Source organism: Topomyia yanbarensis, unplaced genomic scaffold (assembly GCF_030247195.1).
Source record: "Topomyia yanbarensis strain Yona2022 unplaced genomic scaffold, ASM3024719v1 HiC_scaffold_45, whole genome shotgun sequence".
Lineage (NCBI taxonomy): Eukaryota > Metazoa > Arthropoda > Insecta > Diptera > Culicidae > Topomyia > Topomyia yanbarensis.
The window spans coordinates 1-206,000 of record NW_026683658.1 but is presented as its reverse complement, the minus strand read 5'-3'; the positions used below and the strand labels follow the sequence as shown (position 1 = coordinate 206,000).

At 38.7% G+C, this 206,000-nt stretch overlaps 7 protein-coding genes across 7 annotated transcripts; 3 read left to right on the top strand and 4 right to left on the bottom strand.

Annotated features, from left to right (window-relative positions):
* Nucleotides 1-4,739: 4,739 nt before the first annotated feature.
* On the top strand, nt 4,740-7,890 carry LOC131695574 (thioester-containing protein 1 allele R1-like; the record flags this gene model as incomplete). The annotated part of the gene is made up of 5 exons (XM_058984111.1): nt 4,740-4,909; nt 4,971-5,269; nt 5,326-6,893; nt 7,529-7,685; nt 7,755-7,890. Coding segments are annotated over 5 exons (2,253 nt in total), but the record flags the coding sequence as incomplete, so codon positions are not given.
* Nucleotides 7,891-25,970: 18,080 nt separating this feature from the next.
* Nucleotides 25,971-27,297, bottom strand: LOC131695578 (serine/threonine-protein phosphatase 2A activator-like). Its single transcript, XM_058984114.1, has 2 exons — nt 27,137-27,297; nt 25,971-27,074 (listed from the first exon to the last, which is right to left on the bottom strand). Exons 1-2 carry the CDS (start codon nt 27,147-27,149, stop codon nt 26,071-26,073), a joined length of 1,017 nt encoding a protein of 338 aa, XP_058840097.1. The 5' UTR covers nt 27,150-27,297; the 3' UTR covers nt 25,971-26,070.
* Nucleotides 27,298-29,655: 2,358 nt separating this feature from the next.
* On the top strand, nt 29,656-30,853 carry LOC131695577 (probable NADH dehydrogenase [ubiquinone] 1 alpha subcomplex subunit 12). Its single transcript, XM_058984113.1, has 5 exons — nt 29,656-29,731; nt 29,792-29,887; nt 29,951-30,128; nt 30,193-30,277; nt 30,720-30,853. The coding sequence occupies exons 2-5, from the start codon at nt 29,793-29,795 to the stop codon at nt 30,797-30,799; spliced, it is 438 nt and encodes a 145-aa protein (XP_058840096.1). The 5' UTR covers nt 29,656-29,731; nt 29,792; the 3' UTR covers nt 30,800-30,853.
* Nucleotides 30,854-30,864: 11 nt separating this feature from the next.
* Nucleotides 30,865-32,728, bottom strand: LOC131695575 (cryptochrome-1-like). Its single transcript, XM_058984112.1, has 2 exons — nt 32,386-32,728; nt 30,865-32,334 (listed from the first exon to the last, which is right to left on the bottom strand). The coding sequence occupies exons 1-2, from the start codon at nt 32,622-32,624 to the stop codon at nt 30,945-30,947; spliced, it is 1,629 nt and encodes a 542-aa protein (XP_058840095.1). The 5' UTR covers nt 32,625-32,728; the 3' UTR covers nt 30,865-30,944.
* A 5,945-nt stretch (nt 32,729-38,673) lies between these two features.
* Nucleotides 38,674-155,483, bottom strand: LOC131695572 (synaptotagmin-5-like). The gene is made up of 7 exons (XM_058984109.1): nt 154,895-155,483; nt 52,695-53,088; nt 51,612-51,793; nt 51,246-51,556; nt 51,051-51,171; nt 39,776-39,966; nt 38,674-39,717 (listed from the first exon to the last, which is right to left on the bottom strand). Exons 2-7 carry the CDS (start codon nt 52,901-52,903, stop codon nt 39,250-39,252), a joined length of 1,482 nt encoding a protein of 493 aa, XP_058840092.1. The 5' UTR covers nt 52,904-53,088; nt 154,895-155,483; the 3' UTR covers nt 38,674-39,249.
* On the bottom strand, nt 95,490-96,347 carry LOC131695573 (general odorant-binding protein 45-like). Its single transcript, XM_058984110.1, has one exon. It carries the CDS (start codon nt 96,345-96,347, stop codon nt 95,490-95,492), a length of 858 nt encoding a protein of 285 aa, XP_058840093.1.
* LOC131695571 (proclotting enzyme-like) lies at nt 109,234-136,978 on the top strand. The gene is made up of 5 exons (XM_058984108.1): nt 109,234-109,269; nt 109,363-109,590; nt 110,801-110,964; nt 111,023-111,199; nt 136,039-136,978. The coding sequence occupies exons 1-5, from the start codon at nt 109,242-109,244 to the stop codon at nt 136,216-136,218; spliced, it is 777 nt and encodes a 258-aa protein (XP_058840091.1). The 5' UTR covers nt 109,234-109,241; the 3' UTR covers nt 136,219-136,978.
* Nucleotides 155,484-206,000: the final 50,517 nt, after the last annotated feature.

Below are 206,000 nucleotides of genomic sequence, written 5' to 3'. Positions count from 1 at the left end.
AATTTGTTAAAGTTTATATCATCGTAAACTTTTTCAAGTATTTTAGAAACCGCTCAAAGTGGACAACGTGACCAAAAACAGTAGATATTCAATTTGATTTATTTTTGGTTGCTTTGCAAACATAAGTATGTCTTATGCTGGAATTCCATACCTGATAGCATACATCAACTCATATCTCCAAATCTGGAACTTTAATCCAATCATATTAAATATGTAGGGTAGAAGATGCGCAATTTAAATTTAATTTTGTGAAAGTGGATTGATTAATGTACATTCTTGTATATTATCGATGATGCCCAATATGCTAATAATATTCAAAATATACACTCAATTATTTCTTTCTCATTTTATTACATTGTCACAATTGCTTTAATTATTTAGATAACCTCTGTTTATTTACCTTCAGTATTTTTCATACTATAGCATACTCTTTATTTCAATGTACTTTTTCATTTTATGCGCTTTATTCATTTTATCCATCATATTGTATTCCAGTCATGTGTTTTTTCACAATATATCGTATAGGTGCCACATATACACATTTTCGCTATTGACAGACGCAAGTAATTTTCACAATCCGTGAAAAATTTAGTAGTCATCGTCTCCAGTTCACAATCTCCGTCATCTACGAAAACTGTTTCGGTTCCGAGCGTTTTCCTTAAGTAGACGATAGGACTATTATGAAATAAAAACGCTTGTAAGGACGTGACCAGGTGTGTGGAGATGAGCGGGTCCACGCCATTGAAAATCGTGGCAAGATCTGATATCGTCGTTGTTGTGCTATCTTATGACAAGCGCCATTTAGCACATTCCGAGAAAAACGATTTTTAAAGTTTGAGATTGAATAGCGTGAGACTTATAAATGGTATAATCAATTCAAAGAATACAATTGATGCTTCTATCTATTCTATATTAATCTCTCAAATATTACGAAGATCGGTTGACTATGTTGCGAGTATTTACTATAAATGTAAACAAAAGTCGCACTCATACGTGTTATAGGTGTGTATTGGTGACAAAGTATGGCGTGTCATAATCGTTCATGGAAAATTTTGCATGGAAAAAAATCACCAATTATGAAATTTTATTCATATCTTTGGCTTCATTTGATCAATAAACAATCTGTTAGATTCATTTTGAAGGAAATGAGTCAGGGAATCTAGAAAAAAATGTTATTTTTGCTTACAGTGTTTCTTTACTTCCAGTTTAAAACTTTTCTCGGATAGTTTTGCGCATAAAACATCTTATACATCAAGATAACTTGAGCCAATCCCCAGAAACAGACATTTGAAGCAAAAAATAAAAAAAATCTGAGCGCGTTTCTTGCTATATCTCAGTAACCAAGCAGAATGCCAAAATTCTGAAAACGCCACTTCGTAGAGATTTTTTAGACAAGTGATGTGGCATATCTAACTTAGTTTTCCCCAAAATGGCGTTTGTCATAAGATAGCACAACGGTGACGATATGGCAATGGATATGCTCAATTCTGCAACTCCATTTACGATTTGTGCAGGTGACGTTCATCCACGGAGATGAGCATTTTTGTGTATTGTAAATAGTTGGGTTCGTTCATTTTACGCCCGAAAACATGACGGCTTGATGAACGAAAATATTAGTAATTTTACAGACTTCGTGTACATTGCACGAAATTTATCGTTGTAGACGGAACTACTTTTCGTGAATAAAACGAAATGTTTCGTTATTTTACTAAATGTATGCATGTAGCACGAATTTTTCGTCAATCGCATGATTTCATTTCGTTCTTCGAACAAAATTTTCGTATATTTTTTTCATCACATCTTTTAGGATCGATGTTCGACAAAGTCATTTATTTACATTAAAGAGATCGATCTGGCAAAATCGATTTTTTGTGTAAATGTTCATCACTACGAAAGATATTTATGGCAATTCTTGCTATAAACGAGATTCGTTATCAACCCAAGAAGTTTGTTCTGCGCTAGTCACGGTTTTTGCCAAAGAATCCCACAATATTTATTCACAAAAAATAGTTACTACAAGAGTGTATGTAACTTTCGTAAACATTTTCTGTAAATGTCACAACAAAAAATATCACAATAATGTTCACGTTCATGAAAATTTCGTGCTTGACAGTCCTGGTGTTATTGAAAATGTCGTCTTTCATGTCACAGGCGCACAGACTGGACAATACGCTCGTCTGACTATATATTTGTTAGCTAACTTTGACAGTTTCATGTGCATGAAAATGTCTTCCATCTGTCCCCTTCCCGATACCTTGTAACACTCCTGCTCTGGAAGCTGCTTGAAGTCGACATGTACTGCCCTTTTATGCAAAAGTGACGTAAACGCCACTTTGGTCAAATTTCATTTTTTCGTATTTTTAAGTTCACTACAAAAATCCGCATCTTCTAGTGTAAGCACTTCCAATAAAAAAATTGGCCTGTTGAAACGCGAAAAACAAAATGCGAAAGCATGGTTTTACCCGCACCATGCAAGATAAAAATGGATTTCCTGAACAATACGCTCGATGGCGTTTACGTCACTTTTGCATACAAGGGCAGTGTACATCGACCGCTTTCCAACCAACGGGCAAGCTGACAAACAGAAAATAGAGGCTCTCTCGGCAACTTGGTTTCTATGTTTCTTGGTACCAACTCAGCTGATGCACGTGATAAGATTTGCAATCTATTTGTATTTCACTTCTCCTACATGTTCAAAGTTCATGCCGTGATAAACGAAACTATAAATCAAGCACTACAAACTGTACCCGGAGACGTGATAAATGCCGGATACTTCACTCTCACGGAACAAAATATGTTAGAAATGTTATAGCGAACAATGTGCATTTAACTGCAATGAAATAATGGTATAATTTTTTCAAGGGAAGGACACGAATCTCGCTGATTACTAATCGCCTAGGATCACCTGAAAAAATTGGCTATATTCATGATTCCATTTGTCAATTCTGCAAACAACAATTATTTCCAGCAAAACAGGATTTGCTAAGAGTTGTAAGTAGCGGTAAGTCCACTACTCGTGTTCTTGTTTGCCCGGCGAATCCTTCTTTTCAGGGCGGCCTAGATGCCTCCTCAGAATTTCGGATTTTCGTAACAACACAAAAAGTAAACAAACGAATAAACTAAATTTACCGTGTTTATTTCACTCCTAATCTCATCTTTGCTGCACTCGGTCGTTGAAGCTGATCAGCTGCTTCTGACGATGGCGGGAAGGCGAGCGGTGTCTTCCGACCGGCCGGGAACACAACGGCCGTGTTCTCCTTGGTCGTTTCTGTCAACTGATCCGGCTGCGGTCCTTGGCAATTAGCTAGGGAGGTGAGCTTTGCTCTTTTGTTGGAACCTCCCTAGCGACAGGGCGACTGATAGCCGGGCCCACTCACTCCCCGTGAATGGCCTAGGTAGATACCGCAGTAAACTACCTCAGGTGGATCCGTTGTCCTACCTACTTCGCCCTCCTTTGCGATTAACTGTGGCTATGCTATGCTCGTTCGGCTGATCCTCCACAGTGAGGGCGGTGTGGTATCGCTGGGTCCTTTGTGTTTAGCCGGGGAAGCGAGTAGCTCCTTTACGTTTAGCTTCCCGTCTCGGCGACTCTATACCACAACACTCGAGTACCCGAACGACGACTGACACTTTTCGACGGGATTACTGGCCGTCGCATGCGCGTACTTAACTCGGTTTAGTGGCGGGAAACTGTCCCGAAAAATTTACTCTTTACGAACGTCTGCTATACGCCGTGGTTCGTCATTTTCTGTCTTTTCATGATAACAGCTTTCCGCACTTCACGAAAAAACAAACACCAACACCAAAAAAAACCGTACCGCCGCCTAGCTGTCATCGCTATGTGTAGCATAACCAGTACACTTATTGCAGCAGTAGGAGAGCGGTGGTCTATCTAAGCCCTATGTTATTTATACATAAATATGAAACAAAATTTTCTACACCTATCTAGACCAACAGAATCGTTCACAAAAGCTAAAACAAACAAAATTTACGAGAAAAAGTGAATGATCATAAGGAACAGCGGTGAGTATTATGTTACATAAACAATACACTCTACGGAGAGAGTACGTACTAATAGGTATATTTCCAACCAGTGCTAAATTGTTACCCTGACGGGGTACAGAGTTTGGCTTTGCAATTTTTGTTTCACTGATTTTCAGTAAACATATAGAGCAACCAGGGTGCCCCAAAAGATAACCCGTATCGTGGTCGCAGTGGCAAAAATTTTCCTAAGAAAAATATATTGAGAATGGAGCGCAAATTGACGCATATAAACCTATGCGTAGATCACCAATTGCTACCAACTAATATTCACCGATTAGAGTGTTCGTCACGCTAGAATTTACACGAAAAAAAACTCCTACTGATTAAATATCTTAAATCGGATGATGCCCGACCAAGCGTCAGGATTATAAGAGATCTTGTAGTTCTATTGGAATCGAGCATTGGAGCTAGTCATGCTCGAACTATCGCACTATTTTTGGAACATTTTACAGAGTTTGTAATTTACGTATTTCATGTTTACTAATGGAATTCTAAATCATCTGGGTGTTTTGCCGAATCAGGACCGATTGAAGATATAATTCGCTTTGATATAGTTTATAGAAATCGACGCTTTTGATTTTGATGTCGACACATCCCAGAAGCATGTAAGATTACGTGATAATTCTGTTCCTTTGCGTAACTTCGCGTGGCGTACCCATCTAGTCGGTTATAATAATTCTTCGTCTTTTTTACAGAATGCTGGATTTACTGTTATATCTAATGCGCAGATGGACCCCATAGTAATGGAAAATTACGCAGCTTCTCCTGCTGTGCGTTTTGGTGACGATGAATCGGAAATCAGCACTCCGCACATTCGCCGAGATTTTCCCGAAACCTGGCTCTGGATGGATATGGCTAGCACAGAGTAAGCATATAGCTAATGAATTCGACAAGTCAATTTGCTAGCATAATTTTCACTTCTAAAGCATCAACGGAACCTTAACAGTGACTGGCGTCGTCCCTGACAGTATCACCAATTGGCAAATTAGTGCATTTTCGATCAGCCCCGATCACGGCCTTGGTATCATCGATCGTCCGTTATCACTGAACGTTTTGAAACAATTCTTCATCACCATGAATCTGGCATATGCCATTATGAAAACTGAGGTGGCTGAGGTGGAAATTTTCGTATATAACTATTTCAATCAATCTCAGGAGAGTAAGGTTACTTTATTCAACCAACGGGAGCAATTCCAGTTCTACAACGAGCAGAATGAGTCTAGTAGTAAGTTGTCAAACAGTTCGCATACATATCTTTCAATTGAATATTCATACACATAGGTGCCTTGGAACAATCCCAGAATATTTCCATCCCCGCCAACAGTGTTCGGAAGGTAAAATTCCTACTCAAACCGACGACAACCGGTAACTTACTGATATACGTAACAGCGGAGGCTACTACAGCCAAAGATGCCATTCAACAAACTCTTCGAGTAACTCCAGGTGGGCTGCAGTACTACCGAAACATACCAAGATTCATCGAAGTCGAAAGCTCGACACAGAGTTTCAACGATCTGAAACTCATAATTCCTCGAGTGGCAACATCCGGCTCGGAGAACATCACTTTTTCGGTGGAAGGTATCCTACTGGGAGCAGCACTGACAAATTTAGGGAACTTGATCCGTCTCCCAACCGGTTGTGGTGAGCAAAATATGCTGAATCTTGTACCGAGTGTCATAGCCTTAGAATACATGAGCAATACGGGGACTCTCAACGATGCTATCAAGAAAAAAGCTATAGACTATCTACAGAAAGGCTACCAGAATCAACTGAATTACAAACTACCGGATGGGTCGTTCAGTGTGTTTGGCAAATCAGACGGACGGGGCAGTGTATTTTTAACAGCGTTTGTCGCGAAAACGCTTCGTATTGCAGAGAAACATATTACAGTCGACACCGACGTCGTGAATAGTGCATACGAATGGTTGAAGAAACAGCAGGAATCTGATGGAAAATTCGTCGAACACGGTAAAGTTCATCATCGTACCATTCAAGGTGGCTTGAGCGGTAACGTAGCGCTGACAGCTTACACGCTGATTGCTTTTTTGGAACATAAGAATCTCGCGCAACGTTACAAATCTGTTGTCGATAAAGGAGCCTCGTTTATAAGTGATCAAGTTCCAAAATTAAGTAAACCCTATGAACTGGCATTAGCGTCGTATGTTCTTCAGTTAGCCATGCATCCACAGAGAAATATTCCACTCGATAAACTTCTGGAGCACTCGAAAGTTGATGCCGATTTGACAAAACGCTGGTGGGATAGTGGAACCACTAGTATCGAGACAGCTGCTTATGCTCTGCTAACCTACATAAATCGCGGGATGTACGTAGATGCCAAACCCATCATGGAGTGGTTAGTTTCGCAACGATACGACAAAGGCGGTTTCGATAATACTCAAAACACGTTTCTGGGACTTCAAGCACTCTCCGAATACTCCCAGAAGTTGTCTAGCTCTCGAAATAATTACGAAATAACTATTTCCTATGACGATGATCAACGGCAAATCGTTCAAGTAGACGCCGAATCCTCATTGAGAAGTCAATATCTGACTTTACCCTCGAGTGTGCGAAATGTCAACGTGGCGATCACAGGAACCGGAACTGGAGTGTTTCAGATAGCATATCAGTACAATGTGGTTGCAGCGGACAGTGAACCTCGATTCGAAATAATCAACACGGTCAGAAAGGGTGGTTCCGCTGATACTATCGAACTGAAAGTTTGTTCCCGATTCAAGCCGAAAAATCAGTTCGAGGTGACGAATATGGTACTGATGGAGATACTGTTTCCTAGCGGATATGTGGTCGCTGACAAAACGCGGAAACAGCTTAAGACCGTCAAAGAAGTACGGGTAAGTTCTCGAACTAGTGAGCATTCTAGATAGGTCGTAAATCATGTGCTAGGAGTCATGAACCAGTTCTTGAATTCATCAATAATTTATGATTTTGTGAACTATTTCACGAGCATGAATTGTCAACCGTGAATATTATATTAGAAATCATGAACCAGTTCACGAATACATTCATTTTATGATTTTGTGAATTATTTACGGTGGAACCAGTTCACGTTTTCATGAGTAAGATTTCATGATTTTGTGAACAATTTCACGAGCACGATCGATGAGATTTGACTAATATACTAGGAATCATGAATCAGTCACATGATTGATATTTTTCTATTTTGTGAACTATTCCACGAAAACGAATGGTCAATCATGACTATTATGCTAGAGATCACGAACTAGTTCACGAATAAATGAAAATTATTGAACTATTGCATGAACACGGATATTGAATAGTTACTAATATATTAGGAAACTCGAACTAACGAACTAGTTCTCGTTGATTGAGAGAGTGAATAAATAATACTCCGAGTTTCGTGGAATAGTTCACGAGAAAATATTGTTTGTTTTTGTGGACTATTTAAGATAAACGAACTCGTTGACAACCTAACCTAGCAATAATTAATTATGAACTTCAATTACAGAAAGTTGAAACCAAACGGGAAGACACAATGCTTGTTTTGTACTTCGACTCGCTACCGATAGAAAAATCAATCTGCGTTGACATTTTTGGTTTGCGGAAGGCCATCGTTCTGGGGCAAATATCTGGCTGGATAAAAGTTTACGATTATTATGATCCCAGTAAGTGTACCTCAAACATTCACGATATTCACTACTTCCACTAGATAAATTAATTTATTTTATTTCTAGCTCGAGAGGCTATCGAATATTTCAACGGAAAAATCGTCAATCCAGAGTCGGAACCTTGAATCCTGCTCTTACTTCTTCTACGTGAAAAAGAAATCAAGTAACGTGTTAGAAGAAATAAAAACATGACCAAGCTCAATTGTTATTCAGATGCACAACTCTTTCCGAAAAAGTTTTCACCAATTTTTCATCCCTCTTCACACACTAATTTTCAGGTTCGTCGTATCCTTGTTTAGTGGCTCTTGCAGAGACACGCTTGATTTTATATTAAATGGCGTGTAATGCCGAACTAAAGAAAAACTGGTGTCCAAACGATTCATAAATTATTCATAATAAAATTAAAAGAGATTTTTAGGTGGGTTGTCTGATTTCTCGCTCCTCTCCGTTTTTTCTATAATATTTACCTTTAGCTGATTACTTTCTGATAGTAGAGAACAATGGAACGAAGTAGGGGAAAATGGGGTAAAACGCACCCCCTAAGGAAATATGCTCATAACCAGTGATGTCCCTATCCTCTGTGCAGTAAAGAGAAATTGAAATTACTCCCCACACTCTGGCAAGCAAAACGAGAGCGCTTCTCTTTCGTTCATATACACCACCGTATTTGATATGTGTAAGCGCACGTTGATGGCAGAGGTAAATTTTCATACACCCAACACAGGAACGAGCTAGAGTGTGGAGAAGAGCTCTTGAAATTCTCTGTGGCGCGCTCAGATAAATTCGCCACAGCGCGCGCCCCAGAGTCGCTGTGGTGTATTCACTGGCGTGGTTTCACTGGCGTGTATTCACTGGCGTGTGATCTTTGGTTTGTTTTCGTCTTACAAGCGACATTGCGAGTGAGATTGATTTGATTTACACAGGTTGTTGCGTTGTATTGTGTGGATGTCGGTGGCTTATTTCAAGCTTATATGATTTTCTACTGAAGATTTCATAGTTGCTTGGTAAAGCTTGCGAGTTTATAGAGTGTTGTTACACTACCGTGGGAAACCTGAAGTATTCGAGCCTAGGGGCAAACAAGGAAAACGTTTTACGTATCACAGTATCGGCTGGTATAAACAAAGTATAATGATCTGTAGTATCAGATTAATCGTGTAACAGATGTAAGACGGGATTTGTACATCCACATTAGGTACGGCCTATTTTTTGTTCGACTGAATAACTCAATGGTAAGTTAACTTATTTTGATTGCGAATTTGGCGACGCCAAAAAGTAAAGTGATCCATTACAAGTAATGTCCTGGTATTACACACGTTTTCGATTATTATCATACGCAGGCATTGTAATTCTCTCTCACTCACGCGAGAAGAGGCTTATCCGATGTCCAACTTTTCCGAGAGTCCACATAAAACAAGATAACGTTCACGAGAATTCACATTGTTACTTGTTTTTTACATTTCTTATAAAAGAAATGTATAGAATTCGCTCAAACTTTCAAGATTTTTTCCGAGGCCCGGAGGGCCGAGTCTTATAAACCAATCGACTCAGCTCGACGATTTGAGACAATGTCTGTGTGTGTGTGTATGTAACGGACAAATTCTCATTCGAGTTTCTCAGCAATGGCTGAACCGATCTTATCCAAACCAATTTTAAATGAAAGAACTAAAAAACAGTATGAACGCTTATTTTAGGTCAAGAGTATCTTCGGAGAATTTAATGAAGGCAATATGCCCTTTCTTTTGGTATTGTGCTTTTGCTGATTAATCCCCCTATGAGTGAGATATTTTCACAAATTTTCTTGGAAGTGATTATACCGAAATGATGTCTTCAGCAAATTTGTAGCTCTTACTTTTGCGAATAACTTTACTGAAGACTTCAAATATCTATTTTGAATACTTTGAAAGTTATGGCTTGTTGTTTGTGGATTACTCTTTGTCGCCTATTTATTGTTCAATATAGTAATAATCCATTGAACTAAGCCAAACATTATTTCAATAAAACAAATTTTGTATTTCATTTTTCTATCTACAACCGCTAGAAATAATCACCGAACACTTCCAAGTTGTCTGGAAGGAACTTGATAACTTATCAGTGCAAAAATGTTCATTTGTACGAACCTTCTGACTGCAATTTTTCTAACTTATAACCATCGGATCGATCTGAAAAATATCGGAAAATAAAAAGCGAAATAAACAGCTACAAGCAACGGCATAGCCAAGAGAAAGTTTTGGGGTTTACCACCATACAACACCCCCCCCCCCCCACCACACCCAACAAAAAAAATTGGATTGAAGTTGAAAATTTATTGATGCTGACTGATTTAATTCAATATTACAATAACAATTATCTGATCCGTAGATTAATAACCTGTTGTTGTAAACATCATGAGGACTTTTGATAAATTGTCGGAATGGGGTCCTGATATGTAACTGATCTATTGGTCTTGATTTCACAGTTGTCTAATGGCATCAATATCAAATTCCTGCCTGAAAACATTCCAATAGAAAATTCCAGAGTTCTGTAATCAATCATAATCCTCAGATTAATTTTCAAATTGAGCTCGTTTTTGTAGAGATGTACTATAATAAGGGTCTTTATTTAATAGGAAGCGAAGTTAAAATTGATTTAATGAAACATAGTACTGCTCACCAAAAAAATGCATAACTTTCAACATTTTCTAAAAATGTTTTTGCCTTTCTCATTCACTCTAAAATTCGTCAATCCAATCCCGTCCCGGAGGGCCGAGTGTCATTTGCCAATCGACTGAGTTCGTCGAGATCGGAAAATGTCTGTGTGTGTATGTATGTGTGTATGTGGAGAAAAATGTGACCTCTGTTTCTCAGAGATGGCTGGACCGATTTGCACAAAGTTAGTCTCAAATGAAAGGTACAACCTTCCCATCGGCTGCTATTGAATTTTTTATTGATTGGACTTCCGGTTCCGGAGTTACGAGTTGAAGAGTGCAATCACATAGCAAATTCCCATATAAACTGAAATGAAAAATTTTCAAATCAAAGTTGTATTTTTGATTCCAAAAGCCTTTAAAATTCATGAAACATTGAGAAGTTTGGCAAAAATGGACTTTTTTGGACTTTAGTACAGTTTTGCCTTTCTCATATAGAAAAGTTATGCAATTACTCTAAAAATCGTCAATCATACCAGCCCGGAGGGAGTATGCAGTGAGGGGTTGCTACTTTAAAATTAAAACTAGTTTAAAATTTCTTAACAAGTTGAAAATTTTCGGCAGGACCTGGACCTCCCGGATCTTTCTCCATGATCCGCCGCTGGTTTCAAGCGATGTTTCAGTATCACATAGTATCTCAAGATCGTGGCTGTCGATCCATTGTATGTATGTGCAAATCGTACTGAACATGTAATATTCATTTCCACCATTGTATTGAACATAACCAGCCATGGAATCGTAGTTTGGACAAATGAGAAAAGCACAATTGCACCACTAGGTGGATTAAAACAGGTTTTTATTTTGGGAATGCGTCGAGTTGAGACGAAAACGTAATATGATTAATAACGAGGATAACACTTTCCGAATGTAGAGAGAAATTTATGAAAAATGACGATTTCCATTCGACTCTAGCAGGTTCTGATCAATTTTGATGAGCATTTGATTTTTGTTGTATGACCAATTATAAGTATAATTCAAATGTTTAAAAACAGTAATTTAAGGTCAAGATAGCATCATTTTGAAACCGTCAATTTCGGAAGTTTAGTATCTTCAATGAGTTTTACAAACGTTAAACAGCGCATCATTTGATAAAATAATTTTGACGGTATATCGTCCAAGAAGTATTTATGGTGAATTTTCTCAGGTTAATATTCATGACAACAATAAAGTCTCAACAAGTTCTCTAAAGACACGAACCTTGTTACTATTTTCTGGAAAATAATTCTGCATAATTTTAAAACTTTAAAAATTATGGTTTCGGAATTATGCCGTTTGGACAGTAAGATCGATTTTCACCAAACCGAATTTCTGGCTACGCCGCTGACTTTAAGTAAGTAGAAACAAAGTCGTTCTACACTCGGTCACAAGAAACTTCTTCGAATGCTGAATATCTATTATAATACATTGACACCCCAATTTTATCAGCCAAATATGAATTGCCAAATATGATTTTTTTATTGCATCGAACTACAACAATTTTTAGGTAGCTTTCAAGGGGTTATTTTATAGACTTCTTCCAAAATTTGGCGAACCTATTCCAATTCGTATACCAATTAATTGGAATACTTATGGGTTTATATGTTGCAGATAGAGAAAATACTGAAATTTTCAGCTTTTTTCCTACACAATATTACGAAAGCTTATTAAACAATTTTTCCTAATAAGTTTGTGAAAATTATAAACTATTTGAAATTTTTTAATACTTTAATTTTTTATTTAACCGTGATTTTTTAATAAATAGTGACCATCGCTTCACAACGTAGTCTATTTTTCATGGATTGCGGTGAGCACGATCTCTCGAATTGCTGAACTGAAAATTAATAATAGAAATTAATTTTTAGTGTTCTTTACAGATTTAACTCGCCGCGCAGATAGCTCTGAATTAGACCCGCTGGTGCCCTAAGACGATTTCGCTAGATTTTCGGAGCACTGTGCACCCAGTGCATTAACGCAAGTGACGGAAGGCTATCGAAAAGTTTCGTGAAAATGAAAATTCCAGTAATGATGATGATTTCCCCAAACGGTTCGTTTTCGAGAGGTTTTTATTTGTTCTTTGGCATTAGGATTAACGATAATAATTCAAATCAAGGATACTACTGGGAAGTCACCTTTAGAAAAAGTCGATGTCGAAGTAAAATTTGGAACTATGCAGGCATGCACTTCAGAGATAGCGTGATATCAGGAGCTGCGATTTCATTTCAACGCTTTTTTGTGAAAAGGGCGATACTCACAAATGTAAACATAAGGCTTTTTACATACATGCGAATGATTAATAAATAATCCCTTTAGGAAAATTCAGTTTCCCACCAAAATATAGATATTTTATTAACAGAGCATTAACAATAATTCGATGGTATGTCTATTTTATGGGCCATTTTTTCGCTTTCCTATTGATTTGGTTTGAGATTTCTAGCACTGATGTTGTCCTATGCTGATTTGAGCGATTCTCTGAGTCCTGCCACTATCCCATGTAGTATGTGTTATCAAAAACATCGCGAAGCATCAAGTTCTAAATGTTCTCAAACGATATAATATCCGAAGCGAGTGATAAGAGTTATAAGAAATGTCTCATCACACTGTTAGGTGGATTAAAAGCGTTTTTTTCTGTAGCGCGTTATTAAAAATAATGACGTGCCAATTTAGAAGCGCTTCTATTTGACCGGTACATTGCTTTCAAGGGGTTACAGCACTGTAGATTTTTTAAAGCATTTAATTTTTATTTATTAGTTGAATTTTGTTTACTGGTGCTTCAGGATGCTGAAAATGATATTCCAAAAAATGGATCGCGAAAACAATAAATAAATATTCAAATTTTTCGCAACGCCTCTTATGTATACCTCGAGTATACTGAAAACGTTAACCGTGTTTTCCTCGAAATAATTTTTTTTAATCTGGCCGGAAATGTAACTCGAACAAATGATTTTTGATCAGCCTAAAATTTTTACAGCATGTTCAAGATTACTTTCTCCAGCGATGTACGTGGGTTTTAATTTTTTCATTGCATAATTTCTTAACATGCAAATTTTAAAAATCGACACTTTTAACACATTTTTAGCGTTTTTCGACTAAAAATGTGCCATTTCGCGAAAAATCAAGACATAGAAAAAATCTTACGTATGCTGTTTGCTGTCGTTCTAAGAAGTTTAAAATGCTTTGGTTTTTGGCTCTGGATCAAAAATTACGGGACATGGAGCTCCGGCCGTGGACCCTTTCCAAAAAAAATCCCCGACGGGAAAGTGCTGCACAGCCGCCATCTTGTGACGAAATTACTCGAATAAATCATTTTTTTGCAATAAAGTAATGTTATATATCTCATTAACCCTCTGGAAGTCGCGCTTATGGCCCACTGAACGAGCAGCCGCTGATGCTTTAAGACGGGTTCGCTAGATTTTCAGAGCAGCGTGCACTGCCGGAAAGTTAAACAAGATCTCGATTCATCTCATTATTGCGTCAAGATAAATTCCCGAAATATGCCTATTTTTCGTGCTCTATAGTAGTGTAACCCCTCAATAATTAGTTCTGGAATCATTTGACGGCATTTTTCTTCTGTGCCATCATTTAATTAAATTAGCTGGTTTTCTCTCGAATTTCCATGCGATGGTATAATAAGAGAGAGAATTAAAATTGAAACCTAACATGTTCGGGTACGAGTATAACAAAGAAGTTCAAAATGGCAAATCCACCGTCTTTGCAGTACATACTAAATTGTTCCAAAGAACGTTTATCTGTTTGCCGTGATTTTATAATTTGTAAAACTTATAATATTAAGTTTATGTATCAGAGGATGTTTATGACCCCACCGAATAAAAATCTTCTTGTGTAAACCTTGAACCTATAGTTGATTTCGTGACATGAGGATGTGCTTTTGTTTTCATTTCGATCCGAAAAAGGAATACGATCTACGTTTATCCCAAAAATTAACGTAAACTTCGTATTCTATACATATATTAATCAATTCACCTGTAAGTATTCATACATACACTTCGAATCGAGTACACTTCCGTGATATTTATTCTTAGTCCAATTAGGTGATTAAAATTTTATGATAAGCAGAAATATAGGATTTGATTCCTGATGAAATAAGTTTTTATGGATATTTAGTAATATTATATCAGACAATACTAATTATCCTCAACATATTCCATATTCTTCTCAAAATTTATCAATTTCGAATGCTCTAGTAATGCTAACAAAGTAAATACATATTAGTTTAATAGTTCCGCACTTAAGCTGTAAGTCGCATTTTAGTCATGCTTGGGTCAGTAAAAGCCAAATATTTTACGCTTTTTTGGCTATTCTCGAGCGACGTAGAGATACAAAAAAATATTTCGTTCTAATTCTAATATAAATTTTTTGAAAATCTACACTTGTACTGCATTACAACGATAGCATTAGTTAGACTAATAATATAGTGCAATAAAAGCAGAATGTTGAAAGTTGTTCTACGTGTCTTATGAACTGCCCTAGAATTTTAATTGCAAATATGGGAAATCGTTCAACGTATCTTTGGTATGTGTGCAAAGAACTAGAATATTTGAGTGAAAATTCTGCTAAAAAATCGATGAAAAGTTCTATGGGCGATGTCAATATATTAAACGTTTAATCCCAAACATGATAAAAAATGTTAAGATTGTTTATTAACCAATTTATGTATGTGAAACTTCTTGTACCATTACCACTACCATGTATCATTAATATAGCCATTGCTAATTACGGCTCCTATGGGACATGCAACTATAGATACATTAGCTCAACTATATATAACTTTCATAGTCGGTCATACAAACAACGGGTTGTTAAGAACCGGCCACCATACCAGAATCTGCTTTTTTCCATGTATATATTTTGACAACATACCATTCAAGCACCATTTTAATTCTTTCCCATTTTAATTCTGTCGATTGATGAATTTTTTTTTATACGATGGCTTCTGAAGAAAGCTTCGTTGACACTAAAGTAGCCTGACGCTTTATCCTATTGAGCTATCGCCGTAATATTATAGAACGTAGTTTTTTATATCATGTTAATCTACAGGTTTTTGGAATCTTTGAAAATCCCTCGGAAATCCCCTGTTCGAAGATCGTGCAAGATGTTTTCATAAGGCGAATTTTTTTCTATATTTTCGTTGATATAAAAGTTCGCAAGCGATCTTTTCTTCTTCCGATATTTTCTTGAACCGAATAATGTTCCCAAACATCGGCACTCTTGAAGTTCACTGACGATTTTTTCCGTAGCGATATTTTATATCAGTGAACTTTTTATTAGAAAATCGGCGATGAAAAGATTCTGTTGTGTACATTGATATTTTGATATTTTCCCAACACTACCTTTTTGATAAAACACCTCATTCAAGAAAGTTATAATGAGGAATAATTTATCACACAAAAATCGCTTGTTTAAACTTGAGGAAACACCTTACTTGTTACTTGAAAATACGAAAATTTCATAGAGATTGACAGAGATTCCGAAAGATACTACCAGATACCTAATATTTTGTTTTGCTGTTGATATTACGTGCAATGAATCCGTGCATTATAATTACGGTCTAAAATACTAACTGACGCAAAAATCTAGAATACGTATAATAAACATTGTTGCTGCTGACCCATTTATAACATACTTTTATGGAACACAAGATTCATTGTTCATTTAAAATAAGCGTGAACACTAGTGGCCTTTTTTCTTGACCCCGAAACTGAGCCAATTTATTTCGCTCATTGACGCGCAGAATCCCGGTCCTAGCTCCCATGCTCTTGAAACATTCGCTTTCGCCTGCTGTTTAAACGATTTCCACGTAAAATAATAGACAAATAAACAAATGCATAACGGTGTAATTGTGATGTTGTATGTAAATTAATTATCGTATACCTAATTTTACTGAATATGTCAAGCCTGTCGACGAAATCTAAGATTTCGTTTAAACTTGTAGGATTAAGTTATAATAAAACTATTAATACTTATAACACGAGTTTGCATATCAGGTGCCTCTGGTCATTATAAAACTCTCTAAACGATGATACGTAAAAAGTTTTCCCAAGCTCCGAGGACCGAGTACTTTTAGTTTTGCAGGTAGTGTAACAATATTTTATAAACTCGTTCGATTTACCAAGCAACTTGTATGAAATCTTCAGTAGAAAATAATATAAGCTTGAAATAAACCAATACCATCCACACAATACAACGCAACAACCTGTGCAAATCAAATCAATCTCACTCGCAATGTCGCTTGTAAGACGAAAACAAACCAAAGATCACACGCCAGTGAATACACGCCAGTGAAACCACGCCAGTGAATACACCACAGCGACACTGGGGCGCGCGCGGTGGTGACTTTATCTGAGCGCGCCACAGAGAATTTAAAGAGCAAGAGAGCACGGTTATCTCGCACCCAACTACCTCAACACCAGCGCACACTTGAAATCGGTCTATACAGCTCCGAAAGAAAGAGCGTTCTGCTTTTTTCTGTGGTGTGTGATCATTGTATCCTCTGTGTAGGCATCACACTTACGCGCCAGTGCATCACTAGGGTGAAATGCCATGAGTCATAACTAAGCTATAGAACATCAATTGGGAGAATTTAATTAATGATATCGTTTAGCCAACATTTTCCAAACTATTCAAAAATTTGAAAAAAATTCAATTCTTCAAAATCAATAAAAACCACCTTTTGAAAAATAAGCGGGGCAAAACGCTCCTGTGCGGGGGCAAAATGCACCACAACAACGGGGCATAATGCACCGCAACAATGGGGCATAATGCTCGGCGAACAAGCAAGTAGTTTTGTTTTCTGGCGAGATTTCACAAAAGTGTGCCATTAAATAGCCTTAGGTTATGCAATTGGTAGGTTTTCAGAACGATTTTTCTGCTTTCGTTTAAAAATCAGCAAAATCAGAGAAGAGGGCATTTTGCCTCCGATAGAGCAGAGATATAAATTTAGCAAAAAGTGTATTAATTTGTAGATTTTTCATATGTAGTGCGACAGAATAATGAACAACGATATAAATAAAACTAGAATGCTCAAATATAATAGTGAAACAGTATTTATAAGAGCGGAAATTCCTTGTTGCACGAGCCACAATAATTACATGAGAAGAGCACGTTATTGTTTTTTATTTATTTCTCGAGCTACTATTGATGTACGGTTATCAAACTTTGACAGTGTATGTTTACTATGGCGGACTTCCGACTGGTGTTACTCTTTTCTAGAAATTTTCAGCTGTTTTCGATATAACCAAGGGGTGCATTTTGCCCCGGGGGTGCGTTTTACCCCATCTTCCCCTATGTATTCTCATCGCTTTGATCAATAATTGTGCGTTTCCATTTTCATAAAGTGTTTTAAGGTTCAAGTTACCTTTTTTAAGCATGTGTTAGAATTGAACGCTTGGTAGTGTGGGTAGGAAAATTTGTGTTCAGCTTTGCCACCGGATTATCCATTTAAACCTTTTTAAAACTCTAAAAGAAGAATATCAGTCGATTTATTAGATCATCACGATTCAATTCATGCAAAATACCTGCTGGAAAAACCATCGGCTTAGCTAAACGGTGCTTTTGAAAAAGTGGCTGTGGTTTTTTCATTGCGCAGTTGAGGTGCGTACCCCAGCTCGGTGTGGTAGTGTGATAAAAAATCACAGCCACTTTTTCAAAAGCACCATCCAGCTAAGCCGATGGTTTTTCCAGCAGGTATTTTGCATGAATTGAATCGTGATGATCTAATAAATCGACTGATATTCTTCTTTTAGAGTTTTGAAAAGGTTTAAATAGATAATCTGGTGGCAAAGCTGAACACAATTTTTCTTACGCATACTACCAAGCCTTGAGGTAACTTGAGCCTTAAAGGCGACACTTTGTTCTATAGCAATAAAGTCAGTTTAAATTTGTGCTCGCCGCAAGTTGTTATTGTTTCGGAAACAACATTGCACAATGTTTTTAAACGTCGTTTTCGTGCTCAAAATTAAAAGCGTCTAAACCGTTTATTTTAGGAGTATAGTTCGTTCGAAGAAGTTCTTGGCTTTATGATTGCGCATCCACAGGAATATATTATTCAGTGATTAATTTACCTATAAGTGATACATAAAGTTGACACCGATATTGAATGATTTTCTACCGGGTGATGTAAAATTTCATCTCCGTCCAGATTATCGTATGAATGTTAGCTTCAGGATAAAGACTAAGGCTGTGAACCATTTGGCGTTTTTTAACCTTTAGTTAAAATTTGACAGTTCGAAAGTTATTTTCTCTTGAATGGAAACATTTAACCGAGAGAGCGAACCATTTCAATAGTTGACATATGGATAGTTAATTAGAATTGACAGCTGCGATGACCACAAATTGGTGGAGGTGTGAACATTTGTCGATATTTTAAAATTAGTTTTTTTTCTTATTACGTTAAGAATGTCAGTCATAGCCTCGAAAAGTAAACATCCACATCATGAAATAACCCAAACAAATATTTACACAACACGTTATCGTTTCCATCTTTATCCCTTAATTTTGCATTGAAAAATATTGACAACCTCAATTAGGTACAGAAAATGTTTCCACCTTTTTATTCTGCATCATGGGCAAAATTTTAACCATCGAGCAGTCAAATTTAACTATCGCTCTGTCAATTTTAACCATGCTCCAGAGTAGGGTTATTTTGCAAATAACTTTCGAAGTGTCAGATTTTAACTAAAAGTTAAAAATTTCACCAAATGGTTCACAGCCTAAGATGCATAAAATTATGAGCATTCACCACGATATGAAATATTTGAAAATAATCAGCCGGTTAATGCAGCAATTGGGTCATTAAGCTATATGTAGTTTTCGTTCCATTCGATAAATTTTAGGTCCAATATACATAATATAACATTATTTTAAAAAAAATCGTTGTAATACGCAAAAACGATTTTTTTAAAATAAATCTTATGTAACCTTGCAACCATACATACACCGAGCAAAATTTACATTGAATTTCCATAAAAACGTCTTATGACTTTCAGACATAAGGATTTTAAATGGATTTTATAAGTCTGTCTTATGATTTGGAGGGGAAATTTTGCAAACCCATCTCTTATAATTTTCATGAGACAGTCTTGTGAAATTTATGAAAATGTCCGAATGAACGCCATAGGTGCCCATTTATGAAAATTCCTGATATTTATAAGGAGAAAACATAGTAGAAAAAATGATTTCCATAGAATAGTCTTATGAAATTCATCACAATGTTGGAATGAATTCCATAAGCTTTTTATTCATGGATATTATTGTGCATTTATATAAAAATAAAACAGGGATGACATTTTTCGAGCATTTTTAGTAGACAAAATATCAACTTTTTTATTTCGACTACGTTAGTCACACTTTCTTTTTTACATTTTAACGACATTCAATTAGCCAGAGATTACTGAGTAGGGAAAGTTATGAAAGTTAGAGCCATAGTACTCAAGTGAGAGCAAGGATGTGAAGTAAACAGATCGGAAAACTAGAAGTGGCAGGGTCATTAGAACAGGCTTAATATCGTGCGGGCTTAATCTTTGTCTTCTGTAATTGAGGGTCGAGCTAGGGGCATATCACTTGTGGTGCATTTTTAAAAATCAGCTAAATTAAATGCATTTCTTTCCATCAAAATACAAATTCGTAATGTATTTTTCGTTGCGTGCAATGTATTTTGCGTTGCGTGTAAGATGTCAAAACCCTACAAAAAATTAGCCCTACATTCAACAAAACGTCGAACAACGTGAATCAGCGTAGGACGTTTGTTAAACAAACGAGGGAGTGCAAAGTTGATGCAAAAATGGAAATTAAATGCATTTTTTCTAATTTGATGCAAATTTGTTATACATTTCTAGAGTGATCTGCCCCTAGGGGTCGAGCTTAGGTCGGTTGTCACGGTAAAGATGGACACGTCTATCATTACCGGGACACATGTTAGTGAACTCGGGTGATTCGTAGTTATACTGCCTAAGCTCGACCCTCTTTAACAGAAGACAAAGATTAAGCCCGCACGATATTAAGCCTGTTCTAATGACCCTGCCACTTCTAGTTTTCCGATCTGTTTACTTCACATCCTTGCTCTCACTTGAGTACTATGGCTCTAATTTTTATAACTTTCCCTATCCAGTAACCCCTAGCTAATTCAATGTCGTTAAAATGTAAAAAAAAAACAAAATATCAACAGTAATAATCAGCCTTGAGAGGTTGTTTGGTTTTACACCAACCGACTTAACCCCACAAAATGAGCCGGATGAACTTCCTTTGACAATTCTTGGTGGTTTGTTTACATGGGAGTTACGTGAGCACGGCTCGTCAAATGTTTACAATCTAACGAGCTAGCCTAGTATATGTAAGCCGTGTACGTGAGTTTGAATGTAACAGATGGGCACCGTTTCACTCAAACTCACGCAACTGACAAAGTAAACAAACCACCGAGAATTGTCAAACATGAACGTCATTCATCATGAGTTCATTCGTGTGGTCATCTTGTACAACTCAATTCGGGACAAATTAACCGCCAAGTGTAGATCCCTTCAGAAGATTGAAGAGAAAACTCTCATTAAATATTAAAATTTGTGCATAATGAGCAACGCTTCGTCAATATTTCCTGGGAAACTAGGCTTAGACAACTGGGAAACTTGATTTGACAACTGTAAATTGATTTAATGCTCACAGTAATTTATTGATAACATAAAAAAAAACAATTATTTAAATTTTTGTTGCAATTTGACTGAAAATCTCATTTCTTTTGTTTCAAACAGCGGTAATATAAAAAAGTGCTGACCTGAAACTATTAGACCTAACCAGTACTGAATTCATAAGAAACAATTATGAACTTTTCACAAAAGTGACGTTTATGAAAAACAAAATATAATTTTATAGAATCAATAACAGATCTCATATGGGTTTCATTAGAAAAACTTATGAAATTCTTAAACGCATATATTGGAACGAAGTCATAAGACTGTTTTATGAAATACATTATTATACGTTTATGGAGTGCACGAATAAAGATAAATGAATTCATAAGCATGCCTATGACATTCTAAAGCGTTCAATGGCATCGTTAGAAGGCTGGTTTATATGCCGAGACTTATGAAATTCTCAGATGCTTTTTCTTTCTCGCGCTACTCGTGGGATTAATGAGCGAAGTGAATAAAAACAAAAATAAACCGACGGAGGTACCGAACCCCTTTGCCAAAGGTGGTTTGATGAGGTCTCCCCCCAGTGGGGAGGGTAGTGGAGCGACGGGGGCTGCATCCGACAGCACCAGTAACCCCCCCCTGCAGTTGTAGAAAATAGCCCTACCTACCCGCTGGAAGGGCCACTAACCGCGATGCGTAAAGTTGTGGAGCAACTCGATAGTATCGTAGAGTTCACATATGCGAAACAAAACATCAGCAAGGATCTAAAACAGAGCCTGCTGGTGCTCCGAAAAGCTGTTCGAGTCGCAAGACAGGAACAGCAGGCTTCCACCAAGAGGGTAGAAGGTCGAGAGAAGGCCTACAGAGGAACCCAAACAGTGGCCTCCATGAGGGTAGAGGGAAGAGAGAAGGCCGACATAGGCACCCAGACAGGGGCCTTCCCCTTCTATGGAGCAGCCAAGTCGCTCGAAGCGGCGGCTGAGTTCCCCTCGAAGGTCAGGGGCAAGCGCAAGACGGCGTCGAACTTGAAGCATCCTAGGAAGTCACCAGGCGAGGGTGCAAAAAGCAATACCAAACGGCGTGTAATCGTGACGGCCAAACGCTGTTTGGTCGAGGTAAACCGGGGCGCAAATGACCCCGCCGGGCAGAAAATAGGCGCCAGCAACCCAGCGCAACCGGGACAGGGGGCGAAAACCCATGGAAGCTGGTCACTAGGAGGAAGCCGACACCGGACGCACCCCGACCCGCAAAGAAGGCCAAGGACAGAGGCGAGGCCTTGTTGTTAAAGATCGACAAGGACAAATATGCCGACGTCCTAAAGTCAATGCGGGCGGCCGAAAGCCTCTCGGCCCTCGGGCAAGAGGCGAAATGCTCTTGGTGCTGAAGCGAGGCGCACAATCTACAAGGCCTTGGCCCAAGAGGTCCTGGGTGAAGGCACCCAGGTGAGATCGTTAGGGGCGGAAATGACTCTCCAGTGTAAACAACTGGACGAGTTCACGACTGCAGATGATGTCGTCGCTGCCGTCAAAGAACAATGTGGTGCAGTAATTGAGCGGGACCCTCCGGCACGCAAGTAACCTAACTCAGGCTACTGAAAGCGGAAGCAAAAAAGGTTACTGTGATAGGAAAACTGAAGATCGGCTGGTCAGTATGTCCAGTTAGCATACCCCAGCCGCCTTCAGTGGACCATTGTGCAGCAGCCCAACAGCTGCTGTGGCAATCGGTCTCGGAGTCGAGTACAGATGTCGCCCTTTTATCAGACCCGTACCGCATCCCTGCCGGTAACGGCAATTGGGTGTCGGACGGGTCTGGAATGGTGGCAATCTGTACAACGGGTCGGTTCCCGGTTCAAGAGGTAATACACCTCCTCCGCCGAGGGTGTGGCGATTGCCAAGATCAATGGTGTGTTCTATTGCAGCTGCTACGCCCCACCAAGGTGGCCAATAGAACAGTGCAACTAGATGATCGATAGGCTCTCGTTGGACCTAGTGGGCCGAAAACCGGTAATCATAGCTGGAGACTTTAACGCTTGGGCAGTGGAGTGGGGCAGCCGCTGTACAAATAGCAGGGGTCAAGCGCTAATGGAGGCACTTGCGAAACTCGATACTATGCTAGCTAATAATGGCTCCGCTAGTACATTCCGTAGAAACGGAATAGAGGCGTGGATTGATGTAACATTTGCCAGCCCGAGTCTGGCTCCAGGCATGGAATCATCTAGCAATCCGCTTTAGGATCAACTATGGTGTGCAGCATCCGAGGGTGGGAGATCCCTGTCAGGTACGCGGGTGGAAGTCCAATCACTTCGACAGCGAAGCTTTCACCGCGGCCCTGGGACTGGAGGCCAACACCGACATTCTAAGCGGGGATGCGCTGGTAGCTGTTCTATCACGCGCGTGCGACGACTATGCCGAGAAAAACACTGCCAAGAAACGGCAGATGCCCGGTATACTGGTGGAGTGCCGAGATTGCAGCTCTACGGTCAGCCTGCCTCAGAGCTAGACGTAGGATGCAAAGAGCTCGCACCGAGGATGCAAGAGAGAACCGCCGTGAAGTGTTTCGAGCTGCGAAATTGGCCCTTAACCCTTTCATGCCCAACTTTTGTCTAGTGCATCTATTTTTTCTTGAAAACGGTGGGGTCAAGAAACTCGAAAAAACTTTTTTCATAAAGGTAGGTGCTTCTCTTGCAGTGCTAGAAGCTACGAAATTTTTACCTTCCAATGCTCACTACAATTCTCCTAGAATGTTCACAATAGTCCAATGGCGTGGAAATTGTAGCTAAAAATAATCTAAATTGGTAAGTTTTATCAGTTTTTACTAATATTGCATCATAACGAAGTTATATGAAAAATTCATTTTCCGTCGTCAACGTAAACTGTCCCTGGCAGCACTGCTCCATCGGAATTCAATCAGACTAATTGCAATAATTTCAGTTCTAGAGCTGATCCTTGTAACTGTTAATACTCAAATGAAAGCCAATAGTCACATTTATTAGCCTTACTTGTTTTTATGAGCATATCTTACCTCAACCAAAAGTTATCGCTGTTTAAAAACGTTGTTGTCCACAAAGAACATGGGCATGATTGGGTTAACAAGACCATTAAAAGCAGCAAGAGAGCGTGTTTCGACAACCTGTGTGAGAGTGCCAACGCGAATCCGTGGGGTGACGCCTACAGGATTGTGATGGCCAAGACCAAAGGGGGCTCCTCACCCCCAGAACGGTCTCCGGACCGGTTGGCAACGATTATCGAAGTACTCTTTCCGTCTCGAGCCACAAGCCCCTGGCCACCTGCACTACGAGACAGTGCGGGCACGGCCGAAATGGTGGCTCCAGTGACGAATGAAGAACTACTCGCAGTGGCTAAATCCCTAGCAATGGACAAAGCTCCAGGGCCGGATGGAGTTCCAAACAACGCACTCAAGGCAGCGATCATAGCGAACCCGAACATGTTCAGGCTAGCTATGCAGAGATGCCTTGACGAGTGCAGTTTCCCCGATAGATGGAAAAGGCAGAAATTGGTGCTGTTGCCGAAGCCCGGGAAGCCACCAGGCGACCCATCAGCGTACAGACCAATCTGTCTGATCGACACGACTGGCAAATTGCTTGAGAGCATCATCTTCAACAGGCTAACCCCGCACGCGGAAGGTACGGACCGTCTGTCAAGCAACCAGTTTGGATTTCGGAAGGGTAAGTCCACAGTGGACGCTCTCAACTCAGTGATAAATACTGCCGAGATAGCGATCCAACGGAAAAGGCGAGGTATTCGATACTGTGCGTTAGTGACACTTGACGTGAAGAACGCACTCAACAGCGCAAGCTGGGATGCCATCGCGCTCTCGTTACACCGGCTTAGCCTACCGGTGGGTCTGTACCGGATCCTGGAAAGCTACTTCCAAAACCGCGTACTGATATACGAGACCGATGCCGGTCAGAAAAGGGTTCCGATTACCGCCGGAGTCCCGCTGGGCTCGATCCTAGGCCCGGTGCTATGGAACCTCATGTATGACGGGGTTCTGAGACTGAAGTTCCCTCCTGGGGTCAAGATCGTCGGCTTTGCCGACGACGTAACCTTGGAGGTCTATGTGGAGTCAATCCCTGAGGTAGAACTAACCGCAGAACACGCGATCAACATGGTGGAGAAATGGAGGAGCACGAGAGGCCTGACCTTCGGCAGCCATGTCGACTATACATGCAAGAGAGCGTCGACTGCTGTTGCGGCATTATCGAGGATGATGTCCAATAGCTCAAAGGTGTGCGCCAGTAGACGTAGGCTACTGGAAGACGTTGCCGTATCTATCCTCAGGTACGGCGGCCCGTCATGGTCAAGAACACTGAGGGTAACCAGTTACCTACAGAAACTGGAGAGCACCTACCGCGTGATGTGCGTCAGAGTGATCTCTGCCTACCGCACGGTATCACACGATGCATCCTGCGTGATAGCGAGCATGATGCCAGTCGGGCTGGTCATCCGGGAAGATGAGGAATGCTTCGAGCTACGTGGAAATAGAGGAGCCCGCGAGCGCACCAGGGTGGCTTCGGTCGCCAGATGGCAGCGTGAGTGGGATAACTTCTCGAAAGGTATGTGGACCCACCGGCTGATACCTAACATATCGAGCTGGGTGGGCAGATCCCATGGGGAGGTTCACTTGCATCTGACACAATTCCTGTCAGACCATGGCTGCTTCCGACAGTACACAGGTTCGGGCACGCGGAGGTCCCCGTCTGCCCTGACTGAAATTAAGAGTTTTGCTAGTGCTACAAGTTTGGCCTTACCAAGCCATAACGCGGGTGGCGGCGGGAAAACTGCCGAATAGGGGTTGAAAACAGCTTGAAGCCACATCTGATGTTACTCCAAATGTATGTGATATCCAAGACTGAGTTGGATAGTTCCATCGAGCCTAGTTTGCATACCTTACATAACTAGACTCGCTGTTGTTAAATAGTAATAAAAAATAGAAAAAATAGAGCAATGGCAATAACCATTTCTGATCAAACTACCTGCATCGTTGAAACTTTTATTGAATAATTTATTCAGCGCGTTTAATTTATAATATGATCACACTACTATCAATCTCACTTGCTTTATTCCGGTGCAAACTTGGGCGGAGCCGGTGGTCCCATTTGCCGCGGTAACTGGCCCAACCGAGGATTCGGTAGCTTCGTACCTGGCTTCACAGGATTCAAGGTAAGAATCGAACCAAAATAAACGTGCTGAATAACAGGAAACTTTGAGAGTACCTCCTTTTGGTACATCTTAATAAGCCCAGTGCTAATTTTTGCCCACGACGGTACAGCACTTATGCTCCACAGCTGATTCGAGTGTTCAGCAAAATGTCCAGTTTTGACCTGCCTGATGTAGTCAATACATCCAATGAAAAGAAACTCCTTCCGATACTCATCAATTGTTTCGTCTTCGACAAACTTCGCTGGATCGATGGGACTATTGACGGCTAGCTGAGCACTACCCCAAATGAATGGGACGAACTGAAAATCATCGAGACTCCACACGCCATGACTTCCAGCTGGTTCCATTCGGTATGTTACCTGTAACTTTCGCACGAAATTCAGGTACTGATGAAATAGGCGCAAACCAACGGCGACTTCATCCTTTCGATCAATGGCCTCAATTTTAAAAAGACACATCAGAAACATTAAGAACGAAAGTTCGTGCCCAGTCCCGTAATCAATCCTGGTTGCATTGCCAAATGACTCCACAAAGTATAAATTGAGCTCCGGAGCGGCATCCTTGAGATTATCCGGCAGGGCACCAGTGATGAGATCCAAACTCTCGTTTTGCATCTTCTGGAACCAGGTCTTGTAGGCGACATTGCCAAACCTTGCTGGTTGATCTACCGGTGGGGTTTCAATTGCTAATTGTTCCAGCCGCTTTAATGCATCTATTAACTTCTGTATAACTGGATTTATTTCCACCGATTGGCTTTGCTTAGTGGCCTGCAGAGCCACACACATGGTGCTGATGAAACCCAAAAGATCGTAATAGGCCTCTGACTGCTCCCACCTAGCCATATCCATTGCATTTTTAATTAGTTTCTCCGGAAGTTTGTAGGCGAATTTCGGTGACCCATCTGACGATAAAATTTGGTATTACAGCGATGAAACTACCTATATTAAATTTTGTCGAACTTACCTGGCGAAGCCATTTCTAAAGTTTGGATGAATAATCACGATTACGTGTTTATTCACCTGAAATTTAGAGCTATATTTTGCGATAAAAACCGTGAAAAACAATAAAAACTTCCAATTCAAAATAAAAATCTGACTATGACTGCAACGGCTCTGACACAAGAAATCAACATCAAAATAATGAAGGAAAAACAATAACACTCATCAGGCTGCCAATAAAGAGTCCGTTCACAGGTGTGAAATTCACCGCTCAAACCAGGGATGCCATACAGGCAGAATTTTTTTTACGCATCGATAGCATACTTTTCTACCTGCCTCCCCAGGAGATACAGAACACTAGATTAGGATTGTCGCTGGTGTTCCCATTGTTTTCGCCTCGGAACATGTTTGTTTTGCTTCCGGTATATATCTGTCAAAGTATCGAAAGTCTCTCTAGTAAAAGTCTTTGGTACGCGCTTTTGGTACACGCAGAAAAATATGGCCTGCTTTTAACCACAAACCGTTTAGTTGAACTTCAAATTGAGTTTGCCTATTTTTCATTTCAGTCTCGTTTATTCTGCTGGGATTTTTATGCATTCAAGACCGAAAACGTCCAATACATAAAATTTGCAACAGAATAAACGAGAGGCAAACAGAAAAATGATGCGATATCTGCTATGTAACAAATTTCTATGTGGAATACTATTATAATTTCATTAATTTTCACATGATATCTATGCGTAACAAGTAATTTTTATCTGCCACTACAAATTGCAAAAAAAATATGTGTAAAATCAATATATTCAATATAACGAATTTTCTCGGTGTAAATTTTCGACTGTTATTGTTATGAAATGAAAGAGTTTGTTATACCGCACAAGGAAATGAAAATTTATCAAAATTCAGTACAAGTTTAGACAATTTATGCATTCTAATTAGTGAAAACACATAAGCCAAGAATAGCCATTGTTTTGCTGGCTAATAGAAACAAAAATGATTAGTCGCTATGAAACGACGATAGAGGATTATTTTTTTGCTTTTTTTATTTGGCCCATTTTACAGGTATATCCCGGAATCAAAACAATGATGTTCCTACCACTGATGCCAGCGACAATCCTAATCTAGTGTTCGGTATCTACTGCCTCCCCGCATAGTTAAAACCATAGTGTATGTAAGGAGAGTGAAGACAATTGTCATGATTATCTGTCAGTAATATTCCAAACGAACAAACGACCTCTCAAAATACATGGATTTGACTCGTTTGGAATGACACTGACAAATAATCATTGTTCCAATTTTGACAGTGTCGTCACTCTCCTTATATGCACTCAGGTTAAAACCATTTGTGACATAGTTCGAACAATAAACCTATGTTATGGGATATAGTAACCATTAGAGATGATGTTTTTGTATTGTTCCGACAATATGAACTTAGATTTTATTCAATGAATATAACAATAGTTCTACAATATCCCCAATAGTAACGACGAATGGAAAGGTTAAACTATAGTATAGTGAAACAAAATTCAGTACTGTAACCATATGTGATATTGTACATGTTGATGACCATTTAATGGTTCGAATGTTAAACAAACAATATCTGATATGGTTTCGCTAGTAAACAAAACAGTAAATAGACAATAGAATTGTCGAAGTATATTATATTGTACTAGAACCTCCTCTCTTGTAAATATTTAGAACATAAATTTATTATTTCCACAGATAACAGACGTTTAGGCTCGATTTGAATCGTGTGTAAATACCCGCAACTGAGATTCCGAATAAATCAGACGTCTAAAACACGTTTGGCAAACGTTTGTAGATGGCGCAATGATCGATGCAATGCAGTTAGAGTGCAGCTGTCAAACACGTATAGCAAACAGTTACGCAGATGGCAATAGTGAAACACGGATTTCCAACGTTTATCAATTTGAAAGTTTACACAGGTTTTTGAAGAAATTTTGTTCTAGCCTAAACGTCTGTTATCTGTGTTATTTCTATTGCTACAATTTGAATAAGTACTCTATATACAATATCAGATAAGAGTACAATCCCAAGTAATAGGTAATTCATTTAATTTGCAAAAATATTTCGACAAACCTTATGTTAAAGATAGCAACAGAAATAATAAGCTTTATGTTCTAAATATTTACAGGAGAGGAGGTCCTAGTACATTATAATATATTTCGACAATCCCACATAATGTCTATTTACTGTTTTGTCCACTAGCGAAACCATATCAGATATTTTTTGTTTAACATTCGAACTATTGAATTCACTGCCGGAAAAAAGGGAGAGGGATTGATTTTTTTACTCAAAATTAATGGGATGAAGTTTAGTCGGCTTTGGGGAATGAATGTTCAATGCATAAAATTTACAGCAGAACAAGCGAGAGGCAGATAGAAAAGTATGCTATCGATGCATAAATAAAATTCTGAGTGTGGAGTAGGCTGTCTTGGGCTTTGGCCCTCGTTGCTGGGCTACGTTCACATAGCTCTCAATTTGACATTTTTTAATTTTGACTTTTGATTTTAGTACTTCTATCTTCTTTACCGATTTGTTTTGAAATGTGACAGTATGCTAATTTTCCAATGCTGATACTGGGTTAAAACACAATCAGGTTTGATTAGTGATTTTCTGAATCAAACTATTATTTTTTCTCTATTTCGGTAATCGACAGGATGTCGAACTATGTTGGACTAAACAAACTGGGTAAGTTATTCACGTACATCCGAGAAAATGGTGGAATCTTTGCGAGTTTGAGTAAATTGTACAGGTATGAGTCGAATTTGCTTATGTAACTTCGTGCCAAACTAAATAATATACGTCTTGGCCACAGAATGGATGAGATGAAAACCGGCAGATTGGTGGGACAGGACAAATATGGTAACAAGTATTTTGAAGATCCATCGCAGTTCTATGGCAGGAATCGATGGGTTGAATATGCACCCCATTTTTACATGGAATACGATGCTTCCCAGATTCCGGCAGACTGGTACGGTTGGATGCATTACAAGGTAACACTTGATAATTTTCCTGCTGTATAATAAAATCATGTTCATGGTGGATATGTATTTTTAGTCGGATCTTCCCCCAAACCGCGATGGATCGCGCGTTCATTATGCCTGGATGACGGACCACAGCGCAAATCTTTCTGGAACAAAAAGTAAAATATTTCCGTATTCTGCATTATAGCAGATCTCTTTTTCGAACGAAACTGATGTATAACATTTTTCTTGCCTTTGAAATTGTTAAAAATTGTTTACCGCCTATAATCGGAAATCAGTCCCATGTGGATATGGAATCGTTCTAGAACAGTGCCATAGAACATGGGACTGACTTACAACTATGGGCAGTTTAGAACCCTTATAGTTTAACATCGATTTTTTATTCCTACATTATATTATTTTCAGTCTGTTATGCATGAAACTTGATACGCAGTACGCATACGAACAAGATTTTCTTCGTAGAGGTTGGTGTTGAAAATCACTGTTCTAGAACGATGGTAACATCAAACTACCAAACAATTCGTTCGAAAAATGATCCGGTGTAAAGCAGAATGCTTGTATTGATAATCTTAATGGGTTATAACACGTTGATTATTACAGAAGCTTACATGCCCTATTCGACAACTCGTCCAAAGGTTGAAGCTTGGGATCCGAAAAAGCCGGCGGCCAAGCCTGAGTAAGTTTTTGTATCATGAGTTAAATGAATAAAAGTTCTAGGAATATTTACGATTAAATACCCCGTAAATTCATTATAATGTGAAACATCAACATTTTATTGTGGAACATATCAACAAACAACAATTAACTGATAATTTTGGATCAGTACTACCTTTTCAAAAATCTGTCTATTGTGTTTTCACGTTTCATTTTTTTCGGAGGCAATTCTGGTGATTTGTCTGGTTGACGCTTGCTTGTGGATGGTTTTGCTTCTTTTTCGTCATTACCTGTTACTTCCTTACCGCGCCGATACGCCTCCGTCATTTTCCGAATATTTTGCTTGGAAATCTCTTCGTGAATTACTATTCGATTCGGGTAATCTTTTCCGATAACACATCGCAGCTTTGCTTGTGTTTCCGGGCTTGCCTTCCAGGGTTCGTAAATAATTCCTGGAGGAAATTTAGCTAACTCGGGAACGTACTTCCTAATATATCGACCCTCCGGGTCGGTCTTTTTGCCGAACGCCACCGGACTGTACACACGAAAATACTGATGGAAAAAGGCGGACGCCGAAAGCCACATCCAATTACCGGCGTTCAAAGCCCAATCGGCATCTAGTAAAAGTTCTTCAAAAACTCGTTGCCCTTCCTCCCAAGAAATCCACAAGTCTCCCCGCGTCAGAAAGCAAGCCACTGCGTGGCGGGCCAGATGATGGATCCATCCTTCTTGACGCAGTTGACGCATTATAGCATCGATAAAAGGATAACCTGTCCGCCCATAGGTCCAAGCTTCCAAGTGAACTTTGTTGGTTATCCAAGGAATTTGAAGGCAAATTTTATTTCCGACCATTTTGTCAAAATTTGGTTCGGCTGCTGCAGCACAATAGTAAAATTCACGCCACATCAACTGTCCTACCAGTGACACCGGCGGTTGAGAATGCTTTTGGCCTTTCAAAACTTTGTTCAGCTCGCTCATGAATAGTCTGGAACTTAGGCAGCCAAATTTTAAATACGGACTAAGTACCGTTGTGCTTGGTTCGAGAGAGTTGGGAGAAGTTTTCGGTTTCTCAAACGAGCAAACCCATGTTTTCCGTTTCATATACTCTCGAAGACGCCTAAGACCTTCCGTCTCTCCACCGGGAAACTTACATTCACCCAATTCGCTCTGTTGTACACCCAACGCTTCCAGATCTGGAACATCATAGCATTGTGAATCTTTTCTTTCCGATTTATCCTGTTTTGGGTGGCATCCGCCGGGCAATTTGCAAGGAACGTTCACTGGGTTCGGCTGTTTACACGTTGATGCTAGGCTACCGTATTTCTGGTAGGTCAATGGCACTTTTCCTCCGTTTTTGCTCAGAATTTCGTTTGGGTCAAAAATGGTATGAGATTTTTCTACCAACACTTCAACGTGATATTCATTTGCGAATTTCTGTACCATCGCATCTCGCTTAACTGCATAGGGTTCTATATCATACTCGTAGGTAAGCAAACAAGCGTTCCACTCTTGGAATAGTAGTGGAAAAACTTTGGTAGGATCTCCTCTGACAACGTACAATCTGAGACGAAACTGTAAATATAAAAAACGGGGGTTCAATTTTTGCACTCACCTGCTATTAATCTTCCGGAGACTTTTATCTAAATCCTCTAGTGATTGCTGCAAGAATCGCCATCGGTTTGCGCCTATTCTGAGCCACTTGCGGATAGCTGGATCGAGAATAAATACTGGTCGAAGCACTAGGTCTGCTGGGGCATCGGAAATGCGTTGGACGGCGGTTGCAAGGGCTGGATTGTCATGTACACGGAGTCCTTTCCGAAACCAGTGAATAACAGTTTGTTTTGAGGCCATCAAAGCGATACAATTTCAATTACAATTACGTGGTGAACGTGTTGCTATTCGAAACTTGATTCCAAATGTTGCCAAGGAGAAGCAGTTTGTTTTTGTTGGAAACAACAACAAGAATCTTCTTAGCCGACAATTTTAGTACAATATGCACTTAGGGTAGGACCAGAGATGCTGCTTTTATAGAGATGCGCGAAGACAGAATCCACAAGTCAAAAAGGGCAAGTTGTTAGCTAACTGGGAGCTATTTGCCAGCTCGGATGCGCTAATTGCCCTTCAATTTTCTAGCAAATTGCTAGGGGTTATTTCAAATGCAACATTTGGGCGATTTGCCGCCTTCATTATTTGGCCGCTCTATACTCGCCCTTAAACCGCCAACGGAACGCGCCATTTAATCGCCCTAAATTGCCTAATATTATGTAAAATTACAAATAATACTCATTTTTGGATTCACATAAACTTAACAGTATACTAGGTAATCGCTACCAAACTATACGAAGAATCAATGGTGAAATAGGGATCTTTAGGGGTGTGCGGGTTAAGGCATATTCTGATGCAGATTAGTACCGTGAGTTAATACCTCAGTTCTTTTTCAATTTTTAGGCCCGAAACTGCTGAAAAAAACATTTTTTAGTTTGTTTCCTTTTAGGAAAATAACACATCCAAAAGCCATGTGGTGTCCGGCGGACTGAAATCTTTTTGCACTATTTCAGCCAAGAATAGAACCTCTGGGAACTGCTCCCATGTCGTAAGAGGCGACTGACAACATGCTAGGAGTTCCTAGGTCGAGGTATTGCTCCGTACCGAAGACTTAACCTGGACGGACCTTAAGGTTTCACATCGTAACCTTTATCCATTCTGTATTTAGTGAATCACTGACATATAGTCACCATTTCTGATTCGCTATTCTCGATTGTGTACCAACGTTTTAAGTTTCTTCTGGCGGTTGTATATTAGCAGTAAAGGACGAAATCTAATTCTACGCTAAGTAACAGCATATATTAATATACCGGCTCTGCCACGCCAAAGTTTTACTTCCAAAGCTTTGGTTTAAAAACTGTTTTTTAAAAAAGTAAACTTTCATGTAGGAAATTTTTTGAATTGGTCTAGGATGGAGCTGTCGAATCGCTCAAAAAGTTTTTTATGTTGCAAGCGATCTGTAGATGTGTTAAATTAGGTTTTTTTTTATTAAATCTGGAACCGTCTACCGACAAATCTACATTTACGAATACCTCCAAAAGTAAATTCTTGAGGTCTCATGAAAGCCTGACACTAGCTTTATGATACTTTTGCTTTCCTAAACAGTGATCAAAATCTCAACATTCCAGAACTACACTTTGTCAGAAAATGTAGGGCCATCGGAAGCTAAAACTTTGTAAAATCGCACTCCTGGTCCTTCCTTCAAAATCATCCAGTGCAGTTCTACGTCACTCGTTCGAATTTGCACCGCTCATATGGTAGTCGGTATTTGCTAGTATTGCTGTTCTCCCATCCATTCTTCTTCTTCTTGGTCATCGAGGGATCCCCTGTCGTAGTGTTTATTATATTTGTTACTCATAATAAACATGTCGTTTGCAATTGGTATTTAACCCAATTATGGGAACGTGTCTGATAGGGAGAGTGGAGATACCAACTTGTCATTAACATTTCGCTGTGAATTTTTTCACATTCATTTGGGATATCTTTACTACATTTGTACGCTTTCTTTGTACTGCAAACTTTGAAAACGATTATTGAAGTGTTCATAAGAAGCATTACTCCCGATGGCCGGCTGTTCGGAGTTCAAATAGTTCGTTTCGAATTCTCGGAAATTGATCGCGAGCGACTTCGTACATATTGCTAAAATCATATTGTCTGTAGATGAATAGACCTCTATCATATTCCACGCGGCTTTATCGTTTCCTTACGCCCCACAGAAGAATAATTTTTAAAATGCCTATTTGAATGGATTCATATTTCTACTGGAGGTGGCATACCTTAAACCTTTGATCTAAAATGAAAAGACAAAGCGCGTGAGTACTTAGCTAAATCACAATATCTACCAAGATATATCCTGACTCATCTCCCTACCTACTAACACCAATCCTATCCTGTGACACTTGTGGATGATGCAGAGAATTCCTCGGTTATAATAGTCATAAGTGTTGAACTAACATTTCTTCCCATCCCAAAATTGACCTGCATGGGCGTTGCCATCTACGTTATTGATCATACTATAATCTTAGTCTCTTTAGATTGCACGTTGAGTATGACCAACTACTCCCAAGTATCATCCAATTGGTTCAATATGCAATTTCAACAGGCTTTGATCAATCACGGGAAACTCACGGGCGGTCAACTAAGCTAAGCTTCTAGGACAATAACACATCCAAACCAATGCGACTTGCACGACTCTATAGGTTGCCTTATCAGATCCTAAGACAAGACGTGACAATAGGAGGGGCCGTTTTTGTTCCAATTTTACGTCAGAATGGTCCAGCTCCTGATTGATTGATTCTGACTTTTTGCACCATACGCAATGTTACTGCAGGGATACCGAAATGATGTTTGGCAGTGTTGCTATATTTATAGGTAAAGATTTTCATTACTTTTGACAAATAAAATTATTATCGTTAAAAAAGTTAAAATGACTAAATTGAACTGAAATTGTGCGACAAAGCGAAACAAATGATTATCATGCATTTACCATATACGTGGTAAATTAACTTTAATAAAAATACGACAGAAACCACACTATAATCTAAAATTATTCAGAAAATGGCTTCATCAAACCTTACTAAACACCCATGACATGGAAAATCGGTCCCTTCATCAATATAGTGGATTCAAGATACAAAACATTTCTGGCATTAAATAAATTAACAAGACTCCTTTTCATTAATAAAAATAGTAACACTGTTCGGAAGATTTCGGCAGGGTGAAAATGTGCGAAAAGAAGAATGTTGAATGAAAAATATGAAGCCGATTGTCACGTCTTGTCTCCTCTTGTCTTAGGTTCAACCCTAAGACAAGACGCGACAATAGGCTTCTTATTTTTCCTTCGGCATTCTTCTTTTTGCTCATTTTCACCCTGCCGATATATCTTCCGAACAGTGTTGCTATTTTTATTTATTAAAAAGGGAGTCTTGTTAATTTATTTTATGCCGACAATATTTTGTATCTTGAATCCACTATATTGATGAAGGGCACCATTTTTCCATGTCATAGGTGTTAAGTAAGGTTTGATGAAGCCATTTTCTGAATAATTTTAGATTATGTTGTGGTTTCTGTCTTATTTTTGTTTAAGTTAATCAACCACGTATACGGTAAATGCATGTTAAATACTTGTTTCACTTTGCCGCACAATTTCAGTTCAATTTAGTCATTTGTACTTGTTTAGCAATAATGATTTTATTTGTCAGAAGTAATGACAATCTTTTCCTATAAATATAGCAACACTGCCAAACATCATTTCGATATCCCTGCAGTAACATAAGGTACGGCTCAAAAAATCAAAATCAACCAATCAGGAGCTGGACCATTCTGACGTAAAATTGGAACAAAAACGCCCCCCCCTCCTATTGTCACGTCTTGTTTTAGGGTTCAACCTTAAAACATCGTCTTTGGGTAGGACCAGAGAGAATAAACAGAGAGGCGAAGAGTGAGAACCTGGGATGGTACTTGCGGATAGATGTTTTCTTTTTCTTGTTGTTCTGTTCATTCTATCGTTCGTCTCACATAGCCTCTTATAATTTAAATTGACTGGCAGCATTAACAGTACCCCATAACTGCTTTTGACGTTCGATTTTTTGCTATCTGTATGTCTCGTCTCAGGTGAGAACCAGCCCCATTGATTATGTTTTTAACGCATAATGTTTGGCAACCGCTTTCCCAGCTATAATTTTAAATGACTCCAATTTTATTTTGAATTCGCGTAGTGTCACGTCATGTCGTTAATTATTTGTTTTCGGTGAAAATTAAAATAAAGTGCGTCGCGAGATTTTGTAGAAACCAATTCATAAGTTTTTTTTCGTTTTCCGGCGAAAAAGGATTAAATCCTTATCAAGGGTTACCTTGTAATGCATCCAACCGTACCATACCTTAAATTTTAAGGCTGAAGTGAATTATTTTCTGCAAGCTCCTGGATAAATACATCGTTACCGATAATTTCTGAATTTGCAGTGTATGACCACAGAGAACAGACATCCATGATCTAACGAAAATACTTAAAAAACATGTGAAAACATTTGAATTAATATAGGATAAACACTAGCGCCGCCACACCAACCTATCCCAACTATCCGTCAAATCCATTCCGGAACCGGTTCGAAATCCTGAATGGATTCAGTATGGAATCTTGCTAAAAGAAAACAACCGATTCCGACTCTATCGGTTGATGCATTTGAGCTGGAATTCATACTGGAAATCTGAACCGGTTCCGGACTAGTTTGACTGGGTAGAGGAATATCCGCTGTCAATTCTGTCGAACTCAGCCACAAAAAAAACATGACGACAGTAGCGCACCTGGTTTGGATATCCCAACTACCTTCGAAACCGTTAGAGATTTTACAAAAGTTGAATGCTGAAGATGGACGTCTGTTCTCTGTGGTATGACATTTTCCTTACTTTGCAACCATTTTATGTATAGCTGATAATATTTCCAGCTCCATTTCAACTACGATAATCTATATAGAAAACGGCAGACTTTTGAGGCTCCCAAATTCAGTTCCGATTTACCAAAACGTACCGGATTTATGTTCTACTGAGGGGTCTAACGATTGTATTTCGGTTTGATACTCAAACATTTACATACACTCAAAAAATATAAACGTTATGCCGATTGATTTTACACATAGATTTTTGCAATTAGCAGAGGCAGATAGACACTATTTGCTGGCACATAAACCTAATGTGTGTATTTACAAGACATATTAATCATTCATTCACATTTCATAACTATAAGGTACATAAAACCCGATTCTATAACAATACGCACAAATAACCTATGTGTGCACATACATAGTTTATACAGTTGACGCATAGAAGGTATGTTTGCGCGTGATAATATTAGCATTTTTTCTTCATATGGATTTTAAGTGGTTTCAAGCAAACAGAATTAACTTTTGGACAAATGGTTAACGAAAACAATTAAAGTACTGATTGTATTGATATATATCACTTACAAGAATTTGAAAAATGGAAGCGATTGAAGATGGCATCTCGATTAACTTGGAAAGAGGTAGGTTTTTTAAATGGATGTCGACTTAACGCGATGATAGTTTCCAATTCATACGAATTGGTCAATCACGACGTCACTGCAGCTTTATGAACTAGACGAAAGGAGCATCTAATCAAGGATTTGTTTTGTAGAAACTGGCCCTTTCCCTTCACAATATGGAAGCATATCGGCTTCCCATCACGTTCCTAACATCATCCAAGAATCTAATATTTGAACGTGGTGTTCGCATCCTCAATCCTCCGTTTACAAACTTTTTTTTTTTTCATTCGAACAGCAAAATCCATGCCTTTTCACTTTTCGGTTTACCCAAGATTGCATCAAAATCGTATTATCCCTAATCAGATTTAAACAGAAACGCCCAAATGCTCTTCAGTTTAAAGATAACCCTAAGTTACTACATGTGTCCAAGGTATTTTTCTCACAATTTTCTGTATTTTTCTTTTGAAAATGATTATGCCATTGTTGTTCTCAGATAGTTTTACATATAAAAACATCTTATACATCAAGATAACTTGAGTCAATCCCCAGACACAGTCATTTGAAGCAAAAATTAAAAAAATTCTCACGTTTTACGTCTACGCTATATCTCAGTAACCAAGCAGAATGTCGAAATTCTGAAAACGCCACTTTGTAGAAATTTTTTTGACAAGTGATGTAGCATATCTAACTCAGTTTACTCCAAAATGGCGTTTTTCATAAGATAGCACAACAGCGACGATTTAAACTGTAAAATAATTAAAATAATAAAGAATTCCATAGCACATGGGACAGTTATGCTTATAGCGGCAGTAATGGAGTCTGGCGAGTCAACGTTTTTGAAAACATGAATGTGCAACATTTTATACCAGATTTTTCATTTATTTATATATCAGTAACACTGAATAAATTTTAAGAATTACATTGTTGTTTTATGAATGTATAAGGGCTTATTTTCGCATGTTCTGATCGACAGAAACTGTACATCAGTTTTTTGAAAATACTTCATTCCCATTTTGTAATCTGTGGTGTGAGTATGTATATAAGTATATTGATACCATTGTGTATATATAGATAAACCTCTCAGCAGTCATATCATTCATAAACGTTTCAAACTTAATAGAAAACAGATAGATGTTTGAAAATAGTACCCCTAAACAAGCCTATTGATTGAAGTATACATGTCTATAGAAATCTAAACTACAGTAAATAGCCTCTTGATTACATTCCAAAACTAATCGCTGTAAAACCGTTTGCACTTTCTTCACGTTGATACGTAAATAGTTACATTGAGAACATCTATTAACAATTTTGATAGTTATCTGCGAGTTAACAAACAGCAATATGTAGATTAAGGTACACTGGACGTTTCCCTACAACTTACGTTCGCTCTCCTAGCTGGGGGTTAGAAGTGCAAGTCATATGTGTTTTGTTGATTTATTTCCCAGTTGGCGGTTTTGATGTCTTCCAGTCCGAGAGAGCAATCCATTGAGCAGTGGCTGATCGATTCCGAAAGAGTTCATCGAAAAAGGCGCGATCTTCTGGTCTCGCATCAGGTCCGCTGCCGATGATTGCCTTCCCCAGAACTTCGTTCTTTCCCAGAAGACTGTCGTGGAGGACCTGTAGCTCGATTGAGCAGTTTTTCAGTGCATCTTTGGCGATGTCGAACGAGAGTGCTTCATTGTACACCGGAGTTACCGTGTTCCGCGATACGGTTGTCTTCCGCTTTTTAAGTCTCTTTCCGTCGATGTTGTACAGTGACACTTTAACGTACGGATCCGATGAGTTCCGCGTTTCGTCTATGACCCGGAGGTTTCTGGCTTTGATTACTACGACGGTAAGTCTTTCGGCTGATGGAAGATATGAAAGTGAAACCATGAGGTCGCCTAGATCTTGTTTTGTATTCTGAAAGTAACAGATTCACATTAGATTAAATGTCAAAGGTGAAAGCTACAAATCTTACCGTTTCAGTACATGGCCCTAGTGGGCGCCAGAGGTCTATTCGGTCCGAGAAATCAACATGTGCCAGTGCGAGCTGGGAACCGCCAATGATCACGTGTCGTGAGTAGGCATCAAAATCGAATAGAAGCACCTCGAGTGTGCGGCGGCCGACGGTGGCGGGACGTACTTCGAAAACGAAGTCCTCATCGAATACTGCAAAAATACGGGTATAAATACATAAGCTAACTTGGGGCATTGACTTTTTGAGAATGAAATATAGTTTCTCTTTATTTTTCACCATAAACACCCAGAACTCATCTGTCGAACATGTAATGTAATGTCCGTACTTTTACCAAGGACTTTACCACACAAATAAATTAAAGGGTTGCGTACAAAAAACGACCACACTGACATACAAATTGCAGCTATCCTTACCAGCAACCAACATAATTTGCGAAAATATAGACGCAGACATATAATTAGAATATTGATAAAGTTCATAAAATTAAAATTTTTCTTTTCGATAGGTTTTGACATATGAAAGTGAAAACATCATCATTGCACTCTTGTGTCATTTGTAGGTCCTATCAAAATAATTCATAACATAATTACAATATTTGCCCATAGTGAAGTTACACGGGCTAGGCTAAAACAAAATCAACATCAGCCAAAACTTTTTATAAAGTATTCACAGGTATTTAATCTTTTCGGGAAAGTTGCAGGTTTGGTAATGATAAACATTACCTTCGAAATTAATCAACGCGAAAAATCAGAAACAAAAACTTTATGAACAAAAATAAGAATTTAGAGTTTATTATAGAAAACATCTCATAACTCGGTTACTGTGAGTGACAGAGACTCAGAGCCGTAGCGTGCAGTCGGTCGGGTTGGCTCCCGCCAAGGGCACCAAGCTTAGGGAGGCGCTATAATCGTGCTCTATTTTATAAAATAAGTAAAATAAGGTTAAATCATAAGATCATGAGAGGAGTGCTATTTCCAAGCACACACTAACTTATTAATTGAACTGAAAAAGAAAGCCAATGTAAACACCGAAGTAGTGCACAATAAAGACGCTGAATCCCTCTGGATAAAGACTCGCCAACTCTATCTTATTCTTATTATTTATCAGTAAGTGTCATTCCAATCGAGCACGAGATCTGTCAAAAGCCCTCAATCCGAAGAAAATCGCTTCGAATCCTTCTGGAACGAGAGCCATTGACAGGTCTCGTGTTCGATTGGAACGACACTGACAAATGAATGCTAAACAAACAACTGACGTGTCGAGTCTTTATCCAGAGGGATTCAGCGTCTTTAGTGCACAACTGAGACCCCACCAAAGGCGCTAAAAGATTAAGTCTTCCCGATGCCAGAAAGAGCTCTGCAATATCACAAAGTTGCCAGTGGTCAACGAGTTTTGCACGAATTCGAATCTCTGGTTGAAATGACATGAGACTTTTGCAGTTCCTAGAAGCGTTGGAAATTCCTTGTTTTATCCCAGAGACTTTGTATCAGAGCTTCCTCGCGCTGGTATATTTGACGGCCTCTCAAGAGAAATATTTAAACCTTAATAAGTAAACTCACCTGTCTATAGTTTTCGGAACAGTAAAATCTGCCCACACAGGGAGATAATCAGAGTCACGCTCCTCCCAAATAGCATTTAAAATTTTATAGCATGCTAAAAAAGCAATCTATGTTTTAAGAGGCTCTTTAAGAGTGCCTTGAAACCACAATTGTTAGTTGGGCTTAGAGCTTGAATGCTTCACATTTGTCGGACGCTTTTCATACGCGGGAATGGTTATATGGACTCTCCTGCCAAAGGTTACCTGACACGAATTTTGAGAGGACACATCAGTTTGTCCCGTCCAGTGCAATTTCTATTCAAAATATTTACTCACTGCAGTAAGAGGTGTTTGACACAACCCCGTGCTTCAGCAGAGACACGCATGATAAACTCGAATCAGTGACTGTCTATTTCAACTTTGTGAGCGGGCATGTAGACGTGGTAGTCCTTCATAAAAGACAGAATATCACAATTCTGAGCATATCTGGGCAAAATATCTGTTACCGCTGCATAAGTCGTAGCTTTGTTTTACTTGCATGCGCAAGAAGATGAGTGGATATCTGGGACATAACCAGAATGTCGTGATGGCACTTGGACTGATGATTCAAATGTAATGATATGCACCGTAATGAGTAATTCACAAACAAGGGCACAGTTCCTAAAAATACTCTCCTTTATTATTTATTGGTTTTGATATACAGATATACTGCCGCTAGAAGCATAATTGTCCCATGTGTATAGGAATTCCCATAGCACATGGGACAGTTATGCTTCTAGCGGCAGTATAGTACATCGAAAAAAGTCACTATCATTTGAAAAAATGTCCTATAATGTCGTGAAATATCGAGGTCTGGAGTAATCTCAAAAAAGTGCATTTCTGTGACATTAAATTCTCCAATATTTTCCTCCAATATTTGCCAAGTCCCCTAAAGGAAACTCCAATATTTTCCAAACTCCAATATTTTCTAAGTCCCATAAAGGATATCCACAAAAAAAATTCAAGATGATGCTAAATCTTCACCATCTAAGCCATTTCGCATCAAAATTACGAATTTTTTTGAATATTCAGAGTTCTTTCAAAAAATTTTCGTAGAATTGACCGCTAAGGCCGATTCTTTTATCAAGTCTGGTTGAGCTAAAGTTTTGCATACAGACTTTTTTTTTAAATTACCTTCATCCCATACGTGCCATTGGCACCCTAATATACAGTCTCCTAAATAGATGCTCACATAAAATGCGGCGCGTGTCAAACACGAACGAACTTCGGTCGAATCATTCGGGATTTTACAAGCTTTCAATCATCGGAAAGAAATATAGCTGTTATTGAAGGGTTGAACCGCAGAGGCGGATCGAATTCCCTAAATATTCGTCAGCTCGGTAAACAGATATACACATACACATGACGCATGGTACGCATAACTGAGCTTCCGCCAAGGGCACCAAAAGATCACGCCACGGCTCTGCAGAGACTACATGTCTTCTGCAAAATTTATAAAAGTACTCTCCGCTACAGACACTTTATACACAGACTAGCGAAGTGTCAAAAATTGCAGCCAAACGGACTGTCAAAAGGTGCAGCCAAACGAGCATGAGGGTTTTAAGAGGGGAAGTACAAGAGGAATCCCGTGCAAAGCATCTCAGTCAAAAGGGCAAGCTGCTGGCTAACGGGGGCTATTTGCCAACTCGGATGCGCTAATTGCCCTTCAATTTGCCAGCAAATTGCTGGCAAATAGGGGACTATTTTAAATGCAGCATTTGGGCGATTTGCCGCCGTCATTTTTTGGCCGTCCTACCCGCCCTTAAATCTTCCTCAAATCGCCCAGGGAATGCGCCATTTAATCGCCCTTAATTGCCTAATATGAAAATTACAAATAATACTTATTTTCGGATTCATTATCTACTCACATAAACTTATCAGTACACTAGGTAATCACCACCAAACTACTTTAGGTCAGAGATCTTGTTCCACTATCCTTACACACGATTCCACAATTTCCCACATTCGTTGGCTAAATGAAGTGCACTAGACAAACAAAATACAAGCGAGAACACGCCAATTGTTTAAAAAAACAATTTTAAGCTTAAGCCAAACATGAACCGCCATGTTTGAATAACGCAAAAAACTACCAAGTTTATTTCAGCCGCCAGAAAATGGGTTAAGTGTTGAAATTGCCTTTAAATCGTATTCGCAAATTGCATTTGTTCCTAGGGACAATTAGCCCAAAATGCTCGCAGAAACTCTGCCAGCATCAATTTCGCTTTGCTCAACTTTTGCTAACTTTCTGCTTGTCACGCTGACCGGGCTGTACTGTACAGAGCAGGGATGCCATGTGCACAGATTTATCTGTGTGTCACAGATTTTCAATATGTTGCACAGATAGCAAGAACTGCACAGATTTCCATAGTTTTCTGTTTTAACGCACAGATTTCCACAGATTAGCACAGATTTCTCAATTTTTTACCTTGCGCTTAATTTTTGACACGCGCAAAAATAAAAAAAAGGTCACCACATCTTGTTTTCAGCGAAATTTGTAAGATTTCCGTGACATAGATAGACACATATTTTTAAATGGGCCGCGCACAGATTTTGCAAAATATCACCTGGTATCCCTGCTCCAGCGCTTAAAAAATTGACATCGCTGCATGAACTTGAAAGAAAACGAAATTCAATTCATGCCCACTGCGATGAATGAAATTTTTGATTCGTTTCCATCGTCATTCGTTCTCCCCTGGGACGGGACCTGCGGAAAGAAAAAAAAACGCGTGTCAAATTGATCCAGCACGCAAATGTCAGATTGAACCGGCTGTCCTCAGAGTGATTAATATAGGGAGTATTCTATTTGAAATTAAGTAAATGCTAACTTTTTTTTTCAAATGTTTCAATAAATTAATCATTAGATCAATAATGATAGTGGAGATGATAGTGCTTTCATTAATTTCGAGATCGTCAAATCTTGTGAACTTCTCCCACTGTTTTCACAAATCGGGATTCACCGGAAAATGGTGAAAAGTCATCTCCGGATTTTTCGCTTTACTACGACCGCAATTTTTGACCTTGCGCTTCATGATAATGGATTCACAAAAAAAAAATTAAAGGGTTGTGTACAGGACACGACCACGGTGACATTAAAAATATAGCTTTTTTATCTATCACACATCGTCGCTGTTGTGCTATCTTATGACAAACGCCATTTTGGGGGAAACTGAGTTAGATATGCCACATTACTTGTTTGAAAAATCTCTACAAAGTGGCGTTTTCGGAATTTTGAAATTCTACTTGGTTGCTTAGACATTGCGAGAAACGTCATGAGAAATTGTGAGTTTTTTGCTTAAAATCACTGTATCTAGGGATTTGCTCAAGTTATATTGAAGTTTTAGATGTTTTTATGCGTGAAAATGTCTGAGGAACACAATGACATAAACATTTTCAAAAGAAAATTACACGAGTTGTGAGAAAAACACAGTTTTAGTTTTAAATTGGAAATAAAGGATATTTGGCAACACTGTAACTAAAAATAACTATTTTTTCTAGATGCCCTGACTCATTCCCTTCAAAATGCATTTCACCGATTGTTTATAGCCCATATGAACGCAAAGATATGAATAAAAGTTAAAAATTGATGATTTTTTTCTATGGAAAATTTTTCATGCACGATTATGACACGTTATACAAATTTTGTCATCAATACACGCCTATGACACGTGTGAGTGCGACTTTTGTTTACATTCATAGTAAAAACTCGCAACATAGTCAAGCGATCTTCGTAATATTTGAGAGATTGATGAAGAATAGATAGAAGCATTAATTATCTTCTTTGGAATGTTTATACCATTTATAAGTTTCAAGATATTCAATCTCAAACTTTAAAAATCGTTTTTCTCGAAATGTGCTAAATGGCGCTTGTCATAAGATAGCACAACAGCGACGACATATCGACACACGTTCTTGTTCACTCGCCTGTTTTCATATGTTACAATTTGCTATATACCCTCCCCATTAAAACATAATTTATTGAAGGTCTTTTAACGGTAATCTATTAATTAATCAAGTATCTCACTAGGTGATTGGCATTATTTGGCTGATCCATCTAGTAAAAATAGGCTGGTCTGTCCAGAAAATATATTCAAAAGAAAAGTTCCATATTGAGAGCTGTGATGAGGAAACCCACGCCCGCCAACGGAAATATACAGATTCTCCATAAAATATGAAATTTCATTTTCCATTTAAATTTTCAATAATGTACTAATGAACTTAAGTAAACAATCTTAAGTGTATGTATTTCTTGATCGATTAGTGGTGGAAAAATGAAATTATTTGATAAATTACATTGTTATGCAACGTTCGCACTACCAGTTAAAATGGGTTTTTATGCTATCTTGGTGACATTTTTCTTGTTGCTAATTATTAAAACGTGTTATAACTCTGTAGTGTAAACATTGTATTATTAAACCAATTCTGCAGCGTTTTATGTTATACAGGTGTTTTATGTGGTAATAGGACTGACATAATTATATCTTCAGTACAGCGGTTTGTTTCATAATTTAAAACAGATTTATTTTAAAATTTAAATTAGTTTACCCAACCGTATTTGTTGTATACCTTAAAACGCAATTAGAACTGTGTTTTAAATACATAGGGTAGGACAGATATTCTGACTGGTTAAACTGGGAAAACAATTTTAAGTCCAGTAACGCTTAAGACATGGCTTGAATTTGAATCGAAAAAGAACACCCGCTTCAACTGCTGCTGGGACCAGGGTTGTTAATCGATAATTAATCGTCATCGTCGATAACGTTAACCACCCGTCAACGTCATCGGAAACTCCGTTAACGATAATGTATCGTCGCCTTCATCGTCATCGTCGATAATTGTATCTTCGTTTTCATCGTCATCGTCGGTTCATCGGTTATCGCGATACATTTTGCGTTACTTTCCCGTTTATTGGGGTTGAAGTTGATGCGGTTAACTTTCAATTGTTTCGAAATAAATACCTATTGAAGGACATGTTGGCAGTCGAAAATCAATAGTTTTGGACATTTTCTATGCTCCGGGGGGGGGGGGGGGGGGGGGGGGTGTTCCGACGATGTGTCAAAATGGAATTTTTTGTCAACTTTTCGGGAGAGTTTTATATTGAAGGGAAAGTTATTGGCAGTTGACAATCAATAGTTTCGGACATTTTCAATACACAGGGGGTTCGACTATGTGTCAAAATGGATCTTTTCAACTTTTAAGGAAAGTTTGTTATATTGAAGAAGTTATTGGTAAGTGAAAATCAATAGTTTTGGGCATTTTCAATGTACCGTCGGTGCATCAAAATAGAATTTTTTTCAACTTTTCGCGAACTTTTTATATTGAAGGGCAGGTTGTTGGCAGTTGAAAATTGATAGTTTTTGACATTTTCAATTCACACGAGGATCCAAATTGGCAAAAAGGTAAAAGAAATTCTTTGATCCACGAAAAACATTTTTAGTTATAGTATCTTCAGCAAAGTTTATTTATATTTTTTTGCATTTAAAAAGTATTGGTTGGGTGATTAATCCCTCTAAAGCTGAGAAGAAAGTTTTTGCTTATGTTTATGAAAATTAAAAAAACTTTCTTTGGCAAAGTTGTTGAGAATATCTTAAGTATTAACTTCGTATTGCTTTTTTCAAAATACTTTTTCTGGTAATTTTGTAGCATTTCAAAATGTGCCAAGATGTTGTTCAGCATAAGAAAATACAGAATTTTTGTAATGTAAGTTTATTTGTATCTCTTACAAGTTATCGAAGTTTTAGTGTCCAAAAAGCAATATTTTGGTACGGAAGCCACAAATTTCCGCAGACGAATACCAATACGAATCTGTAAAACAAACACTATCAAAATCGTTTGGTGGGCTCTAGCTTACGTTCAAGTCAAATTCGAGTAAATTCCTTCTTTAGCATATTTTTCTTATCTTAGAGATGCAAAATATACAAAAATAATAATACTGTACTGTAAGACCTCCTCAAAGGAATTTTTCACTAAATGATAAGAACGGGTTATGAGGCTTTGTCGAGGAACTAAAGAAAAATATTTTAACCGCTCCGGTTTATTAAAAAGAAAGAAAAAAATGTTAGTCCAGGTGTTTGCGTTTCGACTTCCGTCTCTTCAGAACCAGAAAGAATATGTGCCGATTTTGTCAATGTCATCATTTTAACAGCCTATAATTCGCCAAGGGGCTGATAAAAACAGGCCTTCACTGTATTCAAAAAACGAATAAAACTCTATTATGTGGCCGTACATAAATTACACTACATAATTAAGGGTAAACAAAGGAAGCATGAAGCATCTTGTTACATAGTGGAGAGAAGAAACGGAGGAGGGGGCTAAAAGCTTCCTAACTAGAAAAGGAAATCAAACGTTGGAAATATGTATGTATATTCTCCTTTTTAAAATCCGAAATCTTCTGGTTTAAATTAAAATTATAATAAAATTTGTTAATCACCACAGACTTAAATGTGTAGTGTAATTTGTGAATGGCCTCATAATAGTGGTTTAGTAGTTTTTTCAATATATGTTTTTGCGTGCTAAAAATTACTAATTGCACAATAGCTCAAAATTTGTTTTCTTCATGGTCAAAACAATTTTGGTCACCTTTTTGCCGCTTGGAAACACTGTGCACCTGGGACTCTTCTGTGCACCAACTTACTCGAAAAGTTGAAAAAAATTCAATTTTGACACATCGTCGGACCCTTCTGCTATTGAAATGTCCATCATGAATTATTGATTTTCAATTGCCAACAACTTTCCCTTCAACATAATACATTTTCCCGAAAAGTTGAAATAATTTCATTTTGACGCATCGTCAGACCCCGCTGTGCATAGAAAATGTCCAAAACTATTGATTTTCAACTGCCAACAACATGTCCTTCAATAGGTATTTAATTCTAAACAATTGAAAGTTAACCGCATCAACTTCAACTGCAATAAACGGGAAAGTAACGCAAAATGTATCGCGATAACCGATGAACCGACGATGACGATGAAAGCGACGATACAATTATCGACGATGACGATGAAGGCGACGATAAATTATCGTTAACTGAGTTTCCGATGACGATACATTATCGTTAACGAGTAACGCCGATAAATTATCGTGAAAAATGTATCGCATTAACAACCCTGGCTGGGACGGTAAGTTCTGTTTTAAAATTTTCCGTTGTGTCCAGTACGAAACAAAAGTGTTTGAAATTAGAAAACAAAAAGTTCTGCTGGGAATGTGATTGTTTCCGATGCAATTACACTCAGATTTTTCACGCAGGGAATACAGGCCGTGTAAAGGAAAACCGCGTAAATTTAAAAAAACGCGTTAATGAAAACCGCGTAAATTTCAAAATCCGCGTAAAAAACCTGAGTGTACTCTCCTATATAAAATACTACGCTGCTGAACAGTGCAATAACTACAGAAGCACGTAGTCAGATGCCTTACTGATAAAAAACATATAACCGAAATATGAAACATGAAAACCAATTGGCTCTTTACCCTACGCAGCTACAAAGCGCCGTAAACATGGATTAACAAGTTACAACGCACACGCATGCATAAAAATAAATATATTTTTTTTCAAACGCAACACTCTTAAGGTTCAAGTTACCTTTTTTAAGCATGTGTTAGAATTGAACGCTTGGTAGTGTGCGTAGAAAAATTTGTGTTCAGCTTTGCCACCGGATTATCCATTTAAACCTTTTTAAAACTCTAAAAGAAGAATATCAGTCGATTTATTAGATCATCACGATTCAATTCATGCAAAATACCTGCTGGAAAAACCATCGGCTTAGCTAAATGGTGCTTTTGAAAAAGTGGCTGTAGTTTTTTCATTGCGCAGTTGTGTTGCGTACCCCAGCTCGGTGTGGTAGTGTGATAAAAAATCACAGCCACTTTTTCAAAAGCACCATCCAGCTAAGCCGATGGTTTTTCCAGCAGGTATTTTGCATGAATTGAATCGTGATGATCTAATAAATCGACTGATATTCTTCTTTTAGAGTTTTGAAAAGGTTTAAATGGATAATCTGGTGGCAAAGCTGAACACAATTTTTCTTACGCATACTACCAAGCCTTGAGGTAACTTGAGCCTTAAGCAGCACACACCGTATTGAATTAAATCCAAACCACCCCGCCCACCCACTTTGCAAATCATTCTGTGACACCATGCTGGTACCCGACAAATCCGCACACGGCCACCGCTGCCGAAAATGCATAGCGTCTACCGCTTATTGTAGTGCCCAGACGCTGCAGCCATGATCTTACCCGTTCGACATAAGAACAAAAACTGATTCAAACGAGTACGCGTCACCTCTATTTATAAACTAACCGTATATGGTTTAGTCACTTAGGCGCGAGTGTGTGAAATGCCAACGTTACCGAAAATCGATAGCGCTTATTGCATCGCCCGGAGACGGTGTTGCTCATATGGGATCAGAGCAACAACTGATTTAAACGGACATGCGTTGCTTCTATTTATGACTTTTCGTGTTTCATTGAGCAACTAAGCTGCCCTCTTTTGACGGCTGTGTCTGAGAAATCTGCCTCACGAATGGTATTTTTCCCGTTTTTTGTGAACTTTTTAATTTTACCAATTTCCAAAAGTCTACTTTTATTGGGGAGATATTAAATTATTACCAATATTTAAGTTAGGTGTTTCTGAATCGGTTGGTGTATGAATGATTAAAATCCATCTAGTAATATCGGAGTTATAAGCGTGCAAACCTTACATAGTTTCGTTACATGGGAGATAGTTTAGATTTTAGAATGACACCTAGCCCCAGATAGTGGAGTAAGACATTTTTAATGTCAAAATATTTTTCATTTTGGAAGTGCGAGTATACTGCAAATATCCAATTGATACGTGATTGTATTCGCGCTTGGCTTATTGTATATGAAGGCGGCCTCAGAATGTACAGGCATTCTTGAAATGGTTCGTCAGATGTACACTAGAACTATCGCCTTTCATTTCCAGGGTCAAACATGTGTACATCTATCGATGAAAACAAATATATCATTATATAGATGCAGACAAGTTTCTTCCATAAAAGCACTGCAGGACAGCGGGAAATGGATTGTATACACACACAAACATTGTAGAACATATAAAATCGAAAATATGGACAGTTTTGACTCTAATGAATTAAGTACCTCAAAACGCTGTTTTGGGCCACTGTGCGCTGGCACCACACCACAAATTAGCGCAAGCTAGAAACTGAATTCAAACAGATCACGCAACATATGTGAACGCCTGAAACAACAGGCTAACCCCAAGTGATGTCTCGGGAAGTCAGCACAGAAGCTCCCTTTTAGTTCAGTTCCATTCTCTAGAACATGAAAGCTCTTTTTATTGATCGTTTTCCATTTTTCCACGGCTTTTTTATTTTTTATATGCAAAAGTATGTTAGCCGGTCACGACCTATGATGCGATTGCGAGCATCTATTGGTGGCAATGAAAATTTATTGCATGCCAGCTGGTTCTACTTGTGCGTTCGTTTCTTGCACACTACATACCAAGCGGAAATTGACCGTCTTATCAACGTATGTTTTCTTATGCAACTTTTTGAATTAACACATTTTGCATGACAGAGCAAAACGTTTTGCTTAAACCATCGACTAAGCTGGATTTCTGGATGGTCTTTAAATTAGCAGTTTCTCGGACTTTAATTCAATATTCATCATCTAGAGATATTAAGAGGATTACTCATCCGCACCACCATCTCTGAATGTCTTACCTGGGTTTAACGTTTTCTTGTGTATCCTAGTTTGCCACATGTTGTTCCGATCAGGAAGCAGTCTTATTTTCGCATACGGATCTGCCGTTCCACTGAAATCTCGTGGTTGCAGGTCCTGAGCCTGAAAGAAAAAAAAACGCGAGCGAATTGTTTTGTATGAAAAGTTATTCTCCCCCACGGGCCGACGTCAGTCACCTCAATAAGTTTCACGTTCAAAATCCCAGCACTGGGATCATAGCTGAGCGTCAAATGAATAGCGCCTCGTGAGTCGTCGCCTAGATCTAGTTTGGTGGGGGTACTCTCAATGGTGGTAGAATCCACTATATCTTCTTCTGGGGCATCACTGCTCTGTGCGTTTTTGGCTTTTACCGTAGACGTGGTAGGTTTTGCCGGATTAGTAGCACTAAGTACCACGTGTTTGTCGGTTCCAGCAATGGGAACCGAGCCTACCACTATTACGGACTTACAGCTACTGGACGAATCGGCACTATCTTCCGGGACTTCCTCTGAAAACATTTAAAAATTTCAGCCAGAATTCGATAAATTGAAATAGAAACTGACCATCAGATGAGTCCATGAGTTGGCCATTCCTGCTGGTTGCTTTATACAACCCCTCGGATGCCCAGAAGGGCGGATCATCTGCTTTTGCAAGTGGACTGCCATTGTTTCGGTTCAGATAACGAGATGTTCCTGCCACTGCGTCGACATTGTACGGGATGGGGCAGCTGACTTGGCCAACTTGTCTGGAAGTTGAAACGTACGGTGACGGATTAATGGAATGGTTCATTATTACATTATTGTCGCTGTACGATAGTTGATAATGATTTTAAATTCATCCTACTGGAACAGCGATTCTCAACCTTTTCGTATGACGCCCCCTTTGAAACTATCTTGGGTAGATGCGGACGCCCACGGTTTAAAATAGATTTTTATATTAATTTTTGATACACCTGATATGACAGAGCGCGTTAACATAACTGAGCGCTAGGTCTTCTAGACGCACTTCAATTTTATCGTCATCCATATATAAGGGATCTTAGTTTTATCATTGTCACATTCGACAACGTTTTGCATTTTGTTCTTCGTCATTTAGTTTTCTGCTTGTGTTAAACTTTTAAATGTTATCAATAAATCAGTTTCTCACATGGTGTAACTGTATATATGCCGCTTAAGGTTTGTTTTATTTTTAGTAATAGTTCCACGTCATGGTCTAAAACGAGTTGGGTTCAAGTCAATTGAAATTATATTTTCACGCCGTACAGGTAATTTTATCTGTGACTGGATCATTTCACTGCGCTTTCGGAGGTGACGATATAATACTGTTTGTGTAGATTGATTTTATTTTTTAACACTTTATATTTTCCGTTTGTCGTGGAAAAATTTAAAATTTCGATATCCGTTCGAAAAAAATATTCATGTTCGCGGACCCCTAAAAATCTATTCACGGCTCCCTAGAGGTTCGCACATACCAGGTTGAGAATCACTGTACTAGAACAATTTAATAAGCATAAGCAAGGAGCCAAATGAATATTCATATAAGACAAATTGCAATCTAATGGAGCACACACTCCAGTAAAGGGTCTTTTAAATAAATCCAGGACTAATACGTATTGATAGCTATTATCGCATCCAACCTACGCTTACCTTAGCCCCCTCGCTTGTCGCTCCTTCTCCGTTTCTAGCAGATTTTTCTCGAACCAGTTCAGTCGGTAACGCTTGGAGCAGGTGATATAGATGAGCAGTCCCAGCAGTGACACTATCAGAAACGATGTGGCAGCATAAATGATAACCTGCACCGACGTTACCGGCTCTTCGCCCTGATGGGCGAATATATTGTCCAGCGATGATTTCATGTTTATTTATGGCCGTTTGATGTTCTTTTTTCGACTATTTGAAACTTGAGGAAGCTGGGAAATGTCGTCTCGGTGATAAATTCAAGTAACCTTTGATCAAAGTGTGGGTTTTATCTGGGGAGATATATTTGTATTTCCTTTATTTTTTGACGCCATGAGCGTGGTTGCTCTGAATAATTTCTTATCTGGAAAGAGATGAAATGTAAGATAAAGAAAACATGTGTTAAATCGGTAAACGGAAGCTTAATGGAACAAAGGTGTGCATTTTTAATGGTGTGCCTTTTAGTACGCTGAATATAATCACATCAACTATGCATGATAATCCATATCGATAGTCATAGACACAGAGGCGTTACTAGGAGGAAATATTTGGTGGTATAATGAAGCACGGGAACGAGAAGCATTTCCGGTGCGAGTTAAGCCTTCCTGTTCACTAGAAAACGGTAAAATTTTATGGTTAAACATAAACACTAAGTACCTGCAAATCATCACTAGATTATGTCATATTTTATTTGCCAAATACAACGAATCTTGAGTAAAAGATAATTGAAATTTGTCGAGATGTCAAAAGAACTGAAAATGTTATAAGAATCATTTTTTTAAAAAAAATTTGCAATAATTTATGTAGGCAACCTTTATTATTTCTTAAAAAAATGGATGTATCAATTTTGCGCAAAAGGGCACAACACCTAACTCAGAGAAGTTGAATTTGAATGTTTCGTGTTCCACTCGTCAGTAACTGACATCAACTTACTGCTAGATAGACGATGTATCCAAGCTAGCACCAAATTGGCACCAGATAGACATTAAATCCAAACAGCTCACACAACATGTGTGGACGCCTAAAGCAACTGGCTGGTTTCGGGGCATGTCTCGGTGAAGTAAGCACAGATGCTCTGGATCGCTGACGAGTATATGAAAACGAACTCTTGTCATTTGGCATTAGAGCCAAACGCCTCTGAGTATGCAACCTATATTTTTTTCTAAGAAATATATCGTCTAACTAACAGCATGATGATGTCAGTTACTGACAAGTGGAACACGAAACATTCAAATAATTTGTGACTTTTCTGCGATATGTTAATGGATATATTTTTTTTCCACACCACAAATTTGAACCAAACCCCCTAGTGCAAATGTTTGGCTACGCTTCCACATCGATAGCCTGAGCGATGTTATCATGCACCTAATGCTCCGTGAAGAGGTTTTCTCATGGCACTTTTACGAGACGTTGCAAAGAATGGAAAAAGGAACATCCGATAGTGTTGGAAAACCCTCCATCGAGAGCAGGTTGTTGGAAATACTGGTAGTGTGAGCGTCAGCGAACTTGATCTGTTTTTCAACATCGAACCCAACACGAGTATCAATTCATTGGCGGTAAACTAGGTTAGAATTAGTTGAAAAGTTAGTCAGTTTCTAGCGCAGTTCGAAAAGACATTTTTGATGCGGGGTGGAGTGTTAGCTTCAGCGTAGCGATGCATGTGTTCACATAAAAGCCATAAATATCTATTATTGCGAAGCATCGCCAATAAAAAGAAACTTCATGAACGGAGATGAATGTGGAGAATAGTCGGCACGATTTTATTTGCTATTCTGGTATCGTTAATGCTCTAACGAGAAGTAAGACATATCGAGCACCCGGCTCTGCTGATGTTGGGGAGAAATGAAATATTAAGGCAGTGGCGTAGTAGCGGGGGGTGCATTGGGCAGCTGGACGTAAGACTGTGCAACGATGGTTCCGTTAGCATATTCTGTTAAGACGATGATCCATCATCAACATAGCATTCTGAAGTTTGCCGATAATGTTCGGTGATTATTTCTAGCGGTTGTAGATAGAAAAATGAAATACGAAATCAGTTTTACCGAAATAATATTTAGATCATTTAAATGGATTATTACTATATTGAACAATAAATAGGCGACAAAGGGAAATCCACAAACAACAAGCCATAACTTTTAAAGTATTCGAAATATGTATTTGATGTCGTCAGTAAAGTTATTCGCAAAAGTAAGAGCTGCAAATATACTGAAGGCATTATTCCAATATAATCGCTTCCAAGAAAATTCTTGAAAATATCTAACTCTTAGGGGAATTAATCAGTAAAATTACAACACCAGAAGAAAGGGCATACTGTATGCTTTTAATTCTCCGAAGATACTATTGACCTAAAATTATCCGTTTTGGCGCTAATAATACATTGAATGTTTTGGGTCTTATTTCGGCAGAAAATTTAAAAAACTGCAATAAACGCGATTTTTGCCCCTTCAAATATTCATATCTTGGAAATTAAACATCAGAATCAAAAACCAATTAATAGCGTTCTGTCTGGGTGATAAGCCTTTCATTTAAAATTGGTTTGGAAAAGATCGGTTCAGCCATTGCTGAGAAACACGAATGAGAGTTTGTCCGTTACATACACACACAGACACACGCACACACAGACATCGTCGAACTGAGTCGATTGGTATATACGACTCGGCCCTCCGGGCCTCGGAAAAAATCATAAGATATGTAAAAAAGTACAGCCACTTTGACCATTATAATTTTACCTCAATTTCTTCTTCATATCTGAGCGAGAAGAAAGGCTTGTATCGATTAAATCGTATGGCAAGTATAAGTTCAGTGAGTAACCTTTCAAATGAAACAAGTTCGACGCTAATCGGAATCTTAACTAAAAAGATATATTCATTTGGATAACATAGGTTTGAATACAATTTTTTCCAGAACTGATGATCTATTTCACCTTTGAAGTTCTGTAAACAAAAGTCCTCAAGATTTAATATTCTATTCAACCTGTTTACAAACAGAGTAAAATGTAAAATCATGGAAAGCTCAAAGTAGAATTTTGAGGTTTTGTCCGTCTAGGCGACAATGTGCGCCGCTGCCGCCGGTCAAATTGGCACCAACGCCGCCGATAACGATATTTTTCATCGGCGCACATCTATCTATCTATCTTCTATCTATCTATCTATCTATCTATATCTATTATCTATCTATCTACCTATATTTTTATATCTATCTATCTATATATATAAAAGTCAAAGTTTGTATGTATATGATTTATAGACTCCCAAACGGCTTAATCGATTTCCGTAAAAATTTGCACACAGTAGGTATTTGGTATGGAACGTGTTTGTGTGCTATTAGTTGGAGATTATCTGCTCGCCAAATGGCGCTTTGGAACAAATTGTGTTTTCCTCCTATTTCGCAGAGTGTCGCAGCAACGCGCGATTGGTATTAGCTAGTCTATCTATCTATCTATCTATCTATATATATAAAAGTCAATGTTTGTATGTATATGATCTATGGAGTCCCAAACGGCTTAACCGATTGCCGTAAAAATTTGTACATTGTAGGCATATGTTCTGGAGCGTGTTTGTGTGCTATTGGACAGGGATTATCTGCCCACCAGATGGCGCTTCGGAGCAAATTGTGTTTTTCTTCTATTTCGTTGAAAGTCGCAGCAACGCGCGATGGGTATTAGCTAGTACCATATATTCAGTTTCAACGCCTCCCTCATTCATTCACTTCCAAACTAGCTGATGTTTCACACAGAATTGAATGCTTCAGTGCAGAGGTCAACCAATACATTCATGCAGACAAATTGATGACAGGAGATTGCATCTTTTTCTTTTTTGAGGATAAGCCAACTGCCCTATCTATGTCTGGTACATCTTTACTCGATAATTCCTCTTCGAGCCATCATAGAAACAAAATTAAGTTTGTTACGAAAGTTGAATTTAAACCAAAAATACCTCAATGAATTCGCTGCACTGAACGAATAAATGACGAGGCAAACAAACAAAGCATTCCATTCAGCGCGGCGAGCATGAATTGAATTTTATTTCTCTTTCAGGCTCATACGAGGATCTCAATTTTTTGTGCTCTGAAGCGGATCGATCTTGTACCTCGTTAAAAACGGACAAAACCAAATTTGGATGGATGAACACAATAAAAATATCTCTTTCCGCAACCTTTAAACTATGTTAAAGAAGTAGTTCTTGAATAATTCTTTTGAACATTCAGAACAACGTCTCTCCGGATATGTTCAGACATTCTCCATCCGTCACTTTTCTTTATTTTATAACCACCGGGCAGTAGCATTACACATGTGACAAAGCACCATTAACAGCAGCCATGTCAAATCTCGGATTCACACAATCCGCGTGCTCAATGTGTCCCGTGTACCACACAACTTCCTACGTAGCTAGTCACAGTCTACAGTTCGGTTACCGGCTGAACGCTTATTATGGAAAGAAAATGAAATGTGAATGTGAGAAAATGTTTTCCTCGTCTAATTGGAATTTTCTCCGCATGGGCACAAATGGTTCGTTTGGCTGCACGGAAAGATCACAATTGAAAATATTGCAAATGACTTTGTTTACTATTGTACTACAATGCTGAACCAGCACAGTAGGTATCAATTACTCTGTAATTGTGCGGCTTTATGAGTCCAACTATCAAATGGTTTTGAGAGTGATTAATTTTTAAAATGCGAATTCAGGTGATGGTATGATAAATTTATTCTTCAAATTTCTGCTCTCACAATTTCCGTGCCAGCGAGGCGACCATAATAGTGAGCTTGTCACTGCGGGGGCCATGAATAATACATGTAAATTGAACATTCCAGAGGAGCAGTAAAAAAGGAAGTATAATAAAGATGGTAGAAAATATTATAAGTGCGGTAAAAACGAATTCTGTCGCTATTCAATAAATTCTGACGATTTTCTATTTGCTGTGTACGGACTGAATCGAATTTAGAGCTGCAGTTTAGTAAATACTGTAATTTCAAAACATTTTGATAAAACTTTTTTGCAGCTCTGACAGCGAATTTTGGGACAATAGCATGTTCGGCTGAAACCCTCTTAAGCTAGCCAGCTTACATTTGGATGCCACAATATAGCAGCAAGCTCCGAAATTGATCCCTTTTCTACCCTCTGCTACCAGCAGTGGTGTAATGTACTTCGGCAAACACTTTAACTTTATCCGTGCTGAAACGCTCATCATGCTCCGCCTGTGGGTGGCTTGAAAAGCCTTGGAATGCTACATGCTGTGGAGCGAAAAATTTCAAGTGACTTTTATGTAGTTGTTCATCATCTCGACGGTTTGCCTGACACCATCCCGTCGTATTGTTCCATTGTGTGGTAGAGGAGATTCATAAAGGAGGCGAGGTATTTTGCGGGAAAGTATGACGTAAAACATGAATTCGAGCGCTGACCGGTCCCAGTGAAACATAAACGCTTACGAAGGTTCGAATCGCGTACGGAAGTGGGTTTATGGTGCAATCAAATTGCTTCCGCATAGTTTTCGTGTTGGGTTTTTTAATCATTGTGGGTTAATTGATCAATTTAATGGTTCGGAATGCCGTTTACTATTCCATAATATATTAAAAGTAAGCTTCAAAAACATTTTATCTGACTAGCGATGCATGGATGTGATCAAATAAGTGGTCCTATCATCAAGCGAAAGTGTGTCCAGATGCTGTTGCTTGAATCCTCCAAAGTACACCAAATGTCTACTGTATTGCCATTATGCTCGTGATAGAGTGTTACAATCCCAATGATGTCTATTTAATATTTTCTAAATCTGATTTATACATTAAAATAGTCCTTTTTTCTAAATTCTCAAGAAAATTTGATAGCTGGAAGTCATGTTGATAAATTCACGGAAGTCACATAAGAACTCACTTCGTCTTCCATAGAAATACCCATAAATTTCCAAACCTAATCTACAACCATACATCATGTTTAATTTGAATATCATTCTGTCTCAGCAGTTGCCATGCTAACTTCATCATCATGAGCCCGCTTTTTTTCCGAAATTCCGAGATGGCATCCATTTCAGTAACTGGGATTCTCGGAAGAGAACATTTTTGCTCGAGCTCGTTTTGAATTATCTTACCTTTTCTTCTTCACTTTCCCAAGACCTATATGTTTATGAGGGTGATGTTGAGAAGGTTCGTGTCACAATGCGAGAAAACATCTAGATGATTTCCTTTTCAACCCCTTTCAACACCCCGTCACAAAGCAAAAAAAAAATACTACGAGCGTCCCTTCTGAATTCGCTTTGGTGAAGTGAGAAAATATGCTTCTCTGTCCGGGCACACGCTGTAATAGGCTGGTCTTTTAGGATTTTTAGTGCTATTGTAGCTTGATTCTGTGGAACGGACTAGAATCTGGAATGAACGCAATAGTCTGATATATTTAGCCCGTATTAGACTTTAATTTTTTCGTTGACATCGAATATGCCCTGCAGCACAGATCCCCCTCTGAAGCGTCGATGATACAGCAATATCGGTGTGTTGTTCATGTTCACAGAACCAAAAGATACCCGCAGCTGCCGGGATCCCTGGAATTTTGAATTATCAGGTTTGGTAGACAGGTGAGTTTATTTTTAACTCTTGTCACAGTGAAGTGGGCTCGTGTTGGTGGCTCTCCTTATGTTCTGAGTGCCCATAAAATTTACCCGCCTGGAGGAAAGTGGCAGATTCAAAAATAGATATGCTGTGTCAGTGGTAATGTTACAAGGATGACGTCAATGCAGTACGAGTCGTACTACCGGCAGTGAAGTTTGCCGGGAGATTTCTTGTTCTCATCCTTTCGGCTGCGTTACATGCATCACCGCCTAGTAGATGTATAATTCAATTTATTAAATAATTATAATAATCTTTAACATAGATTATTATATCACTGGCCGTATGACTTATACTCAGGGCCGCCAAGAGGGGGGGGGACCGGGGTGTTTCCCCCGGGCCCGGAGTTTTGAAGGGGGCCCGGATTTTTAACAGAAACCTAAATTTTGACAAATACTTTTTCGACAAAAAATTATTTGAGAATACAATTAAAAATTCAATATCTTGTGTATGAGGTAACTAGAATAGCGAAAATTCTACCAACATTTTAATAGTTTTGTTTTGAATTTTATATGTCATGGAGCATGAAGAGAAGATCTCTCAGTTCACAATCCTGCAGCTGCCAATGATTCTAAGATGCATACGTTCAACTAAATTGCTAAATTGTGTTTGATTGATTTCGAAGAGAAAATTTAACTCTGCTATCAAACTAAATCAACTAGTTTGCAAGATTAGCTAACTAATGTAGCAAGTTAATTCCACATACAAAATCTTTTCGTTTTGGAGGAGTGAGTGTGAGATTTTGAACGTCGCTTCCTGAACGTAACAATTTTATTTTTATTTTTGAACTATTTACTATAAATCAGTTACAACTTCTTGTAAAATATTTTAAGGTGTGCTAACACACCAATACAAATAAAAGAATAATCCATGTTTTTATAGGATTATGAATGGTTTCGAAACCAGCATAGCGTAAAATCCAACCAAAACCCTTATTTGAAATTTGATCCATGTTTCTCATTTTTTTCCATTTTTTATTCCTACATAGATTTGTATTGTATTTGTATATCTACAATTGTAAGATTCTGCCTTTTTTTATCTATTTGCATACTTTTATTTTATCCGCATTTTTTACGTGTTTTTTTTCTATTGCTAACATTATCACTTACTTTAATTTATAGTTTTTTCTCTGTTATTTAATTTTATTCGCAATTTTTCGAGAAAATTCTGCATTCCTAATTTTTGCCTTTCTCATATAGAAAGGTTATGCAATCACTCTGAAAAAGTCAACCTAATCCCGGCCCGGAGGGCCGAGTGTCATATCCCATTCGACTCAGTTCGTCGAGATCGGAAAAAGTCTGTATGTGTGTGTATGTGTGTATGTATGTGTGTATGTGTGTATGTATGTGTGTGTATGTGTGTGTATGTGTGTGTATGTGTGTGTATGTAAGTGTGTATGTATGTGCGCATGTGTCAAATAATGTCACTTATTTTTCTCAGAGATGGCTGGTGGAACCTGGTGCAACCTTCCCATCGGCTGCTATTGAATTTTGGATCGATCGGAATTCTGGTTCCGGAATTACGGGTTCCAGAGTGCGACCACACAGAAATTTCTCATTTAAACTATAGGAAAAATTAAAAATAGAATTTTTATTTTTGATGCTAAATGTGTTCAAGGTGCATGAAACGTCGAGATTTGATGCAAACTCGAAAAAAAATTTGACGACGATTCACTTTTTTGGATTTTGGCACATTTTTGCCTTTCTCATATAGAAAGGTTATGCAATCACTCTGAAAAACGTCAACCTAATCCCGGCCAAATTTTTTTTCGACTCGCATAAGGTTTCTGGATTTTAACAGGGGCGTAGTTGATGGTTTACGGAGAGGGGTTACACCCCCCCCCCTCTACTGTTCACTCCCCTCCTTTAAAAATCTCCTTAAATGACCCCTCATACCCCTCCCTTTCAACCCCATCATCTTTAAACCACCACTATATCACAAAGCATACCAATTTAAGCTGGGGAGTCGTTCGTTCATGGGACTTTCGCCCTCCTCACATACCCACCCCCGCATGACAAAATCAGTTAGCAAGCAGATAACATTGATCTAATGCTGATTAGGCTAATGGAGTATGATATTTTTTTGTTTCAAGTGTTTCACCGACGACACGTAGCTCATCAAGTTCGTGGCTGGCATGCCATTGTGTATAAGTGCAAAGTGTACTAAGAATGTAATGGACATTTCCACAATTATGTTGAACATAAAAAGCCTCCGTGCCATAGTTTAGAGAAATGAGAAAGGCACAATTGCACCGCTAGGTGGATTAAAACAGGTTTTTTCTTATTGTTTCATATTTTAATGCCTTGCTTTTTTATTTGTTTCTTTTATCATTCCATCTAATTTTTAGAATTTGTCTATTTACTACATTTATTCTTGTCATAGCCTTTTTCTATTTCAATTTTTATTATATTTTTCGCATTTCCAAAAGCACTTATTATTTTACTTATTCAAGTTCATTCCAATTTGTCTTATTGTTTAATTTTTTACCTTTCTCCTATTTTTTCCTCATTTTCTAGTTTTTAGCTTTCCGTTTATCGTAGTTTTATTTTTTCCCATTGTTCATTCAATATAATTTTATTTATTTTTTATACCTTTTGCTTAAGATTTAATTTGTTATTTCTTCATGTTTTCCATTTAACCTATTTTAAAAGAACTTTTTCAGTTGACCATTTTCCTATACGTTAACATTGAATTTTATTTTTTCCTAAAAAAACATTTGATTTATCTTTTCTTGGCACTATGTGCACTTTTTCTTAATTTTACATTTAGTTCGTTGTTTGAATTTATTTCAAATTTTATTTCTAGTACTTTTTCTGTTCTTTAAATAATATCAATAGCTCATTTTATTCATTTTTTTCGTGTTAATATCTTCATTTTTGTGATTCTATAGTGTACCATGTTGGCTTTTTCCTATTATTTTTTGTTTCCCATTTTATCTGCATGCTACGTTTTTGATCAATACTTCTAATTTTCATTACTTTTTCGTCTTTTCATCATTTCAATTTTCCAGTTTTTCAAAATTGTCTGGATCGTCCATTTTTTTTAATTTCTCTATGGTTATTTTATTCTTGTCTTTACTATATGATTGTATGTCGTTTCCCGGAGTACCATTTCCCAGAAAACCATTTCCCGGAATGCCATTTCCGGGAAAACCATTGCCCTGAATGTACCATTTCCCAGAATATCATTTTCTGGAATGTCCCATTTCCCGGAATATCGTTTCCCGGAATGTACCATTTCCCGGAACTTTCTTGGCAATTTGTTATACTATTGAAATCTGTCTACTTTGAGTACATTTGCATTTAGAACTATGTTGCTACTTAAATATTAGTTTGGTTCCCTTCACAGCTTATCTTTGCTCGCTGATCATGTTAATGAATTTAAAAAAAACTAATTCTCATGCATATGTAATTTTAGTTGAAATCATTATCAATCAATCGAATTTCCGGAAAACATCTTATGCTAAAAAGAAGGCGATACCAAAGAAGGTCGTAATTTAATTTAAAATTAATAGCATTTCAAGAATATACTACGAACATTTTAAAGAAGGCAAATCCATTTCATTGTATTTATTGTATGTCGTTTCGAAATTCTAAAATTATTTCCATTGATTTGCTCTTGTTCCAAAGAAGGCTGATTCACATAGAAATTTTTAATACGACGTGAAATTTAAAATAACTGAAGGCGTTTTCAATGCACTGTTACTGTAAACAGATAGTAGTGAGAATAAAAATCAATAAAAGTCCAAGAGTACTTTCAAAGAAACTTTATATAGATTAAAATAACATTCTACAAAAAATTCCAAGGCAGAATGCATTTTTTAAGATGGCAGCATCTCAGACAGATACATTCACAATCTATAAAATTTCAAAGGTTCCAGGAAAATTTATGACTATGTATGTTTTATGAAATGTTTATATTTTTTCGTTACCTTTTACCTAATCTTCATGAAAATCAATTAACGTATTCAGGGCCTTTTTTGGAGTACTAGTGATTGGTTATTATAAAAATGTTGCCAACGATGTGGAAAACACTGCTTTTTCAATTTCACAGATGGCCACATTTCGAGGCGTTCTAAATTGATCGTTACGAATTTACACCATTCTAGAGTACGGTATCAGCATATTTTTCTTTGCGAAGTAATTAGATGAATCATGATCCCAAAAACGGGATTCATAATACAACTTATGCAGCACAAAATTATTAATTTCAGCATTTTCCCGCCAGCACGTTTTTTTAATCCGAGCCCGAAATCTATCTCCTGTAATGTTTGACCTAGTGTCGAAAACTAAAGTTTTTTTTCGATTCTTTAGAACGATAGCAAGTGACTTACGTAGGATTTTTTTTCGCTATTTTAATTTTACGCGAAACGCTGAAAATATCATTAAAATCAACACCCCATCCATTATTTATAGAATATCTATCCGTCTTTCAATTCCATTGCTTTCGTTTCTCTTAGTCTTAAATTTCCCGAAAATAGCCAAGAAAATCGATACAGACATCATTTATTAACTTAAATCCTTCGTACGTCGCTGGAGAAAATAATTTAGAATATGCTGTGAAATTGCCCCCTAACTACCTGCGATGGGAAAATTGGAAAGTATTTGTCACTATTTTGGTACCCATTTAACTCATTGGTATCCCATCCATTGGGGTGCTTTTTATTCCCCACTCGATTTATTCAAACCCTCCCAAGTTTCTTTTTGGTTTAAAACCAAAATTCGTTCGTAAGCTGTTCATATAATGATCAATTTAAACAAATTTTCATAACATCGCAGAATCAAAAAGATTAAATCTTTAAAATGACAGTTTTGCAATTTTGTCGCTATCCTGTTTTTTACCACAATAACCACTCAAGATAAAAAAAATTAAAAATATTTTCAGGCAATTTTTCATATTCGAAAGTAGGGGAAATCTCCTACAACACAATTAGCTGCATAGCAGGTCTTCTAAAAATAAATTTGGTCGGTGAGGTACGAGTTTTTTTCGGGAAATGGCATTCCGCGAAATGGTTTTTCCGGGAAATGATACATTCCGGGAACCAGTTTTCCGGGAAATAATAAATTCCGGAAATTGGTTTTCCGGGAAATGGTACATTCCGGGAAACGATATTCCGGGATATGGTACATTCTGGGAAATAGTTTTCCGGGAAGTGGTATTCCGGGGAATGGTATCCCGGGAAATGACGTACAACCCTTTCATATATACTCCTCTAGTTTTATGCATTCTTAACGTTTTATTTAATTTTTCTATTGCTTTAAATATGTCTTGTTTTTAATGTTAAATAAATTTTATTATTCTTGATTTATCGAGTTTTTCAGTTTTATGCATTTTTTATATAAATGTTTGTATTTTTTTAGTAGTTTTTTTTTCATTTTCATTGATTCTAAATTTTTATCCTACTTCCCCATCGATTTTTCATTATTTTCACCCATGAATAACGTTCGACTTTTTTAATATTCGCAATATGTTTTTTCTAGTTTCCTGTTTTCCTTTGTCAATTTTTTATAGGTTCTGCTTTGGTTTTTCTCGATTAAACATTTTTTGACAATTAACATTAATTTGTTTATTTGGTTGATTTTGTTGTTATTGTTATTTTGTTAATATTGTACATTCTTTTAATATTTAGTTTTTTAGTTTTTTTTTCTTTTGCCGTTGATCGCCCTTTAGATATTTTTAATTTTTGTAAATACTACATTTTTAATCTTGCCATTTCCTTACTTTTATAAATACTATTAACAAAAATGGCGCTTTTCAAAGTCAAAACTGTCGAAGTGGTATCGAAAACTCCCTAAGTATAAAAAACTCTACGTTTTTTTTTCTTCATTTGCACTACAAACAACAAGAGCAAAAAAATGGTACATTGATATAAAATTTCAGTGTACTATACATAAAATCTGTGAACTCCAATGGATTTCAAACATTGACTTTTTTGTACTCAGGCCCGTCGTTTCTCTCTGCGGCCCTGTTTATACTAAATTGGATTCAAATTTTAACCATATACTAACACACCAAAAAAATCTGAATTTCATAGTTGACGTAATTGTAAACATGACAAAATTTAACAAACCGTAATTCACGAAATGACGAAACATAACCGTGTTCCGTTTAATTTTACATCAAACATATTTTTTACATGCGCAATGACATAAAATTACATAGCGCTGAATAGTAGTCAGAACAAACGCCATTTGTGGAGTAAAATTATGTGATTTACGAAATTCGACCACATGTAAAATTACAATCAAGCGTAAAATTAAGTCATTTTTGATGCTCGTATATGTCAGGGTCAGGAGACGTAAATTCACATGATTTTTCTATGTGTGAAGCATGGGATTCCATTTTTGGCAACATTTTTATTTTTTCAGTTGCCAAACCCGGTATCGTACCAAAAATGGAACCTTATTTTTAAAGTTCGGATTTTCAATTTACGACTTCCAAAATGTTTCAAATGTTTGTGAAATGTAATGAGATGAAAGGAAAAAATATTCTCCATAACTAACCAATCATTGATCTTTCAAATAGAATTGGTAGATTGAAAATCGAATTGTAATGTTTGAAGAAAACCATTTGTGTTGTAAAAATCACTTGCAACAAAAGGGATAGAAACATCAGTGCTATGGTAAAAATGTGCTCCAATGAAAGTTCCAAAAATCTCTAGAACAATGCATTTGCAAGAAATTAACACATCAAAAGATAATATAAACAATGCGATTTTTCAAGAGCATCCCTACCTCAAACCATAACAGAATCATAACAAATTAACCAATATAGATAGCCTTGTTTATTCAGAAAACTTGCTTCAATTTATTTGTGTTCTTATACATATTGTAGGGCATTGTGCAGGTAAACTTAACAAATCTAAACAGTCGATACTTTGAACACCCTAACCACAAGGATCACCCTAATACCATTCATTTGAAAAAAAATCGTCAAAAAACTAACAAATTTGCCAAACACATAAGACACGCAATGTTACTGTTACTCTGTGCTTGACTCTTAACACGCACATACTCTGGGTCTTACTATAAAAATTGATTCCGTCAGACACTAGTTACAGTGTAACCAGTTATATTATACATAAATAATACATTTCTACATTTATTGTAATCATTAAATACAACACGTATAGTATAAAATATAGTTAACCCTTAAATGAATAACTCTATTTTAAAACAACATTACGAAAAACATCTCAAAATTATCACAGTAATGTATTGAAACTATGAGACAATTTTCCCAATATTTGAAAAAAAGGTTTCGTGTCTTTGAGGGTTAGTATAATTCCCATGTTTGGAAATAAAGTCAAATATGATATCCATTGATACAAAAAAAATATCAATTGCACATTCTTAAAAGACTTATTATGTACAACAAGAATATTGCCAAAAAACGGAACCCATTTGTTGCCAAAATCGGAGGTGAACAAAAAGGGAGCATGCCAAAATCGGAACATACCAAAAACGGAATCTTACTGTAATATGTTGCAATTTTTTCTCAATTATGATAGCAGCCTCTGCTAAAATGAGGTACGCGACGGATTATCGAATTATATATCAACTCGATCAAAAGAAATCTTAGCACTCTACATATCCATGTTTGAATTTGCTACCATTAAAGCTTGGCTCTTTATGGTTCTATACTGCCTGTAAATGTAATCTTTGCTAAGCCAAAGTACATGATTGTCAGTCTGCTTTACATAACGCTGACGGAACCATTGATATAAGGGAGCGAAGCAACCCGACAAATAGCAGTGCACATTGTCCGAAGAACAAAAGAATCTGCCATGGTGATCGCCTGTGTCGGGTTGTATGAATGTCAGAACGGAAGATGCCTGCATTTTGGCATTAAAATGTCTTACACCACCAGGCCCGTTTTGTGTGTTCAAACCTCTCCCATGAGGGTTTTGAGTTACTTTCGAAAATTTCTTAACTTTCTGATAAAGAAAAAAAATATACTGCGAGGCGTTTTGACACACACAATGTCATTTAAGTTCAGTCATTCTAGAAACAAGTCATCTAAGAAACCCTGCCAGGGTGGTTGTAAATGTATGTAAGTCAAGTTGGATGGCATCGCTGGGTCGGCTCACGTCTGGACAAGTTTCGATATTAACAACAGTTACGAGTAGATTGAGTTAGCAACAGCAGCTAATTGAGGAAAAATAACGAACGAACAACACGAACTCGGAGAAAATTTTGGTATCATTGTCTAGAGGAATTTCACCGTAAGTGATCTCTGCGCCAGAGTGACTGAGAACTAAATGGCATCGGTATCGGGAGAAATTCCGCCGCCGAGAAACTCTCAACACCAGCTATTAGATAAATAGGAACGAATATCGCCAGGAAGGATAACAAACCCTGTGAAGATGGCTGTAAAGAGATGTAAGTCGTTATGTTCGGCGTCTCTGGATGGGTTCGCGTCTCGGCAGGTGATGATGTTTGCAGCTGGCCTGAGCAGGTCAGTTAAACCACGAGGGTTGGACAGCAAGCAAGAAACAACATCAATGAAAAAAAATTCGAACTATTGATGCAAAATAAAAATAGCAAATCCACACTTCCTTCTGAAGTAATAAATAACGGTAGCCCAAGAAAGATAAGGATTGGGAAGTACAAGAGGTTTAGGTTTAGTCGGTAGGATTACTACAAACTACTATTGTAAGAATCCGACACTACCATGAGCCAACAGGTGGTGGTGTTTGTTCACGATAACAGACATTGTCCCAATTTTTTGAGTCAAGTCGACACAAGACTCAGCCCTCTAGGCATTGGAATTTTTTTCAACGTTTGAAAGTTTCTATACCTTCCTTTTAAAAGGAACGAAAAAAAATCCTCCCATAACAATTTAACTTAACGCTTGGAGGAACCCCTGCCGGCTCGAAGAAGACCGCCCGGCGTTCCAATACATAATGCATCCGTCCGAATATGTAATCCTTACCGTTGATTCCCGATGCCGGAAACTGAAAGTTAAAATCTTTCCCCCTCCCCTTGTCAGCTTTGTCAAGCCTCTCTCCTCTGTCTCTGATACACAGATGTAGGATTTCACCACTCCCCTTGAATACCTTCTCAAAACTTATGTGCCCGCCCTGTCTTCTAGTTTTAGTTGATCAATATATAATCTCGTTAAAAATACCCAACAGTACCACTACTTAAAAATAGCCCTAAATAATCCCCCTAATATTAATCAAAATTGAACCACCCCTCTAGTTATTTCTAGTTTTAATATATCTGTAAAATGCTTCGCTTAGTTGATAATTAATTGCTCCAATAATCTCCCCTCCAAAAATCCTAAAGTGCATTACTATACAAAAAACACACAAAATGACCCCCCCCCCCTAATCTTGCGAATATTATATTATCCCCTATTGTATATGTATAAGCTGTAAAATTTCTTTAGTTTCATTGTATAAAAACAAAATAATATTTAAATGTGTAACGCCCTAGTTTTAAGAAATTAAAAATGTAAACAATGAAAAAATGACACCTTTAAGCTAACGCAAATATGCCTTATCAAATAAACGAATTGAATAAAAAAGGGTATAGATATGGGTTGAGATTTATTTAGGCTGATGCGCCGGCTTAAGTCAAATCATTATACGTTGGATGCGAATTCCCGGCATATTAAGCTTGTGGAGAGCGGTCTTTGAGGTTGTGGCGATGGATTATCACAACATCGAACATCTTGTCTGGTCATGCGACGTGTATTGTGGTACCATATCTCAGCTAAACGATTTCTTATGGGTTCTGGAGATGTACTGGTGATGAATATTCAAAATTGTGTTAAGTTTTCAATCATTCTCTGATCTCTAGTACGAGACTGACAGAAAATCTAATACTTCAAAACAGAATATCGAATGCTAATAACGACCTGGAAATCGTGGACCATAATGGTGCAAGTTTCATCTTCTCCATGTCATCGTTGTCCGCTATCTCTTTTCTGCCCCTAATACGTTCTCTACTACTAACCCCCCCCCCCCCCCCCCCCTTGTGAATGTCGGCTTTGTGAATGATTCCGTTGTGAATGTATTTCCAAAGCATTGATCCTCCATGTAAATGTCTTTACAAAGAATATTTTGCACGCCTATAAAATGTCGAAAAGTGTTTCTCCTAATTTCAATTGTAAAATCTAATAATTTCTCTTGTTAACAATGCTAAAATGTATTCAAAGTCATTATAAATGTCCCTAATTGCCTCCCTAAGCCTTAATAAAGCTCAATTATTATCTTGGGTCTTAACAAATGCAATTAATAAGTTTTTTTTATATTATCAATATTTCTAGTGCCCATTGAATTAACATAAAAAAAATCAAATTTCAAAACATTTGAAGCAGTGGTTTGGTTGGCACCGTCAAGCTAACGTAAACGTGTCAAATCAAATAAACAATCTGAATAAAAAAATTACAACATTTACTGTGCTACCGTTTGTGTTCATTGTTGTGTTGTTTCCAAATGCAATGGCAAGAGTAAGGGCTGTAGAGAGCAATTACGGGCCCTGGCGGTCCAGCATAAGGGCTCCCTCCATCATTGTAGATTTTTCGAACAAAAAAAAAACAGTTAAGTTCGAAATCTATTGAAAAAAATAGTTCTCTGCTATTAAGTATAGTGCACATAAACTGGCAGAACTGTAGTAGAATACACCGAGTGGTGAAAATTCAAATGATTTTTTCATTCCAAAGCTTTTTTTTTTGTTTTTTGTCCGTCCGTCACTGTCCGCACTGAGTGCCTATCATCGACGCCAGAGAGGTAAACAGATATTGGTTCATCAACACATGGACTGGGACCAACGGCTCTACTTCCCTTGCGAAGGACACAGAGTTTTCACCTCTGAAGATTTGGCCTACCTCGGCTGGGATTGAACCCAGACCCACTGGGCTAAGTGGCAATCACGCTTACCACTTATCCACCGGCGCAGTCTATGATCAAAATTTGGTCAACCAAGAGTGCATGTGAATTGATAAAAAAAAAAATTGTTGAAAAAGCATTTTTTCATAAATTCAATTATTATAAAATACAAAAAAATATTCAGCCTTCGGTTGAGCGTCTTTTAACTACTGCCATCATTTTGTACAGCCACCTCGTCAACTTTGTTCTCCACAGACAGATTACTTAAATAGTTTTGGGTCTTCTTCAGGTTCTGAATAACGATGGACTAATAGTCCTCTATTGGGCCGTGCTCTAGTGTAAGGGAGGGTTCTTGTCCTTAAGCGCCACCTGAACGTTGTTGGCGGCATACCACTACATGTCCTTTTTCCGCCATGGCAGGATTCAAAATCCTGCCAAAATTACGTAGAACGATCGGGTTGCTTCATGTAAGGTATCCAAAGTTTTTTCATGCACTCTTTCACGTTAATTTCCTGGTTGAAGATCTCGACTTCAATGAAAATGTTACTTTTAAAACAATAGGTACAGAAAGCCTGCCAAATCAAGTATTTCTGTGTGAATTTCGGCAGCTTCAAATGCTTGAAAATATCGGTCACTTTTCCCTTCCGGTTGGCATTAGGCAGTTGATTTGGTTATTTTTAAAGGTTTCACTAGCTTGGCGTGCAAGTAGTTCAGATTTAGGCGATACGCAAGTTAAATTTCGGTATGTTGCTCCTCTTGCTTGGACGACACTTTTATAATTGAAGAGCAAATATCAAAATCAAAAAAGAGATATCTTTCTGCACGTAGGAAAATTAATGTTTTTCAGATTTTTTGAACATCGTGCAAAGAGATGCGCCAAACATAAGTCGATCAAATTTTAATCACAAAACCTACCACTACGAAATTGTTAATGGTTTTGAAAGGAGTAGATTTTCCGATAATTCATATTTGTTTGGATCTTTATCTAGAGTTCGCTAAAGAAAAACAGATTAGACCAAATCGGTGCACTACAACACTACAGCATCTGAAAATACATCATCTCATTTGCTCGATAGTGTAGCTGACTTTCTTCCGGTTTCGTGGAAAATTTATTTTTACGAGTCCTTCATTTATATATTTGGTACCATAGTATTAAAAAACTCACAATTGCAACCTTGTGCAAATTCCAAAAATAGTAGCCAAATACAAACGCAATAATTTTAAAACAAGTAAAAAGAACATTCAATGGAGGTAGAATTTAAGGAGAGATAATCAAAAAATAAATAAGAACCAGCGAGGAAAAAATCACAAATAGATAAAATAGAACAAAACGAGTAAGCTGAAAAGTGACATATAAAATAATGAAAAAGGTTTAGTTACATGCAAATAGTCAGAAACTGTCCAAAATAAAAAAAATCCAAAGCGGAGCAACAACAGAAAATGAACATAATTAGGTCAATGGAAAAGTTAAAGTTTAAAAGTATGCAAAAAAATTTGGATTGAATAATTGAAATAACCAAATTAAACCAAGAAAATTAGATCGAAAATATAGAAATAGAAAAATATTGCCAAATGATTAAAGTAATGAAAAACGGGTCAACGACAAAACTGATAAACGGAGAAAACTAAAATTCACAATAAAATAAAAAAACTAAAACGAAAAAACTGAAAAAAAAATTTGGTACAAGAGACCTAATATGGAAAAATATGGCAAAAATGCAGATGGAGAAAATACTAAAATAGGTTTATTTGAAAATATGAAAAAGCACAAAAAAATCTTGGGAATTGAAATTTAGTGAAATAAATTAAATAAATTTAATGAAATCAATTGAATTAAACATGAAACAAATAGCACGATAGATAAAATGCAAAAATTTAAAAAATAACATGAAAAGATGAAATGAATCGAAAAACATAGGGCAAGCATAAAAAATTGGACGAATTTAAAAAAACAGCGAAATGATAAAAATATAGAAAGGAAAATATGTAGCAAAATATACAAAACAAAATGTAGAGCAAGAATACTTAAAAAATATTCATCCAAGCCAGAATCAATAAAAAACGCAACACAATTAAAACATGAAACAATAGAACAAGAGAAAAAATTGGAATGAATAGAAACTCTGGATTGTATGAAGAATAGAATTTCTTCGATGCTAAAAAATGGAAAAAATTGAGTAATTGAGAAATTTAGACGAAGACGAAAAATATTATCATAAAGCACGAAAAAATAAGCATATTTCAGAATTTTTCTAGACGCAATAAAGAGGTGAATCTAGATCTCGTCAAATGGGATTTATAAGACTAGTTGTGAAGCACAAAACATATTTTTGTCAACTAATTCTGTCACAAGATGGCGGCCGTGCAGCCTTTTCCCGTAGACGCGTCTTTTTGGAAAGGGTCCACGGCCGAAAACCTATTTCCTGTAATTTTTTTTAGAGTTTAAAACTATAATTTTACTGATTCCTTATAATAGCAAGCAAGCGTCATACGTAGGTTTTTTTTGAAATCTTGATTTTTCGTAAAATGGCACTGTTTTTAGTAAAAGAAATGCTGAAAATGTCATAAAAACGACACAAAATTGCTAATTAAGAAAAATAGCCAATAAAAAATAAAATCTTACGTACGTCGCTGGAGAAATAATTTTTGAATATACTGTAAAAATTTCGAAACAATCGAAAATCATTTATTCGAGTTACTTTTCCGGCCAGCTCAAAAAATGTGGTTTCGAAAAAAAACGTGGGTAAAGCTTTTAGTACGCTCAGGGTATACATAAAAGGCGTTGTGGCAGAATTGAAAATTTGCACATTTAGCAATTATCATCTTCTGTGGTTTTTTAGCAAATTATTTTCAAGACTCTAAAACACATTTTTGACCAATAAAAAATTTCCATTTTTTTAAAATTCTACTGTGGTTACCTGTTAAATAATATTTTTTAAGTTAACACGAAAAATTACTATTTTTCTTCGTAGATTTTCATCTCCTTTCTTGATTTGTGAAGTTATTCAGAATTCGTTTCTCGAGTCCTATTTGACCAATTGAGCACTCTAATAGAAGGTTGTTAAGTTTTCTTCTTCTTTCTAATAGATACTTTTAGCGGTTACAACGGTTTAATATAAGTAGAAATAGAACGTATCTCCCTGAAAGAATAAGAAATCGCAAGTAAATTAATAATTGTATTTTAACCGTAAGCTTAAGCAAAAAAATAAACTACTGTTTTTGAAACCCATCTACAGATTGCAAAGTTTCGAATTACTTAAAAAAATACGTATCAAAATCAATTTTTTGAGAGCCACTAACTTAAAAACACTTAAGAATATTTAAATAGTCGGTCAAAATTCATGAGGTAATTATAGTAAAGCATGAAATACAAAAAAAATCCATCTTTACATTATGTTATAATTGATAGAAATTGGACTATATTTACTAATTTTATTTTGCCAGAACGAACCTTTGACCACAGTTCAGTTGCAACACCTTCTTTTTATTATCGTCCATATAACCACTTACGACGTCGTCATGCTTTCTACAGAGGAAAATACGTGCCTTTAAAGAAAAACATTTTCATCACATTTACACAACTCTTACGAAATCAAAAAAAATCTCATGATATTTCACTAAATCACCAACATTGATTATACCATGAAATGTTTGATCTTATAATTGAGAAAATCATATATTTGTTTTCCAACATGCTGCAATTAAAAATTTAGGCAAGCTATCCTAAATTATACCAATATTGAAACTCTAATTACATTTTCAAATAAATTCTTATTGAAATAATATTTGTCAGAATCATTTTTTTCTGTTCAAAGTCCGGGCCTTTTCTACGACTCCGGGCCCGGGGGAAAACACCCCTCCCCCTGCCCTCTCGGCGGCCCTGGCAAGAGTTGTATGTATTTTAAACTAAATAAATGATAGTTTGAAAATCTAAAAACGCCATATTGTTTCGTACATATCTGCAACGAAGCAATACTCTGAACTTTTAAATAAAGCAGGATTCACGATGAAATTCAAGGGTAACTAGAAGATTCAACATTTTGCCGAGTTACTAAAGCAGCGTGGGGCGTGCAAACGTTTTTCCCTTAAGGGGAGCACTCTATTTACAATTTTTTCGATTTTTCTTTTTTTTACCTCGATAGCTATTCTATTTCAAAAAAAAAAATAGTCCTGAAGTTTGAAAATCGCACTGAGAATAATTTCGGCGTATCCATCCAGGAACTAGCACGCGCTGAGCCGCGCCTCTCGTGCGGTGACGTCGGTGCCTCTCGTAGCACCACTCGTGCGGTGACGGGAAAAAACTTTGGAGCGTGTTTTCTCGAAACCACTTTTTTCAGTCGGCAATCACGATGGCGAACGAAACGCTACACGTATAAAGCTGAAATAATTTAATTTAGATGAAGCTCACCGCTTGCGTTTAAACTCTGATATCAATAAAAACTAATTATTTTAACAATTCTTCAGTTGCTAATAGCAAAAAGGGTGAAAATCCGATTTCTTTTTGTTGCATGAAATTGTTAATAAATTTCGATGCTTATTAGCGAATTTTAGGCATGCTCACCTATAAAAAGAAAAATGTTTCATTTGTTACAGATAACTGTTTTGGGCTGTAGCGTGATCACCTTAAAGAATAATTTAACGGAAGTCCATCAAATGAAAGGACTGCGACAGCTGCCATTTTGAATTTTTTTATGTTCGAAATCAAAACGGGTGGAGTGTATTACACCCGTTCACTTTACTGAACTTCTTAGTAAGTTCAATTCATAGGGAATCACGCTCGCTTATCCCTATAAATTAAAAAGGTACAAAAAGTTCCAGTGGGGATATCGTTCAACACGCCTAATGAACATGGACCTAACAATTACAAATGTATGTGCCCTTTTACTGCAGTACATTTATCGTCTCCCAAAGCAATTAGCTACTTATGATGTAGCCGCTAATAATGTCGTGCTGCCACGGTATTGCATTGAGGAAAAATTAAGTTCGGCCTTGACCTGAACATTCCTTCGGCCGCTCTGTTAACCTGCATACGAAATCACATGCAATTAAGTTTTCAACGATATGAATCTTACTCATGAAAGCGAAATCACGATGAAGACGAGTGAAAAGAAGGTAAAATTTCATTATAAAAACTTTGAATTGTTAGTAAAATGTATTTGAGATCGGTAATGTCGGCACCACAAGAAATCAATAAGAAATTCTGTCCAAATCGGATGGTGTATTGTTAATGCGAAGTAATCATCAAGGAGATGTGACGTGTCGCATGACGAAAATTATCTCTAAATTAGAATTGTTTTTCAAAAACTGGACACTGGATCTTCCGGTGTAGTAACATCTAGCAAGGTTAGCGGATAAAGTCTGTTGCAGCACATAAATTATTCTTGCATGATTTCAATAATTTAACGGGTTTCTTGTACAGGAAAATGTTAGTAATAGCAGCTAATAAATTTCTTCTACAATGTGTTTTTCGAAACTGTGAAATTTTTGGTATCCCGGAATCAGACAGTTTTGACACGTTGGCTAATAACGCAAAATATTTTATGTTTGGTGATTTTAAACTGAGATCGAAAACCATGTTTTCATTCACAAACAAAGCGGTAGTTACAGTTCCTGATGGTTCAATAAAAAATTGGTGATATTCATAATCAGATAATGATAATAATGATCAGAGAAGCAACAAATATACTTTCGCGAAAGTTGAGGAAATGTTAATATTTCTACTAGGTGTTATAATTATCGTATAATTTCCTGGAAATCATGATATCGTACCTCACGTTTCAACTTTCCACTCTCTTACCGTTTTTATCCACGCTTAAATAGAACAGGGAGCGATTGTTTGTAGCTTTTACGCATTCACACAGAACGAACACACCTTCTTCACACCTTTTTGTTTCAGAGCTTGAAATAATTAATTCCAGTGGAATTAAAGCCACTTTTTATGAATTGTTTATATACACCTTTTTCTATCACAACGTGTCTCTTGCATCTCCTTAGAAAGACAGGTTTCACCCTCGCAATGAATCTAAATATTTCGATCCCCGACACGACCAGCCCAATATTCTGTGAAATTTAATGTTTCGCTTTGAAGTTGCACAATAACACAGTACCAAGTACCCGCTCACACATTATAGATAACAGCCGGCATGATGAGCTTTTCAGTTGTACGTTGAAACACGAACTCCAATTCACCGCAATATGTTAAGTATGTACATCAGCAAAGGAACGTGCTGCTAGTTGCGAATCGAACTGTTGGCACCTCGTGAACAGTCTATATTTACAGCTGCTAATTTATGGTGTCATGTAGCTAGCTTCCACACGGGCGGCTTACCTCTCAGCTTTGCGACTACTGTCTGCTGTTTCCAAGCTATGATCATCACTCACGCACGCAACTTATTTTCATCCACCAAACAACATGCAATCTAATTCCGGTGCAACGTCATTTCCGACATTTTTATACCGTGTGCGAACTTAATTGTAACAGAACATCACTTGCCGTTCGTTCAATGGCCGTAGGACATCCGGACGTCCAGCACACCGATTAAAAATTAATAACCTTCTGTGAGCACTAAATTAAGGTTACTGCTTGATTCCCCGAGGACTACATCGTCTGCGCTGGTAAACCGTTCTCGATGAACTGTAGGGTGTCTTTCATGTGTAGCACACTTGTTGCCTCGTCACGCGAGGTTCGGCAAACGTGGACAGAATGGTGAACTTGTTCTCGTCACGGGTTACAGATGGGACGACGAACCACTCAGTTCATTCCATGCGCATGCTCTTCAATGGCTGATTTTGTTATACACAATGAGTGCTCCAGTAAACAAACTTCTCGGTGAAATTCTTCAGCTTTAATCCTTGCTCGGTTTAGGTACATACTGTCTACTGTTTTATGCTGACTGTGTGACACTCAACGGTGTATGGTGTACAAACAAGCCGGAGGCAGAGGGCCCATGCTAATCAGCAGAATGTCTCGAACGGTTTTTTTTGCTGGTATCTTCCTTCGAAGTTCACCGAAACCAACAGACATTTATTTATTATGTAAATTCGATTGGGTGTCAGGTCTAGGAGGAGAATAAGTATGACTTTGCACATGGTACCCCTAAATCTGTCTGATAGGAAAATTTGAAAATCCACGGATTTCTATTAAGTTAACCTCGGGTGGGTTGTGGTTATGGGTTTTGTTTGAAATCGTTCAATTTTTTTTTAAATTTGTTTATTGTGGGTTTTAACCTAATGGTCATTCACCCGAAATTGTTCAAGCTTTTGATTATATTCAGTTTCCGTTTTTCCCAGAATCCTACAACCGTTGGAAATTAGTGTGTGTTCCTCGTTGAAAGTATGTTTCACAGCTTGTGATTTGAAGTTATGTGAAAACTGTTATGTCATTTCGTTTCAACTCGATTGTATAATATCGCCGGCTGCAAACAGTGCTATGCACCTGAGGAAAATAGGGAATGATAGTCCGATATTCGTTACTTCCATGGACCAACGGTGCTCATGTATCTCCACAAGAATGGCGTTAAAGTAGTGTTAATAGAGAAGGCTTTGTTGAGAATTGTTTGATGTTACATTACGCACGTCTTTCTTTTATTTTCCAACGAGTGGAATATGAAATTTGAGCTCGAGATAACCGACTATCTATGGTTTAACTTTAATCACGAATTTATGGTCTAAATGACATTTTTTTAATAATAAAGATGAAACGTGATCGTGATTTAGCGTGATACACCAAAGACCCGTTTTTATCAGCCCCTTTATTTCCTTCAATAAACCGAAGCTGTTAAAATATTCAACATTATTCCGTAGACGTAGCCACATAACCCTGGCTGGCTGAAGAAATCGTGTCGAAAAGCTGACAAAATTGGGGGCTGATAAAAACGGGTTTTCACTGTATCACTATTAAAACTAAAATTATACATTTTTTTTTTACTTTTTCAAAGAAATTGAACAATGAGCAGCTCATACGACTGATAAGTACCCACCTTTCATATTATGACAAATATCAAAGTTAGCTCAGATGCCAAATTTCACATAATTTGGACAATTTTAGATCTCCGCCCACTTCGCTTGAAGTTTTTGAAATTGGTACTATGGGAAAATATGGAGGAAAAATATATTAAATGCTATAACTTTTTAAGTAGCACTTAGAAAATTAAAATTCATAACTCTCTTTAAAGGAAAAGGAGCTTAGTATTTGAATGAAGATACTGCCGTTTCTCGAAAAATACGGACAAGTGGGGTCTCTAAAATCCCCTATTTTTAATAATTTGTCTGCTGTAGCTCAATCATACATATTTTGTAGTTTTTTTAATGTAAAAAATCTCGGAAATTGAACGGAGCCTTTTCGACCTTTGTCCGAAAACGAGAAGTTGGGGTTATATGAACTTTTGTCCTTCATATTAAATTTCGTCGTTTTCTCGTGCATATATCTCTATTATTCTTCAATTAATTTTCATAAAATGTTCCTTGTTGAACGTGGAAAATTCTTAGGAACAAAACAAAAATAGATTCGTTACGGTAAAATTCAGAACCATAAATTTTGTTGAGAGTAACTCTGCAAACCACGTTTACCCCAACTTCCCGTATGTTTTCAGAAATAAAACTTTTCGCATGTGATGGGACGCGATACGGGGTAGGTTTACGGTACCGGGGCAGAGCCCGGACAAAGCTTTTGGCGGAATCGAATATCTAACGGTTTAAATATTCCATGCACTCATTAATATTACTACGATTTCGCTTTCGTCAGGCCCCCCTAGAAGAATGTAAAATCGATGAGTCTCTAATTTTTCAATAATTCGCACTGTTTTGTGTGAGGCTCAAGGAGATAATAAACAAATATATATGTCTATATTTATGTTTCGAGATTCCGATATAAAGTTACATAAAGTCATAATATCGGGTATGACTTCTTAGCGGACTCGCGCCAACTCGAACAAATATTGGCAGCACCCTCTCAGATTTTAATGAAACTTTCTGTACATGAGAACTTTGTCACAATAAGCCACTTTGCATACTTTGTTTTTCCAAAAATGATCTAGACTGTCTTTTGAAAATGGCCAAACTTTTTTTTATCAATTTTTTCAAATGGCTATAGTCTAAAAATGACAAATCCTACAAAAAAATGTTGTAGGAGTGATTTTCACGAAATTAGTTTGAATAAAAATATTGAAAAAATTCTTCATTGACTCCTGCACTGAAAAAAATATATTTTAAAAATTTAAAGTCGATTTACAAAAAAACCTTTTTGATTTGGATGAAATTTTGTTGCAAGATAGGTAATTATGTTCCCTACCTACCGTCGAAAATTCAAGTTGGGCAGTTTCAAGTAAAAAAAGTTGGTTGAAAAAAACTTTTCCTTGTCCAAACTCAATTTTTTTTTCAGTGTATTGTTATCGAAAACTAAACCGATTGAAGTTGTAATAATCTAAGAATCCATTTTCCCTGCTGCTAGTTACCTGATGCATGCAAAAAGTATCAGTAGCGAATTTGGTATATATTCATAACAAACTTGAATGAAGACTGGAAGATTGGAAGATTGGAAGACTAAAAGACTGGAAGACTGTAAGACTGGAAGACAAGAAGATTGGAAGACTTGAAGACTGGAAGACTTGAAGACTGCAGTTCATTTGTTCCTCTCAAAACTGATAAATTTTATGAAACAATTGACAAACTTTTCTAAAATTTATTTCATGTCTAATGGAGCAGCAGCACAATACAAAAGGACCCTGTGATGCTATTGGCGGTCTTCCCATGAACATCGACAAGTTTGCACCCGTTTACAAAATTTCGTGCACGCGTTCAAACTCAAACATGCTTTGCCTTTGTGTACAGGTTCGCATCCAACACCGAACTCAAGCGAACGATGTGCAAACTTAGGTTTAAATATCGTGTACGTACACCGTGTGCGTACATAAGAAAGGCGCACACAAAACAGAATGAGTCAATACTAGTAATGATGGGTGTGAGAAAGAGAAAACTAGTATCAAGAACTTGTGTGTACGAACACTGCGTACGTACATGGGGTTCGTTTGTGCAGACGAACATGTGCTCATGTTTTGGTACGCATTAGCGCGTTCGAGTTTGCACACGAAATGATGATGTAGGATGAGCACAGAACTAGAGCGAACATGGTCTTCGATGTTCATTTGGGAAGACTGGCTATTGGTGGCACTCTCAAGCAAATGGCAAAAAGAGCTCATCTTGCTCGCGACTATGGGAATAGCATAACAAGTCACCGAGAGTTATATATCTGGGCAGTTGAACAAACTGATAAAAATATCACAAAATTAATTTTCTGCTACATATTCACTGAACAGTACAACAAAATGTCAGAAGAACTCTAAGAGCTGTATAATGACGCCAAAACAATATCTGGAGCTCAAAAATTCCACAGTTTTGTGCCTATTCCTGGGGGCAAAGTAGAGACGAAAGGGTATTCTAATTCAGAAGATGAACCAAAAATATTTTCCTTGTATAGAAATAATACAAAATAGCGACATAAACTCTTTTCAATGGGATTCTTGATTAAGGGGTTATATACCTTTTAATGATAAAAATGTCAAGAAAGTTTGAATTTACGTAAAGGAATAAAGCAATGATTTGATCGCATTAAACTTATAATATTTTGATAGCACATTTTTCAGTAAAATAAACAAGCATAAGTTTATAAAAATAAATTGATAATTGGCGGAGTATTAGCTTTTCCCCCGCAACCCTTTTTTATTTAAGAGGTTTGCGGTGATCACGATTGGAGACCAATAGATCATCTAAAATCCCAAAACTCAAAAAATTCCATTAGTATATGAGTACTGTTCGTACCTTAACGATTAGTGGAATAAATAATAATTTTTCCTGCATGCGAGAACGCTGTTTTAAGCTCTAAAAATTGTATTAAAAATTCTTATCCATGAAACAAAAATTTATGAATAAAAAGGAAACATTAAAGTACGAGAAAAATTAATTACGATCAATTGAAAAAAAAATTAAGAAAATTGATTGAGTAGTTTTTCGGCAATCGTGATCACGGAAAAACCATTTTTAGTAAAACGACATTTCGAGATAATCGAGTTTAAAATTTCAAATTACCACTGCTCTTGGTAGACGAAGCGCGCTTGGAAGCGCTGTAATTTTCGATCTAATTCTCGGATCTTTATAAAAATTTGGGAAAACATTCTCAAGGATTTGTACTTTCAGATAAAGTAATAAAAAAAAATTTCGATTTCATGAAAAATGAATAGTTAACCCCTTAATAAAAATATGCTTAGTTGCTAAATTAGACAAAATCTTCTCACAAACTGAGTTTTATTGGTTTGTGAGATGATTATGACTTTCATTGGTTTAGTTTTCGATAAAAATACACTGAAGAAAAAAATTAAGAGTGGACAAAAAAGTTTTTTTCAAACAATTTTTAAAAGTGCCCAACTTGAATTATTGGTGGTAGGTAGGGAACATAATTATCTATCTTGGAACAAAATTTCATCCTAATCAAAAATGTTTTTTTTATAAATCGACTTTAAAATTTTTAAAATAGATTTTTTTCAGTGTAGGAGTCAATGAAGAATTTTTTCAATATTTTTATTCGAAAATTTAACTAATTTTGTGAAAACCACTCCTACAACATTTTTTGTAGGATTTGTCATTTTTGGACTATAGGCATTTGAAAAAAATTGGTAAAAAAAAGTTTGGCCATTTTCAAAAGACAGTCTAGATCAAAAAACAAAGTATGCAAAGTGGCTTTTTGTGACAAAGTCTTTATGTACAGAAAGTTTCACTAGAATCTGAGAGGGTGCTGCCAACTCTGAATACGATTTGGCGCGAAATTCATCTTTAACCATACTTGAAATAAAAATAATGCAATTGCATCCTATTTTTAATCTGCATTTTCAATTTTTGTTGTTTTTTAGCAATTTATGATAATAGTACACTTGAAATTTGAGCTCGAAAGTTGACACGATTTTTTTTTATAACATTTTCTTAATAGCAGAGTTTTTATTGAACAATTCGTTTTTTTTCATTATTTTTAGCTTAAAAGGCCCTAAAAAGCTTTAAAAAAGTTCAGCACGTTCGTGTCAACCTGTGGCGAAAGACTACTGAATGTTTTTTTTAATATCTACATCCCCATTATTACAAATAATTTAGATAGAATTTACCACGTTAGGAAAAAATATAGGCAAGTATGTTTACGAATCTAACAAAAGAGCCGCAACTTAATATCATATGTAATTTTTTCACATTCAATCGCCAAAAATACGCTCAAACTTCGGGCTCGGCTGTACAAAACCATATACAAGAAACGTTTTTGTTTGTATGCGGTACATGTAGAGATACAAAGATTCGATCACAGTAAGCGTACGCGTCGGGTACAGATTTTTTTCGCTCCTGACATTTCTTCAATTACAAGTTGAAAATTGTAAAATTTTAAAGTTTTTTTTATCTATACTCGTCGCGTTTTGTTGACAAGTGGAAACACACATGTTCCTAACAGTGCCTTCGGGAAATCCACCTGTTAACCATATTCCAGTTGAAGATTGGATGCCAAATTCAATACCAGCTGCTAGGTCCATTGCGGTTGGAATTGATTACTAGAATCGTGAAAAGAGATGAATTGGTTTTTCGAAAATTACCTTTCACTTAGGGTAAAAGGGTATAATACGCCCCCCGGGGCTAAATGCCCCTCTTCGATTCCCAGGATTCCTGAATTAACTAAAAAGTAAAAATGACTGATAACAGTATCGTTTCGTGAAATCAACGTACTAAGTTAGTTTGGTATTTTTAATATGTTGCAAAACAACAATATACAAAAAAGTTTCAAAAGAGCTATTTTAACGTAAGCTCCCACTTTTTCCAATAGCATTACAACCAATTAGAAAAAGTCGGATTTGATAGAACTATTCCAAGTAGCTTACTAGAATATTTAGTTACTATCTTAGTTTTTAGCTTGGCTTAAAACTATGTGTGTGTGTAGAATTATCCATGCATTCACAACAGCTCATCACCGGCCAAAACGCCCCACCTATTGTTGTGAGGCATACTCACCGATTGCTGTGGGGCATACCGTCCTCTTGTTGTGGGGCATATTACACTTTCACCGGGGGCATTTTGCCCTGGGTGAAAGAAAAAACTAGAATTTAGGCATCTTTGAAAAATGTTTAATTGTACTTGTATCAGAATGTTTTTAATAAAAAATGAAACGGGTACTAATTTCTAGCTAATATAACAATAAATTAGAGTAGTTAGTGAGAAGATCATAGCGTCGAATGGTGAAATATAGCTATTTTTGCTTAAGGGGGGCGTATTAAACCTGTTTACCCTACATCGAAGAATATCGTGGTTTTCCTGAGGACGAGTCGGCGAATAAAAACCTACACGCGGTGCTCCAGATGATTTAATATGAGCTAGAGTTGGTGTAAGGATGATTCCGCAACATACTGTAAGTTGTTATGGGTAGGATGCCGTGCCACCGAAATAACTAGTAGGGGAAGATGGGGTAAAACGCACCCCCTAAGGAAATATGATCATAACTCAGCTATAGAACATCAATCGGGGGAATTTAATTAATAATATCGTTTTGCCAAAATTTTCCTCTGTAATCACAATCATTACGCTTTGCAGAATAATCAAGAACATGAAAAATATTCGGTTCTTCAAAATCATTAAAAATTGCGTTTTGAAAAATTAGCGGGGCATAACCTGTTCGGGGGTAAAATGCACCACAACAACGGGGCATAATACATTACAACAACGGGGCAGAATGCACCGCAACAACGGGGTAGAATGCTCGGTGAACAAGCAAGTAGTTTTGTTTTTAACGAGATTTAACAAAAGTGTGCCATTAAAAAGTCTTAGGTTATGCAAATAGTAGGTTTTCAGAACAATTTTTCTGTTTTCGATTAAAAAATTAGCCAAATCAAAGAAGAGGGCATTTTGTCCCAGATAGAGCAGAGATATAAATTTAGCAAAAAGTGAATTATTTAATAGATTTTTCATACATAGTGCGACAGAACAATGAACAACGGCATGAATAGAACTGGAATGCACTGATATAATAATCCAAATTGCATTTATAAGAGCTTAAAATCCTTGTTGCGCGAGCCACAATAATGACACGAGAAGAGCATGTTACTGTATTTTGTTTATTTCTCGAGCTGCTATTGATGTACGGTTATCAAACTTTGACAAAGTATGTTTACTATGGCGGACTTCCGACTGGTGTTACCCTTTTCTAGAATTTTCAACAATTTTCGATATAAGCAAGGGTTTTACCCCATCTTCCCCTAAGTACTACTATGACTGAACTCAATATATGCAATGTGGTACACAGTCCCAAGTCGTTCGCCGCGGTTTCGGGAAGTTCCGGAGGGTTTTCTAAATGTTACTGGCTATGGTTTCTTATCGTTTTTATCTTTCGTGTTTGTGTGTTTGTTTGAGGAATCACTATTGTTGTTTTGCAGGGGTGGGCGTAGCGTAGTTGGTAAATCGATTGCCTTGTACGCAGCGCACCTGGGTTAGAGTCCCGACCCCGCACATAGGGTTAGAAATTTTTCACAAGAGATTTTTCTAACCCGAAGAGGCGAATGACCTTAAGGTTAAAACCTCTATAATCGAAATAAAAAAAAAAAAAAACTATTGTTTTGAGCCAAATAGAAATAGCTATGACTTCTCAGTCGATTTTTAGTATCGGTATTTACGGTACAGTTTACGGTACAGTTATTTGTGTTTTTCGTCAACGCTCAACGAACGCGGAAGGTTTCTGATTTCATGATCCTGTACTGCCTATTAGGACATAGAAGTCCTATATGGATTTTTGTCAAAGGTGAGTTGTCTGTTGGTTTGTATTTTTATGCGTTTTTTTGTTTATATTACTACAAATTAACCGATTTCGCCAATTTTCTCTATTGTTTCAGAGAGCGAGTAAGGGCGCCATTTGAGCCAGACGCTACTGATTCCTGAAGGGCGCTATAACCCTGGCTCATTAGCCAGGGCAGTGCTAAATACTTCTGTCTCATCCCAGGAACCTAGGACCAAAGGAGTGACATTAACCCTCTTAGCAAATTCACTCTTCCTTATTCAAGGTTCAAAATAATCCGTTGATTAAATTATTCATTGAATGAATATGAATTTGTACGCTGCACAGTTGGCCTGGCCGCTTTAATGATTGTGTCATATTCAATATGTGCCACATGACAAGAAAAATTGTGGACGAACGTCTGCAATTTTCCAGGATCCCTACATGTATTGGCTGTGTATGTGTAGACTAGACTAGACTAGTATGCGGCACAAGTAGAGATACAATGCACATTATCCCCAGAGTATAGGCATTTTTCAGCATTCTTACTGGAAGAAAAATCCTCATGATTTCCGCAACATATTCCATCGCTGGCCTTATTGGTACTATGAGTAGCTGTGTGGTCCAATTGTTTGAAAATAGGGCAGTTCATGACCTGCGGTACAAACTGCCGGATAAGCAAACAAGCCTTGCACAAGAAGCTCGACAAAGCAGTCCCAGCGTAGGTAATTAGATTGGGGGTATAGATGCAAATTATTACGCTTAAACTCTCATCGGTAACCACACTGCCAATCTCGACTTTGTGAGTGGGTATGTTGACATAATAGTCCATCTGAAAAGCTAGCAGCAAGTAATATCGTTTGCTTGCTTTGAACCTATGTTTCACCACCAAAGACGAGGATCTCAACACGCATCAGCAAGCTGCGTCAACAAGACCCGATGGACACATGAAAGTTAATTTTAATTTTCACATATTGAAAAAATCATAAAAGACCCACAGCTCAGTTATGCTAACGCATAGAGCCGTGTCAAATAAACAAGGAAAAAAAATAACAATATATGTTATGTTCAACTTTTAAAACTTCAGAATGATTTTAATTGATTATCTAAAAAAAATGTAAACGCGTCCTCGTTTGACACTATGTCTTCCGTGACAGTGAATTTAGCCACATGGGTTAGCATTTTTGACCATCCCAGCAAAAGGATAGGGATCAAGGTAGCTCAGTGAAAGGTGTGGTTGTGATGATTCAATTTTATAACTATCGAACTATCGTGGCATAACTTCACTCTGCGCTGGCTCAAAGTTATTTGAAATATTAGTAGGAAATGTGCTGTTTCGCGAGACCAGAGCATATATATCGAAGGACCAACATGGCTTTTTTCCTGGTAGATCGACAACTACTAATCTAGCCCAATTCACTTCGCTCTGTATTAAAAATATTGAACTTGGATCTCAGGTCGATACTGTATACACGGATCTCAAGGCTGCATTCGATCGTGTAGATCACTCTCTTCTACTGGCAAAGATGAAGCGGCTGGGCGCTTCGGATTATTTTATAGGGTGGCTTAAATCATATCTCGTAAATCGTTCTCTGTGTGTAAAATTAGGAAATTACGAGTCTTACAGTTTCATCAACTTGTCGGGAGTGCCTCAAGGGAGCAATCTAGGACCGTTGTTTTTTCGTTGTTTTTCAATGACGTTTGTTTTGTTATACCTCCTGGGTGTAGACTTATATATGCCGATGATCTCAAACTATTTCTTATTGTGCGGTCAATAGAAGATTGCAAGGAACTACAGAAACACTTAGATGCCTTTTGTTGTTGGTGTAATCGCAACTTGCTGGCTCTCAGCGTGTCCAAATGCTCCATAATATCTTTTACACGTAGAAAAAATCCAATACTGTGGAACTACACCATTTCCGGGGAATCGCTAGAGAGAATGACAGTTGTCAGAGACCTCGGTGTACTTCTGGACTCACAACTGACATTCAGAAATCATTACTCTCATGTTACAGCACAGGCAAATAGAAATCTCGGTTTCATTATAAGAATCGCCAAAGAGTTCACTGATCCATATTGTTTGCGGGCACTCTACTTTTCACTTGTGCGATCTGTCTTGGAAGCTTCAGCACCCATTTGGTGTCCTTACACAAGCATTTGGATCAACCGAATAGAAGCAGTGCAGGCAAGATTCCTCCGTTTTGCTCTTAGAACTCTGCCGTGGCGTAACCCAACAGAGCTACCACCGTACATCGATCGCTGTCGTCTGCTCGATATGGAAACCCTAGCCAAAAGGCGGAACACATTTAGAGCAGTATTTGTTGGGAAGATATTAACTGGCCAAATAGATGCTCCAGACATTCTCTCACAAATAAATATCAATGTGCCCCCGAGAAATCTCAGATCGCATAACTTTTTAAGACTCGAGTTTCAACGCACCGACTACGGTCAGAACGAAACCGTTAGGGCGATGTGCAATGTTTTTAATAGTGTTTATGGCCATTTTGACTTTTCTTTATCATGTGATGTTTTCAAAAATAGACTAAGAAGGTTGACTTAGATTTTAAGATTCATTTTTTGTAATATTTGTATTTTTTATTTATGTAATGCTGTGTACTATGTTATTATATTTTATTGTAGTGTGAATCCATTGTAATCAGGTGTAAATATATGAAAAGATAATGGGTTTTTACGCCCATTTGAGGATTGCTTCTGAAATATATCCTGAAATGGGCTTTTCCCATTCAACTACATTTCATGTAGACCAACATAGGTCAGATGAAAAATAAGAATAAATAAATAAATAAAATAAAATAAAAAATAAAATCCTTTTTTATTACTTATTTGGCGTACAAAAAATGAAAAAAGTTCGATTACGTATCTTTAACGACAGCTGCATCGGAATAAATCAAAAACAGCATGAAGCTTAATGATCCTGCCTAATGGCCTTGCGGCCGATATTTGGAAACGGTACTCGCTATAGAATCTATATATTTTTCATAAAAATTTTGTATGGTACCGAAATATTTTCGTGATTCGCTGATTGAGCCAAATCTCTGTCCAACTAACGAATTTGATTCGTTAGTTGGACCAACTGACAGATGTTAAAAACTCTCCAAAGGAGACGTTAGGAGTGTAATTGCATCTTTTTCACATCTCTAATAATTATCAGATGTGAAGAAACGCTCGACAACTTCGAACTTGATGACGTACACAAGTTTTCTAGTTCCAGCCATCGAGAAGCGCCAGCAAGTTGATGCAATATATTTTGATTTCGCCAAAGCATTCGACAAGGTGCCGCACAACATTGCGGTTATGAAACTGCAGCGATTAGGACTTCCTCCGTGGGTAACCAGGTGGTTACAATCTTACCTTTCTGAACGATCCGCTTTTGTTAGAATCTGCACCACATGCTCAAGCGTATTTGAAACACCAACCGGTGTCCCTCAAGGAAGTCACTTAGGGCCCCTTATCTTTATATTATTCTTCAACGATCTCTGCACCCGCATCAAGTTTGGAAAACTGCTCTACGCTGATGATCTGAAAATCTTTCGCTCCATTGCTTCGGGACTCGATTCAGCTGTGCTCCAAGAGGATATAGTCAATATTGAAGAGTGGTGCTCGCTGAATGGAATGCAGATCAACGTCGATAAATGTAAGGTGATAAGCTTCGGGAGCTCGACAACTCTAAGGCGCTGCGAATATACCCTTCAAGCGTGTGTCATCGAGTGCGTGGAATCTATCCGTGACCTGGGAGTGTTATTTGACAGAAAACTTCGCTTCGCCGACCACATCACAGCGACAACGGCTAAAGCTTTTGCAACATTGGGGTTTTTGAAACGAAACACTGCTGACTTCGAGGATTTCTACACTCTGAAATCTATATACTGCGTATTGGTCCGTAGCATTTTAGAGTACGCTGTACAAGTGTGGGCGCCGTACAATGCCGTGCAAAGCAATCGATTGGAGCGTGTTCAAAGAAGCTTTGTACGGTTTGCTTTAAGAAAACTGCCATGGAACGACCCTATCCGTCTGCCACCGTATAATAATAGATGTATGCTGCTAGATTTGCCAACGCTGGAGTCACGTCGTACTTTCTTGTAAAGAATGTTCATTTTTGATATGTTGTCGAGCAATATTGACTGTCCCGATATTCTTTCAAGGATTAATTTGTTTGTTCCTCCTCGTGTTATAAGAAACCGACCGCTTTTATGGATTCCTAGGCCCCGTACAGCATACGGCCAGAATAATCAGCGTAGGTAATTAGATTGGGGGTATAGATGCAAATTATTACGCTTAAACTCTCATCGGTAACCACACTGCCAATCTCGACTTTGTGAGTGGGTATGTTGACATAATAGTCCATCTGAAAAGCTAGCAGCAAGTAATATCGTTTGCTTGCTTTGAACCTATGTTTCACCACCAAAGACGAGGATCTCAACACGCATCAGCAAGCTGCGTCAACAAGACCCGATGGACACATGAAAGTTAATTTTAATTTTCACATATTGAAAAAATCATAAAAGACCCACAGCTCAGTTATGCTAACGCATAGAGCCGTGTCAAATAAACAAGGAAAAAAAATAACAATATATGTTATGTTCAACTTTTAAAACTTCAGAATGATTTTAATTGATTATCTAAAAAAAATGTAAACGCGTCCTCGTTTGACACTATGTCTTCCGTGACAGTGAATTTAGCCACATGGGTTAGCATTTTTGACCATCCCAGCAAAAGGATAGGGATCAAGGTAGCTCAGTGAAAGGTGTGGTTGTGATGATTCAATTTTATAACTATCGAACTATCGTGGCATAACTTCACTCTGCGCTGGCTCAAAGTTATTTGAAATATTAGTAGGAAATGTGCTGTTTCGCGAGACCAGAGCATATATATCGAAGGACCAACATGGCTTTTTTCCTGGTAGATCGACAACTACTAATCTAGCCCAATTCACTTCGCTCTGTATTAAAAATATTGAACTTGGATCTCAGGTCGATACTGTATACACGGATCTCAAGGCTGCATTCGATCGTGTAGATCACTCTCTTCTACTGGCAAAGATGAAGCGGCTGGGCGCTTCGGATTATTTTATAGGGTGGCTTAAATCATATCTCGTAAATCGTTCTCTGTGTGTAAAATTAGGAAATTACGAGTCTTACAGTTTCATCAACTTGTCGGGAGTGCCTCAAGGGAGCAATCTAGGACCGTTGTTTTTTCGTTGTTTTTCAATGACGTTTGTTTTGTTATACCTCCTGGGTGTAGACTTATATATGCCGATGATCTCAAACTATTTCTTATTGTGCGGTCAATAGAAGATTGCAAGGAACTACAGAAACACTTAGATGCCTTTTGTTGTTGGTGTAATCGCAACTTGCTGGCTCTCAGCGTGTCCAAATGCTCCATAATATCTTTTACACGTAGAAAAAATCCAATACTGTGGAACTACACCATTTCCGGGGAATCGCTAGAGAGAATGACAGTTGTCAGAGACCTCGGTGTACTTCTGGACTCACAACTGACATTCAGAAATCATTACTCTCATGTTACAGCACAGGCAAATAGAAATCTCGGTTTCATTATAAGAATCGCCAAAGAGTTCACTGATCCATATTGTTTGCGGGCACTCTACTTTTCACTTGTGCGATCTGTCTTGGAAGCTTCAGCACCCATTTGGTGTCCTTACACAAGCATTTGGATCAACCGAATAGAAGCAGTGCAGGCAAGATTCCTCCGTTTTGCTCTTAGAACTCTGCCGTGGCGTAACCCAACAGAGCTACCACCGTACATCGATCGCTGTCGTCTGCTCGATATGGAAACCCTAGCCAAAAGGCGGAACACATTTAGAGCAGTATTTGTTGGGAAGATATTAACTGGCCAAATAGATGCTCCAGACATTCTCTCACAAATAAATATCAATGTGCCCCCGAGAAATCTCAGATCGCATAACTTTTTAAGACTCGAGTTTCAACGCACCGACTACGGTCAGAACGAAACCGTTAGGGCGATGTGCAATGTTTTTAATAGTGTTTATGGCCATTTTGACTTTTCTTTATCATGTGATGTTTTCAAAAATAGACTAAGAAGGTTGACTTAGATTTTAAGATTCATTTTTTGTAATATTTGTATTTTTTATTTATGTAATGCTGTGTACTATGTTATTATATTTTATTGTAGTGTGAATTCATTGTAATCAGGTGTAAATATATGAAAAGATAATGGGTTTTTACGCCCATTTGAGGATTGCTTCTGAAATATATCCTGAAATGGGCTTTTCCCATTCAACTACATTTCATGTAGACCAACATAGGTCAGATGAAAAATAAGAATAAATAAATAAATAAAATAAAATAAAAAATAAAATCCTTTTTTATTACTTATTTGGCGTACAAAAAATGAAAAAAGTTCGATTACGTATCTTTAACGACAGCTGCATCGGAATAAATCAAAAACAGCATGAAGCTTAATGATCCTGCCTAATGGCCTTGCGGCCGATATTTGGAAACGGTACTCGCTATAGAATCTATATATTTTTCATAAAAATTTTGTATGGTACCGAAATATTTTCGTGATTCGCTGATTGAGCCAAATCTCTGTCCAACTAACGAATTTGATTCGTTAGTTGGACCAACTGACAGATGTTAAAAACTCTCCAAAGGAGACGTTAGGAGTGTAATTGCATCTTTTTCACATCTCTAATAATTATCAGATGTGAAGAAACGCTCGACAACTTCGAACTTGATGACGTACACAAGTTTTCTAGTTCCAGCCATCGAGAAGCGCCAGCAAGTTGATGCAATATATTTTGATTTCGCCAAAGCATTCGACAAGGTGCCGCACAACATTGCGGTTATGAAACTGCAGCGATTAGGACTTCCTCCGTGGGTAACCAGGTGGTTACAATCTTACCTTTCTGAACGATCCGCTTTTGTTAGAATCTGCACCACATGCTCAAGCGTATTTGAAACACCAACCGGTGTCCCTCAAGGAAGTCACTTAGGGCCCCTTATCTTTATATTATTCTTCAACGATCTCTGCACCCGCATCAAGTTTGGAAAACTGCTCTACGCTGATGATCTGAAAATCTTTCGCTCCATTGCTTCGGGACTCGATTCAGCTGTGCTCCAAGAGGATATAGTCAATATTGAAGAGTGGTGCTCGCTGAATGGAATGCAGATCAACGTCGATAAATGTAAGGTGATAAGCTTCGGGAGCTCGACAACTCTAAGGCGCTGCGAATATACCCTTCAAGCGTGTGTCATCGAGTGCGTGGAATCTATCCGTGACCTGGGAGTGTTATTTGACAGAAAACTTCGCTTCGCCGACCACATCACAGCGACAACGGCTAAAGCTTTTGCAACATTGGGGTTTTTGAAACGAAACACTGCTGACTTCGAGGATTTCTACACTCTGAAATCTATATACTGCGTATTGGTCCGTAGCATTTTAGAGTACGCTGTACAAGTGTGGGCGCCGTACAATGCCGTGCAAAGCAATCGATTGGAGCGTGTTCAAAGAAGCTTTGTACGGTTTGCTTTAAGAAAACTGCCATGGAACGACCCTATCCGTCTGCCACCGTATAATAATAGATGTATGCTGCTAGATTTGCCAACGCTGGAGTCACGTCGTACTTTCTTGTAAAGAATGTTCATTTTTGATATGTTGTCGAGCAATATTGACTGTCCCGATATTCTTTCAAGGATTAATTTGTTTGTTCCTCCTCGTGTTATAAGAAACCGACCGCTTTTATGGATTCCTAGGCCCCGTACAGCATACGGCCAGAATAATCCGGTAGATAGATGTTACCGCAAATTTAATGAAACTTCCGAAATCTTTGACTATCATATTACTCAATCTAGTTATAAGTTAGCGATTACTAACTTTTAACACTATAACAATAAGTCGTTTACACTTAATCTGTACGGTATCTGCCGAAGATCGAATAAATAAAATTAATATAGATTGATTGTCAAAGTAAATTTGACATAAGATTTCGACATTCAGATGCTTTTTAGTTGGACAATGGTCTTACTAGCGGAGGTCCAACTAAAAAGCGGTCCAGTTAAAAAGTGTCCTACCAGCGAATCACGACTGTATTGTGGTACTAATAATCGGTCGGTATTCCCGAGATTTGCGGTACCGGTATTACCGGTACCACAACCCTACGCACAACGCCACACGGCTTAAACTGAACAATCAGCCAATAAGACAAAAAATACAATATGCTTGGGTTATTCATCTTACCCCGTTCCGCCCTCTAGTGGACTGAGACATTCACATTTTAAAAGATTTCTAGATGGATCACCCAAAATACTGCTTATCATTTCCCTTTCATATTTTTCGGATACAACTTTGCATCGCATTTGTTCACCCGCTTCAACATCATTTAACAAATAGCTCTGATTACGTCTTGTCTGTTATGTAATTTTCTTATGCTGAAGCGCTGCGTAGATTCGCACGTCATAGCCACGGATGGCATTTATTTAGTTATTTGTTTGCGTATTGACCAAAAAAACTCAAAGTAAATTATTTTTGTTCAAGTATTCGGGCTAGGAAAGTTTCATTAGCCTAACTGGAGGTTTATTATTAAACTATAGGAAAGCGACTGTAGCGGCCATCATCCGGTGTGTGCACAGGTGCTTCGAATCCGAATTTAGGATGTAATCTGCAGCAATTAAGCAGTTTTTCGTTTGATTTCTTTTGATACAGCGTGGGGCAGTTTCGGAGTAGGCAGCACATATTTTTAGCTCAGTACACTTATGCTTCCGAGAAAGAATAAATTCAAATTCATATAAAATTATTTTTAATATTGATTTTGATAGGGTAAATTTGGTCTCATTATTTTAGTAAATCTAGAACGCTGGCTAATGAGATTTGTTAACCATTAACAAGTTCTAAAATGGAAAACTTTATTTCCTAACCTATTCGCACAATGTTAAGAACCAAGATAATAACACAAATGCCCTGAAAAATGGTGAAATGCTCGGGTTTGTGCGCAATGAAAACTCGAATCGAGTGCCCTTGTTTTAGCCCTACCATTTGACTCAATGTAGGATGACAATGGAAACATGGCCAAAATACGCTCGTCACCCTATGTGTAATATTTTTTTCAAATTTTTAGTTCAAACACAACAGTGAAAATGTACAGTGAATATATACTGAAGATATCGTCAAGTTAATAAGATTTCTAAAACAACCCTGTCATCTGTTATGAATAAATCAGCAAAAGTATCTAGCAACTCGAGAAGTAATTAAAATCTGCATCGCTCTGCTATGCAAGAAAACCCAACATTTCTGATGCAGGAAGAAAAAAAAAATATGATAAACGACTAAATTGATGGACGTGCGATGAGTTATGTTGAGATATGTGAAAACGCTCTGAGAACTGACTTTTGCTCACAGCTTATGCAAAATAATATACATCGGACATGGGCACCGATACTGAGCTTCTGGAACACGCTAAGAACGGAGAAAAGCGTTTTATGAGGGTTGCACACAGTTCGCAGAATTTCGGTATGAGGCTAGGATGGCCATTTATTTTAATTGCATCGACGTTTCAGTATCCCTATTAAAACTTCCAAGGTTTAATAAATCATAAGCTATTTCATCAACCCTCGCCATTGAATCAAACGTGGCGTGATATTAGAACCAATTAGTCCACCCGTGCCAAAGTATATCCTATATTATGAGGGAACTTTTGTGTAGGCGAGGGTCTGATTGAAGAAAGGATTATGAATTTTGAGCTAGCAATAGGCAGCAATATCACACGTCGGTAGATAGACGAAACTGGCCCGGGTAAAGAAGAGAAAGGTTATAGTTCTGGTGGTTGGGTGTTTTGGTCTGTGGTTGAAGAAAGACCATCAAGGAGGCCCTCTTTTGTTTTTTTTGAGACTGCACAGCTGGAAGGCATAGCTGTAGCTAGTACTGTGAAAATGAGGGGAGTATTAGTTTATCTAAGACGTTCGTCGTACGAAGAATAAATTAAACGAAGAATGTTCGATTCAAATGATAATTGGATCAAGGCTGGAGCTGCCCAATCTGTAACGGCCGATTTTTTCAATTGGAAAAATCACACTTTTGAATTTTAGTGCCTAACTAGCGCCAATTTGGTGTTGGTTTAGACTTATCGAACTAGCATTAAGTTGGTGTTAGTTATTGACGAGGAGAATCCGAAGCACTGAAAAACAAACATACAAGTCTTGTGTCCCCAAGCATAAAAACATCGGCCGTTTTCGAAAATTTTTCCCGTTCGTGAATTTCTTATTGTTAAATTGCTGATTGATTTTCATGAAGATTTAACAATCCGTGTAGATATGGGAAAAAACGATATTAACTTGTTTGAGTTTCGATGTACACAATCTTTCTCCTTAATAAAACAACTTTCGAATAAGTGACGATTTGACTTAGAATATTTCTAACTTAACTGAAATATGTGAATGTTGGGTTGTTTGTTTCGGAATAAAAAAAACTTCTATGTATCGAATAGATTGCAAAGTAGAATAATATTTTAAATCGTTTGTGCCGCAAATCAACAGTGTTAAAAAGAACCGCCAGAGCCTAGTTTCCATTGTACAGTGCATTGGAACAGATGCATCCGTCCCCGTCGCCGACCAAAGTCTTCGCTGCCTCTTGCACGTACTGTACCAACGGGAAAATATTGCTCAAACATCTGACGAATGATTGGTGAACTCGTGTGACCTCGTCGGCGTTGCACTTCTCCCTTGCCACACCATCGATGCACTGCTGGGTCTGCGGATCGAGCAGAATCGGGTCACCCACTTGAGTGTACAAATTGTCCAGTCGGAAGCCGCTCCGGCAGCTATAGTATCCTCCACGGATAAGCAGCAAATACAAGAGTTGCGGGAAGTTAGATTCGTACATAATGTCTCCTCGGCAGTACTGGATAAGAACGTCCTGAGGTAGGTTGGAGATGATGAGTCCTGTTAGGGCCAACTGTTGTAGTTCATTCAGTTCTTTGGGAATGTATTGTCCACTTGTGATCAATTCTCCATAGTATCGGTAGTAGCATCTGAAAGTTTCATAAGCGCGCCTATACGGGCAGTAGTAGGTCAGACTATCCAACGTGGTGTAGATACATTCACGAGTTCGTCGCTCGTAGCATTTGTCGTCAGCAGATGGAGCAAAGAAGTTTCGCAGTACATAATCACGTCCACCAATGCTGTCATCCCAGCCGCCAAGATTGATCAAGGTACAACGAATCAACACCTGCACCTCTCTATCATCTGGGAATGATTCGCGGATATATTTTTGGACGGTGCAATTCGGCACTTGGAAGTACTCGGCACATTCGTACAGGGCGGTTTCGAAACTTTTATACACGGTGTAGTGGGGAAGCTCAGCCAGTACCGCCGACAGATAGCATCCCAGAACGAGCACGGTTACGAGTTTTCCCATTGTGAACGCTACGAGGTTCGAGAGTCCAAGGGCACGGGGTTAACTGACTTGCTAGGGCTACATGTGGGCGTATTTAAACCTGCCCAGAGCGTATCATCCCGGACGTGCCTTTCGTACGCGTGCGGATTCAATGAACGGTGTGCCGGTAGTTTGGTAGTGATAACATTCGATAGGACAGTTTGCAAAAGTCATAACATTCAGAAGCAGGAAGTACGCTAAGTCAATGACATGGGCGTTTTTGAGCGTTTGACTAACTGCTAGAAAGTTACTGGTGAGGAGTCGAAATATTTTGCTATGACGATTCACACATTATTATCGAGTTTGAACATTTCATGTGAATTAGAAGGTTTGACTGAAATACATAGATATATTTAACTGTTCGATATTTTTAAATACCTAATCTATTCATGACTTATATAATTTAACATTATGTCGTTATTTTAGACATCAAAAGCTTGAAATCAATAGTTCGAAAGCAATTGAGACTGCAGTTCAAGGTTAGGTATAAGGAGTTGGAGTTTAAATTAAAGTTTGTCATAGTTCAGTTTGCTTAGTGTTACACACATTTGATCCTAATGTGATTAGTAGAGTATCGTGGGGTTAAGGTTGGACAGAGAATGGGCAAAAATCGAAAACGAAAAAAGCAGTTTTTTTCCACACCGTGTGTTAGATCTTCATAAAAATCAATCAGCTTATTTAGAATGTTGTTACAGTACTGCTGATTGATTTTAAAGAAGATCTAACACACGGTGTGGAAAAATACTGCTTTTTTCGTTTTCGATTTTTGCGCTTTCTCTGTTCAACCTTAATTACGTCTGTTTTAGTGATCATTCATAAATTACATAACGCAAAAATTGCCCAAAATTGACTCCCCCTCCCCCCGTGCAACTAATTGTTACAAATTTCCCTATCCCCCCTCCACTATTACGTAACAAATTCCTCGAAAAAAATTTTTTTGTTCAGTTAAAACATGTTACATAACGATCTAGCTTACTCCCCCTTCCCCAAATGTCCCAACATGTCAATACTTGTCGTACACCCTCCCCCCTAAACGCGTTACGTAATTTATGAATGGTCCCTTATTTGGCGAGCTCATGCGATGGTACACAGATTTTGACAAACTCGCTGGAAAGGTTAAACATCTGGCAACGTTTTGGTAACAATCATTTTATGCCTGGCTAAATATTTTTCAAGCTAAATCTAAAAAAGCGAAGGTACTTTTTTCGATGTTTTTAAAATCTGGGTGTGCGATAGATCACTATCTTCTGTGCGACGATCACGTTTGCGATTCGAAGCAATTTCTTGGATTCCTTTTCCTTCTCTTTTTGGATCATGTTTTTTGCGAAATATCTGATGCGCTTTCATTGATAACGAGCACTTTTTTCAGACGAGCACATGATGTTTCGAACGGAACGTTAAATTCTTTAGAGACTGATCGAATACTTGTGCCATTTTGAACAGATGCAATTGAATTCTTTATGTCATCTTTACTTCGTTTGGCGTTATTCGCACGAAATTTCGCATAATTTTCCTGCTAAAATAATTCAAATTTACATTATAGTAGTGACCTGTGGTGTCCCCAAACGAGCACAACACTCGAGTTCAGCATTAATTTTCACGTACGAAAATGCTCACTTGACAATTTTTTTCATCGATTAAATGTAGGGCGTGTAGTTGGCGGTGTTTTCAGTTTTCAATTTTTACCGCTTTAATGTAGGTAGATTTTGCAAAATAGAATACACGGCATGAAAGAGCAGACTGTTGGCAACATTTTTTTTAAAGTGTTTGATGCACTGTCTCCATTTTAGAGACAAAAATATGTGACGCGGAAAACCCGCCAACTTACCCCGGCCCCGGGGTAAGTTGGCGGTATGTGAGAATACTCCAAAAAATAACCAATCAAATGGAGATTCAATCACGTCAAGGGTCCTTTTGGAACGTGCTGAATGTCTTTTCAAGAAAACTGTATGTTAACCGACATTTGCTATTACGACATTTGCTGCGTGTACTCCCTATTCAAAAGCTAATTTTCGAAATTCTTCATGCAATTGGCCAGAATAAATGTCTCCTACATCGGCGAGATACACAAGAAATAGATTTTCTTACTTTGGAGTGAATTCCAGAAATAAAAATTTTTGATGACTTTTTTTGCACTGTAAATAGTATCGCCAACTTGCCCCGCATGCAGCACCGCCAACTTACACCAATCGCATATTTTATTAAAAACTATTTAAAAAATAACTTTTGTTTGTGGATATAAGTAATATCTATACGGATAATGAAAGCTCTTTTCATGCGCTATCGAAAAATATAATCATTCAGGAAATGAATTGAAAATCACCCTAAATAACGCAAAGTATTTAAAATTTAGAAAATTTACTTGGTATGCTCGAAAACACAATATCACCCACAACTTCCACCAAACAAATCGTTTTGCAACAAAAACACATTGGATAACGGGCTTCGCATAACTTGAGGTACACAAGAAGAGGCAGCGCTATATGTCTAATACAAACAGAGAAAAAGGGATTCCGCCAACTTACCCCAACCGCCAACTAGCCCCAGGGCTCCCCTACTACAACGAGGACGACAGACAATGCGTTTTCACAGAACAACGCGCGAAAACATAAACGACGCCGTTACTAATACAGCTGATCCACGGCTATAGTCAAAATGACAGTCGTCAACGATGTTCTCTGCCGTGTATCTAATTCACGCAACTTGAGCGACCTCTGCACTAACATAGGAAAGCTGATTCCCTATACCTGTTGTACCCTCATTCTACCCTAGTTAACAAAACGCACGAAACGAGCAGTCAATTTTAAATCCATCTATAATTAATTCACAAGCACTCGTATAACTCGATTTCGATTTCGTCTCTTCAGAACCGTGTCACTTGATTACTGCACCAGGTTGACTTAAATTAAATTACTAAATTTAAAAAATATTAAATTAAACAACTTTCACGATGGATGATGATGATGATGATATAGAAACCCACCATCAGTGCATGGAATACTCCGGTGGCTGAAGATTTAAGTTATCAACCAACATTCACATTAACGCTGTATGAAGGGCTAAAATAAAATGAATTAAACTTGCAAAAGAAACATGATTTGATTTTTCATTAAATCGTCTCACCGATTTACACATATTCTTTACAAAATGTTTTATCAATTTTTGATCGTACACCCTTCAATTATGTCAACGAGCAAACAATATGTAGGGTAATAATTTTTCCAAAACATTTTCTTGCATTCTTTAGTTAAAAATAATTGACACGTATTGTATATTCTGGCTGAATTTTATATTTTTTCCAAGTTATTATTTTTTGAACTTTTGAAGTTTATAAAATTGTACATTTTTCAATCACTGATAACTCGGAAACGATTCGATATATTAAAAAACATATTAAATAAAAAAAGTTGCATTTTCAAATGAACTTACCGAAAAAAATTTACAAAAAAATATTTTTTTGTTATATCTATCTATCTATCTATCTATCTATCTATCTATCTATCTATCTATCTATCTATCTATCTATCTCTATATCTATCTATCTATCTATCTATCTATCTTCTATCTTCTTCTTCTATATATATATATAAAAGTGAATGTTTGTATGTATATGATTTATGGACTCCCAAACGGCTTAACCGATTCCCGTAAAAATTCATGCATAGTAAGCATTTGTTATGGAGCGTGTTTGTGTGCTATTGGTTGGGGATTACCTGCCCGCCAGATGGCGCTTCGGAACAAATTGTGTTTTTCTCCTATTTCGTTGAAAGTCGCAGCAACGCGCGATGGGTATTAGCTAGTATATATATATATATATATATATATATATATATATATATATATATATATATATATATATATATATATATATATATATATATATATATATATATATATATATATATATATATATATATATATATATATATATATATATATATATATATATATATATATATATATATATATATATATATATATATATATATATATATATATATATATATATATATATATATATATATATATATATAAAAGTCAATGTTTGTATGTATATGATTCATGGACTCCCAAACGGTTTAACCGATCGCCGTCAAAATGTATACGTAGTAGGCATTTGTTATGGAGCGTCTTTGTGTACTATTAGTTGGGGATTATCTGCCCGCCAGATGGCGCTTCGGAGCAAATTGTGTTTTAATTCTATTTCGTTGAAAGTCGCAGCAACGCGTGACGGGCATTAGCTAGTCTATATATAAAAGTCAAAGTTTGTATGTATAAGATTTATAGACTCCCAAACGGCGTAAACGATTGCCGTCAAAATTAATACGTAGTAGGCTTTTGTTATGGTGCGTGTTTGTGTGCTATTGGTTGACGATTATCTGCCCGCTAGACTGCGCTTCGGAACAAATTGTGTTTTCCTCCTATTTCTTTGAAAGTCGCAGCAACGCGCGATGGGTATTAGCTAGTAACTTATAAAATTTGCAATTATTTGAAACAAATTGATTTTTTAAATCTGGACCAAATTTTTTTCACCTATTATTTTCTTTAAATATTAAGAAATATGTTGAAAAGATTATGTAAAAATATGGTAGTGGACATCAAAATACTTTGCGAGATATTACAATTATAAACTTAAAACAAGGCAATTTTACACTAAACGCCCAGAGATAGGCCTATTATAATTGAAATATCCCGTAAAATACTTCGAGCTCCATTCTGAAAATTTCACACAATCTTCTCGATATAATTATAAATTATTTGAAAAGCTAAAAAAATTTTTGTTTGCGCATTTCCAAAACAATTATTTGCTTCTGACAATTGCAGAATACATAAATTACATAATAAAAACTGATATTTCAAAAAAAAATCCGGTGAAATCATGCGAAAACACAACTTTTATTATTTAATGGTTTTTCCACTAATCTAATAGTTTCCAAGTTATCAGGAATCGCGAAATGTTCAATTTTATTAAATTTATGAAATTTAATAAAATATATTATGAAGTTCCAAAACTCATAACTTGAAAATCATATAAAATTAAGCCAAAGCTTAAAATTCGTGTCAATGATTTTTAGCTAAAGAATTAAAAAAAATTGGAGGAAACTAAAACTGACGTGGACTGACTCACATTCTGCAAATCTAAATTTTTTTGATGGTATCCAAGTGTTAAAAGCAAATAATTTTTTTAAAAGTCGCCCTGAAAACATTTTTTTTGATAACATAACTATATTAAGAAGATTATGTGAAAATTTCGGAATGGAACTCGAAGTATTTTACGAGATATTTCAATTATAACAGGCTTATCACTGGGTGTTTAGTGTAAAATTGCCTTGTTTCAAGTTTATATTTGTAATATCTCGCGAAGTATTTTGATATCCACTCCCAAATTTTTACACATACTTTTTAACGTGATTCTTAATATTCAAAAAATAATAATAAATAAGGAAAATTTTGTCCAACTTTAAATAAATTGAATATGTTTCAAATACAGCCGACAGCCACGATCTTGAGATGCTATGTGTCGACACTGAAACATCGCTTGAAACCAGCGGCGGATCAAGGAAGAGGATCCTTGGGGTTCGTACCCTGCCGAAAATTTTCAACTTTTGTATTCTATTCTATTCTCTATTCTAACTCTTACACAGACAGTATTGACAAGCATCCTGGAAAACACTGCAGGTATCCTTTAGTGTTTTTCTTGTCAACATTAATATTTGAAGCATATTACAATATATCGCAAATATTAAAACGGGCAAGCTTACTGTGCAGAGTTGGGTTTGAAGATGTTTCAATATTATACGGCATTTTAATTATTCATTAAATGAACGATTCAACCAACGAATCGTTTTGAAACATGAAGGAGGAAGAAACGAGGACAACCGTACCGACTGTTTCAGTTTATAGGGGGTTATGATAAAACGTTGGGAGTGACTTTGCTAAGAAGGTTAATGTCACTCCTTTGGTCCTTTGGGATGGGACAGAGGTATTTACACCTTACCCTGGCTCATTAAGCCTAGATTAAAGCGCCTTTACTCGCTCTCCTCCAAACTGATGTTGTCTTCGATTCTAGATCCGAGTCGCTCTTGGTTCGCTCTATTATTTACAATAGCGATATTAAAAGAGTTAAGTTTATTAAAAGTTCAGAGCGGATCTAGAGCGACCGCGATCCAAAAATAAAATCAGCGTTAGCATGCACCTGTGCTGTAAACTTTCATTGTTCTTAGGAGATTATTTCGAGAAAAAAATATATGCGATTATTTTCTAGTTTTAGTATTTAAGTATAAATAGATTGAAGCATGGCAGAATGGTTATTCGGTGGTTCAGTTGATGACATACAAGATACAGAGAGTGCGGCATTTCACCCCTACTCGGCATCTCTCCCAAAATTACCCTATGACTAATAACAATGGTCGATAAGAAATAAATTGAAATACTCCCTTATCCTTCAGGTCCGCCTTCGACTCCTTGGAGCTGTCTGCAATAGTTGCTCGACCACTCCCACGTAACACAGTTTGATGCAGTGAGTGAAATTCAGTGAGAAAAATCTCTTCCAGTAACTCCAGTTGAGGCCGGAAAAGTTCACCGGAAACACTTGCCGTCAATTGTTCAGAGTAAACAGTATTTATCCAGACAGCACACAACACTGTCAGTTCGTACCCTTTCGAATAATATTCCGAGCAAATCCAATCATTTCTAACATAAGGAAGAAGGAAGATTGACACAAAAATTACGCATTGAACATTTTCTCTAAGCCTGCTCCTGCCGAAAATTTTCAACTTTTTTAACTTTTAGAAATTTTAACTAGTTTCAATTTTAAAGTAGCAACCCCTCATTGCATACTCTTCAGGAATCAGAATATATTGGCTCAAATGGCACGTTCCCCGTACATAGTCGGGGATTTGTGCCTTGCCGTGTGTTTTCATCATTTCCTGAGCGGAAGGAAAGGACAAGGAGGTGTGGGGAAGTAGACTTGGAAGGGTGGGAAAAACAGCACAAAACAAAAAATAAACAACAGGTAAATTAAACTCACAAGTAGTTCAACTTGCCTGCGAATAAGCCTAAAGCTCTTTACCACATTGGATAAGAAACTTTAGTATGTCTCTGAGTTTCAGTCGACCAAACATGTTTTCGTCTATATAAGGACGGCTGAAGACTCGTAATCGCAATTGCGCTAGCGCTGGGCAGTTGCATATCAGATGATATGAAGTTCCGTAGTCGGATTCACAAAGATCACATGAAAAAGACTCAGCGCGCTGAATAGTTGCCATGTGATAATTGAGTTTGCAGTGGCCGGTTAAAGCCCTGGTCAGCAAGCCGCAGTGGAGCTTCGAAAAATGTAAGAGATTTTTCGAAACCACTGGGCATGGTTGTTCTAGAAACGCCTTTGTTTGGCGACACGTTTGTAGATTTCTCCAATAATTGCGGTGCTCGGACGAAGCCCAGGACCGTATTTTTTCCCTTATCCAACTTGTCGAAATTGGCAGCGCGGGCTCAGGACCAACGAAGTCAATCGCTGAACCTGCCCTGGCCAATTCGTCAGCCCATTCATTTCCAGTAATACCGCAATGTCCGAGCACCCAGACAAGGTAGATAGTGTTGACAATGCTTAGTTCTTCGATTTGGGTTCGGCACGCGATCACTAGCTTGGACCGGGATTTGTCTGAGCTAAGGGCCTTGATTGCAGCCTGACTATCGGAGTAGAAGTTTATAACTCTGCCGGACAAACTCAGTTGAAGGGCCGATTGCACCCCGCACATAATCGCAAAGATTTCTGCTTGGAATACAGTACAGTATCTACCTAGTGAGTGAGATTGTTCCAGTCTCATTTCACGACAGTAGACACCAGCACCAGCACGTCCCTCCATCAGAGAACCGTCAGTGTAACAAACCACTTGCGTTTGTTGTTGTCTTTCCATAAAGCCAGACAACCACTCCTCTCGAGAGGGAATCTTAACATGGAATGTCCTATAAGGAAAACTACAAGTGAGTGTAATATCGCTGGGAGCAAGAATATCTTCACCCCATGTAACCATTTGTGACCACAATCGTGTATGACTGGTAGCAAGATCAACATGATTACTGTTCCACAGCCCAGTAACCTGCAGTCTGTATGCACATGATAGTGCTTCTTGTTTTAAGTGTATGTGTAATGGTTTGATATTTAGAAGTGCCTCAAGAGCAGCAGTCGGAGTCGTGGTGAAAGCACCAGTCAACGCCATGAGCGCCATTCTTTGCATATGGTTTAGCTTTGACTGGACTGTCACCACCTCTCCCCTCTGCCACCACACAAGGCATCCGTATGACAGTATTGGACGTACAATTGTCGTGTAAATCCAATAGATGTATTTAGGTTTGAGACCCCAGGTCTTTCCAAAAGTTCGTCTGCACTGCCCGAAGGCCATGCACGCTTTCTTGACTCTGAACTCAATGTGAGCAGACCAATTCAGTTTGGAATCCAATATGACTCCAACGTATTTGACTTGATCTGCACACAGTAGCTCAGAATCAAAGAACTGCAAGGGACGAACCCCGATTGTTATTCGCTTCTTCGTGAAAAGAACCATTGAAGTTTTGCTTGGGTTAACTGATAGTTTAACTTGTCGACACCACTGTTCGACAGCTCTTAATGCCTGTTGCATTAAGTCAAAGATTGTTCCGATGCAAAATCCAGTAATTAGTATTTGGTAATCGTCAGCAAACCCGTAGGTTGGAAATCCAAGCTCATTGAGTTTCTTCAACAAGCCGTCAGCTACTAAGTTCCATAACAAAGGTGACAGAACGCCGCCCTGAGGACAACCGCAAATACTCAACTTCCGTATCTCAGCCTGTCGCAGTGACGAGCAAAGTATGCGGTTACTAAGCATTGCGTTTATCCAACCTGAGATACATGCAGGTATCCCATGACCGCGCGTCGCTTCCAGAATAGACTGGAAGGACACATTGTCAAAAGCACCCTCAATATCTAGGAATACACCCAAGCTAGATTGCTTGAGCGAGAAGGCTTTCTCAATGTTGTAAACAACATCGTGAAGCAGAGTGATCGTGGATTTCCCACACTGATATGCATGTTGCATTTTGTGCAGAGGATATTCAACTAAACTAACGTTCCTGATGTGATGATCGATTATCCGTTCCAAAGCTTTCAGAAGAAAAGAACTTAAGCTGATAGGCCTAAAACTCTTGGCTTCTTCATAGCTTGAGCGCCCCCCTTTGGGAATAAATCTAACAGTTATTTCTTCCCAAAGGGGGGCGCTCAAGCTATGAAGAAGCCAAGACTTTTTTAACTTTTAGAAATTTTAACTAGTTTCAATTTTAAAGTAGCAACCCCTCATTGCATACTCTTACCTACGGCTAAAAAAGTAAAAAAAATCGCGACCGGGATTAGGTTGACGATTTTTAGAGTGATTGCATAACCTTTCTATATGAGAAAGGCAAAAAGGTGCCAAAGTCCAAAAAAGTCAATTTTCGCCAATTTTATTTTTTTTTAGATTACATCAAATCTCGACGTTTCATGCATTTTAAAGACATTTGGCATCAAAAATACACACTCGATTTGGAAATTTTCAGTTTTGAACATATTTCTATATGAGAAAGGCAAAAACGAAATTTTTATGTGGTACGGAAAAATTTTTGACGCTCCGTGGTGCAACTGGACACATATATATATATATATATATATATATATATATATATATATATATATATATATATATATATATATATATATATATATATATATATATATATATATATATATATATATATATATATATATATATATATATATATATATTCACAGTAGGCATTTGTTATGGAGCGTGTTTGTGTGCTATTGGTTGGGAATTATCTCCCGCCAGATGGCGCTTCGGAACAAATTGTGTTTTCTATTTCGTTTAAGGTCGCAGCAACGCGCGATGGATATTAGCTAGCCATTAATAAAATTTTCGTGAAGGAATAATAAGGATTATTTTACATCTCCAGTGTTGAAATTCTTCGAAAGACAATTTCACAATATCATATTATCGTATAAAGTACGATTCACACGATACATCAGACTTCCGTCACAGGTTTGGAACGTCAACGGAACGTCAAGATTAGCTACATGCAGTTAAATGGAAGCATTCACATCAACAACGGCACGGCAACATCAACGGCACGGAACGTTTTGACGCACGGCACGTGTGAACGGGCACAAGAGAAAAGTATTAAACTTATCCTGACGGAACGGTGACGTTCCGTTGACGTTGACGGAATCCGATGTATCGTTTGAATCGTCCTTAAAAGTGACCCCATATACGAGATATAGAGAGTGCGGCATCTCTCCTGACGCGGCACTCTCCCGAAATTATCATATGATAGGTGGAAATGTTGCGAAAAGGTTTTCGTAGTAGTGACAACTAGGGTTCGTCGCGGTGCGGATGTGGGCGGTAAATGGATAGTCCGCACCGCAACCGCAAAAAAATAATAAAACCGCACCGCTTACCGCAACCGCATTGCATTTACCACACCACGGTAATGCGGTAATTGCGGCAAAAATCATGTATTTTAAAAATTGTGCTGAAAAATTATTCATTTGTTTTGTATAGCCATATATAGTAAAATGTTATTCTTATTTACACGAAAATTATCTTTGACTCCTCAGAATGTAACATTTATGAAAATATTCAACTTTGCAAGTTTTATTAAGAGGGGTAAGGGTTTTGGCGTGAAAAAAACACCTTTTCTCGAATTTTTTTAAACTTTGCGTGAAGCGAACTGATCAAAACTTTTATACATTATAGTGTATCATTTCAAAAACATACTGTAATTTTTCCATGCAAAAATATCGACAAACGATACGGTGACGAAGCTTTTTGTAGAACTTCTCTGGAAAAACATGATTAGCGGTGTTACCTGCCATTCAAAAACTACTTAACCGATTTATTTCAAACTTTGTATATAGATTCTATGTAAAAATACCTAACCCCTACGTTAAAGTTTCGAGATAAATTTTCATTTAGGGCAAAAACTGTCCAAACTATGCAAAATTTGGCATCTGGGCTAACTTTGACACTTGTCACAATATGAAGAAAGACTTTGAGAAACACAAAAAATAGCAATGCCCTACACTAACTTCGAAAGCTTTACTTTCAAAAAGTTACAAAATACTCCTAACTGAAAAATATTATTTGTTTATTTGGTAAAAAATTCACAGTTGGACGAACAATGGACGAAAAAAAATTCTTCTAAATTCGTTTGGTTTGATGAAGATAATTACATTCTTTGGATTGTTTTTAAGTCGTAGTATCATTAGTTCATCTCTAAGTTCTCCAAATTAATCAAAATTCACAGTTGAGAAAATGTCATCGAAAACGATTCATAATTCCACAATTGCCAAGAAGAATCAGGAGAAATGAAGCATTTGGTAATTGGATTTGACAGTAAAATTCAATTGTTTTTCAATGATTGGATTTTGCGTTTTATGTATTTGAAAAGGTTCGTTTCTAATTTTTTTCTTTGAAAAATAATGATGCCAATTTATATTGGACACAGCTTATAGATTTTATTTCTTAGTAACAGTATGTTTTATCATATTTGAATGACCAAAGTGTAAAAAATCAAGTAGCTATAAGTCGAAAACAGATTATATTCGGATTTCTTTTCAAATCATTGTCAAGTCTATGGAAATTAGAGCAATTAAATGTTTATCATGTTTCTCTATTGTAGGGTAATAAATAAAACTCGAACGTTCTGATAGAAAGATGTTCCTAATAATGACATTTTGCTAAGCATTTGTTCAGAAAATAAATCTAATTGCGCCTTTCTCAAATGGTAAAAGTCGGAGTTTTAATTCACTTTTTAAAGCAGACAGCAGACTTTATCAATTATTTTTTGAAGCGCGGTTGCGGTAATACCGCGCGGTAAAAGTTAATTTTCCGCACCGCATCCGCGGGAAAAAGTGTCTCACCGCACCGCAGTTTTTGCGGTGCGGGTGCGGTAAATACCGCGCGGTTGCGGTAATTACCACAACCGCGACTAACCCTAGTGACAACACAGCATCGTGTTTTGCAAAGTTTATAAAAAATATTCAGCAACCCGCCAAAAGGCGGAGTTAGGCAGAACCAGGATAAACCTAGGTGCTTTGAGTTCTATGGTTATTCGTCTTTGGTAGTTACTAGGTTAGAAGTGTGGTAAGCGTGCAACAGGTTGACAACAAACAACTTTGTGTGCAAAGTGAAATCAGGGCAGACATATAACGATATGAATGTCACTAGTAACTTGTAAACAATGTTAGCTGTTGTTTGTTTTAGTAATTGTTTATAAAAGTCCCTTGGGTTAATTATTTAATAATTGCTCCATGAATTGCTTCACTCAAATCGATATCCAACAGTTCATACAATAGCTAAGCTTAGCTCAATGCAACGCCGCTGCAAAGCTGAACTTTAGTATTGGCCCAGCCTGCCTTTCACGCACATTAATTTTTCTTATTATTGATTAATGGATCAACTGACCTTTACCTTATGGATGGAAAGTTTTTGTTTATGTTGCAGCTTCCAGCTTCCAGTGCTGCTGTTACTGGTTCGAGAGGAAGCATAGGTACTTTCTCTGGATCAAATTACTTTTCATTATGCCACGACGGCTGTATCCAGGTTTTATGAGCCAATTTTGCACCAGTTGCCATCCAGCATCTTTGTCGTTCAGATACAGAACCACTTTAGCGTGTGATTAAAAGTTAGCAAACTTAATTCCGCTGGGGCCTGCAGGAACGGAAGCACACGATAACGGTCGTAGCTGCTGGCGATGGATGTGAAAGTTATATTGAGTTTAGTGGTAAGCTTCTGGAGTCAACTAATGGCGCTAGCTTTGCAATCGGAAACTTTTGCGGCGAGCGAAAGTATGTCCAGGATTGGTTGTTCCGATTGTGGTAAGTTGATGATAAAATGCAACGCTCTTCGAGAGTTAACTTTCATAATTCTTCGCTGTGTTTCGCTGGAACCCGCGCCAACCAACGTCTCAGTTTGTGGTGGATTAGATTCAACGAATTCGCGTGTAGTAGGAGGCAATTACAGCGATATCGGATCTTATCCTTGGATGGCATCACTTTTCTACAAGGGGGTGTTCACTTGCGGAGGGAGTTTGATTAACGATCGTTACGTTTTGACGGCTGCCCATTGTGTGGTACGTTCGGATCCAAAAGGTTTCGAAGTATTCCTGCGCAGGCCCAGCATCGTGAGTACTAATCCAGGTATGAATGATTAATTCGTTTCGGTTTCGGTATACTGGGATTAGTGATAAGTTTTCATCATCAATCTTTGTTCACACTTATTAGTAGGGTGGCCTATTTTGGCGCTGTTTGGAAAGGTGCCGCAACAGCAATTATTGTTTCACAACAAGAATGCTCGTTCTTATGTCAAAAGACCGGAAGCCTCCGTATTTAGCTAGGGCACCATTTTTTGCTTCTGTGACTCACTCATCTCGAGAAATCACCACAGCAGGAATTGAAGTAACATGTTGTTCTCCCAACGAGGCACACAATACGAAAGGAATTGTTTTTGTCGTTCACTTCGTGCTGACTCGGGCAGATGAAGAAAGCCTACTGAACATGGTGACCGGTGTCTTCTTCAAAAATTTCTCATTACTTCGTTCAAATCGAACGAGATACAAATTCGTTAGGACATGTTTTCTTTAGCGCTCCTTTGGCGCCTAGTCCCCCGTTGGCTACGTGGCTGATCAGAAAGAATAATGTGTGATATAAAAAGGGTTGGATAAGTGATAAACTTTCTTATATGGCTGAACGGAGCAGTGTCAAAAAGTTGAAATAAAAATATTAAAAGGAATCCACTAAAGTCATTGAGGTCAATGACACGGTCAATCGGGAATTCGGACTTCTCAATCTGACTCAATATTGATCAAAATTTTGGTAATTTGCTACGACTAAATCACGGCGATTGGCGAAAGCTGAAGCACCCCTGAGTCAGTTGAGTCTTACAAGAATACTTTACTCATTTTTCCGATGAAAAAACTTTAGCTAGGATCAAAACATGACTAAAAAGAAAGGCAGGGCAGGGGAAGTTTTTTTAAATTTGGTTGGGACCTCTTTCGATCGGTCATTTGCTTTGACAGTTCCTGCGTTAATACATTGCCGAAGCCTGGAAATCTCCATTTTCTGCAGTTTCTATTAACATACTGCCCGTAGTTAGATGTTAATTGAATATAAAAACCTATATCTCTTCTTAAATTTATTTATTTTAGCGCGCTGTATCTTGTGCATGCCTATCACATGAAGTGTATTTTCTTTCTCTGGCTGTCATGGTGCAGCAACTAGGACTGCCGTTTTCTATCATTGTGCCATACAGGCACAAGTTTATGCCTAAGTCAAAGCAATTATGCCATTATATTTTCCAGTAAAATACTGTAATATTTCCTGGCTAATGCAATTGTTCAAATAATTCCAGAAATGGTACAAAGACACGTTGCGACAATTAAATTGAACCGCTATCAAGGACTAAGATACAATAACGACGTGGCCCTTCTCGGCTTACAGGAGCCGGTTTCAATTGGTTCCGAATTGATGCCGATATGCCTGCCGAACGGATCGAGTAGCTACCAGGGGGAAAAGGTTTTGTAGCAGAAATTCCACACTCCACTAACTGGCAGATAATTGTCTTCTATTTCAGGCTACAATCATTGGTTGGGGCAGAACTGCGAATGGCAGTTTGTCGGATACGCTGCAGCAGCTTACGGTTCCCGTTCTGTCGAATCAGGAGTGCAAACGGACCGGTTATTTTCGATTTCAGATTACCAACCGAATGATGTGCGCAGGGTACCTGGACGGAGGTCGGGACTCGTGTTATGTAAGTAGAATATTTAACGGGGAACAACCTCCAATGGACAATATTAGTTTGATTGATTCTATGAATTGACAAAAATTCCATGCTCTGACTTTCTACAGACACATCCAACGAACTGAAAGTTATGCCTGATAGGGTAAAGAGACCTTTTTCTACTCTATTCAAACTACCCATTCTATGCCGTTGGTTAGAGCAGCGTCTAACATGTTTGTGCTACGCATTGGTGCTAATAGTACGGCGAAACTTGGCATCTCGATACGAAATTCTATTGCACTTGAGCACGAGTTTTTAATCATTTTCGGGCCATTTTTGGCCTCATAAATGTTCTTAGGAACGAAGCAAGAATTTAAATGCGTTCCGTAATGCCAATCATCGAAATATTGTTGCACAGCATCATAATAATCAGTAGCCTATACGATAAAGTGCCCATTTCACCATATTAAGGAGGATACCTCACTAGCTCGTTAATTACTCGGCTTACAGTCGATGAAAAGCGTATAAATTGGCATCAACAGCTGTGTTCGTTGTTAAGAACCAATCTAAGGGACGATCCATAAATGACGTAGCATTTTTGAGTGATTTTTAACACCCCCTTCCCCCATCGTAGCATTTCGTCACAAACCTCTGCATACCCCCTGCTAATTACGTAGCTTGACGGTAATTCTCCCCCCCCCCTTGCCCCGTAAAATTTAAAAAAAATAAAAACGATGTTAGTTATTCTCCTTTCATACAGCTACGTAGCATGACATGACCCCCTACCCCCCGATCGTCACACATCATCACAAAATACAAAACTCCCCCCTCCACCATATAATGCTACGTCATTTATGGATAATCCCTAATGATACAGAAGCCCTGAAAATGATGAAATGCTCGTGTTTGAGCGCAACAAAAACTCGGAACGAGTGCCCTAATTATCGCCCTGCCATTTGAGCTAATGCGTTGAACAAAGATGGCAGACGCTGCTCCAACCAACCGCTTCAAATGGGTAGGGTGATAATAGAAACATGGTGAAAATAGGCTCATCACCCTATAGAGTTTCAATTTTGAGCCAGGTCAGAGAATTGTAAAGCGATTAAATCGAGTATGTAGTGCGTTTATTTTTTGTGAACCTATTACTTGCAGCCTGTGAGCCGAGTTCGATTGCCATTAATTCCGTTGGAAAGCTATTCGGAAGGTGCAACGTTTTGCCAATGAACGATTCGTGTTTTTTGTTGTTTCACGAACAATTAGTGCCAATTTTGTGAACAACGACAAATTGGCAAAACTAACTTGGTTACGGATATGAGACACATCGAAAGTTAGTCGATTATTACTATTTTGAATGCTTCACGTAATAATTCCCATTCATCCTCATCGTAATTGTTTTTTAAATAAACCCATACCACTCTCGCAACTTGTACGTAGATCTAATCGAGTTGTCAGTGGTCAGCCTAGGCTACAAGTGATATCTCATACTCGGCCATTTTGACCGTAACAAGCAACTAATGAAGGATGAACACTAGAGTGACAGGAAAAAATGACCCCTATCGGCCCATGCCTGAGTCGATTCATAGTCCCACCAGGAGTATTTGTTTCAAATTTGAAGCAAATCGGACAAGGATAGCTACCGGACCAACGTGCCTGAAGTTTGTATGGGATTGTTCGACAATTTACATGGAGAAAACCCACTAACTCTCATTTTCGCCGTTAGGTGGCACTGTATGCATCGAATTATCACTGTAAGTGAAAATAAGAAATATAAAGTACTTATCAACAACTTTGCCGAAGACTGCTAGTCAATCCAGCTGTGTTGAAAGAAGTTATTAAACTTTTAACGAAGTGATGTCTGAGGCAGTTTTGCATGGGGCCTAGCAGTGCATGGTATCAGTACTCGATTCACACGAACTAAACATTTTTGTGAAATAATCATGAGGTTTAGGTTAATATAATGTTCAGAAGAATTATAGTAAGTAATACGAGTCATGTTTTGGTTTGAAAATTTTAGTTCCACCTTTTACCGCGCAGAGGGCGCCAACACTAACTTTTCAACGAAAAGAGATAGAGATTAAGTGTCTTCCACAAAGTTGTATAACAGGAGTTTTGCATAATTCTTTTGAACATCTCGATATTCTATCTCACTTCTATGAAAAGTTAGTGTTGGCGCCCTCTATGCGGTAACAGGTGGAACTAAAATTTTGTAACCAAAACATGACTCGTGTTACTTACTATAATTCTTCTGAACATACTATTGAGCTAAACTCACAAAAATATATAGTTGGTGGGAGTCGAGTATTGATACACAACCATGCACTGCTAGGCCCCATGTAAAACTGCCTCAGACATCACTTCGTTACAGTGGCGTAGCCAGGGGGGGTTTTGGGGGTTAAAACCCCCCCCAAACCAAAATTAATTGGATTGAAAAAAAAAAATTGATGCTGACGAATTTAATTTAATATTCCACAAAATATTTTTGGAAAAATATTCTCTGATCACTACATTGAGAACTGTGTTTAAAGCGTCATGAGAACTTTTGGAAAATTATGGGAAGGGGATCTTGTAACTTATCTTTTAGCCAAAATCCCATAGTTGTCAAATTACTTCAATGTAAAATAAAATAACTGTCTGAATTATTATGAGCTCCATTTTGGAAAGATGCTTCAAAATATGGATTAGAGACAATTTTTCGAATGGGAATCTAAATTTGAATAGGTTGATTGCATATAAAACATAAGCTTGTTTACCGAAAACTTACATACATTTCAACATTTGCTGATAATGTATTTTTTTAGATTGTGTAGAGTTTAGACAACAATTCAATATGGTTAACAACAAGAATAACATTTCAGAAACTAGTTAAAAGCTGATGTAATTTTGTCTCTAGCAGGTCAGGATCGGTTTTATGAGCATTGGATTTTTGTTGTATTATCAACTATATGAATAGCCTCTTAGCAGGATGCAATGAATGGCGTACTAAAATTTGGTGTGCTACGTACTAGTACTGCAAGTTGTGAGGTTGACTATTGAAGAAAAGTAAAATTAATGCTCGATAAATTTTTAACGGTCACGATCACATTCATTCGAAACTGCCAAATTTCGATGTTAAGTAACATTGAAGAATTTCAAAACGCAAAACTGTTCATCTGCTGATAGAATAATTTTGACGGTTAATCCTCCTAGAAGTAATTATAGACAAGAATTACTCTTCAACCAAATTTGGGTCGAGACTTGTCTCCAGCAAAGTTTTCGAAAGTGCTATTTCAAACAACTTTGTCAAAGACATAAATATCCCACATATTCAGAGTATCGAAATATAGTAGTAGAAAACCTTTACAACAAGCTATTTTGAAATTACTGTATTTGATAAATCTCTTCTGCAGTAATTAAATAATAAATTCACATTGCGTTCAAGGTGCCTTTGAAGCTTACAAAAAAATAAGGGAATTGGATATAAAACAAATAATTCCCAGATATTAAAAGGACTCAAAAAAACAAAGAGCGATTCCATTTTCAGGAGCTAGCATCAATTCGGCGCAAGTTTAGTCCGCCCACCAAGTTAGTGTCAAATTCTGATGAGATGAAGTCGAAACGCAAGTTTCAGTTCCATCCATCCTTAATTTAGTTATAGGTTTTGTGTTCTCAACTCGCAATGATTGTTTCAAACAATTTTATCCGTAGCGCAGAAAAAAATAGTTTTCACCTAAATTTTTCATCACTAAGAAGAAATATAGCAGGCCCAGTCCATTTAAATCCCTATATGTTGAATTCATGTAGCCTTTATATTTTCAACAAAATTGTTTGAAATGACATTATCAAAAACTTTGCTGAAGGCACCATGTCTCTTAATATTTTTGAAAAATTAATTCACCATAATTACCTCTATGAGAGTTAATCACTAAAATTTCTATATCAAAGCAGGCGCTGTTTTATGTTGATAACTTCCCGAAGTTGTCAAACCTTCAAAGTCAAGAATTATTATATTAGGTGATCTTGAACGTTGAAAATTTTTTAGATCATTTATCCCACTTTAAAAGATCGCAATTTTTGACTTCATTGACATATTATACAAGAAAATAATCTATAGAGGTTTGAAAACTGTTCTATGTTGATCCTTCTTGTTTGTAGACTGGAATGACATCTGTTAGACTACTTATGTTTTTGAGTTTTCAATAATTTATCAAACTCATATTAAATTTTAGCATTTTTTCAAAAAATTTGCGATTTCCATCAAAACCCCCTCCAAACCAAATTTCTGGCTACGCCACTGCTTCGTTAAAAGTTTAATAACTTCTTTTAACACAGCTGGATGGACTAGCAGTCTTCGACAAAGTTGTTGACAATTAATTTATATTTATTATTTTCACTTACAGTGATAATTCGATGCATACAGTGCCACATAAATGTGAGTTAGTGTGTTTTCTCCATGTAAATTGTTGAAAAACTTTAGGCGCGTTGGTCCGGTAGCTAAACATGTCCGATTTGCTTCAAATTTGAAGCAAGAAATCCTGGTGGGACTAGAAATCGACTCAGGGGTAGGCCGATTGAGTTTTCAAAAATTCATTATTTTTCTGGGCACTCTAGTGAACACGATATTATCGCAACATCCTGTGAATTGCTTAAATGGTGTTCGATCAAGGGTTGATCAAACAAGAATGTATGTAAATCGGTCAAACTTTTTATTGAAGAATCAAATCACATTTCTTTTGAAAGCTCCCCTCACACAAACGAAAAAATATTCACTCAAGCTTCTTGTTAGTTGATGTGAATTGCCGGGCCTTTCGTTTGACTCCTTCCATCAAGTTTTGCATAGGCTCTTTGGTCGCTCTCCTTGCCGCAGGACTCCAGTTTGCCTTGAACTGCATCTCGCTGGCAACTGTCTTTCACGTCCTCTTGAGGGTCTGCATGACGATTACCCGATATTTTCTGGCGAGCTGGGAGGGTTTATGTTTTTGGGCACCACCTGGACGCTGTTCCGAACATTCCACTCCATCGTCTTTTGTAAAGGCAAGAAGCCAAATCCAAGCAATTTTGTTCCTTGAGGAAAGGCATCATATGTTCTTCCAGGTACCCAGGCCTAGAGGCCGTGTGGCATCCGGCGGGTTGAAGTTTCTCAACCAAGAATTGATCCACTGGGCCGAGGACTGAATGGCTGGCAGTACTAAATATGCCAGTCTCGCATGGAGTGTCGTGGGTCTCACCCTTGCTGTGTTACGCAATTCTCTGACACAGTGGACGTTTGGCTATTCGCAAATCGTGTGATTCAAATGATGGTCATGTCCCTAATACATACCCATTTCGGAGTTTGTTATAGGCGATTATAAGCCAACGTGTTTGGTATCTTCTAGTTGCTGTACAACAAGTGCTGATGATGAGATGTGTAGTGCTATAATCGAGTATGGTTAGAGTAGCACAAATTAATCTTCAGCATAAACGTACAACTATGAATCTGTCCCGCCTTGTGCAAGAAGGAAGAGCTTCCATAGCTTTGGTTCAAGAACCGTATTTCCATAAAGGAAACTTCTATGTTGGAAAGCTATTTAACCCCGTCTTCGTAGCTTTCAACAAAAATGGCACGACAAATGTCTCGTGCATGTATACTTGCGAATAATGCTATTGATGCATGTCTTATATCCGACCTCACAAACCGCGATATTTGTGCTGTCACGGTCACTGTTGATACGAAATACGTCTATTGTTCGGCATATTTACCGCATAATGAACCATCACCTTCTAATGATTTCAAAAGGGTTGTATCAAAATGTGTCTGAAATGGGTTTCCCCTCATAATCGGTAGTGATGAAAATGCCCACCACATAATATGGGGCAGCTTAGATATCAATTTGAGAGGCACCGATTTAATGGAATACTTAAGTAGTACAAATCTGCACATTCTTAATGCAGGAAACCGCCCAACATTTGCACGAGCTGGAAGAGAAGAGGTGTTGGATGTAACTCTCTACTCTGACGGTAATACGCACGAGTTGGCAAACTGGCTCGTACCAAACGCGCTCGTACCGGCGTTATCTGATCATAAGTCTTTGATCATTTAAGCGTTTCACTAGATATCGTCATATTTCGTAATCTCAAATTCACGAACTGGGATCTCTACGAAGAGAGCTTGGGGACTAGGTTTAAGGGGTATCTCCACGTGGCTTGGATGAGGTTGTAGATAAAACCAACTCACTCATGTTATGTACAAGAGCTTGGAATCGCAGACGCAGAGACGGGTCGGAAACCCTTAAGTTGGCTCGTAAAACATACAGAAATGCCCTTCGATCCTCTGAGCGAAGTCGTTGGGAAAGCCTCTGCACAAATGTCTCAACGAGACTAGCAGATTGAACAAGTTATTTTCGAAATCGAAAATTTTTCATGTCAGTTCGATTAGAACTGCTAATGGTGAATACTTGTCTGACGAAGATATAGTACTCAGCTTTCTTTTTGACACACACTTTCCAGGCTGTACGAAGCCATCACTGATGACTGCCCTTTAGTTCTTTTCAGGTAGCTCTGATTCTTGGGCATTTGCTCATAGTATTGTGATGCCCGAATTTATCAAATGGGCGATTGAATGTTTTGCTCCGTATAAGTCTTCGGGAAAAGATGGAATTATACACTTCAAGCATACTTTGAAAAAGGTTCTTATTTGTAGTCTTGCAACAGGATACATTCCATTAGCGTGGCGGGAAATAACTGGAAAATTCATTCCCAAAGGTGGCAACGTCACTTATAAGGAGGCAAAGAGTTTTAGACCGTTCACTCTGACCTCCTTCTTTCCCCAATCAGTGGAACGTTTAATCGACCACTACATTCGAGATGTTAGCTTGTACGAGCACCCGCTGCATGCAATGCAACATGCATATCAGCGGGTGAAATCTACTACCACCCTGTTACAACATTGAAAAAGCTTTTTCACATAAGCAATAAAGTTTAAGATTTTTACTCGATATTGAAGGTGCTTTTGATAACGTGTCTTTCGAAGCCATTTTGGAAGCAGCTCGAGGTCATATAATGCATCACGAACCAGATACACGCAATGCTTAGTAACCGACATCTGTGGTCATCGTTAAAACTAGTAGACATAAGAAAACTGGGAGTCTGCGGATGTCATCAAGGTGGTGTGATGTAACCACTTCTATGGAACCTCGTCGCCGATTCCTTGTTGAAGAAACTTAATGAGCTTGGTTTCCGACATACGGTTTCGCCGATGATTATCATTTAATGATCACTGGTATTTTCATTAACACACTTGTTGATATGATGTGTTGTTGAGCAATGGTGTCTTCATGTTGGATTATCAGTAAATCTAAATAAAACATCAATGATGCTTTTCATGCAACGAAGAATTACAACCGGAGCTCGTCCGTTGCAGTTCTTTGACTGTGAAATTATTGTCGCAGATCAAGCTAAGTTCGTTGGAATTATTCTTGACTCAATACTTAATTGGACAGCTTACATCGATTCCAGAAAAGAAAGCTTGCATGGCCTTCGGTCAATGGAGACGGGCTTTCGGCAAATCTGGGGACTCAAACCCAAGTATATTCAGTAGATCTACACAACACTTTGTAAGACCAATACTTGTATCGATTTTGTTGGTTATATTCGGCAAATTTGAGACTAAGAGAAACGAAAGCGTCGGCGGTAAAACGTGATGATGAGTTATGTTCTACCATAGACCATGCGGTAGCCTTGGGTGCAACGCCCAACTCCTACTTAGCAGAAGGCAAAGAATGATGAGCCTGCCTAGTGCTAGTTTTCCGTTTTAAGTGCAAAACTCTTTCGCTCTAGAATAACTATCCGTCTTTCAATTTCATTGCTTCCTTTTCTCTTAGTCTCAAATTTGCCGAAAATAACCAATAAAATCGATACAGTAGAACCTTGCGGCAATTAAAACAGTAACAATTTTACACTTTGGGTAATATGAGATAATATCCGGCGTACTGGTGGAACGAAAGGCTAAGCATTCTCCGGGCTACTTGCCTAAAAGCCAGCGTTTAAAGAGCAAGATGTGAGGCAGTTAGAGAAGCGTGTAAGGTAACATTTCGGGCGGCCAGGAAACGTGAGATAGTGCTAAGCAAGTCCACCTGCTACAAGGAGCTGTGCAGAGAAGTAGACGCTAACTCCTGGGGCAATGCTTACCGTGTCGTTATGGCCAGGATCAAGAGTCCAATGACGCCAGTCGAAATGTACGCCGACAAACTGAAAATTATTGTGGAGGGAAGGAAGCACGACCCAACCGCATGGACGCCTACACCGTACGCTGATGCAGATGGTGGAAATGCAGGTGACAATCGAGTTTCCAACGACGAACTCCTTATAGTGGTAAAAGGGCTGAAAGCGAAGAAAGCTCCCGGACCGGATGGTATCCCCAACGTGGCACTGAAGACAGCGATCCTGGCGTTTCCGGACATGTTCAGGATAGTCCTACAGAAATACCTGGACGATGGCTACTTCCCGGATAGATGGAAGATCCAGAAGCTGGTGTTGCTGCCAAAACCAGGGAAACCATCAGGAGATCCAGCATCGTATCGGTCTATATGCCTGCTGGATGAGAACGGACTATCGCAGAGACAGTTCGGGTTCCGGAAAGTGAAGAACGCGTTCAACAGTGTTAGCTGGGGGGCCATCGCCGTAGCGTTGCATAGAATGCGGGTTCCGGACTATCAGTGCAAGGTTCTGAAAAGTTACTTTCAGAACCGAGTACTGGTCTACGATACGAACATGGGGCAGAGGTCGATTAGGGCCACGGCGGGAGTACCTCAGGGCTCCATACTCGGCCCAACGCTCTGGAATATTATGTACAACGGAGTGTTAGCACTGGAACTGCCCAGGGGAGTGGAGATCGACGGCTTTGCAGATGATGTTGTCCTGACGATAACGGGCGAGACCATTGAGGAGGTGGAGATGCTGATGGCAGAGACAATAGGCATCGTGGAAACCTGGATGGTTAACGTTAAGTTGCAGCTGGCTCACCACAAGACCGAAGTAGTGCTGGTCAGCAACCGTAACCAAATCCAGCGTGTCCAGATCAGCGTCGGAGGACAATCCATTCCATCGATGCGCGCACTGAAGCACCTGGGTGTGATGGTTGACGATCGGTTGAATTACATCAGCCATGTCGACTATGTATGTGAGAAGGCTGCGAGGACAACTAGCGTATTTGCAAGGATCATGCCGAATCACGGAGTAGCAAGAGGCAGCACGAGACGTCTCCTGGCGGGTGTCTCATCCTCAATACTGAGATATGGCGTACCGGCCACGGCTGCTGCGCTGAACTCAAAGCTTCAATTGCCGGGATGATTCCCATCTGAATCACTCTGGCTGAGGACGTAGAATGCTACCAGCGGAGAAATGAACGTAATGCAAGGAGACTGGTTCGAGTTGACTCGTTGGCTAAGTGTCAGCAAGAGTGGGATAACGCAGAGAATAGAAGATGGACCTACCGGCTGTATGTGTACTTGGGTACATAGGAAGCATGTGAACTTCCATCTGGCTCAGTTTTTGTCCGGGCATGGATGCTTCCGGAAATACCTACATCGGTTTGGACACGCTTCGTCACCCCTTTGCCAGGAGTGTGTGAACGTGCAAGAGACACCGGAACACGTGGTCTTCGAATGCCCCAGAGTTGAAGAAGTCCGAAGGGGTATGCCTTATATAACAGTGGACAATATCGTCGAAGAGATGTGTCACGATGAGCATATCTGGGACGCTGTCAACAGAGTTGTTACGAGTATACTCTCCGAGCTGCAAGGGAAGTGACGAAGGTACTAACAAAGTAACGACATTGGTTAGAACGCCGCAGTGGAACCACAAATAGGGTTTCGGAAGAAATTTCGCCACCGGGAAACTCACCGACGGTGTAGACTGGGTCCACCGCCGGGGACCAGTTGAGTAGGGCTCGGGTCGTCTGGGCGCCAGAGAACCGAACGTCAGGCTTCGCCGAAGCGACCTAGACATTCTACCGGGTGGCTCGTGAGTAGGCTAGGTCCACCACCGGGGATTAGACCGAGTAGACCGCGTAGAATAGCCAGAAGTGGGTCGTTGGGGCGCCAGTGAACCGGAAGCTACGCTCCACCCGCAATCGCTGGATGGACCTCAGCACCTGCTGGCTGACCGTTGAATAGGCTAGGTCCACCGCCGGGGACTAGACCGAGTGGCTCACAGAAACGTACATCGGTATCGGGAGCGGTCTACCGCCGGGGAATTCACGATAGGGTAGATTCGGCGCCGGGAACTACCCGACAGAACAGTGACGAAAAGGGGAGCTAATTGGCTCACGAAACAAACACCGGTAACGAAAGAAATTCCCTTGTCGGGGAACTCTCAATCGGAATAGGATAAGCGGTAAAGCAGGGAGCTGAAAAGTTCAAGAAAGCGGGTATCTGTGTCGGGGGAAATTCCTCCGTCGGGGAACTATTGGTCGGAGTAGGATGAGTTCACCGTTGAGCACTATCCAAGCGGATCGTGATAAGGCCGGGAGCTGAATGTCTCACGGAAACATGGCTCACCACCAGGACGAGAACTAAACGGTGACGTAATGGAGACAAGAAGCAGAAGAGGAAACGAGAGTTAAATTAAAGTTCATAGGTCGTGCCATTCCATGAACCAAGCGAGGCTAAAAAAAAGCCAGGTCTTCAGTGAATGTCATCCAACTGGTTGTGGCAAGCGAATCAACATCAATCCTCTGGAACAGTAGTCCGACCTGGTTCCCAGCAGTAAAGACGGGAAGAAACAAGTCATTCTGTTAGTTGAGCATGAGGGTGGCTAGCGCCTACAGGTCCATATCGTTGAAAGCGGCCTGTGCTATAGGAGCAGAGACACCAGAGAAGTCCGACGAAGAACGCAGATTGACACCATGTCAATGTCTGAACATGGCTGCTACAGGACGGAGTGCATAGACGTTGAAGAGATACACGAAGCACGTGTTTTTTTTATTGCCCACGGTTCGATTCAATGCGAAGCGAAATGCTATCAACAGGATAGACACCAGCCCAGATAACACTGACTCACTGACTGATAGAGCAGCAGAAAGAGGTGCGACGAAAGCGCAACGAACCCCCCCCCCCCCCCTCCCCACGAAGTAATACGATGACGTAGTTCCGAGGGGAAGAAGGGCGTAAAAAGGAATGTTTTTAGTGGTTAGGCACGAACGTGAGTCGTGAGTCCCACACAGTGCCAATACACTACAGGCCAGGCTTTTGAAGCTTTTTTAACTTTACTATAAAAAAACACATACGCACAAACAGTTGCAGAATTCAAACATCTTTACTATTCCCAGAATGTTAAATATGGATTTATACTTATCATGAAAGCAGAGTGCAATATTCAAACCTCGATTCGAAGTAAACTAAATTTGGTTCCCTTGGGGGTAAAGAGGAAAATATTTTATGCTCATCTGCTAACTGAGCAATTTATTTCCGTTGCTCCACCAGACTATGATGAGGTAATAACAGAGCATCTCATAAAGGTTTGCTCTGTCACAAGCTAGAGGATTCAGCAATGAGAGAATGTGGTTTCTCTCTGTTCTCTTGGTTACTAGCAGAGGTGGGTAAGAAAACCAACCGGTACGTATATTCACCGGTACGGTTGTCAAAATCTCAACACGTGTAAACGAGTGATACACATCGTATTCGGTTTTGATTTCATTTACACGGTAAACGAAGTCAAAACCTCCACCGGGTCTCAGTTTCTAAAACCAAACCGAGTCACTCAGCACCGCTTATATGTGTGCACGAGTTTCTACTCGTGTTGATGTATTTTTAGGAGCGGTTTCGGTTCGGCTTTAGAAAACCGAACCTGGTTTTTTCTATACACGGTGCTGCGGTTAAAAGAAGAAGCAGTAAATTCGTATGCAGTGCTGCCGAATAGACAACTGAATTGAGTTCAATTAGTTGTTGAGAGTCGATGGGGCCATATCGAAATAGCTGGTTCTGAGCAGTTGTTAACAGTTCAACATTTGATGTTTGTTTCAATGCTGAAAAACAAGATGGCGTACACTAAACTAAAAACCGTTACCGTTGGCGAATAATTGCATGGAAAGATGCGAGAAATGTAAATATATTTGATTCAGCGAAATTGTCTAGAGCATATAAATTGACGTTAATGTCGAAATGTTTAAACTGAAATTAATGAAAACAATGAAATCAGCGAAGTCAATGAAATAACAAAAACAAAAAATCCATTAAATTTTTTGAAATCAATAGCTTCACATTCATTCAAAGAGGTCTGTTGTATTTATATCGCCAATAGTCGTATCAATGAAATCTAATCCATGTCTGGTTGTGCTGGTTAGGCGATTCTCGAATAATCTCGAGCATATAGTCGCATTACGTATACACAGGGCCGTCGAGAGCCGCGCCGGGCCCCAGGGTTTGAAGTACTCGCGGGCCCTACCATGTATGACTTCTTATTTCAATATCGATTAGAGAAATTATACGGATGTAACCGTTTCAATTAAACTATTTTTTTAAATTGTTTATTTGACATGATTCAATGCGTTAGCTTGACAGAGTCGTCAGTATTTTAAACATGTAATACATGGAAAAAATGAAATTAATAAAGGAATATTTGTGGCTGGCCCATCAGAATGGCTTACGTCCTACTTGCCATTGCAATTGGAATCCTTTTTTGCGGCGTTGCCATACAGTCCATATTTCCATCGTTCATGCTCCCTTGACGCACGTTAATGCTACCATCGTTAATGCTGCCCAGAATCTGAGCTTAGAAAAATTGACATCCATGCGTGAACTTAAAGGAGAAACAAGATTCAATTCATGCCCGCCGCGATGAATCGAATGTTTGGTTTGTTTCCCTCGTCCTTCGATTTTTCGGTACAACGCATTCATGTTCGCATATGTTCGGTTTCAGGAGCAAACTGAATCTTGTTTCTATGATAGCTCTGAGAGGGATTATCAAGCAAAAGAGCACCAGATATGGATTACGCAGTTCAGTTATGCTCGAAAATGTAAAAGAACTTCTGCCTTCAAACTGTCCACATAATAACAAATAAATGCTTTGGTTTGTGAATGAAATATTTCCTCTGCAGTCAACCATTCGATTCTTCATAAAATTTCAGTTAGTTTAGAAGTGAATGAATGAGGGAAGCGTTGAAACTGAATATTGTTTCAGCAATTTATCAGAAATAAGCAACTAAATGTGCAATTTCGCACCACTGATGCTGCCTTGTTTCTTGTTGTTGGTACATACTGTTGATTTTGAGATACTGGATTCAGCTATTGCAGTTGTCACTATGACCTGAACGAATTTTCTTTATCGGTTTCTGAACATGGTAAAATCGGTTTTGGAATCAGTTGTTACACTTGCGCTAAATTCCCATATTTTTCTTCATCAAATGTGTACACTGGAACCTCCATTTACGAACCAAGCCAAGGGTTCGTAAATTGAATTAGTTCGTAAAAAAAGTGTTCGTTTTTTTGGGATTTAGATTGTAAAAAAAGTTCGCTTTACATTCTTACTAAAACGCATTGGTTGAGCGACATTATCGATAACCCTAACAATATTGGTATTTCCGAAACGGGCTTGACAAGTACATGATGAAAATGGATATTTGGTACCTTTTTGAAATCCAGGATGGAGACGTCCGATTGAACAATAATCTCGATAACCCTAAACATTTGGGAATTTTTGAAACGTGCTTGAAGAGTAGATGATAGAAATGGTAGCTTGGAGCTATTTCGAACAATTTCTGTATAAGCTATGAGGGTATTTTTAGGCGGGTTTGACGAATAAATGAGCGATGCCCTTTTGGGGGCCTTCTGGTTTATAAAATTTTCTATAATCATATCATCCGCATCACAAATCACTATATCTATATCTATTCTATGATTATTTTATTTCGAAAATGTCAATATTTCAGGTTATACAGATATCTTAACTGGAATTCGCTATCTTAGTTTTCAAAATGGCTTCATACATTGATTTTCGTCATCTATTCGTCAACCCGATCAATCTAGAATATTCCCAGTTGGGAGTTTCTCTTGACTGCCTTGGGTTAATGGTTAGTGGTAGATTAGTTTGAGGTCTGATCTTGATGATATAAATCGGCTAGGCTCTGCACTGCCACCATACTCGATACTTTCCATCTTTGTATGTGGTAGTAGCGATATCTTGGTCAGGCGGGAGGAGTCTTGCTTGTTATTGTTGAAAATTGCGGATATTGGGTTCAATTCCCGATGCCATCAAGCATCTTCCCGGGATGGAAATTTGCTTGATGGACTCTGGTTGTTTGCGAAATATTTGAAGCCTATCTGGTTGCGGTCTTTTGAAGGAAAATATATGTCTGAACTGTTAACCAGTCCGTATTTGTTTTGTTCACTGGTTTAGTCATGTGTAAAAATATCAATTATCTATTAGATAAATCGTCCAGCTCACACCTTTGTAGGGGTATGAGGTGAGACCATCATCATCATCATCCCATTCCGAAAATATGAAAGTTTTATTAGTAACAGCTAAGAATATGTTAAATTGTATACAACTTCATACTGTACTGTGCGTATTTAACCATTTTTTTGAACACTTTTAAAAACACTTGCGATAAATGAAACAAGAATGGTTCAATTGCACTGTTAAATGAATCTAACAAGGTTACGTTCACGTACTTCAGAAAACCATTGGAGCGACTGGAACGTAGTTGATTGTGGTATATTTGCAGTGCCAACAGAAACAAAAAACTTCAACAATTATATTAAAATAAATTAAATTCAGTTAAAAACGCGGGCCCCCAAAACAGACCCGGGCCCCAGGGTAGTTGCCCCCCCTGACCCCCCCCCCCCCTCTCGTCGGGCCTGCGTATACATATATCCTTATTATTACTGTATGGCGCATCGAATTGATACATATATCCTTGCACAGAGGCAATTGCGTGTATGTGTGTGTTATTCACATATGGTAAGCAACTCAGACGCAAGTGGGGGAAACTCACTGTTAAACGATTAGGTCCTTATTTACTGATTACTGGTAAACATATTTCGATTATTGTTGCTGTTACTGCACATCGCTTTGACATATTATGGAGGTCCTCTAGAAGGTTTGGTCGCGAACATTCGAGTTAAGAGAAAACTACCACTCAATTATTCAATTACTAAAAAAAACTTAATTTATTGAGAACAGCAACCAACTAACGAATAGCAAAAATACTTTAATAAGCCGCCGTTGGAAACTAAGTTTCTTTAAGGAATAAATATTTCCGGCGATATCAGTCGATGTGTGTATACAAATCTACTGCAGAACAATCAAATTTAAAAAAAAAATTGCGCGAACATTAATCTGAAAAAAATATTCACATTGTAATCAATTACGAAATTGTCCGTCTCATTACAACAAAACATATAAAACGTCCTTCAATCATTAATCTGGATATTGGTCCATACTGTAACCATGCTAGGCCATAATTTTTAATATAATTCCACCATTTTGAATTTCTAATTTACGACACAATTCAAGTTTCGTTTCCTTGGAATTATATTCCTATTTAAATATGCATGCTTTTAAATACTAAATCGTCGTGAAAATAACACCATATTGGGATGCAAATAGGCGACGAATAACAATTTTAAATCTCTAGACAACTTTTTGATACCAAAAATACCCTTGTTTCAGGATTTTTACCATTAAAACGTTATTAAATGCCAGTAGTATTGAATATAGCTCGCCATATCATATTTTAAATGACGGCAGGCATCAATTTGCGATCTTTTAACATATTTCCTATATTAAAAATTTCCATGTCGCATGATTCTAGATGACAGAATATCTTGAATATACCGCCATCTTAAATTTTGATCTGCTATCTTAGATATAAAAATAGGGGAGACTATTAAATTTCCTTTTACTTTCGATTTTTGGGGAATTTCCTATACCAAACATACTCATATTGCAAACTTCCTGATGATAAATCATTATGAAAATGTCGCAATATTGAGTTAAGGAATGCCATTTATGACAACGAATTTATTTTATTTGAACAGAAGATACCTTATATTATACCCGAAAGAAATTTGTTTATAATTCGTAATAAAAATACTAGCAGCACTAGCTTAGCCGATAAACATCAACCCGAATACACAACCACAACACAACCGATGTTTGGTTTCGTTATTCTCGTGTTTCCTTCCCATACTCGTGCACCGGTAAACGAAAATCAAAACCAAACCGCGGTGCTGTGTAAACGAAACTCGGTTTGGTTTTCGTGTCTCGTTGAAACAACCAACGGTAAGACCGCACACAATGTAAAGGAAACATAAACACTTGTGAAAATTTGGTTTACCGTACCGGTACTCAACCGGTATTTTCCCACCTCTGGTTACTAGGCAAAAAATGTGCACTAAAATAAAACTCATGTTATAGAGGGTAAAACATTTCTCTATCTCTTTGTTGCAAAGATGAGCAAAATGGAGCCTGGTTGTAGTACTATTGAAGAAAATTAAAACAAGCTGTATTAAAATTTTTCGTAGTTACGACCATTGCCACGAAGCGCACTTTTTTTTCGCAGAGGTTTGTGTTGAACCCTCTCCCAAGTGAACGCTCAACTGATTTCAAAAATGTAAAACAATATTGAAGAAAAAAGTATTGTGTATTTGAACGGGTCGATTTTCCATTGATTTTTTTTTTCTTAAAAAAACATGAAGTTTTATAGTGTTCAAAATTTTAAACAAAGCGAAAATTTTTGGATGAAAAATGAACCTGAATGCACGAGAATGTAAATACGAAGAATTTGAAATCATAATTATGAAAATCGGTAAAGTAGGTGTTTTGAGATATCACGTTCACCGTTCAAGGAACTCCATGCCAAGTTAATCGCTTTCAAAGTTTTGTGTTAAATTCATTCGTGCATAGAACAAGCGTGCTGTAAACGGCTGTAGTTTGAAATCTAGTGCTCCAATCTGGAAGAAATTTCATACCGATATTTCCAAAAGTGTGTACTTTCAGAATATGCAAATTTTCAATTTTTGAAGTCGCAGCATGCTATATAGCCTTTTAATCAATTACCCTCTTATTATGTGAACGGTTTGATGAAATCCCAGGTTATGCGTTTATGGCAAAAGGAATGTTTAAATACTCAACCTTATAATGAACAAAAGTACTGTAACTGCTTGGAGTTCATCTTTACGTAAATCGAGAAAATAATCCACAATTCCTTGTAGATTAAGAATAGGGTGTTGCAATTTGACACACAAAAAATTATTCACGAAGGATCCTCATCCAACCTGCCAGTAAGCTAAATAATAGATGAATAGCTAAATAAATAAATTATTGTTGTTGGAATTTTCAAAGACGGCTGCGTTGTTTCACTTTTGTATGAGCTAAAAAATAAGTAATGAAAAAAAACTTTGAAACATGTAAGAATATCTTATTGTCTCATACCAGGGCCATGGTATATCTGGCTACATTACCATACAATTTTGGGCATTGAATTGAATAGGCATTGGAATTCTCCCTTCTGTAGACGAACAAGCCGGAATATTAAAAATCGCCCCTTGACATGAAAACATCTAGACAAATCTATTCTTTTCATCTGATTTCATGTTCTTCTCTGAATAGAAATTACAATATTTTGTATTATGCTGAAGAACGAGCAGGTACTTTCATCATCGCTTGTTATTTCTACTTTATGCAGGGACAGCAAGAGTAAGGTACGTTATAAAACGCTCGTTCCATCCAGTGGCGTAGTAGCGGGGGGGGGGGGTTTGGGGACGAAACCCCCCCCCCCCCCGAAATATTTTGGAGAAATTTGAAAAAATTGAATATGTTAAATAAAAAAATGCCTAATATTTTAAATGAAACTCTCAAAGTTTCCTTTGCAAAAGTTATTTTGTGAAAATATTTCCTTGTAGTGAAAATTGGCTGCAGACTCGACACCTACCTGTCGGCACGTTGTGGAGGCTAGCTCAACCGCCAAGGACTATAACGAGTAGATCGCGGCGAAGCGAGGAGCTAGGAGTTTAATGGTTCACGAAATGGATATCGGTACCGAGAGAAATTTCGTCACAATTTGTAGTCCTTGACTGACGGCGAACATGGAATGGAGAGTGTAAGAGAAGTATCTCCATAGATACCACCAGGCGATTCGCTATCGCATCGGCCAATGGAACCCTGCTGCAGCACGAAGAAGGACGGGCGACAAGCTAAAGTGGAAGACGAAAGCCTTTAACGAAAACCTCTTTGTTGAGTTACTTCGGCGAACAAGGGAATCAAGTACGTTGATACGGCTAACAAGAAGGATTGTGACGGCTTGTGACGTTACAATGTCACGAAAACTAGGGCGATGCAGTAGACGGCGTGCAGCTTACTGGTTACTCAGTACGTTACACGCTGCTTGTCTTAGAGCCATAAGGCGGACTCAGCGCGCAAGATGGAGAGTGAGAAAGGAGTGCAAGCGACATATCTAGAAGGTAGGGACTCTTTAAAACGGAAGATGAAGCTTAGCAAGCCAATTGCCATAAGTAGTTGTGCTGAGAAATAAACGCCAATCCTTGGGGGACGCGTACTGAGTCATCATGACGAAGACGAGGGTCCGTCGACACCAGCTGAAATATGCCCGTGTAAGCTAAAGATAATCGTTGAGGGTCTCTTCCCGAATCACGATTCAACTACCTGGTCACCGACACCGTACGGCGAAGAAGAAGGAGGTAACACAGTCGAGTGGCAAGTGACTAACGACGAGCTCAAAGACGTGTCGATGTGACTAAAATCAAAGAAACCTCCCGGTCCGGATGGAATACCAACCGTGGCGCTGAAAGCTGCGATCCTGGCATATCCGGACATGTTCAGGATGCTACTGCTGAAGTCTTTAGATGATGGTAATCCCCGAAATGAGGAAGGTGCAGAAACTGATGTTGCTGCCAAAGTCAGGGAAGTCACAGGGCCATCCAGCCTCGAATAGACCAATGCCGCAGCGTGGCATAAAAGAATGAGCCAGATCCTGAAGAGCTACTTCCAGAGTAGATGTACCAGCTGAACAAAAGGGCAGAAGGCAATGCGTGTCGCAGCGGACGTTACTCAGGGCTCCGTTCTCTGCCCAACACTTTGGAATGGGATGTACGATGCACTGATAATATAATTTCGTGAATATAATGAATCATGCAATGCACGAATTCATTCGTCGTTTTCTGCAACTAAGTATTTTCTAGCATTGTAAATAGTAAGTTTTGTTCATTTCATTTTACACATTTAATGTACACTGCACGAATGTTATCGTTGATAACGACATTATTTTTCGAGAATGAAATGAAATGTTTTGTTTATTTTAATAAACGTTTATGTATATTACAAACGATTTCGTTGGTCGCATTCGATCTTTTAGGATCGATATTTGACAGCGCCGATATTGCTCCGGCAGAGAAAAACTCAAAATTATTCATACAAAATCAACGAGCAGTTCGCGACGGCTCAACTGATGCTGTACTGCTCCAGATTCTGAATCAACTGGAAGCGAAAGAGGTTCAGAAAATCTTCCTGCAACTGGCGGACACGGATACGACTACTAAATAGTCAGACAACAACAATTATCTGACGAATACCAACAATAGCTCCATATTGCTCTTTTGACGTGGACGGTTTGACGAATGGTGTTCGTAAATATTATAAAGATATTCGTATATAACAGCGAACGACTCGTTTGCTGAATGAAGCTGTTTCGTAATAAGCCAACGAAAGTCATTTTGTGGTTCTCACGAAAAACTCGTATTAAAAAATAAAAGTGTTTCGATAGAACTCGTTGAAAATCGTTGGTTTCGTGGACGATGTGTCAATAACGGCGAGACACTTGAAGAAATGGAGGTGTCGATGACGGAGACAATAGATGCGATCGAGAGCTGGATGAACGGGTCAAGCTGCAAATAGCTCACTACAAGACGGATTTGTTGTTGGACAGCAACTACAAAGCGGTTCAGCGGATACAGATCACCATCGAAGGGCATGTGAATGCATCGAAGCGTGCACTGAAGCAATTGGGAGTGATAATCGACGACAGATTGAGCATAAACAACCATGTCAAATGTCGGGTCTTTGTCTAATGTTTCGTCATCGATACTGCGATATGGGGCTCCTGCTTGGGCGCTGAAAACCAAGTGAAACCGCGAAAAGCTGAACAGGACGCTTCGATTGCTTATCGTACGAGTTGCGATTGCGTATCGGAGGCAGTATGCCTTGACGCCGAGATGATCCCCATCTGCATTACCCTGACGGAGGATATAAAGTGCTACAATCAATGAAACGTCAGAAACTTGAGGAAGATGATGAGAATCGATTCGATGGCGACGTACCAGCAAGAATGGGATAATACGGAGAAAGGAAAGTGGACCTACCGACTCATCTAAACCTGTCGACGTGGGTCAATAGAAAGCACGGTGAGATGACCTTCCACCTGAAACAGCTCCTACCGAGCCACGGCTGCTTAAGGAGTATCTTCATCGGTGTGTGTACGCAACGTCAACACTGTGCCTGGAGTGTCTTTGAATGTCCGACGTTTGAAGTCTTTAAATGTCCGAGGAGAGTCTTTGAATGTCCGAGGTTTGAAGTGACGTGCAGGGAGCTACTTAAAACGGGAGGACCGGACATCAACCCGGATAATGTAGCCTACTGAATGACAAGCGACGTAGAGACGTGTAACGCAGTAAACAGAGTTATGATGTAGATAAGTGATTCTCAACCATTGCTGGGAGTCCGCGAAGAAAAATATAACAAATTGAAAATAACATATTGATAGCATACAAAATTGATGTTTATCTGTGGGGGTCCGCAGCAACCCAGTGTGATATCTAAGGGGTCCGTGGTACGAAAAAGGTTGAGAACCACTGATGTATATCATGACCGTCTTACAGCGGAATGGACATCGAACAACGGTTTCGGGAGAGCAATCACCGCCAGGGAACTCTCCGCACGTATAAGCTAGATCCACGCCGAGGACTGGTCGAATAGACTGCAACAGAGCAGCGAGTATGAGTCGTCGAAACACCAGCGAACCGGACGTCACGCTCCATGCGGATTCGCCAGACCGACCACGGCACCCCACCGGTTGTTCTGATAGAAAAATAGCAAAAACCAAAGAAGAATCGATATTGGGAAAACTTTTTTGGCCAGGGAACTCTCCGTTAGCGTAAGCTAGATTCACCGCTGGGGACTAGACTGAGTAGACAGCGACGAGACACCACTAGTCGCGAGTCATCGGCGCACCAGTGCATCGGATACCCTGCTTCACCAGAAACGCCGAACTAGCTTTAGCTCGATCTTGGGAGAACTTCTCTCGCCGTGGAATTCTCTGTCGGAGTAGGTCTGGTCCATCGTCGGGGACTAGACCGAGTTGTTCGCGAACAAATCGAGGACTGAATGGACCATCAAGGAAATAGTGCTAAATGGCCCAAGAAGAGAACTAAATGGCTTAAAGGAGTTGCGGTGCTAAATGGCACCGGTTACAGAGTCAAAGGGCTCAAGAAGTTGTGGTACTGAAACCAAATAGGAATCAGTATCGAGAGAACTTCTTTCGTCTGGGACCTCTCCGTCAGCTTACAGTCAAATTCACCGCCGGGAACGAGACCGCGTAGACCGCGACGATACACCACCAGTTACGCCGGGGCTCCATCAAACCGGATGCCCTACTCTACCGGAATCGCCGAACTGATCGCAGCACCTGGCTGGTTGGCTCGAACTTCTCTCGCCGGGGAACTTTTCGTTGGAGTAGGCTAGATCTATCGTCGGACACTAGACCGAGTAGTTCGCGAACCAGTTGGAAGCTCAACGAATGGCACAAGGGAACTGAAGGGCTCAGTAAATTAGACAGTCTGAAGTTTACCGCCCAGATTGCCCTCGTAGGGAAAGAGCATTTATTCTATACCAACAGCTAGCTTTCCTACCTTGACTACCCAAACCCGTTCCCTGAGTTGTTGGTTTTTGAACATTTTTTTCCTGCTCAGAATGTTTTTGAACATTTTTTCATATATATACAAAAAAAAATTCATATCCCCCCCCGAAAAATTTTCTTACTACGCCACTGGTTCCATCGCATTTTTCGTTTTTTTTTGTAAATGGAGCGGGCGTTTCGATGCTTTTGTTTATTTTCGCGAAAAAGACATATTTTCGCCTATGTACTGCAGTTAGGAGAAACTCTGTTTTCGGTTTATTATATTGTAACGAGAAGTAATTATCATTATTCGTGGCGATAAAAAACTGCACTGCTCATATTATGCCAAAATCATTGAATGAGAATTCTTATGTCTTGTTCTGAGTGATCAGCTCACAGTTCCAACTATTTGACATGTGTATTTTCATTCATAGCTAAAATGTTCTATTTGCATCCTTTGTCCTTTATAAATTTTTAGGTACAATCTATGAACCTGCATAAAAAAGAATCATCAAAATATTTTGTCACTCATATCAGGTAGAAAATTTATTTTCGCGATATTTACATATTAATTGCATTGATCCACTGAGGGCTAGATTACCCTGTATTCATCGCGAAATAATTTCGTAAGGGATCTCACCAAAAAACGAAATCGGGCCTATCATAATAATCGAATGACGATAGTGACGAAAAGTAGTAGAATCTCGCTGCTGGTCAGATTATAGCAATAAAGGGCTATTAAAACAATGTCTTTCGCCGATACTTCTTTTGTTTTATTGCTATTTTGATGCTCTGCAACAGAGCAGGCCACGAAGATCGGTCATCGCTGAAAGCGAAAAAAGCAGTTCTCAACAAACATATGATTAGGGCTCAAAAGCCAACTGTCAAAATTGACTTTGAGGAGAAATTCTGGAGAAAATATGAACAACCCAACCATAATACTTAATAGTCATCGAAAGAGAAAACTTTTCTCTATAGTGTGCTACCAACGGATGTGCTGGGCGAGTAACGGTTCGTCCGGAATTTTCCCTCAAAGTGAATTTTGACAGCTGGCTTTTGAACCCTAATCATATGTTTGTCGAGAGTTTTTCTACATCGTCTGAAAATCAATCAGCAGAACTCGTAAAATGTTCAGAATATACTGGTATATTTTTATATAGATTTAACAAAAGCTATTGGAAAACACTGTTATCTTCATTTACAGAGGTATCTGTGCTCATAGCTTTCTCTCTCGCCCATTAACTAAATAAATACCTATGAGACCTGATTTATAACATACAGTGGCGAGCAAAACTGGATATATGTTTTAAATATTTTGTATTTTTGATAATATATGTAAACTACTATTCCGTATTAAGAAACTATTACACTAATTATTAAACTGAGTGTGTGTTCCGACTTTTGAAAGGTAACGTGTAGCTTTGGTCGCCCTATACTGTTACTGAAAATCTTTGCATCCCTATGTTGCCATGTATCCACTTTTGCTCCTTTTCAAAAGTCATTTTCGGTTACCATCAATTTCAACTATTGCCATTATTATCCGAACTTTTTGTTGTTGTTTACGATCTTTTCTCAAGAAACGATCATTTTAATAAGTGTTTGGAAAAATCTCTCAGAAATCTTTGTGTATTCGAATCAATAACATTACACGTTGGGAAATATGAGAAAAATATCAAAAGATCTAGAAAATATATTTGTGGTCCTTTATGAAAAGGGTTTACCTGCACGAACGTTTGCTAGCTTGGTGAACGTTTGTCACAGAACAAATTTGTAGGTCGAAAATGGATGGAATATTACAATGAATCTTTTTTTATTTTTTTTATTTCGACTAGTATGCAGTACCATTTTTTAAATTTTCAATGACACTCAGTTAGCCACAGATTACTAAGTACGGAAAGTTATGGATATTAATAGCAAGGATGTGAAATATACAGATTGGAAAACTCCAAGTCATTAGACACAGGCTTAAAAACTTACGAACTAATCTTTTGTCTTCTGCTGGTAGGGTCGAGCTTAGGCAGAGTTATTACGAATCGTTCGAGTCTACCAACATGTCTCACGGCAAAGACAGACTTGTCCCTCTTTACCACGAGAACCGAATAAAAATGTAAAAGTACGATTGAAATTCTGCAAGGATAATAAAAGCTAGATCGAGGTCGACTGGAAGCGAATTATCGGACGGTAAGGAATATTTTTGGCATCTGCCGAATGAAAGTCTTCAAAAACACCAAGTGAAGCAAACCGTAAAACATGGAGAAGGGAGTGTGATGGTGTGGGGTTGCTTTACATGGTGGCATGTTGGACCTCTAGTGCGAATAGAGGGGATTATGAAAAGAGAAGATTACCTAAAGATATTTCAGAATAGTTTACCTGATTTTGTCCACGAATGTGCATATCCCGAATACGAGATCATTTTCCAGAAAAATGGTGATCCAAAACACATAGCCAAAATAGTCAAAGCTTGAGTACAAGAACAAAAACTCAATGTATTATAATAACTTTGTGCTCTGATTTGAACCCAATAGAAAATTTGTAGGTAATTGTGAAAAGGAAACTTTCACAATATGACTCACTCCTCCCCCCCAAGAATATAAACGAGCTGCGGTTCAGAGTTGAAGGGGAATGGTGCAGAATTCCAATCCATATAATCGAAACATTGGTCGAGAGCCTCCCACAGTGTCTAAAAATCTAATAAAAAATAAAGGACTTTGGATCAAATGCTAGGATACTAGTAAAGTTCTATTGATAATAATCGAGCAAAAGTGGATAAATGGACCTTAAACGGATTATTATGTTTCTTTACTAGCAGAATGGAATAAAAGGCGATTTCTTTCAATCTTCATATCTGTCATTATATAGATGATAAAAGAAAATAAACATGTCTTGAAAGTGTGGTGAAATAAAAAAGCTAGTATAAGCTCATATAAATTTTTAAATTTTGTATCCAGTTTTGCTCGCCACTGTAATTTGTTAGGAAAATTATTCCATTATTTCATTTCATCCGGTACAGGGCGACAGTGGTGGACCACTCCAGTTAATCGATTCTGCCACGGGAAGGTACGAGATCATTGGCGTTGTCTCCTGGGGAAATGAGTGTGCCCAGCGCAATTACCCCGGAGTTTACGCCCGAGTTACCAAATTCGTTAGCTGGGCCAGAAGCAACAGCAAGGACGCCTGTTGGTGCCAGTGAGAGATGGTAGATTTTTTTGTTCTATATCACAGCGCATAGCCCTGAGCGGGCGAACCGAATTGTAACAATCACATCAAAGTGCTACCGTTTGGTTGTTGGCATGCTTCAAAAAAACTTTTTTTTTGTGATGTATGAGATAGAGAAGAAAAATGTGACAGATATGAGAATATATTTTAAACAGTCGTGTTGTCGAAAAAACATAAGACGTGTATTATGAACCTGCCAGTGTCAGTCCAAAGCAGCAACTTGAAACGATATTTCATCTAATGGCGATTTCGCTTGAACCTGAAACTGAGTCAGGTTCTAACCCCAACCGCTGTCAGTTCATACATTTTGACAGCAGTTGGGGTTAGGAACTGACTCAGTTTCGCCTCAAACGAAAACCACATAAGAAAGATAGAGCATACTACCACGTACCCAGTACTTGCAACGCTGGTTCGACAAAGCTACTGCTACAAAGAAGCAACTGAGATTAATGGATGAAAATTTGTATTAGATCGGTTCAACAGTTGAGTTTGCCAATTTATCGTGTGCTTAGAGATTGTTGGTCTTTAGGCATGTCTGCTAAAACACTTTGAAACACAAATATAACGCCATTTTGTTTTAGTAAATACACGTTGCTTACGTTCTAGATTATGGAGCGCTATATAAAAGAAGGATTGGGATCGTATTATGCAACAAATGAACCGGGTAAGCCTTTAAACACTGAGTAACAGCAATAGCTACCAATCGAATAATTATTCAATCAGAAGTACTTGATGCAAATGTATCGAATACAAATCGTTACGTTTCAATTTTATTAATAAATAAAACACTTGTAAAAATATTAATGTTTCTCTAATTGAAAGAAAATCGAAGAAAAAAAAATATTATAATACAATAATTATAATACTGAAAAAGAAGTCGTAGAAATTCTTTAGATCAGAACGTTTTAGGTGGCATGTTCATGTTGATATGCTCCAGGATGTAACTTGAATTAACCAGTTAGAACCTTTCCTAAAATACAGCTAGAGAACAATATTTATTCTTTCGGCCAATGTATCTATGTTGAAAAGCGGCAGCAATTCTCATTGGGGGACAAATCAGTTGAACTTAGCTACGGTAGAAATCGAAGCGAGTACCGTATTAATTTTCTTCCAGAATAGATCGTACTACCCGAGCAAAGTCCAACATCAAAATTACAGCAAATAGACAACATATTTTGATATCAAGCATCAAATTGAAATCTTATTTTGATATCAGTTTAAACTTTTTCAGATATGACATATTTTGATCTCATTTTGATGTGCTTATATTTTTAGAAAAAAAAATGTTTGTTTCTATTTCTTTGACAAACATCAAATTGATTACTTATTTTGTTATCAATGAAATATTTCACCATCTCAATTAGTTTTCAATTTGCTTTCACTGATAGCATAAATAGTTTTCTGTTTGTTGGCTACTCTTCCTTACAAAGAGAAAAATATTCAGATGAGCGATTAAAATTAACTTGCAACCGGGAGAAATTATGTAGCCGACATCATTAAAAAAGTGGGCCGAGATTGCTGCCTTGTGGTACGCCGAGCGTATTGACGAAGGAGTATGATTCATTGATTCTCAACTTCACAGATAGAGAGCGAGATGTGAGATTTTAACCCATTCATGCTCATTAGACCGGCAACAATTTTAACTTTTTTTTCGGAACACTGTTAAGGTGAAGATATGTGGAAGCCACGTTGCTAGGCACCGACTCGCTTGTTTACATTGAGAAAAACTGAAATTTGAAGTGAAAATTCAAACGCACAAATGAGAGTTTCCGAACATTTTCCTTTGGTCATCTGCATATTGGCAGAAAATTTGAAGTTTTGTTAGTAAACGATTAAAGTATCGCGAGTGTTTTTGCAGTGGTGTGTGAATAAAGTGCATTTGAAAAAGTGCAATGAAAAGGAGAAGAAGAAAAATAAGAGTGTTTCAAAAAGAAACCCCAAGTGAAGAGTGATGATATTTTCGCACAAAATAGGAGCTACAGATGGCATTCCGTCAAAAACTCGGATTGATTGTATAGGAAAATGTTCCAGCTTCCTTAAGTAGCAGTTTCGTGGCACACCAGCAAGGTTAGTGTGTTGAAAAACGTATTTTTATATTTGCTCATGTCAGATACATGGTTAGGCAGGGGAGAGGGGTGTGTGCAGCGTAGCAGTTATGTTGTGGCTCGCATGTATAATGTCCTTAAATCAAACGGTAATTGGATTCATATACCACTTGTCAAATGTGAGATTTTTTCAAAAACACTAATTAACTCACAAGAGTTTTCAAGTTTGTATGTGAAAATATATGAAAAACAGGCAATTGAACAATAAATTCAATACAAAATTCCAGTATCATTTTGTGCATCCCAAAGTCTGCAGATATATAGCTTAAGATGTAAGGAACAACATTGCAGAAGACTGCAATCCGATCCGATTTTGAAGTAAAAAGATATTCAAAGTTAAATAACTTTTTGGGGGAACCTCCAATCAATATGCGATCTTCAACATAGCTATTCGTTATAAAATAAGCTACGTGACCGTAAGTTTTGAGGTACGCAGAGTTACTGTGAAATTTTTTGTTGGAATTTAAATTTTTATTTCCAAGTTTTCATATATATTACTATAGACATTTGAAACCTCTTGTGGGTGAACTAGAGCTATCGGAAAAAGTTCATATTTTGCATATGATTATCATTACCAATTACCATTCGAATTAGCAGTGTTCCGAAAAAAAAATCAAAATTGTTACCGGTCTAATGCCCATATTTGTGGACAACAACGTATTTAAACAGCTATAACTTTTGATTGAGGCGACATTTGCTCACAAAAACAAGTAAGGCTCATTAATGTGATTGTTGTCTTTAATTTGAGTATTAACAGTTACAAGGATCAGCTCTAGAACTGAAGTTATTGCAATTAGTCTGATTGGATTCCGATGGAGCAGTGCTGCCAGGGACAGTTTACGTTGACGACCGAAAATGTTTTTTTCATTTATCTTCGTTATAGTGCAATATTAATGAAAACTGATAAAACTTATCAATTTAGACCGTCTTTGGCTACGTTTTCCACATAATTGCACTTTGTAATTATTCTAGGAGAATTGCATTGAGCATTAGAAGGTAAAAATTGACCAGCTTCTAGCACTGCCATGGAAGCACCTATCTTTATGAAAATAGGCTTTTCGTGTTTCTTGACCCCACCGTTTTCAAGGAAAAATAGTTTTGAAACCCTACATGCACTAGAAAAAAGTTGGGCATGAAAGGGTTAACCAATCCATACAATTGGAAGCCATATCAAATCGTTTGACCTTTGTCAACAGTAACGTGTGATTGACGCAATCGAAAGCTACTTTAAGGTCTGTATAAGCGGTTTTAATGTGTGAGCCGTCCTCCAAATCTATCTATCTGTATTTGTATTTGCATTTGTATTTGTATTTGTATTTGTATAAAAAAAAAGTCCAACTGACAATTTGTCTTAATGAACTATACTTAACTAAGGTAAACTAAACATAATTAAAATAATGACAATACACGACGACGAAACTGCGAAGAGTTCATGACGAAGTCAAAAATTTCAGCAAACTCGTTGAAGCGACGACTCATTGCTAAAATTGGACTATTTGTAGCGTAGTTGGTGCTGCGCATTTCAGAATGCAGTAGGGCTCGAGGGCGAAGAGAGCGGGTAGGCGCGTAGAGATTGATTTGCGCTAGTAGCTCCGGATCATCATATTCAGCCAGCAGAATCTTTGACACGAAGGTAGCTTGCGCTGCATGTCTCCGGCGTGTTAAAGTATTAAGTCCTAAAAGACGACAACGGTCCTCGTACGGTGGCAGGTTTAATGGATCGTTCCACGGCAATTCACGTAACGCATATCGTATGAATTTACGCTGGACTGCTTCGATCCTAAGGCTCAACGTAGCTTGATAAGGGCACCAAACGACGTTTGCAAATTCCAACTGCGAGCGCACCAATGAGCAATAAAGAGCCTTGAAACATAGAGGATCCCGAAATTCGTTGGATATTTTGAAAATAAATCCTAGCAATCGATTAGCTTTGTCGATGGTCGCTGAGACGTGATGAGTATACGTTAGCTTTTCATCAAGAACGACTCCTAGATCCTTCACGTGGTCAACGCGTTGTAGCTGAGTTCCTGCGATGTTATAGTTGAAGGTAAGCATATTTCTCGTTCGATAATAGCTGATGACAAAACATTTTGCAACGCTAAGGACCATCATGTTTCTTACACACCAGCTATAAAAGGTGTCAATAAGATGCTGTAGCTCACGGCAGTCGGCTTCATTCCGTATAACAAGAAAAAAATTTAATTTTAAGTCGTCGGCAAGAAACAGCTTTCCTCCACGGCTTAGAACGAAAACCGCATCGTTCACGAACAGTGAAAAAAGTAGTGGACCTAGCGTACTACCTTGAGGAACTCCGGAAGTGTTGAAAAAGGATTCTGAAACAATATCGCCAATTTGAACAACGACTTCACGGTGCACAAGGTAGGATCGAAGCCAATGGCAGAATCTAGTAGAACACCCTAGCTTATCAAGCTTTGTTATCAGTATCTCATGATTAACTCTATCAAAAGCTGCCTTTAGATCAGTGTAAATAGTATCCACCTGCAATTTCTTAGACATTTGTTCCGTGCAAAATGACGTAAAGCAGACGAGATTCGTCTCGACTGAACGTCCTGGGAAAAATCCGTGCTGGGATGCGCTAATGTAGTGTCGACAAGCAGAAAACAACGCTTCGTTGATAATTGATTCAAACACTTTAGATTCGACTCCTAGCGAAGTGATTCCGCGATAGTTCGCTATGTTGCGTTTGTCGCCTTTCTTGAATACCGGAAACATTACTGACATTTCCAATCCTCAGGAAACGTTTGCTGCTGAAGCGATAGGTTAAAAATATATGCAAGTGGTGTTACAAGTAAGTCCGAACATTTTTTCAATACAGTCGAAGGTATAGCACTGAGGCCAGGTGCATAAGATGACTTGGTTTTCCGGATTGCAGATATAACCATTTGTTCAGAGACAGTAAACACATCAAAATCAACAGCACAAGCAGGAACGTCACGAGAGGCATTTTGGAGTTCGATTGCGGTTGGCGAGTCAGTTGAAAAAACACTCGAGAAGAATCTGGCAAACAGCGTACATTTCGCCACAGTTGTCGTAGCTTCTTCGCCGTCGTAAAGCATCCTTGATGGAAGTCCAGTTTCTTTTCGCTTCGTGTTGACAAATGACCAAAAGCCCTTCGGGTTTCGGCGCAGATTATTCTGGATGCGGTGTACATAGCGTTTGTACAGAAGCTTGTTGTAACAACGATACTCATTACTGGCTAAAGTGAACATGCGCTTAGAAAGAGGATTCCGTCGATTTGTGTACGCACGTAGGGTTTTTGCTCGAGTACGTTTTAGCTTTCGAAGAGTGCTGTTTGACCAGGGCGGCTTGCTAGGAGGCTGACATTTAGGCACTGAGGTCTCAACACAGTTCAGTAGTAGTCGCTTGTAGATGGCAACTGCAGCATTAACACTCACTTGGGCATGCAGTACACTCCAATCAATTAGCGACAGAGAACTGCGCAGCTTTACAAAATCAGTTTTGCGAAAGTTGAGACGGTCGACAGAAAGAGTTTCTACATACTGAACTGATCGAATAGTGCCAATTGAGATTTCAAGCGCGGGATGAAAGTTGTCAAGTGGAACAATCACGCTGGATGGTTCATTGACGGAACATACAGGTATAATAGTTTCACTAACAAAGACGAGATCCAGAAAGCGTGATTGGTGGTTAGGAATCATGCTTACTTGACTTAGTCCGTTGAAAGCAAATCCATCCAGTAGCAAACGACTGGCGATGTTGGTTGTCGAAGCAATCGGGTCTGGGTAAGCGTATCCGTGTCGTGACGGCACCCAAATGAGCCCTGGGTGATTGAAATCACCAAGGACAATCATCACGTCATCCGCGCCAGCTTGTGAAGAAGCGTTATTCACAGCATCCATGTGAAGTTGCATGATATTGCAGTCGAGTCGCTTTTCAGGAGGAATATAGACAGCACCAATATAAAAGTTCATCGATGGAGTTGTAATTCTAATCCAAACAGCCTCAATACTGGTTAAATTGCCTACATCAATCTCACATGAGGCAAATGCGGTGGAAACAGCAATCAAAACTCCTCCTCCACGTCCGCGAATACTATTGCCACTATTTCGATCCGCACGGTATACGGTGTAAGCATCGCCGAAAAGCTGCACTGATGTTATCCGCGCATCGAGCCATGTTTCGGTGAAGACGCAAACATCGTAGTCACCGTCCACAGCAGCTAAATACACGTCATCAATTTTCGTCTTAAGCCCTCTCGCGTTCTGATAATAAATCCGCAAACCATCAGTGTCATGTGAGAGGTGTCGTGCCGCATACCAAGTTTCAGGACTGCGGGCTCGATGATCACTATCACCGCAAATAGCGTGGTGAGAGCAGGATGTACCGTTGTCAGGAAGGGGAACAAGCTGCGATGCGGAGGGAATGACTGCGTCATAACTGTTGTGTCCAGCGGCTGACTGCAACGGGAGGCATACTTGAAGGTGCGCAGTATCACGTGTAGCTTCGGAAGGACATATATTATTCAAATGTTTACCTGAGCGGACAGATGCGATGCGATCGAAATTATAATTTTGACATTGGAGGTTCGCTGGAGCGGTAGAGTCGATTGAGTTGTGTTCATCAGCAGACTGTAAGTGAAATTTACATTGAGGGTGTGCAGCATCTTGAAGTGCTTCGGAAGGACATATACCCTTCTTGGCTTTACCTGACACAGAAGAAGTTGCCGATTCGTCAGGCAGTCTGAGGTCGCCCACCGAGGAACATGAAGTTAGACAGACGAGTTTATCCGGGATAGCTTGGCGCTACTGTCCACCACCAGATGGATTCTTCTCCGCAGCAATCCTGATGATAGGCCGTTGAATTTTTGAATTGGTCACAAATTCACGAAAGTAGATGTTCTCCGGCCAAGAGTCTTTGGACAGAGCCTTATCTCTGCATGATTTGCTAACGCCAACTTTGAAGGTGATGAAGCTTAGAGATGAGAGATCCTTGTCCTTAGGAACTAGGCGAACTATTTTTGGTTGCATATCCTTTCCCAGACAATCTTTCACAAGTGTAGAAACCTCATCGTCCGTCGTGCTGGGATCAAATGCAGACAAATAGACCCATAACAGCTCCTCAGGTGGTGATACTGTTTTTATCGATTCAAACGCAGCTTTTGCTCCACGAATATTAGTGATTTTTGCTTTGAGCGGATCATCTTCACGCTTGCGCTTAGGAGTGTTTGGAACGGGATTATATGCAGCAATCCTTGTCCAAGGTGTATTTACCGTTGGATATAGCGGTTTTGTGTCGACTTTAACCGAAAGAGCTTTAACGACATCTTTTAAATCAGCTATGTCATCCTTCAATGATTTCAGAGAATTGTCGTCGGGCATTGTATTGTCGCAACAACGCGAAGCCATTTTGCGGAAATTATCGTTACAAAACATATCAGCACATCCGTTACACATCCAGAATAAATTCCGTGAGTAGATTCCCAGGACATCACGGACGTCATAATCCATCTTGACACATATCATGTGAAACGAATTTCCGCAGTACCCACGACAGGTGATTCGCTCAGAATCATTTATAACTTTCGAGCAGTTGGTACAAGCCATGCTTTTGAGCGAAGAAAAAAGCGCCTACCGAGTATGCAATATACGCAGCAAAAATGAGGCAAACTTGCATGCAACTATCAGCTATCCACCAGAAGATGTCGCTTTTGCCAACAAATTGAGCGTAACGTTGTGCAAAGTGATAACGTCAAGTAGAAAAAAAACACAAAACTATCACTTTCACTAAAACAACAATTGCAGCTATCAGATATGATGCTGGTTAAGTTCACGAAACTTCAAAGTTCTTGCACAACCGATTAACACGAAAAATAAACAGTACAAAAATAAAAGCGATCACGATTGTTCAACAAGTATAAATTGAAAAGAAAACTACTAGCTTTGTTGACGACTGGGGTGTAGCAAACAGTGATGCCAATATCTATATATCTATATACAGTGAAAACCCGTTAATTATCAGCCCCCAATTTTGTCAGATTTCCGGCTCGATTTCATCAGCCAGCCAGGTTAATAAGCTATGTCTACGGACTAATGTTTAATATTTTAGCAGCTTCAATTTATTAAAGGTATATTAATAAATCTTGAGCGTTTTTTCAAAAAGACATATCTACAATGAGTGACTCTCTTTGTTTACTTTCTCTTTCGAATTTTACGGCGTCACTATAGCACATTTCACTGATTTTACAGTACAGATCGAAAGACGGTGGTTTTACTAGCATATTATGCAAAGAGTTGAGGGATAAATGTTTAAGTGACCGAATTATTAACAGAAGAGAAAGTGAACAAAGAGAGTCACTCATTGTAGATATGTCGTTTTGAATAAAAGGTCTAGAAATATGTTTTATTATTGCCCCCATTTTGTCAAACGAAGATACACCAAAGGGGCTGATAAAAACGGGTCTCCGCTATATATAAAAGTCAATGTTTGTATGTATACGGTTTATGGACTTCCGGCTTGGCTTGGCCGATTGCCGCAAAAATTTATACATAGTATTTGTAGGTATTTGTTATGGAGTGTGTTTGTGTGCTGTTGGTTGGAGATTATCTGCCCGCCAGATGACGCTGCGGAACAAATTGTGTTTTTCGCCTATCTCGTTGAAAGTTGCAGCAACGCGCGATGTTTATTAGCTAGTTGTTTATACAACATCAAGTGAATTAACCAAGTTTGTGTTTGTTGTTCTTCCTTGAGAGAAACCATACTGGTCTACGGTAATGCACGAATTATCGAAATTAAGCAGTCGATCACCGATTAGGATCTCCAACAGTTTTGAACCAGCACCCGATGATGTGAGTCCACGGTGGTTTGTTACGTTTCACTTGTCTCCTTTTTTGAAAACTGGGAACATCCACGATTTTTTTCAACCGATGGGAAACACTGACTCAAAAAGTGATTGGTTGAAAATTAATTTCAGTGGGATACTTGGGGCATAAGCACGCTGTTTCAAGACTTTAGATGGAATGCCATCGAGTCCAGCTAATTTTGAAGATCTCAGTTCTCCGATTGCAGCAAGAATGTCCTCATTAAAAAAATCAACTGTGCTCATATCTATAACATACATGGGAAGATTCTGGAAAGAGTTTTCCACTTGTAGTAAAGTTACATCAACTTTCTGGAACACCTACAGAAAAAAAATGCAGGTATCATTCGGCGAACTAGAGGTTTCATTCGCCAAGAATATGCTGGATGGAAGTCCGTTTTCCTTACGTTATCCGTTCACAAATGACCAAGAACGTTTTGGATTCTTTTTAAGCTATCATTGGGTTCTCATCACATTTTTGGAGCCGATTATATTGCTTGAGCTTAATCTTGTGCGACCACCCCTGGCTGCTACTCCGTTGTCGATCTGGATTAGCTGAACTCGTACAGGGAATAAGTAGATAATTATGCTTGGGAGTAGCGAAACATGTGCAACTTCTGATAATACTAAAGTGTTTATTGATCAATACCGGTGCCGGCCAGGTCCGAACGTAGATCGCGGAAGGAAAGGGAAGGAATGATAGTCTGATACTTGCTTTTGCTAGAGGCCGTATATATACTACTGCGCACTCCACAAGTATCACGGGAGGAGGATATTTGTTAGTAAGTATAGAAGTTTGATTCTGGTCTGATAGCCAAACACCAGAGAGGTGACTCCACTATCTGGACTAGATATCGATCAACTTCACATTTTTGGAGCTGATTATATTGCGTACGAAAACTGACGCTTCGAGATAGGTTTTCGATAGTTACCAAAGATCCTCAAGGCCGCGGCTCTCAATCGTTTCAGTTCCGTGAACCACAGAGGCTTAGAGCATCGACGTGCAGCAAGAATGTGTAGGTTGAACAAATGCTTCAAGGCACTCGTAAATGTATCTACTGCAGTATTAATGTCAATTTCATCTTTGAGTACCGTCGACCAATCACTGTCTCGAAGTAAATTGCTAAATGCGTTAAAATCTTCTTTGGACAGATTGAATTCTCTATCTTCAGGTACTTTCATAAATTGCAGTGGGAGGTGAATCGATCTCAATTAAGGGCTCATGAGCTTCGCAGACACGCCAGTTTGATGATGTCTCTTCATTAACGAACAGTAGGTCCAATGCTCGTTCCCTCATATTGCCTTTTAATTAGTAACGACTTACCATCTTCTTAATGTTGAATCAGCCGGATCAGGGTAGATGTGACCCCCGGGAGTTTTCTTCCAGACAAGTCCAGGTTGGTTATAATCACCGCACATTAAGAAAAAGTCATGTGATTTGAGCTTAGTAGATTTAGCATTGCTCGATGTGTAGCTCAATAACGTTGAGATCACCAGCGAGTTCGGGACGCATGTAGACAACTTCTATACAAATCATACAGTTTTCACTTATAATGGTCACAAAAAGTTCTTCAAGATTAATATCATTGACAATCTTTGTTGTATATGGCAACAGATTGGCCACGGGGACAAGAACACCGCCACCTCGCCTTTTACCTGTTTTAGCTGAATCTCTGTCGTTGTGGAACTACACCGTTTACCACAACGACAGAGCTAAAACAGGTCCGAGGCGAGGTGGTGTGGTGTCCTTGTCAACGTGGTCAATCGTTTGTCAATCGGACCAAACAACTGCAGTGAATTTCTTTGATCGTTCAACCAAGTTTCAGTCAAAACGATGACGCCATTACATTTGTCGTGAACCGCAACAAAAAGTTCGACAATTTTAGTACGCAGACTCGCACGTTCATGTAATAGATTCCTAGCTGATTCCACTGTTGCACTACTGGTGGCTGGGTGTTACTGAGCGTTAATGTCGCGTCATTTAACTGCAAAGGGGATCGATTGTCAACGGATGCAATATGTTGCCTAACTTAGAATGAACATATGTTATATTATGTTATCTGACAAACCAGTGTGTGTTTTTACATATTGTAGAATATTTAGTGGTTGATCGGCATCAGGGTCACTACGTTTCGTTTGGTTTTCAGTGCCGCTCTCCATGCGGGAATCCCATATCACAGTATCGATGACAAAACACTAGATAGCAGACGTCTCGTGCCTGCCGACGTTTGGCATGGTCCTCGCAATTGCGTTCATTGGCTTCGCTTACTTTACGCAGGTGTAGTCGACGTGGTTGTTGAAGCTTAACCGGTCGTTGATTATCGCTCCCTATTGCTTCAGTGCCCGCTTTGATGCAATCACGTGCCTTCCGACGTCGATCTGCATCTGCTGAACCGCTTTGCAGTTGCCGATCAACAACACCTCCGTATTGTTGTTAACTATATGCAGCTTGATCTTGTTAATCCAGCTCTCGATCGCGTCACCGACAGCTCCACTTCTTCAAGTTTCTCACCCACCACAGTTAGTGACACGTTGTCCGCGAAATCTACGATTTATACTTTCCTAGATAGCCCTAGTTTCAAAACCCCATTGTACATTCCGTTGCAGAGAATTAGACCGAGAATGGAGCCCTGAGGAACGCCCGCTGTGATTCGCATTGACTTCTACCCTGCGTTCGTCTCGTATAGCAGCACCATGATTTCTTCACATCTATCGTGGCTATAGCGCAGTATCTATCCCCTCTTCGCTTCTGTTTAGATACCTTTTCAGCGCTCTCGTGCACTGTTCGAGTTACCTCTACCGTCGATACTCATCGAATTGCATCTTGGGCAGTCCGTGCTCGCCCTCCGCGCATTCCGGTAGCCTGTTAAGAATGACTTTTTCCTGGAGTTTTCTGAGTGTATCGAGCAAACATTCAGGCATATATGAGACCGGATCGCCTGGTCACTTCCCTTGCTTGCAGCAACACCAGCTTCTGTACCTTCCACATTTCGGGGAAGAAGCGCGTAGAGTACTGAACGTCTCGTTCAACCAGTAAGGTGGACGTCGTCTATGGCGTGGCTATAGTTTTCGTGGCATCGCGGAGCTACAAGCCATCACAATCCTTTTTGTTAAATCAGCCACATCCACGATCTCGGTCCCGATGTCCGGCCGAAGTGCCTCAACGAAGAGGCCATTATTGAAGGCTTTCGTATTTCACTTTCGCTCGCCGGTCATCCTTCTCAGTGCTGCTTCGTTGGCCAATACGGTAGCGAATTTAGTGGTGGTCGCTATGGGTATACTTCTCGCATGCTCTTCAATCCATGTTATCTACCACCAATGACTACCAGATTTTGTCCGATAAACTGCTCGGTTAATTGCTCCATCATTAGGTTGAACTGCTCCACTGTCCACCTTGGAGGCGTGTAACAGCTGCACTCGAATACACCGTTGATTTTGACTTACGGCGAGTGATATGAGTGATATTCCAATTCATGGATTCACCCACAACTTGCATCGAAGCCGATCCCATGTTTCTGTCCTCTGGAGAGCAAAGCATGCACTTTGGACTCTGCGGGCAGTCTCCCGCAAATCCAGTACATCCTGGATCTATTCGGGCCTATGCAAGCTCCTGCCAAATGTTTATAGCCCAAACACTTGAAGCATTACCCGCTTGTTTACTCACTCGAGGTGCGGCTTTCAACGGGCATCTCGATCATCCAACCGTAACTTTGCCTACCTCCAGCGCCTTGTCAGCAGCGGTTTCCGGTAACGAGTTATCGTTGAGTTCCTCCGTACCCCTTCTCTAACCGGATCGTCATGTGAACCTCGTCCAGGTTGCACAGATGCTTAAGTGCACCTTTCATCTTATACAGGTCGTTGCGCACAATCACCGTTTCCGGGCTTAAGGCTATAACTTCTGTCTCTTCGCCCAGTGATTTGGTCATAACCACGATTTGGTCGAGCTGTGGATCGTGGTGTCCTCCTTAAACTCGAAGAGCATCTCACCTTATTAGGTACGCCTGGTACTCACCACGTTTTCACCCAAATCACTCAGCTCCGGGTTCTCTCTGATCTTCTTGAGGAGCTCTGCATACGTCGTCTCGTCATTAGCGTTGTCTAGCACGTCTTCTACTTTTGGCGTCCAATCGGCAGTGAGGGCGTCCTCGTGCGGCTGCCTCTTGGACCCGCCTGGTCTTTCATCTCCAGGCTAAGATCTTGCCCTCTTTGGTCATGGAAACTGGAATGTTCTCCATTCCAACCAACTTTTCTTTTCTCCGCTTCGGAGCTGCTAAAAAACGGCAGCCTTTGCCGACGCCAATGGACGCTCAGTTACCTCAGTCCTCATTATTGCCGTTTCGTACTCCTCCACGGTAGACACTACCGCCTTTTCGACTCTGAGAGACATCTCCGTAGTTTCCTCGTGGACATTGTCTCTCGCATCCACAAATAAATTTAAACCAGTGCCAGTGAAGGACTATAAGCTCAACTGTGCACTATGGTCCTCCTGAAAGTTAGGGGGTTTGTGTCAGGCCCTGCGAGCCAGCCGTTAAAAACCAATTGCAGCGAAAAGTCATCAAGATAAGAATGCGAACCGATACCAAATCACTGCAACAAAAAGGAACTAGCGATTGGAAGCTCGTAACGTGGAACTGCAGATCTCACAACTCCATCGGGAGCACCCGCGTACTCGCCGATGTTCTCAAGGACCGCGGGTTCGGAATCGTAGCACTCCAGGAGGTGTGTTGGACAGGATCCATGGTGCGAGCTAGGGACAGCTTTTATTGTGATGGGCGTGATCGGTTGGTGGCCGATCGACGAAAGAATGTGCAGGTTGAGGATCAAGGGCCGTTTCTTCAACATTAGCATAATAAACGTGCACAGCCCTCACTCCGGAAGCACCGATGATGGCAAAGACGGTTTCTACGCGCAGCAAGAACAAGAATACGACCGCTGCCCAAGCCACGCCGTCAAGATCATCTTTAGGGACTTAAATGCTCAGGTAGGCCAGGAGGAGGAATTCAGACCGACGATTGGAAAGTTCAGCGCTCACCAGCTGACGAATGAGAACGGCCTTCGACTCATTGATTTCGCCGCCTCCAAGAACATGGCCATTCGTAGCACCTTCTTCCAGCACAGCCTCCCTTATCGTTGCACCTGGAGATCAGCGCTACAGACGGAATCGCAAATCGACCACGTCCTGGTCGATGGACGGCACTTCTCCGACATTATCGACGTCAGGACCTATCGTGGCGCTAGCATCGACTCTGACCACTACCTGGTGATGGTTAAATTGCGCCCAAAACTATCCGTCGTTAATCATGTACGGTACCGACGGCCGCCTCTGGAGCGACTGAAGCAACCAGATGTCGCCACTGCCTACGCGCAGTACCTCGAGGCAGCGTTACCGGACGAGGGAGAGCTCGACGTGGTCCCTCTAGAGGACTGCTGGAGAACAGTAAAAGCAGCCATCAACAACCAGGGTCGGCGGATAGCGTGGGTAGTATGGGTAGTACTACTCACTCGAAAATAATCGAGTGAGTAATTACCCACTCGAAATTTTGGAGCTTTTCACAAATTTGTAATCTGTCACGTATGTATCTCGGGCATACATTTGAAAATATCGATATACGACGATTCGATTTGCACAAACACACCGCAAGTGATTTAATGTAAATGTAACGCAAGCGTGTGTGTTGCGAAAATGAGACAAATTCCTATTCTATTACCCTCACCCTATGCTTACTACCCACTCGGGCTAAAAGTGTGACGCCGACCCTGTCAACAACGTAGCTGAGGATATTGTCGGGTACGAGGAACGGAAACGACGGAACGATTGGTTCGACGAGGAGTGCAGAGCGATTTTGGAGGAGAAGAATGCAGCGCGAGCGGTCATGCTGCAGCATGGATCCCGACAGAATGTGGAACGATACAAACAGAAGTGGAGGCAGCAGACACGCCTCTTTCGGGAGAAAAACGCCGCCTGGAAGAAGCGGAGTGCGAGGAAATGGAACTGCTGTGCCGTTCTCAAGATACACGGAAGTTCTACCAGAAGCTCAACGCATCCCGCAAAGGATTATATGTAAGGATAAGAACGGGAGCCTGCTGACGGACAACCGTGAGGTGATCGAAAGGTGGAAGCAGCACTTCGACGAGCACCTGAACGGCGAGGAGAATGTAGGTACAGATGACCAAGGCAACGGTGGATTTGACTACGTCAGTGCAGTTGAGGACGGGAATGAACCAACTCCCAAGTTGAGGGAAGTTAAGGATGCCATCCAACAGCTTAAGAACAATAGAGCAGCAGCGGAAATCATCAAATTGGGCCCGGAAAGGTTTGCACCGGTTAGTAGTCGGAGTGTGAGAACTTCCGAGCGATCACCATTTTGAATGCCGCCTACAAAGTGCTATCCCAGATCATCTTCCGTTGTCTATCATCTAAAATAAATGAGTTCGTGGGAAGTTATCAAGCCGGCTTCATCGATGGCCGGTCGACAACGGACCAGATCTTCACCGTACGGCAAATCCTCCAGAAATGCCGAAAATACCAGATCCCAACGTATCACCTATTCATAGACTTCAAGGCGGCATACGACGGTATCGACCGCGTAGAGCTATGGAAAATCATGGACGAAAACAGCTTTCCCGGGAAGCTGACTCGACTGATCAAAGCAACGATGGACGGTGTACAAAACAGCGTAAGGATTTCGGGTGAACATTCCAGTCCATTCGAATCTCGACGGGGACTGAGACAAGGTGATGGACTCTCGTGTCTACTATTCAACATCGCTCTGGAAGGTGTGATGCGACGAGCCGGGCTCAACAGCCGAGCGACGATCTTCACAAAATCCGGCCAATTTGTATGCTTCGCGGACGACATGGACATTATCGCCTGAACATTTGGAACGGTGACAGACCTGTACACCCGCCTGAAACGCGAAGCAGCGAAGGTTGGACTGGTGGTAAATGCGTCCAAAACAAAGTATATGCTGGTATGCGGAACCGAAAACGACAGGATCCGGCTAGGAAACAGCGTTACGATCGACGGGGATACCTTCGAGGTAGTGGAGGATTTTGTCTATCTAGGATCCTTATTAACGGCTGACAATAACGTGAGCCGTGAAATCCGAAGACGCATCATCAGTGGAAGTCTGGCCTACTATGGGCTCCAGAAGAAACTGCGGTCAAGAAAGATTCACCCCCGCACCAAATGCACCATGTACAAAACGCTTATAAGACCGGTGGTTCTCTACGGGCCCGAGACTTGGACCATGCTCGAGGAGGACCTGCAAAAGTATCCAAAAGGTGGCCAAAGCTGAAAGGATACGGTGGGCGGGGCATGTTACAAGAATGCCAGACAACAATCCTGCAAAGATGGTGTTCGCTAATGATCCTGTTGGTACAAGAAGGCGAGGAGCGTAGAGAGCACGATGGACGGACCAGGTGGAACGTGATTTGGCGAGTGTTGGGCGTAACCGACGTTGGAGAGCTGCAGCTACAAATCAAGTATTGAGGAGGCAAATTGTTGATTCAGTGTTATCATAAAATTGATGTTGAACTAAATAAATGAAAATGAATGTATTGAGCATACAAGATATAAACATTACTAAATACAGCTTAGATTTTTATTATTCGAATAATTTTCTTAACAAAATACATCAATCACTTTTTATGTGACCGAAAATGATAAAACCGTTAGATAAAACAGCACAGTTAAAAGGAAATGCGTGTATACACGATCCCCTGTTCAAAGGCAACCAGGCAGCACAATCACGGCTTTCCTGTTCACTAAAGGCGCTAACTAATTGGACATTATGTGCTATCAGTCTACCACTTCACATCTGTTTATCCAATCGATTTTCTTCTGCTTCGTTTGAGGCAGACTGAGTTCGTAATCGGACATGGATTTGCCACTAGCAGACATTTTCGAATATAATCTCCCAAATTGGCGAAGATGCTACCAACGATTTCAATGCTGTTTCAGTCGTTATTGTTTATCATTAAAGGCAAGCAAAAACAAACCGTATTTTACGCTTACGAGAAACTACACCCAAAACGTACCCGGTAAGATTCGCTTACATTAATGCAATAAATACGAGCGAAAATTGCAAGCGTTCTGGTAATGTGCGAAAATTGCAAGAAGCTTCCTTGCATGCAATGCAAGAAACAGAAAAACCGAATTTTGCCTATGTATTAGCGATGTATGGGGCCGTACACAAATGACGTAGCTTTTTTCTGGCGATTTTCGACCCCTCCCTCCCCCCTCGTAGCATTTGGTCACAAAATTCTAACCTCCCCCTTGTAAATGACGTAGCATATCTCTAACCCCCCCCCCCACGCAACGCGACCGGGAGATGAAAAAATTTCATATGTTTTTCAATTCTTTTAAATATATGTCCTTACAAAATGTTTGACGACTTTTATCGACATTTTCATTGTAACAGCAAATTGCCTACAAAAGAAGCCCATTTCATGACATATATAGTGTGGATAGTTTTGTTTAGAATTTTACATGTCATAAAGCACGAAGAAAAGTTCACAATCCTGCAGCTGCCAACGATTTTAGGAAGCATAAGCTCAACTAAATTACTAAATTTTCTTTGATTGAATCCGAAAGAAAATTCAATTCAGCTATTAAAATAAGTCTACTAGTTAGCAATATTAGCTAACTAATGTGGAAATTTAAATCCGCATGAAAAATCTATCATTTTCTTTGCGAGCCTGCCATTCCGCGAACAGTAAAATTTACAAAATGAAAAAACCGCGTGAAAATCAACTTAGGAATGGAGGAACATTAAATTTTTTTCTCTAATTAATGGGTTTTGATGCCCGCCAAAAAATTAAAACTTAATGCTACGTCGCACAACTTCTGACCCTACCCTCCCCCTCGTCACACTTCATCACAAATTTGGTGTACCCCCCCTACCCCCTAAAATGCTACGTCATTTATGCATGACCCCTATGTGTATTGGTGACCAATATGCGTTAGAAAAAAAGACTGTTGGCATTGAAAAATGAATCCTGCACAAACAGATCGCTAATCAATGCTTTATCCACCCAACCATACTACCAGATAGTAATAAGTGGATAAAAGCCATATATAAACACTTAGATGATTTCACGATTAATGAAAAAAGTAAAACAAGCAGCCAGATTTGAACTCAGGCCTTTCCGCATCATAGCGCTAACTATAAGCACTGATCTGTCCTTACACATAAGAACAGGACGTTTAAACTCTTACACAATTTGATGCCGTCTCGTGTGTAATGAATAAACCACAAAACTGCGTTTGATGATGTTGGTGAGGAATGAATAAAAAGTAGACGGAAAATAAAAACTCGCCGTGCGTTGCTATACCAACCAGCATAGGCATGTGAATGTGGTGGTAATCCTTTGACAGTGTGTTGAAGAAACGTATGTACGTATAGCGAGAGATGAAGTGATTTTATATGCTTGCAACAATTGCAAGCGGCTTTAACTGCAAAATTGCAAGCGATGCTAACATTATTTGCAAGTGATTGTCGCTTGCAATAATTGCAAGAGATTTTTGTTTTGGGTGTACTGTAGCCCATAGAACTTATACTATAGTAAGTTGTACTATATTACACTCAAGAGATCACTTCAACTCATTGCCGTATGTGCTGTCGTACGAATCGCGAGGAAAGGAAAGGTGAACCCGAGACTTTTATTAAGATTAACTTTCCAGATGATAGTCATAAAATGTTTACCTTCATAAAATGTTCCCGTTTGTTGTTGATATGATATGTAAAGACCCGTCGAACTCGTTTTCCGGCACAGTTTAGCACATCATTGCATGTCAACTGCCACTGTAACTACCAACGAAACCGAAAACACCATCCAGTGCTTAGTTTGTTAATATGTACTTTTCACAATTCCAGCACCGTATATCAAACATTCCGTATCATCAAAGGACATTCATTCACATTATTTCATCGCATGGCACATGCCGACGCTCAACCAGCAGCACACGTTGGCTCATTTAGTCTCCAAGTGTACTAGAGGCGTCGACCATTTACTAAATTAATTCACCTAATTAGCAGAAAATTGCACACCACACGTCCAGTCGAACGATTCTTTGTGGACGTAGCTGTCAAAAAATACACAAGTTCCTCATCCTAGCACCAATGGAATCGGAGGAAAATCGATATTTCTTCGTGCACATTTATTCCGCCAAATGATCCAGCTTCCATAGTCGCCTTCGCCGTCGTTGTCGTGGTTGTTTTTTGCACACCACCACAACCTCCTGCCGGAACCGAAACCGGGCACGGAACGTTTACTGAACCGTCCCGCTGAAATCACCAAATAACACTGATGCGGATTTCTTCAAAACGTTTCAGTCATGAACTATCTTAGCGGGTAACTCTTTGAATGAACGCCGATGGATCCCATAGCATGGGTGTCCGCACGAGCAGCCTGAAGCTTTACGCGTTGGTATGTACTACCATTTCGCTTTACATAGCCACACAACCTGACTGGGTCAATGAAAAAGGATTGGTTTCATTTGTCATTTGTTCATCCTTCCACTCTGACTGCACTGTCTGTTGCTTTGTACGCGGTGGTCCTTCTCGAAACAGTCTACCCCTAATGTAATGATCACAATCTTGTTAGATTGAAGTTCAAGAATATGAATCTTTTGCCGGGAATTTTATCGTGTTACCAGATTTTTGAAGCAGGTTAAACCCCCCCCCCCAAATGTTTTAAAAATAAACTTGAAAAAACATGATTATCAACGATTTTTAACAATTTCGTAGCAAGTTTGGTGTGAACCAATTATTGAGAAAATTCCAACAAACATTAGGAGCTGAACTATAAGACTACGTGTTGATTTAAAGCAGATTAAAGGTTATGTAAGCTGAATAAAACTTTCGCTGAACTATTTAAACATTAACAGTTTATTCAGCCTATTTAAAATCCAGTATTCGCCAGTTCCAACTAGGCTGAACTATACTGCTAATAAATGTAATAGCGACAATATTAAAGCTTTTATTCAACCATCTTAATTAGACTGAATTGCGAGTTGAATAAACGATGCTGTTACCAAAAGTATTACCTTTAATCATTAAGCTGCACTACATGTCTTCAAGAGGTTGTTTCTACCTTTACATTTGCCGTTATACCACCTTTGACTTTCAGCTGAATTATGTGTTTAACAAAGGTAATTGTAACTACTACAAAAATTGGCGCGATTAGCAAATCATGAGGAATGGCAACTGACCTGGGTTCGAGTCCCATACACACATAATATTTTTTTTACTATTATGTGAAGGATTTTTTTATTATTTCGGTATATTCCAATTGAGATGTTTTGCATATATTACAGTTAAGGAGCAATAGATCAATAAATGAATAAAGAAATAAAGAAAGTTTATTTAGTTTTTTTTTATATCTACTGAGTTTTCACCACGGGAAATACACGATTTAGAGTTTTTCAATGTACAAGCTTACCAAATCACTCGCGCCCTCGTTTATGTAAATTTACCTTTTAATTCGAAACGGTCTGTTTACTTGTGAAACATGAATATTCTCATATTGAACACAATAGAAACTTTTTGTTCCAATGTTGCTATAAATTTTAGACACTAGCATTGTTACCATGATTTTTTTCTATCCAACGACTTGCAATCAAAGGTACAATGAAATGATTATTCACGCTGGCGGACTATTGAATTCGAACAGCGACTTCCGCTTACCAAAAAAAAATCACAATGGAAAGAAAATCATTTGGCAGGGAGTGGTAAATAAATTGAGGAGATTGCCACCTTAGAATTATAAATGACTTCAATCCATCATTCAGTTACCACCACTTTCATATAACACCCATTTTTACTTATCTAAATATTTTGTGACAACCATAAATCCTCACCTTGGAAACAAAAACGACTGTAATCATTATTTTTGAAATAAATAAATTATCTAATTTAAAATTCCCGAATGTTCTAAAAATTATTAAATAAAAAAAATTGAAATAAAAATATTATCGTAGGTTGGGATTCGAACCCAAGTCAGCTAGGTTCACTCAAATCTATAGAAGGTTACTGTAGCCTTTGTACAGACTTTATTCAGCAGCCTAGACTTGTCGGTACATCGGTGAACTCTTAAGCATTCGATGTATGCAAGATTGGTGCAGACAGTAAGGTAAGTGCTTAGTATTCAACAGGTTGCTGGTTCGGATCCCAGGTACGTGATATGATATCCAACAAGGTAATACAATTTTTCTCTAACTGTAACGTAACACTAATAAAAGAATATGGCTTCCAAAGAGATTGATGGCGTGTGTAACTTGAAATGAATGTCTTTTTTAACAATTTTCCTATGATAATTCTCTCAGCTGAATAGCGGTAACGACAAGGTTTATTGATAAAGCTGAACTGTGGTTTTCTTCAGGCTGTATACGTGCTGAAGAATTGTTCTTTAATGTGTCTTAATCAGACCAGCTGAATAAATTCTCCAAATCCCAGATGTTTAAGGGTGGAATAAACGATATATGATTACACGTATACTTCCAATGTTCAGCTAGAGCTGAATAAAGCAACTGTTAAAACGTTTATAAAACCACGAAATGTTTGTTGGGATGTTAAAGAAGTTTGCTGTTTCCAACAACCAAAAACAATGGTCACGAAACCTAGTATGGTTTATGCTTCTGTCCAAGCCAGTGCGAAACGAACGACAAATATAGTTTGTTTTGTATTGTGTACCTTGTCAGAAGGATAAAGGAAACTTTTGTTATACTTCTTGTCCTAGTAATCTGTCGAGATGAGTAAGTGGCAGAAGCAAGAAGTGGTGCCCCACCTAGTGTTATTACTGAGGAACATCTTCTGAAGGTGTAAATGGAGGTTAGGCTTACGATATTCATCTTTATCGAGTTCTACCGTGTCAGGTTTTCATAGCTTATAGCGTCCAACGAGTTGGCCCAGGCGAAACCATTCATTTTGAATAATTTTAAATGGTTGTGTGTGACAATGCTATAATTCAGAGCTTCATATAAATTGACGGTTACAATATCGGATACCGCTTACTTGCAGATGCAGCTACATGAGAAATGCAGCTCAAAATATAATGCGATTGGACAATTATACATAGCATTCTTTGTAAATATCGAAGACAAACTAGTACGTTCCAATTCAGTGAAGTATCTCAAAATCTACAGCCAGCACAATCATTGAGGAAATTCACACTCGTAAAGGCTACAAGAAAGCATGTTTGCGAGCATAGAGGCAGCAACCACGATGATGACACGGAAGTGTTCAATAGCGATATAGATATCAACGACACTCTATACGCAGTTCATGAGGAAAAAATATTTCCCCGCCTCGTAAACAGGTATCGACGTGCAATGGCTAACAGCAAGATCTGCTGAACAACCATTAACACTCGTTTTATTATTTTTATTGTTGGGAATAGATACACCCAAAACAATTTCCCAGTGCCAAAATCATAACATCTTTTCGAACATATTTTGAATTCGAATCATGCCTTGTTCGCATTATAGACCAAATTTACCTACCGCATTATACAAACACAGCTCAATCTGCAATAAAATAAGTTGGTTGAAAATACACGCTACAATATAGTCTGTTCGCATGTAGAAGTATTAGTTTGGTTTTGCTTGTTGAGTCTTCTCCCCAAAAAGTAATGTATTATATACATGGACACCTCTTCGGTGTTTGAACGAACTTCTGTCTTCTAACACAGTGATGATCTTTCGTCTGCAAGCGGCTCATTTCAACCACACTAAAAGCGCGTGTAGTTCACGGTGGTGTGTGGAATACACAATATTTTTTTCGCGCAGCGATTAGTCTATGCAGTAAAATTATCGCTCTCTCATTCCATGCTTCAGATTTGTGCTCAGTTTAATTTTTGATGATCGTTGACCAGGGCAATGTTGTGAACTGGATTCGCATGCTCGAGGTGACATGCAAACAATTGAAATAAGCAACTGCCACTTCCGATTAAAAATGCAAAACCAATTCATCACTACCATTTGAGTTTATGTTGTCTTAAACCGAAGACTGCGTATCAAGAGGACTGGCAACTCTGCCCAGAATCTGGAGACAGTAACAGCAACGCCACTTGCGGGTAAAGGTGGTACTTCACATAGTGATGCACACACACATGTACACTTTTACATTAATCTTCCTACCTTCCTCCAATAGAGGCGCTGTAATCTCTGTCGCTTTGTGTATGGGATGGAAAGAGATATCAGTCTTCTTAATATGTAGTCTTCGCTTAAACTTAAATGCTTTTGACGCAAAATATTGATACGATATCACCTGACTTTTAAAAAGAATGGGGAATACCAGAAATGATTAGTGAACGGTTTTTATAAACCAAAAGATCAACTATCTTCACCCAATGATCCCATATGGGTAACTTTCTTCTGCCTATAGTGCGCATAATTTTTCACAATAGTTAATAAAATGCATGAGACTGTCTAGCGACTAGAACTCTCACACCGATGGCATATTGAGGGTTGAGAGAACGCCAAAAGTTTATCATAATATCATCCCAGAAACACAATCCGCACCCCATCAGTTAGATGATTACCGTGTGCTAGTCTGCAAGATGCAACAAGCAATCGATGGAAAGGCGAAATGGAAAGAGGCTCTTGAGCGTGTATTAGTATTTTTAGAGCGCACATGTATACGATTGAAGATGTTCTTTACATGTGTATTAGTGCAGGTCATTTCAAAACTAATATTCCTGTATGGCTGAATTCACGAATACATTCACAATTGTGGGTTTGTGTATGTTTCTACGGCGTTATCGTCATTTCATGCATTTTTGTCCCGGACCAATATCGCTTTTTATGCATTATACCAGTTACAATGCAAAATTCTCATTACAATCATGCTTATTCGCACGTAAATCATATGGTTCGTGTTTTGGGTGTATAAATAGATAAAAGAACCATTGTTCCGATTGGTTAAAGCACTGAATCGAGTCAACTAAACGAATGATTTAAAAGAAAGTAGAAGTTTATGGACGACTGAGTACTAAAACTTCAAAAGTGAATACTGCATCGCAAGTGATTGTCCTGTTTAACAAAACTCAGATGTACTACTCGATATTGGCAACTCTATATTAAATTTAAATGACAAGTTTTTGAATTTTACCCAATTTGAATATTTGGTCTGTGCAGCACTCTTAGTATATGTACTAGACATCACATTCAAGCGTACTAAGTAAAAAAATTCGACTAACTGAGAATGATAGAGCTAAGACGACAGTATTTGTTTTCGCATCATTTTAACGCAATATCATTTCCATTGGAGCCTAATTTCATATTCATGCGAGGAATTTGTTCCGCATTAAAACACTGTTGAGACTAATATGTGACTGATTGAATTTATAAGCCCAATAATTTCGATTCCATGTCTTCAGTATATGGAAATCTCTTGGTCTGTTTTTTTCGTTTTGGAATAAAATGAGAGAGATGATCAGAAATCACGGAGGAGGAAAAACAGAATCAGCAAATCAAATTCGTCTCAAGAGCATCTCTTCTATCTTTTCTGTGCATTTTCAAAAGCACCTTACGCCTTCATTACCCGAACAACGTTCAGTGTTAGGTAATTTAATTGCAATTGTTTCCCAAATTTTGTTAAACATCAAAAATAATTGCAGTATTACAGCTTTCTTCACTGTAGTCCCTGATCTCGCACAGACCAGAAGCAAAATACACACCGCTCGTTAACAGCAAAGCAAACGAACAAATTTTGCCAGCGTGGCTTCGCTACTTCTATACACCAGTAACCAGACTTTCCAAATGAACACCGAACACCATGTTCGCTCTAGTTCTTTGTTCATCTTATACCCGCAGCTCGGGTGCAAACTCGAACACACCAATGCGTACAAAAACACGTACACGTGTTCGCCTGCACAACTGAACCCCATATACGTACGCGGTGTTCGTACACACAGGTTCTTGGCACTAGATTTCTCTTTCTCTCACTCATCATCACTAGAGTTGACTCGTTTTGTTTTGTGTGAACCTTTCTTGTGTACGCACCCGGTGTACGTACACGAGGTTTAAAACTAAATTTGCACATCATTCGCTTGGGTTCGGTGTTCGCGGCAAACCTGTACACAAAGGCAAATCATGTTTGAGGTTGAACGCGAGCACGAAATTTTGTACACAGGTGCAAACGTGTCAATGTTCATGGGAAGTCTGCCAGTAACAGAAAAAGGTCTCGTTGCCCCACGGTGAACAAAATGAGCGAACAAAAAAGCAAAGTGAGCCCACTAAGGGAAAACACTGTCGTGATCGACTTTACGCAAACTCTAAGAAGACCTACAGTGCGTGAGGTGGAACAGTTGATAAAAGTGAACATGAATCTTGATCTTATGGCAGTTACACACCTCCAGCTACATCATACAAAAAACGTGATACTAATAACATTCAAGACGCTATCCGATGCAGAATTCTTTAGTGTGATGAATGTGAATATGCAACACGACATCGAATACGACGACATTAAAACCAAGATACCCGTCTATATTGATCGAGCACCGCGCACCACCTCCGAGTACATTAAAAAATGCATGTCCCAATACGGAGAAGTGGAATCCGTTAAGAATGACACCTGGAGAAACTTTTTCCCCGGCATTCTCAACGGGGTTCGTCTCGTTAGAATGCAGCTGCACCAACCTATTCCATCTTACTTACTTACCTTCGAATGCAAAATCTTCTCAAGGGATCACCTACATTCAAAAAACCCTATGCACATACCCTGGGCAGGCCACGTGACAGTTCTGCAACCAGACGGTACACTACGGTAAACCATGCGCTAAAACTGGTGCGGAAAATGGATCTACTACAATGCGCACTGATAAACAGCCTTCCACTGCTAAATCACAGACAACCGGCCAAAAGATAATCCCCGATTACCCAAAGCAAACGTCCAGTACACCGGCCGCAGTAATGACCAAAAAGAAGACGGATACACCAAGGTCACTAGCAAACACAAGAAGCATCAAATAACAGCCAACAGTGAGCAATCAGACAACTCTAGCGATAGCGGTATGCAGGCATGGGAAACAAATCATTTCACGAAACGATCAATTTGAAATCGCTCACCAACATGCTCTTACTGTGAAACCCGATCTCGGCAACCCTTCTTGTGCAGAGTTACGCGTTCGTGCGAAAGCGAGAAGCAAAAAACAGAACTGAAAAAAGTGACAGCGCCCGGCTATGATTCATTCTCCATCGCATACGTAGTGTTTTGAATGAAAGCAGAAAGGATCGCAAATGAATGCATTCTTTCATTCACAAAGATTCATTTCAAAACATTCACCGGATCGTTCTAATAAAAAAAAACTTGTCGTTCTTGTTTATAGACCTATGAAATTTTCACTTGGTGATCTCTTATTGTTGAGTAAGTAGTTTGCAATGTGCTGGTGGAAAAAAAAATAACTTAAAACGATTCCGTGCATATCACAATATCAATTTCAAGTGGATTGTAGTGCAATCTACTTCTCAACATTGATTATAGTGTACATTTGTACTATAAAGTTGACCTAACCCAACCAGAGAATACAATGTCACATTCATTTGTGAACTAAAAGTTGATTCACTTGTGAATGTTTACAGTACACTCTTCCGATTCAATCCGCGAATGAAGAACACGATCTTCTTCATTCAACATAGTACGTGTCATTCTTTTACTTGGCTCACATCTTCGGAAGTTCATCTCTACCTACGTTCAGTTGTGTTCTTTTGGAGAGTTTTAGTCGGATCGTGAATGAACGACTGGCTGCTGTCAAAGCAATAAGCGGATTCGCCAAGAATCATGCGAATGAATTATAATTCATTCGCATGATAAATTCCCATCCCTGGGTATGGACGTACACGAGAGCGATGGAGAGGAAAGACAGGTTAACCAACAAGCAGCAAACGGTAAAGGGAATAATGGCAATAACGCTTCGCCCCCGAGAAAGATCACGAGAAACAGCAAACAGTGCGCCCAAGACAGACGATGGCAATATTTTTCGCATTTTTTATTTTCTTTTGAAATGTAATTACCTGAAATTTATATTATTTCTATATTAAAGGCGAATGACCCTTGTGGTTAAAACCTTTACCTATAAATAAATAATAATATTAACAATAATACAGCTTTCTTCAAGAAGTGATGCATCTGTATGATGATTGTTAAAAACAACTTGAGCTATTTTAAAACGAACCAATTACTAAGCAGATTAGTGTCAAAATATTTGAATTGACTTACAAAAGTGTAACTACAAGCATCACAGCAAATCCAACTGCTAAAAGGAACTAGGTAGGCTTTACACAGTGCCGCTGACAAAACTTTTGCAAAAGGTTCACAGGAATCGGATAAATTGAAGTAATTTAAAAACAGAGAAATCTAAAACAAAGTCTCTTTGACACAGCTAGTTCGATGTGTTCTCTTTGATTTTTGTAAGAAGCAAGTGTGATGCAATATATTACTGAGCTCACCAAATATTTATAGATTCTAGTTATTTTGGTGATGTCATCAATTTAAACTTTAAACTTTAAAAAAAATTTAAGTGGAAGATAACAGTAATCAGTACGAACAGATTTTATTTCGATTAGTGAACAGTCTTTTAACAGATTAAATTCCGGATAGTTTAGTAGTTTAATTCATTGAAACATATTTTTTATATTGTTCAAAATTCCAAGAATTCCGAAAACAAAAATTTTTTAAATAAAAAAAAACAATTTGCTCAAACAAAATATTTGCTTAATCTAGGTAATATTTTCGAGTTTGAACGGTCTTGCAAGATTGCAATTCAATAGAGCTGAAATTCTTATTTATGCTTTGTAGAGTTTTTTTTTGTACAGAAGCAAAATTACTGGTCTGCCTTTTGCTATTGTTTCAAGGATCTAGTAGCAGAATTGCGTAGAAAAATCAGCCTGTCTAATTATATAAAAAGTATCAATTTCATAAAAAATAGGCTCTGCTGAAAAATCTGAATAACTTAATGGATAAATAATCAGTTTTTCTCTCTTGTTTGATAATATCGCTGAAAATAGTCTTTAATGTATTATCATATAAATTGAAAATATTATAAATTTGCATCTATAAATCGCGTTTCTCCGCATCTACAAATCACCTACCTGATCAGAAGATTGGTAGCGAATTCCGACATTCTCTTGTATTTGTATTTAAATATTTAAAATCCAACTGACACTGAGCCTTATCAGGAATCTGTAGCGACTGGCTCATAGCCCCATGTTGATCGGAGATTTGTGCCTTGCTATGATTTGTGTTTTCATCATTTCCCTAATGGGCAGGATTGGGGAAGTGGTAAGGTTAGGAATAAGGAAAACAACGACACAGAGAACATAGACAACACGGAAGTATTCTTCACTCCCAAGGTAAAAAAACACTTCTCGATGAGCGGATATATCAACACCCCGGGGGGATATTGAGATAACAGAACGACAACGACCCCGAAGAGATATTGTCATTCAAATTCGGTTTAAACAGATTTAGGTTTATAAACTATCGTTGTGAGATTTGGAAGCCATAGTTCAGTTTATAATCATTTTTCGCTAGAAAAAGAACGGTCGTTGATACTGCAAAAATACTGCTATATTTTCCCTGTAAGCGACTTGATGCTCAGAACTTCCCAGCAAACTGCCCACGAACCATAATTATGGAACTCTAGCCTCATCAAAACATCAGTACTCTTCAAACACGGAATACCACGGAATGTAAAGGAATACTTCATTCTAGTGAAAGCTGTATGGTTCGACAATAAAACGAAAGTCCTCTGCCTTCTCACTTATCTCGTCTAATTTCTATTTCAGCCAGGTACAGCTTTGTTCGTTATCCGGAGAGAATCAAACAATACCATACCTAGCCAAACTCACTGAAAGTGGGGATGAATGAGTTAGGAGGGATTAAAAGGAGACACCCGTGATGATTTTTTAACAGATCATCCTTCAGCGCAATCGAAAAGTGACCTTTCTCCAACCTCCTTGCACTCGACAAGTATTGCGACAAAGACTGTACCCAGTGAGCTGAAGCATTGTTGAACAGAGCACCTGCGCGGTTGTGCTTCTTTTCGTTGATTTTGATCAATTTGGTTCCCATTTTTTAGGATTTAGAAGAAGCACGTTTCTCGCAACTACCAGTAATCACACCTAACGTTGTGGAAAGTGACTCAATTTTCGATTGCCCGAAAATCTAAAAATTATCTACACGCATCAACGGTTTCACCAAAACGAGTGGGAATTTACAATCGAGCAAAGTCCACGCAATTAAATCCAATTTTTTCTACCACTTATTTAACTCTTACGTCCTCAACTCCCATTTCATGGAAAATGTTAAATTTAAAAAAAAAAAAAATGGTTCTCAGCCACCCCGCAATACGGGTTTTATAATCAGTTGAAAAGTGTTCTCTTTGCCGGAGGAATCAGGTTCCCGGAATAGCCCGGAGTGGGGCCTTTTCGTCCAAATGCTCTCAAAATGTCTTTCAGTGTGCTTGTTTTTTTTTTTGATCATGAGATTTGAAGTGCCGCAAGACGGGGTTTGCAACCAACAGAAAATCGTCCCTTTTTACCGGAGGAACCAGGTTCCCGGAAGATCCCGGGATGTGTCCAATTTGACCAAAGACCCTCAAAATGGTTTCGCAAAATTATATAGTTTGACACCCCGCAAAACGGGATTTATAATCAATCGAAAAGTGTCCTTTTGCCAAAGGAACCATGTTCCCAGAATACCCCGGGTTGTGCCCAATTCGAACAAAACCCTCAGAATGTTGGTCAATGCGTTTGTTTTACAAAATCATAATGTTTTGTGCATCGCAAGACTGGTTTGAAGACCGCTATGAAAGTTTTTTGGTTTTCGGAAAGAGGGGTAACCCCAGTACTCCCAACAATCAGGGCCGGCGGAATACGTGGGTAGTATGGGTAGTACTACCCACTCGAAATTTACCGAGGATGGAATTACCCACTCGAAAGTTTGAAACAAACCAAAACCTGAGATTAACTACGTATGCGTCTCGCGCACAAAATGCATCCGTTTGAAATATTTATATATTTTATATTTATTCATATTTTTATTCAGATACAAATTTCTTTCCTTTACAATTTAAATTTCTTCAAAAATATGGGAACCTAATTATTGGTTTGATTTGAAATCATATTTTTTATTTATACTAAAGGGAATACATCTTGACACATCTACATTTTAACAAAAAGTTAAGATCGACTTGCTAAAAAAAAAATGCAATTTTATTCAGACTAATGGATGCAGTTAGAAATATTTATAAAGACTAGCTACACAATTTGTAATTTTTTGACAAGGCGAAACACTTGTAGGCTTTTTAATAAGGATGACAAAAGGCATGCACAAGATGGTTTGATTCCAACATCAATAGAAAAGACCGTATAAGGAGAGGTGAGGAGAGGGCGGACAACAATGACAGGGAAAAAAGGAAATTAATCTAGCAGCATGTTGGCAAACAGAAAACTGTCAGTACATCATGAGCCGGATCGGTGGCTGGCCTCCTTGAATACTCTGGGAACTCTTGGGATCAGATTTCCAGGTAGCTGTTAGCATGTCAACGAAAAGAGTAGAGATAACTAAATTAGGATATCTATCGTGTTTAAAAATGTGTATATGGGAGATCGAGGATAACCAGCACATCTCAGCCTGGAACGAAGCCGAAACGATTCGTTACATGGAGATCTGGCGCAAAAACACTAGGCGTGCGACCAGATAACATGTTTAATGTCGCGATAACCGTCACCAATGATGATTGGACAAGACCCGAAGGAAGGCACGACCTTCATCCATCCTGTTTAACCAAGGTTTGTTGATACCTTTGGGATTCCTAAACTTCCATTGTCCCACGAAATTTACCAATTTTCGAGCGTCCTCAGACAAGAAATACTGAAAAACTAGTTGAAGCATTCGATCTTTCATAAATATCACCTTCTAATGTTCAAGTGTCCGGCTTCTCATTACCATTCTAATCTAAGTATCCACTTTCTCATTACACGAAATAGAGTAATGTGAAAGAACTTAATTTAATGGTTGTATCTGGTAATTTGATAAGATTTTCCAGATAAAACACTCGGGAACTCCCATATTTTCCCTAGGAAAAACAAGGAGTGCTTGCCATGCTCCATCGAACGGTGAGCCTCCTTGGAACTGTATCAATGTTGGCAGGGTCGTTGATAGGTAAATACAAAACCATGTTTTGTGGAGTGAATGTTTGCAGCACAGCCTCTTTTACAATAAACAAATTACAAATTATCAATAAACAACAAATTACAGCCTCTTTTATGATCACCCTCGCCACTACTGCCATAATAATTAGCAGAGAAGCTATTCATAGCTCTCATCATCTGACGAACATTACGGTGATATGCCCACTACGATGCTTAGAAAGACATTCTTTGCTGTCAGATAAATTTGTGTGTTTAAAGAACAATCATTACGTTTATATACAGTATTATCATTTCATCGCGAAACGTCTACCGTTTGAATGTGGATCTACATGGAATGATATTGTCGCCGAAAAAATATTCTCGGTTCTGTATATTCCGATTAAAGGTTGAATCTAATATACAACGTAGGGCCAAACCGGTTTTTAGGGCCTAACCGGGGCCAATAACTGCTTTTTTCAGATGCCATAAAATTTTTCATTTGTGTTCTTAAGGTGAATATATGTGAAGCCAAGAACAAAAATTGTAATAGTATTCGTGTATTTTTTCCACGCAATGCAGTATATTTTTTTTCCATACAGTAATGATATTTGTGCAAGATGAATGATACTACCAATACAGTTTTGCCACGACTGCCGATAAAGCTGGGTAATATTACCAATACTAAATCACAGCATGCGTGTTGGTAGGCACCGTCGCGTTTGTTAGGCGAAAAATTTAAAATTGAAGAGAAAATTCAAATGCACAAATAAGAGTTTTCGAACGTTTTTCTTCGGTTATCTGCACATTGGCAGTAATTTTGAAGTTTTGATAGTAATAGATTAAAGTTTCGTGGGTGTTTCTTGTTTTAGTGTGTGATAAAAGTGCATTTGAAAAAGTGCAGTGAAAATGCGAAGGAGAAATGGCCTGTGTTAAGCAGGGATGCATGAAGCACAGCACGAGAGCCTAACACGAGCTGAGCGGCCGCTTTGAACGAACCAAAAGCAATAAGCACTGACACCGCTCGTGCTAGGTAACTTGCGTGCTCGAGCTGTAGGATTCGAAGAGCTAGCACAACGAGTTAGCACGATAAGCTAGCACCATGAGCCAGCTCGGTAAGCTGGCACGAGCAAGCTCGGTGAGCTAGCTCAGTGAGCTAGCACGAGTTAACTCAATGAGCTGGCACGGTAAGCTTGTCCGATGAGCTAGAACGGTGCAGTAATGTAAGCTATGGAATGAAAGAATAGGACAAAGCAAGAACTATGCGTTGGTTAATGTGCGACAGGTTGCTGAAAAAATGATGCAGGCATCATTACTCACACTAACGCGTTTTTTTTTTATTCTGCTTTGCTATAGCTGAGCTATAGCTCCGTGCAGCGTGCTAGTTATCACCGTGCTAGCGAGGGCTCTCGCTCATCGGTGCTCGTGCTACTTGCTAACTCTAGCTCATCGGAAACCAGCGCAAGCACTAGCTCAATGAATTTAACACTGACACATTATGAGTCAGTGTAAAGCTATAGGACACGGAGCAGCACCGTTCTTGTGCATGCCTGGTGTTAAGCCATACCGAACCGAGCGCCATGATTTTTTTCTGGCATTTTTCATGCAAAAAATCATTTTTTGATAACTTGCCATTAACTGAGAAAGTTGAGGGATACTAATTTGCTTTTAATTACTATTTGAGTACTCAAAAATAATTTTATGTGGATGTTACTAGCATTACATTGTATGTGATAGCGTTTTATAGGCAGGCATCTTAAAATGGCGCTTGGTCCCCTTTGGCTTAACACAGGCCAAATATAAGAGTGTTTCGCAAAGAAACCCTGAGTGAAGAAATCGACGCACAAAAGAAGAACTACTGATAGTATTCTACTATAAACTTGGGTATAGTATATAGGAAAATGTTTCAGCTTCCTCAAGTAGCAATTTCGTGGCACACTGGCAAGGTTAGTGCACTGAAAAATTTATTTTTATATTTACTCGTGTCTGCTACATGGTTAGTCAGGGGAAAGAGAGGTGTGAGTGTAGCTTAGGAGCCATATTACGTGGGTCTAACCATTAACCGTTATGGAGTACCCGGGTACATTTTTAGGTTTAAATTGATGAAATTCCAATGTTTTATATGGATATGGAGCTGGGAATTGAAACTTTGTATCATCTTAGAACTTCACTAAGTCAAGCTTTTTGTTTAATAATATTGTTGAAATAGTAAGGGCTCCTGATTTTTTTTACTACGTGAAAGGTCGACGAGGGTGCCCGAGTACCCACAAAACTGAAATGCCAATAACTAAGGCAACTAACCGATTTATATGCGGGATATGTCGACAGTTCATGCAGAGTCTCTCCACAGAAGGAAAACTTCATGATTCCCTCCGCATTTTGCTCACCGTGCCGCGTTTCTACAATGGGTTACTTTAGGGCCCCATTATTTGCAATAATGGGGCATGTCCCTCGGTACAAAAAGGTGAATAGGTAGACGAGTCCCGTTCAAAAGAACCAACTTTTGAAGAACAGATCCGACGAATCGCTCGAAGTGAGGCTGATGGAAATTAGGTCGTTTTCTTATACTACTCGATTTTTGCTTAACGCAATTGCTAGGATTACAGAATTTCCACTGCCTGAAGCGAAGGGTTATGAAAGAAGCCAATCCCGTATTTCGCAAGTAAGCCTCTCTCTGAGACTACACCATCAATCTCTACTTCCCGGGCGGGTACGTAGACAAAATAGTTTTTGTACACGCCCGAGTGTTGTTTAGTTTGGTCCGAAAGGTGTGTATTGAAATTAAATGAAATGAAGATTAATCTGCATTATTTTTGCCTTCGGTATTCAAATCGACCTCCATTAATCCTGAAAGGATGTCGGTCGTCGGAGATACCTTCCCATTAGTCAACACTGTCATGCGGCCTTCAGTATCCACCAAATCGCAGTTCTATCGCAGGGTATGGAAAATTAATGCAAAGAAATTTAATAGAATGGAGTAGTTGGTACTTAGCCGCACAAATGCTCCATCAGTAATCAACAAACACATTTTTGCTGAGCCGGTGATCATAGCCCATTAACAAAGGGTGTTTTCAAATGGCTACCAGCTAAGGAATTTTCATTTTCACTTACACACGCCATGTCTGAGCATTCGTCAGTACGGTTAGAAATGACACCAAATCTCACTACCCACTCGGGAAAAAAGTGTTCCGCCGGCCATGCCAGCAATATATCCGGAACTACGGTCAGTTCCGGAAAGGTGGCCTCGGTTTCTAAAACTGCACAAATTTTGTGATCGGTTCCAAAAAACCGTATCAAATTTAGTTGAAACTCGGCTGAGAACCATTATTTTGAAAGTTAACATTTTCAATGAAATGGGGGTTGGGGACGTAAGAGTTAAAATTGAATTATCACACAGTAGAACCGCAAGAGGTTGCTACATTTAGGCGTTCAAATGCGCAAAGACGACGTACTTATGATCAGATAACGGCAGTTCGAACTTGTTGGGTACGAGCCAGTTTGCCAACTCATGCGTAATACAGTCAGAGCACAGAGTTATATCTAACATCTCTTCTCTGCCAAATCGTGCAAATGTTGAGTGATTTGCTACACTAAGTATGTGCAAATTTATGCTGCTCAAACAGTCCATCAATTCGGTGCCTCTCAAATTGATATCTGAGCTGCCTCAAATTATGTGGTGGGTATTTGCATCACTGCTGATTATGAGTGGAAACCCATTTCTGCCACAGTATAATATAATCCTTTTGAAATCATCAGATGGTGATAATTCATTATGCGGCGAATATGCCGAACAATAGGCGTATTTCCTGTTTATGTTATCAACAGTCATGTTGACTGTGACAGCACAAATATTACGAGTTTGAGGTCCGATAAAAGATATGCGTCGAGCCATTCAGCGTGCATTTGTCATGCCATTTTATTGTAAGCTACAAAGCCAGGGTTAAGCAGCTTTCCAAAAGAGAAGTTTCCTTCATGGAAGTACGGTTGTAGAACCTATTAAAGCTTTTCCTTCCTGCAAAAGGCGGGATAGATTCATAGATGCTGTACGTCTAGGCTGAAGATTAATTTGGGCTACTCGAATCATGGTCGATTGCATATTTCAACTTATGTTACGCTAACAGTGGTATTAGCAATAAAGATCACTGATAGCAGTACGACAACAACATTCAGGAGAACAAAAAGTGAAGAATGTTATCTTGTTTAGGAGATCACGTCGCTAAACATGCATCTGTATAACAAGGGGGTTTTTCTGGAAACAAATTACAAACATCAATATACGTCATTGGCGATACGAAGCTTTTGCTATAAAATTTACCATAGAAGTTTGGAGCTTTAACACACAAGTTTTCCTATTTACTTGGCCTTTTCATTTCTGGTTTAAGCTTTGTACAGACAAACTCGTAAAACTTGTTTCGAGCAGCTGGGAAGGATGGAAGCTTTTTGTAGCTCGACTTTTTGCAAGTGATAATTATTTCACCTATAGCTGGTCTGGTGGTAAAGAGCTGACGCGTTGGTCTCAGCGGTCAGTCATGCGCTCGATTCCCGGTTAGTACGGATTCATGTGACGTTTTTCATTTGAGTAAGACCGGTACGATAAGTCGCGCTAATGGTGTTGCAGAAAGAGGAATGATATATAATCAGGGTGCAGCATACCTGCTCAAAAAGATAACACCGGTGTACCGTACCGTTCCAGAGTTTTCCTATAAAAAAAGAAAGAAATAGTGTCAGTAGGATAGTAGCACTAACCCTGAACTGAAAACTATAAATCGGCTTTGAAGTCTGTTGAAATAGAAAATTAGGATACTTGATAAAGTACCAAAGCTTTACATTACAATAATGCGGACATTGACCCGACACGTAAAAATCAATTATTTTACCAACAGTAGCAGTATAGTGATAACGATTTTTAATGTATTTAATCAATTCCTCTATTATACCTAGAAAGCATCTGCTTGATACCAAATCAGTCGTTAGTTTCATTCCAATTTGGTAAACCACGGTCTGCTACACGAACGGAACACAACTCGTCTACGTCAACGTTCGCGCGCGGATCAATAATTCTCGAGTACTTTTTCAAATGGACGTAAGTAACAATGAGAGATTCTCTTTGAGGTCTTTCTCTTCTGTTCATTACTCGGCCATTTCAACATTTACTACTCTACTCTTTCCATAATATTGTAGTAAAAACCGTCGGCTTTCGATATGTACTGGAAAATTAGTACAAAGTGTTGTAATGACGTCGTAATAAACGAAAGAGAAAGTAAACAAAGAGAGGCTCTCAATGTTACTTACGTCCATTTGAAAAAGTACTCGAGAATTTGGCAATCGTTTTACGTACAAAGGTACACAGTGTTATTTCGGCACTATATCTTCTATCCGAAAAGGGTTGCTGAGTGATAGAATCAGAATGGTCGGTGCGTAGTTTCCGGATTCGGTCTGAACCATTCCAAATTGGCCTGCGGAGCGAACACGCTGGTGTAAACAAAAAAGATTCGCTCGTGAACAAACAGCGTCGAATCGCGCATCGGCCAACTCTCTCGAGACGAATGATCCAAAGCAGCAGACTTCATCGTGCTGACTGGTGCTGGTATCTAGTATACCGACTGAATTCGCATAATTGACGTAGTTGTGTTCAACGTTGTTACGTCAAATATGCAAATTTGGGCAATACGGTGTAGCCGCTGCGCTTTTCGGGTTTCAAATTGTTTGGCCAGACTCAGAGCGTAACGTTCAGGAATGAGATGGTTATAGTTTCGATGGATTGTTTGCGCTGAGGATGGTCTACAATGATGTATGTCTAATTTATGCTCGTTCATTTGAACAAAACTTTACACTACGGAATCATGAACTGATGGAAATGATATACACAGTCCTGCGGAATCAATCACAGTATTGAAGGACGTGCATAAACTTCCATCGATATGTGTGTTTTGGGCAGAAAGCTCTCGAATTCAGCGCACACCTGGTGGATGTTATACTTGGCTCGCTTCGTCAGCATCTCTTATCATTAAATTTTTATACGGTGATTCACCCAGCAACGCTTTCGTTGAGAATGAAATTTTTGCCTTTTTGTAAGAGAACACGAATCTGTTGGTGGTGTTAATCATGCTGAAATAGCTTACAAAATTAACTATTTGTTAGCTTACTTTTCGAAGTGTTTATTACATAAACATTTGACCAAATTTGTACCGAGAATAAAAGAAAATAGGGATCTAAGGAGATTGATTTAGATATGGTGTTTCTCAACAATTTTCTTCTAAAAATTAGTCTGAATCCTCATCCCTATTCGTTCGAAATCAGCTTGGATCCGTAACATCCTTCAGGTTATTGGTCACATTTTAATACTTCCAGCGTAATATTTAAAGCTTTGTTGCTTAAGAAAGCTTGCAATCTCTATCTTTATTCGGAAAAGATTTTTTTTTCGCGGACCCTATGAGTCTGAGGATTAGATATACGCGTCGTTGTATTTTTGAAGGGCCTTGGTGAAAGCGCAATGTTTGACCCACGGCGGCGCACATTGGAATCAATCCAGAACAAGGGGATGAGGTCCACAATGTCCTCATAGCGGTTTCCAACCTCATATTACAACACAAACAAAACAAGTCTTTCGAAATTATTTTTTTTTAGAATTGTCCTACTGGAGCTGTAGAGCAAGGATAGAAACAATCACTACAATTGCAGACGAGACGATTACATCAATTGTAGTTATGCGAAGTCAACTGACTTGCTAGGGGCATGGCCAAAAAGACGCTGTGCTACAATACTATTTTTTGTTGTCCGTAGCAGGTTGTGTCATAAGATCTTCTACTAATCTGTCATAAGAACTTCTACTAAAAATCATTTGTCGAGCTCCAATCTAATTTGATGTGTGTGATGTAATTGTGTAGGTTTCAGAAGACAACACTATTGTTTTCTACTGTTTCCCCAAATAGCGTTTTCGCAATTTAGTATTCATCGGAGCCGCTCATGGAAACAATTGTAATATTACATCCTAGTTAGCAAAGGAAATTGTTGTAGTCTCGCGAAAATTTTCAAAATGTTTGTATTTTGAAAAAACTTTAACTAATTTATGTTCAAACCATGCTTTCCCCTGAAGATGAACGGAAATCCCTTCGAAACGTTAATCTATGGGAAGGCGTGAAAACTACATCAATTGCAATTTAATTCAATTCTATAATGCGCATTTTTATACTCTAGTAGTCCTTGTGTCCCAGTCTCAGAAAAATATGTGACTTAACTGAGTAATATGGGTGCTTGAATAACAAAAATCCACGTGTGTTTTTAAACTCCTTGTATCACAATTAAATGTTTGCAGTATTTTACAACTCTATGTCAATACTACGTTTTACATTTCTTATAAAAGAAATGTATAGAATTCGCTCAAACTTTCAAGATTTTTTGTGAGGCCCGGGGGGCCGAGTCTTATGTACCAATCGACTCAGCTCGACGATTTGGGACAATGTGTGTGTGTGTCTGTGTGTATGTAACGGACAAATTCTCAGTCGTGTTTCTTGACAATGGCTGAACCGATCTTATCCAAACCAATTGCAAACAAAAGGCCTCACACCCAGACAGAACGCTATTAATTTGTTTTAGATTTTGATATTTAGTTCCTAAGATATGGATGTTTGAATGTCCAAAAAAGGCACTTTTGCAGTTTTTTTTTTTTTCAATTTCTGTCGAAATTGACAACATAGCTAAACATTTTATACATCTCTAGACAGCTTAAACAAATACCTTTCGAACTAATTATAGTATGTTGAAATCGGACTATTAGCGAAGGAGATATTAAACATTGAATACGAATGACAAATTCTTGCTGTTTCTCAATATCTAGAAATAATACCGAAAACATGAAATTGACTATTACTACCAAAATGGCTAAGTTGAGGTCAATAGCATCTTCGGAGAAGTTATTGTATTTAAGAATCTCTTTCTTTTGACATTATGTTTTCACTGATTAATCCCCCTTTAAGTGAGATATTTTCATTAATTTTCTTTTAAGTAATTGTATTGAGGTGATGCCTTCTACAAATTTATAGCTCTTTCTTTTTCGAATAACTTTACTGAAGACATAAAGTGTCTGTCTTATATGCTTAAAAAGTTATAGCATGTTATTTATCGTTCAATATTGTCAGGCTTGTTATTTGCTCACACAATGTGCCATAAAGAGAGAAATACACCGATGAAAATAGAGTACCACAAAAACACTGCGATGTGCAGAACGACCGCACAAAGAGAAACTTGAAAACGAAAAAGAGAAAGAACTGCGCACCAAGAGCTGCACAATTTTGTTCAAAGAGTCACCTTGAAGAGCCAATTTTTTGCCTCCCCTCACTGGCAAGCAGGTAGGAAGGCGAATCAAACTACAATTCAGATAAAGTTTGATCGGAAGAATGTTTTTAAAATGTTTTTTGGCTGCCTTCTCAGCTTCTGTGCGCGTGAGACCAAGATCCATACTAAAGAGCCTCTTTATTTCTACTCTTTGAGGTGTGCAGGTGTGAGTAGAATGCACTTATGGGGGCAACACACATCGGAATGAAGAGGCTTATTGTAAAAGAGAAGAGCTGTGGTTCGCATGAACAGTGTAAAGAGAGTTTTTTATTCTTCTCTTTATTTGCTCTGAGGTGCATTACATTTCTGAATATAGTAATGATCCGTTTTAATATACCAGCTGAATTTCATTTCGATAAAACGGAAAAGGATAATATCAGGACATATTTTGTATTTCATTTTCTACCTACCACCGTTTGGATTAAGCACCAAATAATTTCAAGTTGTCTGATTGTGTCTTGATCATTTATCAATTTGCAATCTTTCATTTGCCAGTACCTTCTGACAGCTAATTTTCTAACTTATGACCCTTTGATCGATCTAAAATATATCTCGGAAAACGAGAACCGAAAAAAATGATTACAAGTGTGTGGAAACAAAGTTATTTTAAAGTCGTCCACGCGAAACTTCTTCGAATACTGTCTACTTGGGGGATTATTTTTGAGGAAATCTTTTTTCTATTGCATCGAACTACACCAACTGCGCCATTTTTGGTAGTTTGTTAAGAGAATAATTTCACGGTTTCTTTCAAAATTTGGCGAGCTTACTCCCATTCGTTCATTCGTTTGGGTAGTTTATGTGAAAAAAGTGTCCCAAATTAATAGGTACAATGAAGGGGGCAGACTGCTTTGGGAGACAAAAAGAGGCTTGTTTTCGTGATTTTTTGAAAGGGAAAGAAACGTCCTAACTTTTTGAAAATTCATGTGTACTCGTTCACATATTTGAGAAGTTAAAATAAAAATTTTCCTTGGGAAAGTTCACAATATGGTGGAGTAAAGGAATATTTCCTTACTGGAAAAGTACAGCTGGTAGATATGGTCGAAATCAATGAAACAACAAAATTTCCAATTTACATAAGTATATCTTCTGTTTTTCTGTACCCGGTCTTCTAGAAATTACATTTTTTTAAATGAATTTTTGATATTAACGTGCCACAGAAATGGTTAAAATGTTTGTCCAGTCTATCTTCTGATCTCGCACAAAGCAGAACCAAAAAAATCGCGACGCTATATCAGACTGTAGGCACCAGTGAAGCAAACCAGCCTTTTGTTCTATATCAGTGCAAAAACATTATTATATCGTTGCACCTGGCTGCGGAGTGAAAAGAGTCTGCCAAATGAAACAAAAGTGCTCATGCTACGGGATAAAATGATTTCGATCGACTTTAATAAACCTCGTGTTACACCCACAGTTCAGGAAGTGGAACTATTAGTTAAAGTTAAAATGGAGCAAAATCTCGCTGAAGCTACATACATTCAGCTACAGGCACAGGCCGAAAACTTCATTGCAAAGAACAACATGCAACACGAGGTCGAATTTAATAGCACCAGATTCAAGATTCCCGTGCATATGGAGAACGACATGGTGGACGTACGTATCCATGATTTGGCACCGCGCACTAGTGTACATTACATCACACGAATTATGTCGCAATACGGGAAGTGGAATCTATTACAAATGACACTTGGAGAAATATTTTCACCGGCATTCCCAACGGCATTCGTATTGTGAGCATGCGAGTGACTAAACCGATACCTTCTTACATGAATCTTGAATGCAAATCACAGAAGGAAGGCGTAACCTACGAGCAAACAACGCTAATCATATATCCCGGCCAGACTCCAACATGTCAATTCTGTAACCATACAGCCCACTACGGGAAAACTTGCGCTGAAGCAACTAGTCAAAACTCATCTGCTACAGCCAACTAGAGGAGTGCGCCGCGCTGCCGATTCCAGGTAAAAATCGGTGGCGCGCCGGCGTCACGCCGATGTGCTTACTATTTTTACATGCAACCGACGGCGCGGCGCGGCGCGGCGGCGTGGCGCACACCTCTAGAGCCAACTTTAACAAGCAGCCACCGACACTCACCGATAAATCAAAAACAACAATCCAATTAACCAATAATGCAGGTACAACGACCACGACAACCGCTCCCAAACCAATAACTAGCATCACCAATAACGAAGCAAATACCGATGAAGACCCGTAAGAACAACAAACAAAACAGAAACTCTGATCGTCAATAGCAAGAAAGCAGTACCGATGATGACATGGACGGGAACGATAACGCGAGAGATGGCAGACTGAAAAGCGGCTTCACCGCCAAGGAAACGGATCCCAACACGCAGCAGCAAGCTGCGTCTGGCAGACAGATATTCTTAGTATTTTTTTATTTTTACTTATTGTTAACCCTCCGGAAGTCGCGCTTATGGCTTATTGAACGAGCAGCCGCTGGTGTCCTAAGACGATTTCGCTAGATTTTCAGAGCAGCGTGCACTCAGTGCACTAGCGCGACTGCCGGAAGGTTAAAACTTAAAAGTTGTTGTGGTAACGCATTGAGCCGTGTCAAATGTCACAATGTTTGTTAGAATCGTAAATAATTACCTACATCGTTGTGATATATTATTCGTTTTATCTATCGCCATAAGTAAAAAAACTCGATTTTTTCGATCTTGTGTAGCAGGCCACCTCGTTGAGGGTTTATATATGTAGCGGATCGACAAAATTTAGAAAATTACATTATTTTCTCTAAACAAAATTGCAAAATTTTATTGAGGGTTACAGCACTGTAGAACACGAAAACATAAGAATATTTCAGAAATTTTAGTTGATGCAATGTAAAGATGAATCGAGACCCCGTAAAATGCTAGTTATAATACTTGTTTTGATGTACAAAAACTAAAAGTGTCAAGTGCTTTCAACATAAAATTGCGGCTGGACAGTATTTTCCCACAGGCTAGTTCTTTTAGAAAAGCTCCACCGCAGAAAATCTATCTTCCCTAATTCTTTACCTAGAGCCAAAAACAAAAGTTTTTTTCGATTCGTTAGAACGATAGAAAGCGACGATATTTTAATTTTTCGCAAAATGGCAATGCTGAACATTTCATAAAAATCGATTCAAAATTGCTTATTTAATAAAAAGTGCAATAAAAATGAAATGCTACGTGCGTCGCTAGAGAAAGCAATTTCGAAAACATTGTAAAAATTTCAGAGCGATAAAAAATATTTGTTTGAGTTATATTTTCTGCCACCGCAAGAAAGTGGTTTAGAGAAAAGCACAATTAAAGTTTTTAGTACACATAGCGGTAAGCTTGAAGCTAGTTGGTTCCGCCACATGGTACTATCTTTGATTTTAGGCCTGAGTTTAGTCCGGTCTAAGACGTTAGTACCTATCTTTGCAGAAATGGCTGCATCCTGAAGCCAAATGAAAACAGTGTAAAAGGCCGCCATGTTCCTCTTGCATACATCTCAATAATTTCAATCAACTTTTCGACCTTTATGTGCAATATTATGGCCCACGTTGCACACAAACCATATGAGGGAAAGTAAGCAAGTTTTATCCCGTATGAAAAACAGGTATAATAGAGTTTTAAATGCTACTTTTTTGATATGCTTTATTGTCCTATCTATAAGGTGCTACACGCTCATTTCAAAACGCCACGTCGAAGAGTTATATTTCAGGTTAGCGGAAGTCGAATCATTTTGAAACAAACTGTAGAAAGAAATTTAATAATTGGATGCAGAGATGCATTAAATAAAAATTGATTTCGTTTGTTAGTTTACTTATAGGTATCAAAATGAGTGAAGCTGTTTAATTGGACCACAATTTTTTATTTAGTTTAACAAGAGGAAAGAAAAGAATATATAATAACAATTTGTACCCTTTTCTAGTTATATTTTCTCACAAAGAACACAATAAGCAAGTGGAAGTTTACTTACATTTTTACTGCTTTCGAAAGAGTTCAAACTATGATAAAATAAAAGATTGTTAATAAAGCCAACCCATACAACCTAAGTAACACTTTTAAATTGACGGCAAACAATCTGCTACAAATATTCTCATTTTAATCGTTATTTAAATAATATCGAAGCTTGCTTATATTGTTTCACTATTTATAATTTATCAGATCTTAGACGATTAGCATTTCCACTGTAGAACAAATTGTCGTTTAATTCTTAGTGATAGAATAGAAATGTACAGGGTATGAAAGAAGTTGTGCAAGTTTAGACTGGATAAAATGACAAAAGTGTGCCATTAAATAGCCTTAGGTTATGCAATTAGTAGGTTTTCTGCACGATTTTCCTGTTTTCGATTAAAAAACCAGCAAAATCAAAGAAGCGATGGAGCAAAGGTATAAATTTAGCAAAAAGTGGACTATTTAGTAGATTTTTCGTATTTAGTGCGACAGAATAATGAACAACGGTATAAATAGACATGGAATGCACTGATATAATAGTAAAACAGTATTTATAAGAGCTGAAAATGCTAGTTGCACGAGCCACAATAAATACATGAGAAGAACACGTTATTGTTTTTTGTTTATTTCTCAAGCTGCTATAGATGTACGATTATCAAACTTTGACAGTGTATGTTTACTATGGCGGACTTCCAACTGACATTATCCTTTTTTAGAAATTTTCAGCAGTTTTCGATATAAGTACGGGGTGCATTTTGCCCCGGGGGTGCGTTTTACCCCATCTTCCCCTAATTGTTCTCAGGGGTCCCAACCGATCTGTCTACAGAACTCCCTTTGCAATGCCCACGCTAGAACGAATTTTGGCTGATGTGCAGATCAAGCGCATAATAGAGAAACTTGAAAACGAAAAAGAGAAAGAGCTGTGCACCAAGAGATGCCCAATTTCTCACAAAGAGTAACATTGAAGAGCCACTTGTTTGTACCTTTCCTCTCTGGCAAACAGGAAGAAAGGCGAATAAAACTACAATTCAGAAAAAGTTTGATCGGAAAAAACGTTATTAATAAATTTATTGGTTGCCTTCTCAGTTTCCGTGCGCGTAGGGCCAAGATACACACTAAATTACCTCTCATTACTACTCTGTTATGTGTACAGCCATGGAGTAAAATGCACTAATTGAAGGAACACATGTCGGAGTGAAGAGGTTTACTATAAAACAGAAGAGCGGCGGCTCACATGAAATGTGCAAAGAGCGTTTTTATTCTTCTCTTTATGTGCTCCGAGGTGCATACTATCCCTGACGAATTCTATAGAATTTATGAGATTCTCCTAATCACGATTCAGATAAGTAAGGGTTCGTCACTAATCTAAACCCTTGTTGCTACATAGCCTTTCGACGTTTTTGTACACCGTTTTATATTAAACACTGCAAATAAATGCTACATTAAATTCAACAAAATAAAAAGTATACAATTGTGTAAAATAACTGTATTTAGAGCTATGAAATAATGTCACTCTCACTGTTAGATTGATTAATTGCGTCATTATAATTATTTACAATGCTTCAACATTTCATATTAGTCGGTAAATTGATTCTTGGGAATCGGTTCCGTGCAAATTTATAAGTATATGAAAAGATGTACTGTTAATTGCTCTAAAGTTCATTGAAAAGGAATTATGCTTACTGGTATCTGAAAAAATAATAAAAACCCTCATTTTATAGGTATGTGCATGTAATGGAATTGGCAACAATAATCAAATTCTGCATTCTTTTTTTATTTACACATGAAAGAAATAAGATTTAACAGTCGTTATTAATCTGGTTTAAGCACCACTTAAAACGGAATGCATATTCACAATAGGACTGAACAAATTAGTTGCCATAGCAACGCACTGATTCCTGCGGTACACCAATCAATCCAGCTGCGGTGAGATGAGTCAATCGTATATACTTCAACGATTTCCGTTCCAAGTATGTATGTACATATAGGTAAGGTAGGTAAGTAAGCTCACATTCTGCAACCACTCACTTCACTGTCTCGAGTCTCATCGCGAGAAGGCAAAACCAGAAATAAGCCCTCGCAATCAGAGACGGCTGCATTCAGATCCATGCAACCAAATACGATTCCACCGATATCCGCAAGCCGCGCAACAGTTCGGCTGAAGATTTCGCTGCGCTGCTGGGTGGTACCGCCCAAATGGAAACATGATTCAATGTGGAATATAGTTTTTATTTCGACTGTCTCGAATTAGCATCTGTTAGAGGAAATTAGGCAAATAAAATTCAAGGGATCATGCGAAAATATTTTTTTGGAGAACTTTGTTGTTCACGAAGGAAGCAAATTTAAAAAAAATTACTAACAGTCAACTTTGTAAACTCGATTTAAAACGATAAAAAAATGCGCGAAAAAAGTCATTCCAGGTGAGCGTCCATCGCGGATCAGTCGGTCGCAAAAGGAAAGGAGAACAAAAACAAAATTTCCGCCGCCACTCAGCGGTTTAGTCGGAGAACGCCAAACAGCCGACAGTCTGCAGCAGATACCGGTCGCCTTGTCGCCCGTTCGGACGTGTGTATTTTGCTGCCACAGCTCTTTTTTCGTGTGCCGTGGAGAAACGAATTCGCGTTTGTCGTCTCACCGAATTGTTTGCACTGCTGATATTGTTGCTCTTTTTGTGATATCACCGCGACGCAACGCTGATTGTTTGCGCTTCGCGGCACTGCCGGTAGCCAGTACGGAAGTGACAATAACAATAATACCAAAAACAACAACGGTAGTGCGTGTGATAGCCGTTTTCGGTGATCGTGTCGCAGGCCGCTGCCGGTTTTGTTGAAATCAGCGGGCTGTGAGTAATTCGCGACCCTTGGACTCTCGCGAATGTTACGTGATATGTTACCGTGGATCTGTGTAAAAAATAATACAGGATCCACTCGGTAGTGTGAGACGCGAACTTGTACCCCCCAATGAGCGAGCACTAGACGCGGAGAGTGTTACAATTTCTCCGATTGAAGCGTGCGAACCCACCCTGGCACGCGTTCGGTGCTGAAGTGCTATCGGCGTGGAAACAAAGCGCAAAACGTGACTGCACGAGATGTGGCCTCCCTCGTCACCGGTTCGGTGGACCGATTGAGGCAAAGGACTGACTGAATAACTGAATGTTGCATCCATCTTGGCTTGGTACCTATGGTATCTCTTGGTGCTTGCTGTTGCTGCACTACTGGCACTCGAAGTTGGAACCAGTCAGTGAAAGACGTGTCCATTGTTGTCCGTTGGGGCCGTTTCATCGTCGTGTATGTGTCACTGGTAAGCCCCTGGTTTTTGCTTCACGTCAACGGTGGTCTAGTGGGGTGTGAGGCATTCGAAACTAGTAGCAGGCAAATGCTGCTAGTAATATAATAGGTAGTAAAAAAATAAATAAACGGCTAACGGAAGCCGACATTCTAAATGGCAATCGGGTGTTGTGAGTTGTGAAAGTGTATCTTCTTCGGTGGCAGTGTGCTTTGAATTGTTTGTGTATGTTTGCACAGTTTGTGGTTGGCTAAACATAGGAAGAAGCATCAAAAAGAAAGAGATTCATTAATTAGTGGAGAATCTAGTTGGCGCAGTGAAAAGAGACAGGCAGTCTACGAATCGGCAGTCTACGAATCGAAGAAAATACTTCATTTTTGGTCAGTTTGTGAATAAAAATTTGTGCCCTGATACAGGCTACGTGAACTGCCTCTTTCGACAGGTGACAGCATCTGCTATGTATTACTACCAAATTGCTCGGAATGTGAGATGGCGTGTCTGCAAGCAACGCGCAGTTAAATTTTGACAAGTGCAAGTCCAAACATATCGGTTAGCAGAAACGTGAAAGAGGGCGGCGTATTCAGCTGTGTATATTGGAACCGGTATAGTTACTAACGGTACTAAGGCAGAAAGTGAGGGTGGAACACTGCTAGGGTGTCTCTGTTTTTGCTTCCCAAAAGGCAGCTAGTGTCAAGGTAAGTGTGTGTTTTGACTGTATGATCAAAGGAATGATTGGTCAAATTAACTAAAATTGTTTGTTTTCTATTTACCATTTGCTTAACTTTTGAAAAGGGCTACCAATATTTGTAAACAAACTTTTGTTTTGCTGATCTCTCTTAAGTCGCTGTAATTTTAAGAAATCATTTCGAATTGTTTGTACGAAAGGTAAATATGTAGATTAATGAGTATTTTTCATGAAATTCCATTCTGCAGCGGAATAAGGAGCGAAACAAGTTTGTCTACAAAAATAGTTTTAGTTTAGTTCAGGTATTGTGTCAAAGTATCAAGTGTATTTGATTTTTCATTTTCGATAATCAAAATACCAATTTTTTGCGGCGACGGTGGTTGAGTGGTAAGCGTGACCGCTACTCATTCCAGTTGGTCTGGGTTCAATCCCAGCCGAGGTCGTTGAGATTTTTCTGAGGTGAAAAAATCGGTGATCACGTCTTCCTTCGGAAGGAAAGTACAGCCGGTGGTCCCTGGTCCATGAGTTGATGGATCGATATCTAGTCCAGATAATGGAGTCACCTCTCTGGCGTCGGTAATGAAGAAGTAGAATCCAATTTCTATACTTATTAACAACTATCCTCCTCCCGCGATACTTGTAGTATATACGGCTTCTAGCAAAAGCAAGTATCGGACTAACATTCCTTCCCTTTCCTTCCGCGATCTACGTTCGGGCCTGTCCGGTGCCGGTATTGATCAATAAACACTTTAGGATTACCAGGAGTTGCACATTGAAAGATGCAAGCGCGGATCCAGAAATAAAATTCGGGAGGGGTCCGACATTTTGATTTTGGAATGAAAATTGTACAATACGTTATGCATCAAAACCTCATTTAATGAAAATCAGTTTTAGTGGTTAAATTTGGTTTTAAATGATTTTATGTTTGTAACTAATATAAAATTGAAGCAAATTCAAAATTTCTCAGCAAGTTGAAAATTTTCGAAGGGGGTCCGGACCCCCTGGACCCTCCTTCTGGATCCGCCACTGGAAAGATGTTTCGCTACTCCCAAGCATAATTATCTATTGATTCCCTGTGCAACTTCAGCTAGTCCAGATCGATAACGGAGTAGCAGTAAGGGGTGGTCGCACAGGCTCAAGCTCAAGCAAGCTTAAAATAGCAAAACAAAATTCCTGTAATCAGGGCCTCAAACGCCATAACCCCAAAATTTTCGATTGCCGCTGTAATGCGTTATTTTCTACCCGGTGTAAAATTCAAAGTCAAATATCTCTAGTTTAAATTAACCACTTTATTTTTTTTTTACATTATAGTTCAATGTTTGACTTAAATGAATATTATATATTCATTTACCACTAAAATTAAAAAAAAACCGAAATCTGCGAAAGAAAAAAAACTTTTTTTTGTTGAAAAACACTTTCGCACAAGTCCCTCCCCAAGGCTGAGAGGTTTGACGGTATTGCAAACATCATCAAGCATATTGCGTGCGTCAGTGCTACCGAACCTCTGACATATATTTTTTTAGAATGGTTATTGCATTCCGCTTCGATAGTGGTGCATCGAGGAGACCGAGAGGGCTTATGTGACTTTTTCATACTAACGCTCAACCACTAGTCTGTGCGCGGTGGCGTGGCCGACTGGCGGGTCGACGTGGATTGACTTTTGCTGTGTGCCGTGTTTGCAAACATTGTTCCACAGTTTGATGGCGGTATTCGTGGACGGAGCTCACAATGGGGGTCATTGTTTGTTCCTTTTTCGGTCGACTTTGTCATCGTGCATAGGCTAATTAAAATAATTTAATAATGAAATTAATTTAATAAATGCATAAGTGGATATCTATTAATTTTGTTTTGTAATAATTGTAGTTTTTAGTACTTGTTTACAATTGTTATGTGCTAGTCGTATATCTATGTATGTGTTCGTATGAGTGTTTGTGACAGTTGGATGAGGGAATGGATGCAGAAATAGAATATACGATAGAATAATAATAATACTGTCGGCGTTCAATTTGTGCATTCGATTCTATTTATTCGGGAAGATCGGATTGGATAAATTAAGATATTTACCGATGCACGTGAATCATCCATTCCCGGCCAGCATAGTATGATGAAAGTCTAACACAATGCAATTGTCGTTAACGGTAAATAAACAACATTTGCTGCATTTAGATGGGTTGAAGTAGTTTGACATGTGTTTTTCTATTCTATTTCATTAGTGTGTTTCTTTTGTACATCTATTAGTTTGCTTACTCATGTATACCAAAATAGTATCGGTCAGTTTATACACTTCTTATGAAGCTCGTTCCACATTTTTTTCTTTATTCGGCATGTTATGATTCTTTTTATTAGTATATCTCTATTAAACTCTACAAACGTACAAACGCTCGTGACCTTCGCGATAGTACAAACCTGGTCACAAACGCAATCTTGCAATTACAATCATCTACTCATACTTACGCTCGCGATTTCGCAAACATGAAAACACTTCGGTAGTGAAGTAAACGTAGCACTTATAAACCTCCATACGCGGTCTCAAGCATTAACCCACCACTAGACTAATCCCGATCTGAAACACATAACAGAAAAATTAAAAACTATATTTCGCATTGTTACTTGTTATAAATTTCTGTTATTTTAACTACTAACGTGACCTAATTTATTACAGAATATGTTACAAAAATTTTGTTCTGTTATAATCTTGTTATTTCATTCTGATCAGGATGCCTTCAGTAGAACCAATCAAAAAAGTTACTCTCATATTCACTAGAAAACACGTTCTATAGTGACATGACCTGGAACTCTACTGATATGGGGAAACTGACTCTTCTACTATCTGTACCATACCCTAAAAATTAAGCACCAGACTCACGGTCCGCGCGCGATCATTCAAGAATACAAGCTGCATGATTATAAAATCGAAATTATACATCCGAAGTCACATACACGTGACAAACACGCTTGATCTCTCCGCGTCCATCCATGGCACCGACATCCGCGATCTCGCAAACAACACCCCGGTGATAAGGTGAACGTCTCAGCGCTTTTAAATTTTCAAACGCGGTCTAAAGCATGAACCTAAAAACTCCCGCACGATCATAAATCGGTCACTTCCGAAAGTTTCTATCCTTGGTATCAGCATGCCTTCAATTGGACCAACTAAAAAAGAAAGCTCTCACATCCACTGGACAATACATTCCATGGCGACATGACCGGGAACTCTAGTGATCTGGAGTAACTCACTCCCTGTCAGAATGTGAATTGTACACCGAAAACTAAATATCAGAATGAAGGTTTGCGTAACCATACAGGTACGCAAGCGAATATATGAATGGCCACACGGTTACAAAATCCAATTTTGTACACGCAAAGCCACATGAACGCGAGCACATGTGACAAACGCGTTAACATACGAACGCTTAAGCCCTTCTCGATCAACAACGCACACCTACGCCCGCGATCGCGATCGCGCAAGCTTGATAACACCCTGGTAATAGGGTGAACGTTTTGGCACTTACGAAGTTTCTAATGCTGTCTCAAACGCGAACCTACAAACGTCCGTCTTCGCGCGATCATGAATCGGTCACGTCCGGAAACCAACTGTCCTAGCAACTTAGGACCATACAGTCAGTAAGACCAATCAAAAAATAAAGCTCACATTCACTAGACAACACAGATTCCATGGCGCGACATGACCGGAAAATTTAGTGACTTTCTCTAGCATCTGAGTCGTGCAACAAAAATTAAGTATTAGATTCACGATCCGCGCGCGATCATCCAAGAGCACACGTAAATATGCGAAAGGCACACGGTTATAAAATAGAATTTACACACGCGAAGTTACGTACATGTTAGCACACGCGACATACAAACGCACACGTTGACGTGCAAATGCTTGAGTCCTTCGCTCTGAACTGTACAATGAATATCACATATCACGGCCCGCTACAATTGGCCTTAAGCAGTGTTTTTAGTGGGCGACATTGCCTATCTCGTCTGCAATTGTTGTATGTGATTGTGATTCCGAGAACCTAGCTCCAGTAGGACAACTTTCGATAAAAAACACTTTTTTGCACAAATCATGTGGTTCGAAAACGACCCATTATAGTGTTTAAGGGTTAAGACCATTCCTGAACACTTGTGAACAATAGTGGAACAGACGTAAACAAATTAAGAGTTAAATTCGATGGATGGATAATTTTCTTTTCTAATTTTTATTGATTAATGCCATCATCAGATTTTTGGGTGTTTCACTCTTAAGGCTGTTCACGAAAAAAATGCATCACATATCCTTCTCCGAACGACACAGAATCATCAAATATTGTCAAAATACAGTTTAACGTGTGATGTTCGTATTCTGTAAATTTGAGGAATTTTGTTTGTATAGTTTGGTAAATTTGGTGAGATTTAGTTCATAACCAGAAAATGTAGCTAAGCAAACGTAAGAAAATTCAGTTCGCACATCGCACGAATTCGATCCCTTCGCATCTTTAGAGACGACTCGGGATTGTAAAAGCCACCGTTCCAAGAGTGGCCTCATATTTACTAGCAGAGATAAATTGAATATTGCCGAAAAATACAACCATACAGTAATTCGAAATCGGTCAGAATTTTTTTTGGTTTGGCAAGCGATCTACAGTTGCGGCAAATGAAGTCAGATTTACGTCACAACCGAGACCAGGGAAGGTGACTTCTAAAACGTCGCCTACTTATTTTAGACAAGACTATGGTTCTTTGATGTTTTGGTCTGATTTGATTACGTGCCGTTGTGAAAAATCAGTTCTAGAGTTATATGTTGACATAAAGATAAATTTTGTTCCCAAAGCAATACGCCAAACTGCCTGGTTCTTCGAAAAATCGCAAGATACTAAGTAATTACAAAGGAGTAACCGAAAAAATCAGATATTCCTGAGAAAAAAAATTTAAAATGTAATGAAAGTGGAAGAAAGCTAGGAGAGCAGTTACAGATACTAGTGTCTAAAAGTTTATGAGTGCCATTCTAAACTGTTTTTAAATATTACATATCACAAACTGGACCTTTTTCTTGACCTGGATAATAAAATACGCCAAGGTTTCTACGTAGGGCAATAATTTCGTGGAAAATCTTTAGTTTTAAAGCCAACAAGTATCTAATATACTTGATGTACACATGATATAACAATTTTTATCTCGTATTTTTATAAGGTTCATCAACAGTGCTATCCTTGAAAATGAGCCACCTCTTGTTATGCGACTGATTCGTTTTCGAACTTATCTTATTGCAAATAAGTAGTTATTTTTAAATGACCATTTTTTAAATTGCACATATATTGTCGTGTGTAATGTTATTTTTTTTTTTTGATTTGATAGCGCCGGGTGATGCCAATGGAGCTGACATTTCTTTGGACTGAGCAAACTAATTTATTTGTTTGTTCAGTGCTTATTTGATTAACTTCGGAATTAATCCACAGGGCATCCATGTGCGTGGGGAATACGCATGGTTTGGTCCTAGTAGAATGATGGCTGTTGAATCATGTATGAGGGTTGAGAATTGGCAAAAACTTTTTTTCGGGACAAATTTATCCTTTGGAGTTTTCAGTAATTTAGAACGACATTTTGAAACGTCCATTCCATCATCTCGAAAGATACTCAATAAAATCATGAAGTATTTACGCTTAGATAAAACTGGAACACAAAATGGCCACAAGCCTATATTTCAATGGAATAGTAGTTTCCTCTACTACTGATGTGTTCAATACTTCTCTTCCATTATCAAGGTCGCATCTAATTTCCTACCTATCCAATACCGGTGAAGATGGTTCTGGTTTTTTGGACTCGAAAGATATAATGCTCTTTTCCAAACATTGATCTTACAAGTAAGATGTGTATACGAAACATGATAATCGTTAGTATGCAATCTACGAATAGCACCGTGCTTCGTAACGTTACGCATTTAACCATGCATTATAATAAGGATTACACAACACAATGACAACCTACGAAAACTAAGTAACAATATACCAATAAAATTCAACTTTTGAAAATATATCTTGGTTACGATTTAACACGAAAATGTCTTTAAATGAATATATTTCACAAAAATTGATCTTCATTTTGTAAATAATAATATTTAACGTCAGCAATACCACGTTCCTGATGTGATGAAACTGGACCTACATTTTGTTTTTCAGCCAAACTTTTCACTTAGCTAACAGAACACTTTCAGTTCAGTTTAATATAGGTTCAAAATGTTCTACAAAACTGTCCAATTAATGAAGTACCACGTGAACAAAGCAACTTAATATGTTGAATAGTTTTGGGATTTTTATGTTAATTGTTCGAAAAAATGGCCTACTTTGTACTCAAATATATCACGAACGGGCAACAACGAACAGAAAGTAGAAGAAATAAGCTATAAGATTCTGTACCAATCATTTGTATCCGGTTGTATCCATAGCTGTGACAGCTGGATTCAAAGGAAATGATTTTCTAGTCTAAAATCTTAATACGAAACATATTTGGTGAACCTCATGATATAGAGTGGTGGTATCTTGGGCAAAGTTTTGAGAAATACTCTCAAAAGACCCAGTTCCAAAGACTCCGGCTTTCCAACTTCAATGGTTTTTCAGATTCGGTGCATGATTTACGGAAAGCTTACTAACAGAGATTAATTTGGTAATAGCGCATGCTTTGATTACATATTTAGCATTGTCACTGCATAGTCCGATTTTGTGTGCACAAACATTTGACCGTCAAGTCCTTCATAGCTAACACGCGCGAGCAGTTGATTTTATGGCTTATATTTATTCTTATATAAAAAAGTGTTCCTGCTTAGGGTTCGGCCATACAACGACTGGCTTATATTACCAGCGTATTACCCCAAACTCAACTAAATGGCTCCTTTCGGCTAAATGGCCTCTTTCGGCCAAATGCCCCCTTTCGGTGAAATGGCTCCTTTCGGCCAAATGCCCTCTTTCGGTCAAATGCCTCCTTTCGGCCAAATGATTCTTTCAGTCAAATAGCCGTTTTCGGCGAAATGACCCCTTTCGGCCAAATGGCCGTTTTCGGCTAAATGACCGGAAACGGATGGAAAAATCTAGACTTTTGCAGAACGTCGCATTACACTAATATGCAGTTGTGTAAATGAATTTTTTGGCTCCAAAATGTAGCTGAGGTTTCAAACTAACAATTAGGACCATTAACCAAACAATTCTTTCACCATTTACCTACCCAAAAAGTCGATTTGCTTATGTGGGTCCGAATAGCTCCCTATGTATTCTCGAAACTTAGTTGGGGTTAAATCGTAAGAAAAACTTTTTTTCAACAGTGTAATGAATATATTTGTTCAAAACCAAGGTATTTCGAACTTAAAATTGTATTTTATAGCAATCTCTTTGGAATATTTTTTGAGTTCAAGAAAAATGTTTTATTGAAATTAAATTATCGTTCTTAGGAATCTTGTCGCACGACTGCCCTTCGGGTCGTGTAACAAAAAATGGACCACCTGGTCACCAGGAATATAATCTCACCTCCGTCTGCACAATGTATGTTAGCTAATGTTGCATTGCACAATGACAAGTTGTAATATTACAGCGCCGACCGCATCTGCCGACAACACAATTGACAGACTACACATCGGATAAGTTATGTTATCTTGTTCTGTCCAGATTGATTTTTATTATTTATGGCGAAACATAAACGCTGTTCATGTCTAGTTGGCGTATTGTGACGCACGGGTCGTTTGGACGTGTATCAAGTAGAATGATATGTACAAGATGCTTTGGTGATTTTTTGCTGTTCAATGATATTTCCACATTCCTTGTATGTGCCAATTAAACACACTTTATGCTTATTCTTATTCTGTATCGATTTTGTTGGCTATTTTCGGCAAATTTGAGACTAAGAGAACGAAAGCAATGAAATTGAAAGACGGATAGGTATTCTAGAGCGAATCAGTTATAAACTTAGAACGGAAAACTAGAACTAGGCAGGCTCATATGGGCATGATCGAAAGGAAATGTGAAGAATTTTTTGCCTTCTGCAGAGTAGGAGTTGGGCGTTTCCCCCAAGTCTACCGCATGGTCTATGGTAGAACATAACTCATCATCATGTTTTACCGCCGACGCCGGCAAAAAATTCTTCACAAATCCTCGCCTAGAACGACCATGCGATCATTCTTCTCCCTTTCTGCTAGCATCAAGCCGTGACGCATGCATTCAATCGACACCAAGCTATCGCTTATTCTTATTGCATATTCTTTGTGCTACGTTAACTGTTTTGGTATTCCATCGTCGACCAGTCGATTGATATCAACAATAACGATCATAGACAAGTGCTCGCATGTTTGCATATATATATCCCCTGATTCGTCTTTCAATTTCCTACTATTTCCTTAAAACCCATCTTTCAATTCGTATTTTTCACGTTTCTATTTTGTCCAAGGCCTGTGCGTAAATGACATCTTCCGAAGAAGATTAACCTAATGAGAAAATGGTTGCCGAACAAGATTCATCATCGAAAACTCAGATTCCTCATTTGAAGTCCTACCCATTGAACCTGGTCGTACTTTTTATGATCTTTTTTCCGGCACAGAAATAACCTGCTAAGTTTTCTGAAGATTTCATAAGTCCGCGCCCAGACAAGCTCAGACTTTCGGTTCCCTGTCTAAAGTAACCTTACTGGAGACAAGATTCTTACGGATGAGTGCCGTGTCTTGGCACCAGCAAACAAAGTTGAGATCGACGGCGTAATAATCGATTCCAGTTCGACATGCGAGGATTTGCTGGAGACGGGATGGACTGTGTGGCTCTGACGATCGACATGGGGCGATTTTTTTTAATACGACTATAGGCAACCTATTGGAAGACGACAAATATTTCCTCGTTATGCTCGAAGAAGTGCAATCATCAAACCGAAGCAAGTAGCTCTTGCAGCGATCTTACCCCTTCATCGAACGATGTTACGATTTCGATTGCTGTTTTACAGTCCAGAAGTGTTATCTCAAAAATCGATTCTTTTAAAACTTTTAAGAAATTATTCGACATGTGATGAATGAGTATTATAAGAAACATTGCCCAAAGGAGTTCTTCTGTAGACCAAAAAGTTAAAGTTGTCCTTTGCCAAGAAATGTTCGCATGGAGCACATTCCACTTGTATTAGCACCGATGGTTTTGTGATTTCGCGGAACTATCTGGAATACGGATTCCTACACCATCAGCATGTCCAAACGCGTTAGACTATCCTTCGACAACACAGGCCTACAGGACATTGTCCTATCAACTCAAGTAACAATAGAAGTTTTATAGTATATTTTATAGTATCCCCTCAAAAAATTGGCCGAATTCGAGGACATTTGTTGGTTCTGTATATACGAGCCTGAGCGCTCGAATGCTCTGCAATTGCGCAGTATTATTCCTCCAATACGTGGGATCCAGAATATACCAAAAAATGCAGGTCCCAGAGGTTTGTCCACTGCATTGTTATATGGACGAACTGGTGTTGTTTACATTACCAACTCGAACATTCTACGTTCGATCGCATTTTGCTGGTAATGTCGGTGATTGATATGCCATGATATGGCTCAACTCCTTAGTGTCTACATGTCTATCGAGATTTTCAATGGAGCATTCTGTCCCGTAAATCACCTCTTATCGCCAGTCTGTCTCAGCTAGATAGGGAATTCCCTCCAGATCACTCATGACATGCTATTATGGATTGTGGCCATGAATTTTGCTGATAAATTAAGGTGTTTGGATTTGAATCATTTGTTTATCAAATGGTACAAAAAATATGGAAACCTCGCGTGCAGCAAAATGCTATCATCTCAGTTTGTGTGACTTCGATTTTTGTCCAATGTAAACCTACAAAGGAACTACAATGACAAGTATCGAAATCAAATGAGTAATGAGATAAACTGTTCGAGCTCTGGCTAAGAATCTAGCGTCAGAAGGATGCTAGCACTAGCACTGTATAGAGTCTTACGATTCGTAAGACTCTATACAGTGCTAGTGCTAGCATCCTTCTGACGCTAGATTCTTAGCCAGAGCTCGAACAGTTTATCTCATTACTCATTTGATTTCGATACTTGTCATTGTAGTTCCTTTGCAGGTTTATATTGGACAAAAATCGAAGTCCAGTGCTGTGCAATGTCACGATGGTCTTTGAATTTTGACGGTAAATATGAAGTGACTGTCACCACAAAAATGACCGTTATTCATTTCTGTTTTCCTCGGACAGTGTTTCAGTTAACTATCTCTCACAGAAACCGCGCGAGAGAGAGAACGTATTGAAATGATAGACAGATTGAGTACCATTTATTTTATGGTAAACGAAATATGATCAGTGTATTGTATTCAGGCGGCATGCGATGCTTTGTCGGTTTTTTCTCCACCCCCATTTCTTTTATGCAAAGCTATCTATTTGAAACCGGCTGTTTGTTAATACTAGCTCGTTGTTTGTAATAAGATGACCGTCATAACCGTATTAATATTGTTAACAAAATGACGGTCAGTTTCACTTCCTCTCAGTAATGATTTCAATGAGTGAGAGATTCAGAAGAGAACCGTCTTACTGTTGACAATTCATTGGAATGAGAACCGTAACTCAATAAGCATCGCTTACTGTTTTAACTGTTAACCGATTCATTCTCCTTTGTCTAGCAGGTTTGCCATCAGTACCGTGTCGAAGCTCAGTACTGCTTACGATCACAAATTAGTCAAACAGAATGAGTATAAGTCGGTCAAAGTGTTTGTTAAAAAATCAAATCATGTTTCTTTTGCAAGTTCAATTCAATTCAATAAAGAAAACGTACTTAATCAAGCTAAAGGGATTTTAGCGATTTTGAATTGTTGGGTTTGTTGTTTGACTTCTTGAATAAAGTTTTGCACAGCCTCGTTGGTCACTTTCCTCACCACAGAACACCAGTTTACCGTGAATTGCCTTTCGCATCTTTTTGGGAACCTCATGAATGTTCAATATTTTTCTATTGGGCGGAGTTCTGGCATGTTAGGACGGTTCATGTCCTTGGACACCACCTGGACGTTGCTCTATGGACTTTTTCAATGGTGACAGTACGCCAAATACAGTAAAAAACAGTCAACTCTCCTTGCAGTCATCATTGTTTAGGAAGCTGTTTGAAGTTTGTCTTGACGTAGATTTCGTCATTCTTGACCACCAGAGCCGGCGGAAAGCGTGGGTAGTATGGGTAGTACTACCCACTCGAAAATAACCGAGTGGGTAATTACCCACTCGAAATTTAGATGTGCAACGCATGTATCTCGCACAACACACTTTTGAAAACATCGATGTACCATAATTACATTTGCATAAACGAACGTGACTTAATGTGAAAGTAATGTAAGCGTGTGCATTGCGAAAAGGAAAAAACCATTACTAATACACCCCTCACCCTCTGCTTTCTACCCACTCGGGCGTAAAGTGTTTCGCCGCCCCTGTTGACCACGCAATAAAAACTTCGTCAGCATCCTCATGTGCAGCTTCCGCCATCGTTCTCTGGCCGACTTATTTTGTTTATCGTCGGGATTCGAAGTCACCATCTTGTTGTAAGTAGATAGTCCGGCTCGTTTTTAGTTCGATGCACAGTTGTAGTAGACATTTCCAACTTGCTTGCGACATCTCGGATGGAGAGGTTGGCGTTCTGCTTGAAACATCTGACCATTTTCCTCCGATCCAGTATTCCTGGTTATGGATAAACCTTTTCTGAACAGTTTGATTACATTGGTGGCCAGGAGCGGATCCAGAAAAAAAATTCGGAGGGCGTCCAAAATATCGACTTTGATATGTTCATTTTACAATAGGTAATATGTAATACCCTCATTTAATTAAAATTGGTTTTGGGAATCGAATCTGGTTTGGAATGATTTTGAACTTAGAATGAATTTAAAATAGAAACTATTTAAAAAAATTCAAGAAGTTAAAAAATTTCGAGGGGGGGGGGGTCCGGACCACCAAGACCCTCTCCCTGGATCCGCCACTGGTACCACACCAATAAATAACCAAAGATTCACTGGTTGCTCAGGAACATCACCAGACATTAACTCCATTAAGTTCTTGGATGACCTGATATCGTTTATGAAATCCATAATTAACTCAATTTAATGATATGAGCTTATGTGAGTACGAGACTTACAAACTTTCAAATGATCGACAGTTTCACTTAAATAACTTCAGTCCTATATGAAGCTCTCTGATGACCATAGACATTTACTAAACTCCAACCAATCAACAAATTTATTTTGTGAGTCTCGAAAAGTTTGTATCGCAACCATAATCAAGTAGACTACTTATGTTTACCTATGTAAATAACTGTGGTTTCCCTTATCGCAGGAAATTCTACATCTGAATATTATTGACTGTCCGTCGGATCCCGTAGATGCACCCTACTATTGCGCCTAGAGATCGTTTTTCGTGACCGGGTTTGCTCGCCTGCTACATCTTGAGGGTCGTTCACTTCTCTCTTGCCGTTTTTCACGACAATGTCTTCATCGTTAAAACGGTACTCGCGATCAGATATTCTTCCTTGTGTCGTACACTTAAAGGGCAGAGTGTAAACCTGTCGCCTTTGTTATTAGTTTTCACGTTGATGGGACTGACTATTGATTTGGAGATGCTGGACGCTGCTATTGCAGTTGTCATGACAAACACAAGCCGTTTGTGGTTCAAATAATGGAGACTGCCTTTGGATTTGCTACTCGCAGGAATATGTTATTGATGGGTCCATAGCATAGTTTTAGATTTTTTAGTTCCATGTGTTGCGAATTGTATAGTGTGGAATGAAAGTTAAGTTCTCTTGACGAACACCTCCCCAAAAAAACATGTTAGGAACAACTGAGAAGAAGTTTTCCTATTATCAGAGATCATAGAATCAGAGATCAGAGAGTCAGAGATTAAAGTCAATCCGTTTCTCTCCGCAGGCTCTCATTTACAGGCACAAATGGATCTTCCACTGCTCTGCGATCTATGCCAATGATGTCGACGTTGTCCGTTAAGTTAAGAAGCATGTAAGATCTTCATACCGCACCTTCGCTTTGTTGAGCAATAGATGAGCTGCCCTGCATCAATCCATCTAACGTCACAAACGATTCAGTTGTCACGCGATATGTAAAATAAAAATAATAATTTATGATTCGATGCATAGTATTCATAGTGCATTTTTATCACACGAGAAAAATACTATATTCCGAAAAGCAATTTTCATGCCAAGGAACGAATTTGTATTCAGGTAGTAAATATAATTGTGCCGCAGAACTTGTCGAATTATTTGCAAAATTGCCTATACGTTAATCCTGTCCCGAAATATTGTTGAAGAAATCTTCAAGATCCGTTTTTTCCACTTTTCCAAAAATCTACTAAGATCTTTGCGTTTGAAAGGACTTAAAATATTTTTGTTAAAACTGTTAAGGTTAATTAGCTAATTATTAATTAGTCGTTCTAGAATCTACCGGTAATCTCTATGTCTCTTTGAAATATTCACAGCTACTGATTTTAACGTGCCTTACTTACCTATAATGAGTTATTAAAATTTACAATGAAAATATTATCATCAACATAGCTTCGACGACGATGACGGAACTTAATCGGTGATAACGATAGTATCTCGATTAACAAACGTGATCTGAATTATTAAATTTACTGGGATTTTCATGAGAGCAAACGTTAGAAAGCTGTAGCACCACGATAATAACACAAATGCTGTTAACAACCACGATAATAACACAAATGCGCTGAAAACAGTGAAACTCTCGTGTTTGAGCGTGACGAAAACTCGAATCGAGTACTCCTATTGTTGCGTTACCATTTGACTCAACGCGTTGAACAAAGATGGCAGACGCTGCTCTAACTAACGGCTTCAAATGTGTAGGGTGATAATAGAAACATGACGAAAATGGGCTCATCACCCTAATTCAAAAATCGATTCAACGTGTACTTCTCTCCACTTAATTTTTTTTAAGCGGTAAGCAATCCACATTTTGCAATACCCTAAAGAGGATACATTATCGAAAACGAAAGCTCATAAAGGGAAACCAGTGAAACGATCGCGATGACCAGGGGCGGATCTAGAAAAAAATTTCGGGAGCGGTCTGAAATTTCGATTTTAAAATTAACATTGTATAATTCGTAATAGTGTGTATGACTATTTCGATTTTTATGTTTGTAGTGATGTTTTCAAAAATAGACTTAGGAGATTGGCTTAGCTTATAAGATTATGTGAAAATATTTCTGTAATGTTTTTGCAAGGCTGTATACCTTGTATGTAATTTTGTTAATTTGTAATGTCAGATCATTGTAATTGTAGAAAAAACCTGTTTTAATCCACCTAGCGGTGCAATTGTGCCTTTCTCATTTCTCTAAACTATGGCACGGAGGCTTTTTATGTTCAACATAATCGTGGAAATGTCCATTACATTCTTAGTACACTTTGCACTTATACACAATGGCATGCCAGCCACGAACTTGATGAGCTACGTGTCGACGGTGAAACACTTGAAACAAAAAAATATCATACTCCATTAGCCTAATCAGCATTAGATCAATGTTATCTGCTTGCTAACTCATTTTGTCATGCGGGGGTGGGTATGTGAAGAGGGCGAAAGTCCCATGAACGAACGACTCCCCAGCTTAAATTGGTATGCTTTGTGATATAGTGGTGGTTTAAAGATGATGGGGTTGAAAGGGAGGGGTATGAGGGCTGGATGGGGTGGTGGTCTGAGGGGTGATTTAAGGAGATTTTTAAAGGAGGGGAGCGAACAGTAGAGGGGGGGTGTAACCCCTCTCCGTAAACCACCAACTACGCCCCTGTTAAAATCCAGAAACCCTATGCGAGTCGAAAAAAAAATTTGGCCGGGATTAGGTTGACGTTTTTCAGAGTGATTGCATAACCTTTCCATATGAGAAAGGCAAAAAGTGAATCGTCGTCAATTTTTTTTCGAGTTTGCATCAAATCTCGACGTTTCATGCACCTTGAACACATTTAGCATCAAAAATAAAAATTCTATTTTTAATTTTTCCTATAGTTTATACGAGAAATTTCTGTGTGGCCGCACTCTGAAACCCGTAATTAAGGAACCAGAATTCCGATCGATCCAAAATTCAATAGCAGCCGATGGGAAGGTTGCACCTTTCATTTGAGACTAAGTTTGGGCAAATCGGTCCAGCCATCTCTGAGAAAAATGAGTGACATTATTTGACACATACGCACATACATACACACACACACACATACACACATACACATATACACACATACATACACACATACACACATAGACTTTTCCGATCTCGACGAACTGAGTCGAATGGTATATGACACTCGGCCCTCCGGGCCGGGATTAGGTTGACGTTTTTCAGAGTGATTGCATAACCTTTCTATATGAGAAAGGCAAAACGTGCGAAAAGATTATGGGTTTTTACGCGCATTCGAGGTCTGCTTCGGAAGTGAACCTTGAAATGGGCTTTTCCCATACAACAATATTAAATTTCATGTAGACCAACATGGGTCAGATGAAAAATGAAAATAAATAAATAAATAAATAAATAAATAAATAAATAAATAAATAAATAAATAAATAAATGAATAAATGAATAAATGAATAAATGAATAAATGAATACATGAATAAATAAATAAATAAATAAATAAATAAATAAATAAATAAATAAATAAATAAATACGTAATAACCTTATTTAATGAACATCAGTTTTGCTAGTCAAATTTAGTTTGGAATGATTTGGACTTTGAAACTAATATAAAATTGAAACTAATTTAAATATTCTCAACAATTAAAAAGTTTCGGAGGGGGTCCGGACCCCCAGGTCCCTCCCCCTGGATCCGCCACTGTTAGTGGTAGTTGGCTTGGCATGCGAATATGTAGTTTTCTCGCGATGCGCGAACAAAATTTTACTCCGTTGCTTCTCTTGCTTCGATGCCATTTTCACAACTAAGGAGCAAAAGTCAAAATCAAATCAAATAATATAGACATGATGCTACACACATACATGATTAAGATGGGAGGTGCGCAGAACTTTTTTTACGCATTTTAATAGATTTTCAGCGAAACATTATTCATCACAATAAAGGTTAATTATTTCGATTGCCCAATAATTCATTCATGCTCTGCGGAGTTTGCATCGTAGACAAATTACGATGATGGATAAATGTTTTATGATTGCAAATATTATAAAAAATCCAAAAATTACAATTTTTGACATGTTTAACGCTTGTAATCACGACCATGAAGTAATGTTCTATCCGGAACAGATAAAATTGAAAAAAAAAATAATCCCTAAAGAACACTGAAACATTGCATCTGAATTATTGGCAAGATGTTATCTTTGTCGCAGGCCCGTGCGCAAGGGGAGGGTTTTTGGGGTTCAAACCCCTCCCATGGGGCCTTTGAATTACTTTCAAAATATTATAAACTTCCTGTTCAGGGATGAAATTATACAGCGAGCCGTGTCATTCGAGTTCGTTCACTTTAGAAACAAGTTGTTGAAAAAAACAAGGAAGAAACCTCGCGAAGGTGGCTGGTAAGGGGTGTACGTTATATTGGTCGGAATCTCTGGATCGGTTCATGTTTCGGCATGTTTCGATATTAGCACTAGTTGTGAGTAGATCACCTTCACAGCAAAGGTCGGTCAGCGGACTAGCAAAGTGATCGAAGGAAAAAGCATTATGTCAGAGAAAATCAAGATATCGTTATTATTATTTATTGCCGATGATCTCTCCATCGGAGTGACTGACAGCTAAATGGCCCACGAAAATGGTCATCGGTATCGGGAGGAATACCGCCGCCGAAACATTCTCAGCAGCAGCTAACAAATAAATAGGAACGACTAACGCCAAGAAGGATAAGAAACCCTGTGAAGGTGGTTGTAAAGAGATGTAAATCATTATGGTCGACATCTCTGGATCGGTTCATATCTCAACAGATGACGACATTTGCAGCTGATCTGAGCAGGTCAGATATACCGAGAAGGTTGGACAGAAAATACGAAAAAGCATCAATGGAAAAAACATGAACGATTAACACAAAATAAAAAGAGCATGAGTACAATCACTACTGAAGTAGTGCCTACATGGAAAAAATCCGATCATAAATCCATGAAAAAATTATCGTTAATTCGTGAACTGAACGATTTATGAAAACCGTGACCAAGTTCCTGAAATTATGAGTAATAAACCTCGTATCCATGAAACAATTTTTGTTTCCACAAAACTAGATCGTCCCGATAGTGGTGGTGGAGTAATGGTACGGGTGTATGTGTCTGCTGAAAGCAATTGAAACTAAATAAAAGCAAAATAAGACTTGGTGGACGTTTTCAACCCTTTCTGTTCCGACTCACGTTTCTGTATCAATAATTTTTTGATAGGTACGAGATAGCCAAAATTTCTACACCCAACTTGACACTAGCTACATTCAAATAATTATCTTTGCATCCCTGTCTAAACATACTGGTATTTATGTGATTGCGGTACTCGCGCGTCCTGTGATGCTCTCGATATGCTAATTGTATGTGCTTCAGGCACTCGGATTTTCACAAAAAGCGACCCTCAAAACTCATTTCAAGGTCTCGTACATTGATGAACTGTGGCAGCTAATTATTACAGATTTCTAATCTCATTAGAGTTATCCAAGCGAATAATGATATTCCCATCGCGACCTCTACATAATGTTTACCAAAGTTTACAGTTTCGGGTGTGCACTTGAATTCACGCCGGTAGATTAGATCTACTTCATGTCACAGCCATCGGGTAATTTTAGTTTGTGTGCTACACAACAGATGAATCATGTCGAAGCAATAACTTTGCGTTCATTTTTATTTCTTTTATTGACAATATTTTAATCTATTCAGAAATGTTACGAAATCAGTCTCACCAGTTAGACACAAATGTTCAACACATCGCGAAGGCGTTGTTTAAATAGGATACAATATATCTGCTTTTTTCTAACAATTCATCGAGGATGATTGAGGTAGTTTATGGTTCGCTATTATTTTCACTATTAGTGAAAGGGATGTGGTTTTCATTTTAATGCGCGCCAGCTTTATTTTTCTTCGGCCTTTATCTGAGATCTGAGTGCTTTTTACCGACGCCAGAGAGGTGCCTCTACAATTTGGATCCTTTATCCTTTAACACATAGACGTTGAACAGGCTCTATTTCCATTCCGAAGGAAGACGCGACTACAGATTTTTCATCTTAAAAAATTTCAACGACATCGGCTGGGGTGAAAAGCGATCACACTTACGACTCAACCACCATGTCGTCAAAAGAAATATGATGGTCCTTAGCGTTAAGAACTAGTGGATATCATCTCACGAGAATCATGTTTACTTTCAATTACAGTATTGCTGAAACTCAATTGGAATGCGTGAACCCATTCGGCCCAATGAGCCTTCGGGCTAATGACCCACTCGGCCTAATAACCCATTCGGCCTAATGGCCCATTTGGCCAAATGACCCTTCGGGCTAATGACCCACTCGGCCTAATGGCCCATTAGGCCTAATGGCTCATTTGGCCTAATGACCCATTTGGCCTAATGACGTATTCGATTTAATGACTCATTCGGCCAAATGGCTCATTCGGCTTAATGACCTCTTCATTATTGTCATGTTTTGAATTGTAACAAGATAGCACAACGCGTTCAATTGAGAATTTGGCACATGTGACAATCATATAGGGGAACTGGGGGTAAGCCCGGCACCCCACGACTTTTTCCAGATATCAAATTTTTAATCATACAATAATGACAGGATATTATTAGTACGATTATTTTAAGCATTTCGATACACATCGATGCCATATGGGTTCATTAAACGTCAACAAAATAAACAAAACAAGCGAAAGTAAAGTTGATGCGCTTTTGGATGTTATTTTTAGTTGATACATTTTAAGGTTTTAATAACACAAAAGCTTTGAAAATGACCAGTTTTTGTGTCACACATTTTTTCTACTCTCATGTTAATAATTGAAATACACGGAAACTATATTAAGCATTATTATTGAATTGAACGTGATTCATAGTTATATTACAAAAAGAAACGAAAAATATAATCTAACAGGAGATTTAGAAAAGATATTGATGAAAAATTTTCATTGACCGTCGGATTGTTAATCAACAGTGTTCCGAAAAATCACAACACGAACCAGATAGCTTACTACGAAGCTTGCGTCACTTCTAAGTGAATGAGTTCTAGTAACAGCGTATATAATCCGCTTGCAGAACAGCTCTTCCTCGATAGAATGGCTATACAAGTGGCAATAAAGCTCGAATGAATTACTTGAGAAAACCCGTACCATAATATAAACCATGCGTTAAACATTATTTATTCATAACACCACGCATTAGAATGCTCTTCTTAATTGTACTTTATCACACATACACAATACATTTTTAATGGACAAAAAGAAGTTCAAAAGGGGTCGCTCTGGCCCCTTTGGGGTGTCGGTCTTACCCGCAGCGTTTTTAAAATGTCATTTTTCTCCATTTTTTGGCAACCAATAATTTTTAATGAATTCATTTTTTTGAAGCGCTGAAAAAAATATATTTTGTTAAGAACCACCAAAACAAGGATTATGCACAGAATATACAATTTTAGGAGCTTTGTGGAATTTTAGAAAAATTATTGCGCTTAAGGTGCCGGACTTGCCCCGCGTTCCCCTAGCGCTATATCTCAGGAACCAAGCAGAATTTTAATATACTGAAAATACCATTTTATGCTGATTTAAAAATCCAACAACATTACATATCTAACTTAGTTTACCTCAATGTGGTATTTGTCATGAAAGAGCACAATAGCGACGATTTCATGAAAAACGTTGATTTTGTGAAATTTTTGAAGATCACTTGACATGGCTATGCTCAATATCAGAATGAAGTTTCATGTGAATTCCAGACACAAATCTTTTACTGTATAGGTTTTCGATTGCGCTCAAATGTTGCATGGGCACTTTTTTCGAGGTACCAAAACTTTTGAGGTGTGTCCGGTTTGAAACAAAGACCGTGAATATTGGCACTCTACCGTATATCAAGTGTACTGAGGAGGAAGCTTTAGGAACTTGGTGGATTGTTGATTACGGTTTTTTTTCTGTTGGCTACATATTCCACTGCGAGCAGTGTTTTGATCTATTGTGGTAGTGTTGGTGCATATCATTAGATTTGAAGTACCAGTCCAAGGGCCATCATAGCATTTCGGTTATATTCCAGACTGCACCGGCTCATCTTTTTGCAGAAGCAAATGAAACAAAGATGCTTGTATGATCTAATCAAGTTTTTCACATATTCTTCGTTCCAGTTTCTAATAAAATAGGTTGCGACCAGCCATAGTGATTCCTTTACTATCAAATTTAGATTGTCCTTCAAATTATATCCCCCATGATTTTTGTCTCTTTTTTTCTATTCTTGAGTTTTCACTTTGCGTCTAGCTCTAGGTCCGTGCATAAATAAACTCTCCTGAATTGACCCAAATCATTCTAAAATGGATATCGAACAAGATTCGTCGCCAAAGACTCCGAGCTTCCATTTGAAATCAAACTCATTGAACTGGGTTCGACCATATCCGATCTTCTTTCAGATCAAAGATAGTCCGCGAAGCATTCTAATATTCCGCAAAACGTAGAAATATTTAGCTGTGCCAGATATCTCGAAAGTTCGACTAGATGAGCTCAGAATTATGATATTTTGTCTAAAGCAAACAAATGACGTTACTGGCGACAAGACATTCATGAAGAACTAACGCGTTTTCATGCCCGCTCACAAAGTTGAGATCGGCGGTGTAGTTACCGAATTGACATGCGTGGATCTACTGAAGGACGGGATTGCCTATTTCAATAACACCTTGCTCTAGTGAGCGAACATTTTGAGTCACAATCGCACCGGACGAGACTTGCCCAAATTGACGTATTTTGCACTAAAAGAGTAGTTTTTACGGTGTAAAATCGGTACTCAGTAGAGGCAGGGCCACCGAGAGGGGGGTGGGGACGGGGTGTTTCCCCCCGGGCCCGGAGTTTTGAAGGGGCTCGGATTTTTAACGGAAACTAAAATTTTGGTCAATACTTTCAAAATATATGTATTTGTACCCAATTAGAAGATCAGACCAAGGCGGGCATAGCGTAGTTGGTACATCGACTGCCATGTACGCAGCTCATCTGGGTTCGATTCCTAACCTCGCACATAGGAATGGAGAATTTTTTAAAGAAAATTTTCTAACTTGAATGAAGAAGTGAATGGCCCTAAGATTAAAATTTCTATAATCGAAAAAAATTAGATCAGACTTGCTAGGGGTTAAAAATTAATGATTTGATTAGAAGTCATGATGTTGTCTTCAAATTTCGTCAATATGAAATCGATTTTTTTGGTTTATTGTCATTTCTTCGCAACTGATGGGTAATTATCAAAAGTAATCAGAAAGAAAAAGGAAACTTCTCAACCTTCTATTTAGGGTTGCCACACCGGTTTTTTTAGGCAAATTCCGGGTCTTTGTTCATGTAATTCGGATTTCGCCCGGATGAATCCAGTGGATTATTTTGCATTTTTTTATCAGCAACTCTCAGCATAATTTTATAAATCGTCTAGCACACAGTCATCATAAACATCATTCTCGGGTTGCAGACCCTAATCGATAAGTAGGGCCCCTCTCGGTGGTGGCCAATATATTTAAAAAGTGCTCACCACCATTTGGGTTCAGATTCACTTTACCCCACATGACCTTCACTTCAATGGATCAACGGATTATATGCTCCTCACAAAGATTCTTGAAAGACACTGAAGTATGATTTTACGCGCTGCGTTTGTTTACTGTAGAGCAGAGCACAGTTCGCTTGGGTTATCCTTCACAGCGAGAGTGGCTGGTGCTTTTTGATTTTTTGCAGATATTCAAGGTTGTGAAGTACTGCCCCCACTAAATCAACAAAACTCTTCACAAATGCGAAAAAATACACGTAAATGCTCTACCATAACATTACACTATGCGGTGAATGTGAAGAATATATGATACTAGCTAATACCCATCGCGCGTTGCTACGATTTTCAACGAAATAGGAGGAAAACACAATTTGTTCCAAAGCGCCATCTGGCGGACAGATAATGTCCAACTAATAGCACACAAACACGCCCCATAACAAATACCTACTGTGTATAAATCTTTACAGATATCGGTTTAGCCGTTTTGGAGTCTATAAATCATATACATACAAACTTTGACTTTTATATATATAGATAGATATTTTGTGCTACTAACTACATAAGAAATAAAGCAGAGCCTATTTAGCTTTTATGAATGTTTTCGAAACCAGCATAGCGTAAAATCCAACTACAACCCTTATTTGTAATTTGATCCATGTTTCGATATTTTCTCCATTTTTACATGGATTTTTTTAAATTTTGTTAAAATTTCGTTGATTATTTTTTTTCAGCACTTTAAAAAGCACTGTTTTTGGGCGACTTAGTGGAATGTTATATTA

Coding starts and splice junctions, on each gene's coding strand:
- LOC131695573 (XM_058984110.1), bottom strand. CDS start 96,347: ATGGGAAAACTCGTAACCGTGCTCGTTCTGGGATGCTATCTGTCGGCG.
- LOC131695572 (XM_058984109.1), bottom strand. CDS start 52,903: ATGAAATCATCGCTGGACAATATATTCGCCCATCAGGGCGAAGAGCCG. Junction 51,557..51,611: donor ACTCATGGACTCATCTGATG/GTCAGTTTCTAT, acceptor AAATGTTTTCAG/AGGAAGTCCCGGAAGATAGT. Junction 51,172..51,245: donor TGAACGTGAAACTTATTGAG/GTGACTGACGTC, acceptor TTTTTCTTTCAG/GCTCAGGACCTGCAACCACG.
- LOC131695571 (XM_058984108.1), top strand. CDS start 109,242: ATGTCCAGGATTGGTTGTTCCGATTGTG. Junction 109,591..110,800: donor CATCGTGAGTACTAATCCAG/GTATGAATGATT, acceptor AAATAATTCCAG/AAATGGTACAAAGACACGTT. Junction 110,965..111,022: donor GTAGCTACCAGGGGGAAAAG/GTTTTGTAGCAG, acceptor CTTCTATTTCAG/GCTACAATCATTGGTTGGGG.
- LOC131695577 (XM_058984113.1), top strand. CDS start 29,793: ATGTCGAACTATGTTGGACTAAACAAACTGGGTAAGTTATTCACGTAC. Junction 29,888..29,950: donor AGTTTGAGTAAATTGTACAG/GTATGAGTCGAA, acceptor TCTTGGCCACAG/AATGGATGAGATGAAAACCG. Junction 30,278..30,719: donor AAATCTTTCTGGAACAAAAA/GTAAAATATTTC, acceptor TGATTATTACAG/AAGCTTACATGCCCTATTCG.
- LOC131695575 (XM_058984112.1), bottom strand. CDS start 32,624: ATGGCCTCAAAACAAACTGTTATTCACTGGTTTCGGAAAGGACTCCGT. Junction 32,335..32,385: donor CTCCGGAAGATTAATAGCAG/GTGAGTGCAAAA, acceptor GTTTCGTCTCAG/ATTGTACGTTGTCAGAGGAG.